This window comes from Mesoplodon bidens (assembly GCF_964165515.1).
Source record: "Mesoplodon bidens genome assembly, chromosome: 4".
NCBI classification, from domain to species: Eukaryota; Metazoa; Chordata; class Mammalia; order Artiodactyla; family Ziphiidae; genus Mesoplodon; species Mesoplodon bidens.
The window spans coordinates 30,084,427-30,331,768 of NC_138160.1; the positions used below are offsets into that span (position 1 = coordinate 30,084,427).

Consider the following 247,342-nt stretch of genomic DNA (forward strand, 5'->3'; position numbering starts at 1 on the left):
TATGGTACTGGCATAAAGAAAGACATAGAAACCAATAAAATAGAATAGAGAGCCCAGAAATAAACCCACATATAAATGGTCAAATAATCTTTGCCAAGGATGCCAAGACACAATGGGGAAAAATAAACTCTTCAACAAATAGTGTTGAGAAAACTGGATATCCACAAGCAAAAGAATGAAGTTGGAACCTTTCCTTACACCATATACAAACATTAACTCACAGTGGATTAAAGACCTAAACATAAGGCATGAAGCTATAAAACTCCTAGAAGAAAACACAAGGGAAATCTTCATGATACTGAATTTAGCAATAATTTCTTGGATATGAAGCCAAAAGTACAGGCAACAAAAGCAAAAATAGACAAGAAGGACTACATCAAACTTAAAAACTTCTGCACAGTAAAGGAAACAATCAACAGAATGAAAAGACAACCTACAGAATGAGAGAAAATATTTGCAAAGCATATGTCTGATGAGGGATTATTATCCATAATATATATTTAAAAAATTCTACAACTCAACAACAAAAACCCAAACAATCCAATTAAAAAATTGGCAGAGGAGCTGAATAGATATTCTCCAAAAGAAATATACAAATGGCCAACAAGCATATGAAAAGATGTTCAGCATCACTAATTATCAGGGAAGTGCCAATCAAAACCACACTCATTAAGATAGCCATTTTCAAAAAGTAAAAATATTGGCAAAGATGTGGAGAAATTGGAACACTTGTACACAGTTGGTGGGAATGTAAAATGGTATAACCACTATGGAAAATGGTATAAGATTGCTCAAAAAATTAAAATTACCATATGCAAATTTATGGGTATATAGCCAAAAAGATTGAAAACAGAATCTCAAGGAGGTATTTACACACTGATGTTCACTTCAGCATTATTCACAGTAGCTAAGAGGTAGGAGTCACCTAAATTTTCACCAATCAATGAATGGAATGGAAAAAAAAAAGCTCTTGTATATGTTAAATATTCATTTTGAATGCTTTTGGCACATGTAGGCATGTACATATATTTTATACAGTCTCTATCTCTCTCCATTATATGTGCATATATGTATATATATATGTGTATATATATATATATATACACACATAAATAGAAAAAGAAACAGAAGGTATATATATATGTATATATGTATCTATGTGTATCTATGTGTCTATGTGTATATATGTATATATATATATATTTATATACCTTCTCTGTTTCTTTTTCTATCTATCTATCATCTATCTATTTATCTATCTGCCTACCTATTTTAAAAAATCTTAATGGAGCAAAATTCATAAACTGACTTTGTGGAACTGCTCCCTACTCCAAATAATCTTCTACTAACAGACTGGACATTTAAGTGTAGCAAGTCTCTCTGCTTCTCTAGGAAGGCAAATGTCTGCATTACAGGAATCTGTTAACAGACTAATCTTATTGTTAGTAAGAGTGGATCACTTTGGCATTAGTAATTCATTGATTCATGCTTTCAACACTGCTTGTAGAAAAATTGACTTGACTTCTGTCTAAGTGCTGCTGAGTCAGACCTCTTAATGATTTCTTATTTACTGCATTTCCAATGCAGTTCCACGACCATGAAATAATTTCAGCATCTTGAAAATAGAATCAGTAAATTAAAGATGATCTCACAGAGAACTAAGATTTGCAAGGAGCTATATAATGAGGATACAGACCAGGTTATATACAATCAACAACAACAAAAAAACTTTTCTGCAGTCTGCTTACTCCTTATTATGATTTGTTTCTAACTGGTCCCCTGTGGCTGTCTGAACACATGACCACAACTTGTTGACACTCCTCACCTTGAGAAGTGGGGTCTGTGTTTCTTCCCCTTGAATCTGGCTGGGCATGTACCTGCTTTGACCAACAAAATATGATGAAAGTGACACTTACAATACTTCTGAGGCTAGGCTATAAAATAACTTGAAGTTTCTGCCTTGTTCAAAAGGATGTCTCCTCTGAAGTATTGAGCTTAGTTTAAGGGGCCAGACAACCTGAGGTCACCATGCTATGCAAAAGCCTAAGCTTCATAAAGAAGTATATGAATGCCCAACTTTTAAGTTGGCCATTTAAGATTGAGCCCAACCTTTAAGTCATCTCAACTCACACAGCAGACATGGAAAAGGGGTCAGTTATTAACCAACACTCATAGCAATATACTACATGGTTATTCATTTTTGTAACATTTGAAAAAGTAAAATATAATCAATTCAATTGGTAAAAAACAAACAAACAAGAGCTTATATTATGTACCAAATATTGTATTGGGGCATTCTTTTTCTAAGAGAAGGACCCCAAATTTGTGTGAATTTCGACCTCACAAAACCTGGATTCACCCTATCCACAAGCCATTTTTGATCAGAGAGTTCACACACATTCTTCCTGGGGCTGAGAACAATTAACAACTGTAATCAAAGTTCAGATAATTTAAGTAGAGAGATGGAAACCCACCTCTTCTCATTACAAAGTGAGGAAATTGGCTCTCTGATCTTCACAAAATCATAAAGTTACTTGAAAATACATTCATTTATTCACTCATTTATTCATTCCATATGCATACACTGAGCAGCAGCTATAAGCCAGGTATAAGCTGTTTCATCTGAGTTAGGCCTTTCTCTAGCTGGCTCCTGTTCAGTTTCTAAACTTGGGTGGATGGGGGGACATTTGGATTCAGAGAATAAAGATGGCAGCTAAATCTCTACCCCGTGGAGCATCTGGAAGGCAATTAGACTTTAATATGCAAACACTTCACCACCACCAGCCTCACTCTTTAACCTGATCAGAGGCATTTCTGGGTGATAGGTAATCTGTGAACTTTTGAGAACTGCACTGTCTTAATTCACTTCTCATATATTTATTTATTAGAAAGTGTTTATTAGAATTGTTGTCCTAAAAGATGGTATAAAAATAGAAGGATCTTACAAAGCTGGCAAAGGAAACAGAGATAAATGGTGTGGTCTTGAGCATAGAGAAGTGATAATCCATTTGGATGTCATGAAAAAGAAGACAAAATGAGAAAAATAAATATCAGAACACTTGGCTGTAACCATGTGCCTCACTTTAAAATATATTTTTAAAAATTAATAGTATTTGGATGTATTTAAATGTTGATTGTACATATTACGGCTCTCAACTCAAGGCTCTCCTGGTACTCTATTTTACTCTCAACAGCTTTGAACTACAGAGCTGATCAGGAATGAATATTTAAAGTTGACTTGATTAACAAAGTAAGAATGTCAATTTTTACTCTGCTTACAATGTATTGAGATTATAATTACTTTTAACCTTTTCTTATTTGTATTTAAAATGTTTCATACTTATTGTACTTATTCCCACATGTTCCTTTCACTCCCAATTTTGAGAAAAAAATTGAGAAGAAACTTTTTTCCTAAATATGTTTCTTTGGTTAAAGAGCAGTGAGTGAAACTGTTTGATTATTGTAAAATAAGCAGTTTCAGGGCATATCGAGTGGACTGATACCTAGAAAATGTCATTAAGCTGTGATCAAGGAAAGAAGATAAGACGATGGATTCCAATGAACTCAATCACTGAAGCCTAACTCTGGGGAAGTCAACATACTGATAAGAGGACATGACAATGTCAAGGACTAATGAAATACCCAGAGACATGCAGGGTCACCCATTATCTAATTATGCCACTTTGGAAGTGATTTAAGCAAAAATATTATTCTGGGGTGAAGACAGAATAGGGGAACTAACATTTATTTAGCATCTATTGTGTGCCAGGTATTTTACATATGTTATTTCATTTGATCCTCAAAACAGGTCTTTAAAGTGGGTATTACAACCTCATTTTATATATAAGGGAACAAACTCTAAGACCAGTAAATAGCCCTTCTAACTGAGCAGAACTAAGTAAGGGGAGGAGCAGTGTTTCAAACCAGATTTTTATTACTACAGAGTTATTGTCTTTATAAAATGTTGCCATTTAAAAAACAAATAGAGATAATATGGGAGTTAAAGATATCTATAAGCACTGTCTAAACATTTATAATGTATATTTTTCCCAGTTTTTATTGAAATACTAGAATTCTTGACTATTAAATTTTCACTTTCAAACCTTCAAGTTTGAGACCTTTGATACTGAAGTGAAAGCTTTGAAGATTTGCACAAAACTTACATGAAGTCTTTTAATTGAACTTCAGAGGAGGTCATCTGTGTGAATGGGAAGGTAGACAGGTTGATTTTCAGGAAAGATGGGGTGGACTAAAGACTGATGGTTTAATAAACTGGAGGAGCATTGCTGTAAGCAGGTGAGAAGGAAAGCAAACGGAAGGTTACCTGAAGTAAAAATGGGGTGTGAAGGGAGGCATAGATAAACTAGAGAACTAGACCCAGCCCAGAGGCTGAGTCAACATCAGAAGGAGGTGGGGCAAAGGAAGAAGTAGCTGTAGTCAATGGGACATGAATATCTACCTTTTCACCTGCCATACGATGTTAACCACCATATTCCTGAGGTTCCTACCAAAGCCCAGTACCCTGCCCCAGATGGGGGAAGCTTAGGGGGTCCCAGGTGCAAATGCAGCAGCATGCTCAATGGTGGAGCAGCAGCCCACAACTTCTCTGAGGGGGGCACACATTTTCTGGCCCATGACAGTCATCTACACATGAAAACCAGGGAGATGAGAATCATCAGACACCCCAGAGCTCCATCTCCCAACTCCCCCCAAATATCTTTCTCAGACAGAAGGATGATGACAGAATGACTAAGACACAGATGGCTCTTGTTTTTCTTTACCTACTCTACCTCCATGCCTAGGGAAACACAGTCTGTATCCCAAATCTTAAGACAGTAACAGAGATTTGCATCCTTCTCCCCAGAAGGAAGGGTTAGTTTGACCACCCCTTGCCTTCTCTTAGGGATCCTGAGAGATAGGAGAGTTTGGTGGGCAATAGCCCACCACCCCCCCGCAATTTTTTATGACTCCAGTTTTATCTGTGGCAGTTGAGAAGGACTCCACAGGACTTGTCTGCGTCTGTATGCAGCCTTGCTCCACAAGCCTAGGAGTTTAGTCAGCATTTAGTCAGCATATATATTCTCTGATATCCTCCCCACAGATTAGGATTTGACCAACCGGTGAGTTGGCAGAAAGTTCCAAATAGACATAGGCTAGTGCCATATTGTTCAGGATTTGCAAAGTAAAGATTTCCCCCAAGCTTAAAGTTAGGGCTGACAGGAAGAATGCAAAAATGCAAATTACAGACTCCTAGCCCAATGGGGCCTGTCTAATAAAAACTTCATTCATTATTGATTTACCTTAAGGGGATAAAAAATACAATATGAAATAGATCTCCTTTGCCATTTTAGGCATCAAAAAATTAAAATGGCCACCTGGGGGAAGCTTTAAAAATTAACAATGCCAAAATAAAGAAGGTTTCCAGATCATTCCATACTTTCACTATATGTTGAACTAAGTAACCAAACGTCTTAGGAAGACTCTAAAGGTGTCAGAAATACAGACGAGCCTAATCCAATATTGTTTTAAGTAAAGGCCTCAAATGACTTATATTCCAATGACCAAGGAAAAGAAATTGCCTGCTTTCTCTAAGAACAGTCCAAGCAGGGCCACCATCAGCCTGCATAAGGGCTTGGAGTGAATTAGAAAATGATGGCTTCTCTGGGTGGAGGCTGCCCATGTAGCAGCTGGGGCAGGGAGCAAAAGCTGATTTCAGCTCCTCATCACCTTGGCCTCAGCATACACCTGAACAGCTGTATGCAGAAGCTCTGGTTAGGTTAAAATTTAAAAAAAAAACCTATCCTTCAGTGGGGTGAAACCTAGGTTGGGAGTCTCAAGAAACATGTATAATTTGCCCACAAAGAAGTCTCTCTTAGTCCCATAGAAGGCTTCATCAGGACCAGCCTTGGACATATTACTTAAATACTCTCTCATACTGACATTCAAGAATGCTTTTTTAAGAATGTTTTAAGACTAAAACATTTTAAGAATGTTTTAAAACTAAAATATTTATCCCAGTGCACCCAGGGGGAAAGTAAGGGCTGGTGCATAGATTTGTAGGCTCCTAACCAATGATTCACTTACCTCTCAACAAAGATGTCACAAGATGGAATTTGTATTCACTCAGGTAATTTACTTTGTTTTCAAAGACAAATGGGACTCCTTTGAAGGAGGCTGTCACACAGATTTTATGTTTCAGATGTGTCTCCTTTGTTCATGTGTTTGCAAAACGCAGGTGAGGGTGTAGCTCTCCCTCCATCTGGAACTTCAAGGAGAACACAAGAAACAGCTGAATGTGCAAAGAGAAAATTGATTTTGAAGACAAAATGAGTAGGTGTGTAGCTACTGTTTTAATAGTTCTTTGGGGGAATTTTCTGTCCCTACAAATTATATATACTCACTGTAAAACATTCGAACAATTGAATATTTGAGTCCCCTTCACTATTTTCCAAATACCACAGCTCTCACCAGAGGCAACCATGGTTACTAATCGATTATTTCTAGAGATTTTTCAAAGAAATTATATACACACACATATCTATACATACATGTCTTTAGATTTCATTTTAAATAAACCTTTTTTAAATATACAAAAGTATGCATGTCATAATTTTACAGCTTAATGAATTGTCACGAATGCAATATAACCACTACCCAAGTCAAGAAATAGAACATTATTAGCACCTCAGAGGCCCCCTACATATCAATCTACATACAATTTTTGTACATAAATGCAACATAAGATATACATTTTTTGCCATTTACATTTTCCTCTTAAGATTGTTGTTATGCCAAGAACATATATACTTGTTACACTATTATATAATATTCCTTAGTATGGACTTCATATAAGTTATTTAACATTACCCTATTAATAGACATTTCATTTATTAAAATGATCTTGTATAATATTTTAAGCTCAGAAGTTTCAACTCTTTGTTTTACCAAAATAAAAGTCATCGTTTTGGATCTTTATTTTACCAAAAATAATTGCTAACATAAGACTACAATAATCCACATGTTGAAAAAGGACTTCCAGGGGCCATCCAGATCTTCTGAGTGATCTGTGCAGATATTATTCAGTGATGGGGCAAGCAGATCGTCTTGGCTTCTTGTACCTCCATTTTCACACAGGGGCAGGTAAGACTTGCCAGGCATGGAGAATAGCTAGTGCTGTAGTCTGAATCCTAGAACCAGCATTTTCTGGGGAAAAAAACAAAAAGACGCTTGGTTTGTCACATTTGCCAATTTCATGAGTTCAATACTCCCTCAAGACTAATTTCAAGTGACCAACTTGACCTCACTGAACACAGTGTTGGGAAAAGATGTAGACAACTAGCATTGAATGGCTGCAAGATGGCTCCAACACACTGCCTGGGGTCTGAGGTAAGATAGTACCTACGTGACTGCATGGAAAGTTGTCAAAAGAACAATGAATCAGGGCTAACTTTTAAAAAAGGAGAGTGGAAATTTGAAATAATACCCAAAGGTAATGATAAGTGAAGAAATGTCTTGGGTACTGCTTTGAACAGGATTGAGTTCAAGCAGTGCCTTTCTGTTTTAATCAGCTACATGCTACTTGGTACATGAGTGGTTGATCTGTTCACTCAACAGGTAAATGTTAATATTCTATCAATATAATTATCATATGTTATGGTGGAAAGCTGTATATGGTAGAATTTCCCTTCTTCTTGTCTGCAACAGTCAGTAGAGAGAAGAAACATCCTACAAAGAAATCAACAAAAATTGAGACAGGGCAATTAGATAGAGCATCTCTCAAAAATAACTGCATTTAGTTGAGACAAATTTATTTTGTACCTATTACATATCATGGGCTGTTCTTGGTATTCAGGGAAACTGTAAACAGGGAAGGGAAAGTTAAGAGAAGAGAGCTTTAAAAAGCAAAGCAAGGTTGGAAAGGAGAAGAATGGTCATTATGCATCCTAATGTTCAAAAGTTATTCTAGAGAGAGTCAGAAAGAGAGTGAGGGTGGGTAGAGAGATTTGAAGTCCTTTCTAAGCAAGACACAAAATGCAGAAACCATGAAAGAAAAGACTGATAAACTTGATCACATGAATAGAATTTGAAATGGCAAATATATACTGTCAACTAAGTATAAATGAACAAACAAACACAAACCCCAGATATTTCACATTGCCAGGGTCAGTCCCTACTGATGGCTCTCAAACTGTGTTAGTTTTCCGTCAGTGTCTGTTTTAGTTAGCTAGGGCTGTGATAACAGAATACCACATTTTCTCAAGGTTCTTGAGGCTGGAAGTCCAAGATGAAGGTGCCAGCAAAGTTGATTTCTGCTGAGGCTTTTCTCCTTGGTTTGCAGATGACAGCCTTATTGCTTGTCCACACATGGTCTTTTCTCGGTGCATGCATGGAATGAGAGAGAGAGAGATCTCTGTTGTTTCTTCCTCTTATTAGGACACGAGTCCTATAAGATTAGGGTCTCACCCTTATGACCTCAGTTACCTCCTTAAAGATTCTATCTTCAAATACAGCCACCTTGAGAGTTCGGGCTTCAACATACATTTGGAGAGACACAATTCAGTCCATGACACTGGCATAACACATTATACAAATTCATCGGTTTAAACCAACACAAATTTATTATCTTGCAGTTCTGTTGGGTCAGAAATCTAGGTTGGTTTTTCTGCTCCAGGTTTCACAAAGATGAAATCATGGTTTCGTTCACTGGGTTTTTATCGAGAGACTCTGCTTCCCAGCTTACTCGGGTTTTTGGCAGAATCCAGTTCCTTGCAGTTGGAGCTCCCTGTTTCCTTGCTGGCTGTCATTTGGGGACCACCCTTAACATCTAGAGGCCTCTCTCAGGTTCTTACATGTGGGCCCCTCTGTCTTACAGCCAGCAACAATAGTGAGTCAAATTCTTCTCACACTTGAAATCTTTGACTTCTTGTTTTATATTTTAAGGTATCGTGAATAGATTGGACCCAACTGTATAATCCAGGCTAATATCCTGATTTAAGGTCTGCAATCTTAATCACATCTGCAAATTCCATTTTGTCATATAATATAACATCTTTACAGCTTCTAGAGATTAGAGCAAAGAAATCTTTGGGGGCCCATTATTCAATTTACCACAGTAACAACTATATTAGAGCTTCAAATATATCCAAGAGATATTTATGGAAACATTAAACAATAACGGTGACAGAAGATCTTGGTTTATTTGTTCAGGCTTATGAGAATGGTTCTAGCATTTCATCATCAGTATGATGCTGGCTCCTGACCTGAGGGGTGTGTGTGTATGGTGTGTATGTGTTGTGTGTCTGACTTCTCTGTTAATATATGTATATTTTAAAGTATCCATTTATCCTTATTTTACGATTTTTTCCCTTTATTTTTTTGGGCTCAATTGGGTCTTAGTTGCAGCACATGGGTCTTCACTGAGCCATGTGGGATCTTTTGTTGTGTCTCGGGTTCCTCTTTAGCTGTGGTGTGCGGATTTTCTCTTCTCTAGTTGTGGCGCACAGGCTCCAGGGCACGTGGGCTCTGTAGTTTGCAGCACACAGGCTCTCTCATTGAGGCATGCAAGCTCAGTAGTTGTGGGGCGCGGGCTTAGTAGTCCCGCGGCATGTAGGATCTTAGCTCCCCACCAGGGACTGAACCCATGTCCCCTACATTGGAAGGTGGATTCTTTACCACTGGACCACCAGGGAAGTCTCTTTACAATTTTAAAAAATCGGTAATGGTTGTTTGAATGTTTGATATTGTCAAATGTCTTTGTGGCATCTACTATAATGCTTATTTTTTTTCCTTGACCTATTAATATGGTACATTAATTATATTATTTATATTAATAGTTTTCTTATTGTTGAATTATCCTTACATAATGGAGTTGTTTTAATATGTGCTTATAATCCATATTATGTGAGATTTTTGCATAATTTTTTTAGATACAATTTTCTTTCTTCTCTTGTTAGTTTTCATATCAGGGTTATGATGACCTCATAGGAAGAACTGGGATGATTTCTTTCTCTCTATACTCTGGAACTGTTTAAATATTACACCAGTTATATGTGTTTTAAGAGTTTAAAAGAACTCATTTAAAACCACTTGGGCCTAGCACTTTTTTGAGAGAAAGACTCTTCAATAACTTTCTTAATATTTTCCTCTTTTGGGGAATTATTGGATCAGTGCCTCATTAAAATAGAACAAAAACCCAGTCCTTCACCACAGTCAATACACTAACTTTGAATAAACACTGTATATATCAATACTTCAAGTTTTAAATATGACCAGTGGACTTGCTTCTTCCTTGTATCTTCTCTGGGCTGGACTGACAATAATACTACTCACAGAGGGACAAATATGTCTAAACTTTATAACATTCATAGTAGAGAAACTTGTCTATCAGAAGTATGTTGATGGGAATGGAATTTCATCGACTTCTTAGTACTAATTTATAACTTTTTCCTAAAATGAAGAAAATGAAACTATATTTTCAAAATCTATTGCCAATTTTTCATCAGTACTCAGTTCCAACAATTTATTCTTTAAGGTTATACATTTATAATATCTTTTGATGAAAGAAATGAATTAAAATCTAATGAATTCCCTAAATGCATCTTCTTTGAACAGAAAATAAAATTCAAAACATCCTATTAAATTTGAAAAGTTTTCAGTGGTTACTTTATGTAAGTGTGCAATATTCAAATCATCACCTAATTTCATGGTTAATTATTGTTAAATTATGGAAAATGTCACAATGGTCTGTAGAAACTATTCTTCCAAGCTTTTAGTTTTCATTTCTGTTCTGTTTGCCATTGAAAAACATGTGGCATTCGTTTCTTGCATGAAAGTATTAAAGCTATTAGAAATACAGAAGAGACTATGGAAAAGTAAGCCTGGATGTCTCTTTTGCATCTTTAAAATGTTAGGACCAAAAACACTAAGAGATTTTTCCATAGCTCAAATATTCTTAACAGAATTTTCCCTCTTGATAATCCTTGTATGTCAGCATGCAATAACAGTTGTCTATGGTCAACTCATATGGTAAATAAAATAAAGAGAGTAATCTCAAAGTTAATGCATTAGCCTTTATGTAATTCATAGCTCTTAATGCTTCAGTCAGCACAATATTTAGGTCAGCTGAAAATGTGATAACTAAGTCACGGTAAGTATATGGAGCAAGAGGAACTCTCATATCCTGCCAGGGTGGGGCTGTAAACTGGTGCAACCACTTTAGAGGAAGGCTTCATCTTACTTAGTGAAGCTAGAGATATGCATATCCTACGACACAGCAAATTTCTGCTCCTAAGTATATACCCTGGAGAAATAATTCTGTGCATCAGGATACATGATCTGGAAGGTTCAGAGCAGCACTGTGCACAATAATACCACACTTGGAAAGTTCCAAAACAAGGGTCAATTTTAGAATGGCTCTAAGCAATCTGGCATATTCATTCAGTGGAACACAATGAAAAACAAACAAAAACAGCTACACAGAACACTATGCATGAGTTTTATAAATAGCATGTTGAGCAAAGGAATCAAGATACAAATGGATCTATGTATTGTATGAGTCCATTATGCAAAGCTCAAAATAAAACAACAACAAAAAAAAACGATGATGTTTAGGGATATATAGTTAGGTGAATAAACTACCGTAAATTAAATAGATAAAGGCAAAGAATGAATGACCCTAAAGGTCAGGAGAGTGTTTTTCTCTGGAGGTTAAAGGAAGTAAAAAAAAACAAAAAAAAAAACAAAACTGTATTGGAAGCTTTTAAGCTGTGGACAATATTTTGCTTCTTGCCTTGAGTAGTGATTAGACAGGTGTATAGAATTATGCACTATGCTAGTTGTTGATTTTACTGTACATTATATCTAATATTCACAAATTTACAAGAGGTTAAAAAAGCTAAGGGGTTCAAAATTTTAAGGAGATTTTTAAAAAATCTCAAGGTGTAAAAACTGGGAAAGGGAAGACTCATAGGAAGCTTGATAATTATCTTCGGATATTTTAAAAGATATCATGCTATAATGGAAATTTTGGTTTCTTTTCAAACTCCTCTGTTTCTGGGTTCTGAGACATCCTTTTCTAGAAATTACCCCCTCTACCTCCCCCTCCTAATTTCATTTACATGGTTGACGGCACTCATTTTAGAATAGTGGGACCCACCCACTCTCCCCCTACCCCCCATCTCCCCATCCCTCCCCACCCCTCCACCCCCCACACATAGCCACAGTTGATTAGTTGAAGAGCGAATAGCTGACTCAAATTTGGCCACAAGAATCCATTCTTTAGAAATGTGTATTTAGGACCCAATAGCACAACTAGAACTTATAGTTGAAGTTACAGGATAAAATGTTTGACTTTATGGAAGAAATGTATTGATATTATTACAGCATCACTTTCTCCTCAGGTATTAACCGCTCTGTGCAGTCACCCTGGAGTTTAAGTGTGGCTTGAATAACTGAAAGAGATTACAGGCAGAATATAGGAACAGACTAAACCCTTCAATGAAAAACAAACCTGCAAAAGTGCTTAAACACAGAATACAGACACATGACCTTTTCCCCCATGCATCCTATTGCTTACCAATTTTAAGTGCCTCTATTTAAAAGTAGTAGTTTTCTCCTTAAATTTAAAGCATGTCATTCCTCTCCTCAAACCTCTAACCAACAGCTCCAATATAAGATTCATTTTACTCACATTTAGATTTAAGAACAGTTGCAGTTACTATTTTGTCAATATTCACTCTAATCTCTCCAGATTTCACCCCTTCACTTCAACTGGGTGAACATGTTTGTCATTTTATGTGTTCAAACTCCCAACACTAGTTTCTTTCCTAGTGTACTGTTTTACTATTTCTTTAATAATAAAAATAATTATATATAAACAGATCTAATGTGCTGACTTTAAACGTCAGAATTATATTTTCTAAGATGAGGAACCAACATGGTAGAACTAACATGTTGAGTAAACATTAATTATTACTGACAGATTTTCTTTGGTGGATGGGCACAAGAATTCTTCAGGTGAGAACACTGATTAATCCATTGGAAAAAATTGTGTGCTGAAATTTAGATTATTACTGTAATGATTAAAAAAAATGTATCCCTATGCTGTACAAATCTTCCTCAACTTATGATGGAGTTACGTCAGTTGATTGTAAGTCGAGATGCACTTGATACATACCTAACCTATCAAACATCATAACAGCCTAGCCTACCTTAAATGTATTCAGAACACTTACATTAGACTACAGTTGGGCAAAATCATCTTACACAAAACCCATTTTATAATAAAGTGTCAAATATCTAATGTAATGTATTGAGTACTGTACTGAAAGTGCAAACAGAGTGGTAGCATGGATACAGAATGGTTTTAATTATATTGGTTGTTGGCTCTTGTGATCACGTGGCTGACTGGGAGCTGTGGGTCACTGCCTCTGTCCAGCATCATGAGAGAGTGTCGTACTGCATATCACTAGCCTTGGAAAAGATCAAATTCAAAATTCAAACTACACTTTCTACTGGATACATATTGTTTTTGCACTATGGTAAAGTCAAAATATCATAAGTCAAACCATCTAAGTTGGATGCTATCTCTATTGCATTATTCAAAGAAAGAGAAAGAAAAATAATAAGAGATGGAGAAATTGCATTATATATCATCCATTATTTAAAATAATCAAGTAGTTCATTCAACTGTAGGATGGAAATGCAAGGGTCTTTTTTAGCATAGGACTTTTTGTTTGTTTAAGGTGAGAAAGATACTTTCCCCCAATTTGACTTTTATTTACCTATTGTCTGACATATCCACTAGAGAATTTCAATTTGGGACAATAATTTTAATTCTTGTATGTTTCCTATCCAGCCTTTATTGTCAAATTTTAAAAAACCTGGAAGTTAAAATAGAACTGAAAATCCATAATGATTACATTTTCTTATTCTTCTCAGATGAGCTAAATAAATGTACAGACTGTTAAAAATAAATCCTTAATTTAAGAATATTTTAAAATATTCTAGAATTACTGTTCAATATCTGAATTAGGAGATGTTAGTGTGGAAATAGAGGAAGAGAAATATTTGTGTAATTTTGGCATTGAAAGTCCATGAAGTTCAAGGTATTAGGGCAGCTATGGTAGGTAGCCTCTAAGATGGCCCCCACTGATCCCTACCTCCTGATATTCATGCATTATCCATTCCCCTTGAATATAACATATCAACTCATTTCTAGTAAACAGAATATGGCAAAGCTGTGTGATGTTACTTCTAAGATTAAGTTAGAAAAAGGCTGTGGCTTCCATCTTGGGCATGTTTCTCTTGCTCTCCCTTGGATTGCTCACCTGGGAGAACACGGCTGCCATGTTATGAGGCATCCCTGTGTGGGGCCCACAAGTGAGGGATCGATGCCTGCCAATAAGGTATAGGTGAGCTTGGAAGTAGATCCCACCTTCAGATGAGATTATAGTCTTAGCTGATGGTTTGACTGCAACATTATGAAAGACTGAGTCAGAGACACTATACACAGCTAACCTGTGCCCAGATTGCTGATCCATAGAAACTGTGAGATGATAAATATTTGTTGTGGTAAGCTGCTGAATTTGGGGGTAATTTGTTAATGTAGCAATAAGTAGCTAATACAGTTGTACTCACAACATTGAGATTTTGGGAATGAGTATATTTGATAATATTCTAAGCATGATTTCACCTAGAAAAGTAAGGCAACAGGGTTGAGGTGGATAGCAAAATGACCCCCCAAAATGTCCACATTCTAAGCCATAGAAACCGTGAATATGTTACTTTACTGTGGAAAAGGGGAACCTGTAGCTCTGATTAAGTTAAGGTTCTCAACACGGGGAGGTTAACCTTGACTATCCAGTTGGACACAATGTAATTACAAGGGTCATTGTAAAATGGAGGCAAAAGGATCGGAGTCAGAAAAGGAGAGGTGACAAAGGAAGGAGAGGTTGGAGTGATGAACTTTAAATGAAGATGAAGGATGAAGGAATGAGTCACAAGTCAAGGAAAGTAGGTGGCTTCTAGAAGCTTGAAAAGGCACAGGAATTGATACCTTGCTAAGTTCCCCAGAAGGAAGGCAATTCTGCCAACACCTTGATTTTATCCCAGTGAAACTGATTTTGGACTCTGACCTTCAGAACTGCAAGATAATATATTTGTGTTTTCTTAAGTCACTTTGTGGTAATTTGTAACAGCACCAATAGGAAACTAATACAGGGGCTTTTGGTGAACATCCCTCTGCCTTATGTATAATTCATTCTCTCTGTAAATTGTTGCATTGACATCCACATGTGGAATGGCAGACCAAGGGTTAAAGACAATGCATAAAAGGTGATCTCATGTACAAATTAGTCTTTAAGTAAGAGCACTTCCCACCTCCTTCCCCCTTCCACCTCTGGCATCTCAATTTCCCTCTAAAAGACTAAAGGGAACACAGAAAAGAAAAAAAAAAGCATCATAACAAAAATTAAAACTGATGAACAAATGAGAGTCTAAACTGTATGAAGGCAAGAACCATTTCTCTCTTTCTTTTTTTTTTGCAGTACACGGGCCTCTCACTGTTGGGGCCTCTCCCATTGTGGAGCACAGGCTCCGGACGTGCAGGCTCAGCGGCCATGGCTCACGGGCCCAGCCACTCCGCAGCATGTGGGATCTTCCCGGACTGGGGCACGAACCCATGTCCCCTGCATCGGCAGGCAGACTCTCAACTACTGCACCACCAGAGAAGCCCCCATTTCTGTTTTAATAACCACTGTTATCCCGGCAAACAGTACAGACCCTGGCACACTGCAGAGACTTGATAAATGTCCACTGAATGTTGTCAAATGCACACCTTAAAAACAGAAATTGTCAGAACTTGCCTGTAATAATAAGGCAGATGGATCAGGGTTGATTAAAACCTATGTAGATTTTATCTCATGGCCGTTTCAGTTTCTCTTCTTGAAATGTAGACTACCTGGGAAAAAACAAGTAAGAATCTTTTAACCACTACTACTGTGTGCTCTTTGACTTAGGTCACCAGGGACAGTTTTAACCAGATGACTGGGGTGGGATTGGTTTCTCTTCCACAAAGGCTTTGCTTTTGAAGAGACAGAGAGAGAAGTGTGTCTTGCCTCCACCCCTTTATTCTAGATCCTTTTGAATGCAGAGACACCTAATTTAGTGTAGTCTCCAAGTGTAAAAGTTCATACGTTAGAGTTAAGACAGGAAGTACAGCCAGTGGTTTTACAGAGTGTTTCATCTATTTCAATTGTTCTATCAAATAATCATTTGTGAGCAAAGAAGGAGAATAGGACAAAACTGAAAAAAAGTGATTATCAGTCAAAAATTGGTAGTCGTGCTGGGACTTGTCTATATCTTTGCCACCAGATACAAACCTGAGAATGGAATTTGATCTCTACAAAACTCAAAAGAGAAAAAAGCAAGAGAAATCCATATTCTTGGTCTGATGGAGGAGAAAACAAACAAACGATTTTCTGAAGACTTAGAAGAAAAGCATATGCACACATATGCATTATGTTCACAAGACTGGTTCTTTTATGCATACAATTTTTTTGTTTCTTTCTTTTTGTTTGTTTGTTTGTTTTGGGGGTTTTGTTTGTTTGTTTGTTTTTGGCCACGCCGCACAGTATGCAGGATCTTAGTTCCCCAACCTGGGACGGAACCTGCGCACCCTGTAGTGGAAGCATGGTGTCCTATCCAGGGGACCGCCAGGGAAGTCCCTATGCATATAGTTTTATGACTAGCTTTTCTCACTAAAATATATTGTGTACATTTTTCTATGTTGTTGAATATTCTTCTAGCCTATTGTCTTAAGAACTTTATCATTTTTCTTCATAATGCCATACATCTTTATGGATTTAATTATTTTTCCTGTTGGTGGATTTATAGGTATTTTTATTTTTTAACAAAATATATAGCTCCTTAATTAACATTCTGGTAGCTATATATTTGCTCATATGCATACTCGTTTCTTTGGAATATATTACTTGTAGAGCAATTGCTACATTTCCTTCACTAATACTGTTTGCAATTTTCAGTGAGCTGTGCATCCATATTAAAATAATTCAGATTTTTCTCTTTCTATTGAAGTAGATTGATGTATAATATTATATGTTACAGGTGTACAATATAGTGATTCATCATTTTTAAAGATTATACTTCATTTATAGTTATTATAAAGTATTGGCTATAGTCTCTGTGTTGTACAATATATCCTTGTAGCTTATTTTATACCTAATAGTTTGTACCTCTTAATTCCATACCCCTTTATTGCCCCTCTCCACACTAGTAAACAGTTTGTTTTCTATAACTGTTAGGCTGTTTCTTTTTTGTTATATTCATATTTGCTGTATTTTTTTAGATTCCACATATAAGTGATACTATACAGTATTTGTCTTCCTCTGTCTGACTTATCTCACTTAGCATAATACCTTCCAAGTCCATCCATGTTGTTGCAAATGGCAGAAAAAAATCAGATTTAAAAAGAAAAAAACGTTAGTTTTAGTGTTTTATGCTCTTCCCTTAAAAACACTTTATTTTTAAGCCTAATTTCATCCTTATTGGATATATGTCTTCAGCTTATTGAAGAACAGTAAATAAATGTGTGGTATCCATTATGAGTCCCCGACAAATATTAGTGCGAGTTTTAGCTGCCTTTATACAAAATATTCAGTTTGACCTGGGACAACATGGTTGGTCATATTTCCCTAATTGCCCTAGACTTTTCTTGCATATGATTCTGCAGCAGAATCTTGGCCCAATCTGAATTTTGACTAGCTATGGGCTATCATTCCCTGACCCAAAGGAAGTACTTAATATGTTTGCTTAATTCCAGCCTTGTAAAGTGAGGCCATTGGTAGTTGAGACAAAACTTAAAGGATATGCTAAATATTCACGTTTCTAAATCTCCCAGGCTACTGCTTGTCAAAGTATGATCACAGACCAGCAGCTGCAGCAGTAGCTGGGAACTCATTAGAAACATAAATTCAAAGGCCTTACCCCAGACCTACTGAATTTGGAGGCGGGGGCCAGCGATCTGTGTTTTTACAGGTTCTCCAGGAGATTCTGATGTGTAACTGCTGCCTTAAGCAATAACTTCTTAATAAGTTCAATAGTTTGAAAGAAATATATCTGAACAGCACTAATTTAATCTTTTACAGAAAGGACTCCAATGAACTACAGTTCAAAATAGGGAATGAGAAATTATTTATTGAAACAGGTTTCTGAATCTTTAAAAGTTCTATTACACTATTCAGACCCCATGTGAAGGTGTTTTTTTTTAAGTGAAAAATGCAGTATAAAAGGATGTATTTTTTATGACAATAACCAATGTCTTTAAAAAATATATCAGTGTGCGTGTGTCTGTGTGTGTATCTGTGTTCTGAAACACTAAATTCCTCCTTTGTCAGCGATAGTGTAGGATTGGTTTCCCTTAGTTCTTCTGCTGAGGCTTTTAATCCCATACCACTCCCATCCCCTTTAAGGATCAAGGACCTGTCTTTTGTCCTGGGCTGTTGTTCTCATGGGGCAAGTCTCCAGCAGTACAGGTGAGGTCCTTCTGCTGGATAGGCCATAGAAGACATGCAGGCAGCCATAGGGATGGAAGGCCCTCACCCAAAGGGTTTTGAAGACAGTGGATGTGACTCCTTTGCTCAGGAGCAGAGTGAAGTGGCCAGGCTTCATCTCCCTTAGACCCTTGGCCTCCTCTAAATTCATCATGCCCATCCCCCAGACAACAGCCATGGTGGAATCGCCCAGAGACAGGGCACAATCCTCTTTCTAATCACTTCTGTGGCAAAAATTCTCCTGCAAGTCTTCCCTTTTGATTCTCGGAAGCCCAGTGTGGGTATTAAAATGATTACTGCAAACAATTTTGTTTTCTCTTTACATTTATGCTGTAACAACCCCTGTTCCCCTCAAAGCCATGGGCTGGAACATGTCTCAGACTGACAAGGAAAAGACAGGAAAGGACAGCATAAAATAAAACTCTCTGAGATTAATATCTCAAGAAGTCTTCCCACTACACTCAGGAAACCAAACAAAAAAATAAAGTGAATCTGCAAACTCATGCTGTTCATTTTTGCGCCTCAGTGGCAAGATTTTGTTTTGAGTCAGTGGTTTCATTTCAACTAGGCCATCTGGTGGGAACTCTTCCTATTCCCTTCTGTTCTTGGTTTTTTTTTTTTTTTTTTCTCCCTTCTGTTCTTAAAGGTTCTGGTTCTTAGGTTGTTTCGCTCCAGTGTAAATGTGTCTGCTCTTGTAAGCCAACTCAGATTCCTTTGGGAAGCAGACATAGTATAAATAATGAAAGATGCAATGAAAATCTGATCTCAGAGCATTATGTCCTGAGGCAAAACTTTGCAAGGTTGTAAATAAACCTGTGCTCTAAAATGCCACTTCTTTAAATATGAATGGCTTTATTTATTTAATGGAGTGTTAAGCTTTGGAATTAGATTTCTTGAGATCTTCCCAGTCCAACTACTTTTCATTTGTGTGACAATTTTTTCCTCATCAATAAAACAGCAAGAGTAATAATATCTCCCCAATAAGGTAGTTGTTAACTTAGATAAACTATATGTAAAGTGTTTTCCATCTTGACTGGAACTTAATAAATGTTAAACGAATGTTGATTGTTGCCAGTATTGTTATTATTGTCGTTGTTAGTTATTGACAAGTTTGCTCAAAAAAGTATTTAGGGGCTTCCCTGGTGGCGCAGTGGTTGAGTCCACCTGCCGATGCAGGGGACATGGGTTCGTGCCCCGGTTCGGGAAGATCCCACATGCCGTGGAGCGGCTGGGCCCGTGAGCCACGGCCACTGAGCCTGCGCTCCGCAACGGGAGAGGCCACAACAGTGAGAGGCCCGCGTACCGAAAAAAGAAAAAAAAAAAGTATTTAAAAGAGCTGCAAAGATACATGCAGTTCATAACATGTCATAACTAGAAGGAAATGAATAAGATTAAGAATATGGATAGTTATGATAGTCTAGACTGATCACTGCTTTGTTATTCTGATTGTATCTTTAATAATCTTTGTCACTGGAATTATAATCAATCTTCAGATAATTTTAACATTTTTGAGTTGTTAAGGGGATTACTTTTTGCTTTCTCATTTCCACTAATAGTCTAAATCAAGATTTCTCCAAATGTTTGGAAATAGGCATTATTACATACATTCTAAAACACACACATGCACATGTGCACACACACACACATGCTATAAATATTACTATGTCCAGGGCACTAGAAGTCACAAGGAGCAAAATTATAATATCTCTCTAAAGAACAGCCCATGCTGCTCTTCTAGAGAGAAGGTACTTATACTAACCTGTACATTGATTTATTTAAATGATCAGAAAGCATCATATAAATGAAGCTACTGGACGGATTTTAAGAAATCCAGATTCCTGAGACTAGGGCAAACCTACTGAATCAGACCCTCCCAAGATGGGAGTTATTAGAAGGTTTTCACAACCTGGCCTCTTCTGTTAGAATGAATAATAATGTTGACTATACTGAAAGGTATGCTGATGATCACAACCAGAGGCATTTGATAATTCAATTATAAGGAAGCAATAAGAATCCCATTAGAATTTGGTGTCAGAGAAATGGTTGTGGTAGACTGGAAAAAGCAAGGAAATTGATAAGAACTGATAAAGATAAGACCAGGAAAAAGAATAGGATTGCTGAAGCATTCCTTCTTGTATCAGCAAGGAGGAACTACAGTTTCACATATAGATCCTGTTCTCCAGGAAAACTTTGCTATTCACACATAATTTCAGGGGAAAAAACTGAACTTCATTTTGAATGCAACCATTTTGCATGTAAAATTGATAAGGAGTTATATTTAGCTGATTCAGTCATTCTGATAGCTACTTTGTGGTGCCAGAGAATTCCTCCCTTAAAATTGACCTCATTGTTATTCACCTAAAACTTCAGCCACTCCTTCCTCCCCAAAATCAAATTTACAGTTCATGTGAAATAGATTTGGACCCCTATCTTTCTCTCAAACTTTTCTTCAACTCTAAATTAAAAATAAAGGAAATGACAGGAAATCATTTTCACCAGAATGAAAGAACCACACACCTTCTGCCTGCTAACAAAAACATTCTTCATCCCATGTGGCTTCATAAACTGCTGTCTTAAAGAAGAGAGAGTTCTACAGGACCTTTCTCTTCTGTGATATATTTTTTAAATCATTAAAAAAAAACCATAATGGCTATGGGCACTAAAAATGGCTGCTTAAACTAGTAATCATATCCATTTTATTCTATTTATTTTAAAATTATGGCTTCTTCCTTAGTCATCTTTTAAGCAATTAATGTCTACAAGTTTAAAAGCAATTCTGCTATTTGTTTTTTGCCTTTTCTTGGAAATCGGTTCTGTATTTGTATTGCTATGAGGCAAATGATTTAGACTGAAGTTCCCATTTGTTTGTATTCAGTATTTCATTTCGTGGCACCTCTTGCTCCTAATGTATCGATTCCATTCCTTTATAAAGGTTATTTTGATGTCTTTTTCTTAAAGTACTTAGCTGGTCTCTCCCTTTTTCTGAGATTCAAGAGGAAGTAATTTCAAATGTTAAAGAGCATAATTGACAATAATATTGGACATTTCACAGAGTTCTGCTTTTTTACCACTACTCTTAATAATTTTATCAATAGATACTGAAAGCTTGCTCTCTGCAAATCACATGCTAAATGTTTTAGATGAATTATCTCATTTATTCCTCCTCACAAACCTTTTATGGAGGGGGTAATATTGGCCACATTTTACAGATAAGAGCAGGGAGGTATACAGAAATGTTAAATCATCTGCTCAAAGTCACACAGGTTAATAGATGCAGAGCAGGGACTTGAACCCAAGTCTAGATGACTCTAGAGCTGACCTTATACTGCCTTTCATGTTTACTATCATTGTGTAGTATTTTTAGTTTTGTAAGCTCTGTATTTGTAATAGCCTCTCTATTTATAAATATGTCCCCCAGAGACATCAGGTCCTAATCCCTGGAACCTGTAAATGTGACCTTATTTGGAAAAGGGGTCTTTGCAGGTGTAATTAAGTAAAGGATTTCAAGATAAGGAGATTAACCTAGATTATCCAAAAGGTCCCTACATGCAATCACATGCATTCTTATAAAAGGGAGGCAGAGGGGATTAGAAACAGATGGAAGAGGAGAAGAAAATATGGAAATGATGGCAGGTATTGGAGTGATATGGCCACAAGTCGAAGAATACAAGCAGCCATAGGAAACTAATAACTATTCAAGAAACCATGTATTACTTCTCTGATAGTTCTGTCAACAGAAGAGAGAATGTACCTTGGTGATGATGACCTTATCTGTTAAATAGTCTGATATTTTTTTCAAGTTGACTCCATGTTTCCATATTTCCTTGCATTATTTTAAAACAAAAAGAAGGTATACACACTGAATAGTGAAAATGTTTAACTCTAGAGAGCAGATTTAAAGAAGAAAATTAAAACAAGTGTTTTTGTCATTAATTCTTAACTCTTTTTATCCCGTTTTAACTCCTCTCTAAAGCACACTTGATCAGTGTATGCCTGGAACTTGTTCTATTTTATGTTCCTAGAGCTGCTGTTTCTTTCTTGGCCATGTTCTGATGATGCAGGGTGGTCCAGTGTCTGAGAAGCAGGCCAGCTTGGCATTCCCCTCGGAGTTCCTTGCAGCTGTGATGATGGGCAATTTACTACAGGGTGTCATATTGGCAGCCTCTTTAATAGCTTCCTGATGAAAAAATCCATTTCCTGAAAGTTTACCTTCCTGCTCTCTTGAATTCTTGCGGGAGAAAACTAGAGGAAGAAAAGCAGCAGAATAGCCTGATGTTACTGATCATCTCTTCCCTTTTTCCTCCTCTCACTTGCCAACCTCATGATGAACTTTTTTACTTCCTTATGTGAAAAAAAATTCTGCATCCATCGGTTATTTCTTTTAGTTTGTTTTCATATTCAGATTACCATAAGAAATAACTCGTACTTACAGAAATCTTGGGTGATATCACAAACCATCTTCTAAAAGAGTTTAAAAAATTGTTTTAATATTTAGATAGAACATTTAAATAGAATTTAAAAATTATGTTTAAATGGAGATCGATATTTAATATTCAAATAGAAAATTTAATATGTTTAAAGGCAAAGCATAATGATATTGTCACTATTTGCATATTTTTTCTCTGACTTTGGTCTTCTTCTTCTTACTCTTATCCTATTTATCACCAAATTTCTACCCTAAGTTTTCTCCTCTGCATAGGAAAGGATAAAGTAGCTTCTTAATATTATAGCTCTTTCTAATCCATTCATAAGTATAAATGAACTGAAGCTATCAATTGTTATGGGTTGAATTGTGTCCCCTTCCCAAAAATATTTTGGAATCCTAATCTCTAGTTCCTCAAAATGTGTCTCATTTGAAGATAGGGTCTTTAGAGGGGTAATCAAGTTTAAAAAAATATGTCATTAAAGTGGGCTCTAATCCCATATGACTGGTGTCCTTATTAAAAGAGAAATTTGGACACAGAGATAGACACACACAGAGGAATGACAGTATGAAGGCACACAGGAAGAAGTTGGCCATGTGACTGAAATGGTGTGTCTACAAGCCCCAGAATGCCACAGGTTATCAGCGAGCACCAGAAGCTGGAGGAAGCAAGGAAGGATTATCCCCTAGAGCCTTCAGAGGGAGCACAGCCCTGTCAGCACCTTGATTTTGGATTTCTGGCCTCCAGAATTGTGAGACAAGAAATTACTGTTGTTTTGAACCACCCAGTTTTTTGGTAGGAAACTAATACATTAATACATTTTTAAAAACCAACAACTAAAGATAGAAGTATAATAAATTCTAACTACTTGTGTTTTTAAGAATGACAATCTATATCAAATGTCACCATCCCAAGGGATCGTGTGGAGACAGAAGTGTGAGTCAGAGAAGTTGAGAAAGAGCAACTGAGGAAACCAATACTTCAATCCAGCATGGCTGCCCATCTCTCAAGATATCTTGCAATTCGTCACTCTGGTTAAAAAGAGTTCTGTAACTTCAGAATTTTGCCTTTTTGAGGAGTCTCAGAGATCATCTTGTAATTTTTGCAGGCAGCCCTTGCTACTCAGCTAAGTTTCACCACAGTGGTGGAGCCTTCCTTATCTTTGAGAGAATTGACCCCTCCACCTTTTCTGACGTTACAAAATTCCATTTATCTCAGCCCCTCTCACACTGTATTTACAATTATTTGTTTCTGTTTCTTTCTCTTCCATTCACATATTGGTTTCTAAAGGCTACATATTGGCACAGAGTAGCTATGCTGTACATTTTTTGGAAGAACAGAATTAACTGTAGTCTGTGGAGGTCAGTTTGCTGCTGTAACAGATTACCACAAATATAGTGGCTTAAATCAGCACAAATTTATTGTCTTACAGTTCTAGAGGTTAGAAATCCAAAATTGGCCCTAAAGGGCTCAAATCAAGGTATCAGCAGGGATGTTTTCTTCTGGAAGATCTGAGGGAGAATTTGTTTTCTTGCCTTGTGCAGCTTCTAGTGACGGTCTGTCTTCTTTGGCTGGTTTCCACGTACTCCAGCGTCAAAGCCAGAAGTGTGGCATTTTCCAATCTCTCTCTCTCCCTTTCTCGGACCTCTGTCCTCCCCTGACTCTGACCTTCCTGCATTCCTCTTTAAGGGTCTTTGTGATTACATTGGGCTCACCTCGATAATCCAGAATAGTCTCCTCATAGTAAGATCTTTAACCTAATCATGTCTACAAACTTTTTTACCATGTGAGGTAACATATTCACAGGTTCCAGGGATTATGACATAGACATTTTTAGGGGGACAATTATTTGTCTACAAGAGTCACACAACCACTTCTGGACTTTCCTTTGGTTTTGCTTGCCACCTGCAATAAACACTCTGATGACAACTGCATAGGCATCTTCGGCCCAAGTTTATCCTCATGGACTTTCAGGCTTCCATAGTAAAATGTTTGCTGTTTATTTCTTCTTAAATGCCCCACAGATACCATAAACTCAGGGTAGCCCAAGTTGAACTTATCACCTCTGCTTGTCATTTCCACATCTTATTGGATATTGGCTCATCAGTGGACACAGCAGTCACCAGCTAGAAAACTTGGGATGTTACTTGTTTCCTCTTTTTCACTTAACCCCACTCTAATCAATGAACATGCTTTGCTGATTCCACTTCTGAGCTATGCCTCAAATCTTTCTCTCCCTAATTACTCCTCACATCATGTCCTGAGTCAGTCTCTCATCAGTTCAAACCTTGACAATAAAATGTCTGCCGTGTCAGCCTGACTCTCATCTCCCCTTAAATCCATTCTCATATCTGCAACAGAGGACTTATTCAGTAGCTATATCTGACTGGTTTAAAAGCTTTAATGGCTTCTCATCAACTACAGAATCACACACAAGCTCTCTAGTTTGGCACTCAAAGCCTTCCATGATCTGACTCCTGTCTACCTCTCCAAGCTCATTTCCCTTCACCCTTCACCTCAAGGTGGAACCAACTCCATGGTGCAATTTTTGCTCCAGGTTTTCCCATAGGACCAGACTGAAGCCCTTCACCAACTGAGAACACATTCTTGTTCAGCTGTTTTCTACACCCTATTCTGCTTCCCTCATTCCTGTTCTCCAGAGACCACACTGTCAGTAAATACCTTTTATAAGCATCCACTTCTCAGGCTCTTCTTTAGGCAACTCAGCCTCAGATACAATCTTTATATCTCATTCATCCCAGAATTCCCCCTCCCTCACCTCCTCCTGACTTCCCCTCCTGTCTCATCAGCTTCAATGGCATCATATAGCCATGTCTAGACCAACCACTGGTAAGGGAAATAGCACTACCGATAGCCAGTGTACCTGAGATGGAATGATTTGCAGGAATCAATCATTCAAACCACTGCAAATATTAATGGATGTGTTCAGCTTTGTAGGAGAATTTTATTCTTCCCATGGCTTACTTGGTATGGGGCACTGGTAAGTCAATTTCTGTGTTGGTTCTCCCACCCTGAGTCTGAAATTGCAAGGAAATGTGATGAGGACACAGTAACTTATTTGACTGAAAAAACTCTTGGTAATCTTAGAGAAGCAGTATTTTTCCAGCTTGTCTAATTTTTAGGCAATTCCAATGCCCTAAGTCTCTAAAATAATTTTTAAAATTTTAATGGGAGAACATTACTTCTTTGGGAGATGACTCCACCAAAGAATAATACCACATTTCATGATTTCCACTGCACAATGACACAGACTTGACAAAGAAAGCTTCATTTCTTTGCATAGCACAACTCTGCTAGGAAATGCTGTGAGAATTAACAACCAGTCTTGTCCTGAAATCAAAAGGTCAGGACAAAACATAAAAATCAAAGCAGCTCAGTCTATTATGAACAAAACTCATGTGAAATAAGTTTTTCCAGACATCTATGATATCATCAGGAACAATAAAAAATATCTGCTGCTTCATTTTGTGGAGGAGTTAGGAAATTGGAGCAAATGGGGTGAAAATGGGGTATTTTCTTCCCTAATGTTCTCTGAATTATCACTCCCCATTTTCCAAGCTCTCCCCTTGGGGTGTAACTCTATACTTTCTGGTTCTCCTCTCATTGTAAGAAAACAATGAAAAGAAAAAAGAAGTGAGTTGACAGCCAGGAAGACAGAATAGTTATTATCTGAAAAAACAAAATATACAGCCTTTACTCTTTTTTGTTTTCAATTTTGCAGCTCTTAAAATGGAGTTTGGGGGTTTTTATTTTGTGTTACCACTTCCTCAGGAGCAAACATGAAGATAAATGTGAGTGTTTGAAAAGTAAAACAAATGTCTTACAAGGAAGGAGCAGTTAAATCAAAATACTGGCTGGTGTGCCATTATTTTAGAGAGTGGAAAAGAAACTATAAAATTTAGGGTCCTTGACAGCAGTAACTTAATAGAGATACTTTTCTAACATAGGAGGCCTCACAATGAGGGGGAAAACAGAATGTCTTGTGGTAGACTAGAAATTTGATTCTCTTTCCTGCCTTACTATTTTTCATTGTATGACCTTTGGTAAGTCACTTAACCTCTCTAGCTTGAAATTTCTCCCTTTAAAATTGAAGGAGAGCAGAATATGCCACCCTCCAAATATGCTATTTGGGCATATTGATTATTTTGAATTAGTTGCTTAAGAAACAGTTGGTGCAAGAAGAACACTCTGACCCTCCTTTGTCCCCCTGAAAACAGGAAGTGACTCGGCCATGTGAAAGGTACCCTCCCTGTACCAGGTTTCCTTATCACCATAAATAGAGAATCTAGGGCCAAGAATGCTGTATAACAAAACTTGTTACTTCCTAACAAATTTACTACCTCAAGCCCAAACTTGTATGTCCTGTCAATTTTTCACAAATTTATTATTTCTTTGTTTAAAAGGTATAAAAGCTGCCTGCTTTGGTCACTTCTGTGAGTCTAATATTTTTTTACAATGCTCCCATACATAGAGAATTAAATTTGTTTTTCTCCTGTTAATCTGTCTTATGTCAACTTAATCACAGGCATCCTCATTCTATTGTGCTTTGCTTTATTGCTTTTTGCAAATATTGGTTTGTTTTTACAAACTGAAAGTTTATGGCAACCCTATATCCAGCAAGTCTATTGACACTATTTTTCCAACAGCATTTGCTGACTTCGTATCTCTGTGTCAGATTTTGGTAATTCTCATAATATTTCATACTTTTTAATTATTGTTATAACTGTCATGGTGGTCTGTGATCAATGATCTTCGATGTTAATATTATAATTGTTTTGGGGTGTCCATGAACTGAACCCATAAAAGTTGGCAAACTTAATCAATAAGCATTGTGTGTATTCTGACTGTTTCACTGACCAGCCGTTTCCCCATCTCTCTCCCTCTCCTCAGGCCTCTCTAGCCCCTGAGACACAGCAATATTGAAATTAGTCCAATTAATAATCCATAATGGCCTCTAAGTGTTCAAGTAAAAGGAAGAGTTGCATATCTCTCACTTTAAATCAAAATCTAGAAATGATTAAGTGTACTGTGAAAAGCATGTTGAAAGCTGAGGTAGGCCAAAAGCTAGGTTTCTTGCACCAAGTAATTAGCCAAATTGTGAATTCAAAGGAAAAGTTATTGAGGAAAATTAAAAGCACTACTCCAGTGAACACATAACTGATAAGAAAGTGAAACAGTCTTATTGATGATATGGAGAAAGTTTGAGTGGTCTGGAGAGAAGATCAAATAAGCCACAATATCCCATAAACTAGCCTACTCCAGAGCAAAGCCCTAACTCTTTTCAATTCTATGAAGGCTGAGAGAGATGAGAAAGCTACAGAAGAAAATTTGAAGCTAGCAGAGGTTGGTTCACGAGGTTGAAGGAAAGAAGCCATCTCTATAACATAAAAGTGCAAGGTGAATCTGCAAGTGCTGATGCAGAAGCTGAAACAAGCTATCCAGAAGATCCAGCTAAGATTAATGAAGGTGGCTACGCTAAACAACAGATTTTCAATGTAGGCAAGACAGGCTTATACCTGAAGAAGATGTCATCTGGAACTTTCACAGCTGGAGAGGAGGAAACCAACTTCAAAAGACAGGCTGACTCTCTTGTTAGGGGCTAAGGCAACTGGTGACGTTAAGTTGAAGCCAGTGCTTACTTACCAATCTGAAAATCCTAAGGCCCTTAAGAATTATGCTAAATCTACTATGCCTGTGTTCTATAAATGGAACAACAAAGCCTGGATGACAATACAATTGTTCAACATAGTTCACTGAATATTTTAAGCCCACCACTGAGACCTACTGCTCAGAAAAAAAGATTCCTTTCAAAATATTACTTCTCATTGACAATGCACCTGGTCATCTAAGAGCTCTGATGGAGTGGTACAATGAGATTTATGTCGTTTTCATGCCTGTTAACACAATATCCATTCTGCAGCCCACGGATCAAGGAGTCTTTTCTACTTTCAAGTCTTATTATTCAAGAAATTCATTTCATAAGGCTATAGCTGCCATAGATAGTGATTTATCTGATGGATCTAGGCAAAGTCAATTGAAAACCTTCCAGAAAGGATTCATCATTCTAGATGCCATTAAGAACATTCATGATTCATGGGAAGAGGTCAAAATATCAACATTAACAGGAGTTTGGAATAATTTGATTCCAACCCTCACAGGTGACTTTGAGGGGTTAAAGACTTCAGTGGAAGAAATAAGTACAGATGTGGTGGAAAGAGCAAGAGAACTAGAATTTGAAGTTCTGAAGATGGGAATGAATTGCTGCAATCTCATGATAAAGCTTTAACGGATGAGGAGTTGCTTGTTACAGATGAGTGAAGAAAGTGGTTTCATGAGATGGAATCTACCCCTGGTGAAGATGCTGTGAAGAGTGTTGAAATGGCAACAAGGATTTAGAATACTATGTAAGCTTAGTTGATACAGCAGCAACAAGATTTAAGAAGACTGACTCCAATTTTGACAGAAGTTCTACTGCGGATAAAATGTTGTCAAACAGCATCACATGCTCCAGAAAAATCATTCATGGAGGAGTCAATTGATGCAGTAAACTTCATTGTTGTCTTATGTTAAGAAATTGTCATGGCCACCTCAATCTTCAGCAACAAACAGCCTGATCAGTCAGTAGCCATCAACAATAAGGCAAGACCCTCCACCCGCAAAAAGATTACAACTCGCTGAAGAGTTGTAATGATTGTTAGCATTTTTTAGCAATAAAGCATTTTTCAATTAAGGTATATACATTGGTTTTTCAGACATCACATCATTGCACACTTAATAGACTACAGTACGGTGTACACACAACTTTATATGCATTGGAAAACCAAAAATTTTGTGTGACTCACTTTATTGCAATATTTGCTTTATTGAGGTGGTCTTGATCAGAACCTGCATATCTCCGAGGTTTGCATGTATTGGGCCAGCTGAAGAACCTAGAAGGAAAGAATAAAAACATTTTTCACCCCTAGAAAATATTGAGATAATAACAGTAAAGCTGTTAATTTTAACAATGGTGACATTTACTGAGCACATGACAAGCACTGTGTGAAATGTTACACATATATCTCATATTCTTTTCTCAAAAACCTATGATATACAATTATAGGAAAAAATCTGTAAAAAATACAAACACATGGAAGCTAAACAATACACTGCTAAATAACCAAGAGATCACTGAAGAAATCAAAGAGGAAATCAAAAAATACCTAGAAACAAATAATGAAAACACAACAACCTAAAACCTATGGGATGCAGCAAAAGCAGTTCTATGAGGGAAGTTTATAGCAATACAGTCCTACCTCAAGAAACAAGAAACATCTCAAATAAACAACCTAACTTTACACCTAAAGCAATTAGAGAAAGAAGAACAAAAAAAACCCAAAGTTAGCAGAAGGAAAGAAATCATAAAATCAGATTAGAAATAAATGAAAAAGAAATGACAGAGACAATAACAAAGATCAATAAAACTAAAAGCTGGTTCTTTGAGAAGATAAACAAAATTGATAAACTACTAGCCAGACTCATCAAGAAAAAAAGGGAGAAGACTCAAATCAATAGGATTAGAAATGAAAAAGGAGAAGTTACAACAGAAACTGCAGAAATACAAAGGATCATAAGAGATTACTACAAGCAACTATATGCCAATAAAATGGACAACCTGGAAGAAATGGACAAATTCTTAGAAAAGCACAACCTTCTGAGACTGAACCAGGAAGAAATAGAAAATATAAGCTGACTAATCACAAGCACTGAAATAGAGATTGTGATTAAAAATCTTCCAACAAACAAAAGCCCAGGACCAGATGGCTTCACAGGTGAATTCTATCAAATATTTAGGGAAGAGCTAACACCTATCCTTCTCAAACTCCTTCAAAATAAAGCAGAGGGAGGAACACTCCCAAATGCATTCTACAAGGCCACTATCACCCTGATACCAAAACCAGACAAAGATGTCACACGGAAAGAAAACTACAGGCCAATATCACCGGTGAACAAAGATGCAAAAATCCTCAACAAATTACTAGCAAATAGAATCCAACAGCACATTAAAAGGATCATACACCATGAACAAGTGGGGTTTATCCCAGGAATGCAAAGATTCTTCAATATATGCAAATCAACCAATGTGATACCCCATATTAATAAATTGAAGGAGAAAAACCATATGATCATCTCAATAGATGCAGAAAAAGCTTCTGACAAAATTTAACACTGATTTATGATTAAAAGCCCTCCAGAAAGTAGGCATAGAGGGAAGTTACCTCAACATAATAAAGGCCATATATGACAAACCCACAGCCAGCATTGTTCTCAACTGTGAAAAACTGAAGCCATTTCCTCTAAGATCAGGAACAAGACAAGGTTGTCCATTCTCACCACTATTATTCAACATAGTTTTGGAAGTTTTAGCCACAGCAATCAGAGAAGAAAAAGAAATAAAAGGAATCCAAATTGGAAAAGAAGTAAAGTTGTCACTGTTTGTAGATGACATGATATTATACTTAGAGAATCCTAAAGATGCTACCAGAAAACTCCTAGAGCTAATCAATGAATTTGGTAAAGTAGAAGGATACAAAATTAATGCACAGAAATCTCTTGCATTCCCATACACTAATGATGAAAAATCTGAAACAGAAATTAAGGAAACACTCCCATTTACCATTGCAACAAAAAGAATAGAGTGCCTAGGAATAAACCTACCTAAGGACACAAAAGACGTGTATGCAGAAAAGTATAAGACACTGATGAAAGAAATTAAAGATGATACAAACAGATGGAGAGATATACCATGCTCTTGGATTGGAAGAATCAACATTGTGAAAAGGACTATAATACCCAGAGCAAGCTACAGATTCAATGCAATCCCTATCAAACTACCAATGACATTTTTCACAGAACTAGAACAAAAAATTTCACAATTTGTATGGAAACACAAAAAACCCTGAATAGCCAAAGCAAACTTGAAAAAGAAAAATAGAGCTGGGGGAATCAGGCTCCCTGACTTCAGACTATACTACAGAGCTACAGTAATCAAGACAGTAAGGTACTGGCACAAAAGCAGGAATATAGATCAATGGAACAGGACAGAAAGCCCAGAGATAAACCCATGCACATATGGTCAACTCCTTTGTCTTTGATAAAGGAGGCAAGAATATACAATGGAGAAAAGACAGCCTCTTCAATAAGTGGTGCTGGGAAAACTGGACAGGTACATGTAAAAGAATGAAATTAGAATACTCCCTAACACCATACACAAAAATAAACTCAAAATGGATTAAAGACCTAAATGAAGGCCAGACACTATAAAATTCTTAGAGGAAAACATAGGCAGAACACTCTCTGACATAAATCACAGCAAGTTCCTTTTTGACCCACCTCCTAGAGAAATGGAAATAAAAACAGAAAGAAACAAATGTGACCTAATTAAAGTTAAAAGCTTTTGCACAGCAAAGGAAACCATAAACAAGATGAAAAGACAACCCGCAGAATGGGAGAAAATATTTGCAAATGAATCAACTGACAAAGGATTAATCTCCAAAATTTACAAGCAGCTCATGCAGCTGAATATCAAAAAAAAAAAAAAAAAAAAAAAACCAACCCCAAAGCAAAAATGGGCAGAAGACCTAAAGAGACATTTCTCCAAAGAAGATATACAGATTGCCAACAAACACATGAAAGTATGCTCAAAATACATATCATTTAATTTGACACCACTACTTCATCGGCTGCCAGGGAAGTCTGAGTTGGAGACACAGACAACATAAAATATAATGTTTAGAGATTATCATTTGTATTACAGATATCAAGGAACCAAAATGAATTTATACAATTGAATTGCTTTTGCATTTTATTATATTGCTTCTCACATTTCTTTTTATTTTTGATTTATGGGTAGTCATTCGAAAAAAGTGAGTTAGCATCTAAACTTAAGATAATTCTAAATGGAATGCTTTTTTTTAACATGTTCAATACCCCTGTCACCTATATTTTGAGTTCATTCTGCAACTCTAGCTCTGACTCACTGATATGAAGATGGTACCTTAATTGAGTAAATCTTTTTTCCCCCTTTTTTCAAAAGTGATGAAATCCCCAGTAATTAGTAATTATAGCACATTGTTATAAATTATGTTTCTGGGAGTCCCTTTGCCTTCTACCTAGTTTAAGGCCCTACAGGTCAATGCCTTTGTTTTTAACCTTCCCCTGTGAGATACGGTCCAATTATTCCCTGGGCCACTCCTGGGCAATGCAGCAGCATTGTTCATGAGAAGATCAACACTCCTCTCAAAACAGCAGAGTTACAGTGAGCACTTATTAGTTGTTCCCGCACAGTATAAATCCAAAATATCTGTCCGGGTGGGAAAAGAGGTTCAGAAGTAAGCCTCTCTCCCTTAATAGGAGATGTCTGAACCTCTCAGTCATAATGAGGATGTGTCTAAATTCCTGCCAAAATCGCCCTGTTCTCTTGTTAGATTTCTAAATAAAGAGCTGATGCCATGAGTCTAAAAATTCCATCTATGGAACAATTTCATGGGTCCCACACTTCCATGGGTGAGTCATTTCCTACTAAAAGTTTTATTTCCTGTGCTTTTCATCATTAATTAAGCCTGTGTTTATGTTTGAGATGCTACAAGTTCTCAGCTGTCAATATTGAGTATAAAAATGAAGCAGTGTGGGCTTCCCTGGTGGCGCAGTGGTTGGGAGTCCGCCTGCCGATGCAGGGGACACGGGTTCGTGCCCCGGTCTGGGAGGATCCCACATGCCGCGGAGCGGCTGGGCCCGTGAGCCATGGCCGCTGGGCCTGCGCATCCAGAGCCTGTGCTCCGCAACGGGAGAGGCCACAACGGTGAGAGGCCCGCATACCACAAAAAAAAAAAAAAAAAAAAAATGAAGCAGCGTGATTAGCAAATGACATTACTATTTTCTGAAACAAAACTTCACATATAGGAGCATAATTTCAACTCCTCTTCCACTTAGGAGGTATATACAGTTACAGAGGGCTCAGAGTATATTTCTACAGAATGTACAGAAGAGTAGCTTTACATCATATAAATGCGCTGACTTGCTCTTGGGTACCTATTATTTCATAATAGTTGAATAAACTTTAATCTGATCATCTGAAGTGATTCAGTCTCTTATAGTTTAAAGCCTTTTTTTTCAAGTAAATATTTAGTTAAAATCCTTATGAAGTTCATTCAAAGTTCAGACCCCTTCTGAAGACTATTGTTGCCTGTCTCAAGAAGCGACCACCCTGCTTATTTCATGAGATGGCATCTAGGTATAGAGAGAAACGTCTGTTGTCTGCTCCAGAGAAGGTGTCTCTTTTCTGCTGTCTCTAGCTGGCCCTTGGGTGCTGGACTCTGTCCCTGCTAGAGATGCTGCTCAAGTATCTTTGGCTAATGCTCTGCTCTCAGCACAGACAAGAACTGTGATGGCAATTGCTTCTGGGAAACACAGCCATCTCCCACCTACTGCCTGGGCTTCCCTCCTTCCTCCCTTGAACCTCAGAGACGTGGCTGCACTAGACCTTGACCTCTCCACTCCATAGCCTTACTATATTCCCTCCCTTGTGCTGTTCCAACTACCCTGACTTAATTCTGAGTCATTTTCTACATCCTCTCTTTCCTCCTTCTTCCTGACCCACAGAGGTCCCACGAAGAACTTTTTGGATATGCTCCACACCTCACAGGAACTAAGGGGAAGTAGGCTGGGGCTGCCTCAAGTCCTCCCATGCCTCAACACGACACATCACTATGACTTCACTGCAGCTGTGCCCCATCGGCACTGGGCTTTTACTGACAACCTGGCACTCACCAGGGACTGGATAATAGGAGTGTTGGTGGACCAGCAGGGTGAAAGCTGGATTGGATTAGACTCAAGAAACTTCGGAAGAAGCAGACACAGTGAGTTTAGGAAGGAGCCTCCTTCCCCTTGTTTCCTGACTCCAGAAGAAGACCTTCTCTAGGATCACATTCCTGGCCTCTCTCTGCCTCTTTACTCCTCCCCAGGAAAGGAGGAGCTGACCTGATGCTGAATTGCAAAGAGAGAACAGAGATGAGGTGCCATATTCCCTCCCCCCCGACTCTGGATCTTCCGACCTGCAGAGCACACTCATTCTGCTCTGCTCTTGAGACAAAGGGGGCTGCCCTTGCAGGAGAGGCCTACGTCTGTCCCACCTAATGACTGGGGTGTCAGCCTGTCTAATTAGGTAGAGAAATATTAACCAACCTATGGACTAGAAGACCTAAGCTATGATCTCCCATATTCTTTTGTCATCAATATCAATTTCTCTTGATCCTCTGTTTCTCTCTCAATTTGGATCTCACCTGGAGCAGGAAACAAGGTGTTATTTACTAGTTGTTTCAAATGCCTGTAGAGACAGCATTCTCAATAACTTTTGCTATAAAGGCAGCAAATCAATATGGCAGTGGAATGAAGGGTAATGTAGGGTCAAGACAGGTGTGTTTTTTTTGTTTGTTTGTTTGTTTTAAATGGGAGCTACGACAGTGTATTTGTATGTAATAGGATGGTCCAATAGTAAGGAACAAATAATAGAAGATGCAGGGGAGAGGATAATTGCAGGAACAAGGTCCTTCACTAGATGAAAGGGATGCATGGAATCCAAGGCACTGGAAGAGTGATTGCCCTTAGATGAGAGACACTAATCATCTACGGAAACACAAAGGAAAGCACAATACAGGCTTAGATATAATCCGTGGTCTCGGAGGACAGGGAAGTTCTCTTCTGATTGCTTCCATTTTCTCAGTGAGATGAAAAAGCAAGGTCATCTGCTATTACGATATGGACCAAACTATAAATATTTGTATAGTTTTGTTGATTCTACCTAGCAGTAATTCAGTTTCACCCAGTGTCCATGTGATTTCTTTAACTTTTAACCAAACCTAAAGTTTCTTACCACTGTATGGATTCTGGTCTTTCTGGTTTTATTTTTAATTCTCTTATTGTGTGTTTACTTTTATTTTCAACAACTTTGAATTCTTTTCAGATGTAGAATGAGTAAATAATTAAACAGGTGGAGAAGGAGAAAGCAGGTAAACAAAATAAATGTGTACTAGTTGTAGAGTATTACAGCTGCTCTTCACCATGAGAAAACATGTATTAAAATATAAAATAAGGAGGAAATTCTGCATTCCATTGTATTTCCCTAAGTAGAATTTTGAGAGCGGCATACTCTTGTTTGCATATCTTTCTAGCAACACTGAGCTTGCCTCAGAAGGTCTACTTAAAATATTGTAATACTTCTTCAATACACATTTTGGAATGATAAACTTTTTACTTCTCATTTTGATGAGGAGAGACTCAGATATGGGGTAGCCAAGAAGCTTGCCCTGTGTTTTATATATAAAACAGGAAAAAATAATTTTGAAGCAAATCAAAGACATAGGTCAAAGTTATGAGTCTGAACCCTCTCTGTCCTTCATCCCATTGTGATCTTATATGCTCGTATAAGAGTTAATGAAGTAAAAAGTAATGGATTAATAACCATGACAAAACTGAACATTAAGTAATACTTAGCTGTAAAGTCAAAAGTATTAAGGGATAAGTGAATATGGATCAGTATTTTAATCAAAGAAATCAACAGTATACAGATTTTGCTTCCATTATTTCTTGTATGAACTCAGTGAAATCAGGGCTTCCTCCTTTAATCCCACTGTTCCTCTTCTCCCCAGAAGACTCCTAAACTGTAGCTCATGCGCTGTCCTACCATCACTGGGAGAGGGGTTTCTGGTGCCTGGTCATCAGCATCTGTCCCATCTGGTTTCCTCCACTGAGTCTCAATGTATTTGCTGTAATAGCTCCTTCTCTCTCTGCTCTGCAGAAACCAGCCTGTGAAGAACTGTGTTCTCCTCAACCTTGGGAGACCACTCCCGAACTGCAGCTCACTCTCAGCCACCTCCTCCCAACACACAGAAGCTGGAGAGAAATTTTGTTTCATTCTTCTGCTCTGTTTTGGGTTGTGTATATTGTGGGTGGGGCGAGCTTTTGGGGAGAGAGCCTCAGCCCTCTCTGCCTGAACATTTTATGCTACCGTTTCTCCTCTATGGCTGCTTCAGCATGCTTGGGTGTGAGGGAACAAGGAGGAGTGGAAAGGGCTACCCAAGAAGTTTGGAATTTTGGGGGGCTCCACAAAAGAAGTGAGATATTCTCAGGTCACAGATTCCCAAATGCATGCAAAGGTTTTTTCATTTACCTCACTCACAACAGGGACTCAGCCTCAGGCAAGAGATAGAGGGGCAGGGTATAGGGACTCCCCTGTTTGTGTTCCCTTATTCACCCCCCTTTTACCCCCAAGCTAGTAAGGTCTTTATCTAATCTGTGGTGGCAAGACCATCGGGCATTTCTCTCTCTCCCTCTCTCTCTCTCTCTCTCTCTCTCTCTCTCTCTATATATATATATATATATAGATATAGATATAGATAGATAGATATAGATAGATAGATAGATAGATAGATATAGATATAGATATATCAAACTCTAGCAAATCAAAAGCCTTGGCTTTGAACTACTGTTACTGAACCAAACTTGGGTCTGCTTGCCCCCCACTCAGCCAAGCCTATCTACTGACACTGGGTTATGGTGAAGGAAGGTACAGTGTTTATTTTAGGGCATCAAGCAAGGAGAATGGGCAGCTCATGCTCAAAAGACCTGAACTCCCTGATGACTTCCAGAAAAGGGTTTTTAAAGGCAACACTTGGGGTGAGGGCTGCAGCTGGTGGACTTTCTTCTGATTGGTTGGTGGTGAGGTAAGAGGTAATAGGGTGATGTTTCAGGAATCTTAATCCTCAAACCTCTGGTTCCAGTCTGGGGTCTATGTGCTAGTGGTCAGCATGTAGTCACCATCCTCCACCTGGGTGAGGGGTCTTAGTTTCTGCAGAACAACTCAAAGATATATGGCAGATTGTAGTGCATATCCCTTGAGGAACTAGGACTCTGTTTTATTGCTGAACTATTGTTTAAGCTATCATTCCTTTTTTTGCTAGATTGCTTTTCCTTTGTTTCTGCATTCCCTCACTTCCCTAATTAATAACTGCTTAGTCTGCTCTTTGGAAGTCAGGGAAGACCTAGGAGGCTAATGCCTTTTTCTACAAACGTGAAATGTGGGGCACAAAGGTGCTTTGTACCAGGAGGGTCCCACAGGGCCCTTTCAGTTTTTATCCCTGCCTTTCATTAACACTCTTCAATCCTGAGGGCAATAGGGGTAAGACAAGAAAGGGAATAAAGTTTTGGGTAGAGAGATTAATCATAAACTCGTCAGAGGAACTCAGTTTTAAGAGGACTTATTTCACTACTACTAGACCTGAAGACAAGAATTTGATTCCTTAGGTCTCACTGCATGTGTGGGGACCTTCTCTTCAATGATCCTCACTGTTGTCCTGGAGAATCCTGTTTTCCAGGCCCAGGCAAAATTCAACACTGTCAGCCAGTCCCATAACAGTGGCTGCCATAGAATAGGCACCCAACAAATATTTGTTGAATAAATGAATGAATACCCCTTAGAGGCTGCTTAAAAATTTATACATACAAAACACTTCACAAGCACTCAGCAGAGATGTCACTTTCAAAGTACAAGTATTCAATTCAAGTTCCTCTCCCAACGAAAGCAAATATACCTATTTAACTTTTCCCTACTGTTCTTTTTTTAAAAAAAAAAAGATTGTTTTTTTGATGTGGACCATTTTTAAAGTCTTTATTGAATTTGTTACAATATTGCTCCTGTTTTATGTGTAGATTTTTTTGGCCACAAGGCATGTGGGAATCCTAGCTCCCCGACCAGGGGTTGAACCTGCACCTCCTGCATTGGAAGGCAAAGTCTTAACCACTGGACTGTCAGGGAAGTCCCTCACCATTGTTCTTAAAGAGGAACAGAAGGAAGACAAGCCACTCCCTAGTACCTAGCATCAGCGTGCTTTTATATAATACCACCGAGAAGAAATCAGGTTGGAACTTTTGGAAGGCTGTGTTCCTCTACTTTGCTTCTAGAAGAAGCCTTCCGATTATAATCATTATCTGTACATTTACTGGATTCCTACTACGGGAAGTGTGCATACTAGAAAGTTAATCTTTCTCCAAAAGTTTAATCCTGCAGTTCTGGAGTTATATCATAAGCTTAAAGATGGTGACTTGATCCTGTATTTGGGTGGAAAGACAATAGGCACTTTGTGCTCGGAGAATAATTCCTCCTACCTCAGCTATCTAAAGCTTCATAGAAACAAAGGGATTTCCGTTGCAACTCTGAAGTTTAGCTATTGTGATGCATTTAATTATAGGAAATTAAATTGTGTCTGACTTTAAAATATTAAGCCCAGTATTTACTTCTGAATGCACAATAGTTAAAAGTTTTTGTTGTTTAAAAAAATACGTATAAAACTATACGTGCCAAACTGTGAGTTATACATTTAATATATATTAGCAAGGCCCAATTTTTGAACAAGATTAGTTAAATAAATAGTACATTTAATTATTATAAAATACTTAACAAGGGTGTTTTCAAAAGCATTTGGATTTCTTAATGAGATTAGAACAGATTAATATAAATGCCAGGGTAAATCAAAGTTCACTTTTTTCAAATTTAATTAAATTTCCCCTGGAAAGAAAAATGTGGCATGACTTAAAAAAAAAAGTCTCTGCCTTCTTTGGATCTCAGAATATTTCAAATACATTTTTTCAGTGCATTGGGACAGCATTTGGAAATGATCTAGTAACGGAAAATGGTGTGTTGTGTGTGATTTGAACATACTGCCATCAAGCGGTGGTGGTAATTTTTTATAACTAGAGGAATAGATGCTTGGGTTCAGAGGGTGGTGCCTCTGGCCCTGAGGAAGTCAGCTAGTAGGGGCAAAGCCTCCTTTGGACCTTCACACGACGCTCAGTCTCCGTGAAACAGTTCTCATGAGAGTGTTTGGCCCAAACCCAAGCCCTGCCCCCTCATTTAAAGCCTCTTTGGCTCCTTGAGCTTTGACGACTTGCTGTGGGGTCTATGCCCACTCATTCTCACCCCAAAGGCTGCTGTCTGTTTTTCCTACTTAGCAACTCACTCCGGTCTGCTCCCCCATGTTGTGTTTGCTTCACAGCCCCGGCCCTTGTTCTTTCCTGGCGTCTAGCCTGGGCAGCTCTGGTTATACTTATTTGCTAATTCAACGTGTATATGGCACACACTGTGGGCCAGACACTGTGCTAAGCCTGCTTATCAAGTGCTAAGACTACTTATCAAGTAGTCGCAAATATTAACTCACTTTTTCATCATGGCAACCCTATGGCAGAGTCGCTATTGTTATCAACCCATTTTATAGATGAAGAAACTAAGTAACTTGAAAGACTAGGATTCAACCCAGCCAGGCTGATTCCAGAATCTCTGCTCTGAACCTTTACAGCCTACACTACCATTCCCATCCAGAATTGGAGGACAGGGCAACATGTTCTGAACAGTAAACTTTAAACAATGTACACAGATGCCACACATACAACAACCCAGACATTTAAAACACACAGATTCATGGAGCATTAAGTAAATAGTATATTTTAAGATAAGCAGTAAGAGTGCCTTATAAAGCATTAAAAATATAGAGTCCAGTTTGATCCCTTTTGCACTTATCCTTAACTCTTATTTTATTTTATTCTTCCCAGTTTAATCTCATACATGATTTTGAATTAAAGAGTTTATTTGTTACTCACATTGAGTCTAAACAATTATGGAGGTTGGCAGAAATTTTCCAAGTGCTTTATCCTCCTTTTCGGGATTAGTTCAGCATCTAAGTGCCTCTTGTCCTTTTCTCTGGATTTTAGGTTCATTTATTTTTCTGTTTTTCTTCTTTGCTACAGAAGGAACTAGTTAAATCTGTGGTTCTCAAATTTTTGATCTCAGGAACTCTTTACATTCTTTAACATTATAAAAAAATTTTGTTCATGTGGATTAGTATCTATCAATATTTATCACCTTTGAAATTGAAATGGAGAATTATTCACTTACTATATATGTTAGTTATTAATATATATCAAAATAAATTAAATATATAATAAATGTATATAACAATTCTTAGTTTAATTTCAATATAATTATTTTTATATAATAAATATATAAATACTACATTAAAATTATGTATAGTACATTAATATATATATTATAATAATAAACCCTTGACATAGTAACATAAATAACATATCTTTATGAAAAACATATGTTCAAAGCCAGAAATACTTTGTGGGAAGAATGGCATTGTTTTGCATTCTTGTAAATGTCTTTAACCTTTGGTTTAATAGAAGACAGCTAGATTCTCACATCTGCTTCCATATTCAAGCTGCTGTGACACTACATGCCATATAGTTCTGGAAAACTCCATTGTACACTCATGGGAGAATGAGAATGAAAGAGGCAAATAATGTCTTAGTATTATTAGGAAAATAATTTTGACTTTACAGACCCCTTGGAAGGGTCTCTGACAATACACTGAGAACCATTGGTTTAGAGAGAACAGATAGGAGGAGGGGAGAAGAAGTAGGTCCACTGGTATCCTGTTCCCAGCTGTCATTCATCTTTTTACAATGTGGCAAAAGGGAAGGAGCAAGACAAAGTGAAGGAAGAGTTTTCTACATTATGAGCAAAAACGCACTGTGAATTTTTTCTCTAACTTTGAAAAAGAAAGATTCTTATTTTATTCTTGTTGTAAGAAAAATGAAAGAGCCTGCCTGACTATTTTTTCAGACCAGAGTCTCAAGTAATTGAACACAATACTGATTTAACAAGACAATTGTCAGTCACTTTGCCCTAGGAACACTTAGCAGCAACTTGGAACTTCTATAAAGTCCCTTGGAAGAGAGTTATAAATTTTACTGAAAATATTATAAAGAGAGGAAAGGTTTTGGGTTTTAGTGCTGAGAATTTATTTATGAACTAATTGTGACCACACTCGAAGGAAATAATAGTAGCTAGAGAGTCATCTTTACTATAAATATTACACTACTACCATTACCACCACCATCACTGCTACTACTAACCATAATAATAATGTTGTGCACTGTGTAGATGTAACTCACTGTTTCACTTTCCAGGCTCCCAAGCAGGCACTAACGGTCCATTTGACAACAATAGTCTCTATACGCTGAATTTTCTATCAGGTAAAGTGTTGCCTCCCCAAGAGCCCTGGAAAAGTAGAATCCCAGAAGAGCTGGGTGTGACTCTTCCTCCAGCTTCTTCATTTTACATTAATTAAGTATTAATCAAGGTCCAGAAGAGCAAAGTGAATCACCCAAGTGACACAATATCTAGTCATTTAAATAAAAAGAGCTAGAAAACAGATCTCCAGACCCTAAGTAGATAAAATATGTTTCTGTTATCTCTTTACAATTAAATAACTATAATAATATCTCACAGTCACAGAGACCTTACTATAGGCATGCACACTTCTAATTTGATCAGCTCCATTTTTAAAAATAATTTCAATTCTAACACATTATTTCTTTTCTTTTTTAAAAAACATTTCTAATTTCCAGTTTCTTGAGAGAGGCCTAGGCACATTGATTTCCAAATTTTTTATTTTCTAATATATATATTTAAGGAAATAAATTTTCTGGTAAATATTCTTTTAGTTACAGCCCACAATTTTTTATATATAGTTCTTCAAGTCCTTCTCAGTTCCAAATATTTTGTAATTTGTGTTGTGATTTTGTCTCTGATGCACTGATTATATAGAAGTGTGTGCATGTGTGTGTGTGTGTGTGTGTGTGTACGTGTACACCTCTGGTTAATTTTCAAGTACATATTGTGTGGGGAAAGGATTTATTTTGTTTGGATTTTTGTTTATTTTTTATCACCCAAAGTCCACAGTTTACATTAGGGTTTATTTTTTTGTGTTGTACATTGTGTGAGTTTTGATAAATACATAATGTCATGTATCCACCATTACAGTATCAGAGTATTTTCACTGCCTCCAAAATCCTCTGTGCTCCACTTATTCATCCTTCCTTCCCCCTAAACCCCTGGCAACCACTAATCTTTATACTGTCTCCATAGTTTTGCCTTTTCCAGAATGTATTATTGTTGGATCATATCATGTTTTACTGCCTTTCATTTGTTTTTATGTTATTTTTGTTTGTTTGTTTCAGTTTTAGCACCACACAGGTTGTATAAATGAAAATCTGACACATAGTATTGTCTTAAAGTTTGGGGGGTTTTTTGGTTGTTGTTTGGTTTTTTGTTTTTTTTTTTTGGATGACTTTGCTCACACCTCCAGCTGTCTGAAAGATTAAAAAACACACAGAAACATGTAAGTTTTCTCAGCATTTCTCTGAGGTGGTGGTTGGAATCTTTTAGTCCATGAGGGAGTACTTTGAGGCTACTGGCTTTATGTCAATGGCTCAGATTCAGTTCTTCCACTTTTCAGAAGTTTTAGAACTCTAAATTCGGTTAAACCAACTTACCTCTGGGTGCTATGCTAAACTGTCAATAGATTTACAGGTTTGGAGGAGAATACACAGTCAGATGGTACATTCACTGAGAAACAGTGAGAAGTTACAAGGATTCATATTATATAAAGGAATTTGGTCACTTGGCATATTTTTCTTGTTGTTGATAATAATTACATGATTGATGTTTTTGGCAAAAGGAAATCACCATATCAAATTTTCCATCTTTGGTCTTCTCCCTCATTAGCTATTTCTGTAATATGAGTAAGGCATCGAGAAATATGCTAAGTCAACATCAAATTGTAACTGGGTGAATTTTTAAACAACTAACAGCTTTTTCTCCATTGGGGTTCTTGACTTTTACCTCTCTTGCCACATCTTTCACTCTTGTATTTGTGGCTATAATGGAGAAAGAGATATATTACATCATTCATCTTTGAGTTTCTCTGCCCATTCCTTGTCAGAAGGTTCTTTTGGCTCCCTTCCTGCCCCACACCCCATGCAGTCATTCATGGTAGTTCAAAGTGGATATCAATTCTGGGAGTCCTAATATTGGGTTGGTCAAAAATTTCGTTTGGGTTTTTCCATAATATCATAAAGAAAAACCTGAATGAATTTTTGGCCAACCCAATATTATATTTTAATCAGAATTTGTTTGATTTTTCCCTTATGTAGCATCTTTTGACCCCAGATTTCACCCTAAAGATCACAGGTAATCTTATGTAAATTTCACAAGGAATAAAAGTTTGTCTGTCCTTCTTCCCTTTATCAGTCCCCACTTCCATTTCCAGGTTTACTATCTCTTTCATTACACTCAGCTCATCTATAACTTCCTGCATCCCATTTTCTGCTAATCTTTTTAAAGAAATTAACATAAAACTATGGTGTAAGTGGAATAATGTATAAGATGTGATCCCTTAAGTTCCCAATGGTCTTCGGGTTAACAGAGGGCTCCTGATTTCTAAAAACTTTAAATACTCAAAGAAAAGCAGCTTTTAGAATTATATGATAGACATTGGGCTTATATTTTAACAGGCTTCTTATGTAATGTTAGTCTATTCTGTGCTTCCAAATACTCATACATTTTCAACCTGTACTAGAAATAAGCACAGTGATTTCTTCTCTTTCCACTTTTTATGCAAGGTTTTATACACACACATATAAATATATATGTATATGTATACACATATCAAAGAATATGGTATGGAAATTGCTAGTAGCTAGCATGAAGAGGCAAAGATAGAATCCATTCTTTGGATATGACTTCCTGATACAGCATATTTTCATTTTCTACTGACAATTTATTTAAATTCATATTCAGTAGACTTGTCCTCATGAACATTTTGTCAGAATAAAAATTCCACCTTGACTAACAAAATAATGTTACTTTCAAAGCAATGGAACTTAATATAATTATTGGTCTTCACATCATCACAATTTTAGCATACATTACAATCATTAATTTCCTGATGCTGTTAAAATCCTGCCTTGTCTTTGGAGACACCCTAGATATCTTTAATAGGAATTATTTGACAAGCCAGCAGGAATTTAACATAAGAAGAGATCCATCTGGTAGATATATCAAATTATTAATAGTACTTGGACACTGAGTTCCACTTTTCAAAAACTAATTAAGCATAAAAAATCAATTCCTTAACAAATATTGATGTGTTTTCATTATAACTTCATCACAGTTGCCTTCCTCACATCTGAGTGGTTTGGAATAAATAAAATTTTTGAAGACCTGTTATTAACTTGGTGAAATACCATAGATGATAACTAAGTAAGAACACTGAAGTTAACTTCATGCTTCATTTAAATGTCTGGATCTATTTTGCATGGCTCTAGCCAGTCGCCTCAAACTTTTAGAGGATTTGACAGTTTAATCACATGCTTAGATCAGATATGTAAGAATATGTATGGAAATTGCTAGTAGCCAGAGCAACTACAGGCCTTACTTTGGATTGGACTTCCTGATGCAATTCAAAATAGCATGATTTAAAGCATCCAGTTTAGTAGTACAAGAATTCAGCTGTCTCCAAGGTGGCACATGATCTGAAGGCAAACTATTTTCTCCTTGGGGATTTGACTTATTAAAAGCAATTGTCTCCTACAATGTGGAATTTTGTGGAATGCTCAGGTAAAGTTTGTGGCTGTGGTGTCTATTGATCCTATAGAAGACCTTCAAATTCTATGAACGTTTGTAATCTTCATGTAGTCCTTAAGAATATTCCCCCCCAACATTTAACCCTCTATTTATTCTTTTGGAGGACATAGAAAGATAGATAATACTCAAAAAAAAAAGAAACTGGCTAAGGCTGAAAAAAGTATCCACAGATACTTTGCCTTTAACATGTACACACACACACACACACACACACACACACACATACACACACAAACACACAAACCTCCCAGCTCTCTAGCATTCCAATGTGGCAAGGTTGCAAATACCATGGAGACTGATGATCCAGATTCAAGTGGTACCTAGGTATCAGGCTCTGGGGCAGAGTTTGGCAACTATAGGTCCAATCTAAAAAGACATTCACACGTCTATTATAGCATACTATGGGTTTTTCATAAAGTCTATTCAGTTTAAAGTACTGTTCTTCATTCTCAAATTTTCTGATTCTTACTTCTTTTGGTGTAAAAGATTCTTTCTGATGTGAAATGATGGCCAGAGAAGATATGGTGATTGTTTTTATGTTTTTACTTGGGAAAAAGAAAGAAAATTGTCAACCTGACATTGGCTTTCAACTTTGCTTTTGAAATATTATCAGCTGGTAAAATCCAAGAGTCTGGAAATCATTATCACACTTGGGGCATGGAGCACACATCCTTCCTTCATTCTTGCTAAATGAAAGGGAATTATTCTTTTGGTTTTATAAACCATTCCAAAGAACTTTTTTTATGTTATTGCTCTGTCCATTCAGAGAAGTTCCCTTCACAAAAAAACAAAAACAAACAACAACAAAAAACCAAGCTAAAAAGTAAATAAATAATCAAGAAGGAATGTAACTATAGTATGGTTATATCTTATTTCATGAAGTACATATATGACTGAATTGCTGCCAAGATATCATATTTCTTTCCCTCTAATCCCATATTTCCTATAAAATGAGTATTGTGATCTCCTTTGACATAAAAATATCACATAATTCAATAAACTTTTCTTCATGTAATCTAGGGAAATGATTATGAAATGGTAATTTTTTATAACATATTTGAAAAGTACCAATAAAATATTTGAACAGATGAAGTTTAAAAAATCAATGAGAGCTTAACTGTGTAGAACCTAATGCACCATGATGAAAATACAGATTCATAGTGAGAAGAAAAATTAAAAGTAACTTTTTCCATGTGATTTTTGAAGTCATCAGAGAGTCAACCTAATCTATACTACCTCTATTTCTAGTTGTACTACCGTGTAGTTAATCAGCCTTTAATGGCTCTTTCCTTTCAAAATGGGCAGTGAATGTACATTGTTAGGTATATTATTTTATAAATATCAGTTATGTTAATTTGATTGATATTGTGTTTTCTCAGGTTTTCTATATCCTTAAATAATATTTTATCTACTTTATTGATTAAGAGTAAATTTTCAAAGTCTCAAATATAATTTTATATACTTTTCATTTTAATTTTATATAATTTTAATTTTCCTTTAGTTCTGCCAGTTTTTGCTTCTATTATTAGTTGTGTGACAAATAGGATTATTATATATATATTTAATTTTTATTGGACTATAGTTGATATATAATGTTTTGTTAGTTTCAGGTGTACAGCAAAGTGAATCAGTTATACATATATCCACTCTTTTTTAGATTCTTTTCTCATATAGGTCATTACAGAATATTAAGTAGAGTTCCCTGTGCTATACAGTAGGTTCTTATTAGTTAGCTATTCTATATATAATAGTGTGTGTATGTCAATCCCAATCTCAAAATTTATCCTCCCCCTTTTCCCCCGTTAGCCATAAGTTTGTTTTCTACCTCTGTGACTCAATTTCTGTTTTGTAAATAAGTTCATTTGTAGCATTTTTTTTTAGATTCTACATATAAGTGATATCATATGATATCTGTCTTTCTCTGTCTGACTTATTTCACTCAGTATGACAATCTCTAGGTCCATACATGTTGCTGTAAATGGTATTATTTCATTCTTTTTTATGACTGAGTAATATTTCATTGTATATATTTACAACATCTTTATCCACTCCTCTGTCAATGGACATTTAGGTTGCTTCCATGTCTTGGCTATTGTAAATAGTGCTGCAATGAACAGTGGGTTGCATGTATCCTTTCAAATTATGGTTTTCTCCGGATATAGACCCAGGAGTGGGATTACTGGGTCATATGGCAGTTCTTTATTTAGTTTTTTAAGAAACCTCCACACTGTTTTCCATAATGGTTGTATACATTCCCACCAAGAGTGTAGGAGGGTTCCCTTTTCTATACACCCTCTCCAGCATTTACTGTTTGTAGATTTTTTTGATGATGGCCCTTCTGACCAGAGAGAGGTGATACCTCATTGTAGTTTTGATTTGCATTTCTCTAATAATTAGTGATGTTGAGCATCTTTTCATGTGCTTTTTGGCCATCTGTATGTCTACTTTGGAGAAATATCTATTTAGATCTTCCACCCGTTTTTCAATTGTTTATTTTTTAATTGTTTATTTTTTTGACATTGAGCTGCATGAGCTGTTTATGTATTTTGGAGATTAATCCCTTGTCAGTCGCTTCATTTGCAAATATTTTCTCCCAATCTGTGGGTTGTCGTTTCATTTTGTTTATGGTTTCCTTTGCTGTGCAAAAGATTTTAAGTCTGATTAGGTCCCTTTTGTTTATTTCTGTTTTTATTTTAATTACTCTAGGAGGTGGATCACGAAAAATATTGCTGCAGTATATGTCAGAGAGTGTTATGTCTATGTTTTCCTCTAAGAATTTTATAGTATCTGGCCTCACATTTAGGTTGATTAATTAACTTTTGATTAATTAACTTTTAAAATCTTATGAAGTGTATCTCTTTAACTTTAGCAATACTCCTGTCTTGAAGTCTACTTTGTCAGCAATTGATTCCACTTTAGCTTTCTCAGGAATGATGTTTACATAATAAAGAGTTTCTCCACAATTTTACTTTTAACTTATCTGTATCTCTATATTTAAAGTGCATTTCTTTTACTTATTTATTTTATTTATTTATTTTTTTTTACGGTACGTGGGCCTCTCACTGTTGTGGCCTCTCCCGCTGTGGAGCACAGGCTCCGGACGCGCAGGCTCAGCGGCCATGGCTCACGGGCCCAGCCGCTCTGTGGCACGTGGGATCTTCCCGGACCGGGGCACGAACCCGTGTCCCCTGCATCGGCAGGCGGACTCTAAACCACTGCGCCACCAGGGAAGCCCCATTTCTTTTAAACAATATACATTTGGGTCTTGTTTTTTTTTTTAATCAAATTTGATGATCTATGTATTTTAATTGTTTAATTCATGTACAATGGAATTATTGATGCATTTGGGTTTAAGTCTATTATATTTCTACTTATTTTATAATTGTCCCATTTTTTCTTATTCCTTTTTCCCTCTTTTCCTACAAGCTGTTGACTTAAGTATTTGCTTAGTTTTCCTAAATTTTCTCTACCAGCTTTTTAGCTATATCATTAAAAAATTTACTGGGTTGCTTTAGGGATTAAATATGTAACCAGAATTTATTAATATACACCTTAATTTATATTATACAGTACCTTAAGTTATTGTTAAGAACTTTACAATAATAGAGTTCTACTTACTCCCCTCTCTTTCATTGTGCCATATTGGTGGCATATATATTTACTTCTATATATGTTATAAACACCAAAATACATTGTTATTGTACATGCATTCATTGATTGCCTTCAAAAAATAGCAGACAAGAAAAAAGTCTTTCATATTTATTAACAAATACATTCCCCATTTCCAGTGTTCTTCCCTCCTTTATGTAGATATGAGTTTCCATGAGGTACCATTTTCCTTAAGCCTGAAGAATTTACTTTAACATCCTTACAGTGCAGGTCTGCTGGTACCAAATTTCCTCAGCTTTTTAATCTGAAAATATCTTCATTTTGCATTCATTGTTGAGGGATTATTTTTGCTGGATATGGAATTACGGGTTGAAGGTTTTTTCTTTCACTACTCTAAGGATATTCTATTGTCTCCTGGTTTGCATTTCTTTAATCCCATCAGTTGTCATTCTTCTCATTGCTTTCCTCTAGTGTATGTAATATTTTTTTCTTCTCTATGTACTTTAAGGTTTTCTCTTATTCTTTATCTTTATGCAATTTGACAATTTGACATTTGACAATAAGCCTTTGTGTAGTTTTTCTTTGCGTTTTTCCTGTTTGTGAAATTATGTGTATATTATAATTGTATATGTTTATATATTTTTAATCAACTTCAGAAAATGGTCATTGTATGTTCAAAGATTTTTTTTCTGCGCCAATATCTCTTTTCTCTTCTTTTGAATCTTCAGTCACACATATTAGAATTTTTGATATTTTTCCATAGGTCACTGGAGCTCTGTTTATTTTTTTTTCAGACTTTTTACTCTTAGTTTGGATGGTTTCTAGTGTCTTACTTCAAGTTCATTTATATTCTTCTTTATATTTTCTTCTAAAGTCTCCAATCTACTGTTAAGTCCATCCAATACATTTCACATTTTAGAAAAAAGATTTTTCAGACGTAGAACTTCCATCTATTTTTAAAAAAAACTAATTTCCATTGCACTGCTTGGCTTCTGTATCTGTTCACATATCACATCCATATTTTCATTTACATTCTTAAAATATTTATAATTTGTAGAGTTGTTTATTGTCTTTGTCGGCTAATTCCAACATCTGCATCATTTCTGAGTCTCTTTCTTTTGATTTTTTTTTCTGATTATGGGTCACATTTTTCTGCTTCTTGACTCTTTGCTTGACATCAAAGATGCTACATTGTTGAAACTCTAAAATTTGTTGTCTTCCTGTAAAGATTAAGGATCTTTTTTCTGGTTGGCAGTTAATTTATTGGATAATCAACTTTATCTTACTAGAATTTCTTTTTAGGCTTTGTTAACTCTTATATTATGGTTAAAGTATCCCTACAATGAAAGACGTCTTTTCTTTCTGGGTTCTCACTCTAATTTTCAGAGTCTTTAGTGAGGTTTCTCCACTTTGGCAGGTTGAAACTCCAGTCATTTCTAGAAGTGTGAAATTCCAGAATGTCCAATCAGCTCCCAAACCCCCTGTGCATGGGAAGGCTTGTTTTTGACCAGACCCAAGGAGACACTGAGCTAATTTCTAGAGCTACTTCTGTACGTAGCTTCTTCTACTCCATTATTCTATCCCATAAATTCCAGCTGCTTCTTCAGCCTGAAACTCCAATCTCTGTTTCCTCCACCTAGTGAGACATTTTCCCTCTGTTTAGTGTCCATTTCTTCAAGTTACAGTCAGGAAATATCCCCCAAGAAGAAATCTGGGGAGACTGTGTACTATATGTCCACTGCCTGAAAACTTGCTTTATATATTTTTCTAGTTTTATAATTGATTACAGTGGATGGGAAGCATGATACTCTTAATTCCATCATGGTCATAACCAGAAGCAGAACATGGCAAGAAGCAATTCTTATGTTCACATGTCCCTTTGTGATCATCATTGTCCTAAGTGCAGAGGAATGGGACCTAGCCTGTGACACAGAACAAAAACAAATTATACAACATAAATATAGGTGCTAACCAAACCAGCTTTACAACAAATGCTAAAGGAACTTCTCTAGGCAAGAAACAAAACAGAAGGAATATACCTACAATAACGAACCCAAAGCAATTAAGGAAATGGGAATAGGAACACACATATCAATAATTACCTTAAATGTAAATGGACTAAATGCTCCCACCAAAAGACACAGAGTGGCTGAATGGATACAAAAACAAGACCCATATATATGCTGTCTACAAGAGACCCACTTCAGACCTAGAGACACATACAGATTGAAAGTAAGGGGATGGAAAAAGATATTCCATGCAAATGGAAATCAAAAGAAAGCTGGAGTAGCAATTCTTATATCAGACAAAATAGACTTTAAAATAAAGACTATTAGAAGAGACAAAGAAGGACACTACATAATGATCAAGGGATCGATCCAAGAAGAAGATATAACAATTGTAAATATTTATGCACCCAACATAGGAGCACCTCAATACATAAGGCAAATACTAACAGCCATAAAAGGGGAAATCGACAGTAACACAATCATAGTAGGGGACTTTAACACCCCACTTTCACCAATGGACAGATCATCCAAAATGAAAATAAATAAGGAAACACAAGCTTTAAATGATACATTAAACAAGATGGACTTAGTTGATATTTATAGGACATTCCATCCAAAAACAACAGAATACACATTTTTCTCAAGTGCTCATGGAACATTCTCCAGGATAGATCATATCTTGGGTCACAAATCAAGCCTTGGTAAATTTAAGAAAATTGAAATTGTATCAAGTATCTTTTCCGACCACAATGCTATGAGACTAGACATCAATTACAGGAAAAGAGCTGTAAAAAATACAAACACATGGAGGCTAAACAATACACTACTCAATAACAAAGTGATCACTGAAGAAATCAAAGAGGAAATTTAAAAATACCTAGAAACAAATGACAATGGAGACACGATGACCCAAAACCTATGGGACGCAGCAAAAGCAGTTCTAAGAGGGAAGTTTAGAGCAATACAATCCCACCTTAAGAAACAGGAAACATCTCGAGTAAACAACCTGACCCTGCACCTAAAGCAATTAGAGAAAGAAGAACAAAAAACCCCCAAAGTTAGCAGAAGGAAAGAAATCATAAAGATCAGATCAGAAATAAATGAACAAGAAATGAAGGAAAGGATAGCAAAGATCAACCAAACTAAAAGCTGGTTCTTTGAGAAGATAAACAAAATTGACAAACCATTAGCCAGACTCATCAAGAAAAGAAGGGAGAAGACTCAAATCAATAGAATTAGAAATGAAAAAGGAGAAGTAACAACAGACACTGCAGAAATACAAAAGATCATGAGAGATTACTACAAGCAACTCTATGCCAATAAAATGGACAACCTGGAAGAAATGGACAAATTCTTAGAAATGCACCACCTGCCAAGACTGAATCAGGAAGAAATAAAAAATATGAATAGACCAATCACAAGCACTGAAATTGAAACTGTGATTAAAAATCTTCCAACAAACAAAAGCCCTGGACAAGATGGCTTCACAGGCGAATTCAATCAAACATTTAGAGAAGAGCTAACACCCATCCTTCTCAAACTCATCCAAACAATATCAGAGGAAGGAACACTCCCAAACTCATTCTACGAGGCCACCATCACCTTGATACCAAAACCAGGCAAGGATGTCACAAAGAAAGAAAAGTACAGGCCAATATCACTGATGAACATAGATGCAAAAATCCTCAACAAAATACTAGCAAACAGAATCCAACAGCACATTAAAAGGATCATACACCATGATCAAGTGGGGTTTATTCCAGGAATGCAAGGATTCTTCAATATACGCAAATCAATCAACGTGATACACCATATTAACAAGTTGAAGGAGAAAAACCATATGATCATCTCAATAGATGCAGAGAAAGCTTTCGACAAAATTCAACACCCATTTATGATAAAAACCCTGTAGAAAGTAGGCATAGAGGGAACTTTCCTCAACATAATAAAGGCCATATATGACAAACCCACAGCCAACATTTTTCTCAATGGTGAAAAACTGAAACCATTTCCACTAAGATCAGGAACAAGACAAGGCTGCCCACTCTCACCACTCTTATTCAACCTAGTTTTGGAAGTTTTAGCCACAGCAATCAGAGAAGAAAAGGAAATAAAAGGAATCCAAATTGGAAACGAAGAAGTAAAGCTGTCACTGTTTGCAGATGACATGATACTATACATAGAGAATCCTAAAGATGCTACCACAAAACTACTAGAGCTAATCAATGAATTTGGTAAAGTAGCAGGATACAAAATTAATGCACAGAAATCTCTGCATTCCTGTACACTAATGATGAAAAATCTGAAAATGAAATCAAGAAAACACTCCCATTTACCATTGCAACAAAAAGAATAAAATATCTAGGAATAAACCTACCTAAGGAGACAAAAGACCTGTATGCAGAAAATTATAAGACACTGATGAAAGAAATTAAAGATGATACAAATAGATGGAGAGATATACCATGCTCCTGGATTGGAAGAATCAATATTGTGAAAATGACTCTACTACCCAAAGCAATCTACAGATTCAATGCAATCCCTATCAAACTACCACTGGCATTTTTCACAGAACTAGAACAAAAAATCTCACAATTTGTATGGAAACACAAAAGACCCTGAATAGCCAAAGCAATCTTGAGAACGAAAAACGGAGCTGGAGGAATCAGGCTCCCTGACTTCAGACTATGCTACAAGGCTACAGTAATCAAGACAGTATGATAGTGGCACAAAAACAGAAAGATAAATCAATGGAACAGGATAGAAAGCCCAGAGATAAACCCACGCACATATGGTCACCTTATCTTTGATAAAGGAGGCAGGAATGTACAGTGGAGAAAGTCTCTTCAATAAGTGGTGCTGGGAAAACTGGATAGGGACATGTAAAAGTATGAGATTAGATCACTCCCTAACACCATACACAAAACTAAGCTCAAAATGGATTAAAGACCTAAATGTAAGGCCAGACACTATCAAACTCTTAGAGGAAAACATAGGCAGAACACTCTATGACATAAATCACAGCAAGATCCTTTTGGACCCACCTCCTAGAGAAATGGAAATAAAAACAAAGATAAACAAGTGGGACCTAATGAAACTTCAAAGCTTTTGCACAGCAAAGGAAACCATAAACAAGACCAAAAGACAACCCTCAGAATGGGAGAAAATATTTGCAAATGAAGCAACTGACAAAGGATTAATCTCCATAATTTATAAAAAGCTCATGCAGTTCAATAGCAAAAAACAAACAACCCAATCCAAAAATGGGCAGAAGACTTAAATAGGCATTTCTCCAAAGAATTTATACAGACTGCCAACAAACACATGAAAGAATGCTCAACATCATTAATCTTTAGAGAAATGCAAATCAAAACTACAATGAGATATCATCTCACACCAGTCAGAATGGCCATCATCAAGAAATCTAGAAACAATAAATGCTGGAGAGGGTGTGGAGAAAAGGGAACACTCTTGCACTGCTGGTGGGAATGTGAATTGGTACAGCCACTAAGGAGAACAGTATGGAGGTTCCTTAAAAAACTACAAATAGAACTACCATATGACCCAGCAATCCCACTACTAGGCATATACCCTGAGAAAACCCTAATTCAAAAAGAGACATGTACCAAAATGTTCATTGTAGCTCTATTCACAATAGCCCGGAGCTGGAAACAACCTAAGTGTCCATCATCGGATGAATGGATAAAGAAGATGTGGCACATATATACAATGGAATATTACTCAGCCATAAAAAGAAATGAAACTGAGCTATTTGTAATGAGGTGGATAGACCTAGAGTCTGTCATACAGAGTGAAGTAAGTCAGAAAGAGAAAGACAAATACTGTATGCTAACACATATATATGGAATTAAAAAAAAAATGTCATGAAGAACCTAGGGGTAAAACGGGAATAAAGACACAGACCTACTAGAGAATGGACTTGAGGATATGGGGAGGGGGAAGGGTAAGCTGTGACAAAGCGAAAGAGAGGCATGGACATATATACACTACCAAACATAAGGTAGATAGATAGTGGGAAGCAGCCGCAGAGCACAGGGAGATCAACCGGGGGCTTTATGACCGCCTGGAGGGGTGGGATGGGGAGGGTGGGAGGGAGGGAGATGCATGAGGGAAGGGATGTGGGAACAGATGTATATATATGACTGATTCACTTTGTTATAAAGGAGAAACTAATAAAAAATATATAGGTGCTTAAATGAGGGGTACATGTTAAACATCCTGTTAGCATACATAGATTCACCCCACAATATTTACTGAGTGAGAATTTTGACAGTTGTAGGTTTGGGTCTGTGAAAATTTTTCTAGGTTCTGTATATCTGAAAATGAAAAGCAATACATGTGTTCAGATAGCCGAGATTCTATTGGTACATTTTAGGCCACTGGAATTTAGAGGAAAAGGTTACCAATTAGGGCTGTCAATAATTTTAAGAAAGAAATCTGACTTGAATTAAAGAGTAGGCTTTGGTGCAGTTCGTCAGGAATGAGTCAGGACTTGGTATAGTATATTGTTATTCATGATGGAATGCGTGGAATTAGAGATTCTGGAGTGTTTGGAAAGTCTGGTATATACTTTTAACAGGAGGTGGGGAACCACTGCAGTTTTGTAATGTATAAGGAAGGAATAGCATGATGAAGGAAGATTAGACTACCAGAAGTACTCAGAAATAACAGGATAAGTCTTTATCTGCATATGGAAAATTGGAAGCATAATAAAAAATGATCCCATCAAGAGAAGAAGTATAGGGACTTCCCTGGCGGTGCAGTGGTTAAGAATTCGCCTGCCAATGCAGGGGACACAGGTTCAATCCTTGGTCCAAGAAGATCCCACATGCCATGGAGCAAGCAAGCCCGTGTGCCACAACTACTGATCCTGCACTCTAGAGCCTGCAAACCATAACTACTGAGCCCACGTGCCAAAACTACTGAAGCCTGAACGCCCTAGAGCCCGTGCACCACAACTACTGAAGCTTGTGCTCCTAGAGCCCGTGCTCTGCAACAAGAAAAGCCACTGCCATGAGAGCCCGCAATGAAGAGTAACCCTTGCTCGCTGCAACTAGAGGAAGCCCACACACAGCAGTGAAGACCCAACACAGACAAAAATAAATAAAGAAATTTATTTAAAAAAAAAGAGTAGAAGTATAGAGGATAATGACTTTCAACAATTACTCAATCAAAACTGTAATTCTCTGGAAATTATTCATTTATAGAGAAACTACAGTGGAGTTAGTTGTCAAAGTTGGCACATGTATAGATCCAGTTTGCTCTAAAGCATATTCCATGAGAGAGATAATGTTGTGGGCCTATGTGCACAAGTGCAATGTTGAAATAAGAATAATTTGATCAGATTCAGCAAAACTGAGAGGGTTTACTGGCAATGATTATTTTTTTTCTGGGGAAGGAAAAAGTAAGAAATGAATTCATGGCTCTAAATTAAAGATACTAAAGGTGTTTTGGTTTCTCTGAAAACTTCAATATGGGAAAATAAGAAATTAAAGCAAGAATTCTGACAAATGAACTTTGGCTTATCTCAGTCATAGAACATATGACTCACTTTTTCTCATATGGTACCAAGTTATTTGTCTTATTTTGTTTTGTTTTTAACTTGATATTGTTTCAAATCTGATTGTTCTCTAAGATTGAAAATTTAAGTGTTTCCCTGAGAAAGGCACAACCCATATATAAGACAAATCATGTGGCCTGGAAAATATGACACATAAAAGAAAAGGTCATATCTATTTCAACAGAAAAGACCTCAAGAATTTTGAAACAGAATTAAATTCTCACAGCATTATAGTTATTTGCCACAAATAATATGAACCTAAGTCGATACTTGTTTGAAAATGTGTTGAGAAAGACATTAGAAGATTGCAAAACTGAGTTGTTGGCCAAGTTATGGGTAGTTGGTAAGAGTTAGGTGTCTTGGATGAAAGTTGAAAGGAAAGCACTTATTCTGAGCTTTCAGAATTGAGAAGGGATTGGGATGATGGAGAGAATAGGAGGTTTTGTGAAGGTGGTAACTGATGAGCTGGGCCCTGAAGGACAGGTAGAATTGGCTGAGATAGGAAGCTGCCTTTTTTGCAAAGAGAGGATGTAGAGATGGGAAAAGTGGGATATAGTAAAGAAATGTGAGCAAGTTGTGTGAAGGGAATTTGTGGCTTACAGTTAAGTTTGGATTGAAGCTAGATTGTAAAGAACCTCCAATGGAGTATCTTTCCTCCAGGACAGCGGCTCCAAAAATGTTTCCAGCTCTACCCTACCTTCACCCTCCCTATATGAAATGCCCTCTGATATTTTCTGTTCCATTGTATTCTTCACTGTTTCATTATTAAAGAATTCTGACATGATCCACTATAGGAATTACATATTCTTTTAAGAGGTCAAAACCAACAGTCAGTAAATGCTGCTCTCGTGAAATTCTTGTAAGTGTCTGAGTTGAAGAGTAGAGAAGGAATATGAACTGGATTGGTTGCAGAGAGTGACTAGAGGGGAAGAGACAGGGAAATCTGGCTTGGCTGCTAATTGTGGGCACTAGGGGAAACGTTTGCTGAATTAATGAATATAAAGTGAGCAAGGACATTGCAAAACATGTCGAGGAGAAGGAATGAGAGAATGATCTAAGGTGATGAGAGAGAAATGAAGAAATGCATGCAAGACATATGTAGAGGACCAAATAAGATTTTCTAAAAATCCGTCTATGTATATATACTTATGTATGTATAAATATTGAATTAGTAATAAATAAAATCAAAGCAGATTTATGAAATAAATGTCTCAAAAACTTATTGAAATATTATAAGCAAATCTAAACGACTCAAAACTAAGCCAACCAGCATTGTAATGGAAAAATTCATATAGCGTCAGGAGAAAAGGAAAGAAACGTTTAGCATCTACCATGAGTCAGACATTAATATGTGCAATTTCTCATTTAATCCTCATAACTCTGTCAAACAAATATTGTTGTCCTTGTTCTACAGATAAGGAACTGAGCCTCAGAAGTTAAGTAGTTTTTCCAAAGTCAAAAAACTAGTTGGATCAAAAGTAAACATCTGGAGCCAGGTGTGTCTGATTCCAAAGCTTGGGCTTTATTGATAGTGTAAAATTCTATTTATGAAAAAAATGTTACAATTATTTTTTAAAAGAATAAGGTGTATTTCATTTCGGTACACAGCAGGACTTTTCAAGCCACTTGTGGTCTCAAAATAACTCTTTGTAATCCACCCTTGACTATTTACAAAGAATAAATAAGGATTTATAAATAAATGACAGGTAATGTTTTAAAAAATAAATTTTTAATTTAGTTTTAAAATTGCTGTGATAGTTACGATTAAATGCAAGATTCAGATACACTAAAAATTTAATTAAAAAACAATAAGGATGCTATCTCAAGAACAGATGGGAAACCGTCCATTTCTTTAATCATCTCCTCTCCCAGCTGATTCCACAGGGGGAAACAAACAAGTCACATATCATATTAATGCAAAACTCCAACATGAGCAGTGCTATAAACCTTGCCCAGAGCTGGGATTTCAATGAAAAGACAATAGATTTAATGGTAAACTTGGAATATTAACTAAACTAGCAATTTCAAGAAAAAACACACAGTAAAATGCATGTATTTCAGTAATAGCTCAAATTTTTCATTAATATTTTAATGTCAGATCACTTTCAAGTGGGATGCTTTAGGAACTGAAAAAAATTATCATGCTCTTTTTGTGAAATGAAAGATGTTGCCTTAATTTTGTAGTGTCTGTTCTTCATTTATCTAAATTCTGTATAAAAACTTCTTCTCCAAAATACCACATTGGCAGACCGGGAGCTGGGTTCCAAAGACAAACACTACAAATAACTCTTTGAAGCAAACAACAAACAACAACCAAACAGCTCCTACAGGTGGGCACAGAAATATTTCGCTCTGACGTGGGAATAATAGCACATATCTATGGATGGTTTATGAGCTCAGGCATTCTCTTCTGGTGCAGCTGTGGAATTTGATGCACCCTCATCTACATCCTTCCCCAAAAGCAATTTTCTCAGCAGTCTAGAAAACATTGGTTTCTATCCCCCAGGCTTTATAGACTGAAATTAAAACTTGGAACTTCTTAATAAATGTGTAAAACTAGTCTTCAGTTTAAATATACTACTGGGATGACAAGCAGCAGGAGTGTCTTAGAGGTCATTTCCAGGCAGGTATTCATTCCTTAGAAGCATTTTCAAGGACGACTTATTTCCAATGGATAAAGGTTTATTAGATATATTCCCCAAAGCTATAGAGGCTGTTTAGAATCTTATAGTCTTCCGAATTTGGATAACTGTAATGTGAGACATATCAAATGCATCAGGCTCCAATTCTGTTGGCAATAAATCTCCCTCAGAATCCCCATTGTATTTAGATATGCCTGCTGTGTTGGGTGTGAGGAAACTCATGGGATAGGAGATTTCAAAGTTAAGTAAAGCCAACAGTGAAATAGTACTAAACTTTTAGCCAATCAGGACACATGGATCAATTTCAGATTAATCTTAAAAGACATTTCTTCTATTAGGACATTACTGTTATTATTCTTACAGTTTAAAAGAATCATAATTTGATGTATCCAAGCTTTTGGGGGGAAATTCCTTATATTTGTGACATACATATATATACTATTATATATGTATGTAATTTTTCCCATTATTCTATCTAAACTTGTAGAAATTATTAAAGGAAAATTTTTCTTACCATTGTTAAAGACCATAAGGAAGACTTTATTTAAGGGACTACTACAGTGATGTTTTGCAGTAGGGGATAGAGTTTGGGCTCAATTCTGAATACAACAAGGAAAAGTGGGGATTTACAGCCAAGGAGCAGGGTTGGGTCTATGGGTGGAAAACTACTAAAAGGAAACAGCAGGGCTAAAGGCTAAACTGACTTGACAGGATCCTTGCTGAAGACAAGCCAGAATGATCAGCTATCAAGGGTGAGGGATGAGGTATTAGATCAGATATGGGTGGGGGTTTTCACTAAACTGATCCAGCAGGATTTTTGCTAAAACTTGACAAAGGGGCCAAGGACAGAGTTCAAGGTGGGACCTCAGAGGGAAGAGGGCTCAGAGGAGGCTAACTCGGGTTTGGGCAAAGTGAGAGTCTTTCTCAAAATACAATTTAAAATATTACCTGGAAGGCAAAACTAACCAGAAAAGCAGCTCATTAAATATTCACCTCTCAAAACAATATAAAGATGTGAAATACCCTAAATGTTAGTTCTGTCACCACCACCGACAAAACTTGAATGCTTGCTGCAGGTCAGGACCTATACCAGCTCTGGGATTAAAAGATGAATAAGACCTATTCTGTCCCTGTCTGCGTAGCCCATACAATGTAGCAATTAAAACTGGCCATTAGAGTAGGACCTTCCATAGGTTTCTTTAAGAGACAAACAGGAGGAAAAGAATTCCCTTTCCATCAAGACTCTTTCTTTCTCTTTCTGCTTGTCCAAGAACCCCTTGCTCAGTCCGCTAGCTTCCCTGCTTCGCCCCTCCGCACCCCACTCCTGCTAACTTAGCGCTCTTGAAGGTCCGCACCGCCGTCTCCCGGCCTTCGAAGCCCACTGCGCTTGCGCACATCCAGGTCTTACCCGCCAGCAGGGGGCAAGTCACGATTTTCTATCCTCCTCCGCTGGGCGCTGGCGCCCTTCTTCTCCCAGCCTCTCCCTTAGCTCTGGCCTGGAGACGCTTCCTTAGCAACGGGTCGCCCTTGGCAACAGGAGGACGCGGGCGGGCCGACTGGGTTTCCCGCGCGTTCCTGGCACCTGCCTGCGGTGGGAGGCGCAGGCCGAGCCATGTCGGAGATCCTGTGCCAGTGGCTCAACCAGGAGTTGAAGGTGTCCCAGACCGTGAGTGAGTGTCACAGCCTGGGGAGAGCGGGCCGGGGGCGAGGGGTGCGCGGAGCCTGGAGCGCGGCGCGCTGATGGAAGGTGGCGGCGGGGCAGGCGCTAGCTGCCCGCTCCGGCTCACCTCAGCCGCTGCAGGGCTTCTCCCGCCTCCTCTCTGCCGCTCAGAGGTATCCATCATCACGGTGGTCCCAATCCCGCAGGTTCTGACCTACCGTGGTGCTCAGCCATCAGAGGCTTCGGGGAGGGCTCCCTTGCTCCTTTGGAGAGAGGAACTTTCTGGACTCTATCGTCTGGCCCTGACATTGCTCCTTTCACACTCAAGCGTGGTGTGGTACTAAGCCAACGAAATATGAAGCCTGAAAGCCAGCTACCGCGCTACTAAATGTGTGCCCCTGGACAAGTGACAGTACCTTCTCCTTCTTCCAGTGTGTTTCCTCCAGTATAAAATAGATCCAGGCATACTTGCCATACCTAACTGCCTCGCAGGAGAGGAGGGTGTGTGCAATGAGTTAATGCAGAATATGTTAACTTTTACAAATTTCAGCAGTCTTAGCTCAGATGTACACATTCTGACCACTTTTCACTCTTGCCAAAGCTGACCTTCTTCACTAACCTGATTTTACCCAAGCCATGAAGTTGCCGCCCCAAGTTTCTAAATCTCACAACCACAGAGGCAGTTTTACATGTTGGCACCTTCTGTGACAGCCAAAATTCCAGAATAGCACTACACCCCCATTCAACTTCTTTCTGTTGTCTCTTAAGCAGTTCATTTTCCAGCTGGTACGGCTTTTGCTCAAAGCAAGAGGTTTTCAGGCCGAATCATTTCAGTCTGTTTTTCCCAGAAGCATCCTTGCATAATGCCAACTTGCTACCAGAGGGGCAATAGTGCCAACTCAACCTTAAGTCTTAAGTCATCCACAGACTATGCTAGATCAGTAGTGTCAGTAGTGTCTCTGCAGCCACACAGTATTTGTTATCAGCGTTTAAGTTCTTTAACTTTGGAGCTTCTCCAGTTGCCTTTCTTGAGGTATAAAACCCGGATTTTTTCTTTGCCAAACCACCACCAACACATGCCCTGGGAACCACAGTAATTTTTTTCCCCAGGATTCTATGATCATCCCATGTGTCTCTGACTGTTCCTCACCTAAAATACGATGCTGATCTCAGGATGGCATTTAGCATTTTTCTTTTCATATTTCTTTCTCACCATAGGAGCCAAAATGTAATAACATGCCCTTAAGATATACTCTTCCGAAGATAAGCAGTTACAAATTGCTGAGTTTAATTTGATTTATTTACTTGATTAATAAAAACTGCACCTTTTGCTCAAGTCCCTAAGACTCTGTTGTATATTGAAACACTTGAGAAAAGTAAATAAAATTCATAAGAAATATATAAAAACAGTAGTATGCCCTTCTAATTGTAATCAGTTTGGGAATTTTGGTTTTGAGAGGAAGAGGAAGAATTACTTCATTCCGTGAATATTAAAAGACTGGAGACTTTTTAAGTAAGAATTTAAGTAACATAAACTATAAATGGAAAATTCCCAGTGTTTGCTTTCCCGAAGCACAACACTGGAAGCTGTTAGCAGAGACAGCTGCAGTATTCTGCATCCCATTCACTAGCAATACATATTCATTTTTTGATCCCAATTGCTAAGAGAAGCCTAAAAAGAGAGAGACAATCCCCTAAGTAACCAAATTCCATATTGTAAAAGGCTTTTCTGACTATAGGGCACACATTCAACTGTGTTTGGAAACAAACAAGATAGAATTTGTGCACCTAAGAAGCACACTGCCAGTTGATTTCTGTCATTAGATAAGCCATCCTATGGTGTACAGTGGAAGACTTAGAATGGTTTAGAGGAACTCTCACGGAAGGACTGTTAAGTGGGTACAACCTCTGGGGAAAGTAATTGGGCAATTGCTGGATAAGGGTCCTGTTAAGAGGAAGGATTTGGAGGCCAGACTGTTTAGGTTGAAGTCACTTATTCACACTTACTAGCTAGTGACCTTGGGCAATTTATTTACCTAAATTTTATGATATTCAAAATAGGGGTAATAATAATATTGCATTGAGTTGTGTCAAGACTAAATGAGATAATAAATGTAAAACATTTAGAATAGTCCCTGAGATATAGTAATGCCAAATCTTACTTTACAGAAACTATCATGCAAGAATAAAATCACCAATATGTAAGGACATTTGAACAAGGATGTTTATTGCTACATGGATTGTAGGGGCAAAAAGAAAAAAAAATGGAAACAGTTTGAATACCCTTCAATAGAAGAATACTTGGGTAGATGATGCTCTGGATTGTTATGCAGTTGTTAGAACAAATGAGTTAGTTGCTATAACTTTTGACCTAAAGAATGCTCAAATAAAACACAAAAGTTATAGCTTATTGTAACCAGTATAATTTCATTGTTGCATGAGGATATGTGAGAGAAAAGTGTGGAGAGGCAAATACTAGGCTGTTGACATACACCGGACTCTTCATTTTGTGGTTTGTGTAAGCATAGAGAGAAGTGTGGAAGGATATAAACCAGTGTATTGGTATTGGTTACCCCGGGAAAGAAGATTGCTGGCTTTTTTTTTATACATCTGTGTTATTGGCTTTTTGCTTGTATTGCCTTTATAATTTGAAAGGAAAATACAATATAGCCTTACAAATATAAAATCAAAGAAATAGATCAAACATCACATGATGAAATAGGAGAAAAAGAGGTTTAATATTTTGGTTGAAATATAGTAAGTATCTTAAAGTATTGGAGGGTTACATAAGAGTTATTTTCTCTAATAAAGTTTATAAATGGAAGAAGAATAATTATAAAAGCTACCCCTTCTTGAGCACTTAGGTACTTATACCAGGTGGTGTGCTAAGCCTTTTACATAGGTTTTCTTTTTTAATCTTTAAAAAAGCTCTAAGAGGCATTGTCCCAGTTGTACAGATGAGTAAAAGAGGCTGAGTGAGCTTGGTAATTTGTTCAGGGTCACCCATCTAGTAGGTCCTAGAACTAGAATTTGAAGGTAGATCTTTGGCTAGTGCTCTTATGCACTGTATTATATATTAGAGTTTATGCTTAGGGAATATATTTTTTTTAAAAATTTACCCTCCCAAGTGTATTCATTTGAGCTCCTTTTAATGAGGATTATTGTTCAATTTGAAATCACAAGCAGTGCAGAAATTCAACCACCCAGGCATGTTGTAACTTCACAGGGCATAACCTAATTCCTAGATGCTTAAATGGCAAAGGTGGATTTATTGATGTTTTAAAAAAGTGGTTCAGTCCATATGTTGCTTGCTGGGACAAAGAAAACAGAATGAGAATGCCAAGTGAATGCATTGCTGTCATTGGAGAGGTACCTAAAGCCGATTGATTTCTGGATTATTCTGAAAGGTAGAAGTCAATTTGGATAAAGCATCTCGTGTTGAATTTTGTGTTGTCTGGACTACCCTGAATATCAGCAGTAAGAAAATGAATTTCAATGATCCTCAGTTGAGAATAGTCTCCCTCCACTTAATGAGGTTTCTGGGAGTCACCAGAGGCTTGATTAGTGTCAACACCTGACACTACATCTATGACAACATCTATGTTACTAAAGCTAAGGATCTCCAGTGAGTTAAGTTTAACAAAACCGTTTGTCCTGGAAAATAATGCTTAGACGTGTATGTTAATGAAATGTCTTAAAATACAAAAAGTTGTTCAACACAAAATCACATCTGAAATTCAAGCAATTATTTTTATAACAAAAATAAGCAATATAGAATAATGTTACTAAGAGATCTGCTGTAAAATTCTTTACAAACTCTCAGTTATTTTCAAGAATAAGCATTGCCTCTGTTTTACAAAACGCCTGTGAATACACTGTAAGAGGAAACTGGCATCAGAATGTCATAACTAAACATTCTCCACAAATAAGTAGAAGCATTTGAATTCCATGTACCAAACAGATCAGATTCTTTGTAAAAAATGGATGTATAAGACAGCCCATATTATTTTGGATTCTGGATGGAGATATATTGAAAATTGTAAATACCTTATTATGCATATTTTTATTGTTTCAATAGTCTTAAACATTATTATCAATAGTAACAAGGAACCAATAAAGAGAAAACTGAGTTAAGAAAGTTTAGTATCCCTAAGTCTTGATTTTGTAGTAGCCAAATTATAAAGAATGATCTCTAGTCCCAATTTTATACCCTAAGAAGTAATAATAATAATTGCTATATATTTGGGAGGGTATCTAATGAGATTGCAGATGGAAAATATCTACCACAGTGCCTATCATCTATACTAGAGCTAGATACTCAAATATTATTTCAACCACTTTTTGGCCTCTCACTTTAGAAGTATGTCTATTATAGTGTCTGTCACATAATAGGCACTTAGTAAATAATTGTTTATTACATGAGAATGTATGAGTGAGACAAAAGTAGGGTAAAGTATTGTTTTTGACAGAACTTTATGGATTTGTTCATCTTGAAAAGGTCACCCTGGGTGCCTTGATCCTCGCCTTTGTGATTTCAGAAGCTCTGCTTTATTACTTAAAGCAACTTCTTAGGAATTGTCACATGCGAACAGAAATTACATTCTGTTGATTTTATCAGCTACAGTACCAATTCATCATGTGGAAAAGGACAGCAGAATAAGGTATACTGGCAAAAGAAAGTAATGCAAGTCTTGGTGGGCTGGTACACTCAGGAGGAGACCAAATTTATAGATCAGATTGCTCCTTGATGGTTAGAAATTAGACATTACCAAAAGAATCCTCAAATCAAGCTAATACTTGATGTGTTTTACTTTTCTGCTCTAGAGATATTTTATCTAGATATCAGTGAGTGGTTAGATTCGATTAGATTAAGTTAGATTAGATTAAAGTCAGATTCCCTCCTCCTTCTCTTCCCCCAGTGCTTGGGGAAATCATACTGTTCAGTGATATTTTACAGTGTTACCACTACTACAAAAGCTTCTAAAATTATACTATTTGTGTATTTTTCTTCCATTGTAGCATATCTCTATTCTGAATAAGTTTAACTAATACGTTTCAAGATTATCATTTACATGATGAGTAAAAAATTTAAATAGATAAATTATTGTGAGTTTTAAGAGATGGCCTACATTCCTTGTTAATTGGGTTTATAAGCGGGTTTCCATAGATGGCTAAGTTTGTCCTTTTGTATTAAATCTCAGTAGTTTTTGTTTTAGAGAGTGACTTTTTCTACTGATGTCCCAAATTTTAGGGACATCCTTAATTTGGACCCCCCTGTGCACTGACTAATTAACCCCTTGTGCACTAACTATACTTAATCTGGGTTCCCTGTACACTCACTAAAGGTCTTATGTCCACATTTTTTCAAAAGTACCAAATTTTATTTTAAGAAAAAAATAGAGATATCAAAAAATCCTATTGAATATTTATTTATATACCATATTTTATAATGTATTGTAGTGACCTTTTATTAGCCTGTGACCTTACCATATCATAGAGACATAAAATTTTAGATCTGAAAAAGAATCTTAGACATCATTTAATTCTTCTTTGGCACATGAGGAAATCAAATCAGATATGTGTAGAGATTTGTTTAGGGTTATACAGCTAGGTAGTGGAAAGTTAGTAGCAGATTCTGAGTACGCTGACTTTTAGTTCATTCCTCTTTCCCCCAGGTATTATTAAACCACACATTTTCTCATACTTTAGCCTTTCAGGGTCATTAGGAAATACATGGTTTGTCATGTAATATAACAAATTATTTGATATTTCCTGGTTAGTTCAGCAGCATTTTCCTTGATTGAAATTTGGCCTCTGCTGACTAGAAATTGAGACAGCAAATCTAATAACGGAAGACTGTTGTATAAATCAATGTCAAAATTTTAAGATATGAAGTTCCAAGAATGCCACCCCAAATTTTAACCATTAAAGAAGGTTACATAATATAGCAATTGAGATTTTTGTTTCAGATAGTAAATCTTGAGAATTATGGTGAAGTCTTCAAAGGAGAAAAGTATAAAAATTGATCATCCTATTCTGGTACTGGAAGAAAAGAAATTGTCAATGTCCTCCAGCCAAAGAGCACAGGATACACCTGTAGTTGAACAAAATTGAGTTTACTGACTTGTTGTAACACATACCATGAGGAACTGTGGGGCATCTCAAGAAGAGGATGTGAGGCCTTATAACATTTGGGTTTGTGTTAGGTGTTTTTTGGGGAGGGCTCAAGGAAGCAGCGCTTTGCTCTGAATTGGAACTTGTAAAGGGAGCATAGACAACTCTATGATTGGATATCTTAATAAAACTTATCTAGGAAGTGGGGAGAGCAAAGCAAGGAAAAAGAAAAAGCAGCAGCCACTCATATCAGTCAGAATAGGGGGATGATATTTGATCATTTTTTGTGTTTTGGCCAATACTGTTTCGGGTTGAGTTCAGACATGATTACAGAGAGTTTTTGTTTTTGTCTTAATCCATCAGGGTCACTGAGTAGCCTTGTCTGGTGTTGGTGTGATGTGGAATTGTTATGTTCAGCAGAAGGCCGAGGTCTAGCTGTAAGTGCTGGGCCAACTCCTAGCAACACCAGGGCCTAACTGGGCCAGGCCAGTACCCAGCCACCAGCAGCTGCTTTTCTCTCTCTCAAATGAAAGTAAATTTGCTTGGCTTTTAAAATGTGGTTGATAACCTAGGCTAGGTCTTTGATCTTCTAGTGAAGGAGGAGCAAAGGACAGTTAGCCTAGAATGTGTAGGTCTATAGCCCCTTGTCTACAATCCGCAAACCCCCAAATCTCTTTAGTCATTTGGTGGCAAAACTTGACCAGAAATGCTGTGAGGCTACGTTTTGTCTTTATTTCTCCCACTCAGATGGTTTGCTGTAAAGATCAACTATGTCTGATTACATGCGCTTCCTCAGACTGGAGAGAGTGTTATAGCTTATCTGGCCCCAAGGGTAGGCCTGTATCTGAATTTAAGGATAGAGTCAAATATTTGTTCTCTGAGTACTGAGTTACCTTTAAATAAAGATGTTTGTACTGTAGTCATTGAGGATCTATTACTGAGCTTAACAATCGTGTAATTGATATAACCTGTTGTCTTAGATTAGGAGGCAGTAATAATAACAATAAAATGATCACTGAGCACTTACTATATGCCAGGAATTATGCTACGCACTTTACATGCAATTATCTCATTTAATTCTCAAACCAACTCTCAGGAGGTAGACCCCATCACTCTCTCTCTTTTAAAGACAGGACACTGGAACTGTGTAACTATCCAAAGTCCCGGGGCTTATAAATGGTCAAAGAGTCAAACTAGAGAATATTTCTCCAGAGCCTGTGCTCTCCTCATTACCATTTGGAATGTAGAAGTCTTATCTTCTTTTGTGCTTTCTCCAGCTGGCTCAGGTGGAGAAACACATAGACCGTTTTGCCCTCTGTCCCAGCCTAAGGTAGACAAAGGCCCACATCAAAGATTTTAGCAAATGAGAACATTAGTGATGGAGATCAGATCTGAGGCTTGGAAGACTGGAGGCATGTCTGAGTGGCTGCTGAACAACGTTTCCCAGATGTAGATCATTTTAGAGCTCAGGGTGAAGAATGTCACTGGGCTCCCATGGTTCATGTATTTCTCATATTCTGCATTGCTCCTTATCCTAGAGTCAACCCACCTCTTCTTTCCTGTACATAATTCCAGTTGTGAGAGCAAATTAACTTATAGAGGTGGCCGTCATGAAGTTAGTCATGGTATTCCGGAACATTTACTGGGAAGGAAAATTTGATAAACCAAAGGGAAAAAAATCATCTTTCCTTTGAGTTTTCTTTTTTCCTTACTGTTTCCCTCCCCTCGCCTCTCTCCATTTCTTTCTCTCCCTGGCTTCTTATCTTCCTTTCCACACTTTTTAATCTACATATTCCTGGCTTATCTGCTTTTTCTTCATCTGATTTCTTGCATGTATTCTTCTTTGTTCTCCTCTTTCATTTTTTCTATGTGTTTTCTCTCTGTTACTTTTGCTGTTTGCTATAGCTCTTCACTCATTATTGTCTTCTATGCTCCTGTGGTGCAAAAAAAGAAAAAAAAATCTGAAAGTGTCTAATACACACAGAGCTGCAGACACATGCTTTCATACTTATTTATAGTAAACTACTTGACAGTGAAATAATGTGTTTACTGTTCTTCTTTGACCTTTATATCCAAAATGCCCCTATTTTAACCATATCCGAATTGCCTTATTAATAAGTCCTGCCACTTCAAAGGAAGTGAATTATGATTTTATTTTTCTAGTGACTTTTTGTAGCAAAGAGTTTGCTACAGACCATTTGCCTGATAAATTGAGAGTGATGGACTTGGATACAGTTATTCCCCAGTTATTCACAGGCTAGGTTTCAGGTCTTCAGTTAACAGGAACAATAGGCAAAGTGCAAAATCCAGTGAGAGTGGGGGAACGAGACCACCCAAAGGCGACATAGCAGTAACCCCTGAATACAAAATAATAGTCTTTAGATTTTTGGTAGGAATCCATAGTCTGACAATGACTGTATGTCCAATGGCACTTCAGAAAGCTAAGAATAGGGACAGGCTATAGAAGAGAAAAAGGAAAGAAGCAGAAAGGAGTAAGCAACAGACAGAAGAGGTGCAAGGCACAGCCAGAGCAGCCCAGATAGCACAGTGAGGACAGTGGTGGCAGCCGAAAACCAGGGAACAGCGTTGGAGGCCAGCAGTGGTAAGTCTCTGAGGAAAGGAGAAATCTGCAGTGACTCAGCAGGAGGAGATGGCACACCTCTGCCTTTTGGGGGCAGAAGGACCTATTTGGATTTCAGTTGCTTCCAAGACTACTGCTGTATGATGCCAGAAGGCAGTCAATAGATTCTAGTACTAGATAGCTTAGGGGCTCACCCCAAGTAAACAGAATCAGTGAGAATAGTTGACATCTTTTTAAACTACTTTATAATTATATTGATTTAGCCTAAGAATTGGGGTATTACTGAGTATAAACTACTTTGAGAACAGATATCAGGAAAGCTTTGGGTAAAATTGTGGGCTGGTGTCAAATATGCAAGAGTCTTATAATAATGTGAAGTCTTCTGAGTAAGGTCTCTGTACAGTGGCCTTTATGGAGCAACTCATCTCACCTCCCTGCAACCATGCACCAAGCATCAGTTCTACAAATCATGAAGAAATTATTTTTTCTTCATTTTCAGATAACCACCTTATTACTAGTCAAATAGATACAAGAGGATAATTCAGTATGAATGAGTTTGCAATACTGTGATAATATATGATATTTTATAGATATTTAGTATTGCTATTGCCTAAAGGACTCTGATAGAAATACATTGAAGATTTTTGGATGATTTTGAAGTCATTTGAGAGATGATGGCTTTGTCCTATGATAATATAATTTATTTTATGTATAGACTTTGTATATCATTCTTGAATACCATGTAACCTTATATCCTTCACTTCATAAGAAAAATACAAGGGGCCCCAAGCTAAGGACATTTTTAAAGAAAGCAAATTCTGTTTAACACTTAATTTCTTTTTCTGCGCTCATCATTATGTGCATACTATGTGGCAGGCATGGTATCAAGGCATTCTCATACATTACCTTTAATCTTTAAAATAGCTCTCCAAGATAGATATAGATATGCTGAGGGGACAGAAACTCGGGAAGCTTAAGCAGCTTGGAAGAGGTTGCACATCTAGTAAAAGGCAGAGCCGAGATTCCTGCATAGATATCTCTGGCTCCAAAGTCTGTCTTCCTCTGGGCTGTCTCCAACTAGACTGGAGTAAACCCTGGAGCCAACAAGGAAAAGCTTGATTATGTTCATCAGGCTTTATTTAAGAAGCTGCAGATGATTTCTGTAAAATTTCCATTGCAAGATGGTTAAAATTAAGTGTTGAGGTTTAAAGACATTAGATTGTACCTTACCTGGCCAGAATATGAAATCATCATCCACAGGTTTTACTGATAACTAAGGTATTAGAGTATAATTTTATAAAATATATTGAGGGTTTGTTTTTATTTTTTATTTTTTTTTACATCTTTATTGGAGTATAGTTGCTTTACAATGGTGTGTTAGTTTCTGCTTTATAACAAAGTGAATCAGTTATACATATACATATGTTCCCATATCTCTTCCCTCTTGCATCTCCCTCCCTCCCACCCTCCCTATCCCACCCCTCTAGGTGGTCACAAAGCACCGAGCTGATCTCCCTGTGCTTGTTTTTAGATCTAAGGTTATATGTTTTATCGGTTGTGTTTTGTTTGGTTTGATCAAAAGTTGTCTTTTCCTTCAAAATGTCATATGTTATCAACTACTGATCTACATTTATTCAGGGGTCTTTATAAGATGTCTACTGTTAAACTTCAATATTTTCATTTGGTTATTACAAGATGTTTTTAGAAGTATTTTCATGGCATTTTGAGTTCAAGTTAAATTATGAAGTTTTACTCTATGTGTACATAATGAAAATATATAAACTCTATGTACAACATTATATTTACTTTTTTAATCTCTACATTCTAAAATTCAGGTCCCAAGTCATTTGCAAAGGCATTTTCCAATGGCTATCTAATTGGAGAAGTTTTGCACAAGTTTGCACTTCAGGATGATTTTGCAGAATTTTCAGAAAGCAGGTTAGTGAGATTATTCCTTACTTTAAAAAAGGTCAATTCCTTTGGCATTTGGATGGTTTTAGCCCAAAGTTAACATTAAAGAATCATTTACCACAAGATTCCCCTAAACCAGACAAGCATCCATTGGTATGGAAATTGCTGCTTCCTCACATATACATACTTCATTGTCCCAGGAGTACAAAGGAGAGAAAGTTATAAGGTTGCAGCAAGCCCTCATCTCTAGATGGGCCCCATTTTAATAACTTCTGTATTCCTGCAGTCCTGTGTTTTATCAAATTTGTGAAGCTTTCACCCATCATTTCTCCAAAAGTTCTTTCTGCCCTTTCTTTCTCTCTTTCTTCTCCTTCTGGGACTCCCACTATGTATATGTTGGTATACTTGACAGTATCCCACAGGTCTCTGAGGCTTTGTTGATTTTTAAAAATAAACTTCTTATTTTGAACAGTTTTAGATTTACAGAAAAATTGCAAAGATAGTACAGAGAGTTCCCATATTGTTCACATCTAGTTCCCCCTACTGCTACCATCTTATATTCATATGGTACATTTTGTACCAAAGATTTGTTATAATTTTTATCTAATGTCTTTTTTGTTCCAGTATCTCACCAGGATACCACATTATATTTTATAACCATGTCTCCTTAGATTCTTCTTGGCTGAGATACTTTCTCAGACTTTCCTTGTTTTTGATAATCTTTACAGTTTAGAAAAATTAATAACTGGTCAGGTATTTTGTACATTGCTCCTCGGTTGGAATTTGTCTGATATTTTTTCTCATGATTCAAATGAGCTTATGTGTTTTGAGATTCTGTTCATTTTTCTTCATTCTTTTTCCTTTCTGTTTCTCCTATAAATAATTTCAGTCGATCTACCTATGAGTGTACCAATTCTTTCTTCTGACAACTCAAATCTCCTGTTGAGCTATTCTAGTGAATTTTTACATTTCAGTTATTGTACTTTTCAACCTTAGAATTCCACTTGGTTCTTATTTTTATAATTTCGATTTCCTTATTGATATTCTATTTTTGTTGAGATGTTGTTCTCATACTTTCTTTTTTAATGGTTAAAAAATGGAATGTTTTAGTTCTTTTAACATTTATAATAGCTGACTTAAGGTCTTTGTCTAATAAATTCAGCATCTGGGCTTCCTCAGAGAGTTTCTATTGACCTTTTTTCCCCCTATGTATGGACCATACTTTCCTTTTTCTCTGTGTGTCTCATAATTGTTGAAAATAGACATTTAAAATAATACGAGTTAACTCAGATTATCCCACCTTCCCATGGTTTGTTGTTGTTGCTGTTGCTTCTTATTTGTTTAATGACTCTCTTGGACTAATTTTGGAAAGTCTGTATTCATTGTTGTGTACAGCAGTTGAAGACTCTGCTTGGTTAGCTTAGTGAATAGTGCAAATGAACAGAGCTCAGCAAATGAACAGAGATATTTTAAAATATCTTGAACTGATAAACCTTTCCTGACTGAGAGACTGTGAGTTTGTTGAGGTGTCTCCAATGCTTTCATAGTTTACAACCCTGCCTTAGCCTTTACTTCCTGCTTGTACAGGACCTCAAGATCAGCCAGAGGTGAGAGATTTGGACCTCCTTCTGTCTTTCCTGCTTATCCAAACATTCCTACACATGTATATGGCCCTCTAGATCTGCAGGAATATGTCAGAGCTTTTCAAAGCGCCCAATGGATATTTTATTCTTATATCTTCCTTCTAAGTTTTTGAGTAGGCTCTTATTTGCTCCAGTGGTATCACTGCCTTAGGTAGCTGTGATCTTAAACAATTACCACTGATTGTTTTTCACTAATACCCTGGGAATAAGTCTTTTTTCAGTGATTGAGCTCTAAAAAATATCAAATAATGACAATGTCCTGAGGATAGGACTTTTTGAGAAGGTTTAAACCTGTTTGTCCTCTCTGATGGCTGCTAGGCTGCTGGTTTTTACAGCCTCTATTGTTGCAAGGCTACTGTAGAGCTGGGGAGAAGGGAATGGGAATAGTGCAAGTTAAAACGATCAAAAGCTCTCTGTTTTAACTGAGATTAAGTTTTTTCTTAAATAAATGTTTCTTAGATTGTTATAAGCCTTTGGATAATTTCTGGAGTTATGAAAAAGTTGATTTTCATAATTTTTGGCAGTTTTATTATTGCCTTTATGGAGGAATGGATTTTTGGAGGTCCTTGCTCTACCATTCCTGACATCCTGCTCCATCTCCATGTTTTAACCTAATATTTCCCACTCAAGTATTTCTTAGTTTTTGGTTGCTTGGAATGGTAGGCTTCCATTGAGCAGTACCTATGTTGCAAGACTTTAAGGCCAAAGAATCTGGTACCTCCATTCTAGAGGTGAGTCATTCTTTCACAATCCAGATTATGCTAGTTGTACAGGTAATAATAGTATAATACAAGAGGAGTCATGGATTGGAAATACATTTTCATAACAAATAAGCCTCTGTTGCTAATCCCAGACAATTCCTTAAGCTTCTAGGGTACTGGGTAACATTCTAATCCATACCCTACACCCCATGTCTCACATCTCTTCCTCAAGGGCAAGGGATACACGGTCCTTCACAGCTTAGCCCCAACTACCTCCTCTGCCTGAGCTCCTAGCCCTGTGCCCACTCTGCTTCTACCTTAATTTCCTCCCCTCCAGTGGAAGCCAGGATCAGCCTCTAAGGTATAAGATTTCCAGGGTATAAGATTTTACCTACCTGGTAAAAGTCTATGCCCTTCTTTTCTCCTTTTGCTTTCTCACAAGTTCTCATATGACCAGATTGATTTGTGATGGTCTGCATGTAACCAGGTTTCCAATCCTTTTTTGTTGTTGTTGCTTATTATCCCTTTATGAAAGTTATAAAGTTATCTTGTACATTTACTTATTATAACACTGGTCACTTTGTTGTCAGTTTCTTTTTTTGTGTCTCTTTCACATTGCACATTGTACATTCAAGTGCCTTAAAGTTATGGGTATGAGTTATTTTTCTTTGGATCCCCAGGGCCATCACAGGCCTGGCACATGTTTTTTGAATTAATGAATGGCTGCATATCCTGATAAATCCTGCATTTAGACACCTTGTTTGAACTTCTCTGTAGGCAGATAGAGCTCTACACCCACATTTTTAAGTGTGGTTTCCCCATCAGCTTAATAAACTTTAGATATTCCAGTTTCTGTTTCTCAAGGCCTGTCTTACAAAATGCTTCCCTGTGTGACCCTCATCCACCTTTCCAGCTGCATTTTCCACTGGTCTGGAGCCCTAACATAAACTGCTTTGGTCCACAAACATGTCATGTGTTTTTTTATGCCTTGCAACTTTGCATATTAACATTCGTCCTTTACTTCCACCATGAGAAACTTTTATTCATCCTTAAGATCCAGCTAAAAATCCACCCCTTCTCTAAACTGTGTTTGGTCCCCTAGCAGATTTAATTTTCTTTTCCTCTTTGTTTTCTTTTTTTTCTCTTTGTCTTAATAACACTTTGGACATCCCTTTTTTTTATCACATTAAGTTATAATTGTTTATTTATATCTCAGTTCTTATCAGAGTTACTGCCATGTGAAGGAGACCAAATAATGTTTGATAATGAATATATGAAGGTTTACTCCTTAACTAGATTGCAAAGTTACTCAAAGTTGCATAGTATGTTTATTCTCTGTGCTCCAGGCATTGTCCCTGGACCATAGCAGGCACACAATAATGTTTCTCTATTAAATAAATGAATGATTTCAGAAAGTATATCTGGTTCAGTACAGAAAACTTAAAGAACCATACTGATCAGATCATGCATGCAGTATTTCACGTGTACTAAGTTGGCTCTTGTTAGCCAGGCCATAGAAGGCCTTTGTGTGAAATGGAAATAGGGACCCCATATGGATGGAGGTAACCGTGAAGACAGAGGTCTTAGTGAACAGAGAGACCTCTGTGCAAAGAAAAAGAAGCCCCTTTTTGGATAAAACAACCACATGCCAGGTATTGCCCTGCCCCTGCACAAGTGTGTGCCCTGAATATTATCATGTGTAGCAGTCCTGCCTTTCACTCACTGCAAAGAACTCACTTTCTGTTCCACTGAGTCATTACTTTTCTTAACATGGGGAGAGGGACCTACTTGTCCTGACAACCAAATACTATCCATCTTTAGTTCCTGGAACAACCCACATTTTTTCCAGGGCACATGGTATTTTAAAGAAGGCAAGAATTAGTAAATCTGTGGGTATGATCTTTGTAATAGTGTATTTAGTGGGGAAAATGACCCTTCTTTGTAAAGCCTGGTTTTTAGACAGCTAGTTAGTGCCAGAGCTCATGATTTGGGGATTTTTGTGTAATATTTTCTAGGATCTTTAGTCTAAAATGTTAACAGTAAACTAAATCTATGTTGCTAATAATTTGAAGTTATTTGCTTTGGGAATTACTTAATCCTAAGAATAACTCATCTAACTCTGAAAGAATTCTGTTTTGGGATATCTTTAGTCCAGCTCAGAGGGTGAAAAATGAGCAGATTAGTTAAAAGAATAAAAAGTAAAGGAACATGGATATCCCTTGGGAAGGCAGCTTCTAATTACCTTGTGAGATGTATTCCCTCAGCAGGTGGCAAGGAGGAGAGGAGATTGGTAATCCCTTGGCAAATAAGGACTGCAAGTAGAGAGGGAGAAGACTTTTCCCAGAATACACTCCTTATCCCCTCAGGGGTCATCATTTACATCATATGCTATGTCTTCAGAGCAAAGATGTCCCAGTGGATTCTCTGGGTTCAAAAACAACTGTTGATTATCATGTTATACTGAGTGAGCATATACTGTAACAAGAGTGGACTCCACCAATTTACACACCAGTTATATTCCCAAAATTTTGGTTGGAAATTTAGAGTATGTATTAAAAGCTTCCGGGGGAAATACTATTACACCTGAACACTTTGGCCAGACTGTAAAAGCCATTTTAAAGCCTACTGTGTCACTGAACCATAGTGTTAGCAGGCTACTCTGAATTCTGGGGGTTGCGCAACACAAGAAAGAGGAGGGGAAGTGTTCTTCACTTTTATTGGGTACAGAGCTAAATTTTGATAAAATTTGGAAATGAATAGTGTTTGTTTTTGGATTCTCCCTCCTGAATTATGGTGCCTCTAACCTCTGAAGCCCAAGGTTATGACCCAGGCAAAATCTCTGAAAAGTGGTTCTCAGGCCATATCTTTCCAAGTAAGTGTAGTGGACAAGGCATACAGGGCTCCTAGGATAAGAAGGACATGAAAGGATGAACTGTGATGGAAGATCAAAAGGGGATGCCAGGTGCCCATCCAAGGAATGTGAACACAGGTCTTTGATTTGACCATCCTCTGTCACAATAAGACTCTTCAAAACATGGTCTGCTGTACCCTAATCATTTTAGTCCAGTGTTTGTTATCTCAAACTGTAAGGTCATTTGTGGGGGAAAAAATTGCAAAACTGGACATGACATGAGAAGACCTAAAGAAATGCTTTACCCTTTTTGTTGATAAGATTACCTTGTAGCATTCCTTATCTCTTCTTATCCCCTCTAAGATCTGTTTCTCTTTATCAATTTAAAATATTTCATTCAAAGTTTGGTTGATGTGGTATGCCACACTAAATATACTTAACCAAATAGAGGAAATAGGACGATAAGTTACACCACAGAACTGGAAAAGGAATTCAGTGTCTTGTGTCACTACATTTGTTGACATTGGCCTTTCTGTGATACTGGCTCCTTATTTATATTTAGAAATCATTCCTATATTTCCCCAGATCCACCTCCTTGGCAGCTAACAGTCACTTTTAGAATAGATTTTAGGAGGTTCACAAATACCAGCAAATGGTATACACATTTTGTATATCTGCATGAATGTGTGTTTTCTTTCCTGTGGAAAAAGTTTCATAGCTCTCATCAGATTTCCAAAGGATGGTATATGTGATTTAAAAAAAACATGTTTAGAACCACTGCTTGAGAGCTATCTCTTGAGAAATAATATACTAGGAACAGTATATAAAGTTTAAGAAGTGCTAATTGGGCTTCCCTGGTGGCTCAGTGGTTAAGAATCCGCTTGCCAGTGCAGGGAACACAGGTTTGATCCCTGGCCCGGGAGGATCCCACATGCCTTGGAGCAACAAAGCCCATGCGCCATAATTACTGAGCCTGTGCTCCAGAGTCCACGAGCCACAACTACTGAGCCCACGTGCAACAACTACTGAAGTTTGCATGCCTAGAACCTGTGCTCCGCAGCAAGAGAAGCCCATGCACCGCAATGAAGAGTAGCCCCCACTCGCTGCAACTAGAGAAAGCCTGCACGCAGCAACAAAGACCCAATGCAGCCAAAAATAAATAAATTAATTAAAATTTAAAAAGAAGTGCTAAGTGATCTCTTTCAGCTTCTAAACATTCAGTTGAGGTCATTAAAGGTCATTGTATCTTCCCCAAATAATATTATAGTGCAAAATGAAGTTATTGAGTGAGTAACCCTATAATATTAGAAATTCCACCAACTCCCTCTGTTCTAAAGTATCATCTTTTTTCAGGGAGAGGATGTGACTTTGACTTATATTTAAGTATTCAGTGTATTTTTTCCATCAAAGAATGTCACTGAGTTTTTGGAAGTTAAAGTAAGGAGAAAATAGACCAGTGGTTAAAACTGACATTTGCATACAGTTTGATCACAGAGAGGCCCAAAAGTTGGAATTGCATCTAACATCTTTTGCATTCTTTCTGCCACTGGATGCATAGGCTTACTGACAGCCCTAGGTCCTTTGAGACCTCTATTACAACAGTTACATCAATTTATCACTACTTGTTATTCATCTGTTTTCCCACTATGAACTCCTAAAGGGCAGGGTGTCATCTTTGTAAGACTTTAATAAATTTATAAAAATTTATTAAATTAAATAAATTATTGGCATAGTTGAGAGAGTAAATTAATAAATGAATTAATGAATTTCTTCTAAAATGTGAGCCTAATTTGATAATAGGTGATTCAATAATACATATATTTTAGAAAGTCTTTAGCGATTCTTGAAGAAGTAATATGAAATGTACAGTGAAGATTACATAACTAATTTAGTTGTATAGCTAATGTTATTTAATTAAATATTTCTGATAATACCTGAGGGGATTACTGTGAGAGTTGTCACTGCAACTGAAAATAAGGTTATTTTCAGGTTCTAGTAATGACATCACTTAAAGAAATGGACATTTAAATTGCAATTTTGTCTTCTGAGTAAAATATTTTTCAAAACAATAGTTAAGTTTTTCCATTTAGAAGAAGGCATTTAGTTATGTTTTTGTACTGACTTCTTGCAGAAATTCTAGCATCTATTTAAGTAGAAGAGTATATGAAATTAATGGGTTTTAGTTTAGCCACTCAAGAGAAATAAATGCATGGAGTTAGGGCAATACACAAAATCTCAATGTATCTACATGATTAAGTGGTTTTAGAGAGAATTGGTATATTTAAAAGAACATGGGATAATTCATAATATGGGATCATGGTAATACCTCTGATATTTGTTGTTTGCTTTATTTCAGTGTCTAATTATGTAAAATATTTTAATGCCTAGGATTTCAAGTGCCAAACTTAATAATTTTTCTCGCTTGGAGCCCACACTTCACCTTCTGGGTGTGCAGTTTGATCAGAATGTGGCCCACAATATCATCACAGAAAAGCCTGGGGTGGCCACGAAACTCTTATATCAATTGTACATTGCTCTCCAGAGAAAAAAGAAAGGTGTGCTGACTGGAGTGGAAATGCAAACCATGCAATGCCTGACAAATACAAAAGTTCAAAACGTGAAAAGCAAGACTTTTCAAGATGTAAGTACATAAAGAAACATTATAAGCATATCACAATATAAAGCTTGGTAAAGGAACACAGCAGTGATGTTGCATTCTCAAAGAAGCCCCATCAGGCATATATGTCCCTGATGTATGTTACTGGCCATATTTGGGTTTTATTTTAAATTAAGATTTTCAATTCATTTATCCATTTTTGATGCCTCTCTCTATCCTATCCACCACTTGCCAATAACTTATCAATTGTTTGCTCCTAATTCCCAGTGCTTTTTATGCCTGCTCCTCTCTTTCCATTTCTACCCCTATCCTATCTGCTCAGACCTACTGCTGAGCTACTGCAGTAACCTACTAATGCAGCTTCCGATCTTCAGGCTTTCTACTGGAGGTTAATCAACCACTAGGTGAATCTGCCCTCAGTTCCACTTTTGTTAGTTTCTTCTGCTCAGAAACCTGCTAATTTACAAATAATCTTGTCACCAAATTAGACTAGCATCCAAGTTCTTTCACTAAAGAGTCTCATTCTGTCTTTCTAACTTTATTTCTTCATAACCCTCAGCATAAAGTCTTTCTTCTACATTGATTGGCAGCCTGTCCTTGAATAGGACTTGTATATTTCTGCTCTTCCCTCTCTACCACCCAAGCTCACCCTTCTCCTCTCTCCGCTTCCCCCAAACTTTCCTCCATCTACTCTGTGCAGCCTTCCCAGTATACATGGACTCTTTCTGTGGAGCTCGTAGGGCACAAGTAATTGTTACTCTTTGGTGTTAACCTCCTCTCACTAATAGTACTGACTAACTTTCATTATTTATCTGTCGTATGGCCTCACAAGATTTTTAGTTCCTCAAGTTCGAGAAATATGCCTAGTACGATGCTTTCAACACTGCAAATACTCATTAAGTGTCTCTTGATTATTTGATACAACTCTTTAGTTGACAAATCTCTGTAGTTCCTGTGCTGTTTCCTTATGATAAGTGAAGGCCATTAACTTTTCCCGGTCTGTAGGATAATGGGGAGTACTGTACTGATGCAATGCACAAAAATAAATGAAAATAATTGAATTTTAAAATTTAATTTGAAGCAACAATGACAATAAATGTGAGAGCTACTTCCACTTTTAGATTTGTCTACTCCTGGTGGATATCCTTATGAGTCTGGTAACAGAATGAACTCAGCACCCACAGAGAGCTAGAAATCAGATTAGGCTGAAAGTCAATAACTTAGTATCTCCTCCTGCTTCCTTCACGTGAAAGCTGGTTAACTTTGGGTCAGTCCCTGGAACAGTCTCAATCTCACTTTTTCCAAGTGTAGAAACAAGGATGTTTATATCTACCTGCCTGAGAGTTAGGTTTTTTGGTAAGTTCAAGAAAAACAATATATAAGAAAATTCTTTGTAAAATATAAAACAGTAAGTGTAAACAAGTGCTGTGGAGCTGAGTCCAAACAAAAATCCATTGGATTTAATGTTGGCCACGGTGACTTTCCAAAGTCAGTTACTCATTTATTGAACAAAGCTCTGTTGGGCTCCTACTTTATGTCAGGCACTCACACAGTGAGTAGTACAGGAAAAAACCCAATTCTCTTAGAGCTTACATTTTGGGGAGAGAAAAATGTTTCAGCAGAGTGGTGTGGATTGCAGTGGAGATGAGGAAGAATGGAGCATTCTTTCAAGACACGTGGAGATAAAGGAGAAGAGAGAATAACAGTAGCTGCATGAAAGAAACTCAACAGAAGTGTGAGATTATTTGTTCATTTTATGGACAGGGAGACTGGGACAACTTAGCAATTGAGAAAAAGATTCAGTGGCAGGTGATGAGTGGTGTGAGGACCCAAGTGGAAGGAGACCCTCTGGGGAAGAAAAGAGGAAGAATGAATCAATGGTTCAGATGAAGGAGGAGATATCTTATGAAAAAAGCAGAGATGCCTTTTTCTTTGATATAGGTGGAGGAAGATGCAGGTGTCTATTACATATTAATATCAATAATGATGAAAATTTATTGAACATACATAGTGAGATGCCAGGCCCTGTTCCAGGTGCTTTATGTATATTATCTCATTTGACCTTCACAACCATCTTATGAGATAGGTACTTTTATTATTCCCATTTTACAGATGATGAAACTGGGAGAGATTAGGTAACTTGCTCAACTTCATGAAGCTAGTAGGTAGTAGAGCTAAACCTCAAACATAGGCACGCTGACTCCACACATTTAACAGCAGGCTATTTGATGGCTCAATGGATATTTCCTGGGCTGGGGGGAAATAGAATTAAGTTGAAGAAAAAAAAATATATATATATATGTTGAAGTGGGGTGGTAGGATGTTGAAGGACCTTACATGTTCATTGCCACTGTGAAGATGGAGGCCAGGACATTTTTAACAGTGAAAAGAGCAGGGGTATGTGTAAGTGCTTAAAGACAGCTCACAGGGCCTTAACTGATCTTCTGAGTAAGTGTCAGTATCTACTGAGGCAGTTTTAGAAAAGAAGGACCAAGAATGGTTTGAGCAATGGTACCATTTAAAAAAATGATTTTGTAAGTCATCAGCTTCTAAGTAGATTACTTTCGAATATAAAAGTTTTAGTTAAATACGTTAGCCATTGCTCTGTGTCCCACTTCACAATCATCACTGAGAGTTCATTTTCTTTTACTATTGTACCCTACTTGCCAGTGGCTTGGAAGTTTTCATTATTTCTTCACTTTTTACTAGGAAGTGTCTTAAGTAATGGAAAGAATCTAGCTTCTTATATTATCTCTTTTATGTTGAAATTGGTTTCATAAATTATTTTTATGTATTTATAAGGATACAAATACCATTCATTGAAAATTAAACTCAGGGCAAAAAGTTTAATTATAAAAGCATACATGAGACTTTTGTAAAAAAACATTCAAATCATGCATTTTTATTGTCCTTACATCAATTAAGGGTGTGAGTGATTGGTATGGGACATCAACAGTAGTAATTCGTAGAAATTTTAGCCATCAACAGTAGTAATTCATAGAAATTTTATTTTGAAGGCAAATTTTATGTGTGCTTATAATGACAATATACTCTTTTTTCTCTAATAATGGAACCTTCTTGAAATGCTTTCTTCATTTAGAGACGTAGAAACCTGATACCACGTCAAACTGATTTCAATCTGATGCATGTTACACGTAGGTTTCAAGAAAGATATAAACACACGAATGAAGATCTTGTCCACATGCATTTTGAGAAACTTGAAAAATTTCAAAAACTCCAAGAAAAACAAAGATCTTTTAAAATCTAAAAGGTTTTATAGAACAATTTTTCCAGAAACTCATTAGTGCATAGTATATTGTTTGCCACTTATGTCTATATTACGCAATGCATAAGCACGAATCCAGCCCGAGTTGCCAGTTCCTGGTACAGGCCTCATGCTCTGCCTGCTCTCACCTTTCTCTCCTTCACTTTTCCCCTTTCTCTGCCTCCACCTTTGCTGATGGTCGCATCTCCCTGCGGCTAAGAACTAGAACTGCCATTCTTTGGAACAGTGGGACAACTTGACCTCTTTTTAAGTTGTCTGGTAGAAATGAATGCTTCAGATGCTTTAGTGATATGGGGGAGGGTTGATATCCAGAATGAAAATACACACATTTGATCGGCATAATTTGGGGATTCCAAAATTGTGTTTCAATACCATACTTTTCAAAATAAGTTATATTGACACATGCTTCCTAACGTTACACAGTTGTAACACCCAGTCCATTGGTTAATTGCTGAGTTCTTAAAATTTCAATGGAAATTTGTGTATCTGTGTACCTGTGAGTGTATAACATTGCATATTATTCTGATGAACTGAATAACTAAACTAATGTGTATGGGATATTTAGCAACGCTTGAGCAGAAGACGACAAAATGAAATAATGGCTAAAATCCAAGCAGCTATCATACAGATTCCTAAACCCACATCAAACCGTATTCTGAAAGCACTTGACACTCAAAAAATGTTGAAAAAGAAAAAAGAGGCAGAGGTAAGTGATAACCCTTTAATAATCTGTTGTGTTTATCTTAATGAAAGGATGATCTTCCCCTAAAACATATAGCGACTTCCCTGAACTCCCTACTTCCTTTTCAAATTACTTCTGGTATTGTCCCTTCTCATTTAAAACTCCTCCACCATATGCATATCCAATCCATTTTATAGTTATTTGTTCAGAAACAGAGAATGTAGCTTTAGGACAGGGATGGCAAATTCTATTAAATGACAGAACCTGTGTGGCTCCTGTGTTGTGGATTCTGTGGTCACTAACAAACTATGCCAGAGTGGGTGCTGTTGTAATGGGTCATGATACCCATGGGTACAACAGGGGCCAGTCCAGGTACCCATACCATGCATGTGCCATTCTTACTATTTGCTTTTCCTCAATACCTCCTCCCCATGCTACACTGTCTTTCTATGAAACCTAGAAATGTTAAGTACCTTGCTTGCTCTCATCATATTTAAATTTAAGATACTTACATTATTGATATTTTACTAGACCATACCAGCTGTCACTCATTCCAATAGGATATAATCTCATTATATTCCACAAGGGAACAATACTACGTTTTGATACTAATTCCTGCAATCTACACCGTATACTGCTATAATGATTGTTAGGGATATTCTCTCCCTTAAGAAAAAAGATTAATAACTACCATTTATTGATCATCTGCTATATGCCAGGCTGTGGGTTGGGCACTTCACATCATCTTCAATTTGTAAATAATTCTCTAAGTAGGGTATTATTTTCCCCATTTTTTAGATAAGGAAACTGAGACTCAGAAAACTGACATGTTTTACCCAAGTACACAATGCTGTTAAAGCAGAGATTGAGAGGTCTCTCTGATTTCTAAATCCATTGCATTTTATATTAATTCACTTTTTTAAATATTAAAAATCCTATAGTTAGATTCTAAAAAGTACTACCCACACAGAGGCTTTTTTTCTGACCCCATTTTAGTAAAAGTATTTAATTCTCATGTTTCCCTGAGTTGATTAAAGCTTATTAATAAGGATTTGCCGTAGGCAGAGGATTAGCTAAAATTAATTTTCAGAGAGCAAATTAATAGTGTAAGTAAGGTTGCACAACCTTAAATGTTTAAAACACTCAAGATAACTTTAAAGAAATATTTATGTCCAAAAAAAAATGCTTATTCTCATTTAAAAGAATTGTAATTAACAATGCATGTCCTGACTGTTTGATAATCTTTATTCTCATTAAATGCCCTTTGATATACTGTCAGAGCTAGACTTGTGAACTGAATGGTTCGGGTTAGGCAATTTTCACCTTCTTTTAGATATATTTAGCCTAGAAAAATATTCTAGAATGTAGCTTTTCAGATCTTGCTTCCTAATTAGCTTGAATTAGTAATGCATGTCACTTTATAAGTTTGAATGAATGTGGTAAATGAAAATTTTCAATGCTTTTTTAGAGGTGAAAAACTGATAATGAATTTCCTTTAAAGGATGTGGCCAATGAGATTAAGAAGTTTGAAGCATTAATAAAAAAGGATCTCCAAGCAAAAGAAAGGTAGGATGCAAATTATCTCAGTAATCACAAAACTGCATTCCGTTCTACTTTAACTTTTGAATATTTAGAAATAGTTTACCTGAAATAGCTGTTCCAAAGATGTTTTCACCTTCTAGAATCTTCATTAAGAGCGTATATTAAGGAAGATAAATGAGCTAAAATTCAGATTAGTTGTTCATTAACAATTTTTGTAAAATCAAAAGGGAAAGTGGCTATTATGAGATGTGAGGTTAATTTATTTTTCTATGTTATACTTACCCTTGTAAGTTCACACATACTTTTTAAACACTCACTAACATTTTTTCAAGTTACTATTAATTTACATTTGTCACAAAAAAGCCATTATTAGACTCTGGTTTGGTTGCCATCATGTTGCATCCTCAGAATTTAGCACAGGGACCAGCAGTAAAAAGTTGTTGAATGAGTTTGTTGACTGAATGGCACTAAAACAGTTCAATGAGTTCTTTACAGAAAGTGCCTGGTTAATGGGCTTCTTTTTCCTAAAGATAAAGATCTCCCCTTTTGTTTCCTATTAGGGGTCATTGCCTCACAGAAAATAATTGATTAGGGACTACACATATAGGAACAGCTTGAACTTCTCTGCATTTTTTTCATGGAAACTATCTAAACTCATTTATGTTTTATAGAATAGGAAATAAATCTCTTAAAGAAGAAAACTATACATGAATTATATACTTCAGTTCCATATTAATATTTTTAAGGAGAGGGAATAGAGTCAAATGAGGAGGAATAAGAATAAACTAGAAGGAGAAGTGGTGAGGAAGTCAAGTGTGAAAGGAAAGTGAAGCAGAATGAAGAATGTATACATTATTTGCCTTTCCCCCTTCCCTCTGCAGAAACTCCTGATGCCCTACCCTGAGCCCTCCCCATATTCATCAGTGCTCACCTCACTCCTAAAATAACCACAGCCCAAGCCTTACTCCTCCATGCAGCTGCCACCTGACCCCCGCCACGCCCACCCTTGACCTTGGCCCATGAAACCACTCCACTTCTTCCAACTCTTTCACTCATCTCAGCAGCCACATGCTCTGGAGTGACAAACAGACGGTGTCCACCAGAATGACTATCTTAAAATATTGAAACATTCTGTTGCTTTTCGTGAATGGTATTCTCTGGAGCCCTGCAGCCCACCCCTTTCTTGGGACGCCTCGATTTCCACACAGTTTAGCAACCAGACTCAACACCAAGCACAACAGCATCTCCCAATCCCGGTACCAGCATCCATTCTGATTCCTTAGTGTCCTTGCCCTGTCCGTGGTTCAGTGTTTTAAAGATCCTTCCTGTACAAACATTCACCCTGATCCTCACTGCCTTCCCAACCCAACCTGAACCTAGGCCTCTCTATCAGTTACCTTAGAAACCCCGAAACCAGAGTGGGTTAAATTAGATGGATATTTACTTCTCTCTCCTGTAATATTAATAGAAATCAGAAGGTAAGCAGCCCAGGGCATGTGTTGCTGCTCCAAGGTCAACAAGGACTGAGCCTTCCTTTTAGTTCCACTGTCCTGATGTGTGGTTTCTGTCTTCAAAGTCACATTCACAAATAAGAGATAGCTTCCGAGGCTCCGGCCATTTGGCCCACGTTCCAATATCAGGAAGGAGGAGAGGCAAAAAGTGGATATCCAATCTGAAATCGCTTCTTATACGAGCCTTCCCAGAAGCCTCATATAACATTTCTGCTTATGCCTTAGTCAGAATTCAGTCACGTGGCCATACCTAGCAGAATGGGAGGCTGGGAATTGTAGACTTTAACTGGGTAAGTTGTTTTCCTGAATAAAACCGTGGCTCTGTTTTGAGGGAAAAGGGAGGGAAATAGAAGTGTCTATCACAAGTCCTTTCTCTGCAGAAGCCTCCACTTGGTCTTGCCAGAGATTTACCGCTGCAGGCCCATGAGATACGGACATCCTCACTTCTTAGAGCAACAGGATATGGCCTGGGGCAGCTAGAGTCCCTAGCCTAGACCAGTCACCTGTGACTGTGAGAAGCCCCATCTGTGACTCCAAATCCCTTCCAGTACACTTCACAAAGGACATTTTTTTCTGATGCACACCCAAATAAAAAATGTTGAGAAGCACTGGTCTAGAGCAAACTTTTAAAGAAAAAAAAGCTATGGTACAATATGGCCTTTCTTAATCTCTGTTATTGACCACTGCTTCTTTAATTCATTCTGAATCCTTAGCTTAGAATCAAGCATGTTCTGGGCTTTTCCAGAAACTTCACACTACTTGATGACAGAGAGCACTAAAATCATCTCTTGGGTTGACCTTAGGAGCAATATCTACACCTGCCCCTTTCACAGCCTGCCTTTGAAAGACTTTCCCAGGGATGTCACTTCAAAGTCTATCTTTTCTCTTTTGTGAAAGAATGAAACAATGTCTCAGTGAGAACAATGCAAGAACAACCACTGCTGCTTTTTCCCAACATGAACTATTTCTTTATTTTTTAAGACAAATAATAAATGCCATCTGCTATTTGTTTCTTTAGCAGAGGCTGTTGGCTGCTGTAATCTGACATTTGGATTCATAGATTTACCTTAGTCTCCTTCTAGCAACTGCTTATATATATGCACAAATTTGGCCAAGGTTCCTATCACTAATAATTCATACACATACAATTATTAACTCCATGGAGGCCTGGCAAGCAAACAGATATAAAGAAAACATAATTATTGCCCTTAAGAAACCCACATCTCAGTAAAATGAATATTTATTCAAGTAAATATCACGTAGCTTTCTTCAGGCCTTAATTGGCATAAGACAGCAGATGGATGTATGTGTGGATGGTTGGACAGACTGATTGATGAACAAAGAAGAACCAGTATCTTAAGTATATTGTTGGTGACACAAATACAGTGTTGAGAGAGCTATTAACCCATGCTCAGTCTGAGGCAAAATCTTTTAAACAACACATTTAAGTAAAAATATAGTAAAGATTTTGATGAAGGATCTGAAAAAGTTATGCCACAAAATTTTCATAAATACTTAATTGCACTAAATCTTAATAAATAAATAGGGTTAAAATTTGTCTTTGATCTTACTGAGGCTTTGTTAGCTACACAGTTTCTGCTCAGTGACTCTCAGTGACAGAATACAATCAAAGGTTGAGCCCCTGCTGATAAAATAACCAGAATTTCAATGTGTGATTTTTTAAGTTATATTACACTTGTACAGTGCTTCTCAGCATATTATTTGAAATTTAGCAGACATTAGCTACATGTCAGGACTATGAGGCACAGGTACACAGGAGAGTAAACTAGGATACTTTTCTTCTGTGCTCAGAGTTCAACTGGAAGCAGCAAATGTACAAATAATGAACTATAATAAAATATCCGTACCATAAATATGTGATTATTAAACAGAACTAATGATAATTTAAGAATTTTAATTCAACTATGTAAATGATTTTGATCTTTGATTTAATGAAACTGCATGGCCTCAGATTAAAAACAACATGTGTGATTATTCATTAAACATGAATTAGCTATGCTTTTATAAGAACACTTCTGTCTATATGAGAATTGATGCCTGTTTAATCCCTGCATGCCGTAATAATGTGTCCTTGTTTTTTGAATAAGATTATGTTATAGTTTAAACTGAACACATCAATAACTTATGACATTAAGAATAATAATTATTCATAATATTAAAAGTCATTATTTCTTGGCAAGTAACATTATATCTTATACCATTGTACTGTTGTATTCTTTTTATTTTTTAAAGAGTATGCAGATGAGAATTGATTATTTGAAACTTATGTACATAAAAATGTATCTTTTACTTTTAAAGGCAACTTTTGAATGAATCTATAAATTCTGTACTAAGCCACCATTTGCCTCACTAAATTGAGTGTGTTTGCTTTCTGTTGGTGAGACCACCAACTCTTCCTGATCTGTGAGTTCTGGACATGAGGTAGGACAAGAGCCCCAAGGTAGATTTTCTCACTTGGGTCTCCAGGACTTGGGCAAGAGGCTAGGTCAGACCCGTGGTGCAAGTCAACTCTCCACTGCTGAGCTTCTAGTAAGAGCTGGGCTGCTGCCCTAAGGTGTCGGAAAGTTACTGGGAGCTCACAGAGCAACTTGCATTCACATAGGTGAGAGGAGAGTTGTAGTGGACAGAACCATCCATGGAAGTAGTCTCAGGGTCCTCACATTAGTGTACCTGGCCGACTCTTGTAGAAGTATGCCTTCCCTGACACTTGGGTTATCAATATTGCCTTACTCTTGACTCCAAGCCGGGGAGGCAGGAGGCCTAGAGCCAGCAGGAAGAAGAGGGAGAGAAATCCAGAATCTCTGGGCACAGTGAAGGTCATGAGAAGTAAAAGAGTAAGTAAGTAGGCTCCAGGCCTAGAAAGAAGGCTATGCTAAGGACCTCACAGATACAGAGTCCAGAAATGGGGGTGAGGCAAATGGAATCTGTTGGTAAGCTGTGGATCTTGCACTGAAGTTCTAATATTTGCTTCAATGCTTGTATTAATAAATGAACAGAGCATTCAAGGGAGCCGTCTCCAGAGGTCTTCCGCCACAGTCACAAGTAGTGGTGTGTGATTGAGTTATTTTTTAAAATTTAAATAAAAACTATTGTCCTTAGTGCATCCAAGACTTCTTTAGATACAACAGGCCAGACAACTGCTGATTTGTTAAACACTTATTCGGATGATGACTACATTAAAAAAATCCAAAAGCGCCTCAAAGAAGATGCTTTTGCACGAGAGCAAAGGGAGAAAAGACGGCGGAGACTCTTAATGGACCAGTTAATAGCCCATGAAGCACAAGAGGTAAGATATTTAATTGTTGATTGAATAATAGTGCTGGAAGATTTTACAAAATGTAGTCTTTTTTACACACATTTGTGTATCTTATGTATGTATTATGTGCTACTCTGAATCAATGTCACATCCTCACATCATAGCAGCAAATAACATTCAGAAAATAAATCTACATAAAACATTTACTAAAGAATCTAAAATCTGGTAATGGTTATACAGCATTGTGAATTTACTTAATTGTACATTGAATTGTACACTTAAAAATGAATTGAAATGGTAAATTTTATGTTATGCTTATTTTACCACAATAAAAAATACTGACAAAATAGGAATCTAAAATCTATGTCAGTCATGTATATCTATTGTTACATTTAGAGATAAAAGGAAACTTTTCATCCCAGTTTTATTAGGTATAATTGACAAATAAAAATTGTATATATTTAAGATGTATAATGTGATGTTTTGATATATGAATACATTGTGAAATGATTACCATAATCAAACTAATTAACACACCCATCACCTCACAAAAAAAAAAATAGTTACCATTTTTGTGTGTGTATTTGGTGAGAATACTTCAGATCTATTTTTATAAGTTCAACTTTTTTAGATTCCACATTTAAGTGAGATCATGCAGTATTTGTCTTTCTATGTCTGGCTTATTTCATTTAACATAATGTCCTCCAAGTTCAAACATGTTGTCACAATTGACAGGATTTTCTTCTTTTTTAAGGCTGATGGTATTCCATATATATACATACATATATGTGTGTATTTGTGTCTCACATTTTCTTTATCCATTTATCCATCAATGGACACTTACGTTGTTTCTATATCATGGCCATTGTGAATAGCGCTGCAGTGAACATGGGGGATGTAAACAACTCTCTGAGATACTGATTTCGTTTCCTTTGGATATGTACCCAGAATTAGGATTGCTGGGTCATATGGTAGTTCTATTTCTAATTTTTCAAGTAAACACTATACATAGTGGCTGTACAAATTTACATTCCCACCAACAGTTTACAAGGATTCCCTTTTCACCACATTCTTGCCAACACTTGTTATCTCTTGCTTTTATTTTATATTTTTTGATAATAGCCATCTAACAGATATGAGGTGATATCTTATTTGGTTTTGATTTGCATTTCTCTGATGATTAGTATCGTTGATCATCTTTTCAAATACCTGTTGGCTATTTGTTTGTCTTCTTTTGGGAAATGTCTGTTCAGGTCCTTTGACCATTTTTTAAATTGGGTTATTTGGTGTTTGGCTATTGAGTTATTTGAATTCCTTACATATTTTGGATATTAACCAAAATGTATGGTTTGCAAATAGTAATTTCCCCCATTTTGTAGGTTGTCTCTTCGCTCTTCCGGTTGTCTCATTTTCTATGCAGAATTTCTAGCTAGATCAAATCCCACTTGTCTATTTTTACTTTTGTTGCCTGTACTTTTGGGGTTGTGTTAAAAAAATAATTGCCTAGACTAGTGTCAAGAAATGTTTTTCCCTATATTTGCTTCTAGAAGTATTATAGTTTTAGGTCTTATGTGTAAGTCTCTAATCCATTTTGAATTGATTTTTATATATGGTGTGAGATAAGGGTACAGTATCATTCTCCTGTATGTGGATATCCAGTTCTCCCAGCACCATTTGTTGTAGAGACTGTCCTTTCCCCATTGTATAGCCTTGGCATCCTTATTGAAGATCAATTGACTGTACACATGTAGATTTATTTCTGGGCTCTTTCTTCTCTTTCACTTGTCTATATGTCTGTTTTTATGTCAGTACCATACTGTTTTGAATACTGCATCTCTGTAATATATTTTGAAATCAGGAAGTGTCATGCCTACAGTTCTGTTCTTCTTACTCAAGATTGCTTTGGCTGTCTGGAGTCTTTTGTGGCTCCATATGAATTTTAGTATTGTTTTTCTATTTCTGTAAAAAATGCCATTGGAATTTTGATAGGAATTGCATTGAATCTGTAGATCACTTTAGGTATTATGGGCATTTTAACATTATTAATTCTTCCAATCCAGGAACATGGGATATCTTTTCCATTTATTTGTGTCTTCTTCAATTCCTTTAATTAATGTTTTATAGTTTTCAGTGTGGATCTTTTGCCTCCTTGGTTGAATTTATTCTTAAATATTTTATTATTTTTGATGCTATTGTAAATGGGATTGTTTTTCAAATAGTTCATTGTTAGTGTGTAGGAATGCAAACGATTTTTATATGTTTATTTTGTATACTGAAACTACTGAATTTGTTTTTTGGTTCTGACATTTTTTTTTAGTCAGTCTTTAGAGTTTTCTATATGTAAGATCATGTCATCTGCAAACAGAGACGTTTTACCTCTTCCTTTCTGATTTGGAATGCTTTTTTTTTTCTCTTTCTTGCCAGTTTCCCTGGTTAGGACTTCCAGTACCAATAGAAGTGGTGAGAGTGGGCACACTTGTCTTACTTTTGATCTTAGAGGAATGGTGAAAATCTAAAAGCTTTTAGCATTATAGCTTTAGGTATGATGTTAACTGTGAGCTTATCATATATGACCTTTATTATGTTGAGTTACATTCCTTCTATACCTAATTTGTTGAGAAATTTTATCATGGAAGGTTACTGAATTGTTTCAAATGTTTCTTCTGTATCAATTGATATTATCAAAAATGGAACTTTTAAATGAAAACATGGAAAACTAGTTAGTCCTCTCAGTTTGATCTACTCCAGTGGTTCTCAAAGTGTGGTTCTTGGACCAACAACATGAGCATTGGCAGGAAACTTTTAGGAATGTGAATAATTAGGTCCCATCATCCATGTTAACAGGCCCTCTAGGTGATTTGATGCAGCTATAGATTGAGAATCACTGATCAACTCTTATGTTGAACACATATTTACTGAACCTCCTCTGTGCTCCGGGGACTTGCCCTAGTCCTGGGATACAATAGTGAACAAGAATAATGGGAAATCTGCTCTCACAGACCTTGCTGTTTGGGAGAGGATCTGTAAACAAGCAACTACATTGGAGTGTGGAGGTGCCATGAGGGTGATGGGAAGGACAGGCGACACATGGGAGGGAAGTCCAGCCCTGACCTGGTTCAGAGATGATTTCTGGAGGGGGATAGCACAGAAGCATGAGGAAGGGTCAGAGTTAGCTAATTGAAGGTGAGGGTGATTTTAGGGGGTGGGGATGGGGGTTAGTTTCCAGCAGAGGCCAAAATGGTGGAAGGTAAACTGTGTCTCTGGAGAGAATATCGTATGGAAAGGCTCAGGGCTTTTAGCAAACTAAATGTCATCAGGCAGGTGTCACCAGAGGTCAAATCATAATGGGCCTCGTAAGATATAAAGAGGCAAATAGGAGATTTTATCCTGAGTGCAAAGGGGAACAAGAGTGACAAGGCTAGATTTGCCTTATAGAAAGATGGTTCTGGCTTTAGTTTTAAGAATAGATTACAGGAGGCCTAACCAAGTTATAGCTGTTGCTGTAATCCAGGTAAGAAACTATCCCCATTTAAATTTAGGGGAGCGGCAGTAGTGATGGAGAAAAGTGGCTTCAGGAGCTATTTTAGAAGTAAAATCAATGGGACTCACTGATTCATTAGACATGGGGGAGTGAAAATGTGGGATGAGGGGCTGAGTGTCTGGCTTGGGCAGCTGAGTGGGTAGAGGAGTCATTTGCTGTGATACAGAAGACGGTAAGAGGAATGCACTTGGAAGAAGGTGATTTGAGTTGTTAAAGTAAATAGGACAAATCTGTATGGCTGAGATGTGAAAGACCATTTGAAGATACTTCTTTTATTCACCTGACTACATCTGGTCTGCTCAGTGGTTCTGTTAGCTGAAGGGAGATCCAAGCTTCATGTAAATATGAAGAGGTGAAACTGTTTATCCATGCGGTCACTCCTTTCCTAGTGAAAAATTCAGAGAATAACTCTGCCATCTCTTTGTGCTAAAAGATTATTTCTTACTTCAGATTCACATATATTTTTACTCAGTCAGCTTGACAGTCACTCTTTTAATTAAAGAATTACAAATTATGAAAATTAGATGATTAAAAAGTAGATTTTAAAATAACTACCTATTTCAAGTTTCATTAACTAGCAATGGGATTTTGAACACACATTTATTTTACAAAACAGTTGTGTGTTGGCTGCTAGGTTTTTTCTTTCTATTTTTCTGCTTATAATCCATGATTGATATTTACCTAGAAAGTGGGGTGAATGAATTCTTTCTAGCTTTCCTCACTTTCAACCAGAATGCTCTTAGCATTGATTTTTTAAGGCTCTAGCTTGAGATCTCTTCAGGGATCCAGCAACCTAAGAGACACTGAAGGAAGTCGGCGCTCTAACTAAAGATATTTCCACCAAGGGAGCTCATCTCTGTGCTGCTTCTTCTCTGTGTTTGGGGAAGCTGCTACATCTAGAACCAGGCTGGGTCATGCAGCAAGGGACCTCCGCTCCCACTGCTTCCTTCCCATTAAGTGTCCCCACTTCCCTGTGCCACTGACCCAAGTGCCTCTGCTCCACAGTGGTGGAATGTGTGCCATGGTCTGCCTTCCCATCCATCCTCCTCTCCTCCAAAGAGAAAGTGGTACTTGTCAGGGTTAGCATTTCCTCTGCTTCCCTCAAGTATCTGCTGCTTTTTTGGAGCGTGACATGAATCTTGTGTCAGCCCTAGATACTTTGATTTGGCTCCATTTGCAGTGAATCTATCAGAAATGCCTCATAATATCTGCTCTAGCCTCCAAGTTGTTGCAGTCTCCCCCTGGAGTTTACAGACCCTTGTTTTAGTTGGACTTATAAAGAGAGAGCCAGAGATCTGTGCTCAGGTTGCTATCTTGCCTAGCTATCCATAAAGAGATGTCATTATGTGAATGAAATGATGAGACTTAAGTTTAGAAGGATCACTTGAACGTTTTTAGAAGATAGATTCTGGAGAGGGATTGGGGGGAAGGCAAGGTAAGGGGAGGGGCTGATGTCCACTATGGGGTGTCAATGGGCAGTGTCAATAGGTACCGAATGGAGTAGACTGATTTAAAACCATACATAGGAGGCAAAATAGACTACTTCTTCAAGAGTTGTATTAGGGTGACAAGAGGAATGGACTTAGGATGACCCTAACATTTTAGGTCACCAAGTCATAGGTTTATAGTGTCATCAATGGAGATGGGGAAACACTGGGGGAGGACCAGGTCCAAAGGGGGGTTACTGAGTTTAGTTTAGGACTTGAGTTTAAGTACTTCATAGGCATTTAAGTGAAGATTTTCAGACCGTGAACTCTGTATGGCTCCCAACTGGTAGTGCGATCATTTGGCCAACATCTTAGCTTGTTCTTGGGATTCATTCCAGCACACCTATCTCTACCTTCCCAGAACCTTTTCTGGATTATTTCCTTGGAACTGGCATTTGAACACCAGACACGTCCCCCATCTCTTAACTAAAAGACCCTTGAATACTTAGCTTCCACGTCTTTCCTGCCATGCTCCATTCCTCCAGGAGAGCCACTCGGGCATCTTTAGAGAAGTAAAGCAATGGTATGCACCAGAGTAAGCTCCTAGCTCCAACTCATGGGAAAGGCAGAGGTCTTGGCAATCAAATTGAGCATGTTTTGGATTGTGTATCTATAAGTCTTCCCCAAATATGATTAAATATACTGAAAAGAGAAATGTGACTTCTCTTATTTTCTATTTTGTTCATTGCAAATGTAGACTATTTCATCTATGTTAAGGGTTAAACAGACATCTGTAGGCTGCCCTAAGCACTTAACCGTAACATATTTTTCTATGAGAAAATGTGTCCCAAATTGTAATGAAACTTTGGGAAAAAGTATGTTTCTAAAACATGAACTACTTGTACAACGGAACAAAAAAATAATCTTTTCCACTCAACTTTTGGTTGCAGGTCTTAATACACTTGATGGTTCTTCATACTGAAGCTTCATATACATAGCATTGACTCATCCATTCAACAGTAATTTCTTTTCTTTTCCTTTTTAATCATAATGTGTTGTCATCTAAGCAATAACCAAGACATATCTGACCAACCCAGTTCTTCATCAGGGTCAGAATGACCAGCTCTCAACAACCAAATTGCCTTGCCATGTAGATACAGACAAATATAGAATATATTCCAAATTCAATATAGAATTCACTTGGAATAATAAATCAAGGCTCTACTTTTTAAAAATATGGCTGTGACTATGCTTTATGTATCCCAAACCACCCCCAAAATGTGGTAGGCAGTTTGGGCTGGGCTCAGATGTATGCCTTTTGCTGGTCTTACCTGGCTTCTCTCAGATATCTTTGGTTGGCTGGTGGGTTGGCTGAGGCTGGCTGACTTGGAAGAGTTTCATTAGTTCCAACTGAGAAGGCTGGTGTCTCTTTCTCTATGGTTTCTCATTTTCTAGCTGAGCAGAAACTGTGGCAAGGGTCGCAGGAGAATTAAGAAAGTCAGACAGCAAGTGTTTTGTTTTATTTTTGCTAATGTCCCATTGGTGAGTTCAAGTCAGAGGTCACCCCATACCCCATATTTAAGGAGTGAAGAAATAGATTCTACTTTTTGATGGGAATATTTGCAGGATAGCATTGGAGGCTGTGGATGAAGAAAACTGAAGAATCTGTGGCCATTTTTACATTCTGCCTCACCTCCACTATTGGACCTCAAAAGAAACAAATGATTAATATTAAAGCTTCTAGAATGTTGTAACTAGATGAGACATATGTTTCAAAGTTGTCCATGATTTTATTCTTATCTGATATATTAATAACAGAAAAAAATTCATATTTATTTTCAGTTGAATTGTATTTAATCTACACTTTTATATAATCCCCAAGTTCAAGTTTTGGTATTTTCCACAGAGTGTTATCGTTATTTGTATCTTGATTCTGAACATATATATAGTATTTCTCCCACAATCTGAAACAGTGTCACTAGTGATGCCAGATTTTCTTCCTGAACAATTCGATTGTTGAGTGTTAAATGGACAACCCCAATGTTTAGTTAGATGTTCTTCTGAGTCTTCTCCCTGGAGAACTTTAATTATGGTCTCCTTCCACATGGTGTCTCTGTTTAGACAGAGTGAGAGAGCTTGAAGATGCTTGGAGATCATCTTCTACCCAAACGCTTCATTTCCCCTGTCAAGAAATAGGCCCGGATAATCTGAGTTACTCGCCCAAGGCTGCAAGCCAGTTAATGGTACAGCTGGGGCTGCACTGGCAAGGGCCTCTGATTCCCAGTTTGATGCTTCTTCCACTGTTCACTGGTTCCCCTTCGTTTCTCTTAAAATAGCCAAGGGAGCCAAGAGAGTGCATCTAGTTTCTCTCTCAGGTTACAACCACTCAGATTTTCTAAGATAAACTGCAGGTCATTTCCCCTTAGCCTGTTCTCCAATCTGCCCAATCTATCGTGTAGGAATTGAGATGGCCCCCTGGGAACTAAGCAGATCTGCTGTCCTCAGCCAGACAATGTCTGCATTTGTTTTAACAACTAGTATTTATGTTAAGGGTGCATATAGCCAAAAACCAAAACAAACAAACAAACAAACAAAAAGCGTGCATATAGCACAATTCCAAGTTTCTGAAAACATGCTTATAAATGGAGAATTACACCCTTTGTTTATAAAACCTTGAAAAAAATTACCTAATCTATTTTTTGATCCGATTTTAAAGGAAGTAATAATTCATCTAGAATAAGGAGTTGCAAAACCATGTGTTTCCGGAGACCAAAAGTATACAACTGTCGGTGGAAATTTTCATTTTTATAACTCAATTTTTGCCATGTTCAAATTTAAATCAAATAGCAGAATATCAATTCTGCAGGTGAATACTATGCCTTTTACACATGGTTTACGTGTAGGCTTCTCAGCCCAGCGGGCAATGTGGGCATCACCTTGACAAATGATTGGCTCTCGCAATGGTCTTTCCAGGAGGCTTATCGGGAGGAGCAGCTGATCAACCGGCTGATGCGACAGTCCCAGCAGGAGCGCAGGGTCGCCGTGCAGCTCATGCACGTTCGGCACGAAAAGGAGGTTTTACGGCAAAGCAGAATTTTCAGAGAAAAACAATATGAGGAAAGACGGCTTAAAGATTTCCAGGATGCTCTCGATCGCGAAGCGGTAAACAATATATCCCTTAAAAATCCTCCTAAGTTTACTTTTGATCCTTCCTACCAAGTCAAGGTAAACAAGGCTGCGTTTAGATGCCAATCATTTAATGAGTTAATTTTTTGTATGATCTCTCTGTTTCCTCCCCATTTTTATCTTTGTACAACTGCACTGCATCTACATACTATACTCTCTCCCTTTAGTCTTGATTCTACAAATATTTAATGCTCACCCTCAGTCCTTATGTCTACATCTCTCTGGTCATTTCTGTTGTCTGAAGCTCTCCAGTAGATTCCTCAAGAACAGCTCATGGGAACAATATTCCCTGAGTGCTTGCCTATTGATAACAGTATGTGCCTTTTATACTCACCAGGTTTGTTGTATATAAAATCCTTAGTTCACATTTTCTTTCCTTGACTATCTTAAATGCATTATTCCATTTTCTTCAGGTAGAAAGTGTGCTGTCAAAAAAAGTGAATGATAATCTAAATTTTGTTTCCTTGAGTCATTACTCTTGTTTCCTAGAAGCATAAAGGACTTTCTTTTTCTTTAAAGTCCACTAAGTTCACTGGAATGTTATTGGTGTTCATTATTCTAAGTGAATACTATTTTCAGGCAGTGAGAGCACTTTCAAGCTGCCTCCTTTTTATAAGACACCATTAGTCTTGGATAAGCAATTCCTTGCTTTCTGGTAAAACAAGATTTCCCAGGCCCATACTGTACTATTCCGTCCTCAGAACTAGAACAAGCCATTTTTCTAGAGTACCCTGGTTCATTGTAGTTGAGAATGGTTACAGAAGCCAAGATGTAGGTGCCAGGTATGCTCTTGGCCACCACGGTGTCATTGTGTCTAGGCCCTTTATAACTCTGAAAATCAAATTATCTAATCTTTTAGTTATTTGATATGTTAACATTTTCCTTATCTTTATATGTACAGTTCTAATAGCCAAAATAGATTTTATCAAGGGATTTATATGAATCACTTCTTGTCTTGTTCCTCTTGGGGTGGTTTCACATTTATTCAGTCTGTTAAGCCAGATTTGATTGAAGAAGTATAAAGCTCATGTGAGTGGCATTTTAGATAGCCTGTCTTTACTGTCATAAAATATTCACAAAACCAGGCTGAGCAGAAGAGAAAACCTTACAGAAAATTGGAAGGCAATGCTTTATTTATCAGCATCATGGTTTCCACTGTGATATTCCATGAAAGTGGAACACATTTTTTTGCCAAAATTATGCAATTTTAGAAATGTCATTTGGAAAGTACAGTATTCTCCAGAGTCAGGAAAATGGTGCTTTTGCCTCTGTAGAACAGACAAAGCCAAAGCGTTAGGAGGAGAGCGGGGAGCCATACGCCATGAATTTGACCTGCATGATCTCAAGTGTCTTTAATAGCCGAATTATCTGGATAATTGTTTCATCTCTCTTTTTTGACAAGAGTAAACTTGAATGGATTGAGTGGCATTTGCTTACATTAGAAATAAGTGCCTGTTTGCTAAATATGTTTGCTTCACAAGCCCAGTTAACTCAGTGCAAAATAGTAAAGCACCGGTCTCAGAGCAGGACTGATCTCACTGTGATGAGAAGCATGACCTGTTCTTTCCTTACCTGGGCTTGGACTCACTTCAGAGGATTGGGACACTTGGTCTGCTAGAGCCTCAGAGGCCAGAATTTTGAGGCTCTGAAGCCCCTGAAAAAAATTTACGCAATAACCTTTTCCCAAAATTGAGGTATCTGCTTGCCGGGCACCCCTCCCTCTGAGATGGCCTGATTTCACAGTTTGAATGCATCACGTCCTCCAGCAGGAGTGGTTCCTAAATACTTAGGCTGGTTGCTAAGTAAGCAGGGAGGAGGAGAGGGAGAAAGGGAAAGAGAACTTCATGTTTTTCACCATCAGGAGTTTTTGTTTGTTTTGTTTGGTTTTTAGGTTAAATCTGCTGATCTCTTTTTTGAAGGCAAATGGGCATATATTCTATATTAATTAAAACAGTTGCTGATTTCAAAGTTCAGTGCCACCTACTATTATTCACAGTAATTCATTGCAATGGCATTCAACACTTGTGAGCCTTCACTCTGAGTCCAGCATTGAGCTACGTTCATTACATGCCTTATAATTCTCACAGCACCATTTGGCAGTGGACGCTGTTCTTGTGTACATTTCATCTGTCAGGAAGACGAAACTTAGAAAGCTCAAAGTTGCACAGCTTGGTGGTGTGGCCCTAGCACAGCGGTTCTCAGCGTCTAAGGTCCAGGCTCATCACCGCTGAGAGTTACGAGCTCCCGCGGACTTCTTTTTCCTTTTTCTTCTTTCTTTATTTAGGGCTAAAAGCCACTTTGCTGTAATGGGACTGGAAATTGTGGGTTTAGCACAGGGGATGGGGAGAGGGGAGAAATAGCTGACTCCATGGCTAAAAAGAAGGAAGAAAGGCCTGGAAGGAGAGAGGGAGCAGGGACGGAGGGAGAGAACACTGGGAGAAAGCTGCTCCATTCCTGCAGCGGGTGTTCCTGGGCTCCCGTCAAGGTTCTGGTTCTGTGGCACCTTAAATATTTCCACATGCTTTCCAGGCACTCAGTAGTAAACCAACCTCACAACCCATTTCACTGGCTCGCTCTGTAAATTGTCATCTGGCTGCTCCTACCCTCTCAGATTTCTCTTCCCTCTGAAGTCTTCACACTTCATGAAGCATGCCATAAGGCTCTATACTTAAACTGGATGCTTTCTCCATGAAAGCAGGGCCTACAAAACAATACAACAATAACAAATTCTGGTGTCATTCCTGAACATGCCAAATGTACAGAATTGACCTCAGAGGTCACCCAGACCAACTTCTTTCCCAACAAAACTAAAGCAAACTAACAAAATCAAACAACAATAACAAACCAAATGAAGCTTCCATTTGGCTCAGTGGACAGTAGCAGCCCATTGTCACGCATTTAGTTACTTGTGAATAGTATCATGACAACAGGTATTCGCTCTGACAGTTAATTTCTCTTCATGCCGAGTCTTTTTACCACCCCCGCTTCACAGAGAGGAAGTGGAGACAAGGGGAAGCTCTGATTTGGCCAAGGTCCCACAGCTAGTACTTGACACCTGTACAAACTAAGGCTTGAATTCAAACACAGCTCCTGCAGACCCATGTTTACTGCTATCGTACACTTGTTGGGTTAAGTTTCAGGAGGCAGCTCTTGTTTCTGGAGCACGTTAGCACAGGATAGAATTTCTCAAGGAGTTGGTGTAACTGTTTGAAAAGCAACATTTGATCATGCCAAGTTTGACCTTTGTACTTAGTATGAAGAGTGGGTTCCCTAAACAAAACAATAGTGCAAAGCAAACAGAGGGTAATGCCAAACTAGTCAAGTATTTTGTTACTTTCTGCAGAAATACATGTCTCTATGAATGAATTTTATCTATTTATTTAGGTTGTAACCGCAGAAGGTTTTGTTGTCTAAACACATTTAACATTTGTTGGCAAATGTGTTATATTCTCAAGCCACTATAATCAGGGAAGTTCCAAAATGTTTTCTAAGTATAAATCATTATCCTAGAAGTCTCCCGCTAAAAGACATAGGGCATTGGCCAGAGCAGATGTGTCAGGTTAAGGCTCCTGAGATGGGTACAAAGGAGCCAGCTATGCTTGGGAGCCAGCTATGCTTGCCTGTTTCTCTGTGATCCCCCACTGTATTTGCAGCCCATGAACTCAGGACTTCTTTTTAAACACTTCAGATCCAATTTATCATTAATCCACATAGCACACTTTTCTCTGTACTGGGTTTTGCTGATTACATAAGCTAAGGGTGGGATATTGCCCATATTGTCTTTGCCATCACACTCAGTACTTAACGTATTAAGGAGAAAGTGCTCTCTCATTTTTTCTGATATAAAAGGAAGTTTCATTCTATTTAGAGATTTTTTTTTTAGCTATTGAAATGATGACATTATTTCTACTTGAATTATTGCCCAATTACAGTGACTTAAAAATGTGTCTTTGCTTCTTAGGCTTTGGCCAGACAAGCCAAGATTGATTATGAAGAACAAGCCCTCAGAGTTAAGGAAATTCATGAGCAGATTGCCGTGGAAAGGGTTCAAGCTCGTTACAGAAAGCATTATTCAATATGTGCAGAAATTTTGGATCAAATCCTTGATTTGTCCACTAAAGTGGCGGACTATCGAATGTTGACAAATAAGTAAGTGTTGTTTTTTATTACAATAGTTAATACAATAGAGACACCACAGCAAACGAGAAAAGGGTAAGACTGTGATGTAGGCACTAAGCTGATAAGTAAAGAGAGATAACAATGTTTTGTGAAATGAAGACTAAGACGTGGGGTCCAGGGTACCTTGATTACAGACTTAATTCACCCAATGACTAGCCTGATTTAAGGTGTTTTTTTGTTTTGTTTTGTTTTGTTTTGTTTTGTTTTTGCGGTACGCGGGCCTCTCACTGTTGTGGCCTCTCCCGTTGTGGAGCACAGGCTCCAGACGTGCAGGCTCAGCAGCCATGGCTCACGGGCCTAGCCACTCCGTGGCATGTGGGATCTTCCCAGACCGGGGCACGAACCCACGTCCCCTGCATCGGCAGGCGGACTCTCAACCACTGCACCACCAGGGAAGCCCCTGAGGTGTATTTATGTCTTTTTTGTTGTTGTTGTTGTGGCCTCTCCCGTTGAGGAGCACGGGCTCCGGACGTGCAGGCTCAGCGGCCATGGCTCATGGGCCCAGCCGCTCCACGGCATGTGGGATCTTCCCAGACCGGGGCACGAACCCATGTCCCCTGCATCAGCAGGCGGACTCTCAACCACTGCACCACCAGGGAAGCCCAGTCGTCAGTATTTTTAGATATATTGTGCTTTCAGAGCACAGTCAAAGAAAATTTGAAGAACCAGTGGCTTTAGGTAACATTTATTCATTCAAACCTACTAAGCTTCAGCCATTTTACTGGCTATTAGAAATGTCATAGTAAGAGGAACCTCTGGCCTCAAAGAGCAGATCCTGGTGAATGAACATAGTAATAGAAAGACTAAGATTTAAGATGTGTATTTAACTAAACATTGATTCCTCTCAACCTTTTTTTTTCTTTTTTGCTGTAGCCTGATTCCATATAAGTTGATGCATGATTGGAAGGGACTGTTTTTTAATGGAAAGCCCATATATGAGCAAACGTCTCTTAAGCATCTGCCAGCTAAGCTCTCTGCAGAACAGCTTATAGAACTGGAGAAAAGGGACTTGCTAGATAACAATGATTATGAAGAATATAAGGTACCTACTGATGTGTAATAATTAAAGAGAATGCAACATAATAAATAGTGTTGCTTTAGCATTAATTTTGTGATATTATTTCTTTTCATCTCTACTAACAAAACTGGGCATTTTATGTTTGCATTTTCCCTTGGTTTAATTTGTATTTATAGTACCAACTTTTAAATACCTAACCTATTCATAATCTATTATCTGTTACTTCCAGTAATACTAGAGGGTGGTCTGAAAAAAAATTACACATAATACAATAGGTAGATTTCAGAATTTTAAAGCTTTTAATTATTCATTAGCAATTTTCTGTGTGTGAGCTGTCTACCTTTGCTTCAAAACCCCTGGTTAAATGTATGTTTCTAAAATTTATCTAAATAGCATATTGTTTTTGGAGGAAAATGGAAGAAGAGGAGGTCTGAGTTTTCCAAGTAGCATAGATGCAAACAAAATTTTATTCAATGAGATTTTTAAAGGTATGGGGTGCCAACTATGCTTCTTAGAAGAGCTGCTGAAAAACCTTTGGAGTAAACAGGCCAAGGTCCCATTATTGGCACTGCCAACTGCTAACTGTGAGACCTTAGGTGGCCAGTCCCTTAAGTGCTAAGAGTCTCGGTTTCCCGATATATGAAATGGGGATAATAATATGATTACCTTATTTTGTTGTTGTGAAACTTATTTAAGGTAATATGTGTTAAACACTTAACCAAGTGCACTGAGTGTTGGATGCAAATAATATGTACCAGTTTCTTACCTCACCACCCTGCCCTCCCTACCCCACTTCATTTCACTTTTAGTGGGAAAGATGTGAAATGAATGGCTATGGGATAGAAGTTCTGCGTAGATCATCAGCATTGGGGTGAAGAATGAGGCTTTTAATTATTAGAAATATTATTGAATGAGTTTCAGAAGAGTAGTAAATTCAACATGAAAAAAAGAAAACATTGGACTTGCCAGGTGGCGCAGTGGTTAAGAATCTGCCTGCCAATGCAGGGGACATGGGTTTGAGCCCTGGTCTGGGAAGATCCCACATGCCACGAAGCAACCAAGCCCATGTACCACAACTACTGAGCCTGTGCTCTAGAGTCCATGCTCCTCAACGAGAAGCCACCACAATGAGAAGCCCACACACCACAATGAAGAGTAGCCCCCACTCACCGCAACTAGAGAAAACCCACGTGCAGCAACGAAGAACCAATGCAGCCAAAAATAAATAAATAAATTTAAAAAAAAAGAAAAGAAAAGATGATTCAACCCAATCATCTGCTGGTATTTAGCAAACACTCAATGTCTGTTGAAAGGATTCACGAATAAAATGAATGAATGACAATGAACAAGGCAAAGTGTAAAATAGCACTAATATGTAACTATTGAAGAAGACAAGCTTATTTTAAAAAGAAGGAAAGAAAATGAGATTATGAGAAACTAAACATACACCATATTTTAATTGGATGAATCTATATTTGGATCACTAAAATAATTATTATTTATTAAGGATTGGCCAGAACCTTACGGGATATATGTGCATATTTATTTTGCATGGTTGTAGAATATTCTAGATCTAGTATGTCAACCTAAAGTTCAATGCTACATAATAAAATGCTTTGACAGTGTCAAACTATGTGAAGGTATTTCTTTCCATTGTAAATTCAAGTCATTTTACTTGACAGATTTTGCTGATTCATGAAATATTTATTTCTGAGTTATTTCTTAACCAGCTCTATCTTGTTGCTTTCATAAATCAGGAGACCTGGTAGTCTGCAGCTTAGCAAAGATTTGTCTTTTTAACTATTTTCTTGTTTGGGAAATTGTTACCACAGGAACATGCTTGTCTCACCCACATCCTGAAGCAGCCTGTACGTTTCTTTTGCAAGAAATTATAAACATTTTTTAGGAGTACGTGGATGTCTGGTAATGCAGTTTATTTTGTTTATGGCCTTTGCTGTTGTCCTAGAAGTGAATACTACCTTAGGACTTCTGATCTGTGTTTATATGTTGTGTTCATTTTGACTACATGATGGAAAATATACCACATACAGGTGTTAGCATCTACTGTAAACTATCCTATTAGCATTCCCTATTATTAGAGCTTTTGTCTCCTCAGATACTTGTTAAATGTTTTGCATTTAAGTAAAAAATAAATGTTTCAACTTGGAAAATACATTATCTGGCTAAAATAGTCTTTCACAACAGGCAGAGGATCAACACATCTGGCTTAATAAACGTGGAACAGTTTTAGCAAAGTGCTAACTTTGCTCAGGATTTTTAATACGTCAATCAAACACGTACCTTAGAAATTGATCTTCAAAAAGTTTACATTCTTAGCATATTTTATTAATGCCTATACCCACCATCAGTGTAGAACAGATGCTTCCTGGTTTTGAGATCATACTTTTAAAGTTCCATTAGAGTAAGCTATCATGTTTAAAAATTTTAAATATCACACCTAGAAACTGGCATAAAAACAAAATTTTGCTCATGTCCATGTCATATATAGCTGCCAATAATTTGACATTATTTCCTAATCATCATACTCTATAGACTGGCTACATGTGAGAGAGCTGTAGCCCAGGAATGGTGTGGCCAAAAATATCATTTATCTCTCCTAAGAAGGAGACAGAAGCAGCATCATGGAGCAGCCAAACGCTACTGGCATTCCCAGCCAACTGCCATAGGATAACAAGGAGTTGTTTAATAGAGAGTGGGGAGGAGTCCCGAAATGCTATGGACCACCAGCAGCAGGCTAAGCCAGGAGCCCAGCTGCTCAAGTTCAGCTAACAGCATACCCCCCACATAGCAGCCACTGGTTCTCCGTTATGCAGTGGACTCCTCCTGGTAAACCCCAGACTCCCCCAAATGCAAATCCTTTCCATGATTCTTCCTGGAAAATGACTCACAATTCCATAGCATCTTATTTTAACATAAGTTGCTTATTAGCAGTTATCTACTGAATGAATTTGAGTTACTAATGGGGTGTTCATAAACTAAAATTAGCTCATGGCCACGGTTTCCTGCTGATGCAGATTTTTCTAAGAAGTCCATGCCACGAAGCACTTGGCAATTTTCAGGTCGCTACTGCGCATGCTTACGAACAAGTTGTAGTTGGAATTCCTACAATTTGTAGGAAGGATGTTTTGTGTCCAGCACATCATCCGTGTTGTCTGAAGCTGGTCATAGTTTTTAACTGCTGTTATTTTTGTTTTTAATGAAAATTACTACTGAAGTTAATGATCTCTTAATTTGCTGTTGTTGTTGGGCTAACCCTATAGCATGTGTTGAAATGCACGTTTTTATCAGTCACACTTTTGGCTTATGATTTTCCCTTAACTAGACTTTAAGGTGTAATTGTATATGTTATGGTTTAACATTCATACTCTTGTAACTACAGCAGATGTATACCTACCCTCCCCAAATTTACTTATAGAATGACATTTATTATCATGAGGTCTTTTTCCACTCGAGAATAGGAATGTGGGACTAAATGCACCATTGGGTAGTTTGTCTTCCTATGTAAGTCTCATCTGACTTGTTTGACCTAAAGGCACTATCCAGGTATTATCTTCTTCTTACTCTCCAATCCCAGCCTTTGACATTAATCCAGTGGCTTTTTAGGTTTGACATCTGACAGTGGACTCTTCAGCCTAGCTCTTGCCTTGCTCCCCGGCTTCCCAATGAATGACCCAAATTTTCATGGTTTAGTATTTAATCAGTTCCCTGTGGGCAGAATATCAGTTTGAAGCCTGTATCACTCAAGTGATGTCACTGGATAACTGACCCAAGCACAGTGAGAGATTTTAGTAGATGAGTCTTAAGGTCATGTGAATAGATCATCTTATTTCTTTTGTGGCTGTTATCGTTGTTGTTTTTGTTGTGTGTGTGTGTTTAAAGATACCCACTGTATTAGCTCAAGCTGCCATAAGAAAATACTGTAGACTGGGTGGCTTCAACAATAGGAATTTATTTCTCACAGTTCTAGGAAATCCAAGGTCAAAGTCCCAGCTGATTTGGTTCCCCAGTGAGGACTCTCTTCCTGAATTGCAAACGGCCACCTTCTTGTCATGTCCTCACATAGAGGAGAAAGAAAGAGAACTTTGATCTCTCTTCTTCTTCCTAAAAGGACACTAATCCTGTCATGGGGCCTCCACCTTCCTAACCTCATCTAAACCTAACTACCTCCCAAAGGCCCCACCTCCAAATACCATCACAGTGTGGGCTAGGGCCTCAATAAATGAATTTTGGAGAGACACAATTCAGTCTATGACATATGTGCTTATTCAGGACACAAAAAATGTCGCAAAGTGCAAACTTACTAGTCAAGCAAGGAACCCCTAATTTCAAATGAAATTTTTTTTTCATGGCCTCTTTTGTGCCCTGCTAAGAAGTCTTAATGACTTACCTTTTGACTGTGAATTTATGATGGTTATATCTTCTATTTTCAGATATGCAGGAATATATGTGACTGTTAAGTAGGTGGAGTAAGCACTTGCTTACATGAAGGGAGTTGAGATTTTCCATCAGGCCATTCTGCTTTAAAACTCCTGCCTGCCATTGTACCTGATGGCCCACATTATCATGTGGGCTAAAGACATGGATGGAGACATCAGAGGCATCTGCTAAAATACAAACATTTTCCAAGATAGGTAACAAAATCATTATCAGCCTCCAAAATAGGAGCTAAGAAAGAAGTTTGGTATTAAAAGGAATGTTCCCAGGTTTGTCCTATGCATTCACTGCTGTAATTTTCCTCTCCCTTTGCTTATATTTTTGACTCAGGCTCTCACTAAGTTTCTCCTCTAATGGTAAGGCTTTCTCAGGTTAGACCTCATTGTGTGTCTGTGTCTTGGTGGAATCACCATTATGCCCTACAATACTGATTAATGGTTATCAAGCATAGTGATACTAACTCACAAAACAAACTGTCACTGTATTAGTCTTCAAAGGGAGCTATAGTTGCCCTAGGCCCAAGGGTGTCTTCTAACTGTTGTGGGCCAAGGACTTCAGATGGCTGGAGTAGGCTTGGCAGAGGTCTGGGGCTGTGTCTTGTGTAATAGAAGGGAAGCCTGGGTCATGGGAAGGGTACTTGGCTTCAGATTACTAGAATTGAAGACAAGCTGAGTTCATTAGAAAACGATGGTAGGGGGCTTCCCTGGTGGCGCAGTGGTTGAGAATCTGCCTGCTAATGCAAGGGACACGGGTTCGAGCCCTGGTCTGGGAGGATCCCACGTACCGCAGAGCAACTAGGCCTGTGAGCCACAACTACTGAGCCTGCACGTCTGGAGCCTGTGCTCCGCAACAAGAGAGGCCGCGATAGTGAGAGGCCTGTGCATTGCGATGAAGAGTGGCCCCCGCTTGCCACAACTAGAGAAAGCCCTCACGCAGAAATGAAGACCCAACACAGCCAAAAATAAATAAATAAACAAACAAATAAATAAAAAGCCAAGCATTTGAAGCCCTTTAAAAAAAAAAAAAAAAAAAAAACGATGGTAGGAATAGTTGAATTAAGTTGTTGGGTTCAAGGCGTTAGACCAGAATTGAGAAACGGTTTGCAGAGTTAAAGAACTGGCACCCAGATAGAAGTGGAATGGAAAGAGGAGTGAGAAGGCCATAGCCAACCAGAAGATCCCTGGGTGACTGATGTGAATGAGACTAGAGTAAACGTTCACCACTCATTTTTGTTTGCTCTAGATCACATAGAATAGGAAGAATCTAATTCTCTCCCAGGCTCCCTCTCATCTGGGACCAGGCAAATCAGAGAGTGGTCAAGTCTTCCCTGGGTTTCCTGCCACAAGGTCCATCCTTTACCTACTTGGACAACTGTGGAAGCCAGCTTCTATGCCTCAAGTCCAACTTCTCTTCAATCAATTGCTCAGACTTCTCATCTAGTATTTTAGAGCTAGCTCTGGGGATCTGAACACTAAAGCTATGCCTTGGCAGATAAATATGGCAACAATACATTGGGGTTGGGAACCACAAGAAACTTGAATGGATCCAAGAAAGTCTTTGAATTTTGGTGTTGGGCAGATGTGTTGGGCTGAGAACCAGAGAAACTCCCATCCAGAAGACCCTACCACTCTTGTCCAGTACCCAGAATCTGTCGGCCATACTCTTTAGTACGTTGGCCCTAGAGTAGTCTTTCATATATTGGTCAATGCCATTTCCAAGCTGTTTTGGGGTGCTCAACACCTCTTTGAGGTGTCAACCTTAGCAGTAAAACAAAGAAAATAGGGAGAGTGACAGTGGTCATTATTATGAGAGAGGGTATTCTGTGGGGAAAACTGTGAATTTTGCAGTGACAAGATAGTTAGACCAAGTTATAGTGTCTCCATGCTTTGTGACATTTAAGAAATTTTAACCAAGCCTATCTGACTGTCCTTGGCTGGGCAGTGGCAACAGACAGGTAAATTTGGATGTAGAAGTCTCTGGAAAAGTTCTTTCTGTGTCCACAAGACTATAGAAATTAGTAAAAAAGTGATCTTGAGGAAGACTACCATCTCCCTGATGATGAACAGAGTGTAGTTTGAGCATCTAAGGAATGAGATTACTGTTTTCGTAAGGATGGCCACTACCACCAGAATCGTTTATGGCACAAGGGGAGATGTGATATAAATTCCAGTGTGATGCTGTCCCAAGGGCACTAGGGCATCAGGAGAAATTCAATAGCCTTAGGCTTAATTTGTTTTAGACCCAGGCAATTCTGCTTTGAAAAGCACTGGGCTAGTTGCACAGCTGCTGCAGCTCCCAGTGTGCCACGGTCAATGCCTTGGAGGACCATGTGGCTTTCCAAGAAAGAGAATGGAACCAGGAGTAGGAGCCTGTCATCTGGGGGCAAGTAAGCTACTCTTCCACGTGATCTTAGTGGGTCGCTTTGTGTGTGTCGAATCAGAGTGCTAAGCAGAAGCCCTTGCCCACTGTTTGCATCTGATTTGTCCTTGAATTTTAGCAGCACTGAAATGTAAGTTTTCAGGACAGAGGATCTCTCAGAGTGGCTTAACCTCAGTTATCCCTGGTAATCAAACCTGTAAGACAAAGTATCAGCCCAGTGATTCTAGCTGCCTGACTTACAAGTAATCAGTAGCTCAGAGTTTTGGGAAAAGAAGCCTGCCATTGCTCACAACTGCTAAGCTTTCTGAACTTCTGGACTTGTTAGAAGCTAGAGTTATTGGATTGCATAGGGAGGTGCCAGGCTCCCTCAAGTGTGGGCCTGTAGGCTTTGACAGTGATCTTTGTCACATTCTAACTAACTGACCATGGCCAATTTGAATTTCTCTCCAAAAATAACCACAAGGTAGATGGAGTCTGTTGTCCTGGGTCTTCTTTTGTGACAGACTAGAATTAAATATGTCTGTTTCTATAGTATTAGATCAGGGCAGACTGGGGAAGTCTACTGCTGGGACAGAAGTGAGCAAGCTGCTGAATGAGAGCCATTATTGGACTAGGACCGTTCTTCAGATTTCCTGATGAGCCAGAATTAACCATGGGATCAACCTATAGAAAGGCATTGGCTACTCACAATGCTGCTTCTAGCCCGAACAGTCTTCAGCTGAGCATAGCAGGTGAAGTAGTGATAACATCTGCCTTTCCCTCGTTACCATGGGCGACGCTTGCACTTCCTGGCCATAGATAAGATGTGGTCCACACTCAGCACTCTAGTGCAGAGGCATGTCTCCTCTCTGCAGATGCATCTACCATGCCAATGTCAGTGAGAACTGTACATCACCATGCCCCTGCCTTCTCTGGAAGCTGAAGGCCAAATTGTCTGGCAGGAAGGTGTGGCCAGGCAGCTGACCATATTCTGACCTGACTGGAGGTCAGGTGACTTGGAAAGACTGCCAAACTCACTCAGCAGGGTCAGCTCATCTTTTCAAGTTGTTCTGAGGGCTTCTTGGAAATGGGTCCCGATCGAGAGCCTGTTCCATGACAATTCTTGGATAAGAGGTCAGGATTGAGTTGCACATCAGCTAACTCCCCGTCCTCCCTTCCTCCTTGTCAGAGGCAGGAGAGGGCAGCATCCATCTTTCCATCAATCTTGCCAATCTTTGATAGGAACCTTCCTGTCAAACAGGTCCCACGCAGTGGTCAAGAAGCCCTCTAGGGCTGCCAGGTTACATGAGCTGAACTCCCCATCAGGCAAGATATCCAACCATCCTTTCTTCTTCTCCTGAGAACCATGGATAATTGTGATGAATTTTAACAGCTGAATTACAAATTTAAGGAGTTCCTCCAGATTCTCTCAGGGTTTTTGGGTGGTTGGAGGACAAAGAGCCTAGGAAGAGAAGGCAAAGAACAGAGGCTCCAAAAGCTACAAAGTTTTACCTCAGTACTTCCCTGTGAAGTTTGGTTTTTTCCTGAGTGCCAAATTCCCCAAGCACAGGAACTGGAATATAGCCACTAGACTTTCCATGTTGCCATAATAATAGATGTGCTTCTATATCTGATTCCTTCTGGTAAGAGACAGGACAGACCCCAACAGAATGTCAACCATGAGAGCTAGTGCCAAGGGTTGGGTTGTTAGAGCTGGAATAAAAGTGGTCAAGATAATTTACCTGAAGTAGCCATAAATGGTAAGAGGCAGAGGTGGGATCAAGCCAAGTCCTTTGAGCAAGTCAATGATCAAAGCTGAGACTGGGTAAGAAACAGACTAGAAAGTGGAAACGAAGCCAGCAGGTTGGAGGGTAGGCAGTACTGGAACAGGCCAGGACTCAGATGAAAAGCTTGGAAGTTAAGTAAGGAGGCCCTGGGTAATTGCCACAAACAGAGCTGAAATTTTCGCAGCTTATTTTTATTATCTGCCAGTCATGTGGTACACCTTTGGGTCAATGTAGTTTAGGAGACCCAAGACAAATATCCAGTTAGGAATATGAAAGTAACCAGGTCATAACAGCTTGCCATAGAGCAGACCTTACCTATCCATTCACCCAGCCTGCTTCTTACCCCCTCTGGACCCTGTTAAAATCTCTGGCAGAACTTCTTACAAGTCCCAATTTATAAATTATTTATAATTTAGTACATTTTAACTGATATGCTTTCTGCTGCCATAAAAAAGGATGGCTTGATTTAATAGAGAAGCTCTTTCAAAATCATACTACAAGCTGTTACTTCTAGAAATGCTTCCAGGGTTAGCTAATTTCATACATAGTGTGTGGATTCTTGCTAACTTATATCTGTGAAGATGACACTTTCTGATCTTGTTCTTAGATTTTAGGTTGGGTTGTGCCTATCTTATTTGGAGAACTAAGTCATCTTTGTATTTAATCAAAATTAATAAAATGCAATATCCATGCATTTACTCATTTATTCTGTTCACATATGTTGAGCCTATACGGCTAATTGATTCATTCATTCAGTCAGTCAGTCAATGTATATTGAACACCTATTATGTTCCAGCACTGTTCTTGGAACTAGGGATATAAAGTTGATTAAGATAGAGATCCTTCCCTCTTGGTGTTCACAATTTAGTGGGGATGAGAGAAAAACCATTCCAGAGCATGATACTAAGTATGGATAAACACGGAGGTTATGGGGGGCCCATTAGAAGGGATGAGTTTCAACTGAATTGTGAAATATGAGTAGATGTCAGTTGGTTTAAAGGTATTAACTCAAAACTGACCTAATCCTATGAACTGTGAGCTTATACTTGTACTCTCTCCCTATCTTTGTATTTTCTCCATGATTTCATTTAATTTCAAGCATGTAGACAAAACTAAGTTCAGGAAGTATTTTGGGTGTCCTAACTAAGAGTCACCTGCCTCATCAGAATTTTTCAGTAACTGCTAAAGATATCACCTTGAGTATGTCCCAAAAACTTTAAAGAGAAATATGTAGATTTTCCAGTGAATTTAAATATTATAAGTGGACAATTGGGCAAATGTACCTGGTTAAGACATCATTTCCTGCCCAAGGCATTTGGTCTTGAGTTAACAAATCCCCTCATCTCCCACTCAAGAAAACTTTTCCTTTGGATACAATTTAGCTATTAGTTGGTCTGTTTTCCAACAGGCCTGACATTTTTATTTCATTTTGAGTAATAAAAATAATTGGTAATAGTTTTTTAAAGATTTACATTATGAAAAACTTTTAAAAACAGGAATTGTACAAAGAACTATTTTCTAAGATACTATAAAATAAGCAAGCTAAACTAAGATCTAAATCACACAAAATAAGATCTAAAAATATGAGCTGGATCTTTAATTATTACCAATTATTTTAAAATGTATTTGATAAGTAAATATCTACTCTGTACCTCTCTGGTTTGAGTCATCGTTAGTATAAAGTTAAATATTTACTCTTCCTTTTTGCAAATATCTAAGAGATGAATCCAAGGTGGTACTTAAAGACATGAAATCAGAACTGAAGATTCCTGATGTCTTGTCGAATAAAAGATCCTTTATTTTTTATTTTTCAAACAATGGATTGAGACTAGATTATGAAATTAACTTATGGATCACTACCGTTATTTATTTTAAAAAAATGAAAACACAACAAAATAAGAGAAATACAATGCGATGCAATATAATAGAAAATAAAGCACATTACCAGGTAGTAAGGATGAGCATTTCATAAAACTTTTTCTTTTCTGTTCTATATATACCTGTATACAAATACTAGGTAACAATGCAAAAATGTATTTTTTATGGAAGGACCTGGTTAAAAAAAAATGTCTTAGAAGATGCAGTACAAGTGGAAATTATGCAACAAGAGAAGCTGGGCAGGTTGAGGTACCCTCACAGGGGTTCAGACCAATAAATAATGGAGACGTTGGGTGAAGTGGTTGACCCAGAAACCTTGAATGGCTAGAGAGAAGTCCATCATGATGAATATAAGTAAAATGTCCCCTGGAACTTGAGGATTGGCGATAGCTACAACAACCCCTGAGGCTGCTACTACAAGCCTTAGTTGTATTTCAGGTATCACGAAGGGTCATCTCTTCCTCACTGCCTGAAGAGTGCTGTGCCAAGAGAAAGCCAGCCATGGGAAATGCAGAATTAAGGTAGCTCCAATGTCTTGGTAAGCTGTACTCTAAAAGGGGCATAGCCTTGATTTGTGGAGTTGCTACCTGTGTTGTTTCTTGAAGTCGGTTTATCAGAAGTTTTCACCCTAAGTACTTTGGCCATTGCGTCAGTATAATCTGTCTGTTGTTGGGTTTTTTCATCTATAAGTAAGAAGATTGCATTTCAGGAAAGCTCAAGGAAACTAGCAAGTGTCAAAAACAGTGTGTTTTATCCCCTAGGAGGTTCTTTCTCTGTCTTAGGAGAAAAGGCATTTGTCCTGTTTTTCCAAATGCATCAGTAATTGAATTGTGAAACACTTGGAGCCTACCAAACTGGGAATATCTGGGGTACTTCAGGCCATGCAGATGTTGATAAATTCTAGCAATCTATGTGGACAAACACTGGATCATGTGTACTTTCAAATTTGTACCACCACTCTCCAAAAGCCACATTTGAATATCACTGCTAAATATCACTGGCATAGCCCAATGTTTTTTATTGAATGTTGTGCTAGTGACACTCAGACTTTATGGACTAGTGAATATCTCCCAAGACCCAGATTCTGTTTATGTAAGTTGGTCAAAGTGAACCACATCTTCCCCTCTTTAAAGGGTAGATCAGAAAGCTGTATTTCCACTTTGAATCTTTAGAAGTGGCAAGAAATAAGAATGAGATGCATTTGCTTTGGTCCAGGGATAATCATGTGCAGGGAAATAATCAGAATCTGTTGCAAAACCCACGCAGCTCCACCAGCATCATTATCCAACCACTTGGGCAATGTTACAGGCAAGGAGGAATCTAGTGGACTGAACACATGGACAATCTTAGGCTTGCCCTTGAAGTGTGCACTTCAGCCCACATTCAAGCACATTGGTTCCGAGCTGATGCTGTCTGTAAATACTCATGATGCTTTTAGCCATGATTACTAACAAGAGGGCCAAGGGTACTGACACATTAGGTCACAGGAAACAAAAAGGATTTGACAGGGTGGAAGTAACCAGAGTGGGAAGTCTGGGTAACCATGCAGTACCTACAACAGAATACAGGGAAGCATGTGAGTGTATTGGATCCAGCTTGGAAAACAGTGTTAGGTCCATGTAGTCTGTGAAGATGGGAAGAATAGGTGGATACCATGGTCTCAAGGATTCAGGATTCAGTTTCCAGAAAATTCAATGTTGGTAAATTAATAAAAAACAGTACTGGTGAACAGGTTGTGACCAAAGGCAGAAGCTGTTTACTCTCTGTTGTATTTCATGATTTCTGTGTGTAGGTAGACAAGAATTCACAAAGACAGGTGGACTCTAGGTGATGGTGGATCTTATACCTCCTCAAAAATGCATACAGATGATATTTATGCAGGTATAATAAAAATATTAATATTAAAATAAAGAGATAATAGTTATTTGTTATATGTGCATGACAGTTTATAGTAATCAAGGGCTGGTATCATGGAACACATCTACACAGAAAAAGTGTCTTAGTAAACCAATAGTTTGTACCAGGTGATACTTACTATCAGCTGATACAACACCTGGTGTTGCCCACTCTGGGCATTGGAGTCTTGAAACTAATAGTCAGATGTCAGTTTATAATAATACCTGAAGGAATAAGAATTATATACTGTATTTTATAATTTTATGTAATTTTATCATATAATTAATGTAATTATATATAACAAACATATAAAATAAGGATCTGGTAAACATTTCTGGTTCCTGTTCACTAATGAACTAGTAAAATCTCTTTAGCTCATTGTCGTTAAACTAGTCATTTTTATTCTGGTCTAATTTCCTTCTTTTTTCAGTTCTCCTGACCTCCTTTTCCCTCATCATGTTCTTGTTCCAACCTGACATGTTTCCCTTTACTTATCCTTTATCTTTAGTCTTATTAGGAATTTCACAACTGTGTCTTTAAGGTGATACTGTAAAATGTGTTCTACCAAATGCTCGATTTGTCCATCTCCACTGGTCAGGCTTCAGTCCTTTCTCTGACCTCAGCATTCAGTTCTCTTCACAGTCAACATTCTATCCCATTGTGTTTGGCCACATTCTACAACTAATCAGTGATAGAATAGGGCTTTCTTCTGACCCCTTTGTGAGGAAGCACGCCTTTCTGATTGTTGCACAAGCTGGACGTGGTTTCTCTTTGGGCAGAAATGTGACTACTGTCACCCCTCCTTTAGAGCACTACTATGTGCCTGCAGCAGCAGCCTGAGAACTTCTAGTTAAGCATTTAAAGTCAGTGGTCACATAGGCTACTTACACAAGCCTTTCACTCAGTCTTTACAACAACCCTGTGAGATAGATATTGTTATCATACAAAGATGAGGGAATTGACAAGGGTGCAAAATGAGTAAGTAGGAGAACTATTATGGGAACCCAGGTCATCTGATTTAAGTCCTTCAGAATGAATTAAATGACTGCATAGCACAAAAATCATTAGAACATTCAAAACTTTCCACTTAAACTTGACCTTGGACTTATAGCCTTCATAATTTTAAAATAGCACAGTTTCTCTGGTTTCCATTTTTTATTTGGTTATTTTCTGATTGTCACATTACATAGAATAGCTATCACTTGTCTAATTAGAAGTATAAATGATTCCAATGAATGAAAGCAGAAACAAGTAATCAATCGTAATAATCAATAATTATGCAAATCAATTCAGTATTTACCTAATTTTGAATAATGCATGTAATTATTATGCACAGAGTTGTTAGAAAAACCAAAGGCATTAAACTAAAACAAAATAAATTTTAAAAATAAAGGGTAGTTGGTATAGAAGTGACAAATATATGTATATACTAATAAATTCTACCAATTTAAAAGAAAAACCTATTATGAATACTTCTTTGTTTATTTGTTTCAAAAAGTATTTCTTTATCTCTTGTGTTTTCATATCATAAATTCAGGCACCAAACCAGATAATACTAGTTGTAAAATAATCTAATTTTTTGTCTGCTAGTGTGACATATAAATCTCAGTAGGTACTAAATTCTTACACACACTTAGATCTGTTTCTAGAATTTATATTTTTGTGCACTGAATACCCCGTTTCTGCAAATCTTTCTTTTCATTACTTTGTTCTTAATAAGTGCTTTAATATCTGGTTAGGCAACACTCCCATATTACTTTTCTTTTTCAGTTTTTAAGTGAATGTTTTTATCTGTTACAATTCTTTTTCTGCTTCAACTTTAGAACCATTTTGGATATCATCCTGAAGGAAAACAAAGGTGACACTAGCACTTTTGTTTCATTTCATTGTCAGATTAATTTGGAGAAGAATTAAACGGCTTATAATATTGGACCTTCTTGACTTTCCCTTTATTCAAGTCATTTTTCTTATACTCCTCCGTAGAAATATGAGGCTGTTTATATATAGGCTCTCTCTTTATTTCTTGTCAATTCCAGTGATTTTTTGTCAACGTTTCTAATTGCAAGGAAAAAAGTTGACTTATGCTGAGTAAGTAGAAAACACATTCAAAATATGTTGGGTAGTTTAGTGAATCAGTAGGTAGATTCAAGAACCAGGCTCAAGGTTAAACTTCTAAGGAAAATTATCAGAACCATCACAACAAGTTCTGATGAGAAAACTGTCACCACCACGGAGCACTAGAGGTTCAGGTTGCAGCAGCTACCTCTGCACCAGGAACTCAACTGCTACTTCTAGGAACACTGCTACTTCTTTTTTTTTCTTTTTTTTTTTTTTTAATTTTGTTGAAGTATAGTTGATCTACAATGCTGTGTAAATTTCTGCTGCACAGCAAAGTGATTCAGTTATACATGTATGTATATACATTCTTTTTCCTATCCTTTTCCATTATTGTTTATTACAGGATATTGAATATATTTCCCTGTGCTATACAGTAGGACCTTGTTGTTAATCCATCCTATATATAATAGTTTGCATCTGCTAATTCCAAACTCCCAATCCTTCCCTCTCCCACCTCCCCTCCCCCTTGGCAACCACAAGTCTGTTCTCTATGTCTGTGAGTCTGTTTCTGTTTGGTAGATATGTTCATTTGCTACTTCTTTCTTTATCTTATTTGCATTGGCTAGAACTTCCAGAATAATGTGACTATTAATGTAAATGATGAGCATCTTTTTCTTGCTCCTGCCTTTAATGGAAAAATGTGTTGTTCATTTTGGTTCACCATTACATATTGGTAAGATATGTAAAAATGTTAGGGAAATCATCTTTGATTCAGCACATATTAAGAGATTTGCTTAAATTTTTTCTCATTAGAAATGCATTCTGAATTTTATCAGATGCTTCTTGGTCAAAATTATCATATATTTGTATTTTTTTATTTTAACTATTAATGTGATATAATAATAAGTTTCCTAATATTTACCCTTCCTTGTATTCATGAAATAACTCTTATTCAGTCATGGTGAGACAACTTCAATATAGTATAGATGTTATGAGCATATGTTCTGGAATCTGCCTGCCTGGGTCCTAATTTAGGCTCTGCCATCACTATTTACTGTGACCATGAACAAGTAACAGCCTCTGTAATTCTCAGGGTTTTCTGCTGCAAAATTGGCAAGATAATAATACTTATGTGAGAGTTGTGTGAGAATCATTTGAGATAATTCCTGAAAACAGCAATATATGGGATATATTGAGTGTGTAATAAATGTCAATTAATATAATTATTTTACCTTAATATAGACTGATTTTGTCAATATTGTATGCGTGATTCTTGTGATATATTTCCAAATGAGATTGACTTGTCATTTTCTTTTTGGATGCTGTCTTTGTCAATTATCTTCGACACTTTTTTGGTATCAGTGTTTTGTTAGTCTTGCCAAGTAAACTGGAAAGCTTTCTATCTTCTTCCATATTTCAGAAGACTTTAAATAACATTTAAACTTCTATTTAATTAAGGAATGAAAATTTTTCTGTTTTTTTCTGTTAACCATCAGTGTCGTCGCATTTGCTAGGTATAGTTCTTTGACAATGTTTTCATTTCTTTCATGGCTTTCACCTTTACAAATATTCCATTTAAATTAACTTTGATCTTTTGTACTTTCTTAAAATATCATTTTTACCATACATTAATAAATTCAAATTTATTATGGTAGAGTTGTACATAACATTTTCTTAAGGGTTTTTAAGTCTCCTTAAAATCTGTTGTTAACTTCATTCCTATGTTACAAAATTGATACTTGCTATTCTTCACCTTTGCTCAGAACTGGTAGCAATTTCATTATGATTAATATGGGTAAGTTCTAGAAATATATCAGTAAAAAGTATCTCAATAGTTTTGCTCTCTGTCAACTTCCATTATCATGAGTTTCTTCCTCCTTGTTCCTTTTTGGTTATTTTTAAATTGTCTTTTCCTATTTTCATGCTCAGTTCATTTTTTTTCCTTCTTTTTTATTTTAGGCTAAGGGACTATGAATTTTTCTCTGAGTACAGTTTGATTCCCATCTCATATTTTTTAATCAATCTTTTATTTTTAATGCTTTGTTTTAATCTGTTGTTCATAGACATTTATAGTTTTAATTTATTCTTTAATCTAAGAATCACTCAAAAAGACTGTTTTTAACTCTTAAAATTGAATTAAAATTGATTTCTAGTTTTATTATACAGAGTTCAGAGAATGTGGACTGTACAATTTTTGTTTTTGTTTTTGTTTTTCTTTCCCTCTAATTGTTTGATCATTTAAGCAAGAAACTTGAAAAAATTGGAAGTCGTTATTCCTGTCCTGCCTCTGGGTTCTTCAGAACCATTTTTTTTTTTTTAGATTCCATATATATGTGTTAACATATGGTATTTGTTTTTCTCTTTCTGACTTACTTCACTCTGTATGACAGACTCTAGGTCCATCCACCTCACTACAAATAACTCAATTTTGTTTCTTTTTATGGCGAGTAATATGTAGAGAATGGACCTGAGAACATGGGGAGGGGGAAGGGTAATCTGAGACGAAGTGAGAGAGTAGCATTGACATATATACACTACCAAATGTAAAATAGATAGTGGGAAGCAGCCGCATAGCACAGGGAGATGAGCTTGGTGCTTTGTGACCACCTAGAGGGGTGGGATACGGAGGGTGGGAGGGAGTCACAAGAGGGAGGGGATATGGGGATATATGTATAGGTATAGCTGATTCACTGTGTTATACAGCAGAAACTAACACAACATTGTAAAGCAATTATACTCCAATGAAGATGTTAAAAAAAAATGGAAGTCGAACATAGTAAACTGAGAGGACAACATATTGGGCATGAAAATTCTCTTTTATCTATCTTACTTTAAAATATGTAAAACTAAGCTTAGTACTTGCATAGGGTAGCCGAATAACTCTTACTGTCTTTTATCTCTCTACCGATAATATCAATTTAAGTGTCTTAATGCTCAGCTTGCATTACAATTTGTTTCAACTCAATATGCCTACTTTCATAAACTGTTAAGTACTTTAGAGGCTTTTTTCTTTTACTTTTATATGGGAAGCTCATTTTTCGCTGTCTAATATGAAAGTATTATTCATGTTATTACTCATTTATGCAATGTAACTATTTAAAGTATTGATTCACTTTTGTTTGCTATAATTTGTATTTACTTTCAATTTTCATGTTTCCTACATACTTAAATTCCACTTTTAAGAATATTTCTGTTTTGTTTGTTTCATTATTATTTTTGCAGAACATGGTTGGAGAATGGGCGTTACCAGAAGAAATGGTTGATAATTTACCACCCTCAAACAATTGCATATTGGGCCATGTGATTCACAGACTAATTGAAAGATCTCTTCTTTCTCAAGTTGAATCAACAGTACCTGAGTTACCTTCATGTGTTATAAAAGGATGCGTGTTGGGGAAAACATTTAGTGGAAAAACTACTGCTCTAAAGTCTCTAGAGAAAAGTAAAATTTCTTTCTTATTTATGTTTTTTTCCTTTATTGGATTCTATTTACAATGACTGTAGCTGCAAATGTCTATGTCTGTAGAAAACATACATGAGAATCTGCAAATATATTGGGAAATTCTGTCATCAAGAATTTTGTAATAGGGTGATCACATAATTTATTGTCCAAGTCAGACACTTTTAGGAGTAGAGAGTCATAAATTGGGATTGTCCCAGGGAAACCTGGATATATGAGCTTGCTATATAATTATGATGCACAATATAAAGAAGAATAATGTCTTAAACTTTACTTAAACTTTCATCATAGATTTTACTTTACCAATAGATGAAGTAGGAAGGTAACAACTTGTCACAAATAGACAAGAAATCATGACTTCCCTGGTGGCGCAGTGGTTAAGAATCCGCCTACCAATGCAGGGGACACAGGTTCGAGCCCTGGTCTGGGAAGGTCCCACATGCTGTGGAGCAACCAAGCCCATGTGCCACAACTACTGAGCCTGCACTCTAGAGCCTGTGAGCCACAACCACTGAGCCCACGAGCCACAACTACTGAAGTCCACGTGCCTAGAGCCCATGCTCTGCAACAAGAGAAGCCACTGCAATGAGAAGCCCGGGAACCGCAAAAAAGCGTAGCCCCTGCTCGCGGCAACTAGAGAAAGCCCGCACACAGCAACGAAGACCCAACACAGCCAAAAATAAATTAATTAATTAACTTTAAAAAAAGAAAGACAGGAAATCAACTTAAAATTATAAATGTTTTAACTCTTCACATTGATTGAATTGTTTCCCTTTAATAAACTTTTGGCTTTTTATCTAGAAGTTCTTTCAGTTAGAAGTGAAATCATAGTTTTCCATCTATTTAATTAGTTTTTCTCCACTAATACTTACCTTTTACAGTTTTTACTGGAAAACTCAAAATTTTCACTGAGGCCAGTCTGTCTTGTAACAGTCCAAGGCAGAGAACAGTAAGTCATTATTGAGATGTTAAATAGACTTCTTTAAAAGGCAGCCTAACAAAAGCTCAGTGAGATACCACTCCACACCCTCTAGTATGGGTATAATTTTTAAAAATTGGAAAAAAAGTGTTGGTGAGGATATAAAGAAGTTGGAACTCTCATACATTGCTGGTGAGAATGTAAAATGGTGTAGCCACTATGGAAAGTAGTTGGTGATTCCTCATTAAGTTAAATAAAAAATTACCATATGACCCCAGCAATTCCACCACTGGTATATAGCCAAAAGGACTGAAAAGAGGTGTTCAAAAAAAACCATATGCAGTAATGTTCATAGCAGCACTATTAATAATAGATAAAAGATGGAAACCATCCAAATGTTCATCACCTGCTGAATTGGTAACAAGATGTGATATATCCATACAATGGAATATTATTCAGCCATAAAAGGAGTGAAGTACTCTATGTGCTATGGATAGACTTTGAAAACATTATACTAAGTGAAAGAGGTCGAACACAAAAGACCACATATTGTATGATTCTATGGATAAGAAACATCTAGAATAGGCCAATCCATGGACAGAAAGCAAATTAATTGTTGGGGGCAAGCGTAGGGAGATAGAGAGTGACTGCTTAATGGATACAGGGTTTCCTTTGGGGTAATGAAAATTTTCTGGAAAAAGGTAGTGGTGATGATTGGACAACATTGTAATGACCTAAATATCACCAAATTGCATCTTTTAGAATGGTTAAAATGGTTCATTTTATGTTATGTGAATTTTACCACCATAGTAAAAAAACCAGCTTGATCCAAAAACATTGCTGGAGAACCCTGAAGAGCATACTCTAAGGGTGAAGCCAGCACAGAAGAACAATGATGTCAATTTCCTAAATGAAAAGTTATTAATAAAATTGTCTTTTGTATTTTAGGCTTTCCTATTCAGGTACTTTCTATTGACACTCTCGTCCAAGAAGCGATCCAAGCATTTCACAACAATGAGAAGATCAGCGGAGCCCTTCAGAAAGCAGCCGAAGAAAAGGCTCTACCAGTTAGGCAAGAGAGTAGTAAAGAAAGCCAGGCAAGTGAGATTTTAGTTTTCTTTTCTTCACCTTGTACATTAGAGATTTCCAACTGGATGGCATCTAAGAGATCCTCTAGACCAGAAGTTGTCAGACTTTTCTGTAAAGGTCCAGAGGCTAAATATTTTAAGTTTTATGGGCCCAGAAGCAATATCGAGGGTATTACATGGGTACTTACATAACAAGAGAAAATTTCAACCCCCCCTCCACCCCCCACATGCATACACACACATCAGTTTGCCTAGGTGCGCCATCCAGGGTGGTGGGCTGGCTTTGTGCCCAGTTACCATCAGCTGGAGACATTCTCCTGAGGAAAGAGCCACCAGCTGGGAAAGCTGGTAAAGGGGTGGAGGGGCCCAATTGTGAGGGCTTGGAGAAGGGTGAGGTATGAGTGTTTTGGATGAGTTCACCATGTCACCAGCTCTCAGAATGGAATTCCACTCCTGAGAGCCTGACAGTGGCCAACAGCAAGTCCCCATCTCGTAGACTCAGCCTGATGCCAGTCCTGGGCAGCAGCCAAGGAGGGTGCTGGAGAAGAGCAGACAGAGGGCGAGGGGGGCACCTGGCTTGGTCCTCACAATGCTATCCTGTGGAATGATGCCCAAAGACTGTGTAAAAACAGCCAGCCGATTTTGGTCCAGGGACCATAGTTTGCAGACCTCTGATCTAGACTAGTAGATCTCAGTTTTGAGGGGTGGCTGGTAGGGGAAGGTCTCTTACGGTTTACCTGCATTACCGTTTCTGTCAGTGTTGCATCTTGCTACATTATTACATAAAGATACTAGGGCAGGAATTAGGAGAATGTGCCCCCCCACCCCCGAGAATCATGGTGTGGTCCAACCTGCTCATTTTAAAGGGAGACAGTAGAGACCCTAAGCATGAGTTGATTTGCTTGGGGTCAGAGGCTTGTTGATGGCTAGGCTGTGATTGGAATCCCAGATTCTAAATCCAGTACTCTTTTCCCTGCCTTATCCTGTTTCTGAAATTGAATAAATTAGTGGAGAATCTAATCCAGGTCATTTGCATGAGCTGCAAAATAAATACCATTTAAACGTGATTCTGGAAATAACTGGGAGAGTTTTTCTTCACGGTGGGCTGCCTCTTCTTCTCTGTTGTGGTACTCTGTATTCTAATCAATACAGTGATAGATAATGTACATGTTTTTCCTTTATTTCCCTTTTGGCTAGGACTGACACCTCTAAGACTGTTCTTTCTAAGGTGGTTTTCCACAAACTCTACCTCTTTCTCAGCTCCCATTATACTTTCAAAATGGCAGTTGCTTTATTTTACATAGAAATTGAAAGATAGATTATACCATGGGTTACTATGTGTTTCTATAAGTACAATTATCAAATTTTGTTTGCTTCCAGGACTCACTGAGTTCTTCTTAATATCATTAATGTTTTAGATAAAGTAGTCTATGTTTTTAAACCCTACTTATAGACATAAAGTTAAGAATGTTATTAAAATATGACAATGTTAAAATCTCTCCATGTGTGCTCGCGTGTGTTTCCTCCCCAAAGGATCTGCAAAATGTATTTTCAGCTGAAGCATTACCAGAAACAGAAGATAAAAGCAGACTTAGTAAGTAAGATATCAAAACAAATCATCCATCATTTTCATGAGAGAGACAGATAGGCGAACAGTAATAGCACACGGATGTGAGCACAAACCAGCTTTCAGGGAAAGAAAGGGGAGATGGGGGAGGGATGCATGGCTGTCTACATGGTCACGTGACAGAGACAGCAAGATAAACCCAGACGTCCCTAACCACTGTCTACAACTGGGGATAAGAGATGACAATTTCAAAGGAATCTTCTCACACCCCTTCAAGTAGTCGTTCAGTTTTGCTGTGGTTTTGAAAACAGTCAGGCTAAATCATCGTCACTCTTCCTGGCTTTGCAGGGAGACAGTAGTTTATGGTTTCTTCTCACCCATGCAGTTGGGGGGAGTACTGCTGTGCTCTCTGCATGCTGCTGCTTTGTTCACTGTGATGAGGAAGTCTGCGGCTCTGTCTCTTCCACCCACCTGAGCAGTGGTTCCTTAGATAAAGCTGTTTATCCCCAGCCTTGGGCAAAGCAAACAGAACCAAGCTTCCTAAACCCAATGAAATGTTACCTCCCTTGAGATCTGGGCTTTAATCCTTCAGATCCTTGGTAGAACCATTGAAGGAAAACAATTTTAAATCTTAAATATCTTCTCTATTTGTGCCGGTAAGGCTTTGCCATATTCAATCGTTGCCTCATATTCTAGCATCAAATTGGTTCCTTCTGTGCCATCACCATTCTTGCTAACACCCTTGGACAATATGCACGTTTATTATGAGTTGGCAACTCCACCAGAGCAGTCAAGTTTCCCATCTTTTAAAAGAACATAACCTGTCCCTTGTTTCAGTTATTTGTTTCTTACAAGATAATTTTAATTGATTTTTTAAACTATCATAAGTATATTTTGTGACATACTCTATTACAGAAGTCCAGTAAATTATAAACAGACTCTGAAAACTTATTTTTTCCGTGGAATTTAACTAAAAAACCCTCTGACTCTAGAGTTTTCCACTTTCAGAAGTGTTTGTTACCTATAACTTGATAATCCAGGAAAGTAAAAACGTAACAAATTAACATCTTAATGACTTCTCTTGAGATCTTGGCTTGTTTTCCGAAAAGAGAACCCAAACTATGTTAAAGTATTTCTAATGATATTATTCTGAGTGAGCCATACTGGAAGGAAGTAGAAAACACCAAACCACACAGTGGCCAGGACTTAACGTTGTGGAATGAAGGTAAACGCCATGCTGTGCTGATGCTTATACTTCTTTCCTCTGAGTATCTCAGGCATAGCTGAATCCAATAACCCACATGTCCAAAGCCATAGATGGTCAAATGTTAACATGGTTGTTAGCTGTAAATACCAGAGTATGTTCTTACCACTTTTTCTATTGCTAGGTACCAATACTAGAAAAACACCAAAAGCTGAAGAAGTCGTAGCAAGTGATACTTTCTCTGAAGTAAGTACTATAACCTAACTCTGGATACTAGTGTATTGAAATGTGTTTTGATTCATAGCCTTTTCACAGCATTTTCATCTTCAAATGAAATGAAATAGCAATGTACTCCTCTTTGGTTTAAAATAAATCTGATGGTAAAATTAGCTAAACCTGAATTTACTTGATATTTTTATATTCTTAATATTCTTTGAATCTAAAGCAGTGGAAATTGCTTTCAGTTTTGCCAGGTAAGAAAGTAAACACATGCTTTTAAAAATTTTAGACTTATGCCAAATTTATATTTATGTACTTTTCTTTACCTCTTAATTTATGACTTTTATTTCCTTTCACAATTTCTTTACCTTTAAAGATTTTTGTTCCAGAATTTATCCTTAGACTTACTGTTGACTCTGCAGAATTTTTTATTAATCCCTGAAAAAATGTTTACAGCAATCTACAGGCTATTGCTTCTAATGCAAACTAATATTTCTATATATAGTATTGCTTTACTGTATATTGGAAACATTTTTGATCATCAAATAGAATGGTCAGATTAATCAAGTGGAATTTTATTAAATAAAATGAAATAAATAAAGTATATTTGATTACTTTTATTGTTTGTTTCATCAAGGAAACCAGTTTCATAATATTTTAGATTTCAAAACTGCTTAAAGATAGAAAAAGTTTTGGAAGAATATACAGCAACCTGTAAATGTGATGACCTATGGGGAGAGAAATGGGTTTAGAGAAAGTGAAAAAGGGGGACTTATAATTTTTACTCTGTGTATTTTAAATGTAAATTAGCAGAAATACTAAGTATATTTTTATATTTACATTTATTGAGTTACAAATCCCCCAATTCCATATTCAATACAGTTCAAAGGGCATACTTTGTTCCATGCATTGTTGTAAAGGGGGAGTAGGTATGTCAGTGAACAAAAAAGTCAGGGTTCCTGGACTTTATGGAGTTTACATTCTAAAAGATGGAAAGAGATAATAAACCATAAACACACAAATAAATGAATTATATGAACCATTAGATGGTGATGATGCTATCAAAAAAGAAAAAGGAGGGTAAGGAGATCACCTTGAGAGAGTGAGATTTAAGCAGATTGAAAGAATCACCCACTGGATCTGGGGAACCATTTCAGGCTGTCAGAATAGCTGGACGACAGTCTTGAAGCAGAAAGGTGATTGGCCAGCAAGGGGTGGGGAGAGAAGGGATGAGGTTAGAGAGATGAGTGGAAAGGGAGGAGAATCCGGCCATCCAGAGCCTTATAGGCAGTGATGAGGACATTGGGAGTACAGGAGGCGCCTTTGCAGGGTTTTCAGTGGAGACAGAGTATCATTTGACTCATAAAATGCTCACTCTGGTGACTGACTCTATTTCAGAATAGGCGCTAGGGATGTTCCTGTGGATATGAAGTAGCTTAATTAGACTAGCCTTCCTACAGATAACAATATAAAGGCTGGACAAAATACAAAAGCTAATTATCTGAGGGCCTGAAGCAAGCAGCAAAAAAGCAAACAGCAAAAACCAGGCAGAAAATATATGGGATTTGACCATTGACGGAAGAAAACTTCAGTGGGCAAAAGCCAGGCTTATGCAAGTTATACCCCGGAGGACATGCCGCATCTGCGTGCCATGAGTGGTTAGAACTTGAGAAGAAAGCCCTAACCTCTTTGATTTAAGATATTAGAGAGTGAAGTTTGGGGATGCCAGAGCAGCTGATAAGTAAAGAGGAAGATCTTGGAAAGGAGGGAGCCAGAGGAGGAGCCCCGAAATCTGCACATACGTTTTCCTTAATCGCTTGGCTGATTCCAAAATTGTGCTAAACGATCAGTGTCTTCACCAGAGAACACGACCATTTAATTTATTTTCTCTCCAAACATTTGGAATCTGACTTGTAAATTAGCTGTCCCCTACCATTGTTTATTTTCACAGCTCACTGTGCGTGCTCAGCTTGGTGCAAAATCAGAAAAGTTGCTGAAGAAAGGAAAGAGCATATCTGATATATTGCTAGTCAGCATCATGGTAAATGCTATTAAGTATGTATCACACTTTTCTCTTTTATGTCAATTTAATATGTTCTTTATCAAATAAAGTTGTATAAAGAATAATACAGAAATATTTTTATGTTCAGCATCTAATGAATTTACCTAAGAAAACACAGCAAGATAAAGATAGATTTGTGATTTACATGTCTATATTTCACTCCCCCCCACCCTTTACCAACCTTGACTTCATTCACCCAGATGTGAATTCAGGTTAAGTTCTATCCTGTGTGGGGAATTCAAGGATAAATTAGATACTTGGAAAAGTCAAGGGATTTGGAGAAGAGAGACCCCAACTATGTGGTCACGGGCCAGTGTGTTTCCTCATTTTGTGTTTCCGGAGGAGGGAGTGACCCCTGCGACCCAAAGCCTGGGCAGTGCAGGGTAGGAAAACCATGAGAAAGTAGAAGTTACACAGGCAAGGACTCACATATATGCATAGCACAGAGATGATATGCAATAAGGGTAAAGAAAAAATTTAAGTAGGCTATCATATTGTAATTCCTCCTTTCTAAGGATAGAGGATTCTCCTCAGCCCTCCTTTACAATACAGGAAAGAGAGAAATTAAAAGAATCCATAGGTGCTCGGTGGATCCGTGTAATAAAGAAATGAGGCTGAACAGGCTGGAAAAAGGAATCAACAAGGCTCCTGTTGCAGGGTGTTGCAGAGCTTCGAGTGAGTGAGGGCTTTGGGGTAGCTCTGCTGCCTAAGAAACGTTAAGACCGAGAGATGTGAGAACAGGAGGTTTTGGAGAAGTTTTGCCAGGCATCTGGAATGGACTTCCTCTTTAGAGTTTTCTCAAGAGACCTCATTAAAGATTTAAGTTGCCTCTCAGTTGTGATGTATCTTGGACTGATTACTCTTTGAATGCAACACTGAAGAAACTGGGCCACAGTGATGCTATTCTCAAAGCTGGAAGGGATCTCATTCTAATAGTTGCAACATTTTTCAGTACTGGAATAAGCCATGGGAGTCCTTGTTCAAAGAAAATTGTATATGAAAAGCATCAGCTATAAAGCGGAACTTAGCTGTGGTTTCACTGAAGTTGGAGTGTCTACACCCCATCTCCTGAACTCCACTAACCTCCCACCACCACCACCACTACCGTCATCCCCTCTGCCCCTGAGGCACCGTTAGAGAACTGTCATCAGTTTGACATCCTTTCATTTAGTCCAAATGCGTCCTTTTTCAGTGAGGAAAGGAAGGCACGTGGCAGCTCAGTTAGGCAATCCAGTCACGTATCTGGTTAGTGGCGTAGCCAGAGCCAAAGCCCAGGTCTCCTCACTCCCGGTTGTCTGGTGTCCTCACACTACAGCATGACAAGTGTGGCCCTGACCTTCTCCTCCCTCTGAAGTAGCTCCTGAGACTGGAGGTGAGAGAAGAGGTCCCTCAGACCTGGTAAAGTGCTCAAGAAATTTCTCTCCTCTAGCTGAGGCCAATGAATCAACAAACTCATTCTGTGCAGAATGCTTACCACACTCTGGACAAATTATAAAAGCAAAATGCAGGCTTTCCTTGCTCTTCATAGCCTAATAGGGATAATAGAAGCAGTGACCTGAAGGCAGCTTGATACTGTGGAAAGATCACTGGATTTGGGGTCACTTGCAATTTTATGACTTTGAACAAGTAATAAAACCTCTCTGAACTTTGGTTTTCCCCCTTCTTCCTTGCCACACTGATAGAAGGATCATGTACAGGCACCAAAGCAGACTCCCAAGCCTTTAGAAAGGGGTTCTAATTGTTTAAATGAGCTTTAACAGAGAAAGAAATGAAATCATAACTTTTTATCCAAAAATCTTAATCTTACAAAATTGAAGGGTTTGGGAAGAGCAAAGTTGAAGTTTTTTCCAATTTAAAGAGCTAAAATAATTCTTGGAGCACCTATTCTCTATAGAGGATGCGCACTGAGTACAAAAACCAAAGAAATGACCCATACCCTTTAGCAACTTATAATCTAACTGAGATAAAGAAGACTCACTTGAATTTTTCTTTCAAGATATATAAGAGTTAAAAATTGTGTGGTGAAGTGAATGAGGGTCCAGAGGAGTTCAGATCAGGCCGTTACGACTCCATGCTGGATTGGGTGGGGTAGGAAGAAATTTCCAGGTTGGCGATGTGAGTATCCACCATATGCTACACTCTGTGCTGGGTTCTTAAAATGTGTCATTTCAGTTCATCCTCACCAGCATCTTGTGAGGTGTGTTATGTTATCCCGCTGTATAGATGAGGAAATTGATGTTTTAAAGAGGAACAGCCTATGAACACAGCTAGGAAGTACAATTTATACTGACATAACAGGGAGGAGATTGGTGTGTTCAAAGTGAATGGTTCAACATTGTGAGAGAAGAAGTTATAGGGAAGTAAGTTGTGGCCAGTTCATTTTAAATACCATGTTATGGCTTCTAGAATAGATTTGGAGGGCAGCAGGGACCCACAGAAGGATTTTGAGCAAGGGAGTGATTGTGGTACATTAGGAAACCTAATTCTGGCTGTAAAGAAATAAAATTCATGCAGAAGGAGGTTACTGTGAAATTTAAAGAAAGATAAAGGCAAGATTCACTGTGTTATTATTTCTAAAGGACTTGTGTCTATCAAAATGTTAATGATCTGTCCTTTCCTAATTTAGTCAGATACCTATATATAAAGGCTGGGTCCTGGATGGCTTTCCAATGACATTAAACCAAGCGAAGCTTCTGGAGAAGGCACTCACAGGCTGCAGCAGAAACCTCATAGAACTGGAAGGAAAGAAATCACAAATATCCACATTGGCTGTTGACCCTACAACTTCCAGAGAAGTGCCTCTTCCCCCTTCTGCTTTTGATTTTGTCATGTTATTAGATATTTCAGATAATTCCTCACTGAATCGCATGAATGACATCATGGGTAAGCTGGACACCTTTTTAAAAATATTCTTTTCTATAATTCAGAGCTCTTTATTTTTCTTTGCCTGAAATGGTGAATATTCCCATCTACAATTATAAGTGGATAATAAAGAATCCATTTAGGCTTCCAAAGAATTGCCTAGTACAGCACAGTTGCCTCCTGGGGCTTCATCAGTGTTCAGCACTGTAGCCCAAGCCTGGAGCTCGTGGAGAATTCCATGCCAACTACAAGCATTTCATTCAACCCTTCCATCAACTTGGCAGCTCCCCTGGCTGAGAGGTGCCTTCCTTTTTGAGGCTTGCATACGTGGAGGAGCTTCTTGTAGCTATCTAGTATATCTTGGTGTGCCACCCAAATGAAGTTCATGAACCACACTGGTGCTGCAAGCAAGCATCTGGTAACATCCTTCCCTTGGACTGCATGTTAACTGAGGAGCAGGTATCAGTTGGCTGCAGTCCTTCCACACTGGGGTCAAATAGTCTTGCCAAGATTCATGGTTTATTTAACTACTTTTCATTGTTGAAATGAAAATATTACTTTATTCCACAAATTCAGTGGTTATGGCTAAAAGCACATATTCTTGAACCCTGGCTTTCCAGGTTATTAGGCATTTGACCTTGGGAAAGGTACTTCATTCTTTTAAACCTCCATTTCACATCCTATATAATAGAATGCTTCATTGTATTGTTTTGGATATTAAAGGAAAACTGTTTCTTTACTCACAACACTTCTGACACCAAAGGTGTGTGGGTTTTCCATACCACCCTGTTCTCCAGTTCTTGAAAAACACCAACTGGGGGTCCTATAATTTAGGCTAATTCTGGCACTAACTCCCCAGGGTTATCACAGGTTTTCACAGGTTAAGGGCTCAGTCGCACAAGACTTCTCCCCTCTTCAGATGCCAGTCTCAAGTAGTGGATCCCTAGGTTACCCACACTCCTGTCTGACTTGACTACAAATTGGGGGTTTCCATGACCCCTCCTCAGGTCTGATAATTTTCTATAATGACTCACAGAACTCAAGGAAACACTTTACTTACTATTACTGTTTTATTATAAAGAATGCCATAAAGGATACAAATGAGCAGCCAGATGAAGAGGCGCATAGTGCAAGGTCTGGAAGAGTCCCAGGCTCAGGAGTTTCTATCCTCATGGAGTTTCGGGGGGTGCCACACTCCTGGCACGTGGATGCATTCACCAACCCACAAGCTCTCTGAGTCCCTTCTTTAGAGTTTTTATGGGGGTTCCATTATGTAGGCATGACTGACTAAATCATTGAGCGTTGGTGATCAGTCTCTAGTCCCTTCCCCTCCTTAGAGATCAGGGGGTAGAACTGAAAGTTCTAGCCCTCGAGTCACTTGGTTTCTCAGGCAACAGGGTCCTACCATCCAAGAGTCACCTCTTTGGCATAAACTCAGATAAAGTTGAAGGGGGCATATTATGAATAAAAATAAATGCTCCTTTTACCTCTATCACTCAGGAAATTGCAAGGGTTTTCAGAGCTCTGTGTCAGGAGCCAAAGTCCAAATATATATTTCTTATTATATCACAACATCACAGGTATTAAATGAGATAAATGTTAAACATTTAGGATAGAATCTGGTACATGATACTAGGCACATAGTATCCACTAGGAAAAATAGTGGAAGACTTTGAAATGAACAAAAGATTATTGGATACCCTTTCAATAGAAGGTTGAGTACTGTCTTTTGGACCCCGAGGAGTGTCTGGTTTCAGAGGGGTCTATGCCTTTCATTGGCTTTGACTCGGCTCTTCTGTAACTATAAATTGTAGGAGACTAATAGTAATTCAAATGATTCTGGTTCATGGACATGCAAATGAATTTGATTTAATTAAGATAAAATTAATTTCTATACTTTGAAAAGATGATTCCAAATATTACATTGCTGTATACATAGTAACCAGTCTTTCATCTATTACCATCTATTTCAGCATTCCTGACTACCTGTAAATAGGTCTGTTATTCAGATTGTCATTTGTACTAGTTGTAACATCACATCTTACTGGTTCCCTCATTACTTGAAAAATTAGATGATGTCATTTTACATGTGTTTGAGTGTCTTGATTTTACCTTTTTAAAAAACTGCCCTTTAACAAATGGTAACATCATTCTTTCATTATTGCTGTTACTACTAACACAATGACATTCAGAGCTAGGAGAGACTTAGGGGATCATCTATTCCAGTGCCTTTATTTATAGGTGGAAATTTAAAGCATGAGCACTTGACTCGTCCAAGGTCACACTCTTCCTTATTTTGAGTTTGTATAATCTTGAGATCTTCCTTTCATTGTTTACTTAAATAAAATGACAAAGCCATTAGATATGACTTCAGCTGTTGAGCCCAGTAGTTTAAACTGGATGCTGTACATCAGATCTCAAAAGGGAGAATTTACTTCTCTCCATACAAGGGAGCTATGCTGACAGTAGTGATGATTCTGCTTGTTCAGCCAAATTCTCATCCCTGTTCAGGATCATCTGACAGTTGGCAAAGAATACTGCCAATCCATGGCCATCTACTGACAGAATAAGGCCCTGAACTCAAATAAGTATAACTTGCTCTCAAGATATGACAAATTATTAAGTACCCACAAAGACCTGTGAGTGAGATGGTCCCTGAAGGCTGATTATAATCCAACAAGGGCCTTAGAAGTTTTGCCTACCCTCTTGAGGATCCCTAGGAAGCATTTGTTGTGTGTTTCAAAAAATAGAAGGAAACCAATTGGCACAAATTTTTCAGGAAATCTACTCAATCCAGTGTGAGTTCTTTCAATTCCCTATCAAAATTACATGACAAATGGTTCTGGAAAATTTATCAAAGCTGATGTTAGCATCTAACTAGTTTAATTTCTTAATTCTAGACCACTTACTTATAACTAGGCTCAGAAATGCCCTTTATTCACTACGACAGGGAGAATTTTTTTTGTCAAGTTTTTTGTACATACACACATAAATAATCTTATTTATCTACCCTCAGAACTTAGTGTTAAAGCACTATTAATTTTTTTATTTTTATATGTATTTCTAATTATATATATTCTAGGTCTGAAGTGAACTGAGCCAACTACTAGATTAGGTTCTTCTAAATCACAAAAACTAGGATGAAATCATTGAGTTTATAGTTCTTACTTGTTTTGGTCAGAGCTGAGTAGGCTAAATATGTCCACAACTTTGAAAATCTATCTGCAGCTTTTATGTTCAAGTATTTTAAGTTAAGATAAAGTGTGATTCTTACATATCTTGAGATTTTTCTTTTTTAGAATATAAGATTGGAATGGTCATTGAAAGATCACTTTGCCAATTTGCTCTCCTTATCTTAAGCAAGACCCCACCTGAACTCTTTTAGACAGATGAAATTCTATCCTTCAAAAATATCTTGTTCATTCACATATTCCTTATTATTTATTGCATGCTTGCTAAATACCAGACATTGTGATTGGCACTGGTGATTCTGTAATAAAGATGAAATGGATCCTGCCTTCAAAGAATTTAGTGGAAATTGTAGCTAAGGAACCAAGGAGTTATAGTATTGAGTTGTACTTCCAACACGGCAGCCAATAGCCACAGGTGGTTATTTAAATGATTTAAAATTAATAAATTAAAAATTCAGTTCCTCAGTCACACTGACCACATTTCATATGCATACGTGACTAGTGGCTATCATATTGGACAGCACTGATGCAGAACATTTTCGTCATCTCAGAAAGATCTGTCTTATCAGATAACACTGTTATAGAGTGATGGAAGCTAAAAGGGGGCCACTAGTAAATATTTATCTAACATTTATAACATGCCAGGAACCGACAGTACAGAAATGAAGGGCAAGTCCCTGTCCTCGAGTTGTTGACAATGTAGTGGGAGAAGAAACAAAAGTAAGCTGATTATTATAATATAGTCACTTATATGCTATACTAGGTGAGCCCAGCATGGGTAGAGATTTACCAGACCAAGACAGGGAGGAAGGGCGAGGGAACTGGCAAGCAGGGTCCATCTAGAGAACAGCAAGTTGATCATTAGGACTGAGAGGCAGCAGGGTGTGGAAAAGTGACAGAAATGAGCCTGGAGGGTAGGCAGGGGCCAGCTGAAAAGTCTTGCCCCAAGTTAAAGTGTTTGAACTTTATCCTGAAGCCATGTGAGGTCACTGAATTCTATTAAAGATGAGATTTAATGCAATTCAATATGCTTTTCGTAATGGTCATTCTAGCTGCAGTGTGGAGGATGCATTGGAAGGGGAGTGAGACTGGAAGCAATGAAATGAGTGATAAAACTATCACCAACTGAAAAACAACAAAGGCATTAAGACAGCTAGGGAGGCAAGGTAAAAAGAGTCAGCTTCAGGTGCTATTTAGGGGGAAACTATAGAACTTACTGATCAGTTGGGATGGGGGCATTCATTTTGTTGTGAATGTAGTGCAGGGAGAGCAGGGCGACTTCAAGTTTCTGACTGGCACAATTTTTTGAATGATAATACCATTCACTTAGACAATATGGAAAGAAACACAAGAGTTTCTTTAGGGACATGTTGAACTTGAAGTACCTGGTACCTATGGGACTTTTAAGCTAAGATATTCAGAGCGCAGTTCTATAAATGGGTCTCGATGTCAGGAGGGAAGTGTGTACTAAAGTTAAGGGCTTAAAGGTAAAACAAATCATCTAGGAAGAGAAGTGTATTTTAAAAAACACCCAGGATGACAGCCAAGACAGCCAATGGGGAGAGCAAAGGAAGAAGTGTTTAGAAGCAGCAACTAGAGAGAAAGGAAGAAACCCAGGGAGAGTAATGTCATATAAGCCAAAGGAGGACAGATTTTCAAAATAAAGGTGTTATTCTCTCCTCCTCCCAGACCAGTGGGCTGGGGTCCTGAGGCCTGGGCTGGGGTGTGGGAGCCCAGTCATCAGCATTGCCTGCAGCATGGCCCTGCAATGCTTGGGGTCCGTGGGGAAGCCAAAAGGATGTCACCACAGGGAAGCAGCCTTCATGCAGCCAAAGCCAAGTGGCCTCAAAGACTGAACATCAGTCCTGCCAGGGCTGGGCAGAGAGGAGTGGCCCAGACTCAAAGCCAGCTGGTAGGAGACCAGGAGACCTAAGGAGAAGCTTCAGCCAGTGTGGGAGCATAAGCTTTTGTCAGAAGGGAAGAGTCGGTGGCTGCCTGGGTTTTTAGCCAGTGTCTTGGGCCATTGGTCAGCCTGAGAGGGAACAGCAGTGTTCATAATATGGGGAGAGGTACTGAGAGGCTTTGAGTGCAGGCTCTGGATGGATAACTTTAGTCACTTATAGTGACTGAAAAGAAATATGAGGGGGCTTCTAGGGCTGATAATGTTTGTTTCTTGATCTGGGTGCTGTTTTCAGTTTGGGAAGTCATTGAGCTGTATAATCATGGATGCATTCTTTTTGGCAAGTATAGTTCAAGAAATAGTTTAAAAATTAAAAAGAAGTTCAGAGCTTGGAATTAGATTGACTGGAATCAAATCCTTTCTCTGTCATTTATGAACTATGCCATTTGGGACAATTTTAGAATCACAATCCTACTTCACAAGTTTTGTTGTGAATATAAAATAATGTAATACAGTCTTCCCTCAGCATTCATAGGGGATTAATTCCAGAACCCCCTCGGATACCAAAATCCAAGGATGTTCAAGTCCCTTATATAAAATGGCGTGATATTTGCATTGAACCTATGCATATCCTCCCATATACTTTAAGTCATCTCTAGATTACTTATAATACTTAATTTCCTCTTTTTCTATCATGAATGTAAAGGGAGAACAATTGATTGCTATATCCTGTGAAGGTCCTTCATTTTCTTGAACACTATTAATTCACTCTTCAGTGTTCTCTTACATTGACTGAGTAATCTAATTCCTTTTAATCTAGTTCAAGGCTTTTTTTCCTCTTTATGATTTTCCATTTATTCTGAATTCATGAGTATTCTGGACTTTGTAACTTAATTCTGAATAGGACTCAATCAGAGAAGTTGAGATCGTTTTTGGTTTTGGTCTCTTGTCGTATACTCCTTTATGTCTCTTCTAGAAAAATAAAAAAGTTTAGAAAGAAAGATAAATCACTTTATTGTAGTGTAATATAATATCCACAAATAAGTTGCGTATTTGACTTTATGGCCACCCTCCTATTTCATTCTTAGCTTTTACAGCATGGTGTTGATTTTCTAATTGTTTCCTAATTTGTTATTCATGACAAACCATCATTTTTTATTCTCATCTCTTCATGGTCAGTCCCAAGACACTCTACCTTAAAACTACAGTTCCTCTTTAATGTTGTATTTTACCTCCTTTTCCCCAATTTCCAAGGGAAAGTTGAATTCTGATCCCCAAACTATACTTTTTCAACATTTTGTTAAACATTTTAATTCATATTGGACCAAAGGCAGAACCATGTCTATTTGACTTTCTTGTATCAGTACCTTTTAGCAGCGCTACTGCAACTTTGACTGCTTTAGCAAATTGTCTAATTAAGTAATTTCAATACATAGCTGAAGCATTTTCAAGTAAAACTCCTCATGAAGACATCAATCAACGTGTAGCTGCTAAAAACCAAGATGTGGATGAAGACCAGAATTTAAGAGATCAAATACAACATAGGTTAGTTTAAAACTCAATGTCTTGTTTCTTACCCTTTGAACAGACTGACAACTAGTCACTTTGGAATCATCAGATCTAGAAAATAAATGTATTTCTTAGCATTCAGTCTTTTACAGGTAAAACAAAACCAAGTAGCTTTGATGTTGAGTGAAATATTTATGTGTTAGCTTTTATATTCAGAGCACAAGTCATCATAGTCTGGGATGAAAAGAATTAAATCAGGCAATATTTCCCTTTATGGCTGCATGAACTTACAAGTTCATTATATGGAATCCTAATTCAGCCCTCATTCAGCAAATGCCAATGAAGATCATGGAATGTCAAAGAGCTAGGCATCAGACAATAGAGTGTAATTCTAAAACTACTTCTGTGTTACTAAAATGAAGTTATGCTTAAAAAACCTTCTTTCAATCGTATGCAATTTGCTCATTGGAAAAAAAATTAGACAAAATTAGACAATTTTTTGAAACCTTAAGAACTCTAAAAATACGAAGTGAACCAGGGAAGAGGAATTTGAGCTACATTAAGCCTGTCTACTCTTGGAAGACAAGACTGTTTCAAAAATCATTCCAAGAGTATATCTGAGTAAAGCAAATAAGTTAGAACCATCTATACTTACTCAAAGGTCTCCTAAACTTCTCTAAGGAAAAGTAGATGACCTATGTGGCCCAGGCTGTAACTACCATCAGAAGGGGGTTCAGAGTTTAGTCTGCTATGAGTATAGGTGATGTTTCCTTAGATCTTCACTTAGAGACATGAACCCACACTAAAGGTTTCCTGAAATGATAGAATTGCCAAAACTTCTTTTACTCATTCATATACCTCAAAATATATGGCTAGACAACACTAAATGATTTCTTCTTTAAAGTGGATATTATTTCATTGCCTGTAGATTTCTTAAAGTTGCTTTTTCAGATTTTTTTGGCAGCTTATTTTCTCATTACATACATCAGATAAATCATGCTTAATTTTACCCTACTATTTCAGTCAATATGTTATATTCATATAACATTTTGGTTTTGCAGAATTGTAGGCTTCTTGGACAACTGGCCTTTATTGGAACAATGGTTTACAGAGCCAGAAAACATTCTGATAAAAATTAATGCTGACATAGATAAACAGTCTTTGTGCCAAAAAGTAAAGGAAATGTTTATGACTGAAATAATGAAAAAAGAGAATAAAGGTAATTACAGTTCTTTATAATTTTGAGCTTATATAACGAAAATGTGTGGTTTTAATGAATTTAGGAGGAAGTGAAAATGCAATTGCAAATTTCTCTCTTCTCTTTGGATCATACCATCTATAAGTATCTTCTACCTCTGATTTTAGCTTTCCACTGCAAATGTTTCTAAATAAAAGATTTTTCTGTCTTCATTTTAATTTAATTTAATCAAAAGAGGTTATCTTGGGCTTCCCTGGTGGCGCAGTGGTTGGGAGTCCGCCTGTCGATGCAGGGGACGCGGGTTCGTGCCCCGGTCCGGGAGGATCCCGCGTGCCGCGGAGCGGCTGGGCCCGTGGGCCACGGCCGCTGAGCCTGCGCGTCCGGAGCCTGTGCTCCGCAACGGGAGAGGCCACAGCAGTGAGAGGCCCGCGTACCGCAAAAGAAAAAAAAAAAAAAAAAAAAAAAAAAAAAAAAAAAAGAGGTCATCTTGCTGAAAGGTTGTTTTCAGGTGAAAAAAATAGCAGAGTTAAAATTAATGATGTTATAGAGAAGTGTAAAGGTCTCGATCTGTTGACCTCAGCATTATAAGGAAACAATGAGTGAATTATCCTTTTAGGATGAAAATAGTAGACAGATTATTCCCCCCAAATCTTCTTGTGTTGGTATGAATTTACTGACTATTAACTACTTATTTATAAGCCTGCTCCTGGGTGCATCTCACCTACATTAAACCATCCCGACCTCCTTCCTCCTTCATTCAACCAATAATAATTGCCCATTAACTTTTCATAGTATTATTGGAATTTGTTATTGAAAGGAATTTTAGGCTCATACACTGCCAATGCCAGACTTCAATGGAGATTTTACCGTTGAGAGATGAATTCAGAAATAAATCTTTCCCTTTTGTTTATCAATCACCCCTGACTATATTGACAACTGCAATTTCTTGGTATAATAAAAAATGGTCAAAATTAATAATATCACAAGGATTCTAAAACTGCCTTGGTAGCATGCTGTCTCCCATCCCTAGATTTATGACCTAACTACTATAATGTATCGGTGAACTGACCCCAAAATAGTGCATAGATATAAGCCACAGTCACCTTGGGGACCCAGGAGCTCACACTTAGAAAGACAAGCATCCACATCGAAATGTTTCCTCCCCAAAAACACCCACGTGAAGCTTTCAGACAAAACAAAAATCAACCCATATATTATATAAGAGGCTTAACATGTTATTTAACACTCAGAAATTAGGCTGAGAGGAGGGAGGAAACCTCTAGGGTCTTGATTGGGAGGCAAAAGCAAACTGATTCTAGGCTGTAGCTTCAAACATCTACCAATTAGAATCAGTGTTTTTGCCAGCTATCAGACTCACTTCAACATTTTCCTAAAGATTTTACATTCTGATCATTTATTACATTAACAGACTCTACTGCCACTTATTTAAGATTTACATTCCAATCAGTTAATTATTTTTAATAAATATTTTGTCATTAAAATAATAAACATTTACCTAGCCCAGTGCTCTGTATGAAACATCTTGATTAAGCTAAAAACAAAAAATAAAAGGTTACGGTACTTCTATAAATATTCTGCTGTTTAAAAATGATCATAATATACTGTTAAGTAGGGAAAATCAGGTTATATTTAAATGGTCCCTTTTTTGTTTTTAAAAGTATGTCTCTTATTAAATATGTAAGCACAGAAAAGAGTCTGACAATTATATGCTAAGAAAAACAAAATTCAACCCAGTAAATTCAAAGCTCTAACTGGCCTTGTTCAACTATTCCTGAACTGGGCAGCATCCCATCTAACAACTAGAAGGCACTCCATGGAACAGTACAAATGGAAGGCTATTTTAGATAGGAGGGTGGGGCAGGGAAGTCATTAGCAAAAGGGGGAAAAAAGGGGGGGGGTTATTTGGGGCCAGGACATCTTCTTTTTGGAGGAAGGCAACTGCAGGGGTCTTTACCATGCAGATTGCCTCTTCTTCTTTGCGGGGGTGGGGATATGTAGAGAGGACCCACATGACAGATCACCTCATTGGTGCTGACCAGAAAATTCCAAGCTGGTTGATTAAAATTACATTTCTGAAGAAGGTAGAAACTGCAACGGAGGCAGGTAGTAAGTCTAGGTTTGGTATCATGGGCTTTATTTAGCACAAGTGATGCCATTTGGGGCCTGTGGTTTTCTCTTTAGCCATACAATCCTTGATGAGGGAGAAGGAGGACAAACAGACAACAGGAAATTTCTCTTTCTGCTTATTTGTCTAAATTGTGGGAATTTTTAAAACAATAGTTATATATCACTTTTATAATCAGAAAAAAATTTTCCGGTTTGAAAAACAAAAATCTAATAGAATGAAGCCTCCTTGCCTTGCTGAATTGAAAAGAATAATCTGAGGGCAAAGGGAGTATGGGTAAAAAAAAGCCATACATGGGTGCAGTTATTCACTGCCCCTGCTACAGGGGTAAAGTTGCGGCCGTGTCCAGGGTGGAGAAGTCAGGGAGGGTGGGGAGAGCATGCTGGGAAGGGTGAGCCAGAATCCCGAAAGGCAAAGGGTCATAACAACGATAGGAGCCTAGACCTTCAGGAACCAGCCCTGCTCCGCCCCTCAAGCCCCTCGGGCTGGCTGTCTGCTCTGCCTGGAGCACACATTCCCTGAACCTGTTCAAGTCTTTGCTCAGATGCCATCTTCTCAGCGGGTCTACCCTGCAAAGCACTCTGGTTAAATAAACTTTAAGAGCTGCCCCACAGCACTCCTGACCCCCTTTACTCTGTTCTATTTAGCTTCACAGGGCAGTGATTTTTCTCTTTTGTTTTACTTTTGTATCTCTGGCAACCACAACTGTGCCTAGCATTGTTCGTATTATTATTATTATTATAATTACTGACAGTACTAGTGTAGTTTTACCTTATTGTTATAACCCTTCCTTTTCTTCACGGCACAACTCAGATTCAATAAGTAGTTGCTGCATGAAAGAATGAAATGCTAAGACTTAGTTGTGTACTGAGCACCACTCTAAATGCTTCATATGCATTTACCCCTAGATGTCCGTGCCGCGCATTTTTTTTTCCTTCCGTGCCCTCCTGACCCTCACTTCTTTTGTCACATCGCTCTTCACCTTCTCTTTGTGCTTTTTCACCTTGTTTTTCCCCTGGAAATTTTGACATAATTTTTTTATTTTTCTATCGCAACACACCAGCTACTTCTAGATTGTTGGTTTTACACATGGCACAACAAGCTTTCCCACCTGATACACACACACACACACACACACACACAACACATCATCCCCATCAGAGGCAGGGGAAGCGGTATTTCTAACCAGGCAGAGAAGACTTCAAATCTTAGTTTTAAGGACTGAATGATTTAAAGGAGAGCCCTAAAACGTGAAGTTCACCCTAATCCAGTAAGAGCAGTTTTATATTAATTTAGGTTTATCTTAGTTCAAGTGAAATAGTAGGTGTCTGGAGCCGCTAATAAAGGTCCACTCTTATCATCCTTTTGAAGTGAAAAAGAAATTAGAAGAAAAGGAAGCTGAGGAAAAAGAAGAAGTTTCCCCAACTGAGGTTACATCACCTCTCCCCCCTCCTCCTGAACCAGAAAAAGAGAAGGAAGTCCACCCTCAGCGTGAGCGATCCAAAACTCCTGCTGCAAAAGGAAAACCAGCATCAGGTGATTGACAGAACGATTTCTAATCCTGTTTGCCAGTTTCTCATTTTCATTTTAGAAAAGAATTATAAATTATAGTACCAGTCCATTTATCTACATTCAGGCTTTGAGCAACTTCAGTCATATGAAAGCAAGCTGTCTGCTCAGATGAAGAGGAAAAGTAGTAGTCACGGCTGTCATAAAGCAGAGGTACTTCACTGTGTGGGAAGGAATGTGGAGTCCTCACACCCAGATCTACTGATTAGAATAAGACCACAGATGAGAGGAGGGAAGGTGCAGATAATACCAGAAGGAGCTTAGAGCAGATCAAGAGGACAGACGTCTGTTTGCAGAGTGATAGATTTGTGTTTATGTAAAAAGCGAGACCATCTTCAGAAAATGAGAGTTAGCACAACCTGGTGTCCACAGGAATAAGGAAACGTACCAAGAACATTCTTTAGAGACTATAATTTATATGTAACTGTCACTCTTCAGTGCTATGTGATTATAAAAGGCTAGAAACAAGCACCTGACACCTCAGTAAACTTGTATATTTATAATATATAACATACACGAATAGAGTTTGTATAGAGAATATTTTTGAGCTTAAGTTCTTTCTAGATCCTTAACCACTAAGGACCATTAAGTTAAGTGGTAGACAATATAATGACAAAAGTAAAATCCTCAATTGTTGAAATGTGTGATATTGGGAGAATGCCAGGATTAGTTTGGTGCTGTGTGTATGAAACAACTGTGGCTCTAGTGGCTGGTTTTAGCTTTGTAAGTAGCTGGCTGTGCAGTTACACAAGTCTACCTAGGTATTCTTGATATTGTGTCATGATTGTATTTCTAAACTCCATGATATTTCTACTTCATGGAGATTTGAGATGGGTCTGATTTTTTAATTAAATTTATTTATATTAAACAAATACATTTGAAAACTTTAATAACATATATTATGGTCTATTAAAGACCATTGTACTCCAATAAAATGGGGCTTAACTAAAGGCAAAATATGCAAATTCTAAAAAAAACTATTTTATCATATGAAACAATAAAGCACAAAGCAATTAATTAACCATACATATTTTCCCCATTAGAAAAACAAAGCAGTGGTCTGAAGGACAAATGGAAACCTTAAAAATACTGTTTAGCCAGGGAAGACAGTTTCCACAGAGGCTCAAGGGAGCCTGGAGTTACCCATCTAGGCCTTTAACCTATGGCCGTGGCCTCCCCTCCCTTTCCTCCCCTTGGCCTCACAGTCAGGAGTATCTGTGGATTGGAACCATTCCCTGAAACCCATCTTTAGCATTTCTGGTTACAACACGGTTCAGTCTTTAAATTTCTTGAGTTTGCTCGTGAAATTAAATAAAATTGTATACTTGAATACTGTGCATTGGAGGAATAATAAAACTATTGATGCTTCAAAGAGTGGTTGTATCTGTCTCTTTTTTCCACCAAGGGCAGGGTTAGTGCCTGATCTTTAAAAATGTATAGAAGAATTAATGCCCAGGGGCCCAATTACTGCCTTCCAACTGCAATGCATCATTGCAAGGAGATCTCAATGCTAGTAGATGTTGATGAGGCAATAGCGCAGGCTGCGCTGCCCTTACAGCTCAGGGAAGCTGGGATAAATGATTTTAGGAAGGGAAGTTCCCAGGTTTGTTTATTTTTATATAAATAACTTACAGTTTTTTTCAAAAGAACATACTTGCAGAACTAAAAGCCTAAGGCTTCTGAACAAGCCCCAAGCAAACATCCAATTACAATCTCCTTTAAAAGTTGAGAAGAAAAATTATTTACTAAAAAAAAAAAAAAGGGTGGAAATAGGGTAAAGGAGGAAGCATAGTGCACTGAGCACTAATAGTCATTTTGTCCAAACATAGTTCTACATTGTATATGGGTCTGTTGACCCGAAACAACTAGACTGTCAGATATTTCTCCAGCAAAGATGGGTTTATTCAGAATTAGCAGGAAGTTATAATTCGGGGTCTGCAACTATGGCAAGCCATGTGCAAGTCTCTGCATGACAAGGGAAGGAGAATGCTTCTATAGAGGGGAAAAGGAAATTGGAAGGGCCATAGTACTTGATGAGTCCATGGCTTTTCATTGGCTGAGTCCTTGCCAGGAAAGAAGAGGAGTCTTCCTTCCTCCTGTTGGGCGATGCTGTCCTCTTAAGGCATGAGAGCTCCCCCTTCTGGTTTCCTGACTCTATTTATTTGTGCTTTCTGTTTATTAATTTTTTACAGTTCTGTATTTTATATCTGCTTCAAATGCACTTGAGATTAAATTTGAAAAACTTCACAGTTATGTCCCATTAAAGGGTTTATTATCAAGTCTACTACCAAATGTCAGAAGTTAATTTAAAACTAAAGTTCTGAGTGTGACAAAATATGGTAGTGCTTGCTATCCATGCTGCTAGGAATATATTTTGCAATTTCAGAATACATTTTGGAAATAATTTTTAAAAATAGGCAGGGTGCATGCCATCCCCAGCAGAAATTAGACTTGCTCACAATATTTTATAAGTTCAACGTCTTAGGTGTCTCTATTTTTACCTCCTTTGCTGTTGCCTTTTGCTAAAGTTTAGAGCTAAATTGTTGATTACCCAGAGTATCGTTATTAAAGGAGCTAAGAGCTTATCTAGACTTTTTTAATTAAGCTTATTTCTAAGAAAAAAAAAGCAACTAATTCAAATGTTTGGATTTATTTATTTATTTATGAATGAGTTTGGTGTTCAACTATTTGGATGTTTAAAAGTCCTTTTATGGAGGTTAACAAAGTTTCAAGGTTAATCCTTTCCTTCACTTGTCTTATTTCTATGGAATCCTGGTTTTTGGAGCTGAGATGTTTAAATGTAAGTGATATGAGTTATGTATTTACACATTCTTATAACTAACACTTCTAAATACAAAGAATAGGTCAGATGATCTCTCCATCACAAGCATTTAAATTGTCCCATATGTGCATTCTTCCAATGAAGGAAAACAAAACAGAACAAAACTGTAGCCCAGGGCAAAGGGAGGAAGACGACTGAACTTGTTTGGTAAATTATGTGGGATGTAGTGACTTTTTTCAAAGAACTAATTATTATTTGGGATATCTTATTGACCTCCAGTTCATCAGTTTCCCATTTTCCCCTTTCCAATATACATATATATACATATATATATATATATATATATATATATATATATATATATATGTATATATATATATTTCTTTTTTTTTTTTTTTTTTTTTTTTTTGCGGTACGCAGGCCTCTCACTGTTGTGGCCTCTCCCGTTGCGGAGCAGAGGCTCCAGACGCGCAGGCTCAACGGCCATGGCTCACGGGCCTAGCCACTCCGTGGCATGTGGGATCTTCCCGGACCGGGGCACGAACCCGTGTCCCCTGCATCGGCAGGCGGACTCTCAACCACTGCGCCACCAGGGAAGCCCTCCAATATATTTTTGAATTAGATTCCGAGGAACCCAGCGTATATATTCCCATACCATCCTTTGCATTACAAGTTACAGTCAATGCACAGTGGAATGTAGAAGTCACAAGGCAACCAAGTGTGGGGTCAATAGAAGTTCAAGGATGCTCCATAGCAAAGCAATGTGGTTATTTAACTCTTCTTCAAGGTGTTTTGGCATCATTCTTATCACAGACCCAGTTGTCTTATTGTATAGGGATCATTCCAGTGAACTATATCCAAATAGAGCCATCTGCTTCAAATGGACTTGGGACTAACTTTTAAGATTCTGCAACTATGTTGCACTAAAGAGTTTACAATCAAATTCACTACCAAATGTTGATATTAAGCTTAAGACTCAACTTCTCAATGTCACAAAATAGAATAGTACTATCAGGGTTGCCATTCAAGAAATTTCAGTTCACGGTCTGTCTTCAGATTAATTTTAACTCACAGTAAAGGCCTAAGCCATTTTAGGCTGTTCACAAATATAACCGTTTTTGAGAAATAGCATTTGATCGCTTACAAATCATAGCCCAGGATATTGAAGAAAATCATCAATGATATTTATGTGTTGAATTTTGTTTAGAACCCTCACATGGTAATCAAGAATCTCCTCAGGAAAGAAAAGGGAAGAAAAGTGAAACTTCACTCAAAAGAAAAGGTACAGATTAAGATAGATATGATTAAATATAATTCTGCATTTTATAATTTTCAGTGAAAATAGCTATATTTATGTAGTAGTATACACTGAATACCTCTCTCAGGCATTTGTAAACCATAAGCCCTTGCCAGTAAAACAGAACCTCAGTGTTTCTGTAGCCTGGGTCTTAGCAAAGGTCCTGCTGAGAAAAGTGATGCTTGTGAGGAATAATTTAGAGAATATCTAAGATACAGAATATCCATTCATCATAGATATTATAGGTGTTATCCTTGGGCTAAGCTATGCCATCAGAAAACTACATGCTGAACCACATTTTCTTGGGTCCCCCATAGAATTGCTCTCACTGATAAGCACTTTGATATAAAGTCCTCAACACAATAGCAGTGGAGGTAAAACATTTATTATACCAATAATAACCTGGTATTTTATTTTCTGAAGGGATAGTGTGCCCATTACATCATTCAGTCACCCCTATGTGAAATCCTAGGTGGGAAACTTCATTCAGAATCAAGGAACTGGAAAATCTTTCTTCCTCTGCATGGCTAGATAATTAGCACCTCTAAATGATAGCACTTCCTTTTCTGTTTTGGCTGTCTAGAAGTACAGAAACACATTAGTGTCTATAAGATTTTAGTATCTGTGCAAGGACCTAGATCCCAGAGTCTGCTTTCTAATTCCTCTCCTGGTTTTGACCTTCTACTTTAAGTTGTATTCTTCCTGATCCTAATTTCTTTTTTTTTCTATTTTATTTTAACTATTTCTGTGAAATAAGGAGGATAAAATTTTGTAAATAATTGATAGTTGGTAGAAGAAAATAGGCTTTAAAAAGCATATTAGTTAGATTGTACATTGAAGCTGCTACACCAACCAATTAAAGATTGAAATGCAGTTATGGACACATACAGTTGACTTTTGCAGGGTACATACAAAGGGGGTTGTCATGAAGTATGTACCTTTGTTTTTCATTACAAATTGCCAGTGTAGTAGCAGCCCAAGATTGTGCCATGTTCACAAAATGATGGGCTTAAAAGGATCTTTATTTTGGCATTTAAAGATGCATAACCATGATTCTCAAAGAATCTTACCCTTCTCTGATTATATGACCTGATAGGCATATATAACTAGAGTCATTGGTGAGCTAACACTGAGATGAAAAATTTACCTATAATTTTGGCTATAATTTATGCTCTGCTCTATCTCACCTGTTTACAAATAGGAGAATAATTTTCACATTTACATTATGCATCCCTTGCTTTCTTATTGTGATAAGCAAAAGCAAATGAAGGATCAGCATAGAATCATCAAAAATAGGAATTAAATATATTTATGCATATTAGGTGCCAAATCGTCAAGTTAGACATAATAATTCACATGCTTTGAGAGCATCCTTAGATGAAAGTATACACACTCAAGCCATAAGCAACTACAAGTTCAACCAGTAAATTATATATTCACTGGAGTCATGCAGTTAGCTCAGTTTAAGTACCTCCAAGAACTTTCAAACATTTTTTGCTTTTATTTTACTATTGTGTTTCTATTTCCATAAACACAGTTTCTACTGTGTTCAATAATATTTGAAATAGATAAACTCTCGATCAAGATTTAAAAGTCTTTCTTTTACATAGAAATGCTGTTGTTTTGGCATGTATAACAGGATTTCCTTCATTAGGAGGAAGTCTTAATGATTTTAATTCTTAATATTTGGAACTAATTCCATTGGGGGTGAACACTATTGATTGGTTATCTGTTTACCTCGCAGGCTGTTTGACACCAGTTATACTGAAAACATCTCTTATGGTTTGAGGAACCGTCTCCTTTTTCATTCCTTCAGACTTATCATTATTTCCTGCTATTGGCATCTTTGATTCACCCCTATTTTTCTCTGTGTTTTAGATCAGTCCCAACCTTCTCCCTCCAAAATCTTGACACTGAAATGCCATTTGCAATTGTATTTATGGTGTTCTTAAAGCATTTCTTATTATCTTCAACCATTTGCCATGGCCCCATTTTACTCCTTCATAAAATAAGGGCTTTTCAACTCTATGACCTGACGTAGGAGGTGTTAAATAAGGGCTAAATGAAGAGTTTTCTTAATCAACCAATTTCAGAAAATGCTGAGTTACACCAAATTAAAATGTTTTTCATCTTAACTGAGACAGATGTCGATATAGATATGCATCTCCTGTAATCATCTATCTCTAAGTCAGTAGGAGATACACTATGTAATATCCCAAAACATTGTGGCTGCAGAACTCTCTCTTGGAGGGGTATCCGTTGGGACTAGAGCTCTGTGGAATAAATGTTTGGAAATCATGTCCTCTTTAGCTCTTCTGGCCTGCCCATGTATTAGTATTGGGACTGTTCCAGTGCTTGCCTTCTGATCTGACTTAAAGTTTAAGTGCTACCAGGCCACATAGCAATAAATGTTATGTCAATGTTATAAACATTAATGACATTTAATTGGAAAGACATGGAAGAACAGAGAAAAAAGATGAAAGTGAAATGGAATTGAAATACCTAGATGCATCTACTAACATGGTGGCTCTCTAAGCTCAGTCCTGGACCAGCAGCATCTGCATTACCTGGGAACTTATTAGAAAAACAAATGCTTGGTCCCACCCCAGACCTACTGAATCTGAAACTCCTGGAGGGGCCCAGCAATTTGTATTTTAATGAGCCCTCTAGGGAATTCTGGTGATCCCTAAAGTTGAAGGACTACTATATTGATACCCAAGACTTATTGTTCTATTTTAGCCATTGGAATATCAGAAACATTCAGTTATTTCTAATGTGTTACTTATAATATGTCCTGTTCCCCAAAATATTTAAGTTGGATTACAATTTTTAAAACAACATGTATATAACAGTACTTTGAAATAGAAATAAAAAGCCCTAAGTTTTTCTAAGATTAATTTCTAAAATACATTTTTTATCACCTGGGACCTTAAACAGAGGAGAGTATGTGGTGCAATGTACAAGGTCCTAATAGATTTTAGAACACATGCAAAACACATTAGGTTTCATCTGAAAGTTGATGCCACACATCAGAAAGTTGATGATTAATTTACAATCATGGTTCAGATATCAAAATTCAGCAACCTCCTTTGATAATATAATTCATAATCATACTAACAAACTACCTCTTATGGAGTACCTACCCTACGCCAGGCACTATATAAGATAATTTTTATAATCTTGCATAATACTCATAACCACCTGTGAAGTATAAATGATCATTTCCCACTTCAAAGATGAGGAAATGGAGAGTCAAAATAAATAAGGTAGGACTTCCATGGTGGTGCAGGTGTTGGGAGTCTGCCTGCCGATGCAGGGGACATGGGTTCGTTCCCCAGTCCAGGAGGGTCCCACATCCCGCAGAGTGGCTGGACCCGTGAGCCATGGTCGCTGAGCCTGCGCGTCCGGAGCCTGTGCTCCGCAACGGGAGAGGCCACGGCAGTGAGGGGCCAGCGTACCGCAAATAAATAAATAAATAAATAAATAAATAAATAAATAAATAAATAAGGTAGTGTCTTGTTAGGAATCATTAACCTATGAGAAGGGAAAGTTAGAGCCTCTTTACACTTTGGCGAATGTAATCAACACTCCATATTAACACTATTCTCATAGTTTCCCTGGATTTTGCCTTTATACCATCATCTAATATAATTTAGTTAAATAATATTATTTATACTCTTTAGTATAAGTCTTTCAATGAATTGATTTCTCAGACTGTAGCTTTTAATAAAATTTTCACCACAAGTAGAAAAATTAAATTGTAATGCAATTGTAATGCAATTTAAATAGAACACAGTCTTAAAATCAATTTATGAGCCAAGCAAATAGTATTAAAAGAACTACTCTAAAGCTTGCAAATTTCTAAATATCAATCTAATGAACACTTTTGAACATGAATTACATCAATAGACACTAAAAAGCAATAAAGTATGACAGTCAAATGCATGGAGTCTGGAGCCAGCCTGCCTGGGCCGACATTCTAGCTCTGCCATTTACCATACGAGTGACTTAGGGCAAGTAACTTGACCTTAGTGAGTTTCAGTTCTCTCGTATGTAAAATGAGGTCATAAAAGTAATTTCTCTGTGGCTGTACTAAGGAATTAGTAAATATACAAAAAAGCAGCTGGAACACAATCTGGCTCAGAGTAAATGGGGCTAAATAAATATGGGATATGATTATTGACTCCAGACCAAGTTATTAAAGACTGTGGGCAAAAAGGGGAATCCTTTGCAAAATTGACTTAAGGAGTTTCCAACGCTTATCACTGAGTATAATTATACTAAAATCAGGTCCTATAAAGGATTCCAAATAAGCAGTCCTCATTACTTTATAGTTGTCCACGTTCCGTATCTCCAGCTCCACGTAGACTAACAACATGAACTCTAGGACACCAAGGAGAGAAAACTTTTCCAAAATACCTTCTCAATAGCGATTTAGAGAATAAGCTGATTCATGTTCCATCTCTGGCTCCTTACCTGGCACTGACCTCTTTCTCTTCCTGGCCACGTTGCTGCAGAGCAGAAATTTTCATCTTATCCAAGGCATCCTGAGTCTCCACTTCAGTCACCAACCAGAGTCTTTTTTCGCTGAACCAAGGCAATAAGAAAGCCATCACTGTTAACCAGTCTTCTAACTTCTACCTAGGGAAGCCCTTAATTAAGCCAGATCCTACTAGGAAATATTTTAGGACTGAAAGGTAATAATAATGCCTTTCTTTAAAATAAATCAGACTTTTCGCATCTTTTCCTTCTTCCTACAATCCTTTCATCTCCCTGAGTAGTGCCAACTTAATCTGAAAGTGTTCTAGTTTTCTTAATGTCCTCTCATCAATTGATGAAATTTATTCTTACCTTTACTGAGCTCCTACTATGTTATTTTCTTTGTTCAAGCCTATTGCTCTATTGTTTCAACTTTGACTATTTCTTTACAGATAAAATGATTAAATAAATCCCGTGTCCTAAAATTGCATTTTTCTTTTGACCTTATTTTATTTATACTTGTTCTCGCTCCACGTGCTTCTGTGTAATACCATTAGGTTCTTATAACTGGACAAAAAAAAATTGCTAAAATCTATATTTACTATATGCTGAGCATAAGATTACTCTCCAGAATTTTATGCATGAAGAATGGCCACACTGAGGACTCAGTAATCCACTTCCAAATGAAAGCAAATATCTTATTAGAAAATGAAGTCTTCATATGGTTGCATGGATAGTGCAAGGAATGACCCTCATGACATTTGAGGTGTCAATAGATCTTGTTCAAAAGTGGCATCTACTTTCACTCACTGTGACATAGATACATTTTTGTTCATTCAAATCTTTTACCCTTGCATTTTCATTGTTAACAATTAGATAAAAGTTAAATGAAATCAAAGCACATCGTCCAAAAATGTTCTCTGGCTCCCTTAGTTTTCACTGAAGGATCATGGTATGTAAGAAAAGAAGAAAAAGGAACTCATTCCAGTCTCACTTTTATAATTACAAAGTTCTCCTTAGGAATTCTCCTTTGAGAAATTCATCTTAAAGTGGCCATAGTACTGTCAGTTTTATTTCACCAGAGATTCAGTTCAGAGAATGAAAAATTATCATATAAAAAAATATATCAGGTTATGAACATTTTTGGTTTTCACCTGAAAAAAGATGCTCTTAAATTTTTCTAATTAATAAAACCTAGATGCAACTTTAAACTTGTAGATGATGAATACTGGTTTTAATTGTATAAGTAGAAGTCACTTAAACTGTTCATATGACATAATTAACAATATCCCCTCTACTTATAATCCATATATTTTAAACTAGTATAAAAGTGGAAGATGTATTTACTTTTCTAAACAGCATCATCATTAAATAATACTCATTAAAGAAATATATTTTGGGGAAAGAAAGTGCTACAAATTCTGTAGGCATCTATAAACTGCATCTAAAATCTTAATAAGGAAACTGAAAATAAGTGGAATTTAAACTGACTGAATTTCCAAACTATAACTTTGATCCTTTAAGGAAATATCAGTGCTTTCTGAGTTAAGGTAGTTTGATCAGTCACAAGATCTTTCAGACCATAAGTGTACTGCTTCCCGGGTCTGGATTCCTCCCCGGATGTTCTCACCGAGAGTGGGGCACATGCCCTTTCTGGATTTTGAGCTGAAATTAGGCCTCTTTCTCTTCCTCCTCCTCCACCTCGTTTTCTTCCTTCTCCTCCTTCCTCTCTCTTTCTATTCCCTCTCCTTCTCTCCCCTCCCTTCTTCTCCTCCCCCCCCCACCATGCCTTAATTCAGCCAGACCTACAGCACAGCAGTCGCCTTCATCCCTACACCCCGACTGTAGAAAGAGATATAGTTTCCCCACTCAGAAACCCTCTGTCTCATCCAGGGAATGTGGGAATATTCACGAGGTACCCCTTCTCCTCCCCTATATCCCTCACTGATTCCTACAATAGCATTCTTTCTCCCTGTTCCTCCCCTGGTTTTCAAAGAACCCCAAGAGCACCGCTCCTGTTATAGCTACCCTCTTTCTCATTCAGGGTGAGTGTTCAATTTGCCAGTTTTTGCAATAGTAAATAAAATACACTTTTCTCTGGCGCCTAAACTTTGTAAAAACCATGTGTTCATTGTGGAAGCAAGGACAGAGATGAAAATAAAATATCAAATTGTTTTCCATAGCTAATTGGACAAGAGAAATTGCATTGCTTTAAAAAAAATTGTTGTTGGTATTATTGGTTAATATGGGGGCTATAGAGAATGATGTTTTTTATTTTTTATTTGATAAGGCTGCCCAAAGTTGCTTAAAAAGTAGTTAATGAATTGCCTGAGATCCATGACATCATAAGTTTATCCAGCCAACACAATCTGGTCCCATTCATCTCCTTGTAATGGCATGATTTAATATGCATGTTTAAGTTTCTCCCAGAGGAAAATCTCCAGGAGGGAAAGTTCCAGTAAAGAAATCACCTGCTGACTCTACAGATGTGTCACCTGCTCCAGTAGTGCCACCCCCATCTAAGCCAGGATCAGAAGAATGGGTTTATGTGAATGAACCAATTCCTGAGGTACGGAAGTTTAGACTCGAGCTAGTAGAATCTGTTCTTTCTCCTCTTTATAGGAAGATTCACACCATTATTTGCACCATCCAAAAGGCCTTTTGTAGCTGGTAATATATATATTCATCAAAAAGCCAAGGTGATCTTTTGAGAATACTCGTTGAATCACATCCCATGCTTTCTCTCCTCCCTAAAGTTTCTGAGTCATGCTTTGAGCGGCTGTTGAGTGCTGCAATCAGGGGAACAAATGGGTTCTTTGAGGACCAATTTTTACCCCAGGGACAAGCAGAGATGCAGTTTCCTGGAAGAATATCTTCCCCAGAACACATATCCAGCAAATTATAGCCCTCCAACCATGCTCTCATGCCCACATCATAATGCTTTCAAGTGAATTTTAACCCCTGACTTTTTAGAAATAGAAAGAAAATTTTGAAGTTAACTAAACTAATAAAAGAACAGAGAGCTATCTGGCCTGAGCTCTTTAAATGGGTACCCTAGTGTCAGGCAAGGAGATGCCCATGTGAGCCCTGGAAGCTCCATTCAGTTCTTTATGCTCTGACAGCTGCAAAGCCCAGTTGTCACCTAGGCAAATCCGGCTGCTTTAATAGATACATCATCTTGGGAGAATCACACAGAATGGCCTTTCTTTTAAAACTTTTTTAAAAGACAAAGAGTTTTTTGAAAGACTCAGTCCCTGTCTTCTTAATTCCAGTCCTCCATGGTTTCTTACTCTTATGAACTCTTAGCCCTGACCATCTGTGCCAGGCACTTGAGACCCAATCATGAATTGCAATTATTATTGAACATTCCTAGGGAAATGTCTTACTTATCTCCTCAATTAAATTGTAAATTCTTTGGGGGAGGGTAGGAACATGTGAGACAATTCACTGTATTCAATACAGAATCAAATACAGTGAAGAGTATGTTAGAGATTCTTGATAAGGCTTTGATGAATTAATTAGTATTGAGGGAGAAATTAGAACAGAAAATATTTGAAGATGAGAACATTAAATGATAGAATTACAGATGTGTGTAATTACCCTCACTCAGCCAAATTGTAGCTACTTTGAAAAAGAAATATATTCAAAAACTGTCATAGAAGCAGGATACAGAAGTGGTTGTTGGGAAGGAGATAAAATTAAAATGATATTATTTGGTAGGAGTTGGAGAGTGAGGGACAAAAATATTAAAATCTAATCCTTAATTCCAAACATTGAAGCTCTTGAGAGAAATAAATTCATAGAGGACAAGAGGGAAATAGAGAACATGAGTGAAAAATAAATATTCACACTGAGATATGGCACCAGCTTCCATTGCAGATCTTCTAGTCAGGATCCTGGCAGAAAACAGAAGATAATTTAAAGAAAGTTGAATAAAGGATAATTTATATGTATGTGGCCAGTAAATGAGAAAATCTACAAGGATTAGATTGTTACCCTCAACAAGAGATAGCCCGGAGCTCTTATGGCCCCTAGGCCTGAGAAGGTGAGAACAGGGAGCAGATGTCCAGACCTCAGGAAGACCTGTGCATGGAGAGGGCCACCTGCCAGGGGCTGTGGCCTTCCCAGAGGATGCAGCCACCCACAGTGACCAGCAGAGAAGAGCAGGGAAGCATATAACCAGACCTCATGTCCTTCCTGCTCTCACATCTCTTGACTGGGAAGTGGAAGGCAAGGGAGTTTCCTGAAGTAGTTCACATGAGTTAGCCTCCTAGAGCAATCACTGAGTAGGATGGAGAGTGAAGGATGGGGAGTTGGTCTGGAGGGACGATGGGAGGATATACAGCCTGGACCTCTAGTTACCTAAGTGAAACCAGGTAGAGAACTCCTTTTTGCTACAAGCAGAATTAGCCTAGAACCTGGAAACAAAGCATGCCACATGACCTACCCTAGTCCTTTTCTACTCTAAGCTTCTCACACATGAGCTGCACAGCTTACCTACTAATGGAGAGGAAAAACAGATGCCCAGTTAAATGAATTTAAATTTCAGATAATCAATGAAGTATATATAGGCATCCTATACTTTATGTGGCAACCCTAGTTCCAGGCCTTCCAGGGACCCCAGATATATCTTACCTCAATAGGCATGGGGAAGGAGACAGAGTGAGAGAAAGAGGGGGATTGCTTCCATATCTGGCTCTCTCAGGTGGAGGCAGCAACCAAGTTCAAGGGAAGCCTGGGTCCTTATCCCTTTGCCAGCCCCAAGGGAAGGTTCAGAGACCACCAAGGAGGCAGTGGAGTGATAGGTCTTTGCTTTCTAGCTTCTGAAGCTTGGAGGATACTTGCTTTGGCTGCCCAATTTCCTATTATGCTTCAGTCAATGAAGAGAAGACTATTTAATTGGAAAAGATAGGTCTTAACATCTAGTCACATCACATAAGTTCACGTGCCTAGACCAAGAAAAATAACATCCCAGAGAATTAAATAAACTACAGATGGGACATTATTGATAACTCATAGAAATCACAGAAGATACGGGAGAATCTAGAAGACCAGATGTGGGCTAATAACTAATGTTTAACAAAAAGTGGACGGGATTTAGTAGCATTCAAGACCAATGATCCAGACATTAATCCCTGACAAAATTGGAAAGAAAATTATTAAACACATGCCTCTGAGCACTTGTAACATACAAAATGATCACCCAGAGGTCAGACAGGTTTACTAAGACTAAGTCCTGCTGAACTGGCCTGTTCCTTTTCTTTGATAACAAGGTTGAGTACGTGGGTCAGAGAAGTACCATGAACATAGTATACCTTGAATTCAAAATAGTATTTGACAATTTCTCATGAAGTTCTTGTAAATAAATAAGGATGTTAGTTCAATTAGGTCCATTCCTAGGTGGTAACTCTCTTCGCACAGAGTGTTAATTAATGACTTGAAGTCACCAAGAGGGAGGTTTAGTAGTCAGCTTACTTAAAATGGTCTTCAGCACCACTCTGGATACCACATCTTCTAAGAGAGAACATGAAAAACTAGAAACCAGAGAGGTGCTCTAGGTAAGAGAAAGGTGTTAAAATAATTTCAGAGAAGTGTTGAAAGAACTGTAAATGTGTATGATAAATGAATACTTGAAGTATGGTTGGACATAGAACCATAGGCCTTTAGAACCAGATGAAGCCATCCAGTCTCCTGAAAATTTAACTGATGATAAAATTGGGTTCAGGTGACTCTGCTTACACCTATATTAACATTTGTTGAGTAACTGTTATTTGCAAATACTGTACTAGATGTTGGAAATACAAAAGCAAGTGAGTTTCATCCTGAATTCCAGCCTACTTCTCACCGATGTCTTCAAATATTTGACAGGCTGTCATAGGGAAGATGGTGTGAATGTAGACTGTCCTTCTCCAAGGGGCACAGCTAGGGCTTATAAGTAGAAAATACAGAAAGGCAAATTTCTTCTCAACACAGGAAGCATTTTCCACTAACACAAGTTGTGTGACCCTGGAGGGGCTTGCATTGAAATGTGCCTAATGTATCAGTGAGGTCCACAGAGATTGGATAATCTGTCTCTAGATCTCTTGGCATTTCTCAGTTGAAGACGAAGTTAGCCCAGATGACCTCCAAGGTCCCCATTGCGAAGTCCCTGAATCAATAAATGCACAACCAATAAGGGAAAAATTAGTACAGCAAGTTTATATTAAAATATAATATGTATCTTCAATTTTATTTCAATTTGATTACTTCTTATTTTTCATTGTTTATTTTCATCATTAAAGATAATGTAAAAGAAACTTTCTGATTTTCATGGTGCACTTTACAGCAAAGGTAAAACCTCAAGGGAGAATTCAGAGAAATAACTCATCATCACCCTGACATGAACCCTAGGTGTTCTCCAACTTAGACAAAATGTGAGGTCTGTGATTATTCAATTCACTCATGCAGTAAATATTTCTTGAGCACTTACTATGTCCCAGACACTGTGGTAGTTATAGGAAAAACTGTTTAGTGGTGAATAAGATAGCAATTCTTCCTGGTTTCATGAGACTGCTGTTCTAGCGGTGAATATAGACAAATAAATAAGCAGTTATAATTAATGCCATCAGTTCATCAGTTCGCAGAGCACCCTGCGCTCAGACATGAAGAATGATTTGAAATAGGAATTAGCTGGGGGAGGGAGAGGAAGGAGGAGCAAGAAGTTTCACAGAGATGCCTTAAGTGGCTGCAGTTGCATCTTGATCTTCTTGCTTAGTAGTGCCCTTTTGACTCAATTACACAGAAGAATTTTCACTTTGAAATTATGATTTTTATGCTTTACCATTTAACAGGAAATACGATCATTTTTAGTACCTTACTGGAAACTGATAGAAAATTCCTATATAAATTCCATCAAAATAGTACTCAGGCACCTGAGAGAAGGCCAGCATACGGTGATTGCTTACTTATATGATATTAGGTAAGTAAAGTTTCCAAAGTTACAACCGTGTAGTTTAGAGGCGGGACATATAAGCTCCATCTGATTCTCCGAATGCCTTACAGAACAGGTTTCCAGCAGTTTCTAAGGCGTCCGGACCACAAGCAAGATTTTGTATCTCAGTGGCAGGCTGATTTCAACTCTCTTCCTGATGACCTGTGGGATGATGAGGAAACGAAGGCTGAACTACACCAAAGAGTGAATGTAAGGGAATCCATGACCCGCGAGGCCAGAGTTTCCACACTCTCAAATCTTGTACTTCAAAAGCCTAATTCATCTCCTTCTTACTCTCATGAGGTGTGAGGATGAGGGGGGAAATGGTTTGAACACCAACCTGCTGACTTTCAAGAACAATCGCTCTTCTGTACTTTGAGTTCAGAATGAGAATATGGTAGCCAATGCTTCCGGAAGGAGAAGCCAAGGCCAGCAGTGCAAGCGCATTCCAGGCATCTACTTTGTAGACTCCTAAACCTTTTGTTGGGTCATGTAAGTGTGTCCAAGCCTGGTATTAAGTACATGCCTCTCTTGGATACAGTTATATGGTTGGTTGATGTCAGGGAGAAGGGGAATGAGGGAACATCCCAGAAAGCCTGAAGTGTTGCCTCTATCGAATAGATCCCTTGAGGGAAGGTACCAAATATCATACATCTTTGTATTCCAGCAGCACAGTGCCTGGCACTTGGTAGACAGGCAGATTTTGATAAATTCACAAATGGAGTATATTACCCTGATGCTTTAGAAAAGGTCCTCTGATGTACAAGAAGCCTGATTTCAATCTTTTGTCAACCTGATTTTCAACCTTTTGTCTTTCCTGTGTAGATTTACAGAGCCCCTTATCCTGTCAGGGTAATTCTTTCCCCTTCCACAACCTTAAGTATAGGCTACTAGTAGTCATATCTGATTATAATCTCAGTATTTATTTGTCAACAACAACAAATTCCCAAGCTCTACCCCATGACCCATTCATCTGCTCTGTGAATATTTATTGAGCTTCTACCATGGTCCCGGCACTACTCAAGGGGCAGGGGATTCAACACTGAACAAAAAGCCTATGACCTCAGGAAGTTTATGTTCTGGGGGCCAGAATGCAAAGGATAAGCAATAAACAAGTAAATGTATAGCGAGTATGTCACTGATAATATGAGCTACGTGAAGGAGGAAAGCAGGGCAGGGAGGGAAGGAACCTTGATGTACCATTTAGTATATGGTAGTTGTGGAAAGGCCCACTGAGAAGGCAATATTTGAGCAAACTCAGGACAGGAGAGATTGAATGAGATAAGCCATGCAGATTTTGGGAGGAAGAGTGTATCAGGCATAGGGAAAAGCGAAGGCAATGAAGAGGGAGGATACTTGGTGTGTTTGAGAGCAGTTGGAAAACCAACTGGGAAGCTATTGAAATTAAGTGAAGGCATTATGGTAGCTTGGATGACCAGGGTCCTGGAGGGTTTAATCCAGGAGGTATTGCACTAATCTATGTCACAATAAACTGAAGTCTTTTATCTTAGACATTCCTCAAATGGTAATCGTAAAACATATCTGCCTTTCCTATCTCTTTCCTGCCTATTCACAATCCTGGCCCTCCTGTATTCCAAAAGTACCATATGTTTATTATAGACAGATTAGATATTTAAAAGAAGCAAAATTGGAAATGACAAATCCATAATCCTATTTGCCAGTAGTTAACCTCTTTATTCCTGGTAATATTCCTTGTTCTTGGCTTCTTTCATTCCAATCCTAAGAAGCTAATGGAAAGGTTCTGCTATCATGTTGTCCTCACTTTACCATTAGAAAACCAAGCCACAGAGACACTGGCACTTGCTAAGGCCTCCCAGTGAGTCGGGAGCAGAAAGAGAACTAGAAACAAGGTCCCAGGCTCCTGCTTTTGTACTTTCTCCTCAACTGCTTCCTCTCCTGTCTTTTTAAAATGTATAAATGTTTGAGGAACAGAAGCCAGTCCTCACTGGATGTCTGATATAGCATTTGTGGAAAGACCAGGGAGACATCAAGATCAGCTCTAAAAGAATGGCGTACTGTTCTGATATTAGTGTAGAGCTATAAAAATACCTGTGATGTTTTCACTTCATGTGAAGCCCCCACAAGATAACAAACCAAAATGCTAAGTGTTCCATAAACACAGCATCACAGAAGCAAAATCCACTATAGGCACTGGAATCAAACTGCTTGCGTTCGAATTCCTGACTTCACCACGCTGAAACCATAGGCAAGTGACTCAACATCTCTGGGCATCAAATTTCACATCAGAAACTTCTCCCTTGGTTACTGTGGGGATTTGTGAGGTAATCAACGTCAGGCACTTAACACAATGCCCAACACACAGTAAATGTTCAATAAATAATTATGATCATGAAAACTGTCAAGTTTTATTGGACTGTATCTATTTTCTTAATGAAATTTTAATTAAACAGATATTTTATTGCTATGAATAAGATTATGATACTGTTTATAACTGAGGAATTATTGTGTGCTAAATACTGTGCTAAGTGCTTTATAGGCTTAGGCTAACTGCAGCACATCCAAAGGGTAAATAATATCCCCATTTCACAGGTCAAGGAACTGAGCCCTAATCTAGTGGTACAGACAAGACCAGAGGCTCATATCCTGACTCCACCACTTGCTCATAATGTGACTTTAGGAAAATAACCTCTCTGTGACTGACTCAGTATCCTCATCTGCAAAATGAAGAAAATAATAGGACCCAAGGTGGTTGTGAGGCATTAAAATGAGTCAATATAAGTATAATGACTTATATTCTGAACACTGACACACATAGAAAGGTATCTAATCAACATTATTCCTCAGGATATGGTAAGTAGCAGAGCTGGGATCTTTAAAAGATTTTTTTTTCACTGCTAGCTCTGCAATACAAAGCTTATTTTCAGACAATCCTATTTCTTGGAGAATGACATGCTCCACTCATGATTAATTAACAAGCCTATGCCCTCAGAGTCAATAAAGCAGCATGTTTCTTACGCCAACAAAACACCATTTCCTCAAAAATTCCCTGAAAGGTCTTTTTTGGCCAATCAAATCTTGTGAGGAAGGATTAGAATACATAAAACATAGCCCCGCATGAGTAAAGTAAACTGTGGCCAATCAAATCTTGTGAGGAAGGATTAGAATACATAAAACATAGCCCCGCGTGAGTAAAGTAAACTGTGGCCAGTCAAATCTTGTGAGGAAGGATTAGAATACATAAAACATAGCCCCGCATGAGTAAAGTAAACTGTGGACCTGGGCACCAGGTGTGCTGAGGGGGGGGTCTTAGAAAGTGAAGGCCTGACAGAGCAGAAGCAAAATAAATATTTGTTGACCGAAGGGATAAAATATATGAGTGTATTAGGTCTAAATTTTCTTCAGGCACATTAAGACAGGCAAAGGATTTTAGTTTTATTATACGGAGGTCATCTGAGCCGTGATTCTGAAGCCTCACAGCAGTGTCTGCGTGCAGGATTTACGGGACCGCCTGTGGGACATCTGTGATGCCCGCAGGGAAGAGGCGGAGCAGGAGCTTCTGGACATCATTAACGAGAGCTGGTTGCAGGACGCGATCGGAATCGCAATGAACCATTTCTTCTCACTGACGCAGGTAAGAGCGGCCGGTCGGGATGACACACACTCTTCTCTCCATGGCCACGCCCATCCTGTAACCACTCCTCTGGGAATGTGAGGGGCTTGTTTTACTCACAGCACTCTGCCCAGCCTGAGCTCCAACTTGCCAAGGAGGTTAGCTGAAATAAGCCATTCTGTCCCCGGCCGAACAAACACCAGAACTGGTAGCCTCTCAAGCTACAACCCACCAGCTGTTTCCAGGTGGCCTAGAGCTGTGGAGGGGACAGCAGAGATGATGTCTGTCCTGGGTCGTTACCACGCCAGCCTCTCCCAGCGGACACCCAAAGTGTCCCCGGGAAAGCAGCCCTGCCACAAGAGCGTGGGCTGGATCAGACTCAACAGGCACTTGATTCCTGAAAAACGTTTGTGTTCAGATTGGAAAAATAGACCATTCATCGGAACAATCTGATTAATTTATTTTTGCAGCCCGTTAAAATAATGAATTGCACTGGACAAGTTGAAGAGACAGACGTTGATTTTATGCCAAGGTATTGTCAACAATAGGGGAGAGAGCACAGACCAAGTCTGGATACCCAGCTCTGCCAAGAATAAGGGCTGGAGAGTTTTTAAGAACTGGGGCAAGGTGGGGTGTCATGCACAACCTGTGTTGCTTGATTGGCCTCGTCTAAAGGAAAAGTAAACTTTCCCTTCTCTTTTTTTTTTTTTTTTTTTTTTTTGTGGCCTCTCCTGCTGTGGAGCACAAGCTCCAGACACGCATGCTCAGCGGCCATGGCTCACGGGCCCAGCCACTCCGCGGCATGTGGGATCTTCCCAGACCGGGGCACGAACCCATGTCCCCTGCAACGAACCTGTGTCTCCTGCATCGGCAGGCGGACTCTCAACCACTGTGCTACCAGGGAAGCCTTCCCTTCTCTTCTTGATGCACGTAGTTTTACAACTAGGAGCAAGGTGTCTTCCTAAGTCAGACTCCGCTCCTCCCAGAGGACCAGGACATAGGAATTCTATTTTCATTTCATATGCTTACATTTCAAAGAGATGGTTCCCAGGTTCTTGAGAGAGACAGTTCTGATTTCTAAAACCAGCAGGAGGATTTTGAAAAGATTTACATCTCAAAGGGACAGAGAATGGACTTACAAAGACAAGTTTCCTAAAGTAAATACTCTAAGAAAAGGGAGGTCAGGAGTCTGGAGTTAGGAAGAAACCTGTCTATAGTTTAGTCATGCTGAGAGGATTATGAAGGCTGTCTTGGTCAAGCTGTGTCTACATGAGTATTTTTTCCTAAGAAAATAGCAGTGAGAATAGAGTGGAAAAGGGTACCTTTCAGGTCTTGAACTGATTAGCTTACAGGAGGAGTTACTGCAGGAAATGAGAATATTTAGCTGAGGATCACTGGAGCTAGCGCATAGTAGGTGTTCAATAAATCCTTGTTCAACAAAAGACCGTGGATGCGAGTACTTCCAGCACTCACAGGGACAAGCCCCTGGTTCGGGGGCAAGCTGGACCACAGGAGGCAGCGGCCTGAGAAGCAGTAGCAGCCTCACTGATTGCTAGCTCTGGGATCCAGGTGGGGGCTACAAGGCATGGGCTGTGCTGAGGAAGAAGGCAAGACAGCCAGCAGCCTAAACCTGCCTGGGTAACATCCCCGGGACACCAGTTTGGGTAACCAGAGATTGAATGCTGGAACAGCTGTTTCAAAAGTTTATGGTAGAAATAACTGAAATCCAGTAACGAAGGCAAAGGGATTCGAGAATTTTTGTAAATCATTCCCATTAGTCCAAGCAATATGTGCCTCTTTTGGAAATGGTATAACTCTTACACCCCACAAGACCTACATTTCAGACCCTCTCCCTGAGAAACAGAATCCACATCTAAAGCCAACTAGGAAAAAAGAGAGTAAAGGAAATAAAAGCTAATATTTATTAAGTTCTTACTCTGTTCTAAGGACTCTTCATGTGAAGGTTAAACCTTCACAACAACCCTAGGCTGTAATTTCTTTCACAATCCTCACTTCACAGATGAGGAAACTGAGGCAAACATAGATGAAGTGATTCGCCCAATGCCACATGTCAGTAGTAGGAGAGCTGGGATTTGGACTGAGGGAATCTAACTCTTGAGCCAGTACCCCTAACCACTGCTTTGTCATCAGTGTTCACATAGTTAAAGGCTAGCCACCTAGAACAGAAGAAGCCTAGTTCTGCACTGATTGGCATGATCCTATGAAAAGCCAAAGCTGTAAACTACAGGAGAGTAGTAGATTTCAGTTCAATAAATGAAGAACGATCCTAATGATTGGAACTGTCCATCAAATAACAGACTTTTCAGGCACTTGAGCTGCTGGTCCAGGAGCTCATAAGCAGAAGCTTGCACATATTTATGGAGGGGAAAGAATCTTCATGAAAGTTTTCAAGGGCATGTGCCTAGATAAGTATTTCCCAAAGTGGATTCCATGGAACACTAGTCCTACACGATGTTTCACAAAAGAAGGACTTGATGATCAGAAGACTTTGGGAAAGGCTATGTACTCTACCCTTCCCTCTCCCTGGGAGATTGACAAGCATATTGACATATTAAGATACTAAGATGCCCTGCAATATAGAAACTCTTTTGGTATGTTAACCCCACATTTCTGAAATTATTTGACGTTGCAAAGTTTTTGTTTGTTTTTTTCCCAGCATGGTGCTCATTAAGAGCTTATAGGACAAAGCTTCTACGAAATGAATTTTAGAAAATGCTATGGTAGATGATTTCTAAGATTTCTTTCAAAGCTAAGTCTCTGTGATGAGAGAAACAGTAAAAAAGCATTATTCACTAGTTACCATAAATGTGAGAGGACTTTTGATCAATTCTGCTTATATGATATATGATGGCATCTTATTCAGGGCTTCCCTGGTGGCGCAGTGGTTGAGAGTCCGCCTGCCGATGCAGGGGACACGGGTTCATGCCCCGGTCTGGGAAGATCCCACATGCCGCGGAGCGGCTGGGCCCGTGAGCCATGGCCACTGAGCCTGCATGTCCAGGGTCTGTGCTCCGCAGTGGGAGAGGCCACAACAGTGAGAGGCCCGCGTACTGCAAAAAAAAAAAAAAAAAAAAAAAACTAAAAAATAAAATAATGCTTACAGGGCTTATATAGAACATATGTACAGATCAGCTTGTTCTGTCTTGGGTATTAACATTCATATTTTCTATTAAAGGCAGAACTGAACCGTTTCCAAGATACGAAGAGACTGCTTCAAGATTATTACAGGGGAATGGAGTGTAAAATCCCAACAGATGACACTAAAAGATTTACTCGAGTCCCATTGGTCCAACTGGATAGTAAACATATTTTGGAATCCCAGCTTAGGTAAGGCAGGCTATCACGTTGCACTGTAATCAGTCTCAACATAAAGCTTTGTGATTTAAAATTGAATACCACTAATAAAACCACAGTCTTGTATCTGCTAATCCAAAATCCAAAAAAAACTCTAAAAACTGAAAACTTCAACTCAAGACTATTGATATGCATTATTTATCCCACTTATAGTGAATATCGACTCATTTTTGCTGCAGAGATATAGTGTGTTTTGTTACGGAGTGCTTCCAACAGACTGCTGGGGATATTATGGAATATATAGTATATACAAATTCAGAATTCTGAAACACTTTTGATCACAAGGGTTTCTAGTAAGGGATCGTGACCCTCTACCACTTTTACGAAAGGTCCCAAGCAGCTCTGTGTCTATGTGTGCATTTGTGTGTGTGCATGGCATTATATAAACGACAATGGAAGGTGTTATGAGCCTTCTTTTACAAGTTAAGAAATTGAGAAACAGTAAAGACTCAGTCATATGTGATTATGACTTTGTGAGACTGAAACTTAGTAGCAGTTTAACATCAGATTCCCACCAGTAAGGAAATAAACTTGGTGGTAAGGGTGGAAGAAAAATGACATTTTCAGGCAATTACTAGTTATATGTAAGTAAATTAAAACAATTTGTTTGGGAAAGTCACCCCAACTCTCTTAAGCCTTGGTTTCCTTATCTGTAAAGTAGGGTTGTTGTGAAGATTACAGAAAATGAAATCCTCAAAACACGTAGCACCATGCCTGGGAGTCAGAAGACTTGAGACCTAGTCCCAGTGACTCTCAATAAGTGATGACTATTATCGTCATCATATTATTGCATAATATGACAGCAAATTATTCTTCCTCACATGCACTGTTTTAATTGTGAGTATCGCACGTTCTTACATTCCTCCTTTTACTCTCCCTTATTCCAGAAAGGATTTGAAGTGGCCTGTGCACGATAGGATTCCACAGTGATCTGAGGGCTATTTCTCTCTAGGCTTCTTCCATCTGGTCCCATCATGTCGTTGTAAGGACCATGAGTAAGCAAGAAAACACAAGAAGTCTGAACCCCCTTTTTGACACAGATACAAGAGAAATGTTTAACTCAGCAAGCTTCTGAAAGAGAACTTTGTAATTAAGAACAATAAAAATTTCCCAAAGTGATATGAACCATCAGAGTCATCAAAAGAGGCCAAGTTTCAATGTCTATAGTAACAGGGCATTCTGTTCTTAGCACAAGATAGCAAGTCAGACATAATGGGGAAGCTATTAATGTTGATTAGTAGAATGAAACAGGCAAAAGAACAGCCAGTTCTTACTTTTTGCAAAACACTCTGCACCAATCTCAACCTCAGATCACTGCTGTGAGTATCCCCTGGAACTCTCAGCTAATCAATGCATCAACCAACCAACCAGTCTCTTTACTATGTATAGGGAAATGAGCAGAGTGTGAAGCATGTTCACATAGCTTGTCTATTTTATTCCTCCAACAACCTAATAATAATAATAATAATGGTGTTAACTAATAACCAATAATGTGTAACAATATTATTATTATATTTGTATTTTTCCAGAAGGAATGGAGCCTCAGAAAGTCGAGTGACATGCCCCAGTTTGTATCTACTGATACATCTACTGATAGTGAGAGAGCTAGCTGAGCAGAATTTTTCCCAGTAAATGAATTCTAAATCCAGATCCCTTTTCTGAATGATACGCCACCACTGCTGTTCTTCACAGCAAGGTGTTAGGAACACCTATTGTCCCATATTAAACATGTAGAGATGATCACACAGCCTTTATCTTATTAGACACATGAATCTCACGTCTCAGTGACTGAGATTGAGCACTACTTGACTATTAAAACATCAATTGTCCTTGTAGGTGGACATATACTGAGTTGTAGACCCTCAACACGTTGCCTTTATAAGACACGGTGCACTGTCAGAATTCCAAGCGCTATGAGAATCAAAGAGCCAACTTCAGAAAACCTCGTCTGATGCTTCAAAACAATGCCAAGCTAATTGTGTGCTGGAGTTCCCAGCCAGCTCTCTGCATCACTGCTCTTGTCCCCAGCAACTTGAGTCTGCCAAGCCAAATGCTTGTTCCTCCTCAAATTTTAGCAAAGGCATCCTTGGAGCTCCTCTCTGCCCATTCCTTGCCCTAGTTGAAAGCTCTTCCTATGTTCTATCACCGAGGGGGATCCCAGCACAATTAGCATTCTGCTCGGTGGATCGTTCCCTGCAGGTAGCCTTTGAGATCCTGGGATCCTTCAGGGGTAGAACATTCCCAGGGGCAGCTCTAAAATCTCTACATTGGGGCAGCAATGTGGTCGAGAAAGAGGGAGAGAGAACTTAACTTTGTGTTCCCACAGCACTTTACAAAACAGAGGCAGCCTTCATCACCCATTCTCAAGGGTAGGGGGGGCTGCTGGAGCTCTCACACCTCCAGGGGACACCCCCTTGCAGACCTCACATGTGTCACATCCTTCTTTTTAACTGTCAACTTCCGGAAGCCAACTGCTAGCCATTTTAAAGAAGTGACGTCCGGTTCTACGGGTTTGCTTTTCGTGACTGATTTATACCTTGTCAGAAGTTTATATCCCAGATAAATTTCAAAATTGCATTTCTTCATAATTGCCATTGTTTCATCCCCCTCCTCATAATTACTGAGAATTAGACCTAAAAATTACGTTTTAGCATTGCTTGTCTCTAGTTCCCTCTTGTTAGACTTTCTAGACCATAAAACATTTTTTTTTCTTTCTTAACCTCTTTTAGGGAGTATAATTGCTTTACAAGGATGTGTTAATTTCTGCTTTATATCAAAGTGAATCAGCTATACATATACATACGTCCCCATATCTTCTCCCTCTTGCAACTCCCTCCCACCCTCCCTATCCCACCCCTCTAGGTGGTCACAAAGCACCGAGCTGATCTCCCTGTGCTATGTGGCTGCTTCCCACTAGCTATCTACCTTACGTTTGGTAGTGTATATAAGTCCATGCCTCTCTCTCACTTCGTCCCAGCTTACCCTTCCCCCTCCCCGCGTCCTCAAGTCCATTCTCTATGTCTGCGTCTTTATTCCTGTCCTGCCCCTAGGTTCTTCAGAACCAGTTTAGTTTAGTTTTTTTTTTTTTAAATTCCATATATATGTGTTAGCATACAGTATTTGTTTTTCTCTTTCTGACTTACTTCACTCTGTATGACAGTCTCTAGGTCCATCCACCTCACTACAAATAACTCAATTTCATTTCTTTTTATGGCTGAGTAATATTCTGTTGTATATATGTGCCACATCTTCTTTATCCATTCATCTGATTATGGACACTTAGGTTGCTTCCATGTCCTGGTTATTGTAAATAGAGCTGCAATGAACATTGTGGTCCATGACTCTTTTTGAATTATGCTTTCTCAGGGTATATGTCCAGAAGTGGGATTGCTGGGTCATATGGTAGTTCTATTTGTAGTTTTTTAAGGAACCTCCATACTGTTCTCCACAGTGGCTGTATCAATTTACATTCCCACCAACAGTGCAAGAGGGTTTCCTTTTCTCCACACCTTCTCCAGCATTTATTGTTTGTAGATTTTTGTGATGATGGCCATTCTGACCGGTGTGAGATGATATCTCACTGTAGTTTTGATTTGCATTCCTCTAATGATTAGTGATGTTGAGCATCCTTTCATGTGTTTGTTGGCAATCTGTATATCTTCTTTGGAGAAATGTCTATTTAGGTCTTCTGCCCATTTTTGGATTGGGTTGTTTTGAGTTTTTGATATTGAGCTACATGATCTGCTTGTAAATTTTGGAGATTAATCCTTTGTCAGTTGCTTCATTTGCAAATATTTTCTCCCATTCTGAGGATTGTCTTTTTGTCTTGTTTATGTTTTCCTTTGCTGTGCAAAAACTGTTAAGTTTCATTAGGTCCCATTTGTTTATTTTTGTTTTTATTTCCATTTCTCTAGGAGGTGTAGACCATAATACAGCCTTTCATAGTCCTTTCTCCATCTAAAGAGTTCTTCCAAGAAAACTTTGAAAATTGAGATTAAAGCAGGACAATGAAATTCACCAAGTCACATGGACACAAAAATAGGATTGTGTTAAATAAAATCTTTATATTTCTTTTTTGTTGGTTTTCCCAAGAATTCCCCTAGTTCCTCAAAGACCCAGTTCTACAGAGTCAGCTTTATCCAAACCAAAAACAAAAGCCATACTGAAGGGCAAGATCGATTTCTCACTGGAAAACATAGAGTTGAACTTTGAGGCCGATGAGAAGATGGTGATGGACACGTGGCAGCAGTCTTCTTTAGCAATATCTCACATGGTAAGCAGCGCTGGTTACTACATTTCCTTTCAGTAATACCCATTCATTAAATTCCAAGGTTGGTAATATGCTATGAACAGAAAATTGACACAATGTTCACAACATAAATCTATACGTCCCAGAAGTTTTTTCTTTTTTTCTGAAAGAAATAAGAAGTGAAACCGTTCAATCAGCAAATATATGAGGTCAAGAAAGGAGTGAACCAATGTTTAGATTATTTTCTATGATGGCCCAGGGTTCCAAGTGCAGGGCTCTACAGGGCCAAGCAGGAAATGTCAATGAGATGGGTTAAGTATAAGGCAATAGGGTGGAGTGGGATGGTGGCCAAGTGGAAGTAACAACCCCATATAGAGAGGCTCCTAGCCAACCTTGCCATTTAAGAATGGGGTCCAGTGGGGCCAGATTTTCCAGTTTTAAAGTCAGAAATTCAGCCTATACTTTCTTTAAGTCTTCAGAACTAGTTCCTCCCTTGATTCCCAACCAGGTGGTTGTCTGTTTCCTGAAGCCTGAGCCTTCTCTGATTGCATGCTCTTCTAGTCCTTGTAGCATTTATTGTCTCTCCCACTTTTGACCCTTAGTATCTAGGTTATTGTTTGTGATTTTTACCTTATTCATGTTTTCCTGAATACTTAACTAGGTTCTAAAGCTTTCTGTATCCACTACACCTAGCATAATGCCCACATCTAACACAATGCTGAGCCCTCAGTACATTCTTGAGATGCTGCTGCCACAATGCTGGTGACACTAATGTTCATATAAATGATGATGGTCATGGCAAGGAGGATCACCACAAAGACTACGACTACCAAGCACCAGAGAGTGGGAAACCGGATCTAGAAGTTCTAAAAAAAGTAGATGAATTATTATCCTTACTTTTAATTGAACATAAAGCCAACTTACAAGTCTTATGAATCCCATTAAAATTACCTGGGAAAATGAGATTTTAAATATTAGATTATTAGAAGGAGAGTATCATACAGCACAAAGAGCACTGGCTACACTTCTTGGTTTTTTGTTTTGTTTTTTTTTTTTTTTCGGTACCTGTGCCTCTCACTGTTGTGACAGGCTCCCGTTGTAGAGCACAGGCTCCGGACGTGCAGGCTCAGCGACCATGGCTCACGGGCCCAGTCGCTCTGCGGCACATGTGATCTTCCCGGACCGGGGCACGAACGCGTGTCCCCTGCATCGGCAGGCGGACTCTCAACCACTGCGCCACCAGGGAAGCCCTACACTTCTTGTTTAAGCTGTGTGATTTTAGGAAAATCACTTAACCTCTCTGAGTCTTCGATTCTTTATCTATAACATGGGAGACATTCTACCTTATCTCTCCTTTCTTGAATGGTTGGAAAGATCCAATGAAATAATGTATATGAAAGCTTTTTAGAAATTAAATATAATAGATTATTATATTAAGAATTTATTCAAAACTGTACCACTTTGCTTGTGAACCTTTGAAAACCACGTAGAAAGCATAGGAGGAAGGATTGTTTAGTAATTAATATTCCTAATAATTACATTTGAATCCTGCTTTTATATTTCTAATAGACTTTTATGACTTTGATATTACATGTCTTTAAGTGAACTTTGAGTTTCAGATGAGACAGGCCTGATTCAGTAAACTGCTACAGGGAGAACAGGGCCAGCTGAGATCAGGGCAATTGGAATGAGAGCACTTTAACACGGGCTTTTCGCTACACCGCAGTTTTACCAAGAGCTAGTCATTTAGTATATTATGTTAATTTTTAGTAAAACTTTCTTGTAATTAGCAGGTGTGCAATTATTTCAAAGAAATAAGTCATGTTTAACACTCACAGTGTCAAAGCATTATTTCTAGAGTTTCTTCAGCCTTACAAGCTAGATTGCTGGATGTACTGTGAATTATGTTAATTTTTGAGAGACCCAGAGGTGTTTGAGGGAAGTGGACCAGAAAAATGTGGATGATGATAATTATCATCACAAGGTTGTTTATAGAGGAGAAAAATCCAATTTTAAAGGAAATTACTAACTCACTGTGGTTTGCAAGAACTCATTCAAAAATGAATTGCTTGCAATTTAGGGGAGAATGTTAACAAGTCTGCTTTCAGCTTTACCAAGAATTTGAAAGTACAGTATATATCATGAAGTCCATTTTTATCAAAAGAACATCTGATTAAAAAAATGCATACACACCCACAAAAAAACCTGCCTTGCTCTCTGAGACATTTCTGCATCCCTCCAAGTTCTGTTAATACTGAAGAAGCTGTGGTTGTATTCTGTAGCATATGATTATTTTAAAAGAAATTCCATCAATCAATAAGCATTTCCTGGGCATCTTCTACGAGCATAGCACAGATGCTAAAAGCTATGGAGAAAACCAAGAAGCAGGGCTGGCTCAGCCCTCTGGAGCGCTCATTTCATTTGGAGATTGGGGACAAGATTTAACATTCGTACAACAGTTGGGGAGAGTGATATGCTGCGCCGTGGGTATGAAGCGTGGTGGGAATCTGGAGAGGACAGGAATTGGCTGGTCTATCGCACCCGCAGGACTGCAAGCTTCTTTGAGAGTAGAGATTAGATTGTGCCTTTTTCATCTTTCTAGTCACCTCTATCCAACTTTCTGTATCTCCTCTGGGCCCCTTACCCAATTCTCCCCAGAAATAACATCAGGCTTGGACATAGTAAGCATTGTAATAAATAAATAAACTCCCATGGACCTCCATTTCCTCACCAGTTGCCTTACTGAGGTTTTTAAGTTTTCAACCATATGTTGCTACTGCCCCCATGGTGTGTGCAGGTTTTCGTTCTTCATTTTGGGAGTCTCGTCTCAGCTCTCATTTCTCAGATTTACAGCCATAAACACCCTTCACCTCACCAGGGGCAGGTGAACTTATTTTAGCAGGTCCAGTCTTTCTCTTTTTTATTTTTTTAATTTGTATTGGAGCATGGTTCATTAACAATGTTGTGTTAGTTTCAGGTGTACAGCAAAGCGATTCAGTTATACATATACATGTATTTATTCTTTTTCAAATTCAATCTTATTCCTGGGCATATATCCAGAGAAAAACATGGTTCAAAAGGTCCAGTCTTTCTAACTGCAGGCACAGCCCCAGCTGTACAAGCCCCAAGACAAGGTTTTCCTGCTGCCTGCAGAGCAGAGCCAGCCTCATAGGCAAGATGGAGGGATCCCAGCAGCACTTCGCACACCTCCCTCTCTGCCCTTCATCAGCTATTGTATTGTGACCACACAACTACTCTCTCATACCAGGAAATCTATGAGAGTGAAAGGAGGGTGCTGATATGAAGAGAAGTTGAAATTTCCCCCAAGTAGAGGAAGTTAAGAAGCTGCGATGCAGTTAGCTTTTGGGACAGGTCATCTTCAAGAACACTGCACCTTGCTGGGGTGATGTCTAGTGTTAGAATAGAATGGAAGCCCAGGATTCAAGTGTCCATGAGCCCAATTAATACAGGACATGTGCCCCAAAAACTTGGTTGGAGGACATGAAAAATTCTCACCAATTTTATGTATGAAGCACAGACACACATAAAATACATAGGCAGATACCCTTCTGCAGTATTAAAATATCAGGAAGGGGAATGTGGTTAGGAGAAACTGACTTAAAAACAATCAATAATGAAAAAAACCCTGAGAAACGATGATATAGAGGAATGCCCCAGGTTGAAGGCCAAGAAATAAGAGGCACTTGGAAGAATAGTGGGTGTTAAACCCATAGGGTCTGAGATTAAAAAGAAAGAAATGTTTGTGTAACTAAAGATGAATGGCAGGCAGGGCTTGAGAAAGTGAGTGGCCTCCACACAGGTGGCCTCAGGGAAGCTACATCTTGGGACAGGGACAGGTTTCCATTTAAGTAGAATCTTTTAAATCTTCTGTAAAGATTGAGTACATGGCATGTTTGCTGTAGAATGAGGTTTCAATGGAATTGGGTGACGGCTAAATCCAAATAGCTATCGTCTTTCATAAATGTTGTATTAACTGAAATGTTGCTCTTATACAACCAGGTGGCTGCTGAAATTCATCAGAGACTCATGGAAGAAGAAAAAGAAAACCAGACAGCAGATGCAAAAGAAAAACCTCCTCAGGTAGCTGCAAATAAAAAAGTGAAAAAGGAGCCGCCCAAGAAAAAAAAAGAGGACAAGAAAGGAAAAGGTATTCATGGCTTTAGCATCCAGAACCCTGGATGCTTAACCTCTCCTTGGTGGAGAACAAGCACTTAACCAGGCACATGAGCCTCTGAGCTACTAGAATGCTGTTCATTAGGTTTTACTTCGAGACCCAGTCTCCTGTGAGCCGGAGTGTTAGCTGGCAAACATTCTCCATGCCAGCATTTACCCAAATAGCCAAGTGTATCCAGGGTGAAATCAATCTCAAAGGCAGTTTTGAACATGTGAAAAGAACTCCAAGATGACACTATGTAATCTGAAAAAGTGTGTGCAAGGGGGCTGACACTGGCTGCCTTAATCAAGAAAGGGTTAAAAGCTAATTCTGAGTATGTAATAATTCAGGTTTCAGGTTTCATTCAAGCAAGTCCTTCTCTCCTGGAGGCCTCCTACCTAAAACTCAGCCTCCAGGCAGGATGGAATGAAAAGGGGAAAGGGTGGGCTCTACCACAAACATTACCCTCCCCTCTGAATGTTTCCACGTGTACATTTTTGCAGTGACTTGAGGCAAGAGAGGAAGAGAGGGAAGCACAGGATCAAAAGTCCTTCCACTGATCAGTTGCTCCTGATGTGTTGTTAGGCCCCTGCCAGGCAGAACATGATGAGGATGGGTACTAAGGACACAGTGGTAAACTTAAAAAAAAACAGAAACGTGGTCCCTGCCTTGATAGGACTGTAGTCTAATGACAGAGACAGACATGTGACTGATCATTGTTCTTTATGGGGGAGGTAGAGGTCCCTGGAGAGCGCAGTTATCTCACTCCCTCTGAGGGGTAGAAAATGCTTTCCAGATGGAGTCCATCCAAGCAGCTAGAGTAGGAGTTAAGACAAAGCCCTGAGGATAGGGGTTGGGGGAGGTGGTGACCTCTGAAGCCAAGGAAAGGGTAACCCCACAGTAAAGAACAGGTGACCTTGGTCCATTTCAGAAGGGGAACATAAAGGAAATAAGCATCATTGAAGGAAATGCTTCCATTTACTATAATGGAATAATTGGTTGGGTCCAATCTCTTAATTTTACAGATGTTAAAACAGAAACCCAGAGAGATTAAGGGCTCTTGCATCTGTAATTTATACTTACGTTCACTACTGAAGTTAACACATCTTATTATAATTTTTGTTTACATTTTTCTTCCCAAAATTTGAACCCCTTGAGATCAGACCTTCAAGAAAGATTTATTGAACTAAGTAGAATAGTACAAGCTGGGCCTGCAGCTAGAATCTCACTGCCATTTCTTATGGGCAAATTCTCAAACACTGACAAATTCTTTTATTTATTTATTTATTTATTTAATTTTTTGGCTGCGTTGGGTCTTTTGTTGCTGCGCACGGGCTTTTCTCTAGTTGTGGTGAGCAGGGGCTACTCTTCAGTGCGGTGCACGGGATCCTCATTGCAGTGGCTCCTCTTGTTGCGGAGCACGGGCTCTAGGCGCTCAGGCTTCAGTAGTTGTGGCTCGTGGCTCTAGAGCGCAGGCTCAGTAGTTGTGGCACATGGGCTTAGTTGCTCTGCAGCATCTTCCCAGACCAGAGCTCGAACTCATGTCCCCTGCATTGGCAGGTGGATTCTTAACTGCTGTGCCACCAGGGAAGCCTAAACACTGACAAATTCTTATTTTCTAATTCTCATGTGTAATCATTAAAATACTTGTATTTAAGCACTAGTTAAAAGACAATGAAGTAGATTACGAATTCTTGACCATCAGCTACATTTCCACCATATCTGCTTGAGGTTATTCTCTGATCTTCTCTTGAGGACCTGAGAAACACTTGGCCAATACAAGTATCCCTTGTGAAGTGGTACTTCTCCAGGTGGCCAACGCTATGTTGGGGTTTGCTAATTTCTGTCCCCAAACACTAAATTGCATCCTCTTTGGTGTCTGTAACCCTGTCTGCACGAGCCACACACCTCATTTTTCCATGATGCTAGACGAATAGGGTATTATTATATGTGTCCAGCCAGACACCACATGGAGAATTCTCAAGGGAAGATTATGAATATTTCATCACTCACACTGTCTGGACCGGGGTCTCTCCTTTCCAAATCACCGGACGTGTATTGCCCTACACACTCCACTTTGTACTCATTTTATCCAAGACCCTTCGTGTCCACTTGTATGTTGGCAGGTAACTCAGCACGTTTCATTGCCCTTTCAGGTAAATCCCCACCTACGGCAGGAACCACTCCTGTAATAGTAACAGCAGAGGAGGTTGAAGAAATGGAAATGAAAAACAAACTGAGGCTCAGAATAAAGGAAGAACATCTTGCTGCCCTGCAATTTGAAGGTAGCAATTGGAAAGAACTAAGATGATACTTTTAAGTAGAAAACAGACCAATAAGCAAACAGCCCCTGGCTGACTTTTTTCTATGAGGACACAAAGCAAACTAACTGAAAGGTACAACATTCAGTTGGCTGTTTTCATGTGACCGTATGAAGACTAGATCTGACTGTCGTATGACTGTCTGCTGAGATCTCAAAAAGGGAATTTGAGAAGAGGTTAGGAGAGCACCAGCAGTAATTAAAAGCTCAAAGAAAAGAAACAAAAGCAGTATTTTAGACTTGGTGTGATTTTACAGGCTGAAAGAAAGCTTGGGGCTACCTAAGGAGGTGCTCCTATATTATAATAAGAATAGTGGGAAGCAGCCGCATAGCACAGGGAGATCAGCTAGGTGGTTTGTGACTACCTAGAGGGGTGGGATAGGGAGGGTGGGAGGGAGGGAGATGCAAGGGGGAAGAGATATGGGGACATAGGTATATGTATAACTGATTCACTTTGTTATAAAGCAGAAACTAACACACCATTGTAAAGCAATTATACTCCAATAAAGATGTAAAAAAAAAAATAGAATTTAGGCCTTATTAGGAAAGTAAACCTACCTAAAGGCTAATGGGTCCTGAAAGTGAGTTCTTGGGAGCAGGGGCCACAGAAGAGCCAGCCATAGATCGATAATGTTCAAGGGCCTCCTTCTCTAAAGAGAGCAACAATTTTACAAGACATAGTCTCCTTCTGGCTCTTCCAGTTGTCTTATAATAAATTCAAAATGGAATTTGAAAAGATCAAGAAATTGAGCCAAAGTATCCTTATCGGAAAGAAACCATGGTCAATAAACTAGATGTCAAAACCATAAAAATACAGCATTGGGTAAGCTGAGACCCATTAACTACTCAAACAATTAACTACTAAAGATGCTTTCCATCCCTTGCTTCTCTCCTTTTCTCCCTCTCTCCGTCCTCCTACCACCTGCTTTCATAATTCCAAGAGTAAAATCTGAAGGATGTTGAACACAGGAAGTCAGGACACATGATGCTTGTCCTGTTGCCTGTCCCCACATCTGCTATCAGTAGCTAAGTATGCTTCATCCTTCAGTTCATTCCATACGTGGTCCCTAGTGTAGCTAAATTCACTCATTTATATAGTAAATGTTCACTGAGTTTCCACTATGTGCCAGATCCTGTAGTAGTTGAAAGAAATATACACGTATATATACAAACACAAAACAACAAACAAAAATAAAACCCAATCTAGAGGAAGAGAAATGCAAACAATCACTTATAATATGTTGTGATACTGGAATTAGGCAGACAGGACAAAGGAAGCATGGCGGGAGTCAAGAAAGACTTCTGAGCAGGTGAATTCATGCTTGAGAAGAACTGGAAGAATGTGGGAAATGTGCGCAGGGGACAGCGGGGGGCAGGGATGGGGGAGGAGAACTAGGTGACTAGTGGGAGGTAGCTGTGGAGTCTGAGGCACATTCTGGGAAGGAGTGATCAGGGAGGTGGAGGGTCGCATAGGCCCTGCCCAGAAAGTTACATTTCCCTTATGGTGACTTATGGGACCTAGTGAAGAACTCTGAGCAGAAGGCACCTGTGAGCACATGAGCAGGTGAGCTGGGTTACTCTGGGGCGGGTGGAAGTGGATTTGGATTTGAGGTGGGGAAAGGGACTTGGAGAAAGCAGGACGGAGGCGGTTGCTGTAGTTGAGGTAGACATAAAGCAGTGCCCAAACGTGGTGATAGAAAAAGCAAGGAAGAAAGATTGGACAGATATTTTAGAGGAAAATCCACAGACCTCATTGTGTGCCCAGAACATCAGTGGGTGCTGGGACCATGGGCTTCACCCTCCTGTCACCTGTGCTGAGAAGGATGATGGCGTCACCTTCCCAAGGTTCTAAAGATGGGAGATCCAGAGACTTAGTACCCTCCCCCTTTTTGAAATTCAGAAATTACCTATTTGTGTTTTCCCATTCCAATTTATCAAAGGGTATATTGCAATAAAGTGCAATTACGTGTAAAGATGGATTATAGTTTTGGTTTAAATAAACTGTCAAATGATTCTAACCACGCATTGTTTTGTTTCTGAGATGGATAGGGTATAGTTATCCATACTGGTATATCAAGCGTATGCCTAAAGTTTCACAGACTAAAGCGTAATTTGTTTAAAATTGAATTTGGCTAATCAGAAAATGTATGACATATAAAACGTGTAAAAAATGTTTGTTTCTCTTTTTAAATAGAGGTAGCTACACAGTTCAGACTTGAACTGATCAAGGTAAAAGCATTGGCTTTCCTGGAAGAGTTAGTAACAAAGGCCGTTGATGTATATAAACTTATGGAAAAGTGGCTCGGTGAGAGGTACCTGAATGAAATGGCCAGGTAAAGTACTGCGTGACTTTTTAAAATATTTTAAAATATTTACTTTGTTACTTCCTGAAAACCAAACTTGACAAAGATTTTTAAGGTGTTTACAAATTTGAATTGCATTTACAAATAGAAATCTTGACCTTTTAGGAAATCACATATGCATTTGTGTTGCCTCTTTTTAACAATAGTAAGTCATGTATCAAAGGACACTATTGCACATTATTTATGAATTTGGTTTTCACACTGCCCAGTGAGGACCTTAGTTTACAAGGTAAAACTATAAGCAATTTAAAAATATTTTTTAGAAGTAGTATAATGTTTCATATCTTTCTAATGCCAGACTTCTTATTAGTCAGGGCCAATGAATGCGAGATGAAGTCATTCACAGGAATGTTTTACCCGTTAGGCCGATTCCCTTGTGACAGCGAGTTCTACTTTTCTATTGGGTTCCAAAGGCTTTCCAGATCCTCATTGCTAGTGAGGGACAGCAAGTCTCATCCTCTTAATTCTCCCCTGAAAGGCATAAAGAGGCAGCTCAGCAGGGCGGAAACAGCCCTCAATGGAGAGTCAGGAAACCTGATGGTCCAGGAGATGAAGAATCTCTCCTCGTCCACATATTACAACATGCCTAATCACTTCGGGCCCCATCGGCCTCAACTATAAAAGAAAACACTCCAACCAGGCTATTTTAAAGGTTTCTACTAGATCTAGATTCTGTGATACACTACAGTTTGCAGTAAACATTTACTGAAAATTTGGAAGTTGTGGCATACATAGTATACAAATAGCAAGTATTCTCAGAAGCAACATCAGCCAGCTAGAAGACAGTTGTTAGAGTTTGTTTTCTCCAGTCCTTGTCTCAAAATGAAAGTTCTGTTGTAAAATTCTCAGCCTAGTTGTTTGTATCTGTTGCTCTAGAGTAAAACACACACACACACCCCTCGGCCTGGTAACCTCACTGCAGTAGTGCTTAAAATAATTTGTCAGTTACTCATCAGCATTGTGAAGCAGTGATGTTCAGTTCTGTTCTCTGCCTGTTGCCTACAAATGAAAGCATATCTTCTTCATTCTTAGGGTTCACAGCACCCATCCTTTTTTTTTTTTTTTTTGATTAAAGTTTTTTATTTATTTTTTTTTTAATTTTTTGCTTTATAACAAATTTAATCAGTTATACATATACATATGTTTCCATATCCCCTCCCTTTTGCGTCTCCCTCCCACCCTCCCTATCCCACCCCTCCAGGCGGTCACAAAGCACCGAGCTGATCTCCCTGTGCTATGCGGCTGCTTCCCACTAGCTATCTACCTTACGTTTGGTAGTGTATATATGTCCATGCCGCTCTTTCACTTTGTCACAGCTTACCCTTCCCCCTCCCCATATCCTCAAGTCCATTCTCTAGTAGGTCTGTGTCTTTATTCCTGTCTTACCCCTATGTTCTTCATGACATTTTTTTTTCTTAAATTCCATATATATGTGTTAGCATACGGTATTTGTCTTTCTCTTTCTGACTTACTCCACTCTGTATGACAGACTCTAGGTCTATCCACCTCATTACAAATAGCTCAATTTCATTTCTTTTTATGGCTGAGTAATATTCCATTGTATATATGTGCCACATCTTCTTTACACAGCACCCATCCTTGGGGCCACATCAAGAGGCACGTGGCCAAGTTTATTTTTTTTATCAGATGAACTCATATTTCTCAGATTTATTTTGTGCATGTGTGTGAGGTCAGATATATATATATCTGACCTCTGAATATGGCCACAAGAAATTAAAACCTAGGACTGTCAAGCTATGCTTTCTCTTTTGGTTCTTGCAAAAATTCTCCAGTGATAAGAAGAAAAAGGAACAGTGCGACCTAGCAGATCCCTTTGAACTTCAAATCCCACTTTCCATTTTCATAGGATTTCCCTAGCCCCCGCCAGCCCACCCTTTCTGAGAAGGTTACTCTTGGTAACCTTCCACTAGATGGCACACTTATTTCGCTGTGCTGGTTCTGGCTGGGTGTCTACATTTGGAGTCCCTCCTCACTTAGGGCTACAAGCTCTGTAGCTATCCAGTGCCCTTTTCCTTTGCTTCCAGAACATAAACACCATCAAACAAAAAGTACCTGGATAATACAAACGATATGGACACTCGCAAATACAGTATGCTGGAATTAAATTCCAGATTGTCTTTTGAAAGAAAGTGACTATATATTTTTTTAATTTTCAGTATACAAATATTTGGTGTTCCAGAGTTATATAAAAGCAGATTAAATATGCATTTTTCTGCCATGTTCAATCTTTATTGCAAGATATAAATAAGATTCTTTCTGTAATACAGTGATATTGTACTTATGTATAAAATTTCTCTGACCTTTAAAGTGATCTTTAATTAAGGCCATAACTGTAATCCCCAGTACAGCCTAAATCTATGCCCTATGTGATTTCACATGAATAACCATAAGGTATGGAGTTGTGTGTTTTTGGCTCCATTGCAAAGATGAGGAAATCAGAGAGCTTGAGTCACTTCCCAAGGACCCATTGCTGGAGAGGGGTCTGCAATGAGAGCTCAGCTTCCAGGGCTCTTCCCACTGCACCACAAGGTTGCACCACAACTACTGCTGCTTATACCACATGATTTAGCTGGGAATTGTTATTCTCTGTGAAGATAGCAAAGCAATTTCAATGGGTTATCTCGTCAGAGTCCACTCTGTCAAATGTGTCTTCAATAACATCAAACTCCTTGTTATAAAGTTAGAGAAAAGCCACTTTTCTAGACATCCATTATCAAATTTGATTCACTTTACATACAATTTGTCCCAATTCCAAATAAATGTGTTATTCTAACAGTCATATTTTACAGGCTTTTCTGTCATATAACCTTATTCTGGTTCATACTTAAAATGAATATATCTATTGACATAATCGTTTATATAGTAAAATATGTTCTAATACTAATAAATCCATTTTAGTAGAGTCTCTTTTTGCTCAGCTTTGTATAAAATGTGTAACTCTTAGCCCTGAACGAGCATGTATTTTATTTCTAATCTACATTTATTTATTTAGACCCTGCTTTTTTACAAACGGCTTTGAGGAGAAATTAGAATTTTTTAATCATGCGGATTGAATTTTCTAGCTTAGCCAAATTTTCTAAATTTTCTAGTGTGTTAACTCTGTGTGTATATCTAATAAGCAAACACTATTAATCTGAGAGTATTTTTAATGGGGATAACCCTATTCATTTTTCCACTTTCAGTGTGGAAAAATTAACTGAGGTAGCTCGCTATCACATTGAAACTTCAACCAGAATCCAGAATGCACTTTATTTAGACCAAGAAGACTTCTGCATTAACGGCGATATAAAAGTCTTTCCAGACCTGTCTCCTCCGATACGCCCTCCACCTGTAGAAAGGGAAGAAAATGGCACCCTGACCATCGAACGGCTTGGCAAACTTCGGGATCAGTTCTTAGAGATAGCACCCAAAGGTAGGAAAAGTAATTATTATGAAAAGAGCACAAAATAAGGTTAAGATTAACCAGGATGGCCATCACCTGTCCACAAGTAAAACAGCCCTCTGGGATTGTGTGGCACTAAAACAAGCCCTTGGGGCCTCCCTGGTGGCGCGGTGGTTGAGAGTCCGCCTGCCGATGCAGGGGATACGGGTTCGTGCCCCGGTCTGGGAGGATCCCATGTGCCGCGGAGCGGCTGGGCCCGTGAGCCATGGCCGCTGGGCCTGCGCGTCTGGAGCCTGTGCTCCGCAACGGGAGAGGCCACAGCAGTGAGAGGCCCGCATACCGCCAAAAAAAAAAAAAAAAAAAACAAGCCCTTGTTTCATTCTAATTTATCTTATATTTGCTTCATACAACATAGATCTGAATTAAACAGAGCAAAACAGTGGCTAATATATTGGCAGTGCGGTGACCCTCATCCCTGATACTTCTCCTCTCCTGCCCTCCCTGCCCCTGGCTGGCAGGTGGGTAAATTTCAGTATTACTCCATCTGGCAGTTGAGAGACCGTCTTTGTGCATACTTCTAGTTTAAGTTTTGTACTGGGATTCTGAGTTTGTGTTTCTGTCTCCCCCACTAGTCTGGGAAGGGAGACCAGGGAGTAGAGAATTTCCCTTTTATGTTTGCCTTTTCCCTCAATGTTTCATAGACCAAGAGCAGAACCTTTGTCAACACATATTTGCTTGATTGATTAATTAATTAATCTGTTCACATGTAAGTGTACATGCTATTTTCTGCACACAAATTCTTGATTTCCTTTCACATTTTATTATTATGGCTCTGTAGCATCTACACAGGCTTTTTTTTTTTAATTTGGGATCTTTCTACTTATAGATATTCATCAATGAATTCCATCAGTTGATAGCACAAGTAATTCTGACAGAACATGTAGGATTATCATCTCCACTTCATAGGTCAGGATACTGAGTCACAAGCAGTTGAGAACTTGCCTATGGTCACATATCAATCAGGACTCTTCAGGTTCAAAGGTTTTGCCCCTTCTCACTAAACTAAGTTGCCTCTCATAAAGAGGTTTATCTTGTAACATCTCCTACTTACTGGAAAAATCATTACTTTTCCCTAGAGAATAGTCAACTGACAGTTGTCTAGTACTAACACAATTTCACTTTCATAATGGTTATACTTCACTTATTTTTTTAAAGTTCAGTATTCCCAGAAAACCACATTAGATCTCATTAGTCAAAAGAGTATTACTTTACTTTAAGTCTGAAGACTTCCTTTCTAAGCCCAGTGGGTGAAACAGGTGTAACCATTTCCCTGGGTAGACCCGTACCCTAGCAAGTGTCACCTCATATAATCAGCTTGAGTGGGTCTACACCTCCAAGATATAAAGGCACACACTACAGCAGTGGATGAACACCAACTCAGGTTGGCAGCATTTAAGCAGGAAGCAGCAGGTCAAAAAAATATGGCCATCAGCTGGTACAGGAAAAAATCTCAGTTGTATAAAGCCAGCTCATGAAATCCCTTCAGTCTTTCAGTCAGGTAGATTCCATCCTCTTTCCCTTTGTGTGGGCTTACAGTGTCTTTTTATTATGTATTTCCTTCTTCAAAGTTGCTTTTGCTCTTCATTTTATCCATATTGTTTACATATAAAATAAGAAGAAGTATATGAAGTATAATTTGTTTTAATCCTAAACGAGGGTGACTAGAAGTTGGTCAAAATTAAAAGTTTTGGTGAGCATTTGAGTAGGTGGAAAATTATCAACCACTCATAATCCCTTTCAGAAAGGACCTTAGTATTCATGGTGATAATCGTAATACATTCTTGGATCCAAACTCAAAATCAGAGTTTGCACTTCAACTAAAAGTTTAAACATAAATTACAAATATCAGCTATAACTTGACATACGTATGTCTTAGAAGATTGACTCTAGAAACTGTTGAGTGACTCTAGAAACTGTTGAGACTAAAAGATGTCAACTGATACATTTATCTATTTTCAGAGTTTGGTAGCATACAACGGCTTTCAAAGTATGGTAGGAAGAGGAAGGAAGAGAGGAAAAAAAAAGGGAGGTAAAGGAGAAGGGTGATAATTATGTATATATATATATTTTTTTTTAAGTAGGTGTAAAAGGAAAACCACTTGCCCTAGGGACCTAGAGTGTAATTTGAAAAGGCAAGCAAAGAAGAAGAAAGTATAAACTTCTATCTAGGTGTTCCTCTGGAACAGAGTCTGAACTTGATAAAAGTGCTCAAGAATGCAAAGCAAAGGCGAATCAGTGTGCAATGAGATTGGTCAGGAAAATTGTGTGGAAAAACACCTCGGAGGGAGGAATTGAAAGAAGTAAAGAGTGACTGGATGTCAAGGATACAGAAGATATTTAAAGTTGGGGGAACAGCCTCCAGAAAATGTGTAGGCTTGTGGATTGAGTATGGATGTTTGAGGAAGGGACAGGGACCTCTCTGCTTCTCCCTCCCCAGTTGCATGAACTGCAGGAAAACAGATGCAGAGGTCAGCTTGTCTGGGGAACCACCTCCAACCACCCAAGCTAGAGAATTATCCAGATTTAAGAATAATTGTTGTAATTAACATAGAATTGACAAAGCTATATAATACTGTGGGATTTGGGGATCTTGATAGTACAAAATGAGTTACGGTCTATAAGCAAAGAGTTTAAACCCTTTTCTTTGTTATTGGTTCAGTTATACTATTTGAAAATATATTATTGCATATGGCACTTTTTAAATACATGTAAAATACTTAGCACAGTATCAGGGGATCTATCAATAGAAATAATATTCACTGTCATCATTTTTCTAATGTATAGAGGGAAGGCAAAGTAATAATCATTCCATTTTCTGGATCCCAGAGTCACAGAATTAGAGGTTCTCTGATGACATCTTAGAAGTCAGACAGCAAATGTTAATGTTACCCCTCCCTGAGGAAGTCCAAAGATTACCACTCACTCCTTCTCCCAGTTCCCCTGGCCCCAAAAACATCCTCTGACTTGAGTCTTTCTTCTTCATTCTTGTTAAAGGATACACACCAATACATCTTTTACATGAAGTGTTTGTCATATTCCTTCCAAGAATTAGAAAACAATCTTTTACGATATATCCCATGGTATTTACCCTAGAATTCTACAATTTCAAAAGACGATCTTAGTTGAAGTAATAATAATTTTGAAAGTATAGAGCAACTGGCTGCAAGTAGTACATTTCTAAATGTGGAATCCTATAGAACTTCCTGCTTGAACTTGAAAATTGCTGTTATTTCTAAGCCAAGAGATGTGAGCATTTTCTTACACTGTTTCACATGTTTCAATTTAACCTATGATATTTAAGATGCAAACTTCAAGCTCACTAAAGTATATTAAAATATGGTGAAAAGATGGATTTTTTTCTAGGAAACAACATACATATTTGCATATAACAATCATTATGATACTAAACCCAAAGTAAGATTATTTTTAGCAAATTTACAAGGAGTATCAATGTGATTAAGTTATATTTTGTTCCCTTTAATTATGCTACATAAACAAAATTATTCAGAGAAATGAATAATCTTTAATTAAAACAAGTGACTGAATACATACTTGTGAGTAACTACTATCAAGATATTAATGGAGAAGATTGGTTCAAGATGGTAGAGTAGGAGGACATGCACTCACTCCATCTTGTGAGAGCACCAGAATCACAACTAACTGCTAAACAATCATTGACAGGAAGACACTGGAACTCACCAAAAAAGATACCCCACATCCAAAGACAAAGAAGAAGCTGCAGTGAGATGTTAGGAGGGGCACAATCACAATAAACTCAAATCCCATAACTGCTGGGTGGGTGACTCACAAACTGGAGAACAATTATACCACAGAAGTCCACCCACTGGAGTGAATGTTCTGAGCCTCACGTCAGGCTTCCCAACCGGGGGGCCTGGCAGCAGGAGGAGGAATTCCCAGAGAATCAGACTTTGAAGGCTAGCGGGATTTGATTGCAGGACTTCGACAGGACTGAGGGAAACAGAGACTCCACTCTTGGAGGAGACACACAAACTAATGTGCACATCAGGAACCAGGGGGAAGGAGCAGTGAACCCATAGAAGACTGAACCAGACCTACCTGCTAGTTTTGGTGGGTGTCCTGCAGAGGTGGGGGATGGCTGTGGCTCACCATGGGGACAAGGACACTGGCAGCAGAGGTCCTAGGAAGTACTCCTTGGTGTGAGCCCTCCCAGAGTCCACCTTTACCCCACCAAATATCTTGTAGCCTCCAGTGCTGGGTTACCTCAGGCCAAACAACCAACAGGGAGGGAACTCAGCCCCACCCATCAGCAGACAAGTGGGTTAAAGTTTTACTGAACTCTGCCCACCAGAGCAACACCCAGCTCTACCCACCACCAGTCCCTCCTATCAGGAAACATGCACAAGCCTCTTAGATAGCCTCATCCACAAGAGGGCAGGCAGCAGAAGCAAGAAGAACTACAGTCCTGCAGCCTGTGGAACAAAACCCACAGTCACAGAAAGAGAGACAAAATGAAAAGGCAGAGGATTATGTACCAGATGAAGGAATAAGATAAAACCCAAGAAAAACAACTAAATGAAGTGGAGATAGGCAAATTTCCATTAAAAGAATTCAGAATAATGATAGTGAAGATGATCCAGGACCTTGGAAAAAGAAAGGAGACAAAGATTGAGAAGATGCAAGAAATGTTTAACAAAGAACTAGACCTAGAATTAAAGAACAAACAGCTAGAAGAATTAAAGAACAAACAAATATAAACAATAGAATAACTAAAATGAAAAATACACTAGAAGGAATCAATAGTAGAATAGCTGAGGCAGAAGAACAGATGAATGACCTGGAAGACAGAATTGAGGACTTCACTGCTGTGGAAGAGAATAAAGAAAAAAGAATGAAAGGAAATGGAGACAGCATAAGAGACTTCTGGGACAGCATTAAACTCACCAACATTCACATTATAGGGGTCCCAGAAGGAGAAGAGGGAGAGAAAGGACCCGAGAAAATATTTGAATAGATTATAGTTGAAAATTTCCCTAACATGGGAAAGGAAATAGCCACACAAGTCCAGGAAGCACAGAGCATCCCAGGCAGGACAAACCCAAGGAGAAACACGCCGAGACACATAGTAATCAAATTGACAAAAATTAAAGACAAAGAAAAATTATTAAAAGCAACAAGGGAAAAATGACAAAAAACATACAAGGGAACTCCCATAAGATTAACAGCTGATTTCTCAGCAGAAACTCTACAAGACAGAGGGAGTGGCACGATATATTTAAAGTGATGAAAGGAAAGAACCTACAACCAAGATTACTCTACCCAACAAGGATATCATTCACATTCGATGGAGAAATCAAAACCTCTACAGGCAAGCAAAAGCTAAAAGAATTCAGCACCACCAAACCAGCTCTACAACAAATGCTAAAGGAACTTCTCTAAGTGGGAAACACAAGAGAAGAAAGGGACCCACAAAAACAAACCCGTAACAATTAAGAAAATGGTAATAGGAACATACATATCGATAATTACCTTAAATGTGAATGGATTAAATTCTCCAACCAAAAGACACAGGCTCTCTGAATGGATACAAAGACAAGACCAATATATAGGCTGTCTCCAAGAGACCCACTTCAGACCTAGGGACACATACTGACTGAAAGTGAGGGAATGGAATATTCCATGAAAATGGAAATCAAAAGAAAGCTAGAGTAGCAATACTCATATCAGATAAAATAGACTTTAAAATAAAGAACATTACAAGAGACAAGGAAGGACACTACATAATGATCAAGGGATCAATCCAAGAAGAAGATATAACAATTATAAATATATATGCACCCAACATAGGAGCACCTCAATACATAAGGCAAATGCCAACAGCTATAAAAGAGGAAATTGACAGTAACGCAATAATAGTGGGGGACTTTAACATCTCACTTACACCAATGGACAGATCATCCAGACAGAAAATTAAAAAGTAAACAAAAGCTTTAAATGACAAAATAGACCAGATAGATTTAATTGATATTTATAGGACATTCCATCCAAAAACAGCAGATTACACTTTCTTCTCAAGTGCACATGGAACATTCTCTAGGATAGATCACATCTTGAGTCATAAATCAAGCCTCAGTAAATTTAAGAAAATTAAAATCATATCAAGCATCTTTTCTGACCACAACACTATGATATTAGAAATAAATTACAGGGAAAAAATGTAAAAAACACAAACATATGGAGGGTAAACAATACGCTACTAAATAATCAAGAGATCACTGAAGAAATCAAAGAGGAAATCAAAAAGTACATAGAGACAAATGACAATGAAAACATGATGATCCAAAACCTATGGGATGCAGCAAAAGCAGTTCTAAGAGGGAAGTTTATAGCAATACAATCCTACCTCAAGAAACAAGAAAAATCTCAAATAAACAATCTAACTTTACACCTAAAGGAACTAGAGAAAGAAGAACAAACGAAACCCGAAGTTAGTAGAAGGAAAGAAATCATAAAGATCAGAGCAGAAATAAATAAAATAGAAACAAACAAAACAATAGCAAAGATCAATAAAACTAAAGGCTGGTTCTTTGAGAAGATAAACAAAATTTATAAACCTTTAGCCAGATTTATCAAGAAAAAGAGGGAAAGGACTCAAATCAATAAAATTAGAAATGAAAAAGAAGTTACAACAGACACTGCAGAAATACAAAGCATCCTAAGAGACTACTACAAGCAACTCTATGCCAATAACATGACAACCTAAAAGAAATGAACAAATTCTTAGAAAGGTATAACCTTCCAAGACTGAACCAGGAAGAAATAGAAAATATGAAGAGACCAATCACAAGTAATGAACTTGAAACTGTGACTTAAAATCTTCCAACAAACAAAAGTCCGGGACCAGATGGCTTCACAGGTGAATTCTATCAAACATTTAGAGAAGAGCTAACACCCGTCCTCAAACTCTTCCAAAAAATTGCAGAGCAAGGAATACTCCCAAACTCATTCTACAAGGCCACCATCACCCTGATACCAAAACCAGACAAAGAAACTACAAAAAAAGAAAATTACAGACCAATATCACTGATGAATATACATGCAAAAATCCTCAACAAAATACTAGCAAACAGAATCCAACAGCACATTAAAAGGATCCTACACAATGATCAAGTGGGATTTATCCCAGGGATGCAAGGATTCTTCAATATATGCAAATCAATCCATGTGATACACCATAGTAACAAACTGAAGAATAAAAACCATATGACCATCTCAATAGATGCAGGAAAAGCTTTTGACAAAATTCAACACCATTTATGAAAAAAACTCTCCAGAAAGTGGGCATAGAGGGGCTCTACTTCATAATAAATGTCATATATGACAAACCCAGAGCAAACATCATTCTCAATGGTGAAAAACTAAAAGCATTTCCTCTAAGATCAGGAACAAGACAAGGATGCCCACTCTCGCCACTCTTATTTAACATAGTTTTGGAAGTGCTAGCCATGGCAATCAGAGAAGAAAAAGGAATAAATGAATACAAATTGGAAAAGAAGAAGTAAAACCATCACTGTTTGCAGATGACATGATACTATACATAGATAATCCTAGAGATGCCACCAGAAAACTAGTAGAGCTGACCAATCAATTTGGTAAAATTGCAGGATACAAAATTAATGCACAGAAATCACTTGAATTCCTATACAGTAACAACGAAAGATCAGAAAGAAAAATTAAGGAAAACATGTCATTCACCATTGTAATCAAAAGAATAAAATACCTAGGAATAAACCTATCTAAGGAGGTAAAAGACCTGTACTCAGAAAACTATAAGACACTGATGAAAGAAATCAAAGCTGACTCAAACAGAGGGAGAGATATACCATGTTCTTGGATTGGAAGAATAAGTATTGTGAAAATGACTATACTACCCAAAGCACTCTACTGATCAATGTAATCCCTATCAAATTACCAATGGCATTTTTTACAGAACTAGAATGAAAAACCTTAAAATTTGTATGGAGACACAAAAGACCCCAAATAGCCAAAGCATTCTTGAGGGAAAGAAACAGAGCTGGAGGAATCAGACTCCCTGACTTCAGACTATACTACAAAGCTACAGTAATCAAGACAATATGGTTCTGGCACAAAAACATAAATATAGATCAATGGAACAGGATAGAAAGCCCAGAGATAAACCCACGCACCTATGGTCAACTAATCTATGACAAAGGAGACAAGAATATACAATGCAGAAAAGATAATCTCTTCAATAAGTGGTGCTGGGAATACGGGATAGCTACATGTAAAAGAATGTAATTAGAACACTCCCTAACACCATACACAAAAATAAACTCAAAATGGATTAAAGACCTAAATGTAAGACTGGACACTATAAAACTCTTAGAGGAAAACATAGGAAGAACACTCTTTGACATAAATCTCAGCAAGATCTTTTTTGACCCACCTCCTAGAGTAATGGAAATAAAAACAAAAATAAACAAATGGGACGTAATGAAACTTAAAAACTTTTGCACAGTGAAGGAAACTATAACCAAGACAAAAAGATAACCCTCAGAAAGGGAGAAAATATTTTCAAACGAAGCAACTGACAAAGGATTAATCTCCAAAATATACAAGCAGCTCATACAGCTCAATATCAAAAAACAAACAACCCAATCCAAAAATGGGCAGAAGACCTACATAGACATTTCTCCAAAAGAGATATACAGATTGCCAACAAACACATGAAAGGATGCTCAACATCACTAATCATTGGAGAAATGCAAATCAAAACTACAATGAGGTATTACCTTACACTGGTCAGAATGTCCATCATCAAAAAATCTACAAACAGGGCTTCCCTGGTGGCACAGTGGTTGAGAGTCCTCCTGCCAATGCAGGGGACACGGGTTCGTGCCCTGGTCCGGGAAGATCCCACATGCCGCGGAGCGGCTGGGCCCGTGAGCCATGACCGCTGAGCCTGTGCGTCCGGAGCCTGTGCTCCGCAACAGGAAAGGCCACAGCAGTGAGAGGCCCGCGTAGTGTACCGCAAAAAAAAAAAAAAAAAAAATCTACAAACAATAAATGCTGGAGAAGGTGTGGAGAAAAGGGAAGCCTCTTGCACTGTTGGTGGGAATGTAAATTGATACAGCCACTATGGAGAACAGTATGGAGGTTCCTTAAAAAATGAAAAATAGGGACTTCCCTGGTGGCGCAGTGGTTGAGAGTCCACCTGCTGATGCAGGGGACGCAGGTTCGTGCTCTTGTCCAGGAGGATCCCACATGCCACAGAGCAGCTAGGCCCATGAGCCGTGGCCACTGAGCCTGCACGTCCAGAGCCTGTGCTCCACAGCAGGAGAGGTCACAACAGTGAGAGGCCCGTGTACCGCAAAAAAAAAAAAAGCGAAAAATAGAACTACCGTACAACCCAGCAATCCCACTACTGGGCATATACCCTGAGAAAACCATAATTCAAAAAGAGTCATGTACCACGATATTCATTGCAGCTCTATTTACAATAGCCAAGACATGGAAGCAACCTAAATGTCTATCAACAGATGAATGGATAAAGAAGATGTAGCACATATATGCAATGGAATATTACTCAGCCATAAAAAGAAACAAAATTGAGTTATTTGTAGTGAGTTGGATGGACCTAAAGACTGTCATACAGAGTGAAGTAAGTCAGAAAGAGAAAAACAAATATCGTATGCTAACACATATATATGGAATCCAAAAAAAAAAAATGGTTCTGAAGAACCTAGGGGCAGGACAGGAATAAAGACACAGATGTAGAGAATGGACTTGAGGACATGGGGAGGGAGTAGGATAAACTGGGAAGAAGTGAGAGAGTGGCATGGACATATATACACTACCAAATGTAAAATAGATAGCTAGTGGGAAGCAGCCACATAGCACAGGGAGATCAGCTTGGTGCTTTGTGTCCACCTAGAGGGGTGGGATAGGGAGGGTGGGAGGGAGATGCAAGAGAGAGGAGATATGGGGATATATATATATATATATATATATATATATATATATATATATATATATGTATAGCTGATTCACTTTGTTATACAGCAGAAACTAACACACCATTGTAAAGCAATTATACTCCAATAAAGATTTTTTAAAAAAGAAAAAAACAGAAGTAAATAGCATCACACTGAAAAAGAAAAAATAAAAGACATATACACCCAATGTTCATTGCAGCACTATTTACAATAACCAGGTCATGGAAGCAACCTACATGCCCATCAACAGACGAATGGGTAAAGAAGATGTGGTACATATACACAATGGAATATCACTCAGCCATAAAAAGGAACAAAACTGAGTCATTTGTAGAGACATGGATGGACCTAGAGACTGTCATACAGAGGGAAGTAAGGCAGAAAGAGAAAAACAAATATCGTATATTAATGCATATATGTGGAATCTATAAAAATGGTACTGATGAATCGTTTTGCAAGGCAGAAATAGAGACACAGATGTAGAGCACAAATGTATGGACACCGAGGGAGGAAAGCGTGGTGGTGGTGGGGGTGGTTGGATGAACTGAGAGATTGGGATTGACATATATACATTAATATGTATAAAATAGATAACTAATAAGAACCTGCTGTATAAAAAAATAAAATAAAATTCAAAAAATAAAAGGTATTAATGGAAAGGAGTAAAGCTTAAGGAGTTTTCACTGAGTACTGGTTGCCCATATGAAAATTAAGTCTTCATTAAGGTAGTCCTTACTGAAAACAATGGAAAATTAAAAATGCATCATATACTGTCAAATATAGTATATAAGGAGTGCTTATATTCAGCATTCCTTTCCTTGTCAAATTCTGTCGCTCGTTATGATTCTAAATCTCCTTTGGAAAAGGCAGTAATTAGACATAAAATACCATTTGTTGATTGTCACAAATATGCCATAAAAAATGACCTTATATGTGGTAATCACACAAGATTATGCAAAATGTAATGAAACAACTAGTCATGCTTAGCATTTTTCTTGCCACCCAGCACAGATCTATACTTTAGAATTTTAGAAGCAGCTTAAGTAAGAGAGAGCCTGAATCACCAAGACGTTCTTTCCCTGACTGCCCCAAGAATCATTCCCATGAGCATAGTCCCAGCATAGAAGGGATTTAGTGAGTATTTTCAGAATTATGACGGTAGGCAATATTGGCATGGTGCTAGGCCCTATGTATCAGCCCCCACACTAGCATTTCCACGTTAATACACTTCTTGCCCATGGCTGGATGAGGAAGAAGACCCATCCATGAGTAAGAAGAGTCAGATAGCTCTTTTCAAATCCTCCTCTTGTCAAATGACTGTGTATGACCTTGGGCAAGTTATTTAACCTCTTTTTGTCACACTTTACTCATCTGGAAAATGGGGTATTTCATGGGATTGTTATGACCATTAGAGTAATTAATGTATGTAAAGTGCTTTAAAAGCGTCTGGTGCATTGAATGTGCAATTTAAGTGTGATATAAGCCATTATCACTTAATTATATAATTACAGTAATATTACATTATTATATAATATATAACATTATACAATATTGATACAAGCTATGCTTATTATTTTCCAAAATGTGAGCTCGGTATCCTGAAAGTGCACATACCCTAGTAAGCACCTGCAGCATTACCCTAGAGCAATTTCAGAAAAAAAAACACAATACCTGGTGGAATTAAACCATGAGGTATGTGGCTCCCTGGGGACTGTAAGCATACAAAACAAAAACACTCATTTTGTGAACGGCAGTAAGCTCTGGGTAGGTACATCTTGTCCCAAACACCAAGTGCCACCACATCAGGAAGACAGTCTTTTTCCAAGGGAAGCCATTTGGAGTCTGTTGGAACTAGAACATTTTTGCAGTGTTCCAAAGTCCCCACTTAAACCATAAGAACTCCTTTTCCTTGTAAACCCATCAGTACTTTATGTAATGTCTATAGAGATTCAGTTCATAGCTATTTTGGCTTCTGCTGAGAGGCTATCAGGGGAGAACACCATCCAGCAAATTCTGTACCCTCACTCCTTCTTCAAGAGACGCAACATTTAGTTGTTCAAGGCCTATAACTTTGTTCTAAAAACTGACAAGGGTCCCTCCTTCAAACTCCTCTTAGAGACCCTTAGAATCAGTGACTGGTCTCAGAGACAGGGCACAAATTCAGGACGTCTAGGCTGTACTGGCCAGGCTAGATCATCCAGCTACGTGGTTTTTACAGGAATTCAAGGAGGAAGTAGTTGTTGCTGTCTGTGTGGGTCAGCAAAGGCTGTAGCCCATGGGAAACTTTTGGATAGAACTTTCTAGGAAGCAAAACAAGGGCGGAATTCCAGGCACTGGGGAAAATGGAATCTACATTGAGATTTTGAAGTTGCATGACATATTTCTGTAATCTGAATCTAAGCAAGTGGAAGGAGTTTACCCGCTGAGAAAACAACAGGGCACCTGGGGGCCACACTGGTGGCAGCAAGCTTTCTGCTCTGATCCCTAGATTCTGCCACCTGGTGAGCTATTCCTGTCAATAACATCAGTCCTTTCTTATTGTACCTTTTCTCAGAAATATTTCTGCATTTCTTGATTTGTGTAAATGTCAGACTAACTTAATTACCTTTCAGACCAAAATGGGGGCTTATTTACCTGCAGATATATAGTATCATTGTTTTAGAATTTTCTCAGAGATGCTAAGCCTAGGAAAACCCACAGAGCTTTCTAGTTACTCCGTTCAGAGAACAAGCCAGGTATGCTTACCCCTGCCTCTTGGTTAGTTGAGGCTTTTGGGGGAGACAGTAGCCATCTGCCACTCTCAGAAACAGTCTCATCGTCCCTCAAAACCATCCGGGAAGGATGCCCTTCTTGTAGTAAGTTGACCCTACCGCTGCCAGAGAAGACAGGGCTGAGGCAGGAGGGGAGAGGCATCCAAAGCAAATCCTGTAGACACACTGCCCTGCATGTCCTGTGATTCTTGTCTTTCACCTGGGGAAGGAAATGACAGCAAAAGGCTGTGCCCTTCTCCTGCCTGGAGAAACGGATTCTAGGGAGAAGGAGACCATAGCACCCTTTGCCCATAGGAGAAACCTGTAATATGAAGTGTGTAAATGTGGAGGGTAAGACTGCGTGCTAGCGACCACCAGCTTCACCACATATGACCACTGTGACATCAGACAAATTAATTAACCTCTCTGTGCCCTAGGTTTTTGACCCATAAAATGGTGATGGATACTAGCAGTTGGCCTACTTTCTTAACTATAAAATAGGGATACTGGGTGATGACGATTAAATGATGTAAAGCAATTGGCATACTAACCAAAATGCCTGCTAAGTAGTAAGCACTCGCTAAGGTTGTTCCAGGAATAATGAGCAAGTGTAGGGGGGACAGGGATTAAGCAAAACCACGGGTAGGCATTGGTGATTACTTAAAATAACCACATGGAGTTATTTTAAAGGCAGGGATTCTCCAGATGTTGTGAGTCGAGTCACCAAAAAGCAGAAGAGTCCTCAGAAGCTTGACCGTAACCTCCCAAAGAGGAACAATCAATTTTTGAAAACTTGTCTTAAAAAATACCCTTGGCTTGTATATGATGAAATACTAGATCTTATGTTCTGTGGCCTGTGTCATAAACATGGAGTGAAGTTGAAGGGAAATCAAGTGAGTTTTTTTTATGGCACCAACAACTTCTGGACTGAATTTCTCAACGCGCACCATCTCAGCGAGGCTCACACCAAGGCTTCCCTCATGGAAGCGACAAGTGGTTCCCTAGGGAGCAGAACCACCACAGAGCTGATGGTGAGGACCATGAGCAAGGTTACCCTCAGGAGGGTTGAGAACTTGTTCCCATCCTGCCACACCATCGCCAAGACCAGACGTCCCCTCAAAGATTTTATCTGGATGTGCTCATTGGATGATATGAAGGGTGATGATATTGGCCCAGTATTCAGAACGAACAAATCGGCCAGAACATTTACATAGTTTATTGCTGAAGTAGAACGGAGAACTCTAAGAGAGAAATTAGAAAAAAGTAAGTTTTTCTCCGTCCTCAGTGATGGGATCACACACAGTTCAATCGAGGAAGCTGACCTTGTGTACGAGCAGTGAGCGTGCTCAGGGAAAGGACACTGCCAAATCGTTGGGGTACAGACGGGGGAAAAGAAGGGACCCCTGGCAATAAAACATGCCACTGAGAAAACTCTAGAGAGAAATCTTCAACTTCGACTGTCAAACCAAGACTGGGCAAAGAAACTGGTTGGTTTTGCAAGTGATGGTGCCCCTGGCTCAGAGCGAGAAGACGGCAGCGGGGTGGTCCTGCTTTTAAGAGAAATCCAGCCACGTGCACTGACGGTGTATTGCTCTACGCATCCTCTCGAGGTATCTTACAAAGCTGCGTTCCAGAGCGTTCCCCTGTACAACGATGTCAGAGACCTTCTCCGCAGCGCTTACCACTTCTATCACAATTCTCCTGTTCATAAGAGTACTCTGGTACTTTCAAAGGCCTTCACCTTCGACCTGTGATACCTTCTCAAGTAGGAGGCCGGAGGTAGCTTCAAGGATTACAGGCCTCCCTCCAGAATCTTCTCAAAGGATATCAATTGTCCAGCAGCTGCATTCAGTGAGTAATTTTGAAATACTGTACTATTTTAGTTTTTTCAGAATAAGAAGAATACTTTTACTGAGCCATTTGAAATAATAATTTTGAGAAAGATAAACCACTGTTTTTTCCTAGCCCATGTTACAGACAAGGGAAGGCAGAAGTGACACCAATCATCAGAAAGCCAAAGACCTTGTAGAGTCCCTCCTGCAGGCAGACATTGTTAAATTTGTCCACTTCTTGCTGGATGTCATTGATGTCCTCAGCATTCTGTCCCGCGTCAATCAGAAGAGAAACTCTTCAATTGCTGATATATTTGCCACCCTAGAGTCAACACTGGAAATGCTCAGAATATATCAGACCAGGTGAGGAGTCTGGGATGATCTGAGAGCCTATCCAACCAGACAGATAGACTTGGGAAACCATTTGCTAGGTGCTTTTGCACGTAATTGACTACTTGGGGGATTTTTTTTTCCCTCCCCAGACTAGGGCCAAAAGAACGCCCAGTGGATTCAGTCACACACTTTCAGGGTAACTTCCTCCTCGCAGGAAAGTGAAACATTTCTGACGTGAGAAACATGGTTTTAACACATCTTATCAAGAGGCTGCGAGGCTGTTTCAGAGATGTCAACCAAGATGTGGTAAAGGCAGCCACGATTGGGAGCTTTAAACTGTGGCCAGCAAAGATAAATCAAGGTAACGTATGAACTCTGGCTCTGAGTCTGTTGTTCTTTGATTGTCTGTATACATGTCTTTAAGATATGTGACTTTTTGTTGGGTGTATTGATAGCAGAATTTGGAGAAAAAGAGGTGTCCATCCTGATTGCACATTATGAACCAGTATTGGAAGCTGCCAAGGTGAAAATTGATGAAGTAGACACAGAAAGGAGCATGTTGAAATTAGAGATTTATGCTAGGTGAGCATAAGTAACCTAGTTGATATTTATAAATATTGGAGTAAAACTTAGGAGTCTCAATCTTTTACATTTTTCATTTTTCCTCCTAGATTTCAGAACATCCACAAATTGACCTGGGATTTTGTGAATTCTGTTTATTTACACAAGTATCCAAACATCCTAATACTCGTGGACCTAGTGCTGAGCCTCCTTGCAAGTTCAGCTGAAGCAGAACGTGGCTTTAGTCAGATGAAGGGCACTAAGTCACAAATGCATGCCAAGGTCAAGGCTGATAGCATGACAGATCTCCAGATAATTCAGTTGAATTCTCCAGACATTTATAACTTTGACCCTAGGAAAGCCATTCATTTATGGAATACAAGAACACCATCTTCAACTGGTGACACAAGACCTATCTCGGATTGTTCATCAAACTCAGAAAGGCTTGATGAAAGTGATTAGTAATGTGACAAATGTTGACCTCATCATTGATCATAGCAAAAAGAACTATTTTCAAAAACCTGAAAGTTAAAAGTAAAAGTCACCAGTCTTCATATCAAACACAAAAGGCATTTGGCATCATCCAGACCTACAGAGCAAAAATCCAAAGATTGGTTTTCCTCTGACTTTCTAATTCTAGTTCTATATTCACATTCTAGTTCACATTCTTTCACATTCTTTGGGTGAAGTATATACTTCTAAGCAATGGTATTATTTTGATGTCATCTTTCTGAGAGTTACTGCTAAGGGTAACTAGACTATAATTATGATCTGAGTTCCTTTAGGCCTGGCTTACAATTAACTGTTTTTCCTGGATAATTCTAAATGACGGTTGCATTAGGTAACTAACTCAGGACCAAATCGAAAGAGAATATTTTTTGATCCGTAAACAAAATTTGTAAGCTTATCTGTTTCCGCTACTGCATTATATGTGAAGCCCATATTATTATATGCCTTGGTCATTTAAGTAACACGGCCAAATATCAAAATAGTTTTCACATTTCACACTAGAGTTCCCAGATAAACAATTCCTATGTGAACTGAAAGTATTTTCTTACACTTTGCTTGCACCATAGCTGTTAGAGACAGTGGAAATATTTTACGTATCTACCAGAATTTTTAAATACTTTGAGCCTCTTCATGGTTTCAATTGAGTTTATGTGGTTTCATCTTGAGAGACATGAATGATTAATTTCTAACTTGTCTGTAAACCAATATAGTATCATGTAAAGATCATTTTACCAAAAGCTCCACTACCTGGGAAAGTTATTCTCATCTCTATAAAATTGGATACTCAGGTTTGATCAGAAAGGATAGAGAATTTATTTCTGAACAACCTGCTGGATGGCCAGTCTTATCAAAGAAAGAAAGATTCTGCTCTTGCTACCCAGAAAATTGCCTTCCAGGTCTGAACTTTGCGTATGTTATTTGAACCACTGAAATTTTAAAAGGACCACTACATTTTCCTAAAGGTTAGAGGAAATGATAAAGTTCATGTTGGACTTTAGAAATGCTAAAAACTTAGATATAGGAAGAAAAATTTGAGATTCTACATCTATGTTTCACTCTTTTTATTCCTAAACAAAGAAGAATAGCTATATACTCTGGACCTGAAAGATACCCGAATACATGTAGGAGTGTCTCCTGGTTCTGGAAGGTACCGACACTATGGGAGTTAGACATTTTTTAAGGAAATACATTTATTTTGCTTTCCTATTTCTTTTTTAATGCATGTGCATGCAATTTGAAATGAGCAACAGACTAAACAAACATCTCAAGGTAAAGTAGTTTAGTGTTTAAGAGCAAAAGTCTTTAAAAGGTCAGTTATCTTTTATAAAATATATCACAGTGTTTGAGCCAATTAGATGACTAAATTAGCACTTCAAATCTAGTAATTTAATAATTCAAATATCCCGACATTTACCAAAACAAATATATTCTGATCTAAAAAAGCAAAATGAGGATAAATGTGTTACCTTGATCACAGTGGTGATGTGCATGCGTTTGGAACACCTTTATCCCATATTTACCAAAGCATTTTACTCTAGTGCCCTGCTGAAAAATAGGAACCCTTGCAGTAGTTTTTTAAATTCAACCTATTCTGAGTACAAGGTCAAAGAAGACTCCAAACTAAAATATAAAGCCTCAGTATCTTACTCAGTCTGAACAATTTATTACTCACAGAAAAAGACGTGCTGACTTAGCTGAGAAACAACCATGGGAGAAAATCAGGAAATTGATTATTATTTTTATGTTTCCAAAGTGTCTTCTGTTTCTCTAAAGGCTAAAGTTTTAAAGAGAATGAATAAAGTGATTATACAAATATCCATTATTTGTTCTATTTTAGTGAAAGAAACAAATCACGTAATAAAACGTAAAAATATTTCTCATTGTATTTTAGGCATAATAGGAAACAAAGCATTTGCTGACATTCTGCTGGATTTGGTAACCCTGAACCTTGGAACAAACAACTTTCCTAGTAGTTGGATGAACCTCACTCAACCTGAAGTAAGCTTCTATTTTGTTTGGGTTTCAAGCTTTGAGAATTCTTCTTCTTTAATCAATAAGTCAAGAGTTTTCAAATAACCAGTACCTGCACAGTATCCAACATTTAGTAGCAGCCAATAAACCTGGATGAACAAATGAATGAACTTCAAGTTAAGACACATAGTATGTTCATGCTCAGTATTTGAAAATAAGTGACGATGCTGCCAGTCAATGAACCACTACAGAGACCATGAGTCTCAGCCAGTGAGTTTGTATTTATTAATACCAGATGGAGTGATCCTAACCAGTAATAGTAGATGATTCTGGCAGTGCTTGCTTTTCCTTGTATTCTGTTCCTTAAGAAAACAAAGTGGTTAAAGAGTATTTCCCTACAAGTTGTAGAGCCCTCCCACACTCGTAATTATCATCTTTATTCCTTCTCTGTTGAAAAGGTACAAAGTGTACTATAGTCACAAGTGTTAATTCCTTCTGTAACAGTAAGCAAAAACCACAAATGTCAAGGAAGCAAAAATCAAAAACACTCTTGTAAGTTCTGTCTGGTGTGGATTGCTTGGTAGAACCTGAGGGAACAAAAGTGAGAACTGACCCTATTGGCCAAGCTAAAATCTTACTTCCTTCATCAGAATCTCTTACTAAGAAACACGAGCAGGTAGAGTGTCGCAAGAAAGTCATACAAACATTTCAATGGCATTTCCTGCTTTCTTCTAGGTGCAGGAGTTAACATCTTTATTGGTAACAAACTCGGAGTTCGTGGACTGGCGGAAATTCTTGTTAGTCGTCGCGCTGCCTTGGCCCTTTCCTCTGGAGGAGGAGCTCTTGGAGACCCTGCAGAGGTTCCAGGCTGTGGATGAGGAGCACCTGGGCACAGTCACTTTCGAGCAGTATATGCAGGTCACTACCAGCCCCTGGTGGCACTAATCCTACCAGAGTACTTCTGACCTAAGAAGCTCCCTGATCTCACAACACCAGGTCTCATGGCCCACGTCTAGGCACCTAGAGGCAGCACAGACACTGTCCAAGTCCCAGGTAGAAGTCTGGCTCCCACTCCCAGGGAAGGGTCTGAAAAAGTCAGAACTGCTTGGAGAGCTAAAGGTTCTGAAAGAAGTCACAGAGAATGTCATTGTCCTCCTACCAAGTGGTTCTTAACCTTGGCTGTACATTAGAATTGCCTGCAGAGCTTTTAATCAGCCCAATGCCCAATACCAAATACTCTGGGAGTAGCAACAGCAGTTAAAATGAACACAGGGAAAGGGGCAGGGTTTTTTATTTTTTTCTTTTGGTCACAAGCGTGGTGAATGATGAGATGGTTTTTGACAAGTTGAGTTTGAAATGTCTGTGGGAAATGCAGACAGAAATGTCCCATCTGATATGGCAGATGCAGAAGCCAGTCACTATCACGTAGGCAGTTGTTGGAGTTATGAATGGACCAGATCACCTGAGGGAAGTGTGTAAAGTGATGGATAATCCAGTAACATGGTACCTGGCCATTGGACTTGTAGATAGGATATAACTATTGACCTTCACCAGAGCAATTTTGGGAGAGTACAGAGTCTAGATTGCAGAGAATTGATGGAATAAATAGGTCTTTAGGAAGTGAAGATAAGACAGTTGATTCATTTTTGAGAAGCTTGAGTAAGGAGGAAGGAAGAATGAAATGCCATATTTAAGAAGGGCCTGAATGACTTATTTTGTGTCTATTAATCGAATTCATCCTAATTCTCACCACTTCACATTGCTGGTAGACACGAAAGGTGGAAGCGTTTATAAGGTGTTGATTTTGAAACAGGGTGATAATCTCTAGGTGCCTGCAGCTCGTGTATATTTCACCATTGAAAGATCACATCTCTTCCTGCTTCTCTTTTCTTCCTTGATTAATGGAAGACGTGGTCATAGACAGCCTGATGTTCCTACGCTCAGACAGTTGAGCCAGAGGAAATAGCACTTCCACATCAAAGAGGTTCTTCAAGCCTGATCAAGAAAGGCTTATAGCTGATTGGGCTCTAATTTATATACTTCCCAAGTAGAGCATTTTGTGACTTCTTTCACTGTCCTGGACCTGGGCTTACAACTTATAGAGATGTTTTGTGTAAAAACATAAACAGCAGGGCAAAACTTATTCTATTTTCTTGTTGGCTTAAGATTTTGAAAAGTGGGTGCTCGTGAATGTACCAACCTTCACTCTTTACAGTATGTGCCAATGAACACAGGTTGTCAATTTAAACATCTTTTTGCACAAACGTGAGACGAACTTAGGTGTTGGTAATTTGTACCACAGTGCTGAGCAAACCCAGAAAGCTCCCTCACCAAAAGTGTGAATTTCTTAGAGAAAGTTGGCTGCTGCATGAAACAGAAACTCAGAAATACTTATCAGAACACTACCTGAGTTTTGGGAGCAGTTGATTTCTGAGCTCTGCCCTCTCAGCTTACCCACCCAACGCCCACTCCTCAGGAGGCTCAAGACAAGGTGGCCATTTGGAGAGGCCTGCTTGACCTCCCCACACAACTCACAGATCTCCAGCACTCGCCACATCACACACACAGAGTTCTTTCATAGGACTATCAAAACAGCTTCTAGGGCAAAATTTTATGATTTGTTGAAAATGCCACCTTCGAATACAATAGTCAAATAGTACAACTACATTGCTGAAATGAAGTTCTCTGGGGAAAAGTAAATAAATAAATAAGCTCCCTATTCTGCTTTTTATTTTGTCTTTTTTCTTTTCTTTTGACTAACTGCAAGTTCACCATAACCACCACTTAAGAGTGTGTTGATTTCCCCAGCTTCTAAAATGGAATAAGATACAGCGTTTGTGAAGCTGCCGCGGCTGCATACCTGGGCTAAGCCATGCGAGCATAAAAGTGCACTTGCCTTTGCTCCAGCCCTATTGCAGCTGTCTTGCCTCTGTCACATGTGGATGTTTAGTCACACTCATGCAGAATGCTTTGATGGTGAACTCTCTCGCCTCATCTTCTGTCAATGAGAATGCAGGTTATCATAGGCTTAATGAGTCAGATGTTCTAGGATCCAAACAGCGCAGCAGTTGTTCTCTAAGGAAAAGTAAACTAACCTAAAATTCTTTGACCATATTTTATTTATTCTTTGACCAAATGTCCACAAAGGACATTTCCGCATTTCAAGGATAAATCACCTGATTATCCAGTGGGGCAAGATGTGGTTGACTGAACCTTGCTTGATCAATTTAAATCCAACCTACAGTTCACATTAACCATTTCACACTGCTAACATTTTCATGGATGACTCTTTTAAAAATATAAGTTGTTCTCTGATTGGGTTCTTTCTTCTTTCTCATGTGACCCTCTTGTATGTGAAACACTTTGAAACAGTTTCCTAATCTTTAAAATATCATCTATTTTTTAAAAACTAACATGACTGAATTCTTGGTTTTAAGAATAAAGGAAAATTCCTGTGCATTGAAAAAATTGGATATGGAATTGATGGTTGAGAAATCAGGGATGAGTAGGAATCCTTCTTTTAATATTTCCTCTTTATTACTGGTTTTCAGCAATTTGATTATTGTCTTCCTCGGTGTGCTTTTCTTCATATTTCTTTTTCTTGTGTTTCACTGAGCTTCTTGCACCTGTGGGCTTGCAGTTTTTGTCAAATTTAGAAATATTTCAGAAATTTTTTTCCAAATATTTTTTCTGTACTCCTCTCTCCCATTCTCAAAATCCAGTCACATGTTTGTCCCACAGGATGCTGATTCTGGATTCTTTTTTCTTTCCAATTTTTTTTCTCTCTGACTTTATTTTGTATTCATTTCTACTTCTCCATCTTCTAGTTCATTGATAATTTCCTTTGCAGAGTCAAATCTATTATTAATACAATCCAGTGTATTTTTATTTGAAATATATTTTTTATCTCTTTAAGTGGGGTCTTTTTTATAGCCTTCATTTCTCTCTTCATTATATGCATTTTTCTCTGTCTCCTTGAACAAATGAAATATATTTAGCACAGCTAAATGAACATCCTTGTCTGTTCATTCTATCATCTGTGTATTTCAGTGTTTGTTTCTATTGATTGATGTTTCTTCTGACTATGGGTTATATTTTCTGGCTTTTTTGCATGCCTTTGTATAGGATGCCAGATGTTATAAATTTTATATTGGTGGGTGTCCAATTTTATATACCTTTAAATATTGTCGGGCATGCAGTAATGTTATTTGCAATCAGTTTTATCCTTTCAAGGTTACATTAAGATTGATAAGCATGGGTCCAGAGCAACCTTTAGTTTAGGGCTAATCTAGCCTCACTACTAAGGCAATATCCTCTAGGGGGTGCTACCCAAAGCCTTGTGTATCAGGAGGTCCTTCCACTCTGCCAGGTGGTAACATTTTCCCTGGTGGTAACATAGTCCCAGCCCTGTGTGAGACTCAGGAACAGTTCAGCTTACTCCTTTCCTGTGTTTCTTTCTCCAGCTTCTGGCATTTTCCACACATACATCCAGAGGTTGGCTTTCAGTCAACACTTGAGGAGATGTTTCTACAGATCTCTAGGGCTCACCCTCTCTTTCAGTGCATCTGCAGTGCTTTGCCCTGAAAATTCTAGTCATCGTGGCCTCCCCTAACTCCAAATCTATTTTGTCAACCCAGCAAGACGTGCCAGCTCTATTTGGATGCCTCTCCTCACACTGTAGCCTGAGCAATACTTGGGCTCCTCATCGTTCTCCTTATTTCAGGAATTACTGTCCTGTGTTGACTGTTGTCTAATGTCTAAAAAAATTATGTTACATATACATTGGTCATTTTTTTTATTGTTTAAGGCAGGAGGGTAATTCTGAGCTTTGTCACTCCATCATGGCCTGAAGCATAAATCTTACTACATTCCTCATCTCTCTATTCTCCATGGAGTGGTACTTATGGTCCACAGATTGGCAACTGGGCAAGGATTCTTCCCGGTCAGTGCAAGGCACTTACGTTCAAAGCCTGAACCCATGCTGGACCTTAGCTTCTTCTGTGTCTTCTCCCTCACAGGCTTCTGCGTCTTCTCCCTCACAGGCTTCTGCATGGCCAGCACTCCTCTGTTCTAAATGAAAAGAAAAGCCAGTCCTCACCTCTGGGGGCTGCATCCCCTTACAAGCTACCTAGTGTCACTCCAGCCTTCTCTCAAAACACGGGTGATTCTTCGAAGGAAAGAAGGCACAAGCATAGGCCAGACTCAGGTTAGGCTGGCCAATGGTTCTTGGAAGTAGGCAGTGCCAAGGGTAGATTGTCACTCTGGAAGATGGTAAGGGAGAAAGACCTAGGAACAAGATGCTTATGTATATGAAGTGCTTGCCATATATAAAAGTTAAGTTTGGGGCTTCCCTGGTGGCGCAGTGGTTGAGAGTCCGCCTGCCGATGCAGGGGACACGGGTTCGTGCCCCGGTCTGGGAAGATCCCACATGCCGCGGAGCGGCTGGGCCCGTGAGCCATGGCCGCTGAGCCTGCGCAGCCGGAGCCTGTGCTCTGCAATGGGAGAGGCCACAACAGTGAGAGGCCCACGTACAGCAAAAAAAAAAAAAAAAAAAAAAAAAAAAAAAAAAAAGTTAAGTTTGGCAAGACACATTCTTCGAACCCAAGGAAGTAATACCTGATGTTCAATAACAGACATGAATGAAAACACCCAAAGGAAAGAACTGAATGCCAAATATATGGTATAAACAAGTGAAATTGGAGTTTCGAGGAGAGATCAAAGAGGGCTTCCCTGAGGAGGTGTGATTTAAGCTGGGTCTGGAAAGATGAGTAGGTTTACATTGGTAAACAGGTAGTCACCTCAAGTAGGAGTAACTATGTGAGCAAAAGAGCAAGAGTAGGAAATGGTTCTAAGCAGAGAATGACATGACAAGATTAAAGTTTTGAGAAAATTGATATGGTCAAATGGTCTGAGCTGAAACAGATAAGAGAAAGACTGGAAATGAAGACAGCTCCGAGGTTGCTGGAGCAGCCTGTGATGGAGGCAATGAGGCTGTACACCAACGTGGCAGCAGTAGACGTGAGAGGAAGGGAGAGGGGGTGAGGCATTGCCAACTGGGAACCGAGGGATTTGGTAATTAGTGTCAGACATGGGCTGAGAATGAAGGTTGTCATTAAAAAGTAGGTCCTGAGCTTTTGATTCAGTCAGTCACTCACTCAGCAAAGGTTTCCAACACCAACAATATGCACCAGCACCACACTAGCTCCGAGAACAGAGAGCAACATGAACAGGACACGAGTGATATGAGCTAGTGGAGGGCACTGACCCCTCCAAAGTACTGCTATGCAAGCAACATCCAGGGCGGCGACCTCCATGCTTCGTCGCATGCTGCAACAGTTACAGTACAGCAGGCACCCCAGTATGTGGGGTTTCATTTATAAATTATTCAAGTGTACTACTGCACTAATGCATTCTATACATTATCAAATTTTTTTAAATAAAAATTACAAAAGAATGAGATCCAATACATGTGAATGGAAGTTCTAGTATTTTCTCCAGCATCCCCATGGTTTCTGCACCCTACTTTGGAGACCACTGCTCTAGACCCCTGAAGAGGTGGCTTCAATCTCTGTGGTTTTCAGAGGAACAATTACATCTCAGTGTAATTTAATGATTCTCATTTTTGTTTTCTGTGTAGGCTGGTCTGTGGTTTACGGGAGATGAAGATATAAAAAGTCCAGAAAATCCCCTTGAACCTCTGCCATTCAATAGGCAGGAGCATCTTATAGAGGTAATTCCATAACATTGATCCATTTCTTATCTTTTCTCCCACTTGTGTAATTAGTCTTAGACTCCACCTCAACTCCCGGTTCCTTTGCTGTATCCCCCAAGTGCAGAGTTTAATATTCACTATGGCGACAGCATAGGAGAGTCTGGAGGGAAGCAGGGACCAAAATCTTAGACAGGCTTTTCCCGTTTACTTACTATGTGATCCAAGACAATATCCATAAGCTCTCCGGGTTTCACTCTTCTCATCTAACAAATAATCTTGTACTGAACACACTTTTCACTAAATGCCCTTCCAATTGTAAAAGCTTTGGATAAGAACTGACTTTCACCAATATATGTCTTTGTTCATTTCTCTTTGATTTTGACTAATTTGAACAACATTCCAAGAATTTGCATACAGTATTGCCCACTACCCATCAGATTATCATTATTATCATCAAAAGTATCATCATCATCATTATTGTTATCATTAGCTTCTATCCCTGAGGCCACAATAGAATGCAAGCCCTTAAAATCTGAAAACCATTCTGACTTCGACACAGCCAAGGTCAATAAAATAGGAGAAGAGTTGAATGGTAGATTCAGACATGACAGAAAACTATGTATATTCATTGATCAATTCAGCCAACCATGAGTTAAAAATTGAAGTGCACAATTGAACATGACTCCAGTCATAACCTGAAAGTGAGCAATTCCCTTCAATTGGATGCTTATTCTTTGAGCATCTCTCTTAGATGCTAGCAGGAGAGCAGGTGAAAGAAAAGGGACAGGGAGTTAACAAAAAGTGTCCAAGACATGAGGCTGGCAGTTGCACGGGCAGTTTTTTGTTTTGGTTGTTGGTTGTTTTATAAACTGGAGGACTGAGCTCAATTCTCCTGTAAAGCTTTGGAAGGTGTCTCTATATGATTTTGTGAACAAATCTGTTAACAATATAAACAGGTTCTTCATTCCTTGGGAAGAAGTCAGCAGTCTGAATATGATGTCAAGTAACTTTCTTTTCAGCCAGAAGTTTTTAGAAGTGTTTATCAGAACAGAGCCCTTCCATTGCTCACAGAGCTGCTAAAGGCAGGAGACAGCCTGTGTTGGTCAGCCCCGAGGACTGCGACACAGTGAGGCCGGAAAGGGCCTTGGGATGACAAGGAAGGGTGTGGCTCCCACCTGCTGCTACCCAAACTGCTAGAAAGTGAACATAGGAAAGGAACAAAGTTGGGGGCAGAGGCAGGACCACAGAGCCTGAGAAAGAAGCTCTCTTACAGGGCAAAGGATGGTTGACAGGTGTGTGTGTGTGTGTGTGTGTGTGTGTGTGTGTGTGTGTTGTCCAGAGGACAGAAGAGGGTAGTGTCCTCTCTGCCCCATGGACTGGATGCTCAGCATTTCATAAATCTCAACGCCCTTCACCTGGGATTAAAATCACAGATGCCATGGCTGACAAGCTGCGAGGTCTTGATGGAGTTACCTACCCTCTCTGTGCTGTGGTTTTATTTTCATCCCTCTCTGCTGGGAGTGTTGTGCAGCATGAGTTCATATGTGTGGTACTTTTAGAACAGTGGTTGGCACGCAGTTAGCCTGATGTCAGTGCCAGCTAAACAGAAGCTAACCACGCTGGCTCTACATGGTAAAACACCAGTTAATGGTTAAGAAGCTAAAGAAAGGGGTGCAAAGGGATAACATAAAACAATATAATAAGTTTACTTTTTTGGCCATAATTAGAATAAGCAAAGACCAAATCAGGGGAAAAAAAAAAAAACACCCCATGAAGAGGAATTCTGAGCATCAGGATCCCTGGCCCCTGCTCCCAGTTCTGACATGACCCACTGTAGGACCTTGAATAGATCCCTTCACCTGCCGGGGCCTCTCCAAGCTCCTAAAAAGAGGGCTTGGCCTACGATCTAGCTGGCCAAACCCAGCTCCCCTGCTTTGTCACCTGTGTTCTCTACAATCCAGGTCCACCAGGGGTCCCAGAGACAGACTATAATTCCTGCTGTCTGTGGGCTCAGCTGACCTCAGAGTCCTAGGCACTGGGTAACAGGTCCAGTTGCATCCAAAAAAGGAACCCTGAGACACGTCTGTGTTGCAATCACGTCATTGTCCCCTGACAGTGACAACTCACTTCCTTATAACTGACAAGGTTCAGCCATGGCCTGGCTGCCCAGCTTTCCACACAACATCAAGAGCAACTATTCCAGTGTTTTAAAAATTCATAGGGATTTCTTGAGAAAAGGCAATTTAATCGCACCATATGCAAATTCATGGTTTTGTCTTAATCTCTTCTCCACAGCTTCCATCCACGTGAAATTCTTCTATTTCTTTGGGCCATTAATATTTGTTGAAGCCGCGCTCGTGGTTTGAAATACTAGCTTTTCGCTAACAAATCCCCAGTGTCTCTTTCCACCCCAAACCTCTCTTCCAAACGGTAGACTCCTAGACACGACTGCCTATTGGACTCCACTTGAATGTTCTAGTAGACATTTCAAAACTCATCATGTCCAAGACTGGGTCCCTGACCTCCCATCCCCACCACCCCACTGCCCCACCTTCACCTAGAGCCCTCTTCACGTTGGTCAGTGGCAACTCTGTCCTTCCTCTTGCTCAGGCCAAAACCCTAGAAGTCATCCCCAGTTCTCTTCCTTTTCAAAACCCTACATCCAGTCCTTCAGGAAATGCTCGTAGTTCTACCCTCAAAATACGTCCAGGATCAGACCACCTGTTCCAAGTCCCATTGCTGTCACTGGAACAAACCAGCCAACTTCACCTGCATGACAGCAGCATCCTCATCACAGGTCCTCCATGTCTCCCTTGTCTTGGCTCAGGTCACAGGCAGATCACAGCAGCCTCTACTCCAGCCATCCCACAGCACTGCGTTTTAGTCAGAGGAAGACCCAAAGTCCTCAAGAAACCAACCGGCCTTGCCTCTTCTGACCCCTGCCTCAACCACTCTGGCCTCCTCCGTGTTGATCAAATGGGCGGGCGTGCTCCTACCTGAAGACACTGGCCGCAGCACTCTCCTCTGCCTGTGTGGCCCTTCCCCTGCGTGTCCTACCTGCCTACTCCCTGCCCACCTCCAACCTTTGTCCAATTTTCATCTTCTCAATTCTGCAACCTGCCCCCCTTCCCCACTCTTCACTCCAATTCCCCTTTCCTTGACCCACGTTTTTCCCACTGTGTTTCCATAATTACTATCTAATTTACTTTATTTATTCTGTCTGTCTTCCTCTTCTATAAATTAAGCTCCTCAAAGGCAGACATCTTTATCTCTTTCCTAGTAAGTGTATTTCAAGCACCTAGAACAGTCTAGAACAGTCCTAAGTACTGTTCTGGAGCCGTCTAAGGTTCTGCACAGTCAATAAGTACTTGTTGAATGAATGAAACCATACTATTTGTGTTGGGTTTTGAGTCTATGTAACAAATTTCCACAAATTTAGTGGCTTAAACCAAGGCCCAGTTATTACCTCAGAGTTTCTGTAAGTCAGAAGTCCAGTCATGGCTTAGCTGGGTCCTCTGTTCAGGGTCTCAGAAGGCTAAAATCAAGGTGTCAGCTGGAGTTGCAGTCTTAGCTGAGGCCAATTCCAATACTGGTTCCAGGACTGGCTTCCAAGGTGGGTTACTGGCAGAATTCAGATCCATGCAGTTGTAGAACTGAGAACTTCAGCTCCGAGAGGCTGACTGTTGTTCCCTGCCACACGCCCTCTCACAGTTTCAGAGTTTGTTTCTTCACGGCCAGCAGAAAAGCATCTTGCTGGCTTCAAATCTCTCCCTGAAGGCCTGGGTCCTTTTTAAAAGGGCTCACATGATTAGATCAGGGCCCAAGGTTGGGTTCTCGTTTGATTAACTCAGAATCAACTGATTAAGGACCTTAATTGTGTCTGCAAAATCTCTTTACCTTCACTCCTGAAAAATGGCTTTCCATCACATTTACAAATCCCACCCATACTCAAGGGGAAGGGATTATACAAGATATGTGTTTGAGGGGGTTTTCCAGGGAAACTTCGAAGCCTTCTTAGGAGTCTTCCTATAACAACATTTTAAATGATCTTAAGAACATAGCAGGCCTTACCTTTTTCGAATGTCTCATCCATTGGTTTAAAATCAAGCCTGTGTAATTACAGAAAGAGTTCACGTGTCAACTTATTTTATTTTTGCCCATCTTCCTTCAATATATCATATTGAACTTCTTTGTTAATGGAAATAATGTGTTGCACCTACACAGCATTTTTAAGAGCATTTCAATGAAAATAATATTAAAGTTCAAGGATTCATATGAAAGAAATGGAAGATAAACATGAAAGGGCAATGCCATGGTTATCTGTTGGTGTCAGCTCCCTTCTACCCCTAGTCCTGCTGGGAATCCCTGAGGATTTCCAGAGGCAAGTGAGAAGATGAAGAAAATATAAGGTCCTGAAGGAACCCAAAAGCTGAATCATGACTCTTCAAATGTCTAAGGCTGCCTTACCATCAGAGAGAGTTTTGAAGCATCAGAGCCTAGCTTGGTGCCACAGCACCTCAGTAAACGTTTGATAAAAAGGGGTGACTGAATGGATGAGCTTGCAGAGCCCATTGACCTCTAAGATTCTTTTCATATTCATAGCATAACAGACTTTATGTATTTTCCTATCAAAAAAAATTTTTTTCTTTTCGGTACACAGGCATCTCACTGTTGTGGCCTCTCCCGTTGCGGAGCACAGGCTCCGGACGCACAGGCTCAGCGGCCATGGCTCACAGGCCCAGCCGCTCCGCGGCATGTGGGATCTTCCCAAACTGGGGCACAAACCCGTGTCCCCTGCATCGGCAGGCGGACTCTCAACCACTGCGCCACCAGGGAAGCCCGGTCACCTTATCTTTGATAAAGGAGGCAAGAATATACAATGGAGAAAAGACAGCCTCTTCAATAAGTGATGCTGGAAAAACTGGACAGCTACATGTAAAAGAATGAAATTCGAACACTCCCTAACACCATACACAAAAATAAACTCAAAATGGATTAAAAACCTAAATGTAAGACTGGACACTATAAACTCTTAGAAGAAAACATAGGAAGAACACTCTTTGACATAAATCACAGCAAGATCTTTTTTGACCCACCTCCTAGAGAAATGGAAATAAAAACAAAAATAAACAAATGGGACCTAATGAAACTTAAAATCTTTTGCACAGCAAAGGAAAACATAAACAAGACAAAAAGACAACTCTCAGAATGGGAGAAAATATTTGCAAATGAAGCAACTGACAAAGGATTAATATCCAAAATATATAAACATCTCATGCAGCTCAATATCAAAAAACAGACTACCCAATCCAAAAATGGGCAGAAGACCTAAACAGACATTTCTCCAAAAACGATATACAGATTGCCAACAAACACGTGAAAGTATGCTCAACATCACTAATCATTAGAGGAATGCAAATCAAAACTACAATGAGGTATCACCTCACACCAGTCAGAATGGCCATCATCAAAAAATCTATAAACAATAAATGCTGGAAAGGGTGTGGAGAAAGGGGAACCCTCTTGCACTGTTGGTGGGAATGTAAACTGATACAGCCACTATGGAGAACAGGATGGAGGTTCCTTAAGGAACTAAAAATAGAACTACTAGGCATATACCTTGAGAACCATAATTTAAAAAGAGGCATATACAACAAAGTTCATTTCACCTCTATTTACAATAACCAGGACATGGATGCAACCTAAGTGTCAATCAACAGATGAATGGATAAAAAAGACATGTCACATATATACAATGGAATATTACTCAACCATAAAAAGAAACAAAATTGAGAGAACAAATACCATATGCTAACATATATGTATGGAATTAAAAAGAAAATGGTTCTGACGAACCTAGGGGCAGGACAGGAATAAAGACGCAGACATAGAGAATGGACATGAAGACATGGGGAGGGGGAAGGGCAAGCTGGGAAGAAGTGAGAGAGTGGCATGGACATATATACACTACCAAATGTAAAATGGATGGCTAGTGAGAAGCAGCTGCATAGCACAGGGAGATGAGCTTGGTGCTTTGTGACCACCTAGAGGGGTGGGATAGGGAGGGTGGGAGGGAGACACAAGAGGGAGGAGATATGGGGATATATGTATACGTATAGCTGATTTACTTTGTTATACATCAGAAACTAACACAACAATATAAAGCAATTATACTGCAATTAAGATGTTTAAAAAAATCAGTTCCATGACTTTATAAACATACATATTTATTAAAAAAAAAAAAAAGATTCTCCAGGTCACTGCATGCGAATGTTTGAGAAGAGCCAGTCACCTCCCCAAACAAGGGCTGCGTAGCTGCTTAGGTGTGACCTCTGTGTCCCAGAGCTTGGCCTAGGATTTTCAGGGCCCGAGAGGATATTAGGTCCCGGAGCACTAACTCCTCACACTGTCAAATGCATGAGACACTGCATCTAGATCTGAGCGCCAGGTCAGTCATTCAGGATGCGGGAGAGACTTGCCAAACAAGCTGATATCCAGTGATAAGCACACTGTTTCCGCATGGGAGTCTACACTGGAAGAAGTCACATTACAGTCAATAGTTTAGGGAGTTCAGCGCAACGTGGGCCAGTTTAAAGAGTCTAATGGCTCAAGTCCCAGTGGCTTTGGGCATTGTTTCCTGCCTTCTCCCTACTCCCCAAGGAGTGAGATGTACCAGTAGCTTCACAGTTGGGAGTCAGGGCCCAGTTTGTCAGGATGGAGCTGAGGATGGACAGAGGGGTCCTTGCTCCCTTTTCCTACTTAACATGTCATCCCTGCCACCTTAATTAGCACATTCATTCCTAAATATGTTGGTACCATTGATTAGCATACAATTTTCTTTAACATCAGAATGTTTCTAGCCCTACATTTTATGTTTTTTTACTTAGCATACTCTTCAGTTCATACCATTCATTACACGTTAGTTTTAGTAATTCAGTCCTCAGAAAGTGACTGTTTTCCAAAACTTAGGGAGGGATTCTTCATTGCCCGTCCATCTACTGTCTACCGAAGTGTATGCGTTTGACCTCTGGCTGAAATTCTTTTGTGTGACAGTTTTTCTTTAGATTATTTGCTGACTGTGAGAAGGATCCACCTCAGCTTGACTACACACAGATGCTGCTTTATTTTGCTTGCCATCCAGACGGTGTGGAAGGGGTCTACAGGGCCCTCAGTGTGGCCACTGGGACTCACGTCTTCCAGCCAATTGAAATGCCTCCTCTTGGTGCAGAAAAGGTAATTGTGGTCCAGAAATGGACTAGCATTGGGGTCTGGAGGGGATTCCAAAAGATCCTAAACTTCTAAGAACAAAGACTGTTTTTTTTTCAATCTCTGTATTTTCCCAGGTTCCTCACACGGTGCTTTACTAGGTTTTCGACAAAGCCTTACTCAATTGGATTAAGAACTAGGGACCCACTAAAAAAATGTTTTGGTAGTTAAATCCAAATTCGCTCAAAGTTTCTTTGGTGAAACCAAAATTTGCTCTGTAAAGGGCAGCCTTTATTTTGCATGAAGTGCTGATCCTGATAAATGAGAAAGAACTGGGTACCAACCCAGACTAGTTGTCACACTCTGTGGAAATTTTATGTAAGACAAGTTCAGGCCTCAGACATCCCACATGTATGCGACACTTGATAGTATTTCAGGCCCAAACCTGGCCACCTGAATTCCACAGGCACTTTGTGTCACCTGCAACCAGCGACAGAAAAGCTTAATGTCCAATAAAACCTCACATCCCCCTGCCAATTTCTAAAGGGTTGGCATTCCCTGTTCTGGGGGAGGTAGAAAAGCCTCAGAACAGAGAAATAACTGATACACTTATTAGGTGTCCATTGGCATGACTTTTTAGTCTTCACCTGACCTTTGGGGACAGAGCAGTGGCCCTCATGGTGGAATGCTTTGTTCTGCTCTTCTTGGTGGACCCACAGGGGAGAGGGAGTCTGCACAGTTCAGACTCCTCGGATGTCCTAGCCGCAGTTCTTTTCCTTTCATACATGTTTGTCAAAACAGAGTAGGCTGGGTTCTCTGAGGAAAAATGGGAAGTTCCTATGACAACTTTCACACCCCAGAAGACATAGACTCCTTTACAGGCAGCCCTATATTTCAGTCCCGAGCAGATGACCCGGAGGATGTCCTACCCCTGGCATCAGGGGCAGGGCGAGGCCACAGTGCTGCCTAGGAAGCTGACAACTCAGGGCTCTTCACCTCGATGTACTTTAGGCTCAGCATTAACACTGACACAGTGACAGAAAGTTCAGGAAGGAGTTACTGTTATTTCCACTCAAGAATGCTGTCTTCTTAGAACATAGGAAGACCATTTACCTTTTCCCAAATAAATGACGAGTTAGATGTGGTCTGCCTGCATCTCTCTATAGATTGGGCCTCCTTAACCCAACACTGGCATGGATCATAACCTGCCTGGAGGTCTCAGTTAACCTGTCCTCAGGGAGACCTTCCCTGACCTGGAATGGTGGCAGGCAACCCTGCCCTGTGTTCCCATAGCATGCTGTGCTTCCCCCTTCACCATAATCCTCATAGATAACTACTTCTACAGGGTCAGCTTCCTTTCTGGACTCTGGGCACCCTGTGGGCAGGGATGGGCCATCTGTCTTGCTCTGCATCCCCTAACCTGCCTTCCTGAATCTGAATTACTGCTACAGAGCTCAGTAAACATTTCACTGAGTGGAGCAATCAATTACTTCATTAATCAGCTTTGTAAATCCTACCCTCTGTGTAGCCCTGTGATCTGCAAAGGATATAGAAGAAGCCCAATTTGCTCCACTAAAGGGATTCCATCTAATTGCCCCTCTCCATACAGGAAAGAAAGGGAGAATGACGGCCCACACATGGAGGGAACACAGAATAAAGGACAGATTAGCAGGGGGCTTTACAGATCAAAAGAGGGGTCTAAACCTCCTTCTTTGCCACCTCCGTACCTTTGCTCTTGCTATCCCCTCCACCTGGAGTACACGTCAGCTCATCTGGAAAGGTTCGAGGGCTCCCCAGTACCCAAGGCCTATTTCAACCGCCAGATCATTCACGAAGCTTCCCCCAACACACAGAGCAGTCCCGCAACTGGGCCCCATTTACATCCAGATCCCCTCTGGCAAGGCTGAGCACCATCACATGCACCTGTGCATTTACTCAACAAACATTTATCCAGCACCTCTGGGGATAAAACAAGTAAAATAAAGACTACAGCAAATGGTGATAGACACTATGGGGAATAAAGAATAGAGGGAAAAATATAGGAGTCTGGGTGGGAGTGGCAGTGTTAAATAGAATGGTCACAGAAGGTCTCTCTGTGAAAAGACATGGAAGCAGAGGTCCAGAGCGGTGAGGGAGAGGGCCTTGCAGATAGACCTGTGGAGGAAGCGCATTTTAAGTGAAGACAGCAGTAAGTGCAAAATCTCTCAAGTGGGGTCATGCCTGGTGGACCCTAAGGAACCGCAAGTCAGCCAGTGTAGTTGGAGAGGATTGAGCTGGAGGAGAGTAGCAGGCAAGGACAGTGAGGGGGAGAAGGATCCGAGGGGCCCTGGACGGGCGTTGGCTTTGACTGTGTCAAGTGATGAGATGAGAAGTCACTGGAGCAGGGTCGTTTGATTTAAAATGTGCCCCCATATAGGACAGACTGGAGGGGGCAAAGGAGGGAAGTAAGGAGAACTAGTCATTCAGGCAGGGGGTGGCTTATCTATTAAATCCTACTGCTGTTATTCCTACCTTGAGTTGGGGATGACTTGTTACCCATCTTTATGTCCTCCAAAGTAGCAAGTGCTCAGTAATGCACACAGCAAATACTCAATTAGTGTTTGTGAACATGGCAGAGAAAGAAAGGAAGAGACGAAGGGAGAAGGAAGGGAGGGACTCCCGTCTCCAAGGTAGAGAGGAGGAGAGCAGACATTCCAGAGGCAGAGGCAACAGCAGGTTCAGGAGGCTGCACGGAGCCAGAAAGACCAGGAAAAGGAAGTATGTGCTACAGTGGTTGCCATAGCAACAGACAGCTCTCTGGGTGGGTAGCAGCCAAGCCAGCTAGCGCAGGAAGGCACTGCATCCCTCCTATCCCTGACCCGGTGGGTCATTCACCGGGAGCTAGTGCCCATCCAGGAAGCAGCTCCCCTGGATCACTTCTCTCAAGAGCTCTTTTAAAGCCCAAGGACACTGCACAGGAACTGCCCCATGACCACTGCACAACAGAGATGAAACCAGGGTGGGGCGGGGGTGGAGTGCAGGTCTGTCACACACCACACACCCAGGACTACTCCTGGCTGGGAGTGAACCATTGGAGCTTTTGAAATACAGGATCCACCCACCTTCCTCATTCTTGCCTCCTCCTAGCCCTCACCATCCTGCCTCCAATTATGCTGCTCCCTTTCTGTGCCCTTTCCAACTGTATTCTAGTTCCCTGGGCAACTTTATCCCAGGAAGGTAAAATGAACCTGCTCAGAAATAACACCTCCAATAGATCTATATCCACTCCCAAGACATTTAATGGGATCTCGGCTTTTGCTTTACAAAAAACAGCTGGTAATCTCCCTGATACTTCATTCTTTCTGAGTCTATATCTGCTACTCACACTGTTTTATTCACCGTGGCACAGACCTCCTGTTAAAACCCACAGCTTTTTGGGTAATTTAAAAGAAGCTCAAGAACAAAGCACTCATGAGCAGGCGCTAGTCATGGTGAAGCTTCAAATAAGTTGATATTTGAGAAAAATGGTTCATCCTGACCTGTGGAGTTTGGGGTTATGATATTGGAATTTCGTAAATTATGAGCTTGAACCTCCCACATTTTGAGAGTCTTGTTAAAGCATCTTGACAGAGATGGTTTGAGGCCTTGGGTTTTGAAAAACTTAAATGTGCATCCCATTCTGCTCTTTGATTGAGATGCGGGACTAAACAGACTGAATGGTAGAAATGCAGTCAGGCACCACTCCAGGGGCACGTTTGCTGGGAGTCCTAGAGGGTCATCTCTGAGAGTGTGACACAGTGTTTGCTAGCGCCACAATCTGCCCCGCTGCTTGGAAGATAATGTGACTCACACAGAGTTTTGATGCCACTAATAATTGCTCATTCAGAAGCCCTGGCTTTTCTCCAAAGCAGCATCCCTGGTTTTGTTCATCCACCCACATTCACAGTCGTGGTCTTTCAGAGCATCTGTTGGGAGCCCCCTCTTGGGCACACCGTGCAGTCCCGCCAGGATGCTGAACTGGCTCCTTTGGTCCTGATCTTGGCCTCCCTCTTCTCCCTCCCCTCCCACTGAACCGCTAAGTCTATTCTGTTCCAACCCCCTAGAGAGCAAAAATAGCAAATATTTATAAAGCATCCTCTGATATAACAAGTTAAGGATTCTTCACTCAAATGTTTAAATTGTTATCTTTTGACTAAAATAAAAAATCTATTTATCCCATGATGATTATAGCAAGGCTCTCTGTAGTTATGGAAATAGTGCAGAGACAGCAGGTTCCTTCTCTGTTCAATTTCGGTATTGCCTGCTTATCCAGCCCAGCTAGTCATGTGCTCACCCACAGGTTCTGTCTCTGTCTTCTCCGCGTAGCACCTGTGCTGCCCTCTGAATAGAAATTCATTCATCCTTCAGTCATTCAGCAAGATGTTCTACATCTCGACTATGTTCATTTCAGTACACCAAATATTCTATTGCCCCGGGGGGATTATTGACGGGTAGCCAGTGCGATGATTTCCAGGCTTCTTAGATGGAGACAAAAAAGCTAGTTTCACATTTCTGCCGAGTAGTATTTCAACTGTTTAAAATGGAGAAGAGGCTGGATGAACAGATAGATAAATAGATGATAGATAGATAGATAGATAGATAAATAGATAGATAGATGATAGATAGGTAGATGATAGATATTTGTACTAAATTCCAAAAACTTCACCTGCTAGAGCATTCTCCCCCCACCCTCCAAGATTAGATTAAATTCCCAATTTACCAAAGGATATGGAAACCCAACTAAAGCAAGGTGACCACACAGAGCTAGAGCAAATACAACCTGTCTCTACTGCACTATCCTCAGCCCCTGCAAATCCCTCAGAGGGGCTTATGACAACCAGAGGCTTAATTCTGTGCTGTGTTATAATCCTTTTACACATGGGACTTATGTGGCTCTTTGGAAAGAACTTGCGTGATCTATGCACTTAATGCTTCTACTGAATTGAGCATTTACAGGTATTGGCACCCTGCTCTAATTTTAAGCCTAAATTAGCATTTTTCCTTCATCGGAATAAAGGAGAATCAACCCTCAGGTGTTCTCTGACATAGGGCCAGTCAACATTCTGAAAATGCCCATTTTTCTATGGCAAATCATTGAATATCTATTACCTCATCATCAGAAACACACACACACACATTTATAACAGTAAATACAGTAAGTACAACTCTACTGTAAAGAATTTGAAAAATACAAAACAAAGTGAAAAAGAAATCACCTGTTTGACCAATCAGAGGTAACTACTTTCAATTCTTTAATGTACCTGTTTCTCTTTTTTTCATTTATAAGTATAGATATATAAGAAAATGAGGATCCTAGTGTATTTATTATTTGTGTTCTGTTTCCTTTCTGCATTCATCCCATGAGTGTTTTCTCATGTCACTCGGTATCCTTCTAAACCAAAATGTTCATGGCAGCATAGTATTCTGCCACAGACTGACACTATCACTGATGTCACCATTCCCCATTTTTGGAACCATAGGTTTTCTATTTTCGCTGTAAGTAACATGGAATGAACATCCGTATACAAAAGTCTTTGTGTACATGAATATTTATTTAGAATCAATTCCTAGATCAATAATTATGGCATCAAAGGGTAGGCATATTTTTCAGGCTTTTGATACGTAAGAAATTACATCAGAAACAATTTATTCTTTCCCATGCTCAGAATGCCAGTGTCTGAGTTCATGGCTCTTGGCCAAGTGTCAAAGAACAGCAATAAGAATCCCAATCTGTCTGTATTCAATTTGTTTTCTATTTTGCCTTCTGGGTGTTTAGTCAGGTTTAACCTCCAGTATCCAAACAAGCATTCCCAAAGCTTCTTAGAATCTGTCAAGCTTGAGAAATTAACTTGCCCACAACCTCTTGACTGCAGGCAATTTCCAAAGCAAATCCTGTTCAGAAAGCTAGCTTCATGTGTAAAAGTCTGACAGTGGTTACACAAATTCATACCACTGTCCTTTCACTGAGGAATGTGGTGTATCTGGCAGGGTAGTGAGCAGAAGCCTGTACGGAGGTGAGTAAGACACCCCTACACTGAGGCCTCTGTCAGCTACCAGCAGAACTGGTCTGGGATTTCAACATGATTTCCAGTGCAGCCAACATATTCTATCTCTAGATTTCGTTTAGCTAGTTTGCAGTAGGCACTATCATCCCAGGGCATAAAAAGTGCGGGACCAAACTGGTGTTTTCTAAATATCTCTATTCCTGGAAAGACTTCATGTTCTCTTCATTGAATTGCACAGACCTCCTCCTTTACTGATACGAGTCCCATTGAGGAATATCCTGAACTTGAGGACAATTTTATAAGTGACGAAAGGGAATTACAAGAGGAAGGGGAGAAAAAGGAAGAAGAAATCTCTGAAAATGCGAAAACGGAAATGATTTCCATGGAAACTCTACTCAAAGTATTCCGAGGAGCAAACGAAGCACAGGACGCTAACAGATTTGCCAGCCACCAAAAGACAGAGAACATGTCTTCAGAGGTTGGTTAGATTATTTCATAAAAGGGGCCACCTGTACCCAAGAAAAGTTTCCCTCAATTTTGAGCCTATGTTCATAGAATTTCTCCCCAAATGTATCATCATAGAGAAATTATGATGATTCCTTTAAAAAACAAAAATTTTAACATCATCAGGATTGTAAAGTTAATCAACTTTATTTTTTTTTTCCTTTTAAGAGCTTCATAAAAGTATTTCAGGACCTAGGTTCCAAGAATCTGGAGCCAATTGAAGTTGCTGTTCTTCTGAAGCATCCTTTTATTCAAGATCTGATTTCAAGTTATCCAGACTATAAAATCCCCGTGAGTATTACCCAAAGGTCCTAACACAGTCTTAATTTGGTTGAGTTCAGGTTCAGGGCTTGGTGGGATATCACAAATGTGGAGGGGCAGACGGAAGGAAGAAGCTGGACTAGGCTAGACAGGGTCTAAGGAAGCTCAACTGGTAACAGCGTCAAGCCAGAAAGGCCAGCCCTCAATACCCAAATGGCAGCAAGTTCAGACAGAGTAGAGGTGACTATCAGTACCTCAGTATCATGATAGGACAATCAGTATATGGATAATACTATTAGTACTACAGATAGGACCACCAGTACCACAGAGCTGCCCCATCAGGACTCTGAGGACTTGGGTCTACCCCAGAAGGCTGGAGGTAGGTGGCAGTTAAAGCTGTGTGGGTGGCAGTATTCATGTTCTACATTATTCCAGCCATCGAAGGGCCCTGGCTTATGATTGAAGAGTATGGAAAATAGAGTCCCCCTGCCAAAGAGAACTAAGGGGACCATGATCCCCAACCAAGTGCTGATTTATTCACCGTACTCTAATCATGGTACACATTGTCTCTGTAGCTCATGCAGTGACAGTGCTTAAGAAGGAATGTGTGAGGGTTCCCTCAGAGAAACTGTTCAAGATGGGAAAACTGAGGACAAAACCTAAAGAGACCGGACCAAGTCAGCAGAATAAAGGAAGGAAGAGAGGAAGAGCTGTGTCTCAGAGCTACCTTAACCACGCACATCTCAAACACACGTGCTGAATGTGCACCCACCGAGCAAGTCCCGGGTCCCCAACAGTAAGGGCTACAGAAAGCAGGGGGTGACCCCCTTTCAGAGTGTGGCAGGTTGCTACAACCCTCTCACAAGCCTCACACACTTAACAGCGTGAAGTCTTCCTATTTGCCTCCTGTTAGTTGTTTATTGGACTACAAAGAGTTTGCTGACTTTAAGATAAAAACACTTTCACTTTGATAAGATGCAAGTGATCTAAGAGGTGTTTCTCCTGACCCCTCAGTGATAACCTGCTATGCCCGGAAATCAGACTATCCAGACTTAAAGATCTTTGTACCTACATTTATTTGTTCTAAATTGATGATCCTTTTTACATTTTATTACTTCTGTTGGCAATAACTGAAATGGATTTCTAACCAGCTGGCAGACACTAAGCATTTTCAGTAGTGAAGTATGACGCCAGCATTTAAGAACATAGTTTCTGGAATCATAAAGTCATGGGACTGAATCTCGGGCCCACCATTCACTAGATACCTGACCTTAACTTTCTCTTGGCCCTGGCTTTCTCATCTGTTAAATGGGGATAACACCCATTCCTAGTTCAAAGGGTTGTGGAAAGGATTAAAGGAGATGGTGCCTCTAAAGCACTGGGCACAGTATCTGACACATGGCAAGTACTACAGAAACGATGGCTGTTAGGATATCTATTCAATACTGAGCACTTACCACTGAGGCTAGTAAAATAAGTTTCCATGGGAGACAGAAACATGAGTACCAAACTCAGTTGCTGCTCCCAAGCAAATTCCACTTCTGTCAGCAACAGAATGTTTACTCACAGGAATTAAATCAATAACAGAATGATAGAAGGTAAACCACACCCAAGCGCAAAATTACAGGAATTCAAAACATAGGACTTTGTGCTAGAAACTGAGTCTTCAAAGATGGCTGGAGTTTAAGAAAGTTGAGAGGGTGGGGAGAGAAGGTCTATGCGGATTTTGCTGTAGGGGTGGAGAGGAGACCACATCCTGGGTGGAAAGAGAGGCCCGGGGGAAGGCATGGAAGCCGGGCAGCGTGGAGGAGTGGAACCCCACTGGTTGAAGAGCAGAGAGCAGGTTGTGAAGGGCTTGGAGTGATCCTGTTGAATTAGTAAGATCAGGCCAGATTGCAAAGACCCCAGACGTCACATGGGGAAATTTAGTTTCAATTTGAAAAGCGGTGGAGAATGGCTAGGCTTCTGAGCAGGGGCATGATGTGATGTGAATTTCTTCATCCCTAAGTGTTTCTTTGCCTCTTAAGCATATCATATCATTATGTCTCTACATTTAATGGGCCTCTTTTTTAAATTATTCGTGTCTCTTTATTTAAACAGGCCCAACATATTTGGAAATGTGGTTGGCAATGTTCTAAGTCATTGTACTCATACATCCCACAAATATTTACTCTTCACATTGAGACTGATATGTCACAGGTCCCTTTTCGGCATCTTATACTCCATACTTTCGTCAATAAAGACCAGTTTTCTTCCCCACTTAGGATGAGGAGGGGATAAGTCAGTGTGACCCTGGAATTAGTGGGAACAGAGCACATCAGAACTAGACAAAGAAAAAAAAAAAAAAGAACTAGACAAAGGGTGGAGAGAAGTGGGTGGGTGGGTGTCACAGAAAGGACGGGCAGCCGTCTGCCAGCCGTGGGGGTCTCCCTGCTTTTGCCTTCCTCTGGGCAACCATCCTTCTGTGTGTTCCAGAAGCCCATCACTTGAGACTGCATTTCATCCTACGCATTCTGTTCCACATTTCAGGGAACAGCCCTCCTATTTTAAGCCAGTAAAATAATTTTCAAATCCTTAGAATTATATATAATAGGGTTTATCTTACATTACCAAGAACAATTAGGACCCTAAAACGATGCCACGCTTATTTCCTCCTATAATGGGAGAAGAACTCCCTACAAAGTCAGGACGATTTGGGGAACATTCTTACTTCTGGAGACTTTAGAACGACTGAATATGATTGACTTGCAGAGAAGATTCTATTGGCACCTTCCTGAAAAAAGAAACCCACAAACAGATGACTGACTGCCTTCGAAGGTAAGTCCCGTGAAGATGTGTTCTGACGCCCATGGAAAGCTGAAGTCCACAGGGCTCTTGTTAGTTTGCATATTTCCCTCATTTTGGAAGGAGTTTCACCAACTTGCACTCCAGCTGAAGCACTCCTGACATTTTTGAGCAGCACAGGACTGACTCCGTTGTAGTAGGATGTGTGATATTCTGGGCTGAAGCCCACTATATTCCAGGAGCACCTTGATGCATTGATGACCAAAATGACCTCTGCTCATTCCCCAAATCCTCTCTGGTGCACAGACCCCTCTGGCTGAGAGCCCTGCAGCTGGAGGGTATCTGACCTCCCATGAACCAGCCTCATGTCTCGGGTATCACCTGATACTCTAACAGTAGAAAAAGAGTTCATCATTCTGTCTGTCTGTCTGTCCCAATGGTTCATTCCTTCATTGCCAAGGTGCTTCTGCTGAGTTAGCTTCTTCAACCCTCCCCATCCTGGTCCTTCACATCTCCTCCCTGTTGCTCCACACTGGAATCTCATGAGAGGGTGGTGGACCACCCGCTATCATCTAATCCGGGCGCTTTCATCTGATTGTGACCCAAGGAGAGCTGAGCCTTGGACCTGAAAAGCCTAACTGTGATGTGCGAAAAGGAAAGAGGTTCCCTTTCCAGTAAGGGGCTCTATTCTCATTTTCACTCAGCAAATAAAGAAAGGAAAGAAAGGAAAAGCAAAAAAAAATCTCTGAAGACTCAGTTACCAACATTCTCATCCTGTCATCATTTTTTTGCTCCAGATATCCATGTACAAGTAAATAGATCACATTTTTAAAATGAACTTTAACCACAGTGATGTTATTTGAAGATCTTTCAAGATAAGTAGAGCAAAAACTAGAGTGTGGTTTTTCAGGTTAAAATGTTGTTTGCTGCTATAAACAGTGGGAAGTGAAGGTTGTCGCCTAACAGCTCTGTGTTTACAAGGTTCATGTTTGGAAGCAGCACGCATTTTAAATACATGTGAAAAAAAAGCGAGTGTGCATAATTATTTTGATATGTTGTATTTTTTGCTCCTTCTGGCGGGTGGCCTGGCTTTGTGATTAGGAGACCAGAGTCAGGAACCATGCTGACTGGGTTCACACTTACGAACTGTGTGACCTTGGGCAAGTGACCTCATAGTGCCTTGGTTTCCCCATCTGTAAAATAGGGTTAATTATCAAACATACCTCACAGGGTCCTTGTATGGATGAAATGGCTTAATCCATATAAAGTGCTTAGCTCCATGCTTGGTAGATAGAAAGCACTCAATACATAGTAATTATTATTACTATAATTATTACTGCTGGTCTGCTGGTGGTTGCTGTTCACAGGAAATATTTCTGAGCCGTGCAAAATTGTACATGGATGAACTAAAAAGCTGGCATTTCAACTCCTGAATTCAGTGTCTGCTCTTTGGAAAGAAAGGAGTCTTTCACTGGTGCAGTGCCATGATGACAGAGGGTCCAAACCAAAGTCCCAGGAAGTCCCATGTGGTCAACTCCTATGCAGAAGATCCAGATTTTGTGTTGGATTTTATAGTTATTTAATCTAAAGTCACTTATTTAACTTTAGTTTCATAGATCTTTTACAGAGAGGTTATTTTCAAGGAACGTTCCTAAATTGTTAAGAAAATGCTTTGGTTAAATGTAACAAGATCAATGAGGACACTGTCACTGGGTGGTTAGTGAGGAAAGTCAATTAATTTCCTTTGATAAATAGATTTACAAGTATAAGTGGACAATGGATTTTTCTATACTAATCCAGCCAATGTAGTTTCTTGTGATGCAAACATATGCTGAATAAATGTAGATTTCTTTTAACAAGCCTGTACATCAAACATACAGCCTTAAAATTAAGGGTTCCACTCACTAGGAGATAAAAATAAATCTTTTCATGTTAAAATCATAATGTCACAGGAGAATTTCTTCGAAACAAATGAGTCAGGACCCAATTACGTGAGGGCAAAATACCTATAAATATAAATGTAACTGGAAGGGACACAGTCTTCAAGGTATCTGACTTTAAGATATACTCCAACCATCTCCTTTATGTTTATAACAAAACATGATGGCTGCTTCAGCACTTTGTGTTTTCAAGGCACCCATGTCAAACATTTCCAGACTCTCTCAGGCTTTTCTCCACTAACTGCTACTGAAAACTATGGCCCCTGATTTCAGCTATAAGTCTAGCCATCTGATTTAAATACTAGAGTTTATAATTTTCCCCCTTGCTCTGGAGTGTCAAGTAATCACAGGACAGCTCATTCCTTAATCTCCAAGTTAACAGTCCCTAGTCAGCATTAGCCATTTACAAACAATATACTATGCAAAGAAGACATCTTAGTAAGAACTGTGGAGGGCAGGACCAGAATGGTCAAGGGCGAGCAGCTATTCTTTTTCCCTTAGCTCACCTAAGATTGACCTTTGGCTGTAGGAGATCTGTATTTTCAAAGAACAAGCTCCTTCAAGAAAATGATTCACTATGGTTCCTGGCAGTGACTGGTACAGCGATGTGTGCGTCCCTCAGCAGGGGTCCGTTTAGACACTGAACTAACTCATGTTTTCATGAGTGAAATGACTACGGTCAAATAGAAACCTCTGGGGCTTCCCTGGTGGCGCAGCGGTTGGAAGTCCGCCTGCCAGTGCAGGGGACGCGGGTTCGATCCCTGGCCCCAGAGGATCCCACGTGCCGCACAGTAGCTGGGCCTGCGCTCTCGAGCCCATGAGCCACAAGTACTGAAGCCCGCACACCACGGCTGCTGAATCCCGCGTGCCTGGAGCCTGTGCTCTGTGGCGGGAGGGGCCACGACAATGAGAAGCCCGCGCCCCACAGAGAGGAGTGGCCCCGGCTCGCCGCGGCTGGAGAGGGCCCACTCAAAGCAGCGGGGACCCGGCGCAGGCAAAAATAAATAAATAAATTTATTTATTTTAAAAAAGAAAAGAAAGAAACCTTTGGAACTCAGCTCTGAAGAAAAGAAACATATTCTTAAAGCACTTGCCTAAAAAAGAAAAAAAAAAACTAGAAACTGCATAAATATAATTCTACATTTTTCACATGTGCTTGTACCCCTTCTACATTGTGATAATGTCTTAAATTTATTTTACAAACATCTGTGATTTAAAATGTAACATAGCTGGGTATTTAAGTGGACAAGAAACAGATCATTCAATCTCTAATGTTAAAAAAAATACAGAAATGAGATAGTCCCCCCACCCTCAAAATAATCTGCTGTTCTAAAATTCTACAAATCTGATTAATTTGGCATTAGACTTTTCCTTAAATAGAAGGTGGATACTGTTTGTTATTGATTGATAGGGAAATAATGTTTTGCCTTTCCCATTACTGACAAACTCTGCTTTTACAAATGTTATTTACTCTGATATGACAACTCTGTTATTAGATATTATTAGATGAGGAAATGGAATCTCCAAGATCTTTGTTATCTTTCCAAGGGCACAACTAGTAAGTTGCAAGGCAGGATTCAAGCTAAATAGAGAACAATTTTCTCAAAGGAAAAAATAAAAACAACTTACTGTTTAATCACTGCCACATATTAGGTGATCATTAATTCTAACTCATTTACTAATATTTGTGACTTCTCTTTGAATCTCTTCTCTTAGGATGTTAAAATAATTCTCCAAAGGAGTGAGCATGTACAAGGAAGTGATGAAAAGTCTCCCTCAAGACTCACAGAGGAAAAGAAATGAAGACAAGAGAGGGGCAATGAATCTTCCAAGCATCAAATGTAAACATGGTGTTTGTTGTATACATTATCATCATAAGTGTAGAAATGACCCCTACCAGGCTATGAGGGGCACAGAAAAGGGAGTCTTCCTTAACTCGGAGAATATTCTGTAATAAACTTTAAATTTCCAAGCAAAAATCCAAAGTAAGAAGGAGTGCATTTTGAAGTGATTCTGAAAATAAAAGGCACCAGAACAATATGTTCAAATATAAACATACACATTAAGTCATGAACAGTCCCTGTGAGAAGTATCTACATTAGGCAGATACAGTGAAAATTCCCCCAGAGCTCCACGTCAGGGCAGCATGGCTGCATACAGTTTGTCGTTTTTGCTCCGTGAAATTCCAAGGTGTATCTCACTAGCCAAGGAGAAGGCTGCGTTATCAGCTGCTGGTACAGTCATGATCCTATTATCTATTCATAGTTCTTTATTAATAGAATATGTTTCTTGTATAGATAGAGGTACAATTATAGCACTTGTATAAATTAGTGACTCAAATTCAGTGATACTTATCTGAAGAAAGTGATTTTGTTTTTATTGTTTTCGTTGCATTTTTAAGTGAGCACTGATGTATTTTCAGTGGCTTGGCCTCTGTGAAACCCCCTCTGGGTCCTCACTGGCTGCTCCTTCTGTGGATCTTTGCTGGACCCTCCTCTTCTATTCAGCCTCTAAGAGTTGGAGGGCCCTAGCACTCAGCTTTCTCTGTCCACAGTCAATTCCTGGATGAGTCATCCATTTCCATGACTTTATGGGGCCAAACCTGAAGTTTCTATTCCCGTCTTCCCCCAAAATCCAAACTTCTCTCTTACTGTCCACTTGATTACCACAGGAATGGCTTATCATCATCACAAACTCAACATATCCAAGCCAAAGAGAGGGAGCCTTCATGTCACCCCTCTGTTCCAACCCTCTATTGGAGTCCCATCTCATGTAGAGTCTGGTTCAAGTCCTCACCTTGATTTTACCCCTCGCTGCCTGTCTGATCTCATTTCCCAATATTTTCCCCCAGCCCTCTCTGCTTAAGCAACAATTGTACCTTGTTGACCCTGGAACACAACAGACACATGCCTGCCTCAGGGCCTTTGCACTTGCTTTTCTCTCTGCCTGGTCCCAAATATCTGCATGGCTTGTCCCCTGACTTCCTTCAGGCCTCTGTTCAAATGCCACTTTGTCAGCAAGGCCTTCCCTCAACACATAATACAACATAGAAATAACCCACCATCCCCATACTTCTCATGCCCACTTTAATTTTTTTTTCCATTGCATTGCACTTATCAACATCTGACAAATGCATGTTTACTCTTTTGTTTGTCTGTCACTCCACTAGGTTGTAAGCTCCATGAAGGAAGGGATTTTGTGTATTTTCTTTATTGCTATACTCCTGAACCTAAGACTAAAATCATAGCCAGCTTTAAGTTGCATTATAATACATTTGTGCAAAACGTGTAGAGGTATCACATTTTGATTGATCACTGAAAAAATGAGCCATCCAAAGACAATTTCAATTGTCAGTGAGAATTATATTCTATTTCTTTTTTTTTTTTTCTTTTGCGGTACACGGGCCTCTCACTGTTGTGGCCTCTCCCATTCCGGAGCACAGGCGCCGGACGCGCAGGCTCAGCGGCCATGGTTCATAGGCCCAGCCGCTCCACGTCACGTGGGATCTTCCCGGACCGGGTCATGAACCCGTGTCCCCTGTATCGGCAGGCGGACTCTCAATCACTGTGCCACCAGGGAAGCCCTATATTCTATTTCTTGAGAGTGACACATTGCCTAAATCTGCTTCTTGTGGGTCCCATTCCCAGAACCCTTGTCCTCAGGATGATGGAGGATGGTGATGCAGAAGCTTAGGAGTTGGAGAAGAAACCCAACCAGAGATTTCACAGTTTCAACTAGCTGATTCACTCATAGTTCTAGTTATTCTAGAGAAGGGAGCTGAGGAACACCTGAAAATAGGATTCAAATAAGTAAGATATCATGATAAGGACACAGGCAGCCAACCAACCCACATTTTATTAAGGATTGAAGAGGACAAGGCAACATTACATTGCACTAGAAAAAAAATTAAAAACAGAGATAATGGTTCTGTAATAATACCTTATATTTCCTTGTAATTTCTTGTCATAATAATGTTCTTGCACAGTGTAGTTAATGAAGGAAATTGCAGAATTTCCCTCCTGAGGCCCATTATCTCATCTGAACAGTAGGAGAGCAACCCACACAAAGGTCTCCCTGATGGGTATTTTCCACCATGTCAGTCTCCAGTCATCAGCAGCATGGAACAGATCTGGTGGTGGAATATGACCTAGAGATGTAAATGGAGCTCTCGCACTGCAGGTTCTGGACCAGGCAAGGGTGGAACTTCACACTGAAAGCAGAGACTGCATGGGATTCTGGCAGAAGAAGAAAGAATGTACTGTAAGCTCCTCTCCCCAAGAGCCTTCCAAGTCTTATAATTCTAGGGAACGCCCAACCATCTTCAGATCATTCTGATGATGCTTTTCCCCTGCACATTACCATGTCCTCCGGCTATTGCTTTTGTAAGATGGATCTGAACTCTCTGATCTTGGACTCTGGATACACCATCAAGATACCTCTCTTAATGCAGTCCAGTATGTCAAAGCCATTGTGTATGGGCATACACACACACACACACACACACACACATGAACCCACACCTGCAGATTTCGAGGAGTCTGAGGTAACCAAAAGAAACTGATGACTTATATTAAACTTACAAATAACTAAAGCTTTTAAGCCTTTGTTTCATGTGCTTTAGTTCAACCACATTTCCACCTGTCTTAACAGAGGCCACTTTTTAAGAATATTAAAGTACAGGTATTTACATATAACCCTATTAAATTCATCTTTCAAATATGTTTTTGTATTCTATTGTCATGGTGTTAAAAGAAAATTTATAACCCAATTCTGCCATCTGGTACATGTGTATTGTCTACTTACATGGTGACATAGCTGTCCTGGTCTCAGAGCCCTGAGACAGGAAGGCTCTCACTCCCTCCTGGGAAACTCCTGGAGTCTCGAACTGTCTGCCCTCTCCTGTGGCAGCACCTATGCTCCCCTGCAAGTCCTCATCTAATTTAAAACAAAAGAGTTAATCTGATTTTAAATCTCCCAAAGGAGGCTATCCCTTTCAGGACTCTGTACAGTCAACCCAAATACCAATCTCGGAAAGCCAACCTTCAAGAGGCCATCATGTCTCATGATTAACAGCTGAGCCAACCTTTCTACCAGGCCATGGTCTGAGGTACATCATTGCACTTTTGGTGTATGTTAGGTTACAAGATTCGGGGATCACCCAGAACTCATTTTAAAACTGTCAAAAATAAGATAGTATTTCCTATGAAAAGAAAGGGAAGCTGATGCTATTTTCTTCTAAAATAAATATATCACCAGTGATGTCTCAGTGAAGGGATTACCTGGGTAAAGGTGGTCAAGGAAACAAAATGTCCGTTAACGCATGGTACAGGCAAAGGGTTAGGGTTCCAGCACACCTAAGATGAATGAGAGAGCAGTGAAGCTGAGGAAGTTCACTACTTTACCGTGAAGTTTTCTTCTCTTTCTTCCCCTGAATAGGTCTCCTCCTCCTTCTTGCCTGGCTGTCAATGTCCACTTATTTCAAAGATCCGTTTCTTCCTCTTTAACAAAGACTGATTCATGAGAAAAACCCGAAAGGGGGCCACTATTTCTTCTAAATCATAGGTCAAGGAGGTATCAGCATGGACAGCTTGAAATAGCTACTTCCAGAATCATTTGCTGCCAACATAACATTGGCCTCAGTGGACGTTCACGTCATCCATGCCACCTTCTCTCCACCCTCATCCAACCCACACACCAAATTGTCACCCTCTTCAACATCTCTCACTATTAGCACCATCTCCTCTCTTTTGGGCACTAAATATGACTATGTTCTCCAGCTCTCGCTTCTATGAGATGCATCTGAATCTTATCCTAGTTGCCCCCTTCTGGACAGCAATGTGACATTTTACGGGGTTATTTATGATATCTTCACGCTATTCTTGGGAACAAGGTAAACAAATATGGACTGAAGGACAAGTGAATTTGTAACCAGTAGAGTGAGGTTCGCAAACACAGGAGGTTCATGACATGAATTATTTATTTTCCCTCTCCCTTAATGAGCTGTTAGCTACAGGAAATACTGACTATGTCTCTCTTACTTCTGTGATTTACAAAACATCAACAAAGAAATTCAAAGAGAGAGAGAGAATTCATGTGAATTATAATTGTGGTTGGCACAGTGTTGGAAGAAATTTGAATTAAATTATGCTTAATAAGAAAAAGAGGACTCAATAACAAGGTTAGGATATTAACAATAGATAACAATAGGTAATAATAGCTAATATTATTGAAGGTCTACTATGAGTCAGGCACTGTGCTGAGTGCTTTACAGGCATTATCTCATTTAGTCTCATAACTCTGTGAAGTAAGTACTCTTAAGATGGCCATTTACACATAATGGAAATGACAAGTAGAGAGATTATGTAACTTGCCCAAAGTCACACAGCTGGTAAATTATAGACATAGACTAGGAACCCAATATGAACACCCAAAGCCATCCTCTTACTTAGTTTGTTCAACTTGAACTACAAATAACCAATTGCATAAGCCCAGGATGGAAGAAGTATGACTTAGCAATGTTTAAAAATAAAAACAGAAGGGTTTTGGTCAAACTGAATTGAATCTAATTTGCTGTGTGTTGTGTCCCCTGAAGAGTCCAGTGTCCTCAGAGCAACATTGGTAAGAAGGGAGATGCTGATTTTCCTCTGATTGGTGCTGGTTAGACCTCACCGACAATTCTGTGTGCAGTTCCTGGCCACACACTTGAATATATGCACAGGAGTTTATATATGCAGAGGAGCTGATATATATATATATATATATATATATATATATATATATATATATATATATTCAGAAGGGAGGAAACTCAAAATCCCATAGTCTTAGCCTTAAGTAGAGAAACTTCCAATGTAAGGGACAAAGGAGCCATCTCCAACTATTTGAAAAGCTGTCCAGATGAAGTAGCTTCTCTGTGGTCCCCAGGGATGAACCAACACTAGTGGTGCATGTTGCAGCGTGGCAGATTTCAGCTGACCATGAGAAGCGACAAGCTCCCTGTTGCCAGGAGTATTCTGACAGATGCAGGGTACCATGCGGTACCATGAAGGGAACCTAGAACTTTACCCTTTTGTCCTCCTCCGACTGTAGTTTTACCTCTACTGAGTCAGCTCCTCAGCTCTGCAACCCCAACTTCCATCTCTCCAAAGAGGCCTTTCAGTGCGCTCTTCATCATGTGTGCATTTCTCCTTTCTTTAAAGCTCTTTGAGCAGGCTCATCCCACTGTGTGAGCACCCCCTATTTCCTTGCACTAGAATTCCTACCCATGGTGTCCGTTACCACACTCCAGCCACTTAGCTGTTATCCTGTGCAGGCCAGCCTGGGGCTGTCTAAAGGAGGATTAAATAGAAGTGGAGGAGATACAGACAGTGGACGAAGCATTTGGCTAGATGACTAGATGGCCCAGCCCATCTCTGAAGTTCTCCTGGGAGAGCTTCTCCTCCCAACCTCCCATGCTATACTAATGGCAGCACCTGTGGTTCTCCTGGCCTCCTATTCTCAGAACTGGGGCTGTATCCTTGTCTCTGCATCCTTTTCCCCCCTTCACACCCCATCTTACTGATCACTTCTTACAAATATCTCTCACATCTCTCCTTTCCTTTCAGTGCCCACTCACCACCCTATTTCAAAATCCCTCAAACTCCTTCTTCTAGACTCTTGTAATGGTCTTCATTTGACCCCCCTACTTCCTGTATCTTCTCCCAAAGCCTCCATCGTTCTACTCCAATCCAGCCTCTACATTGTTCACAAAATAATCTTTCTGAATCTTTACTTAAGCATGTCACATTTTTGTTTAAAATCCTTCCCTCTGCCTCCTTGTTATCAAATAGATTCCACATCTCTTAGGATGTTATTTAGAATCTGATTCTCTCTTTCTATGTTTATCATCTTTTTCTCAGACTCAACTTGACACAACTTCCCTCAGCATGGCTTCTGGTACTTATTAGATACTCAAGAAATACGAAATGGATTAATGAGTGAAGAGGAATGTCTCCTTTTAACAGAAATTCTAGCAGGTGTAGAGTACCTTTTTACAGTAAAGATGTTCCTACAACCTTACATGTCCCTTATTCTAGATCTGTGGAGAGAACCGATTTAATCTTTTCGATATTATTTGTTTGTGTGTGTGTGTGCGCACATGTGTCTGTGTCTGTGTGTGTGTAAGGAGGGTCACTTTCCTCCTCCCCAAATGGCCCCCTGCAGCTCTGGAGGAGGGAGGCTGAATGACATCAGGGTACATCTGCTAGAGGCTGAATGACTCACGAAGCTAATGAGAACCAAGAATCCTATTATAATCACCTCCTTTTAGCACTGGAAGCCTAGTCTAACCCTGAACAGGTCAGTGCAGCAACCCCCACTGTCTGGGCTCCCTCAGGCTCCTCCCTTGTTCCTACCCTTTTTTTCTCTAAATAAGAGGTGCCGTAACTCTGCTTCCAACACCTTTTGCAACTTATTCTGTCTCCTGTTGTACTTAGCTGGCACGTTTGACTTAGTAAGAAATTTACGTTGCCTGTTGGATAGCTCCTTCCACCTCCAAAGTTTTCTCTGCCATGTTCTCTGATACAGACTTAGAGCATCCTCTCTTACTCAAGGTATCACCAAAGATTCTGTTGAACCAGGGCTAAACAAATTTACTAGCACATTCACTGTCAGATTCTTAGCAGAAGGACAGAGGGAAACATTGTTTTCAAGCGTGTGTCAAAACAAATCTGGAAAGAGATGCCACTAGCGTCTTGTGGCCACAGTTCAAAGCCCCACAAGGGCCTCACAGGGCTCAAAGCAGCACTCTGAGCACTTGAGCTCCAAACAAACACTGTTGTGTCTTTGCTCACCTCACGGCTAACCGCAGGGAGACAGTGACACTGAGCGCTGTCTGAAACAGCCTCACCTTGTTATGCGCCCCACAAACCAGGCTGAAACCACAACATCCTTGTGTTCTGCATAGGGCAGACTGTGCCATGGACTCCCAAGGGCGAGGGCTGAGCCTTCTCCCACCAATGTCACCGCCTTTTGAGCCCCTTTCATGGTAAAGCTCCTATAAATCAAGGAGAGCCTTTGCCACCACGCTCCTTGCAAAAGTGTCCGCAGAAAGAGTGCCCTGGATGGAAGACATCTCTTAGCGTCTCATGCTCCAGGAGAACTTTACAACTTCTTTCTGAATGGAGTAACTCTAAAAATATGCTGCTTTTATTTCTTTCAGAGGACAACTTCCTCCAAGCTGATAACCATGTTTCTAAATATTGCATTTTCCTAGGGGTGGTGGGAGAGATAGCAAGCTGGTAGTAATAAATACTTCTTGGGTATTTGACAAGTGCCAGCCACTCTTCTAAGCACTTTCTAAGAATTAACTCATTTAATTCTCATCTATAGGCAACCTTAGGATGTAGTTATATACCTATCCTCAATCTAAAGGTATATACCTATCCTCATTATAAAGCAGAGGAAGCTAAGGCATGACGGGAGTAAGGAGCTCACCTAACTTGCACAGCTAGTAAGAGGCTAGGATTCCTACCTGGGGGAGAAGCAATCTGTTTCCAGGGTCTTTGCCCTTGAGCCTTGGACCACGCTGCTTCTCTGTCATGTGGGCGTCAGGTAGAGGCATCCCAAGGTATAACCACGTGTGTAAAATTCCCAATAGTTCCCTCAGCTAAGGATTCAGCCCTCTGTCTTTTGAGCAATGCCTCCTTACTGATAGAAATTTGCCACCAGTGACCTTGCCTTATGCAATCTGGTGCCACTGACTTACATACCTGACTTTTTTTGTGGTATGTCTGTGTTCTCAATTTCTCTGTCCTTCGGCACCCCCCCCTTCAGATTCCATATGTCTGATCTCGGTATCTCTCTCTCTGACCTTCAACCTGACCGCATGTGATCTAGCCCCCCAGTTCAGCAGGAAGGGTCTAAACCCTCTGTCCTGACAAAAACACTTGAGGGCAGAGGGACAGATGAGGCCCCAGAACACACCTCCCAAGCTAAGCCCTCGACTGCAGAGGAGCCGTGCTAGAAGGACTTGGCAGGTATTTAAAGAATACATAGCAGGTCAGGATATTTTTGTAATGGCTTCTTAGTCTATCTTTAATTTTCCCACTTTTCAAAGACAGCACAGGATAGAGTTCACTTCTCTTTATTCTACTACCAGAGAACAGAGCACAAGTACTATGATAAACAGCAATTAGCACTCATCCTCTGTGCCGGAGAGGCCACAGGGCACGGTGAGGACTGTCACACACTGATTGGCTGTGACCAAATATTACCTGGCAGTGCCGTGGGAAGCCAGAAATTCTGATCCTCATGCAGAATCTCTTAAATTGTAAATATTGACAACTAGTTCAAATAGTTTAAAACGTTGTGTGGGTCAACTCTGTGTAAGCCAGACGATTACATTCGTGGGCCTTGCGTGTGGCCCATGGCCTATCAGTTTTCCATGGTCAGGTTTCCCAGAGGGGCTCACTGCAAGCAAGTCAGAGGGCTGATCGAGGTAGCAAGAGTAGAGGCTGCTGCCAAGCCCTACATTTCACAGCTTCAAATACACCCTGAGCCACGGCCACCACTAGCTTGTATGGCACCAGGCACCCACCGTCTCGGAGACACCCCCTTCCTGCAGCCTGATATGGCACCATGGCAGGCCACAGCAGATCTAGTTCAGGGCTAACAGAGCTCACCCTCACTCTCCTCTCAGCTGGTTGCATTTTCACAGTGCACAAACTGCTCAATCGTGCACAGCAGACTTGACGTGGTCCCATCCAGCACAACTGGACACTCCAACCATGTGGACGAAAAGAAAAAAATAATCTGAAGAAGGAAGGCAGTCAGTGGCCACGGTTCTCCAGCTATCCTTCTGCAAATCCTGGGCTGCCAGGCATCCAACCTCCCGGGAGACTAGGAGTGCACGGCTAGACCAAGATCAGAGGTACCACCCTCTCTGCAGCCCGTCTTCTTGTTGCCTGCATCTCCCATCTATGCTAGACACGGAAGGGTAGAAGAGAGCTATGCGTGAGACAGGCAAGGCTGAGCCTTGAAGAAACGCGGAGGTGGTGAACGAGGGCAGATCCTAGAAAGAGCACACAAAGCTGTCCACCATCTGCCCAGGCATTAGCCCACACATTCCCTGGATTAGGGATTGTTTAGCCATGCACCTCTTACCGAACTCTCAATTTCACCTGCAAGGCTAAACTGAAATGGAGGAGCCAGCACGGCTTCCTGTCGCCACCCCTCCCCCTATGTCTAGGAACAGGCAAGAGGTAGGGATTATTAACAACGCACGTATCAATTGTGACCACACTGTTGTCCCGGAAACCACAGCTGGTGGATCGCTCCCCAAATCGGCTGCAGACTCACTTCGTAAGACGCCCCCTTCTCTTTGCAGAAATTCCCACAGACAGAAGAGCATTGTCAGGAGATATTTTCTCCATGCCTACCCCATCACCCTGTCCCCCTTCACTGCCACCATCACACCACCTTCACTCTTTGGGGCAATAAAATAGTATTTTATGAAAATAAAATGTATCTTTTGAAAAGCTTGATACTGATTCTAGGGGCTCTGTGTGCGAAGGCACTCCCGCTGTGCTCCTCCCATCCTCCGGTTCCCCACCTCCATCCCAGCACTCCCACCCAGCCACCGACACCAAACATCCCCACTATTAAGCCTGTGACTGAACAGCTGGCTGGCCCCCTGCCCTGGGAAGCTCTGCAAGAATTGAGTAGGTGATATATGTTTGGCCACAGAACCCTCTTATTTAGGTCCCAGGGCCCAGAAAGGTCCAGGCAATAAACCATTATTTCTCATGAACCTAGAGTTTCTGCTGGGCATGTAGCAGGAACCCTAACATAAACTTGGGGTTTATGAGACTCAGAAGCCCATTGGCAGAAGATAAAATCCTGAGACAAAATGTACCTTGAGCATAGAAGGAGCTACAGCAGGTAGATTCAATAACAATGAACTGGCCGTGAACTCAAGACAGAGGGTACTGTAAGTAAATGCTACAAGCGCTGTTTCACAAGAACCCTGGGACACGGTGCCTCTAAAAGAGAATGACACCAAAAGAAGACTAAGTTCTTTGCTCCTCTCCAGGAGAAAGCTCTGCAGCCTCGATCCCTTCCACTTCCCACATACGCTAAGGCTCCAGTGTCCCAGATGCAGCTGGAGACTGATGCCCACTAGAGGAAAGATACTCTGCAGAAGAGGAAAAAAATATCCCTGACAGGAGGGGTGATGCTCAGAGGAAGGGGCCAAAGTCAGGGAAAAGAAGGAAATGGCAGATTTTTGGTGGCCCCCCTTGTTGGTTTGCCAGCACATGTAAAAACTACCTCTACCCTCCCAAAGATTCCCCAGAATACTTGGGCAACCTTTTTCAGGAGGCTGGTCATCCTGAGAGAGGAGGTGGGTGCAAGCGCCAGAGAAGTTTGAATTATTGTTCTTATCAAACTATTTAGACCTGTAAGGTGGCAACATCTGGAGAAACTAGATTTAAAAGATTCATGTACTTTAACCTCCAGAGCCTGTATAAAACTTCCATATGTTTTCAATTTAGCCTGTATGGAACGTTTCCTAAGAATAGGTTGTACTATACACAATGGATCACTGAGGGAGAAGGGGATTCTTGTCCTAGGAAGATTTTCAGGAAGCGAGGGGGCGGTGAGGTTGCTCCATTTCTATCCTCCAGAGGTAAAGCTGCCTCCCTTACTCCTTGAAAATTGCCCCCGTCTTGGTGTCAGCAGATCCAGTGTGGACTCTGAAACTGAGATGTTCCACAAACCGGCTTGCCAGCTCTCTGACTTACAAGAAACCCAAGAACTCTTGTATTTCAAGAAGTTGAATCAGTAGTAACAATTTAAATGCAATTCTCTGGTGCTGGGAAATTGTATAGTATTGCAAAATGAACAGGGGGATGATAATCACAGTTCAAACTATGGGTAAGTTACAGAAAATGTTCAAAAGGGCCCCATGACACTGACTCACTCTATCTGCCCAGTCAAAGCTTCCCTTGTCAGATTAAACCCCCATTGACATCATTACATTTTCATATCCTCAAAAAGGAAGTTGTGTGGCTTGGAAAGTTTTCCTTTTCCGCCATGTTGCTTAACCCAGACAGAGTACACTAACATGACAAAGTCAGGAGACGTGTGTGAGGAGAACACACGGAACCACTGGGCTGCCATCTCCCTGGAGATTTGCGGGTGGAAAGTAATCTCTATATTTGCAAGAAGTTGTTCTTAAATTTTTTTAATAGATAATGCATGCTCATGGAAAAGTTCAAAGCTTATAAGTATATATGGTCAAAAGCCAGTTCCCATCTCTGTTCTCTCTGCCAGTCCCACAATGCTCCACCCAAAAGTCAACTACCTGTACTAATTTCTTAATTGTCCTTCTGGAGAAGATATCTGATCGATACAACCCTTCTCAGTTTAACACAGATTGCAAGTGATTTAAAACAGTGATTTTCAAATGGTAATGCATGCATGAATCACCCAGGGGTCTTATTAAAATGCAGATTCTGATTGAGTCAATCTTGAGTAGCGTTAAGATTCTGCACTTCTAACAGGCTCCGAGGTGATACCAAGGCTGCTGGTCCCTGGATCACACATTGAATAGCAAGTATTTAGAACACTGTATTGACTCTAATACATCCTGGTAACAATGTGAATTAGTACTTCCTCTTTTGGAAAGTGATCTGGCAACATTTATTAAAATTAAAAATATTTGAAGTCATCAACCCAGCAATTCCATTCTGAGGCTCTAGTCCAGAGGGAACAAACTATACATAACGTTTCAAGCTAAAACAGGAGACTTTGATGTACATAGAACATGGTCTTCCTCTCTTAATTGCTTTAAAATGGCTTTGGTATAAATGTTCAAGAAGCTTTTCTTGGCTCATTGGTGCTTACATGGCACCTCCCAGTTTGGTTGCTTTCAGCAGAAAAAGAAAAAGTTAGTGAAGTTTGATATCTCAATAATGACCAGAGAGGACATGATTTGAGATTCCCAGAATCAGTTGCTCCTAAGGGTGGTCTCCATAACTGATTAAGTCCCCTTGAAGTCTTCATTGAGCAGTATCATCCATTTCTCTTCATATAGCACAGAAGTTGTCACCTATCCATAACAGTGCTCTTTTCAAAGCTTGTTCTCCCCCAAAGAAATAAACACCAAATTAGCAGTATCTATCCCACATCACAGTGCAGAATGTGGGGCAGATTACCAAAGTATGTGAGGTGCACCTAATTTCAAGTCTTTTTATCCTCAGAGTTAAGAAACATTATTTTTTCCTCCCCACCACTTACCCACATCTGACTGCAATCAGACAGACACCTAAAATACACATACAGCAGATCAGCTAGAAAAAAATATGGCCACACTTGCATTTTGTTTTGAAGATTTTCAGATAATATCAAAGATTGCCTCCAAGCCACTGTTCTGGTTTTATAATCCAGGGCAATGCTTTAACCATTTCAGAAATGGAACTAGGTTTCTAGTTCTTTCTCCTTCTAAAATGCAGAGCAGATTTTAATTTGACTTCAATGGCAAAATTATTAGACCTAAACAAACATGTAATCTAATACGTTCAGTTATTATCACCCAAAATGTTTATTTTTATGGCGAATTCAAAAGAACTAAGACATCTAGACATCCAGACATCCAAAACATGTGCTATCTGCTTCCTTCTTTTTCTGAGAAGTTTCCTTCATAAAGGAAATTTCTAGTCAAAGATTAGGACAAAGATAGTCTTCCTTGGCTCATTTTTCTTGTCACCTGCATTAACTTTTCTCACAATAGTGTTGATGGGCAGCATACTGTTTACTCGTGGTTTGTTAAGGTGAGTCTGTAAAAGTTGATGTTCTGAGGGCTTCAGACACTTACCAGATGTGAACATTTAGTCTTCCTTGGCAAGTAACTTTGTGGCCCTCCCTCCATCTGTGGGAAACATCAAGCAGAAAAAGAGTCCCCAACCCTGTCTGAATAAGATAATGGGAGCCATCACCAAGGCAATTGGAAGAACCATAGCCGCGGATCCATCATAACTTTCCCTTCCAGACAAATATTGCACTGCCCCTGTGCAGTATGTATCCAGGACACCCCAACCCCGACAAAGTATTAGCCTTGATGGGTGAAGAAGGCATCAGGGAGATAAACTCCCACTCTGACTTTTCCCCAGCACCTTAAGAATATTAAAGTCAATTGGGAATTCAGAGTTCTACACCTGTTGCTGGTTCCTGGAAATGCAGCCGAAGAGTACTGCAGGGGAATCTAGGGTGATCCATGGATCGGGAGGGATAACCCATGGTAAGACATAAGATTTAACACATAGAAGTCATGTGTTTTACAACTTGACTGCCCCTTGTCTTATAACTTCATAGCATGGTACATAGAATTTGTATGATTTACTAGGGCTTCCTTTCTGAATTAAGGACTAGAGTAAGCAATATGACATTCTTCAAGCAGTACAATTCTATTGTTTATAAATATTAAGGACAAACGTTTACAGGAACTAGGGTGACAAAAGTGCTTCTTGATCAAAGGACAGTTTTCATAAATTAGCTTTTTTCCAACAAGTTAACATCTCTGAAATTGGAATGAAGCTTAAAATTAATGTCATCTAGATTTGGTGCATTGCAATAAATAATACCAAATTCACATACGAATGTTTTTGGTTCTAAAGCAATTATAAGTACTTGTAAAGTAAGTTGTTCTCTTATTTATACCATCTCAGGTTTTTGGTTTGTTTGTTTTAAATGTTTTGACCTAGGAAGTATTTTATTTGTTGATACTACCTAATTAAACATCCTTCTAGCTTACCTAATTGGCCAACATTCTGAAGTATCCAGTGCCACACTAAAGATATTTTCCTTTAAAGGTAATTTTTACTGTTACCATTGTTGTCTATCTGTTTCCTTCTTGGCTTGAAGCCTGACTGGCTGGGCCATTCTACCCAATTCCATTGAATGGATTGCAACTCATAGTGCATCACTTTGGAAGAAGAGCTATGTAACCCTAACTTTATTCCTCCTTGTTTTCAAATGTTACATAGATTTTTATTGTGAGAGCAGAGCTACTTCTTACACAAGTAGCATTGTGCTTAGCAGGACACTGGCCTGACCTACTTTGATGGGAATGGGTTGTACGATTGCAAATCACTTACAAACACTGGCTGACCTCTTTCCAATTATATAAGGTTTCTCTGAAACACTTACTGAGAGGGCACATGAAACACTTACTGAGAGGGCACATGAATTAAAATCATTATGAAATTGTCTCTTCAATTAGACAGAAGCAAAATGACAGAAAATTCTACTATAAAAGTCTATTCTACTCTGCTATTCAGATGGTGACATCTTTTCTGTATTCCTCTTTTTTCTCCTTGTGTGTTCTTAATGATTCATTAAGAATTATCCTTAAGAACCAAATTGCTCCTTTAGTCAACTCTTAAGTGACCAGTTTAATTCATCTTACTAGAATGATGACTCATAGCTGAATGAATTTATTTAATCCCAGAATTAAAAAGCTGTTTGCAGGACTTGAACAAATTATCTGGCAGAGTTGTTTGTTTTTAGTTTTCATTTTTGTTTTTTAGTATCATGTAAGACACTGCCCAAATATCACTTTTTTGATCCTGAACACTGCTGCCCATAAATATTCTCTATTTAGGACACATGGAAATACAACTCAAAATGGTACTAGATTAAGCTTTTGGAGGGTCTAGTGTTTGTAAGTTCTAGAATTACCCAGATAAATCATCCATCCATCCATTTTTATTATATAATTACCAAAGTGCTAATTACATGTATTTTGGGTGTTCCCTTATTGGGGAAAATGTTTCTAACACCTATAAACCACAAGCAGAGTCAGATTAAACAAACTCTTTGTTCCCGCAGTTTGTTCAAGAACAATTTGTATCCGTAAGCAAAACTTGATATCAACGTGGTTCTGGCCCAAAGTGCTGACTTAGAACAGATGCTGGTTAACAGCTCAAAAGGTAAAGGGTCTACAGAAATAAAGGGCTTAGGATTAACTGGACTTCAAAAATGAGGCAGAAGGGATATGTGGGGAATCCTTTTCATTTCAATTCAAAATTGACTCAAGATTTTTATTGTTTTCTTGCCTAGAAAACAAGATCAAACCCTACACATTTTAACTCAGTCTCATAGCATACTACTACTTCAAAGTGGCTCAACCCAAATCAACTTCTGGTACATCACAGAAATAAAAGCTGATGTGTCAAGATAGAACGGTTTTCTAAACTACATAAACAGGAAAACCTAATCTCTCTGAAGTTTCCTACCTGAACACTTTTTGTTGTTGTTCAGCAAACCTGTTGGTAAATCAAGATGCTGCCTGCAATCGTTGAGATATTGTTTCTTTAACATAGTCACTTGCAGAGTAACTCATAGTAATCATAGCAAGATAACAGGACGGGAATAGTTGTAGCCAATCAGACCTGAGCCAATTGTCTTATCTGCAATTGTGTTATCTGCAAAAAAAGAGGGAAGGGACTGAAGAGGAAGAAAGAGGAACAAAAACATGTTTAAGACCATGTCTTGCTTTCATTAATTGAAATATGAATGAGAGGGCATATTGAAACAGGTTGATTAACAATTTTCTTTTCAAACTCAAAGTCAATCCATTTATTTTCATATTTAAAATTTTTATATAAAAAGCTACCTTGTCCCTGGAAAAACTGAAAAATTGTTATTTTCTACTTGTTTCATTGAAATAATATCAACATATGCATTTGCAGGGGTATTTTTTTCAGATTATAGCAAATACGGTAGGACTCTCAAGAGTCAGTGCTGATGGGCATTTGCTGGCCTCCCAAATCCCATTCTGTGATCTTAAACCAAGCAGAAGCAGAAGAATTTGGAGAGACATTGGAAAATCATTCAGAGAGCTAACAGGCTGGGAGATGACAAGGCAATAAAAACATAAAGGATTTGAGGTGTGCACATAATTTAGTTATGCTCTTCGTATATGTGAAGGCTCCTCTGAAAATCAATCAGTAGCAACTCTTGACTGACCTCAACAAAAGAAAATGAGCCTAAACTCTGCATGAAGGAATTAGCTTAACTCTTTTTACTCAGCTAACTTTTCATGAGAAATTAAACTATCACTAGAAGACCTCTAATGAAGTTCCATATGGTTACAATTCTGTGACTCCTACTTCACAAAAAAACTACAAATATTCACCCATGCATTCGTTTTCTCAATACCTATTGAGTACCAATTATGCACCAGGTACTATGATAGTGCTATGGAAATGGACAAGACATCAAGCTTTTTTTCAGAAGCTCCCCACTTAGTGAAGGACACTGACCAGTAAACAGGTCATTACTCCCCATCACCATGAGCACTTAGGAGGCAATGGGAATGCAGCAGAGGGGCAACTGAAGTGTGTACATGTTCAGTATAAGAGGACCATCTAGCTCTGGAGTCAAAGTAGCTTATGGAGTCTGTTTCTCTGAGATGGAATTCAGTTTTCTCTTACTGGGATGCTTTTGAGAGAGTCCTTCTAGGTCCAGACTAACTTTTAGAGTTTGGCCCATTCCAAGGTATAAACATTATCTCTAAATTGTGTTCTTTGGGACAGATTAGTATAGCACTTAAGAGGACGGGTTTGGAATCATACAGATCTGCATTCTCCTTAAAATAGCAGCGTGGTCCTGGGAAGTTATTTAACATCTCAAGGTCTCAGTTCCCTACTAAATAAGGTTGTAATAATTAAATGAGATAAAACAAGGTGCTCAGCATGTATTAGCAATGATGGTGGTGATGACGATGACGATGATGTAGGATAGTGAGCCCGGTGCGTAGGCACGTGCTAATTGGCTCTTTTAGGAACCATTGTTAATTGCAAGCCTACTTAGAGTTGCCCTTCCCTCACTGCAATGCAGCCCTTCAGGGAATTGCTTTTTCACTCGTAGCTTTCCTACTATGAGCTGTATTTCTCTCTCCTGCCTGGGGTTCTTTCCACTCACCTTTCAGAACTTTCAGACTTTTCTTTTGATAAAAGTACTCATGATTCCCCACCCTCAGTGACGGTCTTAGCGATTCCTAACTCTCTGCTAGCATTAATAATGAATTCTTACTTTGCATCATAGTCACTCCCTTAAATGTTTCATAAACAAACATTTCTTGTAATTGCAAAACATCTACCTAGAAAGTTGAGGGAAAGGAGGAGTGACACCGGTTTCTTTTTTCAGTGTTAATCAGAGAAAGACTGAAAGTGATGCTTTATGACTAAACTTTTGAAGAAATGAGACTATTCAAGTTGATGAAGTATTTGTCTGGAGTTGGTCAGTAGTGTTAAGTACATACTTCCAACATTCTTTTTTATTATCATAACTAAATTTTTTATTAAACTTTCCAAGTGATGAAATTTAAAATTTCCAAATAACTATAAATTTAAACATAGTGAAATATACTTTGGGATCCCATTTCTCTATTCATTTGTGAATGTGAAGCACAGTGATGAATTATCATCTTGAGAATCAAAAAGGAGAAAATGTTCTGTGCAACAGTGAGCCAAAATTGATGGGAAAACAAAAGGGGGAAAAACTCTATCTACATTCACAAAAACTGACAATATGACAATTTTTAAAAATCTTTTTTTTCTGCCAAGTGAGGGGCAAATAAAAATTAATATAAGAAGAAAAGATAACATGTAGGGAATACTTGTCTACCATAAAGTGTTGAAATAAATTCAGACTGTAGCGAAGACTGCTTATTCCTACCCTCCTTCTGTCAGCAAGATGACTTTTTAAAATCATTCCAGAGATGGAGCAGCTTTGTTGCTTCTTCCCCAGCTACCCATCTTCTCCAGCCTTGTGAAGCCAGGTTAACTTGGAGACAATGCTCAAGTGTCGCATCTGTTGTCAAAGGCAAGTTTGTGTGCCTGACACACAGTGAGGCCAAACAAACCAAAACGTAAGAGTTTGGAGCAGAGAAAGTTTTATTGCAGAGTCAAGCAAGGAGATTGGACAGCTTGTGCTCAAAAAATCTCCAGTGGTTTTCAGGGAAGAAGTTTTATAGGCAAAATTTGGGGTGAGGGCTGCAGGGGGCATGAGTTTCTTCTGATTGATTGGTAACAAGGTGGTGCTCCATGAAGCTCAATCATCAGCCTTCTGGTTCCAACCAGTCTGGGGTCTCAGTATCTAAGTACTATCCTCTACGTGGTTGGGGGCCTTATTTCTTGTAGAAGAACTCAAAGATATATTGTTATGTATATTCCTTGAGGAGGAAACCCGGACTCTGCTTTTTTTTTCCGTTTGTTTGGGGGGTGTTTTTGTTGTTGTTTTGTTTGGTTTTGGTTTTGGTGTTTTTTTGACTGCTCCTTCTTTGTTTCTGCATCCCCTCAGTTCCCTAATTAGGAACTGTTTGAATCTGCCCTTTGAAACTCAGAGAAGGCTCAGAGGTTGTATGAAGCCTATTTCCTACAAAAAGGAAACAAGACAAGGAAAGGATTTGTACCCAAGAGGGCCCCCAGGGTCCTGCCTGATTTCAAAAATAATAGAATAAAGAGTAAAATCATTTAAAACTCATAACCTAATTTTTTTTTTACTAAAAAAAAATAATGTGAATTCAGTTAACAATATCTCGATATAAGACTAAGGGTTTCTGAGGCGGGGAGGTTTGGTACAGATCCTCTTATTGGAGTTTGGTGTTGTTTCTCATGTACACTCCCATGGCTTCATCCAATAATTTCCAGTTTATATTTCTTTTAAATGGACAAATAAGCTAATGATACTTGTGAAACTGAGTAAAGAATGTGTTTAGATGTTTTTGATTTTTTCCTTACAATCATTAACATTTGTCCTACACCTAATTTGATTGAAATATTTCAATGAATGAATGAATCAATTTTTTTTTGGAATAACTCTGTTGACTGAAAAAAAATGCACAACATGAGAGTTGTGAGTTAAGTTTTATTTGGGGCAAAATGACGACTATAGGCCAAGAGACAGCATTTCAGATAGCTCTGAGAAACTGCTCCAAATAGGTAGGGGGGAAGGTCAGTATATATGTGATTTTGGTGAAGGGGGAGTGCCTGCAATCAAGTACATATTTTTTGAAAAAAGTTACTGCTAGTCACAAGGAGCAGATGTCACCATGAAGAATTCTAGTGTTTTTCTAGATACTAAGAGATGCAAGAAATTGGGCTCATAAAATCTTCTCCTGAAAATATCTAACTATCTAAAGACCTGTTCTGCTAATTTTTTCCAGAGCTCAGAGTGCCTCATTCCTACTTTCCACCCTGAACTCCTTTCAGGAGATGTTGAAAGTCAGCAGCTACCACGGCTCTTGATTTAATCCTTGTAGAGGTAGATGGCAAGTGCCAGTTTGTGGGTTGACAATTAAAATGTGTCTTCATAGAAATAACAATTTGTATATTGTATTAATAGTTCATCAGTTCATGTAGTGTGTAACTAGCATGTGTAATTACTATAAGTACATCTGGCACAAACAATGTGGCAAATACAATTTATCTTTGGTAAATAAACAGCTCTACTGGTCAGAGCACCTGGGATGGTCAGTGTGCCCTAAGTTTATGTTTACAGAGCAGACAGAGACCATTGCTTAATTTAAAGAGTTAGTTATGGGAAGCGTCTGTTATACAAGGCTGTTATTACTGTCTGTTCTCTCTCTTTGCACACAGCCTAGGGCAGAATTATATAAACACTATAATCAAAAGAAGAGAGGACAGCCGACTTTTGCCTTCTTGGAAGAGTTTATCCATTACTGATACTGCTGTACCTCCTGCATTTCATGTCAAATAACAAGAGGAAACGTAAAGGAAGTAGTGCCAAATCTTCAATTAGACAAAGAAGAGAGTCCAAAGTAGAGGGACAGGATAATAAGTTGCAGAAATAAACTTTGCCTTTTTAAGAATTTAAATTGTCACTCTTGAGTGTTCACTGCCCCCATCTGTTTCTCCTTTACTATTGCTAATAACAAAACTGCTAGAAAATTAAAAGCTCAGATGTATCTTCTGATTTCCTTCTTCAGTGTATTCACATTTATTCTGTAACTCTACAGCAATGACTTTGGAGATCATCTAGTTCCTTGTTTTTCAGTCAAAAGCTCTTAAGAGTGAAATTTTCTCTTCAAAGGAAAATTTTAAAAAGAGTTGCAATATATCAAAAAATTATCAAGGAACCTGGACTAATTATAGAGGAAGCAGGTAGTGCTGTTGCCATCCTTTCCCATGTCCCTGAGGACCCCACAGAGGCCTAGAGCTCTGTGAAAGCCATCAAATACCTTTCATAACCTTGCTCCTGCCAAACAGCCATTCTGAAACGTCACATCAAACACACACACACACACACACACACACACACACACAGAGTAAAGGCATTGATATCCAATATAATTTTACTGCAGATTTCTTGAGAATTTGGAGCAGAGGTATCATATGTTACAA

General features: G+C 38.9%; 1 protein-coding gene across 1 annotated transcript; it reads left to right on the plus strand.

Annotated features, from left to right (window-relative positions):
- Positions 1-61,177: 61,177 nt before the first annotated feature.
- Positions 61,178-226,815, plus strand: SPEF2 (sperm flagellar 2; the record flags this gene model as incomplete). Its single annotated transcript, XM_081232588.1, has 37 exons — positions 61,178-61,429; positions 70,717-70,879; positions 71,628-71,730; positions 79,287-79,539; positions 83,367-83,507; positions 84,985-85,049; positions 89,657-89,843; positions 97,755-97,943; positions 101,929-102,116; positions 103,020-103,188; positions 120,819-121,038; positions 122,924-123,072; positions 124,597-124,657; positions 126,019-126,080; positions 128,005-128,108; positions 130,742-130,998; positions 137,505-137,613; positions 138,639-138,796; positions 142,293-142,457; positions 146,480-146,554; positions 153,469-153,617; positions 157,879-158,006; positions 158,090-158,228; positions 161,494-161,631; positions 164,807-164,958; positions 169,078-169,258; positions 173,255-173,402; positions 175,565-175,693; positions 177,923-178,061; positions 181,295-181,524; positions 199,427-199,533; positions 200,242-200,424; positions 206,144-206,236; positions 213,272-213,451; positions 219,686-219,925; positions 220,120-220,242; positions 226,653-226,815. 37 exons carry the CDS (start codon positions 61,178-61,180, stop codon positions 226,737-226,739), a joined length of 5,616 nt encoding a protein of 1,871 aa, XP_081088714.1. The 3' UTR covers positions 226,740-226,815.
- Positions 226,816-247,342: the final 20,527 nt, after the last annotated feature.